Here is a 254,649-nt window from a genome sequence, read left to right on the forward strand (position 1 = left end):
GGAAGTGTGGAATCCTAATCACTGGACCCTTTCCTCTGTCTTTCAACATTTATTAAGAGCTGACTGTGTGTCAGGCCCTGGCCTGGCCACCGGAGGCTGGCTGTGTCCATAAGACCCAGGCCCTGGCCTGGAGGGGCCTCGCAGACAGGCAGATCCACGGCTCTGACCCTGGGCTAGCCGAGCTGAGATGTGCAGCCTGGAGGCCCTGAACCAGCCTGAACCTGGAGGCTGGGTTGTCAGAGAAGGGTGCCCAGAGACAGAAGGCAGAGCGTGCTTTGAAAACACGTAACAGTGTGAGGCCTGCAAAGGGAAGGGGGCTTTACACCATAGGAAGAGCATGTGCGAAGCCCCAGAGGCATGCGGCTGCCTGGTTTCTCCTGAAGGGGATGCAGGGACCATGGTGGGGGAGGGGCTCGGAGCAGAGGATGGCCTCAGGCTACAGGCGGAGGGTGGCTCTTAGGGGCGAGCCTGACGGAGGGACGAAAGGAGGGGCCCCGGTGAGGGGCAGAGTCCTGACCCGGGAGAGTGTGTTCGTGTCCTGGGGCTGCCTTAACAAAGTCCCAACAGACTGGGTGGCTTCAAACAACAGGAGTTTATTCTTTCACAGATCTGGAGGCTAGAAGTCTGAAATCGCGGTGCCACGTTCCCTCTGAAACTCTGGGAGAATCCTTCATTGCCTCTTAGCTTCCGGAGGTGGCCGTCACCCCTGGCGTTCCTAGCTTGGCAGCTGCGTCACGCCAGCCTCTGCCTGTCTTCGCGTGGCGCGGTCCCTGTGCGTCCGTGTGTGTTCACATGACGCGTCCACGTCTCATCAGGACACCAGCCATGTTGGATTAGGGTCCACACCGAGGACCTCGTCTTTCTTGTTATATGTACAAAGACCCTGTTTCCAAATGCCAGTCATAGGGAACTGAGAGGTGGGACTCCAGCATGTCTTTTCAGGGGATACAGTTCAACCCCTAACAGAGAGGAACAAGTAGTTTCACTGCATTTCCCCCGGGGGCAGCCTTGATCCCTGCTTGGCTTTCACGGGTCTGGCCTACGGGTCGCCCCCACTGGCCAGTAACGGCAGAACCCGCCGAGACTGAACTTGGGAGCATGGCGCCCTCTGCTGTCCACGTGTAGCAAGAGCAGCCCGGTTCCTGAAGGCGACCCCCTTGCAGAGCCGCTTGGAGACCTATTTTTCCGGCCACGGAAAAGCCCTTCAGTCCTGAGGCTGAGGTGGCCAACTGGAATGGTGCTGAAGGTCTGGGGGCTGTGAGCACCAGCTTGGCAGCTGACTGACCTGGGTTTGCGTCCTGCCTCTATGGTTGGCTGACTGGGTGACCCTGGGCTGGTGGCTCTGCTTCTCTGTGTCTCCATCACCTTCTCGGGGCAGCAAAGGGTACTGTGCGTGTTCCCACAGGGCACAGTGCTGGGCACAGGGTGGTTGCTCAGTATCTGGCAACTACTCATTATCAAAATGTTAATTATGTTAACGTGAGTTAAGAACTGTACTGATTTTAAAACAAACCAGGCAGATGATCAATGCTAATAAAGTAATTTATGTTCTTAGCATCTAGTAACGGCCAGATTTGTTCTCCTTGGATCCCCTAAAGGGCCTAAAAGTGCCAATATTCATAATAATAAACAATGAAATAATATATCAGATTATTATTGGCATTTCTAGGCCCTTAGGGTTCCAGGGAAATAGAATTATGGGGTTCCACGAGCCAGAAAGTTATAATATTGCACTCAGTCACATCTCTCTCTGATTAATAAAAGGAGGGAAAATTCTCTAATAAATGTGGGGTCAGTTACAGCATTTCCTGCAAATACACCTAGCTATTGTCAGTTTTATTTATTTTCGCTTATATGTCTCCTTATGAATAAAATAAAGACTCTGAGGGTGTGCTAATCTCTTGCTACAAGGAACACTATGAGGGTGCAGGCAGTAGCCCCAGGCGGTTGGTGGGGTCAAACCTACCTGCCTACCGGAAGTCCTGGTTGCCCAGGACTGAGGCGTCTGCTGCAGTGTGGAGCTTTCAGGGCTGAAACCAGGTCGGCCCCAGGAACTGAAACAGTCGGTCACCCTCACTCCTTCCTACCCTGCTTGGACCAGAAGCTCACTCCAGGAGGAGGACTGACTCAAGCCCAGGGAGATGAGTGATCGATGGGGCTGACTTATGTGGCTTCAAATTCTGACCCTGGCACTCTTAGCTGTGTGACCTTGGGAAGGTCACTTAACCTCTCCAAACTTTGGTCTCTAAAGCTACGATGCTGTACATATTCAGATAAGATATATAGGCACTTGGTTTGGCACAAACAGGTCTCCAAGAGTCCCCTGGCTGCAATTTCTGCCTTCCACATCTGGCTGCTGGCTCCTGGTTAGAGACCTAAGGAAGGGCCTTTGTCCCCTTGAGGAGGCCTAGGGAGGCAGGTGGTTTAAGCTGACAAATCCCCACCCTGATTGATCATCCTTGACATGCATGGCTGCTCTCTGGACCTGAGCTCCAGCAGGGCCTGGGGTCATCTTGCTGACTGCTGTCTGCTCAGGACCAGCTCAAGACTGAGGTGCACAACCGACAGCTAATAAATACCTTTTTTTTTTTTTTTTGGATAATTGAACCCTAGGATGAGAGGGGGAAATCCAGGACTGAGGGAGGCTTGGAGCACAAGCAGAGGATGAGGCAGCCGGGAGAGGTCAGTGGGGGAGAGGGAGCCGGCAGGGACAGGGTGAACAGACACTGGCTGTGGAAAGGGTTTGGGGTCCTGGGGAGATGGTTTAGTACCGGGGTCTGATTCATCCTGCAACGTAAATCTCAAGCAATTCCCTTCTGTTTTCAGAAGGTCAGTCCCACATGCGTATATGGGATGGCGACTGCGCCTATCTCAAAGGGTTATTGTGAAGACTGATGAGATTGGGGGAGGAGCCCTCAGCCTGGGTCCAGGGCCTGCTAAGTGCTCCCCACCTCCCTGTCACTCTCATGCACACTCCCCCACACACACCCACACGATCTTCTAGGTCTTGGGACCTCATGGGAGTCCCTCAAACACAAAGGGCTTCAGCATGTGACAGATACACACCAAACCCCGCCCCACCCCTGGGCTCTGAACCCCTGGGCTCTGTCCACAGGTGCCCACTGCACTCCCTTGCTGCTGCTAAGTCACTTCAGTCGTGTCTGACTCTGTGCGACCCAGAGACAGCAGCCCACCAGGCTCCCCCATCCCTGGGACTCTCCAGGCAAGAACACCGGAGTGGGTTGCCATTTCCTTCTCCAATGCATGAAAGTGAAAAGTGAAAGTGAAGTCGCTCAGTCGTGTCCGACCCTCAGCGACCCCATGGACTGCAGCCTTCCAGGCTGCTCCATCCATGGGATTTTCCAGGCAGAGGACTGCTCTCCCTTGGGGTTCCCAAATCCCCACCAGTCACACCCCCCACACACACACCAGGGCCGCGCCAGTCAGCACCACTGAGGCTGATTAACAAAAACACATCAAATTCTTTTACTTCTGAAGTCTCCCCTTTAAGGGGAGCCAGAAAATAGAACATTCTTTTTGGGTGGAGGGTAGGGGATTTAATTTAAAAAAAAAACAACTCTAATTAGTCAAATACTGATCTCAGTTAGGCCCTGTGGCCGTGGGCCCAGTCCTTGGCTGGTTGCACCCCTCAGAACAGCCCCACCTCACCCCAGGAACTGGGGTGGCACCAAGAGGGGCCGCAGGGGGGTGGCTGGCGGGACCCCCGCCGGGCCCTCCTCGGCGGGGGCCCCGGCGTCACCACCGCAGGAAGTCCCGGATGAACTTCCAGAGCTTGGTGATCCACAGGTTGGCGCCCAGGTCCATCAGGTACTGGATCTCCGGCGTGAGCATGCGCCGGCAGAGCTGCGCATGCCGCTGCCCGATGCTCTTCTTGAGGTTGTAGCCCAGGATGGACTTGGCGCCCAGCGGCTGCCAGGGCTGCATGGCCGAGTCCTGGATGGCCGCCGCGTCCACCGCGCGGCCGCCGTCGATGCAGATGCGGCGCATGCGCTCGTTGGCGCGCCGCAGGGCGGCCACCTCGCGGGCCATGCGCTCGCGCCCGAAGGCCTCCACCTTGCGCCAGAAGCTGGCGTTGAAGTGGCGGTAGAGGCGCGCGTCCAGCACGTTCCAGGCCGTGGCGCGCCGGTACAGCTCGCCCGAGAGGCGCGGCACGGCCGAGGCGCGGCGGGCGTTGAGCTTGAAGTAGAGCACGTCCTCCAGCTCCCAGCACAGCAGGTCCTTGAGCAGCACGAGCGACTCGTCGAAGTACTCCTGCAGCAGCACCAGGTGGAAGTGGCGCTCCACCTCCAGGATGTGCTCCTGCACCTGCGGGCTGCTGGGGTCCAGGTCGCTGTCGTAGCCCAGGTCGAAGAAGAGCAGGTTGCGGAGGTAGTGGGCGTTGTAGCCGCGGGGGTCGTAGTAGCGGTCGGGGTCCTGCAGGAACTCGGCCAGCTTGTCGCGGCCCGAGAGCTTCCACGTGAAGGGCACCACGGAGCCGAAGTAGTGGAAGGAGGACTCGAAGAGGCGGGCGGGGGTCGCGCAGCACGGTGATGAAGGTGGCGTTGGGCGCCACCAGGCCCCGCACCTCGTCGTAGTGGAAGCGCATGTGGTTGCAGATGATGTTGAAGCAGGCCCCGGGCCGGTAGTCCTGCACCAGGCTGCGCGCGAAGAAGGCGGGGTAGTCGAAGTCGTTGCGGCCGTTGGGGAAGGCGAACTTGAGCCCGTGCTTCTGGCCGAAGCGGAACAGGATGTTGAGCAGCGTGCTGCTGGCCGTCTTGTGCGTCTTCATGAACACGATGTCCCGCCGCGGCTGGCAGCCTCCCGCCGAGCCGTTGGCCGAGGTGGGAGCCTCTGGCTCCCTCGGGGCCGGAGAGCAGGGTGCCGCGCCCTCGGGGGTCCTGCTGGGGATGGAGGGGTGGCAGAGCCTCAGGATTCGGCCTGCCGGCCCCTCCACCCCGGGTCTACAGAGCAGGTGGCTGGGAGTGGGGGGCGGGTACCCCAGGGACTCGCCATGGTCAGGGAGCTGGGGGACCAGATGGGCCTGTGTTCCAGGCTGCAAGGCTTAGGTCAGTGGTTTGGCCTATCTGGCCTTACTTTCCTCTTCTGTGAAATGGGGACAGTAACCCTCTTTGTGGTGTTGCTGTGAGGACAAGAACAAGTCTCATTCATGGCCACTTGATGTACATTCATCAAGAGTTCGTATGAGGCTGGACAACATGAAACCCTGCATGCAAAAATGGGCATTTCCTCTAGTTCGACTTAATACCTCCAACTAAGGGCACAGGCTTGGGTAGGTGATCAGCCCAATGGGGAGGCAGGATGACCTCATGGTTAGGAGCCAGGCTTGGAGGCAGGCAGACCGCAGTTTGAATCCAGGCCTGTGCCAGCCGAGTGCTCTTGGACTGGGCATCCCCACCTCCCGGCCCCGCTGGAGCCCACCGTGCAGATGGTGATATTTTATTCTTACGCTCCATGTCCGGCTCTGTTAGCACACCCACTTCACAGATGAGGACACCTAGGCTCAGGGTTCCACAGTGAGTTCCCTGCCTTCAGTGGGACTTCTGCCCCGGGCACAGGGTGGCCACCCAGGAGGTAGCCCTTGTTATCAGACTGGGAGCCAACCCTCCGCTACCCCCAGCCCTCGGCCGCCCAGCAGGACCACTCACGTGGAAGCCAGGCCAGTGTACAGCGGGGGGACGGCATAGGAGTACAGCAGTAGCAGGAAGCTGGTGAAGAGCGCTCCCAGCACCAGCCCCTTGGCCATGGACTCCCAGCGCTTCTTCTGTGGCAGCGGCATCTCAGACACCTGCAGGGGGTGGGTGAGGGGGTGCAGAACAGGGCACGTGTTAGGAGGCCGGCCCCAGGGAGCCCTCACCACCATCCGCGGCCAGGCTGGCTTGAGAGGCAGCTTTTAACATTGGGACCTGCCTTTGCCAGCTCTGTGGCCACCCCCACCTCAGCAGTCCAGATAAGGACAGCATCTGGGCTGCAGATGGACACGGTGGACAAAGCCAACGCCAAGAAAGGCTGGGGCGAGAGGCAGGGGAAGGCTCTGCTGCCTGGGTCAGTTTTCATTTGTGAGCTGAGTGGTGGGTATATGGGTGTTATCCGTTTTATTTTTTTGTAGACCTTTCTGGGCTTCATAATGAAATCGTCTAAATAAAACAAGGAAAAGAAGACCCTTTCCTAGTGCCCTGTACCCCCAGGCCTGGGCCAGGGGTATCTACAGAGAGGGCCCTGGGACCTGAGTCTCTCATCTTTCTGAAGGTTCAGCCAACCTGCCTGGCCCCCCTGCCACCCTTCCCAGCCGTCCAGTGAGCGGCTGAGCTCCTTGTCTCTCCACACTGGCTCCTGTTCCCATGGGGTCTGTAGGGGACCAGGTGGAGAAACTGAGGCTCAGCGTGAGGAAGGAGAAGACTCAGCTCACACAGGCCTCTGCCCACATGTCTGCCTCTTCTCCAGCTGCTGGCAGGCTGGGTCAACCAGGTTAGGTCTGAATTGCAGGTGAACAACAAATGTTTTAGTTATCTGTATGTCCCAAATAATGCCTAGGATATACTTATACTAAAAATTATTCAGTATTTCTCTGAATATCAGATTTAACTAGATGTCCGGGGGCCGAATGAGTGCTCCAGCTCTCAGCAGGGAACCGCTGGACTGTGTCTACAGGGGGCACCTGTGCGCCTTGAGACCAGTCTGTGACCTCAGGCTGAGTAGCAGGCAGCCCAGGAGCTGGAGCAGCCCATTCACCCTGAAATTCTCCCTTGGTCACAGCCTTTTTCAGCAGCAGCCTGGTCTTACTTTTCAGTCCCTGGTGGCTCAAGACAGTAAAGCGTCTGCCTGAAATGCAGGAGACCAGGGTTCGATCCCAGGGTTGGGAAGGTCCCCTGGAGAAGGAAATGGCAACCCACTCCAGTGCCCTTGCCTGGAAAATCCCATGGACGAAGGAGCCTGGTAGGCTACAGTCCATGGGGTCATAAAGAATCGGACACGACTGAGTGACTTCACTTCACTTTTCACTTTTCCTGGTTTTTGGGGGCTAGGTTTTAGGTCTGACTGTGGTGACCCTGTCAGCAGGGGGCTGAGGCCTGAGCTGAAATGGGGGCTGTTCAGGCAGAGCTGTGCGGGTCCAGGACAGAGCTGGGACTCACGGACCTTCTCATGGCCCCTTAGCTGCAAAGCCAAGGTCCCAAACTTTCCATTCCGTGCTGCACTGGGCCCCGGGTGCTGGAGGCCATGAGAGGTCATCCATGCCGCCCGCGATCACACACACGGCACGTCACCACTGACCCTGGGGCCAGAGGCCAGCCAGCCAGCCTGGAGGAGAACCCCTGGGAGAGTGACCAGAGGCACCCACAAACCTTTCCCAGAGAAGGGGCATTCCAGGCCTACCTGACCAGTCCCTCAGCCCCCCGCTGATCATCTAGAAAGTGCTCTCACAGGAAAGGACTAGCCGGAGGGAACCTGGCTTCCCTGGTGACAAGGACATATCTCTGTCCAATCCTAGGTGGGCAAGGTGGACAGGGTCGGGAGGGAAGGAGAGTGTTTCCGGAGGGTTTTCCTTTCAAAGGAAGACTGTAGAAACCCTCCCAGTTCTAACTCATCTTCAGAAAGACTTGGGGAAAGTCACCCAAGTAAGGGTGTTCACAGCAGTTTGGTCAGAAAAAAAGAAACCACGTCAGTGTCCATCAGCTGGGAATTCACTGCACAAACCAAAGCCCATTCCCAGACAGAGGCATCTGTACCTGCTTTAACAGATAAAAAAAAAAAAAGAAAAACAATGTGGAGCTGAATGGACTGGCTCAAAAACACACCATGACCTACTAACATGAAAAAAGAAGTTCTGGGACAGCATGCCACCAAATCCATATAGGTGATGGTAAATACACACAGACCCAGTTAGAAACCCCTGGAGGGCAGTCTAGGTTTTAACAGTGGTATCCTCTGCATAGCTAGGGAGGGGGTATATGAGCAAATACTCTTCTATATTTGGCATTTCTGTAAGGGTTGGATTTCTTTATTAAAGAGAATATATTACTTTTTAATCAGAAAAAGGCAATAACGTGTATTTACTATATTTAAAGAATAGATAAAGCTTGCAAGGTGGGGAAAGTCAGCTCGCGCTGGTCTGGTCACAGAGAGGCCTAGGGGAGGGAGGTGCTGACCCGGGAGCCCCAGGCCCGGGTTTCAACCACAGGAACCCTTTGGAGCCCCAGTTTCTCATCCTAAAATGGGGAAGCTGGTGGTGCTAGCTCTCTCCCTGCCCCGCCCCAGAGATGGACCAGGCAAAGTGACTGGCACGTAGTTGTCACTCAAAGAGAGTGGGAACCTGCTCAAAGTCCTGTCCTTGTCGCTCTCGGGGTGGGTCCCCCTTGCCAACCAAGCGCAAATCTGCCCCCCACCTCAAGCGCCCCCACCGGCCTCCTGTTCCTTGGGGTCCCACAGGGCAGTCCTGGGCTGGGCCAGAATCTCAGACTCGAGCCCAAGCCCTGAGTGGAGCCCTGGGCATCGGGTTCTGACTTTCAAATGTCGAGGGGTTCGGATTGCTGCCCTCTGACTCACTCCCTCAGGGCCCACCCCTGTCTCAGGAGCCCACTCACCAGGGCACCTTCTGGAACTCAGGGAGGCTGCTGGTGAGGCTCTGGGAGAGGTCAGGCAGCAGGGGGCAGACCAGCCTCCCAGAACCACCAATCAGGCTCTGCCTGGCCCTGCCCCAGGCCCGCCCCCAACCCCCATCAGGGCTTTCCCTCATTCATTCCTTCCTTTCCCACTATGGCGTCCTCAAAACCAGTAGGGCCCTGCCCTGCCAGGTGCTGGGCCTTGGGCCTCGCCACCCTCTGGGTTCACTTCTGAGCTCCTCTAGGAGCCAGGCCCTGGGACGGGGCTTCTCCAGAGCATCTTACTGACTCCACCCAGCTATCCTCGGAGGCAGACCTCACTATCAGCCCTATTTTGCAGGTGGGGAAACTGAGGCTCTGGGTCACAAAGCAGGGGGCACAACTGGGATTCGAGCTGTGATCTGTGGGCTTGCAATGTGCATCTTCCTGGCTGTCCGTGGCAGCTGCTGCCCAGCGTGCCGCGGGCCCAGCCCCAGCCCCAGCCCGAGGGGAAAGGGTGTGCACAGCTGGACCTCACAGAAGGCCGAGGCTTGCAGGCAGCTGACAGTCCCAGGTCTGAGGCCATGAGGTGGTGGTGGCGGCTTAGTCGCTCAGTCGTGTCCAGCTCTTTGCGACCCCGTGGACTGTAGTCTGCCAGACTCCTCTGTCCGTGGCATTTTCCAGGCAAGAATACTGGAGTGGGTTGCCATTTCCTCCTCCAGGGCATCTTCACCACCCAGGGATCGAACCCGTGTCTCCTGGCCGGCAGATTCTTTACCACTGAACCATCAGGGAAGCCTAAGGCCTTGGGGTACCGAGGACAATCGCAGCACGGCCCAAGCCTTCCAGCCTCCACCTTGGAAAACGGTGCCTCCAGAAGGCTGAGGCTCAGAGAGGGCAGAGCCCCCATCAAGGTCACACAGCACAGCAGTGGCAAAGACAGGACTAGAGCCTGAGTCTCCCTCCTCTGCTGTGGTGGGACAGTCCCAGGCACTCAGGGCAGAGCGCCCCCCTCCCCACCCCACCCCTCTATTCCTGTCCTCCGGGGTTACCCCAGCCAGATCGCCCTCCGTGTGTGCCGACAGCTGGCTCCCAGCCAGACCCAGCACTCCTCCTGTTCAGCTGGACCAGCAGACTCCAGGGAACAAAGGGGAGACGGGGCTCATCCTCCACAGCATCCACACAGGGACCCCAAGCCTAGGATGGTGAGCCTTCCAGCCTAGGGCGCCACCAGCAGGCAGGCCTCCATCCCAGGGCATCCTGCTCCCCCAGGGGCCGTGCGCAGGGCAGAGGAAGACACTCACCTGGGGCCAGGTCTGGCTGCCCCTTCCCTCTCCCTGCCTGAGCCACGTCTGACTCCCAGGCTGCCTCTGCGGTCACTGGGAAACCGGAACGCTCCAATGACACCCAGGAGTGTGCTGGCTGGCTCCCTCTTGCTTCAGCGGCCGTGAATATTCATGAGTTCCCTCCCTGGGGAGAGCAGGTGGCATATCCCTGTAGTATCCCTGTACACTGTGGGTGCTGCCCCGGCCCTCTGCCCCCTGGGTGGTTCCCCCTGACCCTCTCTGGACCTCAGCAGCCCGGCAGCTCCTCCATCCAAGGGCTCAGCAAGGTCCCCGGCGTCCTTGGCCCAAGGACACTGGCAGCCGCAGAGCCCTGCAGAGAGCCTGGGACTGGCTTGAAGGCCATGGGAGGGACACGAAGGCAGGTGAGCAGGGAAACTAATTGCTTCTCCAATCACATCTCATGTTAAGTCTCAAAGCTGCCCTCTGAGTCAGGTACTACCGTTAGCCACTCCCCAGGTAAAGAAACCCAGGCTCAGAGAGGTGAATTCACCTGTCCAAGGTCACACAATTAGCCATGAGCAGACAGAACCAGAGTCAAAACACGGACTTGCCAAACTCTAGGTCTTAGAGATGTCCAAGGCACGACCGGAGACCAAGGTTGGTCTAAAAGCTGGGAGAGCCCAGAGAGCCAGGACCTCAACCTGGATGGTGCCCTGGAGGCAAAGTACCTGAGCAGGGCTGGGAGGACGAGTCTGATGAGACTTCACCTCTCTGAGCTCCAGGTTCTTCATCAAAAAGGTACAGAAATGTGCCTCTCCTGCCTCCACCCCCAGTGAGTTGGTGGCACAGGACACCCCTGGATCAGCCTCCAGGGATCTGGGCTGATCAGAGATGCAGATCCTTCCCAAAGTCTCTGTGGGAACAGGTAGGTCTAGGGACCCTCAGGCTCAGCCCAGGCACTGGAATCTCTCATCCTTGCTCAGCGTTGCTCATGGACAGAGGGTGCCCAGAAAAGCCTCCCCCCTACACCCCACCAAATCCTTCCTTCAACACTGATGCCCAGAGCCCCACCATGGCCCACGCATGGGGCTTTAGGGACCGGAGTATCGCCATCAATTGATCATAATCACTACTGTGACGGTCAGTGATGCCACAGCGAGCACTTTCATAAACCGAGCAGCTGCCAGTGCCTCCGAAGGAGCAGCAGGCATGTGACCCTGTGTGCTCAGCGTTCTTTCCCCCAGAGCCCCGCCCAGCTTCCACGGAACAGGGGAAGCCCAGAGTCCTCCTCTCCCTGGGGGCTGAGCTGAGTCCAGGGCCGGCATCAAAGAGCAGATACCGAGGTTTAGGAGCGTGGACTCTGGACCAGAGTCTAGTCTTGTGCTCGGGACTCGCCATGCATCACGCACCCTCATAACCTTTGCAGGGAGCCCTCTTTATCCCCCATTGTACTGTAGACGAGAAAGCTGAGGCGCAAGGAGAGGAAGTGACAAGCCCAGAGTCGGGAGGTAGGGGGGCAGATGTAAGATCCTCATCCAGGTGGGAGTGGAGCGCAAGCTTTTGAGCAAGAAGTGAAATCGTGAGAGGAGTGGGAATCTAGTAAGAAGAGCCAAGTAAATATTTTATTTACACACATATGTATCAGTAACATAGAGTTTTGGAAAAATAAAGCACTGCAAGTTTGGGAACTTCCTGGTGGTCCAGCGGGGAAGAGGATGCACTCCCAGTGCAGGGGGCCCAGGTCCAACCCCCGTCAGGGAACTCGATCCCACGTGCTATGACCAAAGATCCCATATGCCACAGTTAAGACCCGGGGCAGCCAAGCAAACCTTTTTATTTTAACCTGAAATTTTCATATTTCTAAATACTGTTCTTGTCCTAGTGGATTGAGGCCAAGCATAAGGGAAAATCTACTCATTGCTGCTGCTCTTAATATTTCTACTTGGAATTTGATCACTGCATTTTCTCTTTGACAACAACACTGCTCTAGTAGCCAGTGTATGCAGTGCATTGTATAATTTGATTCAATTAATTTGGTTGAACTAATTTTCATACTGTTCTTTATTAGCCAGCCTTTAGCTGGGGTTCGATGTCCACAAGCACTTACCATGAAAAAACTTCATTTTAGAATGGCGAATGATCACACAATAAGAGTTTTGTTAGGAAAATTATTTGAGAATGATAGAAGATGCCTAAGGAAACTTCTGATCCAGTGACTCTCAAAGGAACAGACTATAAAATAAATTGGGAGAGATAGAGGGAAATTTCAGTGTAGTATAACCTAGACTTCTACTTTTTTATTATGTATTCATTTATATCCAGAAAAACAAAGATGAAATTCCCTCTCGTCAACACCAATTCATTTTATATGCAATTTTGGTTCCAGAAATGTACATTTTCCTCTCCCATAAAATTAGTCTAGAGGCTAGACATGAAAACAAGTTACTAGTAGCCAGTTTTTCAGTTATAAGTGACCCACAACTTAAAACTCACTGCAATAGAGACACAACAGTCCGAACAGCTTCCTCTCTGCCAGCCCTTTTATTAAGGCTTCGTAAAAAGTGAACGGTATGCGCGTGCACGTGTTTAGTGACTCAGTCGTGTCCGACTCTCTGCGACCCTTCGGCCTGTAGCCTGCCAGGCTCTTCTGTCCGTGGGACTTTTCAGGCGAGAATACTGGAGTGGGTTGCCATTTCCCTCTCCAGCGGATCTTGCCGACCCAAGGATCAAACCCACACCTTTTCTTTCTGCTGCATCGCAGGCGGATTCTTTACCCACTGAGCTGTGGTATAGAAAATCGAAAAACCAACAAGCGCTGATTCAAAGCAAATTCCTCTTTTAATCACAACACGGTAACAGGTCAAGAGAGTTTAACATCTGAGACAAGGGCAACTCAATAAAACAATAGCATCTTGATGTAGTAATTAAGAAATATGACTCCATGGCTGTCATGGATATCTCAAGCACTTTGGATCTTTTTATTGCTTTTATAAAAAACTACAATACAAACACTACTCTGATTGGTGCTATGTTTGGTAAGCAGTTAGCGTATTAAAAAGCAGATATACTAGATATGCTAGATAAGCAGATATGTTGGATAGCATATTGAAAAGCAGAGACATTACTTTGCCAACAAAGGTCCGTCTAGTCAAGGCTATGGTTTTTCCAGTGGTCATGCATGGATGCGAGAGTTGGACTGTGAAGAAAGCTGAGCGCCGAACAATTGATGCTTTTGAACTGTAGTGTTGGAGAAGACTCTTGAGAGTCCCTTGGACTGCAAGGAGATCCAACCAGTCCATCCTAAAGGAGATCAGTCCTGGATATTCATTGGAAGGACTGATGTTGAAGCTGAAATCCAATACTTTGGCCACCTGATGTAAAGAACTGACTTGAAAGACTGATTTGAAAAGACCTTGATGCTGGGAAAGATTGAAGGTGGGAGGAGAAGGGGATGACAGAGGATGAGATGGTTGGGTGGCATCACCGACTCAATGGACATGAGTTTGAGTGAACTCTGGCAGTTGGTGATGGACAGGGAGGCCTGGCGTGCTGCGGTCCATGGGGTCGCAAAGAGTCGGACACGACTGAGTGACTGGACTGAACTGAACTGAACTGAACTGGTAAGCAGTTTCGGGAAGTATGAAGAAAAGACATGAATAAAAGCATTTTCTAAAGTGAGAGATGTTTTGGAATTAGATGATGCGAGCTATTATATATAGAATGGATGAACATCAAGGTCCTGCTGTATAGCACAGGGAGCTATATTCCATGTTCTGTAATAAACCATAATGGAAAAAATATATATGTAAAAAAATATATATATGGAAAAAGAATATAAATATGTGTGTGTGTGTGTGTATAAGTGAATCACCTTACTGTACACCAGGAACTAACACAACCTTGTAAATCAACTATACTTCAATAAAATAAATTTTAAAAAGAAGAGCTGCATGGAGCCAAGCCTTCCAGAGTGCAAGTGTTGATTGCAGGAGCTGTGCCTGCAGCCTTGCCAGAGGGGGCTCTTCCCAAGTGTCAGTGACACCGGCTCTGGTTGGTTCTGCCCCCATGGGAAAATTTCTTTTTTGTATAATTTTATTTGCTTCTTTTCGGCCGTGCTGGGTCTTTGTGGCTGCGTGGGCTTTTCTCTAGCTGCGGCAAGCCGGGCCGCTCTCTAGTTGGGGCCCACGGGCTTCTCTTTGAGGTGGAGCACAGGCTCAGGGGCATGCGGGCTTCAGTAGTTGCAGCACGTGGGCTCAGTAGCTGCGGTTCCCAGACTCTAGAGCACAGGCTCAACAGCTGTGGCCCAGGAGCTTAGCTGCTGCTGGGCATGTGGGGTCCTTCCGGGCCAGGGATCGAACCCGTGTCTCCTGCATTGGCAGGTGGAGTCTCCACCACTGAGCCAGCAGTACAGGTGTTCTGCAGGTATTGACTGAGCACCTGTACAGCGCCCAGCACTGGGGTGCAGGCTCCCCAGTGCACAGAGCCCAGGCTTTCAGGGCGGGGGGTGAGAGAGGTGCAGGCAGACAGCTGCGGGTGCTCTGATGGAGACACACAGGCAGAGCTTCCTGGTGCAGAGAACACACCGGATCCAGCCTGGAGGGGCGGGAGTGGGGGTGGCCAGGGAGAACTTCCTGGGGTAGGGGACTCTGTTGGCAGAAGCTGCTGCGTGCTTTACTATTTCCAAAGGCAGTTAGTTCCCTTTCTCCTTGGGGTACGTGGCTAAACTGCTTTTCCCATCCTTCCTTCCAGCTCAGTGTTCTCATGGGACTGAATTCTGGCCATGGAATATGAGCAGAATGACAGCTGGTGAGGGTAAGTGAGCCAATCTCTGTGATCTCCTTTCCCACCTGCTAGTGAGTGGGTCTGGAGATGGGCAAGGCCGGGAGGTGGGAGGAACCCGGATCTCTGCATTTCTGATCATCAAACATCTGATTAAATTCAGGAAAATGACAATAAAACTGCCATTGTGTTAATAAGCCTTTTAAAACGTGGGACTTGGGATTCCCGTGGCAGACCAGTGGTTAAGACTCTGCGATCCCAACGCTGGGGACCCAGGTTTGATTCCTGGTCAGGGAACTAGATCCCACAGGCCGCAACTAAGACTTCACACGCTGCAATCAAAGACCCCCCGCATGCCACAAGAAGATCAGAAATCCTGCAAGCAGTCGGTACAGCCAAAACACAAACAAAACCAACTTGGGGCTTATCTGTTTCAGCGGCTAGCATTAACTAATGCAGAATAAGCCGGACAGAGAGAAAAGCATGTGCAAAGGCCCAGGGCAATTGAGAAGCTAACAAATGCCTAGCCTGGCTGGGAATGTCCAGTACATGTGCCTGTCAGAGGTTGGGTGCGTGAGCAAGAAGACCAGCAGCACAGCCAGAATGGGGGCAGGGGCAGGCAGGACACGCAGGGCCTCGGGAAGTGTGTTAAGGAATCTGGCTTGGATCCTGTGGGCAAGGGGAGCCCTAGGAGGGTCTTCAGCAGAGGAGCGAGGAGATGAGGCTCCCATCAGGCTGCTGGATGAAGAATGAGCTGTGGAGGTGGGAAGGAGTGGGAGAAGCAGGCACACCTAGATGGTGGTGGTCACGGCTGTGCAGATGTGAAGGGACCTGGACCAGGGGGAAGTCTGGGGATGGACTGGATCCGCCCGTAGATCATGGCATGGACAGCATTTGGTGGGTGAGGGGTGTGAAGGTGGGGGGAAAGAATTCCTGCTGGAGGTGACTGGCTGGCTGGGTGTGGAGCTAGTCCCTGAGAAGGGGAGGCTAAGAGAGGGGCGGGTTTAGTATTGGGGTTAGGGGGACAATGTCAGTTTCAGTTTAGGATACATTGAGTCTGGGGGATGTACTGGGTGCCTGTAGAATGTGCAAAGTGCAGGAGGAACCTCTGCTTTGAGTGCAAGAGCGAGATCTTGGGCGAGAGAGGCTGGGGGCCATGGGGACAGAGGTGGGAACTGAGGCCGGAAGAGGAGATGGGGTCACCAGGGAAAACGTGAGGAAGGAGAAGAACTCTGCACTTATGGGAACAGGGAGGGGAAGAGCCCCCTGCCCTCAAGGAGATAAAGGGCCCCCAAAGCCATGGTCTACAGAACATTTTGTAGAAGCACTGACCTCTCAACCCATTCCCCCACCTATGGGCATCACCGTGTGTTCAGTGGGTATATAGGAACAGGGACCTGGCAGAGGGAGGGTGGCCTAGAGCTAGCTGTTTCCTGTGGTTGGAAGGGAATCTCACAGGGCCACGGGAGGAGATTTTAAGAGGAGAGCACAAAGACTCTCCCTACAGTGCTCGTACATACAGTGTCTGTACACGTGTGCTAAGTCGCTTCGGTCATGTCCAACTCTGTGACCCCATGGACTGTAGCCCGCCAGGCAGCTCTGTCCATGGGATTCTCCAGGCAAGAACACTGGCGTGGGTTGCCGTGTCCTCCCCCAGGGGAGCTTCCCGACCCAGGGATCGAACCCCGGTCTCTTACGTCTCTTGCCCAGGCAGGCGGATTCTTTACCACCAGCACCACCAGGGAAGCCCCACTCAGGATGCGTATTTGACCGCAAATACCGTAGTTCTAAAAGTGTCCAGCCTCCGACCCAGCACTTCCACCTGTAGGAATTTGTTCAAAGAGGACAAACAAGAGATCTGACACGGAGCACAAGGAAGGCCATTGCAGTGGTCTTTAGCGAAGGAGCAAAACAGAGACAACCTCAGTGTCCAACAGGAGGGGATGGTTGAACATACCATGTAATGGGGACTTCCCTGGTGCTCCAGCGGTTGAGAATCTGCCTTACAATACGGGGGATGCAGGTTTGATCCCTGGCCGGGGAACTCAGCCCAGGAGCAGGGAAACTAAGTACACAGGCTCTGAGCCCCCGTGCTCTACACCCTGTGTGCCACGAGTCGAGAGAAGCCCACACGCTGTGGCAAAGATCCTGCGTGCCACAGCTAAGGCTCGCCACCACCTAAGTGAACACATATTTTACAGAATATATTATGTGACATACATCCAATGATCCCATATGTATTCATGAAAATTATGTCTGTAACATATAATAAAGTGGGAAAAAAATACATAGCTACACACATATAAGCTTCCCTGGTGGCTCAGAGGTTAAAGCTTCTGCCTGGAATGCCGGAGTCCCAGGTTCGATCCCTGGGTTGGGAAGATCTCCTGGAGAAGGAAATGGCAACCCACTCCAGTAATCTTGCCTGGAGAATCCCATGGAGGGAGGAGCCTGGTAGGCTACAGTCCATGGGGTTGCAAAGAGTCGGACACGACTGAGCGACTTCACTTTCACTTTCACACACATAATATTCACACACATAATTTTGTTTTTACAAAGAGTCTGTATTACTCTGGAAAAACATGAAAAATAACAATATTTCCATTTTGAAAAACTGCCGGCTGGCTGGAGGAGGAGGGAACCGTGGCTAGTCTGAACCATGCCCCACCTCGCTGTGTGACCTCGGTAGGCAGGCTTCCCTCTCTGAACCTCAGTGTCCAAAAGCAGGGGAGAAGCAGCAAAAGGGTGTGGGACAGAGAAGAAGCTGGAAAGTGTGAGCCACACAGTTGAAGGGGCAGATGGAAAGGCTGGCTCTCCATCCAGGAGCGCTGGGGGACTGACTTGCGAGAATCTGGAAGCTTCCTCTCTGAGACTCTCTGCGCTGGGGTGCTGGAGTAGAGAAGGGGAAGCTCGCCAGAGAGACATTTCAACTTGCAGAACCACCTCCGAACGTGTCAAGGAGCCCTGACGGCTTGCTCCTACCGCCCCCACCTGGCTGGGGGGATGGCTGCAGCTAGGTGGGGGGTCTGGCAGCTGACTAAGAAGAGGTCAGTGTACTTTGATGACTCAGAAGATTTTCTGATCCTGCAGAGTCACCTGTCTCCATGACTCCTAATGGTAACCACACCTGCAACCTCAACAGATAACCTTTGGTGTCACCTGCCAGCTTTGTGACGGTGGGCACTCTGAGGCTCTGCCCACAGGTCTTCCGACGTTGCTTTATCCAGACAAGCTCACCAGCCCTCCTGATGACAGATTTGAGTCGCCCCAAAACAGTCCTAACTGAAGAGTAGCGCAGCACGGGTTAACCCAGCGGTCAGTCAGCTTCAGAACTCCTGAGAACTCCGAGGTGAGTGTGTGGGCATTGGCAGTACCACCCTCTGTACCTTCTAGCGTGACTGAAATGTTTCTTTAAAAAGGTATGTCATGCATTTATTTGCATAACAATATGTAAAATATAAAGGTTTTTCAAAAGGAGCTGAGCAGTTGCTAGGTACAATGCCCTGGATCTGCCCGCCCGCCTCATTAATCCTGGAGAAGTTTGGCTAGAAATCTGGCTCCACCACTCCCCAGCTGGGCCACCTTGGGCAGGTGACCTCCCCTCTCTGAACCTAGGTTTTCTACCACATGGGGATACCATGACCTTCCATGAGGATCAAACGGGATGGGGCATGCGGAGCCCTTTGCACACACCTCGGATTATTATCCTGACCCTTCTAGACCCACCAGGCAGGAGAGGCAGCACCCGCCAATGCGGTCTCCTGGGGCCACCCTCCCCACTCCAGCACCCACATCTCTCCCATGCTCGAGAGCCAAGGTCCTCACGTCCCAGATTTCACATCTGAGAAAACCAAGGCACAGAGAGGGAAGGACTTGCCTGGAGTCCCATGGCAAGTCTGGGCATTACTGGGATCAATATTACTGGGGGTGCCCAAGCCACACCTCATCGCTGCCCTGGGGCTGGCGGACAGGAGAGAGGTTTCCTCTGGACCCCCATTTCCTCTGAACCATCGGTCCTCAACAGGCGATCCCCCGACCCCAGCCCGCTGACCCCTATGGGCGCTCTGCTCCCTCGTGCCCTCCCCTGTCTGGAGTGGGGTATGGCTCCTAAATGGGGATGGTCCATATTCCTTGCTCAGTCCGAGGGGCGCAAAAAACCCTTCACAAGCCTGCTGCTGTGCCTGGAATCCCGACATCTGTGTATCCTTCTCCCAGGTTAATCATCGCCGCTTTCACCCGGTTGACATGATCAAGTCCCTTAGAGCCCAGAGGGAGGGACACACTCCTCCCTTTGCTGGATTGGACCCACAGCGTCCAATATCAGACCCCCGCCCATCAGACGAGGGATGCACCAGAGCTGGGCACGCTTCTTTGTCCTTAGGGCGCTTCCTTCAGGAAGGGCTCTGCCTGAGTGAGAAGCAGGGAGGTGGCAGCTGAGAACAGGGCTCTGTTGTCTCTGCTCCCAGGGTAGCAGCCTGCCCACCCCTCAAGTGTCAGGCAGAGCTGGGAGCTAGGGGGGCACGTGGGGGAGGGGTCCTGAGCTGGGGGCTGGGGGCAGCCATGGCAACTCGAAGAGGCTAGGACCCCAAAAAAGGGGCAGAGAAGAGAGAGATCTTGAGCAAGGCTGGGGTCCTGAAACAGGGGCTCGGGCACGTCTCCGAATTTGGAGTCCGTTTAGCCACATCTGAACTGTATGACTCTGGGAAAGTCCCCAAATCTGCCTGAAGTTCAGTGCCCCCGCTGGGATCCCAGGCTTAGTAATTATGGCTCCTCCGAGGGGTAAGGTACAGTGCCACCACATAGCGACTGCTTGGGCTCAGGCCTGCCCATGGCCTTGCCCGCTCTGGGCGTTCGTAAAGGGCCTTCTCCCATCTGGACCGTCCTCCTGAGGATTTCCATGGCGCCTGTCACCTGGGCAACCCAGGTGATCAGCTGTCTAACCTGCCGCCCTTTCGCCTTCCCTCCCGCTGCTCCGGGTTACTGCAGCCAGAGGTGTGCCGGCACCTCTCCTGCTCTGTGCAGGTGGGAGGGGGTCCCCACTGGGAAGGGACCACAGCCTTTCTCTATGCTGCTACCAAAGCACTGGCTTGGTACCAAGGTGGACAGACCAAGCTGGACCCCTTTCTGAGCACTGGTCCAGGAAACATGGGAATTGCTGGCTTAGCTAGGGGATCCTTCTCGGACCCCAGAGATTGTCCCACTCCCTCACGTCTTTCCTGCGTGGCCTTGCCTGCTAAGTGGCAGAGGACAAGGCCTTCCACAGGCAGGGGGGATCCAGCCTTTATCCTGATGCCCAGCCCCTGCTCTGACCGCCCCTCTTCTGGGGAGGGCTGGTGGGAAGAGGGAACATCCCCGCCTCTCCTCCCCCCAGGGCTCTGGCACCGTGTCCAAGATTAATGATTAATGAACATCCAGCTCCAGCCCAGCTCCCGCCCCACCCACCCCAAGTCAGGAACTGGGTAAACCCTGGAAACAGGAGCCGGGGGAAGAAACAAGGGCCGGGTGAGCACCAACCTGCTCCCCATCAGGCTCCAGTCTTCCCACCCTCTGTCAGCCGGGATGGGCGCACGGACCCTGGAGCGGTAGAGTACCTCTCGGGTCCAGCGTCTGGCGCGCGCAGCCCCAGTTCCGGGGCGTGGAGCAGCGCGGCCGGGACCCAGGGGGTAGACTGAGGCAGGGTGCAAGCTGGTGGTGGGTGCCGGGCCCCCAGGACATACCTTGTCCCGGTCCTTCTCGGGCTTGGCGTGCAGTTTCGGCCACGGGCCGCGCCGCCCGGGCGCTTACTAAGGCGGCGGGGCGTACCCGCCGGGTCCCCCCGCTCGGCCGGGCCTGGACCATGCTCCCGCCCCCGCCGCCGCCGCCGCACCCGCTCCGGCCAGGTGCGGCCGCCAGCCTGGCCCGGCCCCCCCGGCGCCGCGGCCAATGGGTGCCCCGGGCCCCAGCCCCCTCCCCGGCCCTCCGCGCCCGCCCGGGCGCACAGAAGCCGCATTCAGCGCGCCGGGGCGCAGCGTCGCGCCCCCGCCGCGGGCCCAACAAGGCGCGTTTGTCTCGGATGCGCCAACGGGGCCATTGTCCCGCCGCCGGACCCTGAGGCTCAGCCGATCTCCCGGCCCCGGAGGGGATTCGAGGGTGCCTGGGGAACGGGGTGGCGTGGTGATGGTGAGGGCAGCCCAGCTCTGGGGAGGAGGCGGCTACTCTAGTTGCTTATCTTCAATGGAAGGTACAGCCTCGGGCTCCAGAGTCAGTGCAAACTGGGGACACATGTTTTTTTGGCATCTGAAATGTGGAAGAGAGGAGTAGGGGCTGACCCCACCTCCCCAGGGTCCCCAGCAGGGCACAGTGCGTCAGGATGTGGGCACCCCACTCAGGATCTGACTTTTCCCAGTCCTAGGCTTTCCTCCTTCACCCCAGAGGATCAGGCCTAAGGAAGGGGACTCATGCCCCCCTGGAGCTGGGAATGCTCAGCTCCAGCTGTGGGCAGTGTGAAACCAACTGGTCACCCAGTGGGACATAAGCCACGTCAGAGCCCCACTGCCCCCGCCATTACTGGGCGACTCTGGAATGGGGAAAATTCCATATCAGCATGACTGCCAGGAACTTTTCCGTATCTGATGGGCTTGCTGGCTCTCCAGCCTCCACAGCGCTGGGGTGCACACGCACCCAAGCACGCTCAAAGTAATCTCTTGGGCTGCAGACTTTGGTTCCAGAGGCCCTGACCCTAGAAGACCCCCCTCCCCCACTAGGAAGCATGTCAGTGGAATGGCTCTCTTTGGACACCCACAGCGAGGGCCAGGAGCCCAGGCTTCTCCTCGGCCTCAGCCAGAGAGGCTGCCCAAGCTCCTGCCTCCCCCTGCACGTGCTGGGTCTCAAGACACTGCCCTGAAGACTTCTGTAGAGCCCGGGCGCTTCTACAGAGTGAAGGGCGGAAGGCCAAGGCCCTCAGGCACCCGGATTTGGGCAAGAAGCCCAGTTCCAAACTCCCACTCCCCCCCGCCGGCCCTGCTCCTGACAGTACGTGGCCTACAGTAGACAGAGCAGGGCTGGGGCAGGCTCAGAATCTCCCTGCCTGACCTAGGAGGGATTGAGTGACCATCCCATGCCCCCTGGTTTTGGCCCTGGCTCTGCCATGAGGTACCGGCAGTCCAGATGGGGCACTGCCAGAGTCAAATGGAAGCTGTAAGGATGGCCCGGCCTAGGTTATAAGCCAGGCTGCTGGCAGAGCCACACTGGGGGTCCCCGGCAGCTCTGCCCACAAGCCCGCCAGGTAAAGCCGTGGCCCCTCCACTCAGGCCCCACAGACGCTTAGACACTGGCTTTCACCTCCGGGGCAGACTGCAGCAGGAAATAAGTCACGCTGGGGGTGCACTGAGCGCTTTGTGTACCACACACACCTGATACTAGCGAGTCTCTAAAGCACTGTCACTGAACCCACCACAGGGGCCTGGGACAAAGGTGCCAGAATTTCCACTCTCAGCTCACATGTGAGGAGGCATTTCACAGAGGAAAGGTCTCCAGGCTGGAACGTGGGGTCCACAGACATCCAGAGGGGTCTGGCAGTGACCGGCCCCTCTCAGTGAGAACCGAGGGCTGGAGCACAGGGTACAGGGTGGCCCTTCTCCAACCCCAGGAAAGCTCGTGAACACAGGACTCAATTGGCTGCACAACTCCAGCTGTTTATTAACAAATGCTTCCCCACCCTCTGCCCATCACACATGGGGCCAACCGAGTGTGGGGGAGGGGGTGCGGAAAGCCAGGGTGAATGGGAGCGGTCAGGGAGAGGCAGGTCGGGCTCCCCCACCCCCATCCCGTGGCCCTTGGCTCCTGGGAGCCTGACGTCTGGCCAGAGAAGCCTCTCCTCTGCACAGACCTGCTGGGAGCGCTATCCAAGGGAGGCCGGGGCTGCCCGTGGGCCCCGCCAGAGAGTGTGAGCGGAGGCCAGGGCCGGCAGAGGGGGGAGGGGGCTGACAACATGTGGTCCAGGTCCGTCACCACGCCCAGGCCCTCCGGTGCCTGTGCCCAGTCCTGCTGCCGCGAGCTGGCCTCGCCTGATGAGAAGCCGCTGCCGCTCACAGCGCCCGCACCTTCTTGGCCTTCTTCTCTGATCTCACAGCCTCGTCGTGAGCTTTCCGCTTCTCCGCCAGTTTGTTGGCCTGCAAGGAGGAAGGGGAGGATTAAGCTGTGATGGGGGGGAGGAGGGTGGGAAGGGGACTCCCTTTTCTCCTAATCAAGGCCACCCCTTAAAAGCAGAGCTTCCAGAAAAGCTAACGGGCAAATTGTCACGGGGAAAAAGCAAATTGATCCAAAGAGCCTCAGGTGAGGAACCGGGTCTTCACTCTCCCTTTATGACTCTGTTACTTCACGGGCCACCAGCAAGCCAGGTGGACCGCAGGCTCCCAGGGCTGAAGGCCACTGCCCCATTGACCCGCTTCGCATGGGGATGCAAGGGCCTTTCAAACCTTCACCAGAAGCTGCTGGAGGGGTTGGCCTGGAGCAGTCTTTTGCCTGGGCCATTTGACATGATCTATTTCCAAAACAGGCAGATCTTTCCTCCTGGCAATTACATGCCTAAGAATTTATCCTGCAGACAGACACTTGGAAGTAAGACGGAAAGGTGCTCAAGAATGTTTTCTGAGAATGACCAGAAAAGGGAGACAGTCTAATCCTGTCAGCAGGCACTGTATGATGCCATGGACAGTTCACACTAAATGAGAAACACAGCAGAATGATCTTCAAGCAGACCAGACCCTGGAGATACTCTGGGTTTGAATCCAGCCGCCACCCCAAAAAAGCAAGCATTAAAATAAAGAGAGTCTCAGGAACGTTTTGGTTTCCCAGGGCACATAAAAGTTCTGTTTATGCTCTGCTGTTGTCTATTAAGTAGTGTGTAGTAGCATCATTCATTAAAAAAGACTTCACTGCTGAAAAAATACTCCCCACCATCTGAGCCTTCAATGAACTGTAGTCCTTTAGTGATGGTAACATCAAAGAACATTGATCACACATACTACAACAAATAATAATAATGAAAAAGTGTGAAATATTGTGAGAATTACCAATGTCACTGGTGACAGAGAAACATGAAACGAGAAAATACTGGGAAAATGGTACTAAACAGACTTGCTCCACATAGAGCTGCCACAAACCTTCCGTTTTTAACAAACACTGCATCTGTGAAGCACAGTAAAGCGAAGTGCTGTATGTATAGCACATGTGTGCGTGCTGAGTCGCTTCAGTCGTGTCCAACTCTTAGTGACCCCATGGGCTGTAGCCCACTAGGCTCCTCTGTCCATGGGATTCTCCAGGCAAGATTACTGGAGTGGGTTGCCATGCCCTCCTCCAGGCTGTATGGCATGATGCCCCCCAAATAACACCCGTGTGTTAGTACATGCACAAAAGAAAACTGGGGGTCTGTTACTACAGATCACTGTAAAGGCCATGAGGTGTGAGCCACCTTCCCACCCATTCAAGTTCTGGTGTACACAGTACTCTCTTAAAAATTTTTTTTTTGGCCCAGAGTCCGCCCAGGAGAGCCCACAGGCCTGGAAGCTCATCTGTGAGGCCCCATCTGGAGCCTCAGGTTGGCGGGGTGGGGCGGGGAGACTCACCTCGCGGATTTTGCGCTTCTTGCCGAACATGATCTTGTTGTAGAGGTACTTCTCCCGCTTCTTCATCATCATGATGGCCAGGCGCTTAGCCTCGCTCTCCTCCTCCTGGGCCAGCCGCTGCTTGTCCTCCAGCTTCACTGTGCCTGCCATCACCCTGGGCTTCTGGGGACACAGGAAGACGCTGCTGGGGACAGGCTGACCCCACACTCCACCTCCAGCCCCCTCTGGCTCCCGCCCTCCTGGCACCAAGACGGCTGGGGGTGGGCGTGGGGCCGCTTCCTGGGCTGAGACCCTGGTCCACACCCCGGTACCTTCCCCTCCAGCCTCTGCTCCTCCGGGGCGGTTAGCCGGGCCTCCGTCTTCCCCTCCAGCTTCCGCTCCTCCGGGGCGGTTAGCCGGGCCTCTGTCTTCCCCTCTAGCCTCCGCTCCTCCAGGGCGGTTAGCCGGGCCTCTTCCTCCTTCTCCGAATCAGCCTCCATGTCCTCCTCCTCCTCTTCTTTTTCTCCCTCTTCCTCACCATCACCGTCATCTTCCTCCTCATCCTCCTCCTCAGATTCATTCAAGTTTCCTACAAAGAACCAAGAATTCTGTACCCTGGGGGTCTGCTCTTCCCCTCGCGGTGTGAGAACCTGCACCCATACAGACCTTCCAGGGGCAGATCAGGGCTGACTCAGCCACGGCCCCCTGGCACCTCCCCCCGGGCCCAGCTGCCTTCAGAGCAAGCTCCAGGCCCCCCACCCCTCAGCTCTGCTGCCTCCCACAGAAACTTCCAGACCATTCTGCTCAGTTGCCCTGGACATCAAGTGACACGAGACTCCAGGACACAACACCTCCTTCTCCTAAGCCATGTTACTCCAAGGAGGGGTTACAAGGTTTTGTGTCCCCACTGACTGCCCAGTTCTCTGGAAGGTGCCACCTCCGTAGCCAACCAGGGAAATAGCCAGCTGAGCCCCGGGAGCCGAGGCCAGCCTGGAGGAGCCTGCCCAGCCCGCCCGGTCCAGCCTCCTCCACGCACCTGCATGCTCGCCCCGCTGCAGGGCCAGTAGCTTTAGTTTCTCCGGGGGCACATAATCTCCTTCCTTCTCTGTCACGAAGGGTGAGAGGTGTGGGGGCAGCTGCACCCCAGGGAAGTAGTCTGCCACGGGGAGGAGGAGCTGGGCATTCACTGAGTCAAACACCCACTGGGGCTGCACATAGTACCTGGCACAGGGCAAGAGTGGAGAAGAGTCACGGGGCCCCCGAGGACCCGGCTGCATCTGCAGGGCCCTGGACGCAGACCTCTGCCCCCAGAAACCCAAACACACGGAGGAAGAGGGCCTCGGGGGCCTACCTGCCAATGACCGGGGTCTGCTGCCCAGGCCGGTCGACAATCTGGTGGGTGATGCTGGGGTCTGTGACGTCATAGGTGGCCCCGATGCACAGAGATTTGTCCCAGGACACGATCCCCCCAAAACTCCTACAGGCACAGGGGGAGCCCACAAGGGTCCTCAGGCACAAGCTCACCCTCCCAGGACACACCTGTTCACTCCCCCAGGGTCCCCAGTCCAGAGCGGGACCCGGCCGGCATGGGCAGGCCCCCACCTGATGACGAAGGCCAGGGCCTCGCGGGGCACCTCGCGGTTCAGGAAGAACCTCAGGCCCTCGAAGAGCTTCTTGTGCTTCTCCTGCGCCTCCAGCTCCTTCCTGCGGTCCTCCTCCTGCGCCGCCATCTCCTGCCGAGAGGAGGGGCTGCTCACGCTGTTGGGCCTGCCCGCAGCCCCATGGGAGGCAGAAGCTGGAGACAAGCCCCTCCCCAGCTTCCTCCTAAACCCCTCAGGGCCCCCAGCCCGCCTCCAGAAGGCCGCACAGCGCTCACCCCATCAGCAGGAAACTCGTCCGCCTCAGCTTCCTCCTCCTCCGTGGGCACCACCACGCGGGCCAGACTGGCACTGAGGGCGGCCAGTTTCTGTGGAAAGAAGCGGGGCTGTAGAGACGCTGCTCGCGGGCAGGGGTGAGGGCAGAGTGGGGAGGGAGAGCACTGACCACTCTGGGACAGCCGTCAGTGGGCTTGGGTTCTGGGGGACGCAGGGCCGGCGCTAGAAGCCCCTCTCACCTCCAGAGAGCTCTCCGAGTTCAGCGCGTAGGCATCCTCGCTGGTCTTCGCTTCTGTGTGGACCTGACTCTCGAGCTTGGAAACGGGGTGGGGGTACGATCAGAGGAAGGGGAAGCCCCAGCCCCCACCAGCCCCCACCTCCCTGCGGGCAGAGAGGCTGGGCCTACCTTGGGCGGGTAGTGCAGGTTGAGAGACTGGTAGAGGCGGAAGTTGACGAAGCCCAGCAGGGTGGTGTAGAACTCGGTGAACGTGGCCATGACCCTGTAGTCCACGTCTGTCGGGTGCTGCGGACACCGCAGGTGTGCAGGCAGTGTCAGTGCAAGGAGCACACGGACAACCACCCGGGATGGCGGCTCTGGCTGCCTGAGGACCAGGAGGGCCCTCGGGGCCGCCCTGCCTTCAGACCTCGGCCCCTTGGGAAGAGTCCAGGGGGCCCCACCCAGGAGCATCCTGGGTACCAGTCAGGCTCTGGACAAGGGTCCCAAGGGTTGTCCTGGAGGCCAGAGCCAGATCCCCGCTAGTGGTGAGAAAGGGAAGCCTTTGTCTTGAGGTGCTCAGGACTGGCTGATGCCCACTGCCCCCTCACTCTGCAGGTCAGACTTCATCCCTGCAGAGGTCGCTCACGCCTGCTCCACTGCCCAGCTCACAGTTTTCATTTACTGTCTTCTCTGGGGCTAGCCCGTGAGCACCTGGGGGCCAGTTGGGCAAGGCGGCCCTGAAACAGCCCACCTGCCTGGGTGGGGGCAGTTGGGGCAGTGGGCGGATGGCACACTGCACCCACAAGCCCTGGTGGGACCCTTGGGACCAATACTCAGAATCTAATGACCCTGCCTCAGGCCCAAACCAAAGGCACAGCCCAAGGACCCAGGATAGGCCGCGGCCACCTGGCCCAGCCTCAGGGTGCTCTTGAGAAATGCTACCTGCCTGGGCAAAAACACAGAGCACAGTCCCACCTGCCCCCACAATGATACCTCGGTCCTTCCAGAGGCCTGGGGGCATGTGAGCAGCGACTCTCCCACGGCCCGAAAGCCCCCTGAACCTCACTACCTGCCTGGGTTCTGCTGCTGGGAGCCCAGCACTGGCTGTGTGCGGGGGTGGGGGGACCATGAGGGCCCCAGCTCTGACCCAGCCCGGGGCCCCCATCCTCCTGCTGGGCGGAGGCAGTGTCAGTGAGCTCGCCAGAGAGGAAGGAAGAAGGGGAGGCCTGTGCCCTCCCCCGTGCCCCCAGCGCCAGCTGTGTGGAGGCCAGCCACCATAGGGCCCTATTCACCCCCGCGGGACAGACAAAGGCCAGTCTGAGCAGCGCGGGGGTGGGACATCAGAGAGCAGGAAGGAGAGGGCTGAGGAAGGAGGGCGGGTGGGCAGGAAGGACGGTGGAGAGGAGGGATGGGGCAGGGCATAAACAGGGAAGAGCACAGACTTGCACACGCCGGCCCCCAGAGCAGACACAGGGGCTGCTGGGGGCCAAGCACCTCTTACCCATGGAGGCTGCCGCTGATCCCCACTGCCGGGCCTCAGAGGGCTTCTGGCCAGCAGCCCCCCAGCCCAGCCCAGAGTAAGGAGCAGGGAGGGGCCCAGCGGACCCCGACTATGAGCTCAGGCTGGAGCACCCACTCCCCGGCCAGCAAACCCGCCATCTAGCCAGGTCTCTGATGAAGCAGGAAGCAGGCCCCACATGGGCCCACCGCACGAGAAATCAGTTGTGACCCTATAGGGCTGACAACCCCCATCTGGAGACCAAGTCAGCATTTCCCCTCATGGATCCTGCCCCAAACCGCCCCCCTCTGCCCCCCAGTCTAAAAGACAGAGAAAGCAGAGTGAGGACTCCAAGGGTCGGAGGCAGGCTGGGCTCTGCGTAAGGCCGTGCACACAGGCGCACTCGGCCTGGCCGCTGCTCACTCTTCTTTCTGCGATCCCTGAGGACCAGGCGCTGTGAGAGCTATTCTCCCTCAAATCCTCATGACAAAGGCTTAGAAGTGCAGGCCCCTTATTAAACGTGGCACAGAGAGGTGGAGGAACGTGCTGAGGCCAACCAGCGAGCAGGTACGGCAGTCAGGCTGGCTCAGACTCTTTTTACCACACACTCCCCCTACCCTCACCACCCCATCCGGCCGGCACTCAAGACCCCAGCTGGCTCTGCAGGACAGGACGATCCCCTTCCCGTCCACTCCCTCTAGGAACTGGAGAGGGAGCCACGGCCCGCACAAACCCTCCCCGGGGGAACACTCACGTCGTGGGAGAAGGTGTAGGGCGTGATCCACACGATCGGCTGGCCCAGCACCTCGGCCTGGTAGTAGATGCCTTTGATGGACAGGAAGACCTGCGGAGGAGCGGGACGGCGTGAGGCCCCCGGGCGGCGGGGGGGGGGGGGGGGGGGGGGCCCCGCCGGCGGCCCGGCTCACCTTGCGCAGGGCGCGGGCAGCGATGACGTAGTGCATGAACTCCACGGCCAGCCGGCGGCACAGCTGGATGGTGTGCACGTGGCACTTGCCGGTCCGCGGGAAGGTGGAGAAGAGGAAGCACATGGACAGGGCATCGTCCAGGTCCCGCAGGGCATCGACGAACGTGGGGTACCTGCGCGGCCGGGGGGCGGCGCTCACGAGGCCGCTCCGCCTGGGCTCCCGGGGGTCCTCCGACCCCGCTGCCCCCACCTGTCAGCCACCCCAGAGGCCCCATTCCCCACGCCAGGCCCGGCCAGGCCACCACCATCTCCTGGACGGGGAGCCGGGCCACGCCCCGGGGCTGGCAGCACCGGCTTCCCTGTGGCCTTGGGAGGAACCGCGGAACCAGGACAAGCCCGCTTAGCTCCGAGGGTCAGGAGGGGCGCCGGGCCTTCAGACACAGCCCGAGACAGAGGAAAGGCCTGCGGGGGCCTCTCGCGAGACAACAGGAGAGGCGCTCGGCTTCCGGGTTCAGAGGCCCGCGCCTCGGTCAGCCCCTGGACGTTTCCAAGTCCCCTCAATCTCCACCTCACAGACCACCCCCACCACCGAGCCCTTCCTAGAAACACCACCCGCCGCTCATTCTTGAGCCACGGCTGAGGAGGGGTGCCGCAGACGGGAGCGCCATCACACTGCCACCTGGTGCGCCTGTGAATCCAGACACCTGCTTTTTCTTGTGCACCTTTTTGTTTGCATTCCTTCCACAGGACAGCCGTGTCACACTCGCCAGCTCTCTGTTAGCGGAGGACCCGCTCGGAGCAGGAGCTGTTCTTGGGCCGCCCAGCTTGCGGCCGCAGGGCTGGGGTGAGAACGCCTGCCGTCGAGCTCCCAGGCTGGGGCTGCTGCTCAGCTGGCTGGCCCAGGGCTGGCCTGACTAACAAGACCAAGTCCATCCGGCCCGGAGCTGAGTGCTCCCGGGCCAACAGCCCCCAAGAGAAAGACAGACGTTCAGGGAGCCCTGGGTTTCTGAATCTCACCACAGCTGCCACTTTGGGCCAGGTTGTTCTGGGTGGTGAGGGCTGCCCTGTGTGCCACAGGGGGCTGGGCAGCATCTGTGGCCCCTAAATACTAGGAGACCCCCCTGCCATCCTAGTCATGAGAACCGGAAGTGTCTCCAGACACTACCAAGCGTCCCCCCAATTTAGTCAGTGACGGAGGGGGACCGTGGAGAAGGATGGGCAAGAAACGGCTGACATCAGAGGCGTCGAGCCACACTCCCAGGGCTGACCGTGCACACGTGCGCCCCAGGACCCTGGCTCTCTCACCAAGATGCACTTGCTGTTTGCTCCTCCTGAACTACACTTCCCCTGGCTGTCTCAGGCCTGCCTGCAGACACCTGCTCTGACCAGCCTGTAACTCACGCGTCATCCGGCTCCCTTCACAGAGAGCATCCCCATGGCACTCGTGTGGACTTGCAACCATTAGAACAACATGGAGCTGTTTCCTGGCTCTGGGGGTGGGGTCTCGGCTGCGTTCCCCTCTGTGCCCCCAGCGCCAGGCCACAGCTCCGCTCACCGCTCCTTGACGATGTGGTCGAGCTTGTAGTTGGGCTTGTTGTCCTTCAGACGCTCCACCGTGTTCCACTCACTCTTCCCATAGGCCTTCCGCAGCTTCCGGACGAACACCTGGGGGAGGAGGAGACCGCTGATGCGGGCCAGAGGCTCCTAGACAGCCCTTCTGTGGGGGAGGGATGCTTGGCTTTGGGGGGACTCCCAAGGCCACCAGAAGCCAACCACGGCTGTCTGCCGGCACCATCTGCCCCCTCGGCCACCTCCACGGAGCAGCAAACCCAACCCAGCCTGCCACACTGTTGATGGGTGAACAGGGATAAGCACTCAGATGTGCGACTCCACATGTTTACATGAAAGTCTGACATTTTCAGCCCTATTTTCCAACCAAAAAGTGAGGCAGGTCAGGGCCAGGAGATCAGGCCAGAAACACCAGCCCGTGTGTCTGTGAAAACAAGCCATGTGCCCACGTGTGGGGCTGGGCCACAGGAGGAAACACACTTGAGGCCAATGGTGGCCCCGGGAAGTCCTCTTCACTGACCAGCTGGCGCCCTCTGAGCACTTCAGGGCAGGCCTGTCCTCTGTGCTCCCCAGATGCTCGGAGGCCCCCTCCACTGTGGTCGTGAGCAGTGACCAGTCCCACGAGGGGCCCACTGTCGTGAACTCAGGCCACAAACCCCAGCTGCACCTTGGTGGGCTCTGCGGAGAGGGCCACCAGCAGCTGCACCCCTCAGCCTGGCCCTGTCGCTCAGCAAAGGCTACAGTACCAGCAGTCTACTTTCAATTATTTGTGTTTGGTATAATTAGATCTCTACTTTCTCTATGGTATTTAAGCATTTAATGGTTTCTATTTGTGGAATGAAAAGCCTGATCTCCTGGGAGCAATTTCAGAAAGAACCTGAATCAGATGGGGTTCTTTGAGCAGAAAATACACCAGAGAGACCCCGAAAGACTACAATCTTTGCCTCACAGGCAATTAATTTACTTTTTCCCAAAAGAACTAGGGGAAAGGTATGACAAGTAAAGTGTTAATCATTGGCCAGATTCTGTGTAAATGATTTCCACACAGAAAGAGCTCAGTCAATTCCCCCGACACAATTTGGAGGTAGAATTACCTCATCCTTTGTAGAGACTTGCTCACAGAGATCAAACAACCTGCCCAAGATCAGTGTTAGCAGGTCTCCATAGAACTGGGAAGGGCCCCCTGCAGGCCCCGGAGCCCAGCCTCACCTTGTACTCTCGGAACTTGTTGACGATGGGTTCGTGGAGGAGGAACTTGATATCTTTGATGAGGTAAAAGGTTCGGGCTGCCGTGGAGCCCTTGTTAACCTTCTTCTTGTGTTTGGGTTCATGGGGATAAATGCCCTTCAGGATGCACAGACGCCTGGAAGACAAATGCCATTCCTTCTATCAGCAAACATGCTGAGCACTGGCCATGCTGGGCCTGGAAAACCACAGTGAACAAGAACACAGGAGCCCTGCCCTTGGGAAAGCTCACATCCTCAGGTAGGAGCCTGACCGTCACAAGTTCCTGACAAACACATGCAAAATGTCTGAGGCACCAGAAAGGAGACCAGCAGGAATACGGACAGGGGCCAATGCAGGTACCTCTTTTACAAGGGGAGCCAAGAAAGGCCTTGCTGAGAAATCAGTGTTTCAGCCACACACAGGCACACCTTGTTTTATTGTGCTGCATTTACTGCACTTCACATATACAGCCTTTTAAAAAAAAAAAAAAATTGGAAGTTTGAGCAACCCTGCATTCAGCAAGTCTATCAGAGCCAACATCTGCTCACTTCGTGCCTCTGAAACATTCTGCTAATTCTCATAATATTTCAAACTTTTCCTCATTATTATATTTGCTATGGTGATCTGTGATTAGTAATCTTTGATGATGCTATTACAATCAATTTTAGGGCATCACACTGGTCTAAGATGATTAACTTAATCAATAAACGCTGTGCATTCTGGCTGCTCCACCCAACTGGCTACTGCCCAGTCTCTCTCCCTCTCCCCAGACCTCCCTACTCCCTGGGACACAGCATTGATATTAGGTCAATAAATAACCCTACAATGGCCTCTAAGTGTTTCAGTGTTTAGAAGGAAGAGTCCCACGTCTCTCACTTTAGATCAAAAGCTAGAATGATTAAGCTGAGGAAGAAAGGGGTGTTGAGGCCTGAGACAGATTGAAAGCTAGGCTTCTTACACCACAGTCACTCAAATTATGAATGCAAAAGAAAAGCCCTCGAGAGAAATTCAAAGCGCTACTCCAGTGAACACCCGAATGATAAGAAGGCAAAATGGTCATACTGCTCACCTGAAGTCGGCCAGGCTCAGCTGCAGCTTCTTCCGGGCTTTATTTCGGGTGATGTAGTTGGTGGCAGAACCTCGTTCATACTTGGGGAGGAAAATCAATTCTCCATTAGCAATGGCTGCAGTGACGGACAGCCACTTCTGGACATTCCTCATGCAAAAGGCGACGACTGCTCTGGATTCGTGGCCAAGAGGCCGCGGGGAGGGAGCGTGCCCGCACGGCCCTTACAGCTGTCAGCACGGAGGGCACACATATCTGTGTGATGCGGGCACCGCGAGGTTGCTGTGGAGCAGGTGCCACGCCAAGCCCTTGGCAGTAGCTCTAATATCGACCATGATGATTGCTGACTTGCACGCTACTTCATTTAATCCCCACAACACTGTGAGGTGGGTGCCGTTAAAATTCTCATTTCACACGGGGGGAAAACAGGCTCAGAAAAATAACGAACCTGGGTCCACAGCTTTCTAAGAGCTGGGGCTGCATTCAGACCTAGGTCCCAGTCCAGAGCCTGAGTGCCTAGTCCACTAAGCCAGGGTTCTCAACTTCTTTTTCGTTCTAACCACCCTTTCCACCACTGGAGGCCTTGTTAGACCTCTTCTCCCCTTTCATCACCCTCTCTCACAGCCTCCCAAAATGTTAACACCATAGATATACTACAGATCTCTTTAAGTAATGTGGTCCTTCAGAGGGGCACACATCATTGTAATATCTAACATGTTCCCCAACCAATTCCTGTTCCCTTGAAGATGACACTGTCTGGTTGAAAATGCACAATCTAGGCCACACGGCCTCCTTCCTTCCCCAGTCATTCATTCATTCAGCAGACAATCATAAGACCTATGCTATGTTCCAAGTGTTTATTTAGCTAGACGCTAGGAGGGTAATACAAAAGGCCTGGTCTCTACCTGCCCTCTGGACCATATGGTCTTGTGCAGTCACCTGGGTGTGTGCAGCACTAGATGCGGCCTCACGCAAAGCTCTGTAGCCCAACAGACCAGCAGCACACTGTACCAGCTCCCTAATGTAACCAAGCACATCCTTTCCCAACGAGGTCTTCTGCGGGATTATAACAGGATAGACCTCCATGGCCAGGTCCAGCTCTAAAGGGATAAGCCCGGAGCCTCCTAACGGGTATGTTATGACTAACCCCAAAGTCACAAAACATGCCCTGCCTTCATTCACAACCTTAGACATTTATTACCTGTCTACTGGGGATCAGGCCCATGCCAAATCCTGGGGACACAAAGATGACTTTCTGCTTTTGTTAAAACTGTTTTCCACTGCCCTATGCCATACTGTCACCATTCTTGTCCTTCAAATCTTAAGGAGATAATAAAAGATAACTGGGGTGACTTTTCTCCCCGGGTGTACAGGGGGATGGATTCTGCACTTGGGGCTGTTAGGTGCTACTGGCACCTAGTGGGTAAGAGGTCAGGAACACTGCTAAACATCCTACAAACACACAGCGTAAGCCTCCCCACAACAGTTATCTGGCTCAAATGTCAAATTTTAAATGTCACAGCCTTAAAAATTGTCATGATCCACTGACATGTCTCCATCTGTGTCTCAAGCTCAGGTTTGCTATCTTGTATCTTTATAGCTCCAGTTGCAAGCACTTTCTAGGTGCTCAAGGCCTGCTGGGTTAAAAACAAATTGGCAGTCAGGACCTGCCTGGGTGGTCCCATGGTTAAGGCTCCATGCTCCCAATGCAGGGGGCCCAGGTTCGATCCCTGGTCAGGGGACTAGATCCCACATGCAACTAAGAGTTCACTGCTGCTGATGCTAAGTCAATTTAGTCGCGTCCGACTCTGTGCGGCCCCTGGTGGACGGCAGCCCACCAGGCTCCCCCGTCCCTGGGATTCTCCAGGCAAGAACACTGGAGTGGGTTGCCATTTCCTTCTCCAATGCATGAAAGTGAAAAGTGAAAGTGTAGTCACTCAGTCGTGTCTGACTCCTAGCGACCCCATGGACTGCAGCCCACCAGGCCCCTCTGTCCATGGGATTTTCCAGGCAAGAGTACTGGAGTGGGTTGCCATGCGGCAACTAAAGATATCACATTCCATAAAGAAGATTCCTCAAGTTGCAACTGAGACCAGGTGCAGTCAAACAACAACAAATCTGTGGTAGAAACTTTCAGGCTGAAAGAAACGATTGAGGCAACTATATCTTCCTCATCCCCTCTCTAATCTCTTCCTACAACCAAGACGATTCTCCATACAGAAACAAGAACAACTCCTTGAAAAATAAATCACATTCTCTCCCTTTAGTTGATTCTTACTGCACTTTGAATAAAATCGTTTCCTCACTGTGCCTGACAGCCTTGCATGACCCGGTCCCCGTTCAACCCCAACTTCACCGGATGCCCCACTCCTCCCTCGGTTTACTTATTCCTGGGCCATCCTGATATCGTTTGATTTCTTGCACACAATGAACCCTTTCCATCTAAGGACCTTGGCACTTAGACTTCCCCTGCCAGGCTTGTTTGTGACCATTTCATTTGACCGTTTACTTTAGTGTCCAACTTCCCCACAAGAAACTGAACTCCGGCAAGGCAGGGACCACATCTGGTTGTTTATATCTCCATCCCCAATATCTAGAACAAGGCCTGATTCAACGAAAAAAGGGAGTCACTAGTCTCAGAGACGATGAACTCGACAAAACGGTGAGCTCTATATACGGCTCATCACTTTCAGTAATGAAAAGGCCAGCTCGGCCTGTTTTGGGGTGGAGCTTTGCCTGGTAACCTCAACTCTCTTTCGCAGCTCTACCCCAGGTTTCTTTTTCAGATTTCACAGCGAGTACTGCCGTCCCGGCCCATCATTGGATCCCTTCTGGCTGCTGTCTCCGGTCGTGTTGATCCCAGCCGCTTCTGCACCCACGAGGGTCCAAGGCCGGGGAATCCCCAGGCTCCATCGCTCCCGTCCCCCACCTCCTAGGGCAGCCCCAGCCCCCTGCCCCGGCCTCTCGCCCATCACCTTCTTCTTCTCCAGGCCTCCCATAGCTCCACGCTGGATGGTCTACAGGCGCCGCGCGGACAGACACCGCCACTTCCTCCCACACGTGCCCCGAGTAGGGCCCCGAGGCCCCCACGCCGCCGGCCTTCAGGGGCTGCCCAACGAGGTGCCTGAGCGAATCTGGGGAAAGATGGAACATTTCTCCTGAAATTTACAACTAAACCGTCTGAAAAAAAAATCGCTAAGACTGATCTTTCGGCCTCTTTCCTATCTATGAGCCTCTTACAGGCATTTTTAATGTTTAAGTAAAGGCGGATATTCGGGCGTTTTTATAACCATCCTGATGACGCGCGCTGACGTTTAGAGCCCCGTTGCATGTTGGGATGGAAGGGGGCGGAAGGCTTAGAGGCGGCGCAGCGCCTTCTGGGATGCAGAGGGGAACCGCGTACTGTGGTGAGGGAGCGGGTTGCGTTGTTATGGTAGCGGTTGCTGGGCGTCGTCGGAACTAGTCTCGGTAGTCTGAGAGGCTGCCTGGGCGGTAAATGAGGCTGCTCTCCGCTATTGGCTTTGCCTTGTGTCCAGCGGCTGTTACCGGGTATACGTAGAACACAAGCCGACTTTTTTCCTCACAAAGGTGGAGAGATTCGAGAGGCCGCTTATACTTTCTGAGCCTTAGAAGAGGGTTGAAAAATGACGAAAGCCCAAGCAGAGTTACAGAACTCGTGTTCTGTGTATTTTAAATGCCCATTTAGGGACCTCCCTGGCGGCCCAGTTGTTAAGACTCCACAATTCCTCAGCACCGGACGCGGGTTCGATCCCTGGTCGAGGAGCTAAGATCCCGTATGCCACGGGGTGCCACCAAAAAATAAAAATAAAACGCACATTTAACACGTTTGAGCTTTTAATATGTATACACAAATTTCGTATTGTGTTCTCACAGGATAATTACAAGATTTATACAAATATACCAAGTGGTGTGGTCTGGGAAATAGATAAAATTTGTAAAATTTGATGTTTTCTTTCTTCAAGCTTCTAAACTCCATTTGGATTTTGCCTCAAAATTTTAAATTTGAGGCCCTGTGAATGTGACGTGACCCAAGGTCGTGGTTATAGATGGTCAATCGGGTCCACCTGTTTGCGACCCCATAGACTGTAGCCCACCAGGCTCCTCTGCCCATGAAATTTTCCAGGCAAGAATACTGGAGTGGCTTGCCATTTCCTCCTTCAGGGAATCTTCCTGACCCAGGGGTCCCACCCGTGTCTCCTGCATCTCCTGCATTGGCAGGCAGATTCTTTATCACTGCACCATCCTGGTCGTAGAAGTCACCTTTTAAAGGTAAATACAGACATTAAGCAGGGGCCAGTGCTTGTTTTGAAAACTGTGTGTTTTATTATGTACTTTCTTTTTAAATTGTATTTACTTTGGGCTGCATTGGGTCTTAGTTGTTGCTCGTAGGCTTCTCTCTAGTTGTGGCGCCATAGGTTTAGTTGCCCTGAGGCACACGGGATATTAGTCCCTGACCAAGATTCAAACTTGTGTCCCCTGCATCATGAGCGTGGAGTCTTAACCACTGGACCACCAGGGAAGTCCTCTATCATGTACTTTTTGAAAAATATATTTTTATTTATTTTTGGCTGTGCTGGATCTTCATTGCTGCATGGGCTTTTCTCTAGTTGTGGTGAGTAGGGGCTACTCTCCAACCGTGGTGCATGTGCTTCTCATTTCCGTGGCTTCTCTTGTGGAGCATGGGCCCTAGGGTCTCCGGGGCTTCCGCAGTTGTGTCTCCAGGGCTCTAGAGCACAGGCTCAATAGTTGTGGTACATGGGCTTAGTTGTTTCGCAGCATGTGGGATCTTCCAGGGTCAGGGATAGAACCCATATCTCCTGCGTTGGCAGGCGGTGTTCCTTACCACTGAGCTACCAGGGAAGCCCTAATATATACTTTTAATTAAAGCTAAAATAAAGTAAAAATCTAGTTATTCTACAAACAGCAGAAAATGAATGAAAACTGGATAGGGAAAGGTGACTCAAAGATTTTGCAGGAAATTGCCAGACAGGTGTGAGGAAAACCAGAGTGATGTGGTGCTCACAGCAGAAGACTGAGGAGTGTTCCAGAAAGGGGGCAAGAGAGAGGGAAGAATGACAGAGATTGGTGCCACTATGAAGGATCTAAAGGGTGCAGAGGCGGCGGTCTCTATCACAAGTGTGTATTAGATTATGGCCCACCAGGCTCCTCTGTCCATGGGATTCTCCAGCCAGGACCACTGGAGTGGATTGCCATGCCCTCCTCCAAGGGATCTTCCTGACCTGTCTCCTGTGTCTCCTGCATTGCAAGCGGAGTCTTTACCCACTGAGCCATCAGGGAAGCCCAGTCTGTATCACATGTCTGTTTAATTCATCAGTCTGATATTTGCAGAAACTGAATTGATTATAGAGAATGACTGTAGATTACTGTGTACTCAAGCAAGTAATAGCCCTGATCACAATTGCTGTGCTTGAAATTGTTTCATTGCTAGAGCAAATCAGCAAGAATACTGGAGCGGGTTGCCATTGCCTTCTCCAGGGGATCTTCCCAATACAGGGATCAAACCAGGGTCTCCTGTATCGGCAGGTGGATTCTTTACTGACTGAGCCACCGGGAAGCCCTAGGTATATGGTTTCCTGAAATTGATTAAGCAAGTGCATTATTTTCCTTAGACAAGAGGATCAGAGACTTCTCTGGCCGTCCAGTGGTTAAGACTCCGTGCTGCCATTGCAGGAGGCGGATTCGATCCCAGGTTGGGGAACTAAGATCCTGCATACCTTGAGCCCCAAAAAAGAGGATCAGAAACAGTTCTCATCCTCATGGAACTGACAGTAATATTCATCTAGTTTCATGTTGGGGTATGTTTACTGTCCTGCTTTCCGTCATAATATTAGTCTGAAGAGATCTGGATCATGGGAACAGCCCACAGGCGTTACACTGATCTGTTATACTGATACCATGCTGATCAGGCAGGATAAGTAAAGACGGGGCTCTGAAGCAGGTCCTGCCTGCAGAGCAAACAGTGCCCCACTTGGACCACCCGATCCAGCCGACACCGTGCTGTTGCTGGAGTCAGTGGAGGGAAAGAGGCAGCGTGGAGCTTACGGCAAGCCCCAGTGCGGGAATCACAAGGCCGAACTCTGGAATTCTCAGGCAGGTCATGCCATCTGCTGCAGAGATGTATACACCGTTGAAGAAAGCCCTCCTGGCTTGTCACTGAGCCCTGGTAGGAAACAGTTGGGTTTGGGGGGCCAAGTACAGAACTGCCAAATATAAGTTGGATTCTTTTGGACCAAGGCATAAAAGTAAATGGATCCAGCAGAGGTCAATTTAAATTTGCAAAATAAAGCATAAAATTAGTATTACAGGGCTGGTTGAGACAAAATAGAAATCAATCAACTATGATACTTGATAAACCTTCAAAAAGATGATACTAAGATTTTGGTTTCCACTAAGAACAATTAAAATTAAGATGTGAGTGAGTCTTTGAGCAACTGGTAAAATAGCTTCACTTTTAACCTAGTCTCCCAGAAGACCCCCAAGTGGCTTAAAATCAGTAGACCCTCCAGAGCATGGCATGACTTATTTAAGAGCACGAGCAAAAGTACCTGCAAAGTCCACACAAGTGATGAGATGATCATTTTAAAGAAATTCCTCCTTTAAAAAAATAGGCTTTATTTTTTTACAACTTTGTTGTTGTCTAGTCGCTCAGTCATGTCTGACTCTTTTGCGACCCCATGACTGTAGCCCACCAGGCTCCTCTGTCCATGGAATTTCCCCAGAAGAATACTGGAGTGGGTTGCCATTTCCTTCTCCAGGGGATCTTCCAGACCCAGGGATGGAAACTGCGTCTCCTGAATTAGCAGGTGGATTCTTTACCACTGAACCACCAGCGAAGCCTTAGAACAGCTTTAGCTTTACATAAAAATTGAGTAGATAGTACAAAGAGTTCCCACGTACCCCAGAGTCAGTTTCTCTTATTGTTATTACTATTTTTTAAAACTTGTGGGATGTTAGTTCCCTGACCAGGGACCAAACCTGGATGCTTCACGGCAGCAGAAGCGAGAGCATAGAATCTCTTAATAGTAACACCTAACAGTATGGTGTATGTGTTACAATTAATGAACCAATATCAATACTTTATTATTAATATACGTTACTCAGATTTCCTTAATTTAACCTATTATCCTTTTTTTCCCTTCTATTCCAAGACATCGTGTTACATTTAGTTGTCCTGTCTCCTCTTGGCTGTGACAGTTTCTAAGATCTTCTTTGTTTGTGATGACCTTGACAGTTTTGAGGAGTCGTGGTCAGGTATTTTGTAGATGTGCATTCTTTGGAATTTGTTTTGTTTTTTTTAAACTCATGGTTAAACTGTGGGTTGGAGGAGGACCACAGAGGCGAAGTGCTATTCTCATTACATCCTGACAAGGGTGTGCGCTGTCAACATGATTTATCGCTGTTCATGCTGGCTTTGGTCATTTGGTCAAGGCAGTGCTTGTCAAGTTTCTCCCCGGTAAAGATGCTGTTCCTCCCACCCCCTTTTCACACTCTAATTTTTGGAAGGCAGTCACTCGGAACAGCCCACACTTATGCTTCCCCTCCTTGAAGGCAGAGTATCTATGTTCATTACTGGAAATTGTTCTGCGTGAGAGATTTGTCTCTCACCCATTTGTCTTAGTCTGTCCAAAGGGTATAACAAAATCCCATTAGTAGCTTATAAACAACAAAAATTTACTGCTCACAATTCTGGAGGCTGGAAAGTCCACGACCGAGGGGCGGACAGATTTGGCGTCTGGAGAAGGCCAGCTTTCTGGTTTATAGACAGCCACCTTTTCACTGTGTCCTCACAGAGCTAAAGGAGTGAGGGCTGTCTCTTTCTAAAAAAAAATTTTTTTTAGTTGAAATATAGTTGTTTTACAATGTATTAGTTTCAGGTGTGTAATAAAGTGATTCAGTTATATCTTACTCATGTGCTCAGTCATGTCTGACTCTTTGCGACCCCACAGACTGTAGCCCATCGGGCTCCACTGTCCATGGGATGCTCCAGGCAAGAATACTGGAGTGGGTTGCTGTTTCCTCCTCCTCGGGATTTTCCTGACCCAGAGATCAAACCCTTGTCTCCTGCATATCTTGCATTTGCAGGCAGATTCTTTCCCACTGAGCCACTTGGGGGAAGACCCCAGTTATTTTACATAGATGTGTAAAATATATACATAGTTATTATGTGTATGTATTCTTTTTTAATATATTCTTATTAACATCCTCTTCCATTATAGGTTATTACAAAATATTGAGTATAGTTCCCTGTGCCGTACACTGGGTCCTTGTTGTTTAGCTATTGGGATCTCTTTTATAAGGGGTCTAATCCCTTTCATGATGGCTCCTGATTACCTCCCAAAGGCCCCACCTTCAAAACCCGTGGCATTAGGTATCAATTTTCAACACATGAATTGCGGGGGGTGGGGGACATGCAAACATTCAGTGTATGTCAGTATTTATGTACTGAATCATTTATTTGTATCAGTATGTACTCATGGCTGTTTATTTTTTACTTTGGGTCATAGTCTGCATGCGTGTCTGCTAAGTTGCTTCAGTTGTGTCTGACTCTTTGCAACCCTATGGGCTGTAGCCCGCAAGTCTCCTCTGTCCATGGGCTTCTCCAGGCAAGAATACTGGAATGGGTTGCCATTTCTTCCTCCAGGGGAATCTTCCCCACCCAGGGATCAAACCCAGATCTCCCACATTGCAGGCAGATTCTTTACCAGTTGAGCCACAAGGGAAGCCCAAGAATACTGGAGTGGGTAGCCTATCCCTTCTCCAGGGGATCTTCCCAACCCAGGAATCGAATCGGGGTCTCCTGCATTGCAGGAGGATTCTTTACCAACGGAGCTATCAGGGAAGACCTGGTTATAGTCTGCTGCTGCTGCTGCTAAGTCGCTTCACTCGTGTCCGACTCTGTGCGACCCCATAGACAGCAGCCCAACAGGCTCCCCCGTCCCTGGGATTCTCCAGGCAAGAATACTGGAGTGGGTTGCCATTTCCTTCTCCAATGTATGAAAGTGAGAAGTGAAAGTGAAGTTTCTCAGTCGTGTCCGACTCTTCGAGACCCCATGGACTGCAGCCTACCAGGCTCCTCCATCCATGGGATTTTCCAGGCAAGATTACTGGAGTGGGGTGCCATTGCCTTCTCCCATAGTCTAACATCACTTTATTTTTTTGTTCAAAATATTCCAGCTTTGGCCACTAGGGGGCCCTTTCTGTTTGCTTTTGTATCTTTTTGACATTATCCCTGTGTGTGTGTGTGTGCACGAGTGCATGCACTTCCTTACCTTCTAGCTTTATAAGATGCACCAGACTCATCTTGCATATTTCTTGTCCTAGTCCTGGTGTCAGCCATACTAGGGGAAGTGAAAGTGAAAGTGAGTGCAAGTCGCTCAGTCATTCCAACTCTTTGCAACCCTATGGACTATACAGTCCATGGAATTCTCCAGGCCAGAATACTGGAGTAGGTAGCCTTTCCCTTCTCCAGGGGATCTTCCCAACCCAGGGATCGAACCCAGGTCTCCCGCATTGCAGGTGGATTCTTTACCAGCCGAGCTATCAGGGAAGACCTGGTTATAGTCTAACATCACTTTATTTTATTGTTCAAAATATTCCAACCTGGAATCAGCCTGGTTCCTTTTATATACCAGGGGAACTTGGTTTCTTTAGTTGGAGAATGGTTGCTACTGCTAAGTCACTTCAGTTGTATCCGACTCTGTGCGACCGCGTAGACAGCAGCCCATCAGGCTCCCGCGTCCCTGGGATTCTCCAGGCAAGAACACTGGAGTGGGCTGCCATTTTTATAAACCAAAACCTAGGCACTTGGTAATCTTATTGCCACTGTGGCATCTTTGCTTCTAGACCCTCTCAGCTGACAGAGCAAAACGTTATGTTCGTGTATACTGTTTTGCTGTGTACACATGTGCTCGTCACTAGCTCTGGATGCAACCATCTACGTCTGTATTAAGCTAACCCTGAACTCATACTGATGTAAACACCTCTAACCCATCACCACACGGATCATCCCAGCCTCCTCCCTGTGCTTATCTGTAAACCCCTCTCCAACATTGAAAAACCAGCCCTTTCTCTGCAGTCTGCCATACATTTAATTGTTCAATTCTAGTACATATGTCTACTAGCCTCCTGAGAAACCTGTATGCAGGTCAAGAAGCAACAGTTCAGACTGGACATGGAACAACGGACTGGTTCCAGATTGGAAAAGAAGTACGTCAAAGCTGTATATTGTCACCCTGCCTATTGAACTTATATGCAGAGTACATCATGTGAAATGCCAGGCTGGATGAAGCACAAGCTGAAATCAAGATTGCTGGGAGAAACATCAATAACCTCAGATATGCAGATGACACCACCCTTATGGCAGAAAGCGAAGAGGAACTAAAGAGTCTCTTAATGAAAGTGAAAGAGGAGAGTGGAAAAAGCTGGCTTAAAACTCAACATTCAAAAAACAAAGATCATGGCATCCAGTCCCATCAATTCATGGCAAATAGATGGGGAAACAGTGGAAACTGTGAGAAACTTTATTTTCTTGGGCTCCAAAATCACTGCAGATGGTGATGCAACCCCAAAACTAAAAGATGCTTGCTCTTAGCAAGAAAAGCTATGACCAACCTAGACAGCATATTAAAAAGCAGAGACATTACTTTGCCAGCAAAGGCCCATCTAGTCAAAGCTATGGTTTTTCCAGTAGTCATGTATGGATGTAAGAGTTGGACCATAAAGAAAGTTGAGCACCAAAGAATTGATGCTTTTGAACTGTGGTGTTGGGGAAGACTCTTGAGAGTCCCTTGGACTGCAAGGAGATCCAACCAGTCCATCCTAAAGGAAATCAGTCCTGAATATTCATTGGAAGGACTGATGTTGAAACTGAAACTCCAATACTTTGGCCACCTGATGAGAAGAACTGACTCATTGGAAAAGACCCTGATGCTGGGAAAGATTGAAGGCGGGAGGAGAAGGGGACGAAAGAGGATGAGCTGGTTGGATGGCATCACCAGCTCAATGGCCATGAGTTTGAACAAGCTCTGGGAGATGGTGAAGGACAGGGAAGCCTGGCGTGCTGCAGTCCATGGGGTTGCAAAGAGTCGGACGCGGCTGAGCTCCTGGACAGCAGCAACAGCAGTGTCTACTAGCAGCGGAGTTATCAATCCTTGCCCTCGTGATGCAGTGCCTATGTGCGGGTCCGTTTACCTTTATTCTTACAGACCTCACTGGCTATAGAAGTTTCTGAAGTCAGCACTCTTTCCGCCACTCTTTTTGAAATATTTACTTATTTATTCGGCTGTCCAGGTCTTGGTTGTGGCACAGGGCGTCTTTGATCTTCACTGTGGCGATGCGGGGTCTTCAGTTGCAGCATGCAAACTCCTAGTTGTGACGTGTGGGATCTAGTTCCCTGACCAGGGATGGGACCCGGGCCTCCTGCATTGGGAGCAGGGTCTTAGCCACTGGACTGCCTCCTCTATCTCCTTCTTCTCCCTTAACATGTTTTCTAATTTTTTGTGCAACCCACATGTGTTACTTACATCATTTTTATAATTTAAGATTAATTATGAACATCTTTCTACGTTAAATGGGCTCTAAGATTTTAATGTGAAGGTGAGGATGTTAGTTGCTCAGTCGTGTCCGATTCTGGGACTCCATGGACTGTAGCCTGCCAGGCTCCTCTGTCCATAGATTCTCTAGGCAAGAGTACTGGAGCCATTTCCTTCTCCAGGGGGTCTTCCCAACTCACTTTTAATTACGAGAATGGATATCCCGTATGTGACCATACAGTCATGCATTTGTTATATTCATTCTCCTCGTGCCACCGTCATGCATATATTTTTTCACCATTTTTTTTAAATTGAAGTATAGTTGACGTACAATGTCATATAAGTTTCAGGGGTACAACATAGTGATTCAAAAATTTTAAAGGCTGTACTCCATGTTTAGTTCTGACAAAATACTGGCTGTATTCCCTGTGCTGTGCAATGTTTCCTGGTTCATAGATACAATGTAACTTTCTTTCCCTGTTGGATTCCTTCTTAGGCTGTGTCCTAGCCCAGTCATTCTGAGACCACTAAGAACACTTTAACCTAACAGAATCAGCTCAATTGATCCACTGAGATGAGGTGGAGGAACTGTGGGGGTCTGACCACACAAAGAGAAAGGTTATTACAGGATTTGGGTGAAGGGTTGGGTTAGGTAAAATGTAAACCAAACAGTATTTTTAGTTTTAATTGTTTTGGCCACATGCATTGGGGATCTTAGTTGCCTAACCAGGGATGGAACCCGCACCCCAAGCGAGGAGTTTTAACCACTGGACTGCCAGGGAAGTCCCAATCAAGCAGTATTTTGGTGGGTTTAACACAGCGCAGGGCTGCATGAGAAGGGTCAGCTTGAGGTCTGGACAGCAAAGTATCCTGTTTACCTGAAAACTACAAAGTTGAGGCAGGCAGGGACTGCTGAGTCCGGAAAATACATACTGGAGCAGCTTCCCTTGCCAAAGGGACTTGGCGCCTCCGATACTGTCTTTCTTACTAACAATTTCAAACAGCAAATTACTGATGGTTTGTGATTTTAGGGGGAAAAAGAAATCCCGGTAAAAAAAGTAATAGTCACTCAAACAGCATGGTTACTGGGACACTTTACAGCTGTGATGTGACCTTGGGAGAAGTGATGCTTCCTGTTTATGTCGCAGCTGGCTGTGTCTGTGCCTGCCTGATGCCCAGACACGCAAACTTTTACCTGCCCGTTCCAAGCCAGTGTTTACTTTCTCGGCTTGTTGCTGTTGTTTAGTCGCTCAGTTGTGTCCAACTCTTTTGCGACCCCATGGACTGTAGCCCGCCAGGCTTCTTTTGTCCATGTGATTCTCCAGGCAAGAGTACTGGAGTGGGTTGCTATTCCCTTCTCCAGGGGATCTTCCCTACCTAGGGATCAAACCCATGTCTCCTGCATTGACAGGTAGATTATTTACCCCTGAGCCACCTGGGAAGCCACGTTCCCAGCTCCAGACCCCCCAGACAGAAGTCCTGAACCAAACGATTATCATTTCCTTTTTCACTTCCCCTGACCGCATTACCTAAAACATTCCACCCCCAGTCAGTCGGTCTATTTCTACTATTTATGGAAATGCACCCCCTCCCCGGCTAGTCACCAGCGGCACCTTCAAGTTCTCAGGGGGCGGAGGTGGTGACTCTCCCAAGGAAGCTGCTTCTCACAGAGGCTGCTGTGTGGAGATGGCAGGAGACAGAATCATTGCCGAGGGTTGGGGAGCCGGGCAGCCCTGTCCCAGACCATGACCGCTCTGTTGCCCCCAGAGTTCCAAGGTCCCCCTGAAAGTCTGAACCCGAGGGGCTGCAGGAGAGCTTCACCCTGATGGGCAACACCCAGCCTCCTTGCACCGGACAGTCTAATTCTGTATTTGCAAAGTACTTCCGTGAACAGATGCACGTATCTGTATTTATTTATGTCTGTATTTATTGGCTTGTGAGAAGTCAGGCACAAAACCAGATTATCTTGAAAAAATGAACCATGGCAATTACCCATAAAATGATTGTAGAAAAAAATTGTATTTGCAAGTGATTAAAGATGTTTTAAGGTCTAAGGTTGAGCTGGAAGGGAGCTTAATTAGAATGGTCTCCTCCAACCCTTTTGACTCACACAAGAGAAACCATTTCAGACTCAGAGAGGCCAAGGTAACACAGCACCTCCAGAGCTAACTCTTGGACACAGATTCTTCTGTGGGGCTTGGTGGACGGGGAAGCCTTTGTTCTCTCTTCTCCTCGCAGAGACTATTTCTAGGTGACTTTCCTAGTCCTTGCAAGTGGCCCTGCTAACCGTGGCTTCGTGTGTCTAACGATTAAATCTCGCTCCCTAAATTGCTTTGTTTTGTCTCCCAGGAGGCGCCCATCTTTCCGGTTGGTTGAGAAAACTGGGCGGTCTGGTCCGGGTCCCGCGGCCGCGCCCCCTCTGAGCAGGCGGGCAGAGAACAGCTGACTGCTCACGTGACTGTCCCAGCTCCCAGTCCCGTTCTCCTGTCCCAGGCCGGGGTGGGCAGTTTCAGGGGCTCCTTCTGGGAGGGGTAGCAGGTAGGCACCCTAGCCTACCGTGTCTACCGAGGGCATACAGACAGGCGTGGCTGGACAGACTCAGCAGTCAGACGTTCTGCACCCCCATCCAGGGCTCTTCGGGCGGCGGGGAAAGTGTGGCTGGCCGCACTCGCCCCTGCCCCCGCCTCCAGGAAGGCCCGCGCTGCTCTGCCCTTCCTTCCCCTGTTCTTTGGCCTCCCTTTCCCCTCAGCTACAGACCTTTTCCCTTTTCCCTCTGCTGACGTAGCAATGTGCTGCCGGGCGTGGAGGGATTAATCAGTGACAGGAAGCTGCCTCTTTCGGAGCAGTGACCACTGTGGTCAGGAGAGCCTCTCTCTACCCGGCCAGCCCTAGGAGCCTGTCCCGCTCCCCGCCTGCTGTCCACCCCCTGCTCCTGCCATGGGGCACCTCGGGGCCCTCCTCTTCCTGCTGGGGGGCCTGGGAGCGCTAGCCAACATCTGCGGTGAGTAACTGGATCTAACCTGGAGAGAGGACCATCTTGTCCCAGCCCCTCATTATACAAGGGGAGAAACCAAGGCTCGGATGTGTGTTTGGGGGGTGACTTAGCCGCCCCTCGGGGCTCCCACGGCAGTTTGGACTTCCCTGAACCTCAACGCGTTTAGCGCTCTGTGTTGAGATGAACTCTACGTCTGACTTGCTACCAGACAAGATCGCTTCCATGACATCAGTCATTTGTTGATTATTCATTCAGTAAATGTTGACCGAGCCTTCGCTATGCCAAGTGTGGGACTAGGCTTTGGAGAAAAAACAGGGAGCAAGAAAGGGGTCCCAGCCCTGCCCCAGCTAGATAGAGCTTCCGTTCTAGTGAAAGGGACAGTGGTCAAGAGGCGAGTCAGTGCTGGGCTTGGGGGCTGTGGCCAAAGGAAGCCCCCGGCCTGGAGGGAGAGAGCTGGGTGCCGCCAATTCAGGGAGAAAGGGTGGGATTTCCGAGGACCAGGAGGCGATGCAGGAACTGAGACCCAAAGGAGGAAAAGGCGCTGGTGGCGGCGAGGAGAGGAGTGTGGGGGGCAGGGGGGGCCACCCCAGACAGAGGGAAAGTGAGCAGGTGGAGACCCGGGGTGTGAGGACGCCAAGGCATTAGCTTTGCACTCCACATCCAGGGGCCTGCCTGCTCCCCCGGGGGCCTCTCAGGGCCTGTCTGGGAGTCAGAGCACACAGGCTCAGGGCTGCTGACGCCCTGGAGCCCCGCAGGAAACAGAGGCAGGAAGGGAGGCACCCAGCAGCAGGATCTCTTGTGACTCATGGAGAAACCGAGAGGCAGGCTCACTTGTGTCCAGGTGACAGATGAAGCGGTCAAGGGTCATAGGGACCAGGTGACCTGCCTGCCCAAGGCACCTTGGCTTTCCAGGACTTGGCTGGAACTCGGTTCTGAGAACTCCAGGTCAGGGTCTTCCCCTGGCACCAGGAGTCTCTGACCTCTCAAGCCCTTGGCTCTTGGTTCCTGTCCAGACAGTCCCCAGGGGTGACCCAGGACCCTCTGTTGGGTATGAGCCTTTCAACAATTCATCCATAGGCTTGACCCCTTTAGAGTGCTGGGCTGGGTTTGGGGGTACAGCCCACTGCTGCCAGGCCATTTAGTCGCCCCCAGTCTCATTCCCTCACTCGTAAAAGGGGTTGAAAATGCTCCCCGGCCTTCTTCCTGGTGTGACGCAAGCATTTCTGCTCTGCCAGCTTCAAGCCCCGTGTGGTTGTGAATATGACAGGGATGCCAGCACCAGCTCCTGCATGGAATTCCCATTGTCAGAGCCAGTCCTCAGCTGGCAGAGCTGGGCGGCCCTGTGAACCCCAGGCCCAGAGGGCAGCGCGCTCACCCAGGCTCACTTTTATTGCCTCGGGGGAATCTGCCCGGCTCCTTCCTGCTGAGACTGAATCGGGTTTACCTGCCTCTCTTTAGAGCACCAGCTTGTCTTCCTGTCTCTCTAATCCCAGAGCTGACTCACCCGCTGGAGGTTGGAGCCCTGGCTTGGGCCAGGGGCTCCCTCTCCGGTTTGAAGAAGAGGGAGAGGAAAAGAGAACTGTGGAAGGACCAATAGGCAGACAGACTGGCTGAAAAATGGAGAGAACGAGATAGATCCAGAGAGAAAGAGAGAGAAATTCCTATAGAAATGGCGGTGGACACACAGAAAGCCACAGAGAAAGAGCAAGGAAAAGAGAAGTACCCTCCCCTCAAGTTCCTTTGCTCCATTCTTGGGGGTGGGGGCGGGTGGGGGGTAGCTGCCCAGCAGCTGGAATCCCCACTGCAATTAGGAGGAAAGAAAGTGAAATCGCAGTCGCTCAGTCGTGTCTTTTGGAAACCATGGACTGTAGCCCGCCAGGCTCCTCTGTCCATGGGATCCTCCAAGCAAGAATACTGGAGTGGGTTGCCATTCCCTTCCTCCAGGGGATCTTCCTGACCCAGGGATGGAACCCGGGTCTCCTGCATTGCAGGCAGATGCTTTACCATCTGAGCCACCATTAACCAATTAGGAGGAAGTAGCTGGCAAAAGTCCAAGGCCACCTGCTCAGCCCAGATCCCGTCCCCAAGGGAGGCCGGCTCCTGTCTGCTGGACTGGGAAATACCCCTGAGGCTTCTGCTTCCCTTGTGGGTGAATCCCGAAGCACACAGATAAATGGCTGCAGACAATGACGATGGCTTTCCAGCAGTTTAGCTCCCGATCTCAGGTCCTTCTCACCTAAACTCAGTTGGCAGGAAAAGCATTATTCTGAGACCTGCCCCCGAGGAAGTTCACCAGACCGCCCCAGTGAGCCAGCGGGCAGCCTGCAGTGTTGTTTTTTTTTTGTAATCGGAATAGAGTTGATGTACAATGTTGTGTTAATTTCTGCTGTACAGCAAAGTTAATGAGTTATGTGTATACCTATGTCCACTTTTTTTTAAAGATTTTTTTTCCCATATAGATCATTACAGACTATTGAGTAAAGTTCCCTGTGCTATACAGTAAGTCCTTACTTAGTTATCTGTTTTATATATATATAGACAGAGTAGTATGTACATGGGCTTCCCTGGTGGCTCAGATGGTAAAGAATCTGCCTGCAATGCACGAGACTTGGGTGAGATCCCTGGGTCAGGAAGATCCCCTAGAGAAGGGAATGGCAACCCGCTCCAGTATTCTTGCCTGGAGGATCCCAGGGACAGAGGAGCCTGGCGGGCTACAGTCCATGTGGTTGCAAAGAGGTGGACACGACTGAGTGACTAACGTTTTCAGTGTGTGCATGTCAGTCCCAATCTTCCAGTTTATCCCTCTCTCCCCTTTTCCCCACGGTAACTTTCGTGTTTTTTTCTACATCTGTGAGTCTGTTTATGTTTTGAAAACTGGATCTGTAACCTGTTCCCACGTGGGCCGAAGTTTCTGTAAATGGGTGGGACACGCCCACAGCTTTGAACTTCTGTTTTCTCTTTGCTCCCAGCACCTACATCGCAGGCAGGGCTGGCACGAGGACCAAGGCGGGTGGGGCGCGGTGCCTGGGGAACCACCCGTCGCTTGGCCAGTCTCTGATGGGCAGAGTGGCTGTCTGGTACGCGCTTCTGCCCTGGGCCCACCACCTCTTTCCTGGCCCACTCCAGCCACTCTTTCGGGATACTGGCTGCCTCTTGTTACAACCAGACTCCCCCATACCAGTCAGGTGTGTGGCCGGTGGCCATAAAGGTGGGGATGTTTATTCCCTGGAAAATACCTTGATAAGGTGCTGCTGTGGCCTCGCCCTGCACCCTCACTTGGCCTCTTCTCTTTCCTAAGAGATAACCGAGGTGGACAGCACGCTGGTGGAGAGGCTGGGCCAGCGCCTCTTGCCCTGGATGGACCGGCTCTCCCCGGAGCAGCTGAACCCCAGTATCTACGTGGGCCTGCGCCTCTCGAGCCTGCAGGCTGGGGCCAAGGAGGCCCACTACCTGCACAGCCTCAAGCTCAGCTACCAGCAGAGCCTCCTGAGGTCCGGCCATGCTCTCTCCTCCTTTCTCCGGGGCAGCCCCTCATCCTAGGAGGCAGGAGACCCGCGCTCCGGTCTGGGCCTGCCTCTGCTTTGTTGGGAGACCTTAGGGCAAGTTTCACCTCCTCTGGGCCTCTCTCCATCTGTGGAGTGGGGTTGATCTGACCGGATTGGAGATCCCAATCCAGGGCCCTTGTGCGGCCTTTGTACCGCCCTCTGCCCGACTGAGGCAGACATCACTAATCCATGGCCGCACTCTTTCACACTGAGCCCAGCGGCAGCATCGGACTATCTGCGCTCCCTTTCCAGGGGCTATTAAGGGGGGAGGGGCTTGTCCTGAGGTCCAGCTTGGGAGTTTGAATGAGGGGTGAAGGGTCAGGACCGTCAGAGAGCGTCTCCTGCTTGGGAAGTGGACGCAGGGCGAGGAGAGGAAGAAAGGGAGGCTGCAGGGGAAGCGTGGCCACAGTGGGGGGGCCAGACAGGTCACTTGGACTCAAGAGCTCTCAGAGTTTGCCCTTGAGTTCAACTTGTCATTTTTATGAAATATGTGTGATGTACACCTCACAACTTACATCGCTGACTACATCTGCCTCTGGCAGGTCTCAGAAACTTTCCAACCACTAGGATTTTTTTTTTTTCCAGTTTGTCATATTGGCAGGGAGAGTGCCCCAAGGCAGGCTCACCGGGAAGGCCCTTTCTCACAAAAGTGTTGTTCCCTGGCTTGGTCCTAGGCCTGCCTCCAACAAGGATGACAATGACTCCGAGGCCAAGCCCTCTATGGGCCAGCTGGCCCTCTACCTGCTGGCTGTCCGGGCCAACTGCGAGTTCATCGGAGGCCGCAAGGGGGACAGGCTGGTCTCCCAGCTGAAGCGGTTCCTGGAGGACGAGAAGAGGGCCATCGGTGAGGAGGCGCGGGCTGCCAGGGGCAGGGAGGGCGCATCGGACAGCATCATGGAACGTGCACATCAGCGCTTTGGGTTTTCTCCTCAAGCCTCTTTCCTGCCCTCCGCTCTGCCTGTCTTGATATTTATCGAGGCTTGGGCCTGCTCCAGGGGGAATCCTTAATCAAGCCTTTCCTGCATCCTGCATGCATTCTGTTGGCAAGTCCTGCTGCTCAGCCACCAAGCTTGGTCTGATTATCCTCCTCTGGACAACTGCCCAGCCTCCTTACTCCTTAGCCTCCCTCTGCTTCCTCTCCTGCCTCCTGACTCAACCCGGCCCACACAGAGTGAGCACTTAGAGTATAAACCTAGGAACTGCCCCAGCAGCCCAGCGGTTAAAACTCCACTTTCCAATAGAGGAGGCGTGTACTCACTGCAGATGGTGACTGCAGCCATGAAATTAAAAGACGCTTACTCCTTGGAAGGAAAGTTATGACCAACCTAGCCAGCATATTAAAATGCAGAGATGTTACTTTGTCAACAAAGGTCCATCTAGTCAAGACTATGGTTTTTCCAGTAGTCATGTATGGATGTGAGAGTTGGACTGTGAAAAAGGCTGAGTGCCAAAGAATTGATGCTTTTGAACTGTGGTGTTGGAGAAGACTTGAGAGTCCCATGGACTGCAAGGAGATCCAACCAGCCCATCCTAAAGGAGATCAGTCCTGGGTGTTCATTGGAAGGACTGATGCTGAAGCTGAAACTTCAATACTTTGGCCACCTCATGTGAAGAGTTGACTCATTGGAAAAGACCCTGATGCTGGGAGGGATTGGGGGCAGGAGGAGGATGAGATGGCTGGATGGCATCACCAACTCAATAGACATGAGTTTGGGTAAACTGCGGGAGTTGGTGATGGACAGGGAGGCCTGGTGTGCTGCGATTCATGGGGTCGCAAAGAGTCGGACACAGCTGAGCGACTGAATTGAACTGAACTGAGGAACTATGTTCTCACATACCACGAGGTGCGGCCAAAAAAAATTTTTTTTTACTAAAATAAATATACATTTGATCCTGTTAGTGCTGCGTAAACCCTGCAGGAGCTGCTCGCTGCTGTGCTCACAGCCCTCAAGCTCAGTCTGTCTGCCTATTTCTCCTCTGCAGACCCTGCCCAGCCACTTGTCCGCCCCTCTGTGGGCTCTCGTCACCCCGGCCATATCTCTCAGCTCACCTTGCAAACCAGGGTCTTGACAGATCCAGGGAACCCCCTATCTGGAAGGTTTCCTTCCGCTTCTAGCTCACTCCTGTGGGCCTCTGCCTCCCTCCCTCCCTCCCCTGGGTCACTGCCTCAGAGAGAATCCTGCCCCGGCTCCCCAGCTATTCAGAGACCTCTGTTATTCAGCCCCTTGGACCTCAGTACACGATTCAGTTATAATCATGGTCTCATGAGCATGGCAGCCAGCCCTCTCAGCGGCTCAGAATTCACAGGGAGAATTCAGGTGGGAGAGCAATTGCATATCCCTGAGGCAGAGGCGAGGTTGTGCCCACACCCCACCAGCAGAGGGCAGCACTCAGCATTTCCTCCCTCCCCAGGCAGACCCCACCCCACTGCAGTTCAGTTCAGTTGCTCAGTCGTGTCCCACTCTTTGTGACCCAATGGACTGCAGCACACCAGGCTTCCCTGTCCATCAACAACTCCTGGAGTTTAGTCAAACTCATGTCCATTGGGTCGGTGATGCCATCTAATCATCTCATTCTCTGTCTTTCCCTTCTCCTCCCGCCTTCAATCTTTCCCAGCATCAGGGTCTTTTCCAGTGAGTCAGTCCTTCGCATCAGATGGCCAAAGTGTTGGAGTTTCAGCTTCAGCATCAGTCCTTCCAATGAATATTCAGGACCGATCTCCTTTAGGATGGACTGGTTGGATCTCCTTGCAGTCCAAGGGTCTTCTCCAACACCACAGTTCAAAAGCATCAGTTCTTCGGTGCTCAGCTTTCTTTATAGAAACCACCACAACCCCCAGGGAAATCTTCTCTCCTATGGCTTCTAGGAAAAACTGCCACACCAGATTTCTACTTGGACACCTAAAAAGTTAAAGTGGCTTGATAAACAACACAGGCTGATTTTTTCCCTAAAGAAGCAGCAATTGATCTCACCTAGACTTGTTATTCCCCTGCTTCTGGGGGCCCAGGGAGAAGGCAAACTTTTGTTCGGAAAACGAGAACAGCCAGCCGCATACTGACATGTCGCTGCCTGGGCTGGGTTTGAGCAAGTCCTCAGCTAGCACTGGCTGCGCTGTCCTTGGCCTGTCATCACCGTTCACACCTCCGGGCACAGTGCCTGACACTCAGTGGTGTCTCAGCAAGTATGAGTCAAGCGGGTGAAGAAAAGAAGGGTCCCTGATAGCTCAGTTGATAAAGAATCCGCTCGCAATGCAGGAGACCCCGGTTCGATCCCTGGGTTGGGAAGATCCCTGGAAAAGGGAAAGCCTGCCCACTCCAGTATTCTGGCCTGGAGAATCCCATGGAGGGTATAGTCTATGGGGTTGCAAAGAGTTGGACACGACTGAGCGACTTTCACTTTCACCACCCAAAGGAGGGTGTCAGGGTGCTGGCAGGTGGCTGGTTGCTGGGAGGGGCAAGCGTGACGCTCCCACCCGTGGTTTTTTTGCTCCCAGGGCACAACCACCAGGGTCACCCCCGCACCAGCTACTACCAGTACAGCCTGGGCATCCTGGCCCTGTGTGTCCACCAGAAGCGAGTCCACGACAGTGTGGTGGGCAAGCTCCTGTACGCCGTGGAACACAAGCCGCATCTCCTGCAGGACCACGTCTCTGTGGGTGAGTGGGCTGCACCCTGAAGGCCAGGCTGGCGCCCCTGCAGCCCCTGGCCCCAGGCTCACCTTTCCTTGGGACCCCTCCTCTCGGGTCCATTAGGAGGCGGAATGAGGGCTCACTGTGGTGCAGGGTCTGTGAGTCAACTCTCCTCCCCGCATCCTCCACCACACTCTTACTGCAGGGCACCCCGGGCAGCTCAGCTGGCCTTTCTAGCTCAGCTTCTCTGGTAAAATAACCCCCGCAGCAGCATCTCAGTAAGAGATGTCTGGTTTTTTTTAATTAATTAATTTTAATTGGAGACTATTTACAATATTGTAGTGGGTTTTGCCATACATTGACATGAATCAGCCATGGGTGTACATGTGTCCCCATCCTGAATCCCCTTCCCACCTCCCTCCCCAATCCATCCCTCAGGGTTGTCCCAGTGCACCGGCCCTGAGCGCCCTGCCTCATGCAAGGAGATGTCTAATAAGTAAAGGATATAGCATGGCGCCCAGCATGGAGAAAGTGCTAGACACACAGCTATGATGTTCTCATCGAATAATCTGGGAAGGGACAAAACAACCAAAAATGAACCAGGAGGCCTGAGACCTGGATTCCAGATCTGCTTCCTTCCTGTGTGACGTGGGTCTCCAGGGCCCTCTCTTGCCCTGGTGCATCTCCCACTAACAGGGGACAGAGTTAAGCAGGGTCAGCCCAGGGAAGGACCTCGGGGTAATGGGCAGCCCCGGGAGGGCTGGAGGAAGGGGAGCAATAGGGTCAGAGCAGCATTTTAAAGTTTCCACCAGCTAGGGGGAACAACTCAGCCCAGTCTGCCCAGTTCCCAGGATGGCAAACTGGGATGGTCAGTCACTGGATAGAGGTCAGTGAGAGAGACTGGGGGAGGGAGGGTCAAGAGGACCTTATCCTACACCACTCGCTTGCAAACCTGCCTGCACTTTAGAATTACCAGGGGAGTTTTTTTGTTTGTTCATTTGTGGTTTTTTGTTTTTTGGGGGTGGGGGGGGGCCATACCACACAGCTTTTGGAAACTTAGTTTCCCCAACCACGAAATTAAAAGATGCTTGCTCCTTGGAAGAAAAGCTATGACAAACCTAGGCAGTGTATGAAAAAGCAAAGACATCACTTTGTCCCCTGCAGACACCATGGCCATGGCAGGCATGGCCTTCTCCTGTCTGGAGCTGTCCAACCTCAACCCCAAGCAGAGAAACCGGATCAACCTGGCCCTCAAGAGAGTGCAAGAGAAGATCCTGAAGGCCCAGACCCCAGAGGGCTACTTCGGGAATGTCTACAGCACCCCTCTGGCTTTGCAGGTGGGGAAGAGACTCCGGGGCCATGCTCTACCCTAGTGGCTGGAGGGAAGTGGACCAGCCAGGGGCTGGAAGACCCGGCCCCTCTGACCCCCCTCCTCCTTCTCTTCCCCATTCTGTCCCCAGTTGCTGATGGGCTCCCTCAGGCCCTCGGTGGAGCTGGACACAGCCTGCCTTAAAGCCAAGGCTGCTCTGCAGGCCAGCCTACAGCACAAGACCTTCCAGAACCCTCTCATGATCTCTCAGCTGCTGCCTGTCCTGAACCAGAAGAGCTATGTGGATCTCATCTCCCCAGACTGCCAGGCTCCAAGAGGTAGCTGGCTTTTCACAAAAGCCCCACTCTTTTCAATCTGCATTGAAGTCGCCCTGTCCCAGTGGGGGTGGGGGGGATCTTGCTCCATCTTGATTTGCTGAGTCAGCAGGGGTTTGCAGGTGTGCGTGGGACACACCTGCAGCTAAGATGCCTTCACAGGTTCTAGACGCTCAGTATGGGGAGGGAGACCCCAAACGGTGAGCTCTGGGCCTGCTGTGACTCTTCAGCCCCTTGTGTGATGCCCAGTACAGAAATGTTTGAATGAATGAATGAATGGATGGATGAATAGATGGATGGATGGATGGGTGCATAGATGGATGGATGGGTGGGTGGATGGATGGGTGAATAGATGGATGGAGGGATGGATGGATGGATGGATGGGTGGATGGATGGGTGAATAGATGGATGGATGGATGGATAGATGGGTGAATGGATGGATGGATGAATAGATGGATGGATGGATGGATGAATAGATGGATGGAGGGATGGATGCATAGATGGATGGATGGGTGAATAGATGGATGGAGGGATGGATGGGTGGGTGCATAGATGAATGGATGGATGGATGGGTGAATGGATGGATGGATTAATAGATGGATGGATGGATGGATGAATAAATGGATGGATGGATGGATGAATAGATGGATGGATGGATGGATGAATAGATGAATGGATGGATGGGTGGATGAATAGATGGATGGATGGATGGATGGGTGAATGGATGGATGGGTGGATGAATAGATGGATGGATGGATGGATGAATAGATGGATGAATAGATGGGTGGATGGATGGATGGGGAGAGACATTAGCTCCCCAGCTAACATTTTGATTAGCTCCCAACCTCATAATGACTCCCTGAATTATGAAGTTAGCTGCCTGAATCAGGGCTTCATCTGAGGGAGGAACTAGGGTTGGTGGGTGGGATTTGCCAGTGGAGAAGAGAGGCAGAAGGCAGAGTGGGGAGGGGGCATCAAGGGCAAAGGCTCAGAGGCGTACAGTCTGGAATTGAGGGGAGGGTCTCACTGCAGCGTGGGGTCTGGGAGGATGAGCTGGAGTGGCAGGAAGGCAGGAGGATGAAAAGGAGGGGATCCCTCAGAAGTAACGGAGGATGACATGAACAGATGTATGTTCTAGTTAACAACCCCCGGGGCTGCTAGGGGGGCAGGTAGGTGGGAGGGGGACACTGGAGCAGAGAAACCAGTGAGGGGCCTGAGCTTGGGTGGTGGGGGATGTGGGAGCTGAGGGGCTGGGGAGGCTGGGAAAGCAGCTGGATGGTATTGGTGGTGGTATTGACGGGGAGGGGACCCAGGGGAAGGAGGAGGTCCCAGTGGGCTGCAGTGTCTTCCTGGAAAGAAAGGAGGACTAAGGCCTGGCCCCCTACCCTCAAAGTGGCTGCCCCTTCCCCTCTCCCTGGCTCAGCCCTGTTGGAACCGGCTCTGGAGACCCCGCCACAGGCCAAAGTCCCGAAGTTCATTGACGTCTTGCTGAAGGTCTCCGGCATCTCCCCTTCATACAGACACTCTGTCTCTGTCCCTGCTGGCTCCTCCCTGGAAGACATCCTGAAGAACGCCCAGGAGCATGGAAGATTCAGGTGAGACCTCCCCACCTCCCAGCCCTCGCCTGACCCGACCTGGCATCCCCCGAAACAGGACTCAGTGAGGCAGGGGATGGAGACAGGGCTCCCTCGGGAGAGGCCCAGGCTTTCTCCCACCTGCTGCGCCCCCGGCGCCCCCATGCTGTGGTGGAAACAGGCGTCAGGGTTGGGAGAGCAGGCTCCCAAGGCAGACCCTGGAATCCCAGCTCTCCAGCTGGGGACCAGGCCAGATGCCTTCCCTGCAGCTCATGAGGACGGCATGGTGCCCCTCACCTCCCACCCGCCAGGGCCCGTTCGGGAGCTAGGGCATGAGGGCACAGACAGGACATGGTATTAACACATGCTTTTTGTGCACAGGGTCACGCACTTAGTAAGTGCTCAACACAGGCTAGCTTTCAGAAGGATGAGACTTTTTAGTATCAAACGATCCTGGTCCGATCCCTGTGATGAAGGAGTCACCTGGCCAAGCCTTCTGCAGAGTGTGGTGGGACAATGGCCTTCCTCTTGCTTCTCACCCTGAGATGGGATGGATCTGAGATGAGTGTTTCCAGAGCGCTGCTCTGGGCCCCGCCGTGTCCACACCTGAATAAGATGGGAGTGGTCCCCGGCGGGGATCCGGCCCAGAGGATGAGTGCCTCCCAGCGGACCTCGTGGCCTGCAGTGCGCTGATGGCCGCGTCGCGGGGCCCACACACACCAGGTGCCCTTGGCAGGCTCTGGGATCACCTAGCAGACGTGCATACTCAGTCACTCAGGCGTGTCTGACTCTTTGGCGACCCCATGGACGGTAGCCCGCCAGGCTCCTCTGTCCGTGGGATTTCTCAGGCAAGAATACTGGAGTGGGTTGCCATTTCCTTCTCCGGGGGATCTTCCTAATGCAGGGATCGAAGCCGCATCTCTTACATCTCCTGCAATTGGCAGGCAAATTCCTTATCACTGAGCCACCTGGGATTACCAAGGTCGTGTTTGGACATTGTCATCAAAATGGAAAAAAAAATTGAACTTTTTTTTTTGGCCACACCACAGCATGTGGGATCTTAGTTTCCATAGCAGAGTCGAACCCACACTCCCTTGCAGTATAAGCGAAGAGTCTCAACCACGGACCACCAGGGAAGTCCCAACTTGGACAGTTTTATTCAGAACTGCAGGACCTCTGAGAAAATGTGAGGGATACCAATCTGAGAAATGATTCTCTTGGTGGTAGAGAGGGTGCCTGAGCTGGGTTCAGGGGCCAGAAGGGAGGCATGTTCGAGGCACATGAGTGCACGGCAGAGAAAGCCGGACTCTGGAAGGAGAGAGAGGAAGAGACAGAAAGAGGGGAGAGAGCAATGGAGCGAGGCAGGCCAGCAGCGCTCTGGGCAGCCACATGGCCCCCGAGACCTGGGTACGGGCTGCTCCCTAAAACCTTCCCTTTGACCAGGTCACCCTGAGGGCATTTCTGTTTCTTAAAACTATGAAAACCCTCCATCTCCAAGGCCAATGCTACTGATAAGGAGAGAGGACAGCCACAGCATTTGAAGAGAGTCATTTTGGCAGCCGTGTCCATGCTCAGGAAGGGGTGGTGTGGAGTGTCTTGGTTGCAAAGGCCAGGAATCTAATCCAAGCCTTTCTAGTAGCAGGCAGCATGGGGTGTGTAGACTCAGAGGGAAGACTGAGCAGCCCAGCTGAGAGAATGGGGGTGCCCCTGAGCCACAGAGGGGGCTTCCCTGGTGGCTCAGTGGTAAAAAAAAAAAAACCGCCTGCCAATGCAGGAGACTCGGGTTCGATCTCTGGGTCGGGAAGATCCCCTGGAGGAGGAAATGGCAACCCACTCTAGTACTTTTGCCTGGGAAATGCCATGGACAGAGGAGCCTTGCGAGTTACAGTCCATGGAATCCCCAAAGAGCCTGACACGACTTAGCGACTAAACAACAACTGAGCCACGAAAACGCCACCGGTGTCTCTGCCTCTGTCTCACCTGCTCTACTTCTTCCTCCTGCTGGCCTCACTCTGGGCGTGGGCAGCTTCTGATTCTCACCCCGCTGCAAGGTCAGCCCCCAGAGTGGGAGGTGTCTAGGGGGCTGGAGAGGAGGTGTGGAGGAAGGGCGCCTGGTGAGGCTGCCCAGGAAGGGCTTGGCCAGTACTGCCCTGAAAGTGAGGGCAAGGTTTGTTTTCTGTGAGTGGTTCAGCTTCTGCCCTTGGGTCGACGGGAGCAAAAGTCACCTTTTCTTTCTCTTTGTCTGTCCCTTTGGTAGGTTTAGAACACAGGCCTCCCTGTCTGGCCCCTTCCTGACCTCCGTGCTGGGGAGAAAGGCTGGGGAACGTGAGTTCTGGCAGGTCCTCCGAGATCCTGACACCCCCTTGCAGCAAGGTGAGTCTGGTGGCCAGCCCCCTGCGCACGTGTTCCCCAGCCCAGCCCTGTCCCAGAACCCAGGCTTCGTCAACTCACCCCAGCTTTCCCCCAGAACCTTCCTGGTGCTCAGCCTCAGGTCACCGCTGACACTCAAGCTTGCATATAATACATTTAACTGTATTCTTAAGAACTTTTGTGTATGTCACTGTGGCAACTCTCGGAAAGCAGATAGGCAAAAAAGAAGAAATTTAAAATTGCCCACAATCCACTACCCAGCGATTAACTTTTTTTTTTTTTAACTTCTGGTATATTTTCTTCCAGGTAATTTAAAAAAATATGTACATATGTTTTTTCGTGAAAATGAAGCCATACTCTATAGCAGTGCTGTCCCATAGAAAAAAAAATGTGAGCCTCGTCACATGTAATCCTAAATTCTGTAGTTGATCAAACTAACATTAACAATACATGTTATTTAATCCAGTACATCCAATATCATTCCAAGATGTAATCAACGCAAAATTATTGATGACATATTTTGCATCTTTCTTTGGTTCCTTTCCAGTGCTCAGTAGATACATGTGGCTAATGGCTGGCGTATTGAATGGCACAACTCGATACACGTTTTGCAGTTTATCTTTTTCATCCTTAACATATGGTAGCCATCTTTCTATGCGGGTATATGCAGATCTTCCCCTTTCTTTGTAATAGCCACATAGGCTATATCATCCAGCAGGGTGCTTTGGGCTGCAAGGAACAGTAATGTGACATGAACTAGCTTCCACGATGCAGCTTTCATTGGCTCATCTCTTGGCTCCTGTGACCAGATTCCAGTGGGAGTAAGGATTTCAGGCCCAGCCCCACCTCCCCGCGACCCTCCTCCTCTCTTTGCTGGCTTCCTCCTCCAGAGAAGCTGCTCGGTGTCTTCCCGGGGCTGCTCCCTTTTGTGAGGCAGGAAACTTGTCTGTGAATTGCCCAGCACACGTCTCCTGGCATCCTGAAGGCGGACTTGGGATTCAGGCGCGTTCCTAGACCCTTCCCTGTTGCCAGGAGACGCCCCTCTGCACCCATCACTGACTAGAGAGAAGGGACCGTCGCAAAGCCTGGCTTGCCAGTCAGGGCCCAGCCCCAGTGTGGAGTGGGATGGGTGGATCGCAGCTTATCAACTCCCGCTGGGCCTTTAGCGCATCTCCAGTTTTAACGCCCCACGCCATCATAGCATCCCTGAGCATCAGCCCTATCACTGGACAAACTCTTAAGGATCATCTGTCCCCGCTCCTGGTATCTGGGACTTCTAGGGGGCACTTGCCATGTGCCAGGGGATTGGGCCATGTGCTTTACAGAAGGTGGGACTGACTGAGGGAGCCTAGTAAAAAGCCATCTTTCTCCCTGCCTGGCTTCTGGAAAAATTGAGAAATAAAACCAAGAGGCGACAGATGGAGAGACCGGATCTGGCCTCTATTACCGATAAAGGCTGGATTGAGGAGGTAGCCGAGGGGAAGAGCCTGATGGACTCAGCCACAAGGCAGACGTGGGCGGTGGTGTCCTCTACCTCCCCCACCCGGCCCCCCGGTCCAGCAGGAGGCCCGCTCCCCTGGGAAAAAGGAGGCTGGGTTGTTGGTATCATGACTACCCTCGTTTTAGAAATGGGAGCACCAGTGCTCGGAGAGGTTACATAAGCTGCCCAGAACCACACCCCTATGAGTACAGAGCTGGGGCTTGAACCCCGGCGTCTGCTGGAGCCTGGATGGTGCCTCGTGAGTGAAGGCTGACTTCCCTCGTGGTCCTGCTTCTCCCCAGACCTCCCCAAGCAGGTCCCTCTTCTGGATGGCTCCTCGGGGGGACCGTGAAGACGGTGACCCTGCCCATCAGTGTTGTCAGGGTCTCTGGTTCCTTTGGCCCCATGATGGTTATTAGGGTGCCATCTCATGCCCTCCCACCTCCCTGGGGGGTACCCCATTGCAAAGTGAGCCTGTGGGTCTCAGCGACCCTGAGGTCACACTGAGTTCAGAGTCTCCAGACTGGCTCTGCACAGAACCTGGGTTTCCCACCACCGAGCCCTGAGCCCATTTTACAGGGCAGGGGTCTAGAAGGTGAGGTCAGGATGGGGTACACTCTGCCCTGTTAACCCCCACCCCCCAACCTCTTTCTGCAGGTATTGCTGACTACAGACCCAAGGATGGAGAGACCATCGAGCTGAGGCTGGTTGGCTGGTAGCCCCCCAGGCTCACCCACGCCGCTGCCTCCCACACTTCCTGTCTCCCACCCTCCCTCCAGACACCCCGGTAATGGGCACACGCCTGATCCTGCTGCCTTCTCTTACACACTTGTCCCTGGATCCCACAGCCGCCAGCCCTGCGGGAGTCCTAAACCACCGCCCACCTGGAGCAGGGAGCCCAGCACCTCCCCCAGGAGGTCTGTCTGCCTGGGTCTGGTCCCACCTGGCCCGGCGGGTGTCCCGAGAAGGTCACTCACAGGCCGGAGGGCGTAAACGTCTCGGACTCCTCCCCGGCCGCCTCGTGAGTACCGCTCGCTCTGCGATGGGGGTCGCTTGAGGACAGCCCTGCGGCCCTGACCCTAGCTCTCCACTCTGTCGTCCAGGCTGCCGCCCCAGAGCCGGCTGCGTTGTAGCGGCTGGTGAGGGTTTCTGCAGAGCTCTCAGCCCACCTCCAGAAGGATTAAAGAGTTGGTTGTGCACGTGGCCCAGCGTCCTGATGCCTTGAGCTTGGAGTCAGTGCAGGTGCCGGGAGCAGAGGAGGGGGGACAGCCCCGTGGGCAGCAGAGGAGGGTGAGTGAGCATCCTTCTGGGTCCTGGGGGACCGAGGCTGGTGGTGGTGACGCAGATTCCTGTTTAGGAGTGTGTATTTGCTAGATGCTTTCTTGCACAACTCTGAGGTTGGATGTTTCTCTTTTCCTCTCTGCTTTCAGATGAGGAAATCAGTGCCTCAGAGAGGGAGAGTGACTTGCCCGAAGTGGCCCGGGCCTGGGGTGTGGGCTGGTGATTTAGGAGACAGACCTGGGGAGGCCTCCAGGCTCTTCCACGCAAACACTGAAAACCAGGGCCCTCAAAGATTGTGTTGACTTAAAAAAAAAAAAGCGTAACATGAGAGTAGGGAGTTAAGTTTTATTTGGGGCAAAATGGAGACTATGGCCTGGGAGGCAGAATTTTAGATAGCTCTGAGAAACTGCTCCAAAGAGGTGGGGGGGGGGGTCAGTATATATGTATGTGATTTTAGTGAAGGAGTTATGTGCGGTCAAGCACACATTTTAGGAGAAGCTTCCTGCTCATCTTGTGAAGGTTACTGCTGACCACAAGGAGCAGATGGCTCCATTACTGATGTTAGTGCTTTTCCAGATATGAGAAGATGCAAGAATTAGGCTCATAAAATCTCCTGAAAATATCCACCTGGTGGCGTGTTCTTCCAGGTTTTCCCAGAGCACAGAGTACCTCATTCTCGATCTCCACCTTGAACTCCTTTCAGGGTGTGTTAAGGTCAGTGCCTGCAGTGGCTAGTGATTTAATCCTTGTAGAGGCAGAGGGCGACTGACACTTTTTAGCTGGCAATGGCTGGGATTACACGGCAGAGTCCAATTCAGCTGGAGGCCCAGGACCCCCGAGCTTCTCCTCAGAGGACGGTCAGGGCCTCAGCTGCCAGTGGGGTGGCGACCCTGCCTGTCAGTGGGAAGGGCTGGGTTCTGGGTTCCCCTCTGAAAAGTGGGGTTCTAGCCAGGGAGGCACCCCGTCAGCCCCCTTGCACCAAGGTTAGGAAGGAGGTCCCTGGGAGGGACCCTCTGCCTGCACATCAGGTTTTACCGTGACTCTCACTGAGTCGGCAACACCGTAGATTAAACACGTGCTTCTTCCTCCAGTCCAGGGTCTGGGCAGGTGAGGGAAGTAGGCAATTTAAAAAATGCTTTGAAGGGACTTCCCTGGTGGTCCAATGGTTAGGACTTCGCCTTCCAATGCAGGGGGTGCAGGTTTGATCCCTGACCAGGGAACTAAGATCCCACATGCCTTGTGGTCAAAAAGCCAAATCATACTACAGAAGCAACATCGTAACAGATGCAATAAAGACTTTTTAAAGTAGTCCATATCAGAAAAAATCTTTAAAAAATAGAAACTGCCTTGATATTGAGACAAACATCAAAGGATCTGAAAGCCACAGGAAAACAGGACCTCTGTGTTCAAGGTGAAATGTCCACGCCCAGACCCCCAGAGCGCTGGTCCCCCTGCCCGCCTTGATCTAGGCCAAGGGTGCTCCAGAGAGGGATTCGGGACCAGCCCTGTGACCCCTTCACAGTAAGGTGAAGGCTCAGAGAGGGCTGCGGCTTGCCTCAGGTCACACAGCCTGGGGGTGGCAGAGCCAAGATCCTCACCCACTGACCCCAGCCCTTGCCCCTGAACCACCTCGTTGCCCCCCACCCCCACCCCAGGAAGCCAGGGCCCCTCCCATGGCGGGGGTGCTGGCTGGGGCGGGTCCCAGGCGAGGCTATGGGTGGGGGGTTGATGTAAAGGACCCTCGGTGGTCCAGGGTCTGGATGTGGTCCTCCGCCCCCCCCCCCCCCCCCCCCCCCCCGAGGGACTTAGTCGGGTGTGTTTGGCTCTAAGAAGCAGGAAGCTATTGAATCCTGCTCCAATCAAAGGATGTTTGCTGGGAAGGCTCAGCCCACCAAGTGAGGGCTGCAGAGGTGGGGGCAGGGCAGTGGAAGCCCGGAAGCTTGGCTCCTTGCCCCGCACCCACTCAGGCCCTCTCCTGGCCTCCCCCTTGACCAGCTTCCTCTGAACGTGGTAAGTTTGCCAGCCCCCTTTTATTTTCTCAGCCTGTGTCCCAAAGCTTGGGGAGGGGTCCGACCAGCACAGCCGACTTCTGGGCACTGGGTCAGGTGTCTAGTCTGGCTCCATCTGCAGGGACCCTGAGAGGGGGTGGGTGAGGACAGTCATGTCCACAGTAAGGATCTGATGGGGACTTCCCTGGCTGTCCAGTGGTTCAGACTCTGCACTTGCACTGCATGGGTCGTGGGTTCGATCCCTGGTCGAGGCCAAAAAGTGAAAAAAGAAAAAGAACTGTCGTAAGCAGAGGCCCTCCTTGGGAATGGGGCCCAGGTTCGTGTCTGACCCACGTTTAGAGCTGTGTGACTGCAGACAAGCCACATCCCCTCGCGCCGCATGTTCCCTAACCCGCAGCTGTGGGCAGCCACCTTGGATCAAGCCTGTGAACCCACGTCAGATCACAGACAGGAAGGCTGAGGCCCCGCAGCGAAGTGACTGGGCTGGAGACATGCAGAGACCTGTCCCACAGCCTCTGCAGCCCAGTTGCTGGAAATGGTGCTTCTTCCCTCCTGTGCCCTCAGGGTCCCTCGCCGAATCACCTGCTTCCCGCAGCAGCTGGGGTAGGGGGGTAGGGGGTTAAGGGATGGGGGTTAGGGGGTGGACACCCCAAGGGCAGTACTCAGACTTGAGGGCTCTGGGAGCCTGTGGGCAGGGCAGGCTCCTCAGGGCTGGTCTGGGTTTTGGAGGGGGCAAGGAGTGCGAAGGAGCCCCTGCTGTGTTCTGTGAAGCTAAGCGCACCCCCTCATTCTACAACGAGTGGAATATCCTGTAGAGAGCCTTGCTGCCTGCAGGTCAAAGCAGGTTAAAAACTAGGGCTCAGGACCTGGACAGACCTGGTCTGAATCCACCCCTACCACCCCAGCAGCATGAGGCCCTCCCCCTTGCCCCCACTCCCACCCCAGGGTGTACCGCTTTCTCCCTCCCACCAATCCTCTTTCCTCTTAGCTCACCTCTCACTAGGCAGGGGAGGTCAAAGGGCTTTGTGGCAGTCTTGGAGAGTGTTGACACTGCCTACCACTCCCCACTGGCTCAGCTCTGAGAAGATGGGAGGGTGGATAGTATTTTTGAGGGCTTCCCTGATAGCTCAGTTGGTAAAGAATCCGCCTGCAATTCAGGAGACCCCAGTTTGATTCCTGGGTCAGGAAGATCTGCTGGAGAAGGGATAGGCTACCCACTCCAGTATTCTTGGGCTTCCCTTGTGGTTCAGCAGGTAAAGAATCCACCTGCAATGAGAGAGACCTGGGTTCAATCCCTGGGTTAGGAACATCTCCTGGAGAAGGGAAAGGCTACCCACTCCAGTATTCTTGCCTGGAGAATCCCCATGAACAGAGGAGCCTGGCGGGCTACAGTCCATGGGGTCACAAAGAGTCGTGTCCACGACTGAGCAATTGGATGAATGGATGGAATGAATTAAAAAATACTAAAGTGAAAGTCACTTAGTCATGTTCTTCTCCAGGGGATCTTCCTGACCCAGGGACTGAAACCGGATCTCCTGCATTTAATTCATTGCTGTTTTGTTTTGTTTTTTAATTAAAGGAAGCTTAACGGAAAACTGACAAAAATCTCAAAACTAATCTAACCCATAGGGGCTCTGATTCCTCCTCTTCAGGAAATGTGGGGCAGGGGGAGCTGCCCCCCTGGCTGGCTCAGTTTCCCTCCTGCAAACTCTCCTGGAGAAACCCTCTCTAAATATTAATTCCTGGATATTTTGGTCCTTTCTCTGGAAATCTCCTGCCCTACAATATGGACTATTTGCAGGCTCCTGCGGGTCTCGGAATCACCAAAGGAAAATGAAAAAAACACATTCCTGAACACACCAGAGGGTATCTGATTCAGCTGGTATGAATCAACGGCCGGGCTGGGGGGTTTTAATTCCAGTCCAAGGATTGCAATGGGGATTAGGGGACACCTGCAGCCATTCTGCACTCTGACCACCAGAGGGCGCCATGGACCGAGCTAAGCGCTCCCCCTTTGCGGTCCCGTTCCTCCAGACAGGTTGCTGTCATCAAGGGCTTGCCGGTCAGATAACAAGGCTAGGGGTGAACTGTACCCCAGGGGACAGGAGCTTCCACAGAGGAGGAAGCTGTCAGCAAAGGGGCTCACTCACAGCGGGCTGTGGGCACTTGTGATCCTTGCACACTTGGACTCCAGAGCTGAGAGAGGAGTTCCGAGCTTGGAATTCCGATCAGATTGTCCTGCTTCTGGGGTGTGCTGTTTACCCGGCCCTGAGCTCAGAGAGCAGCCCGTCTGTTCCGATGGGAAAACCAAGACCCAGGCAGGGGCAAAAGCTTAGTGGCAGCTGCTCTGGCTCCCGGCCCACCTACAGCTCTCTGTCCTCCCAGCGAGGGCAGAGGGTGAACCCCAGGAAAGTTCAGCTATGAGTCAGTTCTGAGCGCCCAGGGGATGGGACAGGGGCTGCTGGCCAGGGATAGAGCGGCCGGCGGGACCCTGCTTCTGCAGCTGCGGGTGGCCGTGTTGATTCAGCTTCCTTCTGACTGCCTGGAGGGGGGCCCGCCCCGGGCTGGGAGACGGAGGAGGGATTGGGGTTAGGGAGGGGCGAGGGAGGGGCATTAAGGGGCCGAGTGGGCCAATTCTTTTGGATGCTGAGGTCCCACGGGATAACTGTGGCCAGAGATTAGGTGGTCCCGAGACTGGTCCTAGGTTGAAGTCTCCTGGGGCGGGGGGCGGGGGGGTGGTTCTTGAAGATGGAATCTCCTGAGAGGTTAGGAGTTTTTCATCAGGAAGATACCCCACTGGGTATCGTCCCTATTGGGGGCTTGCCTTGGCGCTGGGTGGGGCGGGGCCTGATCCCCGACTGATGCGGGGAGGAGGACAGACAGGCTAGCGGGGGTGGTCTGCGAACGGAGGAGGAGCCCCGAGCGGGCGGTGTCGGGGCGGGGCGAGACGGCCTTCCAGGCTCCGGGGGCGGGGCCTGACCCGAGGTGGCGCCCCCGGGCTCGGCCCAGTTTTCCGGGTGGGGCGCGTGGGGCGGCCGCGGAGGCGGGGCCTAGAGTGCGGAGCCTCGCTCTCCGCCCGAGCCTGGCGGGAGCCGCCGGTGCTGCCGCCGGAGCCGCCGGGAGCCGGAGCCACAGCGCAGGCCCTGCGGGAGCCGAGCTGAGCCGAACTCGCCGCGTGACACCGGCCGGAGCGCGGGGCCGGCGCGTCTGCCCGCTGCTGGGCCTGGGCAGTGTCGGACGCAGCGAGCCGGACCCACCGGCACCAACCCGCCGCGGGAGCCCGGATCGCCCCCCACCAGGCCTGGCGTGAACTAGCCGGAGGACCCGGGGACTGGACCGAAGAGAAAAGGGATGGAGGATTCCGTCTAAGCGTAGCGTGGGCACTCGGGCGGGAGGAGAGTGGAGACTTCGCCTGGCACGGGCAGAGGTGCCCGGCGCTTACTAGGCCAGGCTTGAACACCAGAGAGCCTGGCATCCCAGCTGAAGCGACCTGGGCTCTGGTCTCCCTGCGCCGAGGACGCCGCACGGCTCCTGGACCTCCGCTGCCGCAGGCTGGGCGCCAGAGACTGTGCCTGCACCTGCTTGAGACGGGGCGGGCCAAGGTGGGGCTCTCTGGTGGCCCAGAGCTGGTCACCGGGGAGCCGGCCTCCTGCCGCGGTCCTACTGGTACCCATGTGCCGTTGCCCGCCGGAGCACCATGACGGCAGGATGACCTCTGCCGAGGCAGTGGAGGTGGCTGGCGGCGCTCGGTGGGCCGGGGCCGCCGAGTGGCCCCCTGGCACCCCGCAGGCCCTTCGGCGGCCTGGCCGGGCCCGGGTGGCCGTGGCCGCGCTGGTGTGGCTGCTGGCGGGAGCCAGCATGTCGAGCCTCAACAAGTGGATTTTCACGGTGCACGGCTTCGGGCGGCCCCTGCTGCTGTCGGCGCTGCACATGCTGGCGGCCGCGCTGGCCTGCCACCGGGGGGCGCGGCGCCCCTTGCCCGGGCAGACCCGCCGCCAGGTGCTGCTGCTCAGCCTCACCTTCGGCGCCTCGATGGCTTGCGGCAACGTGGGCCTGAGCGCCGTGCCGCTGGACCTGGCACAGCTGGCCACCACCACCACCCCGCTCATCACGCTGGCCCTGTCCGCGCTGCTGCTGGGCCGGCGCCACCACCCACTGCAGTTTGCGGCCATGGGTCCGCTCTGCCTGGGGGCCGCCTGCAGCCTGGCCGGAGAGCTCCGGACACCCCCGGCTGGCTGCGGTTTCCTGCTGGCGGCAACCTGCCTCCGTGGCCTCAAGTCCATTCAGCAGAGTGAGTAACCTAGGTCACTGGTTGAGGAGGTGGGGACCCGGGTGGGACTGTGGGAGTGTGGCCTGGGGAACCCTGTGAGGAGGTATGGCTGCTATCCCATTTTACTGATGACCAAACTGAGGCATGTGGCTTTGGAAGAGGCAGGAACTGAGGCTCAGAAAGGGCCAACTGCTCAGTGATTTCCAGGCCTCAAACTTAGGCTCTAGAGGCCCAGCTGGTTTTGTCCCCATTTGACGCGTAGAGGGGCTTGCCCTGGGCCATGTAAGCAGCAGAGGCAAGATTTGAACCCAGTCAGACTGTAAAGAATCTGCCTCCAATACAAGAGACCCAGGTCCAATCCCTGGGTGGGGAAGATCCCCTGGAGAAGGGCATGGCAACCCACTCCAGTATTCTTGCTTGGAGAATCCCATGGACGGAGGAGCCTGGCGGGCTACAGTCCATGGGGGTTCCAAAGAGTCGGGCACAACTGAGCGACTTTCACTTCACTCAGGCAGAGTCTGTGCTGTCCTAGGGATGTGGCATAAGACTGTGGACCCAGCTTGACAGTGGGAACTGGTGGGAGAGAAAGAGGGCAAGATGGTAAAGCAGGATTTGGAAGAGGGGTGGAGGAGTGGGGCTTGCTAAGTCTGGGAAGGGCGGTGTAACAGGCCCTATGCTGGGTGTTCACTTTGAGTTGTCATGGCAACCACTACTTTCATCCCCATTTTACAGATGATGGAACTGAGACCCAGAGAAATTCATGATTTGCCCAGAGTCACACAGCTCCAAAGGACCAGAATCCTGGTCCATGTGACTCTGGACCTTAGCTCTGGTGGAAGGGGGCTGGGGGCTCTGGGCAGAGGGTAGAGTGGAGACTCCAAACCCAGACCCTGAGAAATCACTCTGCTGGAGGGTGGAGATCACTTTCCTGCCTGTCCTACTGAGGGTTCTTTGAGTCACAGCCCCCACCCTGTCTCTGCCCCTACTCAGGGTAGGGAGGCCTGTGTTCCAGCCACAGATGGGCTCATAATTCCTGGGTGACCTGGGGCGGATCTGGATCTTGTCTGGGCCTCAGTCTCCCTATGTGTTTGATGGAGGAGATCAGAGTTGATAGAGTCCCAGGACTTTCTTGCTCTCCCTCCCTTGTGGCTCTGAGATCCTATGACCCAGGCCTGGAAGAGGGAAAGGGTTGCTCCAAGGGCACTGGGCTGGGGTTAGGGCAGCCTGCAGCCAGGAAAGGTTGAAGTCAGAGCTCAGGCCTGCCCTGGAATCAGGACCCAGAGGCCCTGTCCCCATCTTCCAGGGCCCTGAGGCAGGGCCAAAGCCCAGTTCTATTTTTGCCTTCAGGTTACTTGAGAGCTGGGGCCTGAGCTCTGGGCATGAGTCAGTGGGAAACTTGACCTTGTGCCCCGCCCTGAGCAGGGCCAGAAGGCTGGGAAGGCCCCAACCTAAGGCCCACACCACACCTGCTGAGGCCTAGCCTCCTCACCCGAGAAGAGCCCCGGCCAGCAGGACAGGCTGTGGCCGGCCAGGCCTCGGGCACACGGACAGGGGCTGGCAGGTGCCTGGCATCAGGCTGCTCCTCAGCTCTGCCAGCTCCCTCCTTGTCACCTGCCTGCCCCTGAGGCAGGTTGGATGCTGGCTCCGGGCTCCCACAGGGCCCTCTGCATCCCCCATCAGGACTCCATGTGCCTTGTATTGATATTATAGCCACTTGGTTACGTGTCTGCCCCTCACCAGGCAGGAGCTCCTGGAGGGCATGGCTTAGCTTTGGGGCAGCTCCATGTCCCCAGCACTTGACTTGGGGCCTGGCGCAGGGAAGGTACCACTTAAGTGGTGAATTTATTAATGGTCTGATGGAAGAATTGGTAGGCTGCTTAAGCTACTTAGCTCAGGATGCTAAGGAGAGTGCTTAGGAGGCTGGAGGTCCCACTAACAGAGATGGGAGCCCAGCACAGAGGTGGGTCAGAACAGACTGGAGGAAAGGAATGAGGTGGGTTTTGGACAAGAGGAGGTTACTACTCGCAGACTTTCCAGGAAAGTCACCAGGGCCAATTTAGACTAGAATGTGAGTGACTGACACCAGCTCCTTTCCTGATGGCAGACTCCAAGGGAGCAGAGGATGAAAGTCCAGGACGAGGAGTGCCCAGCAGCTCCCCTCCTTCCTGGGCCAGTTGCAGGCCCGGGGGGGCGCCACTCGTGGAGAGGAGTGATGCTGCCTCTCCCCTCACAGAAAGGCTGGGAGACGGGGTGCCAGCGCGCTGAGACTTGTCCTCAGCTACACACACCTGCATCAGGTTGACCCCATTCCCATCCGCTGAGCTCTCAGGCTGGTGGGGAGACACCCTCAGAAGGAACGATCACAAAGCAGGGAAGAAGGGCTAAAGCCAAGGTGGGCAGAGCTGTGATTGGGATGGCTACTTCTCGGGGAGACCAGAGAAGGCTGCCTAGAGGAGGAGGCAGGCAGTGATGGTGACAGCCGAGCCCTGACTATGGGCCCATGCTGTGCCCAGCTCTTCACACGGGCAGAGCAGGAAAGGGCATTCTGGGAGCGGGACGCAAGCCCTGCCAGGGTGCGGGTGTTAGCCAGCAGGGTTGCACGTAGCGGGTCATGACAGCCACCGTGGGCAGCAGTTGCCCCTGGGCACAGGTCCTGCGCTCAGCACCTCACACGGCCCCGTGAGGGCATGCTGTTACTTTGCCCATGCTCCCGAGGGGGGACAGGCATAGAGAGAGGGTGGCCTGTGTGATATCACACAGCTCGTGATGGAGCAGAGGTGGGATAAGCCCGAAGCCAACAGAACGGCATCCAGAGGGTGTTAGTCTGCGTGTGTCTGAAATGTGGCATGTTCAGATGATGAAACGGAAATGCCTTCGGAGGAGGAGAAGTTGAAATGCGGGGTTTGGGGTAAGCAGGCAGGGGAGGGGTCGCTGAGGAGCCCGGATGACAGGTCTGTGGGGTAACTGGCTCTTTTCCTGGGCTGGAGGGGACAGTGTGTGGGGGGAGGGGGAGGGCTGGATGGATTACAGAACAGGTGCACAGAACAGGGGCCGAGCGGGGAAGTTAGGGCCTGCCTGCCTGCCTCTCAGAGAGTGAAATTCGCCAAAGGTGAAGTTCACCTGCAATCCTGACCACCTTCCAGTGATTGCACCTTGAACACGTAGGCCACAGGCAGCTCGTAACGGTGCTAAATTTGGAGTAGCCGAACAGGAGGCATTCCAGTTATCTGTTCATTTCTAGAAATGCTTGACAGAAGGACTGTTGCCTAGAGAACAAAGCCAAAACATCAAAATGAAATCGAGAGACAAATGAGATTTCCTATTCTAAGCATAGCCTCTGAGTAAGCGCCTCTGTGGTTCTTTGGAAAGTGTGTGTCAGAAAACGCATAGAGGCTGAGAGAGCCCTGGGAGGGGCTGGGGAGACCTTACTCATCTCTCTCCACGAAAGCTTGGAGAAGGCACAAAACCGCCGTTGCCTCTTTGCAAGTCCTATCATTTCAGCTCAGCCCCGTGAGATTTTATGATGGGCCCTGCTTCCTTTGTGAACCGACTGGGTGGTAACGTGTACACACACAGGCACACACGGGCAAGATGCTAGGATGCCCTCTTTCCTTGCAAAGCCCCAGGTTTCCTCCGTGTCCTGGATTTGTCTTGACGAGCTCCAGCGTCCGTAGTGACAGGTGCTAACTATCTGCCACAAACGTGAGTGACAGCGACTCTCCCTGGCGGTCCAGTGGTTGGGACTCCACCTTTCAGTGCAGGGGGTGCAGGTTCGATCCCTTGTTGGGGAACTAAGATCCCACATGCCTCTTGGCCAGGAAATCGAAACGGAAAACAGAAGCAATATTGTAACACATTCAATAAAGACTTTAAAAATGGTCCACATTAAAAAAAAAATCTTAACAAAACAAAACACACACACGCTCACACAGTGAGTGACAGCTGGGCGCAACAATGACCTCCTTGTTGTGCCTGTCATCCCAGTGGTCACAAGTGATTGAACGTGACCTTGCTTTCAAACTCTCCCTCTTGTAACGTAAAGGCCCACATAGCTAGTACATGGCAGAGCTGGGAGTGCTGGAGCGAGCAACGTGGGAGCCACACTGTGGGGCTGGGGGTGCCAGAATGGCCGAAGCCAAGAAAGCAGACTTGGGCCCCCTTGGCTCAGCACCTTCAAAGCCGGTTACGAGTCCAGGATGTTTTTCTCCAGGGCCTGGAGAACCCCTGAAGATTTTTTTTTTTTTCACATTTATTCATCAGTGGGATATCACAGATTATTGTTTCAGCTTGTGGGAGGAGTCAGTGATAACAGGCTTATTTCTCCTATCTTTTTAAGCTTACTGACCGAAGCTTACCTGATAAGGGCTTTATGTACATTATTTTAATCTGCATATTTAAGGTTTTATTGGGACTTCCCAGGTGGCGCTAGTGGTAAAGAACCCGGTTACCGATGCAGGGGACACAGGAGAGACTTGGGTTCGATCCCTGGGTCGGGAAGATCCCCTGGAGAAGGGCATGGCAGCCCACTCCAGTCTTCTTGCCTAGAGAATCCCAGGGACAGAAGAGCCTGGCGGGTTACAGTCCATGGGGTTGCAAAGAGTCGAACACGACTGAAGCGACATAGCATGCACAAGGTTTTATTATCCTCTGACTCTGCAGGTGAGGAAACCTAGGCCTCCCGAGGTTAAGGGCCAGGTCACAGCTGGCCAGGAGCGGACCAGGTCACCACCCAGGTGGTCTGACCTTCCCGTTACAGAGCCGGAGCCCCTCGTTCCGCCGGAGGGGCTGGGGCAGGCTTCCTGGAGGTCGTGGCAGGCTGGCCTCGCAGGGGGTCGTCTGGAGCCCAGTGCTGATGGCTGTTGCCCTGGTTTCAGGTGCCCTGCTGCAGGAAGAGCAGCTGGACGCGGTGACCCTGCTGTACGCCACCTCGCTGCCCAGCTTCTGCCTGCTGGCTGGCGCCGCCCTGGTGCTGGAGGCTGGCGTGGCGCTGCCGCCCGCCCCCACCAACTGCCACCTCTGGGCCTGTGTCCTGCTCAGCTGCCTCCTGTCCGTGCTCTACAACCTGGCCAGCTTCTCCCTGCTGGCCCTCACCTCGGCCCTCACGGTCCACGTCCTGGGCAACCTCACCGTCGTGGGCAACCTCGTCCTGTCCCGGCTGCTGTTTGGCAGCCGCCTCAGCACCCTCAGCTATGTGGGCGTGGCGCTCACCCTTTCTGGAATGTTCCTTTACCACAACTGTGAGTTCGTGGCCTCCTGGGCTGCCCGCCGGGGCTTCCGGTGGAGGGACCAGCCTGGTAAGGGTCTCTGAGACCTGAGGGAGCACAGGGACCACCCGGGACTGCCCTGGCCCGAATCCAGCCTTGGCCCATGGCCACGGGAGAGCGGGCAGCCGCTGGGGCCGTCGGGGGAGACAGGTCTTCCTGCGGGGTTGCTGTGGAGGCTGCAATGGGGTCTCCTAGAGCGCCCCGGCTCCTGTCCCTGCCTGCCTCTCCTCATCACAGACCCCACTCACCGCTGGATGGTGCACCCAGGCACGGTCGCGGTGCTTGTCAGAGGACTCACGACGATTAGGGTCAAGTACTGTGCTGAAAATTGCTGGCTAAGCTTGGAAAACCTCACCAACGTTCTGACGGTGATGGTGGTGATGATGGCAATGATTCTTGGCGGTCGCACAATCCTTCCTGCAGGAAGTGGGGGAGGCAGCTAGGGGGCCCAGGGAAGAGCAGCTTTGCTACTCGGCTTACCTAGGGAGCTGGGGGTTGTCTGTGCCAACTCCAGGCAGCTGCTGTGGCCTCAGCCCTGGGCCCCCCAACGTTGGGTCTTCCGTCCTCAAATAAACTATTTTTGCTTGTACACCTGTGTCATTCCTCGGGGTAGCGGCCAAGGAAACACAGGCACACCATCCACCCACCCAGAAACAAGGACTTGCTCCCACCCTCACTGGGGCCTGGCCAGCCCCCCTATCCACCCAGACCGCTGCTCTGACCCCTCACACCATCTTCCTACAGCCTCGAGGGGAATCTCTTAAAACACATGGTTTCTGTGGCTCCACGCTGCTTGTGGGACCAGGTCAGGCCTAGCCCCATGGCCTCTCCCCTCTCCCCTCCTTTGTTGTCATTGTTCAGTCGCTAAGTTGTGTCCGACTCTTTGCGATCCCATGGGCTGCAGCAAGCCAGGCTCCTCTGTCCTCCACTATCTCCCGGAGCTTGCTCAAACTCATGTCCATTGAGTCGATGATGCCATCCAACCATCTCATCCTCTGTCGGCCCCTTCTCCTGCCCTCAGTCTTTTCCATCATCAGCACCACTTTCAATCCATACCTGCTTCCATCAGGTACCCCGTGACACCCAGCTGCCCACTGGAGTCTCCACACATGCTGGTCCCTGGTCTGTGGTTCTCCTCCTACATCAGCTTCTCCCTTCTCGTGGCTAAACCCTTGCCTGGGGGTGAAAACCCAAACTGTGCAACTCTCCTCTAAAGGAAAAACCAGAAAAGAAGCCTGAGGAAGGAAAGGCCTGGGTGAGGGGCTGTGTCCAGGGCTGTGGGCGCAGAGGGCAAGGAATGGGGTGGTCCCATGGCAGGAGGAGCACTGGGGGTGGGGGGTGGAGCGTCTGGGGAACTGGCCTGACCCAGCTGCCTCACTTCCCATCCTTCCCTTGGCTTAGGCACTTAACTCCAGCCACCCACCTGTCTCCACTGCAGGCCCCCTGTTAAAAACCATAACGTCCCTGCCTGGGTTAGAGATTCTGGGGACCTAATCCCACTCTGCCCGCCTCACTGTGCCTGGGGCAGGTACCTCCCCTCTCTGAGCCTTGGTTTCCAGATCTGCAAAATGGGCTGATGATCCCCGGGGAGAGGACTTCCAGTGAGGACCTGGTGGGCAGAGCCAGGGGTGGAGAGGGGACGATGGGGCTAGTGGGCTTGGTCCCTAGCATGAGCCAGTCACCCACTCTCTCAGGCTCTAGGTACATCTTGAAAATGGGAGGATGGGAGCTTGGCCAGGCTGGGGCTGGGGTCTAGGGTGCCTGGGACTCAGAGCTAAGACTCATTCATTCCTTCACGTGGCCGGAATTTGTGGCCAGGGCTACACGGAGGGTTGGGCCCAGGCTGGGGTAGGGGCAGCGAGGGCCTGGGGAACGCCTGGCACAGGCAGGACTGGTGCAGGGTTGCCTGTCCCGGCCTCTGTGCAGGCGGGTCTAGCGGAGGGGAAGTGGGCCTCGGCTGAGTCACTGGACACCCACCCTCTGTGTGAGTCAGAGAAACCACCAGCCCAGCCCTGTCCTGGTGCAGCCTGGATACCTCTGGGCTCCACCCTGAGGCTTGGCCAGACGGGACAGAGGATGGATGGTTTCCGGCGACTGGGCCCCATTGGTCCTCAGGACCCTTCCCCTTTCAAGGCACCTCCTGCAGCGCCCTGGGCCCCGGGGAATGCTTGGCTTCAGAGTGAGCCTCCTGTCTGATCAAAGCCAGCCCCTGGTGGGGGTGGGGGGGCAGGGGGCAGTTGGAGCCATGCTTGATCGGCGGACCACCCAGCATTGAGGTGTTTCCTTCAAAGTCAGAGGTACACCCCTCCTAATCACTCCCTGCTGGAGTGGGCACAGTGAATGCTGGCCTGGGGGTATGTCCTGGTCTCCTTTCTCGCCGTCTGACCTGGCTTCACAGAGAACCTCACAGTGAGGGGCTTAGGAGGTGATTCCCATGGACAGCCCTCTAGGTTCTGCTTCTAACTTGTCCCGTTGCCTCTGGTGAGTCACTTGGCCTCCCCAGCCTCCCTCTTTGTACCTAGTGCCAGCTGGGAAACCTTCTCAGGATGACAGATGTCACCTTCCTTGGGGGAGGTTCCCTACCCCACCCTTCCCCACCCCACGCCAGTCTGGGTTGACAGCCACAGTTGAAGGTCACCCCAGCTCCCTGCACCTCTCCAGGCAGGGCCGCCAGCACATCCTGCTCTCAGAACTGGTTTGTCACCGAGCTGTCTGCTCACCGCCGTCTCCCCAGCACCAGCACATAACCCGGCGTGGATGGAGTAGGCGGGAGATACCAGTCAAAAGCAGGGGTCAGACTTGGGTTTGAACCCCAGCCCTGGCATGTCTGAGCCGTGTGACCCTGGGCAGGGGTTTTCCCTTCCTGTGCCTCTTGTGTGTTAAGGGGTTGGGGGGGGGGGTGGGGGTAGAGCCTCACGAGCCTGTCTGGCTCTGGGAGGCTGCAGGGGCTAATATGGGGCAAGTGCTTAGCGATAGTGGCTGAGACTGGATGAAAAATGAACCAGTCGATCTAAGAAAGAAATGAGAGATTTTATTTGCACTGAGTTTGAAGACTGTAACCTGGGAAGAGCATCTCAGAAAGCTCTGAGAATTGTTCTGCCCGTTAGAAGTCAGGGAACAGTTATGTAAGTATTTTTGAGACGGGGGGGCTGTACATCAAATGACAGTTTACATAATCCGGGTCTAAGCGTCGCCGTGGTGGATCATGTGACCCCTTACAAGTTTCAAGAAAGAGTGTTATCTTTTGAGGCGTTGTCTTGATGCTGGGAGAAATTCTGCTCTTTGTGGTTGAGCAGGTATTCCTGCTGGTGGGATGTTCTGGTCGATGGGTACATGCAGATGCAGAATGCACAGTGTGGGGAGAGGGGAGGTCGGAAAGGCAGAGGAGAGTGTACTGTCTTGAGCTTTTTCCTGTCTTGACATAGGGTGTGAATTTTATTTCACAAACCTACTAGGTCCTTGAGCCATGTGAGCAGACGGGCTCACTCCAGGCGCCTCCCAGTTCCTCTCCCAAGGCTTCCCGTGCTGTGCGCTCCCGCCTCGCAGGCTTCCCCTGCTCACCCAGGGCCCCAGGGCATGCCCTTGGCCTGGCTCCCACCCCCTTGCCCTGCCTTGGAGGAAGCTGGCTCTGTGCTGGGCATCCTGCCATTGTGGATTCAGAACAAAGCGGCTGCCTTGTCTCAGCCCCAGCTGCCAGGGGGCCCCTGCCCACCCTCCGCAGGGGGGCCTTGGATTCTCATTCCAGGGGGCCAGGGCAAACGAGGACTCTTGCTCCCAAATCAGCTCAGGGATGCCAGGAACCAACCATCACACTGTTCCGGCTCAGTGGTGAATACTTCCGGGAAATGACACAGAATACCGCGGTGCACCATGGGAGGTTCCGATGGCACAAGGACCACGATGGAACAACAAACACTTCTGGTCATGGCCTCCCGGGATCTCAGCTTCCATCTGCGCCCTCCTGACCGCCATGGCCACCATGTGCCTCCTGCCTCCTGTCAACACCACCAGGCAGCTCTTGTTGCCTGGGCTGGGCACTTCTCTTTACATGTTGAAACTTTCTCTGGCGGAAGGACCCTTGTCCATGCTTCTTATGCTGTAGCCCAACATCAAATCAGCTGAAGCGAGCTTGCCAGTAGATGAACCAGCAACCCTTCGCACCTCTGCCAAGTCTCCCAGGTGGTCCCGTTCAGCCCCTATATATACAGCCCCTATATATACAGCCCCTATATATATATACAGAAGCCCAAAGAGATGGCCGCAGTCCGTCCAGCTGCTGTAACGAAATGCCGTAGACAGGTGGCTTGTGAACAGAAATGTATTGCTCCCAGTTCTGGAGCTGGAAGTCTGAGACCAGGGTGTCAGCATGGTCGGGTGAGGGCCTGCTTCTGGGTCACAGGCTCCATTTATAAAGGTAATAATCCCATTCATGAGGGCTCCACTCTGATGACCTCATTGCCTAATTACCCCCCAAAAGCCTAAATTCAACATGTGAATTTTAGGAAGACACATTCAGGTTATAGCAACCATCTTGCACAGAGATGGAAAAGCAAGGTGTGGTCTTCACCCCCTAATTCTTGGGGTTCTGCTACTCCTTGCTTCCCACTCTGCTGTGAACCACAGAGCCAGGGTGTGAGGTTATAGGGGTGTGTGGGGTCTGCCCGATTCACATGAGGTGTCTGCTGGGTGTTCCCCAACTCTGCCAGCAAAACATTTTTTTCTTCAGGGAAAAGGCATTACCGGTATTTTGCCAAAGGAAGTCTAGAAAGATTTGTGGGCTTGGACTCTCTCAGGACCTCTCAACCCCAACATCTCCCACTTAGGATGTGAAATCCTTCCTGCCATATCCCATCCTGAATATTAAAAGAATAACTTAAAAAATAGGTTCGAATATCTTCTCAATGATGAACAAAAATTATATAGAAAGAAGGAATATACCACAACACCAAAGTGCTGACTTGAGGATCGTATTGTAGATGCACTGTATTTTCGTTTTTCCACAAACGAGCCTTTATTTTTAAAAACACATTTCTGAGGGTTCCAGTTCTAAGACTGAGTAAATATAGTCTGTCCTTCCTTTGAATGCAACTAACAACCCAGGATGGAATGCAGGAAGCAGCTCTCTGAGGACTCTCAAAAAGAAGTGGTAGCAGGTGGACTAGGAGAGGAAACCAGAATTTGGGATATAAAAGTCTGATGACGAGTCTCCTGTTTTGCTTTTTGCCCTGTTATCTGCTGGCCTGGTCTCCGAGGCAGCGTGAATCCTGGGACTGTGCAATGGACATGGAAAGAGAGGCCTTCAAGAGCAGCCTTGTCTTCCTGGTCTGAGGACTCTTCAGGACAGAAATCCCCTTCTTCGTTCTTTTTTTTCCCCCCTTATACAGTGCCATCCCTGCGCAAGCCTCACGTGAAGTGGAAACCGGGCGGTGGAAGCCAGGAAACACTTAAAGCTCAGGGGAACTCGTTCTGACCCAAAGAACTGTGGTTGAAGGCATGTGTGGTGGGCAGGAGTCCCCTTGCTGTTTTTCCTCTCTTCATCCTGTCACCTGGCCCCGGAGCACACTCGGTCACAGGATGCGTGCAGCAGGGCAGGGAGACTAAAAGCCCCAGTTTCTAGCTGGAGGACCAGGGGAAGGGCGGCCTTGCAAACTGGAGAGCCTGGGAGAAGTCACGGAGAGCGGGAGGCTTGAGAAATGGATCCCACAGGCTCACGTGTGTGGATCTGACCCCAAACGGCATCCCAGTGACTTCGACACTACTGGGCAGACCACTCAGATTTCAGGCTGGCCCCTGGGTGGCACTAGCTTAGGACACATTTGACCTAACATTGCAAAAGTTTAGAAAACCGACCATCGAACTCTGGCACTGTTTAAAAAAAATTCAGCTGAGTAAGTTTTTAAAATCTTGTTGGCTCTATTCAGTGATTCATGAATTGAGAAGCATCCATCTAGCAAACAGAAGGGGCCCCGAGGCCCCTTCTGAGGGACTTTTAGGGGCAGGAGGGAGCAGGCACAAGGAAGCTATTCCAGGCAGAAAATGGCTTTGGTTATTGCAAGTCTACTTTCCTTACGGGATGGCCAGAGTCTATCAGACTGATTACCTAACTTGTGCTGATCTGGTGATACAAATTGACTGGTTTAATATTCCATTTCTGGAAGAGCTGAAACTATTGCCAAGTCTCGGTTTGGTGACGTGGGTTTTAGCATTAAGAGACTCCGCTTTAACGCTGTTCTCGTTTTTAACGGCCCAGACGACAAAGACCGGAAATGATCCTAAATGGATCAACTGCCTCCTAAAACAAAGACTCAACATTTTCCATAGGATTTAACCAAGACCTAGAGTCTCAAAATATAGTAATATTCAAAATGCCCAGGACACAATCCAAAGCTACTCTACATACCAAGAACCAGGAGAGTCTAAACACTGAGATGACCCCAATGTTGGACTTATCAGAAAAGGACCTTAGAAATAAAAAGACAGAAAGTCTCAGCAGAGAAAAATAGGAGATACAGAAAATCACCAATTAAAAAATTTTAAACTAAGACAATACATCAATCAAAATTTGAAAATATACTGGATGGTCCTAGTAGCAGAACAACAGAGGAAAATCTGTGAACTTGAAGACAGGTCAGTAGAAAACTAGCTACAATCAGCAGGATATCCACCTCTGCCAAATGCCCGGTTGCCTGCAAAGTGTGAACGATACTTTACATGATAGAAGAGATTCTGCAGTTGTAATTGAGGTTATGGACTTTAAAATCCAGACTGTCTGGGTTACTGAGCGGGCCTAGTCTAATCACATGAATCCTTAAAGGCAGAGATTGCTGTCTGACTGGATTCGGAGATGCGGCAGGAAGAAAAGTCAGAGGTGTTCAAAGCCTGAGGAGGATTCAACAATCCTCCTACTGTTGGAGAAGGCCACGTGGAAAGGAATGCAGGAAGCTTCTAGGAGCACAGAGCAGCCCCCAGCTGATAGGAAAGAAATGGGGTTGCTTTCAACTTCAAGGAACTGAATTCAGGTAACAGTGTCAATAAGCTTGGAAGAAGAATCTTTTCCCAGAGCCTCCAGTTAAACAAAACAAAACAAAACACACACGGTTTCAGCCTGACAGAACACCTTGATTTTGGCCTTGTGAGACCCAAAGCAGAAGCCTCGAGCTTCCCCAGTGGCTCAGGGTGAAGAATCTACCTTAGTGCAGGAGGCACAGATTCACCCCCTCGGTTGGGAAGATCTCCTGGAGGAGGAAATGGCAACCCACTCTAGTATTGAGAGGGTAACAAGCAGGAAGGCCAGGGGTCTCCAAATGGAGGAAATAGGCTGCAAGTGTCAGACATTTCTCTCTCAAAGGGCAGGAGGAAACAAACTCGTGTTACATTTTTCCCCTTCTCTATACAAATTTAACAAGGTTTCTCTTAAAATTCTGTGTTGCCATAATGAGATTATGGCTCCACCGGAACTTAACCGTTCTCAAACCTTGAGCTAACCAGTGCATCTTTCTTATGGAAATGTTTGTCTTAAGCTATGTTAATGTGCTATGCATTTATCCCAGACTCTGTCTTCAAGTTGGTTTGCCTAAAGGCTCAGAACCGACTTGACAAACCAGTATGTTATACTCATTCATTGTTCTCCTAATCTGTTAATGAAACAATTTATTTGTATGGGAATCTGCCTTTCTTCAAGAATCAAGTCAGTCGTTTTATGGCCCGGGATGACTCATCAGATGCCAAGATTATCTCAAAATGCATCTTGTAGGTGAGGGGCCTGGTGCCATTCTCTGAGTTTTGAGACATTTCATTTTTTTTAAATTAGGAGACTGCTAGTAGCTATATAACATCCAGCTAAAGACTAGCACGGGGGTATTCTTTCTGCCCCCTTCTGAGGTCTATGTCAGAAGCTTTCTCTCTTTTATACTTTAATACAACTTTATTACACAAAAGCTCTGAGCGATCAAGCCTCGTCTCTGGCCCCGGATTGAATTCTTTTCCTCCGGAGGCCAAGAATCCTGACCTCTTTTGTGTTTCAGCAACAACCTTACAGTACTCTTGCCTTGGGAGTCCCATGGACAGAGGAGCCTGGAGGGCTGCAGACCATAGGGTGGCAAGGAGTCGGGCACGGCTGAGCACATACACGAGCAGAAGACTTAGTGAAGCCCGACCAGACTTGTGCCCTACACACAAGCAGAAGACTTAGTGAAGCCCGACCAGAGTCGGGCACGGCTGAGCACATACACAGAAGACTTAGTGAAGCCCGACCAGACCTGTGCCCTACACACAAGCAGAAGACTTAGTGAAGCCCGACCAGAGTCGGGCACGGCTGAGCACATACACAGAAGACTTAGTGAAGCCCGACCAGACCTGTGCCCTACACACAAGCAGAAGACTTAGTGAAGCCCGACCAGACCTGTGCCCTACACACAAGCAGAAGACTTAGTGAAGCCCGACCAGACCTGTGCCCTACATAAATCGTCAAGTAATAAATAGGTATTGTTTGTAGCCACTAAGTTTGTGGTAATTTCTTATGGTGGCAAGAGAAAACTAATACACCATCCAATATGAATACCAGTGAGAGGTAGTAAGATACTAATTTAGGTAGATTACAAACAGTTAAGTATGTATGTTAAAATCTCTAGTACAACCTCTGGAAAAAACTATACAAAATTAAAGTGGAATAATTTTAAAATACTAGTAATCCAAAAGAAGGCATGAAAAGGGAAACAGAGGAATAAAAAAACAGAAAGGATAAACAGAAAACAATAAAATGGTAGACCTAAACCCAAATAGCAATAATTTGGGCCTAAACACACCAATTAAGAGACAAATTGAAGATATAAATTAAAAAAAAGACCCAGCCAAATACTGTCTACAGGAAACACACTTTAGGTTAAAAGTAAAAGGATGTGAAAAGATATATAATGCAAATACCACTTAAAGCTGGAGTGGTTCATGTTAATGTCAGACAATAGACTTCAGAAAATTAAGAAGGAAAAGAGACACCGCATGTTGATACAAGAGTGAGTTCACCATGAAGATGTAACAAACCTAAGTATGTATGTACTGGACAAGAAAACTTCAAATACATGAAACAAAATTAATAGAATTGAAAGGAGATGTACACAAATCCACAATCTTAGTTGGATACCTCAACATTTCTCTCAGTAATCAATACGACAAGGCAACAGAAAACCACCATCCATCAACTGGTCCTAACTGACACTTACTGAACATTCTATCCCAAATAACCATCTCCCCCTTTCCAAGTGCATAGTAAACATTCACCAAGACAGCCCATATCCTACACTGTTAAGTAAACATCAACAAATTTAGAAGGAATGAAATCATACAATATTATGGTCTCTGACCTAGACAGTATTTAAAATTAGAAACCAACAACAGAGATGGTGGTAAAATTTCCAAATACTTACAAGTTAAACTACACACTTCTAAATAATACACGGGTTAAAGAGGACATTGCAAGGAAAACTAAAAAATGTTTTGAAATGAACAAAAATGAAAATGCAGCACGTAAAACTTTGTGGGATGCAGCTCTCGAATCCATAATCTAAGTTTCCACCTTAGGAAATTAGAAAAAAGAGAAAAATAAACTCAAAGTAAGAAGAACTATGAAAATAACAAATAACAGAAATCAGTCAAATAGAAAAGGGAAGAACAATAGAGAAAATTAAAGACACAAGGTAGGTTATTCTTTAAAAAGATTCTTTAAATTGATAAACATCTAGCTAGACTAACAAAGAAATAGAGAAGACAAACAATCAGTTTGGAGAATGAAAATGTGATGTCACTCTGCAGACACTAAGGATATTAAGGGAATACTATGAACAACCCCACGTGCATAAACTGGATCCATTAGATGAAATGAATCTATTCCTTGAAAATCATGAACTACCAAAACACACCAAAGATGAAACAGACAGTTTGATTAATCCTTTAACTATTAGTGGAATTGAATTCACTGTTAATCCTTTTGAAAAAAAAAATCTACAGGCCCAAACAGTTTCACTGCAGAAGCCTACCAAACGTTTAAAGAAACACCCATCCATATATCTCTTCCAGAAAACAGAAGAGAAGACTTCCCAACTCTTCCTTAATCTAATACACGGCAACTACAAAAACGCCTATAGCTAACATCATAGTGAACGGTAAAATAATGGACACTTCTCTAAGAGTAAGAATACTGTAGGACTCACTCTAAAGTTACAATCATCAAGATAATGTGGTATTGGTAAAGAGAGAGAGACACATATATCACACTGAATGAGGAGCATAAAAAACAGACCCTGTAAAGGCAGCTCAGTGGAGGAGAAAGGACAGCCTCCAACAAACAGCTGAAACCATCAAACACCCATATGAAAAAATACGAACCTCAAACTAAACCTCACACCTTATACAAAAGGATCACGGAAATAAGGAGAAAATTTTAACTCTCCAACACTAGAGAGAATCTTTGTGATAGGAGGTTAGGCAGAGTTCTTAGATGTGGCACCAAAACAATAATCCATAAAAGGAAAATCTGGAAAGTAGCACTTCATCCACATATAACACTTCTGCTCTGCAGGAGACACTTTAAAGAGCAGCTAGAAAAGACATGCTAGATTAGGGGGAAAATACTTACAGATCCATATCTGATAAAGGGCTTGTATCCAGAAGACTCTTGAGAGTCCCTTGGACTGGAAGATCAAACCAGTCAATCCTAAAGGAAATCAACCCTGAATATTTGTTGGAAGGGCTGATGCTGAAGCTGAAGCTTCAATACTTTGGCCACCTGATGTGAAGAGATGACTCTCTTGGAAAAGACCCTGATGCTGGCAAAGATTGAGGGCAGGCAGAGAAGGGTGTGACAGAGGATGAGATGGCTGGATGGTACCACCAACTCAATGGACATGAACTTGAGCAAACTTCAGGAGAAGCCTGCTGTGCTGCAGTCCATGGGGTTGCAAACAGTCAGACTCGACTTAATGACTGAACAACAACAATCCAGAATATTCAAAGAATTCCCAACCTTCAATGGTGAGACAACAACTCAATTTAAAAATGGGTAAAATCGTTGAATAGACACTTCACCAAAGAGGGAACATGGAAGGCAATTAAACACACAAGAACAGGCTTAATATCATCAGCCACATGGGAAGTGCAAATCAGAATCACAGGAGTTAACACCACACACCTGTAAGAACGGCTAAAATAAAAAACACTGGCCGTTCCAAAGACCGGAGAGGAACCGATCTCATAGTGGAAGGCAAAAAAGTAGATACTCTGGAAATCTGGTGGTTTTTTAAAGTTAAACCTTTACTATATGACTGAGCAATCTCACTCCTAGGTACATACCTTAGATAATTTTCTGTTCATATAGAAACCTAAACACAAGTATCTGTAGCAGTTTTATTCAAAATTGCCAAAAACTGGAAACAAGCCAAATATCCTTCAGTAGGTGAAAGTAAGACACCTGGCACACCCGTGCAAAGGAAAAGCACACGGCCACGAAAGGCAACACGTGTGAGCCTCAGACACACTCAAAGAAGCGTCTCCAGAGGCTACACCCGCTATGACCTATGTATGTGAGCTTCTGGAAAAGGCAAATCTGTACGGATGGAGAACAGAGACGGGTTTGCCAGAGGCTGGGGTGGGGCAAAGGGCCAGCATAAGGGAATTCTGAGGGGACGGAACTGCTCTGCATCCTGATTGTGGAGGTAGTGACACAAACGTGTTAAAACACATAGAACCTTACACAGGACACAGTTACTTTTATGGTATGTTGATTTAACCATTTTAGAACCTGAAACAAAATAGACCCAAATAAACTTCTCTTAAAAAAAAAAATGCTTTCAACGAAATTTTCCACCTGGGTTTCTTTCAGATGGGTTTCTTCCGCTTTGTGGGGGCCTCGCCACACCAGCTCTGGTGTTTGTGGGTCTGTTTATCCTTCGAGAAAATGAGACGGGTCTCCCCCGACCCTAAAATGACACCTGTGGGCAGGCTCTTTGTGAAAGCAGGGGAGGGGTGGGCGTGGAGAGAAGGCGTGTTTGGCCTCCACCGGGCTCTGGACCCAGATGGAGCAGTTGTCCTTCGGTCTGAAAACCTCTGGGTTAGAATAGCTGGTCTTGACCCAGATCCTTGCACACCTTGGAGCCACCCTGGATTTCAGGACCTTCAGGTGAGGTTTGCTTATTCATCCCTTTGGCACACGCCCCCGTGGACCCCAGCAGCCAGCTAGGCCAGGGCTGGCTCTCGTGGCTGGTGATCTAAACAAGGCCCTTTGGGAGAAGCCGGATGTGTGCTCCTTGTTCTAGGACTCCCAGGTGACATGGGGGCTAAACACAGTGGGAAACCTGAAAAGGCTCTGAGATCTAGGCCTCCTGCAAGGCAGGGGTGCGCGAAGACTGAAACCGTTTTTTCCCCATGCAGGACAACTTTTGGAAAGAGCACTTTCTGAGCAATAAGGGGCTGTACACAGATGCAGGGAGCTGCTGTTGTGAGGATGACTCTCAGACCCGGGCCAGTGGGGCCAGGGCATCATTCGTGCGGAGAGCGGCTGGTCACACAAGCACCTACCACGCGCTGGGGCACTGCGCTAAGGAAGCACTGATCCTCACGACGACCCTAAGAGGAAAGGGCTGTCATCACTGGGATGAGGAAACTCAGGCTCCATGAGGCCACAGGTCACATGAGCAGGAGGTGACAAGGCTGCGTTTTGGTTCACAGCTCCAGCCTTCTGGGCTGAGGCCTGATGTCAGGCCTGCTCTCCAACACGTGCCCCGAAACAGAGACCAATGCCACCTTTCATCAAAAGCTGGAGAAGAGCTTGCCGTGTAGAGCAGTGCTCAAATAAAAAAAAAATGTTAAAAAAAATTTAACACAACAGAATGCATCCTTTGAAAACTATCTTATGTGTAAGTCCGATCCATCCAGAAAACCAGACTTGGCCAATGGTGGCTAAAGGTGAAAGCAGGGTTGCCTTGGGGCTCCCAGGTTTCTGGAACACTGCTTGAAGGCTACTCATCCAGTAGGTTGGCACCTAAACCGTGAGCAGCACAGGAGGTGCCATGATGCTTAAGGCTGGCTTTGGGTTCGAAAGAATGAGGTGGAATTGTGAAAGACTCATTCAGTTAGTTATCTTATTGTTAGTTAATTAGACTTATTCAGTTAGTTAGTTGGTCATGGGGAAGACTGCAGGATTCCAGACTTGCCATGTGCACTGGGCGCTGGTCCGCTTGACCTGGGCACCACCTGGTTCACCCTCCCCTCTGGTCAGCAGCCATGACCTGTCACTCACTGGGGAGAAAACTTATCTTCACCATCTTACATGTAGTAAGCTGACTCTTTAAAGATGTGAATGATAAGATTAAGAGCTTACAGCACACTTCCTTTTTCCTTGCCCTTATAAAAGGTGTCACCTGGTTTTCCTGTATTGATAAAAGGAGGGTGTCTGAGCACAGATCTTGGTGGAAGATCAGTGACCCTGGGGCACATGCTGGCAGAATGGCTCAGAGTGGAATCATCTGACGGACCTCCTTCTCGTAGATGTCAGGGATCATGCCCACGGGGGAGCTGACCATGTGCACGGTATTCCTGCCAAATAGCTGGAACTCATAGTGGATGAGCTGCTCCCAAAAGCCGTTGTTGGGCCGGATGATGGGCCGGCAGGACTTGGTCCACGTGTGGGCGTCCAGCAGGGACATGGCGTGGTACTTCATGAGATAGGCGAGGCAGAGGGCGGCCGAGCGGCTGACGCCGGCGGCGCAGTGCAGCAGGGTGCGGCCCTGCTTCATCTCCACGCTGTGGATGTGGTCTGCGATGGGGTCGAAGAAGTCACAGAGCCGCGAGGTGGGCGTGTCGGCCACGGGCACCTGCACATAGTGAATGTCCTCGTACAAGGCGTTCACCACCTCCACTGAGACATTGATGACCGTGCTGATGCGGTTGCTGGAGAGCATGAGCCTGTTGTTGGCGGCCACCCCGCTGCTGATATACAGGCTACTGGTGATCTGTGAGAGGCCACTGACCGAGGGCTGCCGGAACTGAACTGGGAAGGCACACGGGGATGCTGTCATCAGGCCAGTGGGTCAGCGGCCCGTGAGACATAAAGGCGCCCTCTTCCTGCTAGGCTGTGTCCATGGAAAACTGCAGGGAGGGAGAGGAGACAGATGAGGAGCCCCAGTTCAGGGCCCCCTGCTTCATGTAACTCAGTGGGGCCCCTCAGTGTGGCTGTCAAGGTCACTTGTGGCCTGGCTCCCTGCCCATCTCTCCACCCCGCTTTTAACCTTTCTCATGTCCTGAAGGGCCTCGGCTGGGCTGAGTCCTATTCTGTTCTAGGGCCCTTCCTGCTCTCAGTCCAGAACCCCCTTTCCTTACAAGCCTGGCAAGTCCTAGTCTGTCCCATTCAGCAGAGAACTGTTGAGCATTGGGATCTTGGCCAAGAGCCACTTCCTGAGGGAAACTTTCTGGGACTATACCCCTCCCCTACACGTGATCAAATACCAGCTCCAGGCAGGTCCCAGGTGCCCTCCTTCCTAACATTTCCTGAAGATGTGCTTTTGCCATGCCCTGTGTGTGAGTTCTCATGGTTTATCACCGTTTCTGCCTTTGTTCCTACTATATCGCCAGTGCCAAGCTGCATGTTCCCACAAGCAGGTGCTTAAAAATATTTGCTGAATGAAGAAATGACTCCAACAACCAAGACTCTGCCTCCCGAGAGATTTTCTGGAAAAGATGGGATCTCTGGCCATGTTTCTCTAGAATTCGGGAGAGGAGCTGGCTGGAGGTGAGGGTGGTTCTTAGGCTGCTAGAGAGGAAGGTCAAAGGCTGCCTAGACAAATCCTACCTGCCAGTTCCCCCAGAGTCCAGTGCAGTAGGCTCACCCCAGGTAGGTAGGGCGGATGGGACTGGTTTGTTCTGAAAGTCTTACGTGAAGTGAAAGTGAAAGTCACTCAGTCTTTGAGACCCCAAGGACGGTAGCCCATCAGGCTCCTCTATCTATGTTTTTCAGGCAAGATTATTGGAGTGGGTAGCCATTCCCTTCTCCAGGGGATCTTCCCTACCCAGGGATCAAACTGGATCTCCTGCATTGAAAGCAGATTCTTTACAGTCTGAGCTACCAGGGGCAGAGGAAAAGCCCGACCCTCAACCAACTGGAAGCCCAAATGCTAAGGGATGTTCTGGAGCCTCATCACCTGAAAACTCAGAGAGAAGTGGACAGAAGGCCCCCAAAACTAGTGCCCAGCGGGCAACAGGAATTAGGGGAGGCTGCCGTTCATTACAGGGACAAAATGTGTGGTGAGAAGACACTGCTCTGGAAGGTGAGGATAGTGATGAGAGGAAAGTCATTTTCATGCTAATCAAGAAACACTTATCAGGCACTGTGGTAGGTGCTGGGGATACTGAAATGTACAAGACAGCCATGGCCCCCTCTCTCACAGAACTCAAAGTCTCATGGGAAAGACAGACATTAAATAGGCAATTATGGGTGCAACAGAGTTGAGCAATAGGGATAATAGTGCCTACCCTAAAAAATCTTTTCCCTTCCAACTTTTAGATTAAAAAGAGAAGAAAATTGAAGATCATTTTTCACCTGTACAATGAATACCTAAAACTGCTCTAGGAGAAAGACCTTGGTGTGTGTTATGGATGATTAACTGCTAAAATTATTGTTAAGTTATCTGGATTTAGCAGAGAATTTGCATCTTGAGTGATCTGAGCTGAACCTGAAGACTATTAATAAGTTACATTTGGAAGTTTAATTTCAATGAAGTAAATGTTTGTTGTGCAAGAAACAAATACTGACTTACTAAACAAAGATGGTGTGGTATGCTTGTTTTTTTTTCACAAGGCTCCTGAGAACCCAACTGCAGCATCTCAATTCAACTGAATGAGAAACCTGTTTAGTATCAAAAGAGCCCAAGACACTGGTGTGAAAGTACATCTCAGAGGTTGGTTAATTACTGTGGCATACTTACTGGTCACTTTGTACAATGTAGGTCTGAAGTACAGTGGTGAAAACATTAAATGTGACATTTCAAAAAAAAAAAGAATGGTGTGAGGATTAAATGAGGTAATCCATGTAAAGTGTTTAACACAGGGCCTGGCACATAATTAACTACTGTTGCTGTTGTTAGGGAAGTTAAAATCTAGGGCATTATGAGAATGAAGAGTAAACGGAGTTACTTCAGGCTGGGGCTACAGAGTTGCAAAGATCGCCTGAAGAAATGACCCAAAGATCTGAAGAACTTTTAACTTGAGGGGGAGAGAGCGGGAAAAAGAGCGACTCGGCGGCATCTCAGTGTCACAATTCTACAGCCTACAAAACAGCATAGCAAGCCGGTGTCTGGGGTTAATATCTCCATTTTATACACGGGGAAAGTGAGGCAGAGTGGGGAAAAGGACCTGTCTAGGGTCACAAAGCAAGGCTCAAAACAGCCGATCTTTCTAGAGGGAAAAGTGGGCAAACGCCATGAGGCTTTCGTTAATACTGGGTTATAAAACGTGGAACATAGTCCAAGGGTTGACGGGAGAAAGGCGCCACTTCCAGGGGCGAGTCAGGTAGATTTCCCGGGGAGTTGGCGTTGGAATGGGCTTATTTGCCCGCTGTGTCAAGACCTCGGGGTCTTACCTCTCTCTCGCGGGCGGGAGGGCAAGTGCATTCAGGAAGCAACCTTGGGCGAGCGTCTCCGGGTCAGAGAAGATCGGTCACGACCCAGGAGCCACTGTCCCCACCGGCCAGGGGCTCCGGTTTCCATAGCAATGGTCCCTTGTTGCAGAAAGAGATGCGCCGTGCCGGGTCTCCGGAGAAACCCCGGCCTCGTTTTCCCCGTCCTGGAGCTGCCAGGCCCGGACTCACCAGCCACCGCCCTGCGATCACGCGGGAACCCCAGCAGTCCTAGTCGAAAAGTAGGGTCCGGGCTCTGCGTGCCGCAGCCCACTAGTTCTCGCCCAGCCCGTCTCCATGGCAACGCACCGGGCGGCGCCACGGCAGTCGCCAAGGGACAATCCGGCCGCATCCGCAGGCTTCCGGGCTACGCCCACACGGCCCGCCCCACCCCACCCCACCCCACCCCACCCCACCCCACCCCACCCCACCCCACCCCACCCCCTGGTCCCGCCTTCCTTGCGTGTCTCCCGGGCAACGTGCCGTGCTCCGCGCACCGCGTCTGCGCAGGCGCTCACTCCATGTCTGCGCGCGCTCAGAAGAACATGGACCCCGAGGAGGCTCCCATTCCCGAGTTGCTCGCCAAAGCGGGAGACGAAAACTCAGCGGTTGGCCAGCAGCTCCGGCCCTCGGTCACATGGAACCTAGACTCGCCCGTTGCCGGTGCTGTCGCCCCTCAGGCGACCAGCAGTTCTGGCACCTACCCGGCGTCGGCCTTCTTCCGGCACAGTAGGCTCAGTAACCGCCGGGACACTCACGTAGGGAGCCAGCCGAAGATTTGCTTCCTGCGGCCGCGGACCGCGCAGCCGCTTGTTCTCTTCAGGTGCGGCCCGGGTACCCAGAGCGTTCGTCAGAGCCCGGACCCCCGGGGAAGCCGAACTCTCTCAGACTTCTGTTCCCTCAGGCAGCCGCGGGGATCTTGGTCCTGGCTCTGCAGAACCTTGGGCGCCTCAGAGCCGGGGCTTTTCTTAGACCCCAGGAGAGCCTGAATGTCCCAGTCCAGGTCTTCACCCTCTCCAGAGCCCGAACGCCCTCAGCCCGGACTCTGAAGGAGGCTGAGATTCCCAACTCTACCCGTATATCCTCCGAACGCCCGGGCCCGGCCTGTAGTCTCCCAGGCTTGACGTCGTCTGTCCAGAAGGTTCCTAGCGCCCCCTGGGCCGAGTCGAACTTCCTTACCAGCCGGGTGAGGCCCAGGTTCTCTCAGGCCTGACGCTTTCCTCAGTCTGCTTTCCGCAGTGACCCAGGGAAAGCCGTTCGTTCCCTCAGCCGTGGCCATGTCCCCATAGACCTCAGCTTCCCCTCGCCTCCTCCATTTCACACTCCCTCAGAGTACCCGCCCCCGCACCCCGCACCCCGCACCCCTGCCCAGGCTCCCACAGAGGCCGTGCTCTGGCAGCCTTATGTTTCAAAATGATCATTACTACTTGAAAGGGAGTATTTCCTGTCATGGCCTTTATCTCCCCGCCCCCCCGCCCCCCTTCCCAGGAAGTATTGGTAATTTGGTGCACCATTGAGTGGGTGAACTGTTTAGTGTATCTTTAGGTATTTTACGCTTTTTTTTTACCCCCAGCAGAATTCGGGGGACTTTTGATTGTGAGCATCTTGATCTCTAAAGGAGTCTTTTCTATCCCCTCATGTCTTTTCTGTCGGAAAAATTATAAATGGGAGATAAAGGGTGTTTCTTTCTACTTGTTTGTGGATGTAAAAGCATTCAGAAAAGCACAGTTTCAAACTGGCTGAACATGAATTAGGGGGAAATTTTTTTAATCCTTCGAAATGTTTTATCCTCTAAAATTTGTCCCTTTTTTTTTTTTTTTTCTGTGAAAATAGTATGCACTTCTAGAAAAATCAGATGGACAAGCAAAATGAATAATCTGGAGACAATCACTGTTCCAAACGGGCTGAAAATGAATTAGGATAAAGAGTTTTTTAGTCCTTCGAAGTGTTTTATCCTTTAAAAATTGTACTATTGTCCTATCAGAATAATATACACTTATAGAAAAATCAGATGAGCATAATGAATGGCTAGAGACAATCACTGTTACCATTGTGGTGTATATTGTTTCAGATTTATTCATAAATGCATACTGCAACATGCTTTTGCATTTTTTTTTTTAGTGGTAGAGAGGGAATATGTCACAAAAAAAGTTTATTATTTTGTAAACTTGCCCCGCCCCCCCCCCCCCCCATACACTGTGGATGTCTGTTTTATCCATAGCTGCTTAGTATTTTATTGTATGGCCTAATCACAATTTATTTAGTTGCTTCCTTATTGTATATTTAAATAGTTTCCAAATTTTAGAAAGAAAATATTATGAATAATTATTTTCAAGTAAGCAAAAAATATTTATATAGTTGCAAAACCACTTCATGGTGTCACCAAATTATCAAAAGTGAAAACTCAATGCCTGGTATTATCCATTTTTGACCAGTTCCTCATTTTAACCAAATTGTTACCTCTAGTTTAGCCTGGAGCACCTGGCTTCATTCTACCGTACCCCATCCCAACTTTTGTTTCTCACCCTCCAGAGTCTCCTCAAGTGTTTGTCCGCTTCAGACTTTCTTTACCTTTCTAGACTTTTCCCAAACCCTTTTCCCTTAGAATTTCCCAATTAACCAACATAACGTGTGTCCAGGGATTTTATTCTCTTTTTTCCTGATTCCTTTGACCTTCCCCACCGGGATCTCCCTTAGACCTAGGCTGAACAGTGCCCCTCCCCAACCCTCCTCAAATTTATCCCTCTGACTTTGCTTCTTTCCTCTAAGACCTTTGCCTCCCATTTCATCCTGCATTTTCTTCAGTTGACTGCTCCTTTGGACACTTATAAGTCCCTCTTGACACTTCTTTTATGGATTACTCTGACCTTTCTACATCCTTCTCAGGATTTTATCTTCCTCTCAGCATCTTCCAAGAAACACCCCTTAGGCACACATACTCCACAGGAAGAAACCTAAGCCTACTCCCTTGCTCCTCTGACAGTTATGACAAGGCAGTGCCTCTCCCAAGAAACTTGAGGAAGGGTCAGCCACTACCCCGGGATCCCATCAGATCAGGTTGTGTTCTAGTCTTGACCCCAGCCATCAAGCCTGTACCACCTTCTCCTCCCTCTCCAGCTTAATGAATTCCAGTGAAGCAGCAGTGAAAAAATTTTTACCCAAGAGCCACTTATCTCGGGTGATAATACGTGACAACCTCAGTGCACAGCGAATCTATGAGATGGAGGTAAAGTCATCACAAGCCTTTCCATTAGAGGGTGTTAGTGGCTTGATCCATGTTCATTTCACTCTCCCGGAAACCTTGGAGGGAGCTCTCAGATCTTAGAAGTGGTAGGAGGCCATCAAGGTGCTCTAATACAAGCCTCTTTTACAGAGGAGACAATTGAGACTTCAGGTTACTGATTCACCCAAGTGTCATAGCTATTCCTTGTTTAAAGGAGCCAAGGAAGATTCCACATCTCTTGGTTCCTGTGGGATTTTTTTCCCTCAAAACACATTACCTATCTATTTAAGGAGCCCCTGAGTGTATTCCTACAATCTCCTGTAAAAACAAGTCTTGCTTCTAGAGTTTGAATTGGCATTGACACCATTTGGTCATTTTTTTTTTACCTTCAGGGATTATCTCCCACTTTTCCACATGAGAACTGAGATTTTTCTACTTTTTGCTTATGGACAAGAAAGGTTTGACCTGCTTACCCAAAAACCCTCAGAAGAAGAGAGCAACCACAGTGTCATCATCCCACAGGCCCTGACTGATTAATTCATTAAATGCATCTTCAGGGCTCACTTGGGACAGGCAGTGTTTTGGGCATGAGGAAGAGACTAGTGAACTTGATGGACTCTGAGAATGTGCCCGTTTTTTCCACTAGAGCACGGGGCCAGAGTTAAGCTGCTGTACCCTTCTTGACTTTTTTGAGTCCCTCTCCACGTTCCAGGACCAAATCTGGAGGGACCCATGAGATTCTGACATTGAAAACAGTGGGAAAGATTGAAGAGATGGTGGCAGATCTTAAATGTCACCGAGACCAAAAGAAGAGTAGAGGTGTGAGTGTCTCTCTGCTAAACTTCCAGTGGCATGGTGTAGTGGAATTAGAGCAGTGTTTCTCCCACACACAGTTCTCCCATTAGGGGAGGAGATGGCTCTGGCCAGCCATTGATTTCTCAGGGCCTCCAGGAGGGCAGCAAATATCTAGTGTGTTGGGAACCCTCTGAACAGTGCTCTGAGAACAGTGGATAATGGCTGGTATCCCTGCATGTGTGGCCATGGTTCTCAACTGGGATGGCTATGCCCTGTGGGGACTTTGGCAATATATTGTAATAGAAGAAATAAGTAGGGAATTCCCTGGTGGTTCAGTGGTTAGGTCTCTGTGCTTCACTGTTGAGGGCACAGGTTCAATTCATATCCAGGAGCTAGAATCCCACAAGCTGTGTGGTGTGGCCAAAAAGAAGTCCAGTTCAGTGTGACATAGGGGGTGTCACCGACAATATGTGGGGGGCACCAAGTGAGTAATAGGGACTGAGTGATAAGAGTTAAGGAAGGGGGTTACAAGATGCACCCTTTTCCCTCCCTCTTTCTGACCACTCTCCAAATAGAGATGTTAGGCTCTGAGGCTGCAGACTGTCAGAAGGTACCACAGGAGTGAGCTGGCTAGAGGCCCTCTACAAACAGGGAAATGGAGCTCCCTGTGAGCCAAGTTATTGATGGAATACTGAGTTCATCTGGCTCCTTTTCCACCTCGTAGCAGCAGCACAGATCCCTCTCTTACTGTGAAGTAATCTCACCTCTGCTTTTTGTAAGATAAGAGCTGCAGACAAGACCAAGAAAAAGATGAACCACTTGTATGACCACCTGAAAAAGAAATTCATGACAGACCAGCTCAGAAAGTTGGGGCGCTGGCGACGGGAATCCACGAACATCCGGCAGTACCTGGATAGCATCCGAGGGAACAAGGTCCCATTAAAACCTCAGCCTAACAGGAAAAATCAGCCACCCTAGTCAAGGCAGAGTGGTCCATCCTGGGGCCATGACGACGCTAGGCTGACTGGAGACAAGCTGGAAGTGAGCCAGTCTACACCATTGTAGAACAGCAATAAATGAGACCTGTGGACAGTGGAGCACAAAGCCGCTTGGCAATGCTGCTATTTCTTGCCCAGTCCCATCCCCCCTTTTCTGGTGAAGGCAATCCTGATAGTCCTGTAGCTGCCCAAGTGGAAAGGGCTGAATTGAGCCAGCTTCCAAGGTTAAGGCAGGAATTGACCTCTGGTACCCACGTGTTTGGTGCAATGCCAGGCCAGGTGTGCTGGGACAGTGGTACCTTGTATGGGAAGGGCTTGGTAATGCCACTGCCTGGCATTCCAGTGTTGAGTCAAGGTGGGGCATCAGGCAGACCTGGGTTAAGGGCTGTTTCTGCCGTCCATCAGCTGTGAGTCTGTAACCTCTCTGAGCCTCTGTTTCCTTATGTGAAAAAACGAGGCAGCAGTGAGGGAACCTGCCTCTGAGAACCGGCGTGAGGCTGCGGAGCACTCAGCCCAGGGCCCATCATTCCACGGGCTCTCACCACAGTGCCTTCAGTTAGCTTCCAGCCTTGCCAGCCCTGCCGCTCTGGCCTGCCCGCTGCCCCAGCTGCACCTGCAGGCTCCTCATCTAGAATGATCTTCAGGGCTCTGAGGAAGTTCTCTTCACCCTCCAAGGTTTATCCCAATGCCATTTCCCCACCAGCCCCTCACAAGCTTCTCTGATCTGCCTCCTGCCTGCCCCTCCACAACCCAGCCCAAGCCGCATGGGTTCCCCTCTCTCTGAACTTGGCTTACCAGTGGTGGCTCCGCTCTGCCTTTCGAGGTAGATGTTTGGATATTTGTCCCAGCCTTATATCAGACTATACAGCCTTTGAGAGTAAGAGCCAGGGATCCCCAAGATTCAGTTCAGGCCTCTCCTGTGGCACTCCACCCCACCGGCAGAGGCCTCCCCTTCGTGTGCTGACGTGTCTCTGCACTGAGCGTGCGGTTGGCCATCTCTTTGCTCTGTCTTCCTGACCATGTTGTGAATATGTCAATGACCGGGTTACTCATCTGTTCACCTCTGTAACCACAATGCCCAATAACACTGAGCAGTCAGTGTTTTCTAAGTGATTATTCCTTTGTTTAATAAAAACAGCTTCAGCACAGTGCCCAGAGTAAGGGCACGGTACATATTTTTTAAAGTTAACCAGGTCCCCTCACTTTACAGATGAGGAAACAGGCCCAGAGAGGTGGCTTGACTTGCCCAAGGTCACACAGCAAGTTAGTGGCAGAGAACTAGAAGCAGGTTTCCTGGCTGCCGGGGAGTGGTCGCTCTGCATTACCACAGCTGCTAGGTAAGGACCTCAGTCCTCATCCAGGGATGGAGAGCCAGGTGTCCACGAAGCTTCTGTTTTCCCTTTTAATGGTCTTCCTTTGAGAATATGCTACTTTTCAGTGGGAGCCAAAACCTTATTTTTCTAGGTTTTTGTCTGTTTTCTTGGCTAAGCACAACTAATTGAAATAATTGACTTTAAAACTTTAAGTTTTATTATACAAGCAATATGACTACATCTGCCAAAAACAAAAACTCTTCCATTAGACCAACCACTGCTAGCATTTTGATGTGTTTCTTATATTTTGAGTATTCGTTTCATTTCAACAACAGTCCTTTTCCCTGGCACTGTACCTAGAAAGGGGAAAGAAAGGCTTCGGGGATCCTGATGTCTTCTGAAGGCCCACGAAGCCACCCAAGCTCCTCTTTTCTCCAGAGAACTCTGCCCCTCCTAAATCTTCCCCTAATGCAGCCTCTCTAAGCCTCACCCCTGTCTAACCTTCAGCCACACCCACCCTTCTCCTCTCTTCTGGATGGCTGGTCTTGGCAGAGGGTCTTTGCAGTCTTATGCTGTGGCCCAGCAGACTGGGGGAACCCTGGGAGTGAGATGGGTGGGAGATTTGGGATGTCTACCTAGTAAGTCACTTTATAAACCACTAACTCACGGGCGGACTTAATCTTCCCATATTTGCATTAAAAACCAGAGGATTTTGCATTTAAGTAAGGAACAAGAAGTAATGAAATTCTGCAGAGGCCCCTAATTTTTTTTAATAGAAATTTGCCAAGTTCTTTTTTCTTTTTAAATTAGGCATTTATAAGCAAGCAAGCATATATTAATTACATAAAAATAGTTTTTCAAGTAGTAGGGAAAATCATCATATTGTCATTAGCAGCAGTGAAGGAGAGAAGGGAACAGCAATGCAGATGCTCCTGGTGGGCGTGAGGGTGGAGCTGTGAGGTTTTTTTTTTTTTTTTTCTTAATTTAAAAAAAGTGTCATTTGTGACTCCTGACTTAAAGCAAGAACAAGATGGCATCCCCAAGCCTGGTAGGTGCAGAGGGTGGGTGGGGTCAGCCGAACCTGTGGGCATTAGGTGGCCTAATTGTGGAGAGAGGAGAAAAGAAAAGGGAAGGAAAATCAATGAGAGAAATGAAGGAGTATCGGATAGGAAGATATTAGAGAAATAGAATCCTGAAGCTAAGGACGGCCTTAGGGATTCTTTAGTCCAGTGGACACACAAACACACACACACAGGTGGAACTCCTAGTTTAAATGAAGTCTCCCTTGGCATCCCATTCCCGTAACTAAAATCACTGACATAGTCACATTTATTGAGCACTCATATTTCAGGCACAGAGCTCAGTTGTTTTCAAACATGAGTCATTGAATCCTCCCAACAACAAAGTAGGTAATTTTATTAGCCCACTTTATAGATGAGATATTGAGGCTCAGAGAGCCAGAATCCTGCCCAAGGTTGGGCAGCTAGTAAGCGACAAAGTCTACCTTCAGCCTGTCTAATGTGAAGACCATCTCCTAAACGGCATGTGATAAGTCCCCAGTCTTCGTCACTGTAGTCAGAAATGGAGGCGGGGCCCCTCGGGAGCATGAGTTCACAGATGATGTGGAACCTCAGCTGTGACGTCAGTTACCCGAGACTGGCTGTTTCACAGAGAACTGGAAGGAGCTCCAGGTCTCCCTTCTGCCAGGTGGCTAAGGGGAACTTGTCACCCATTCTGGGCTGGACAGGCTGAGGGAGAGTTACAGAGATGTGGATGAGGCACACGCCCACCCAGGAAGTGGAGAACAGGACACAGGAGTCCTGACCACTGCCCATTAGCTATGAAAAGATGTCTTCAGTTTGGTCCTCAGGAAACCTTTGTGGAACATCCTTTGTGTCTGAAGAACCATGCTGATGGCAGGGGACAGATGAATGATACTCTTTTAGCGGGATTTGTGTTTTGGGTGTACTCTAATTCTCGCTGATGGCATTTCCTTCCCTCCTCCCCTTTCACTAGATACACGTCAGTCCTTTAGGGCACTTGGAAAAAACTTCCCAGTTCAAAAATCTTGCTGAGTGCACAGTGGGTTCCTTTAGATTTTCTCCATGACCTGGGACAAAAGGAGGGAACTTCTGTTTACCAAGCATCTGTTACACGCAAGACATTGATATCCTACCTCAGTGTTCACAAGAGTACTCTTCAGATATCACGCCCACTTTAAAAAAAATTTATTTTTGGCTGCTCTGAGTCTTCATTGCTGGGCACGGGCTTTCTCTAGTTGGGGAGAGTAGGGGCTACTCTCTAGTTGCGGAGCACGGGCTTCTCATTGTGGTGGCTTCTCCTGCTGTGAAGCATGTCTACGGCACACAGGCTTCAGTAGTTGACACGTGGGCTTTAGCTGTCCCAAGACATGTAGGATCCTCCCAGACGAGGGATCAAACTGGTGCCCCCTACATTGCAAAGTGGATTCTTAACCACTGGACCACCTGGGAAGACCCATGTCCACTTTTAAGATGAGGAAACTGAGGCACAGAGAAGCTAAGAAACTTGCTCAGAGTCGCTCAGTTTGAACCAGGCTGTGAGATGCATAAGGCGTGCTCTTCCCTTGCCATTCGGCTGCCCCAGTGATGCTCAGCTTCATTTCCAGCACCACTCTCAATTTCAGCCATTGTCGATGCAGGAACTGCTCTGTGACAGATGTCCATACATAGCCCTGGCCCTTGACTTTGCTCACAGGCTACCACCGTTGACCATGTGGTCACTGACACGGCAGGGAGGAAGTCTTGGGTGAGAATGCTGGGACGTCATGGCAGGTCCCAGCTCCAGGGTGTCAGGCAAGGGCAGCGGCATCAGATCCCAGCAAGTGGGTGTGGGGCAGCCTGCCAGGGGCCTCCGCAGATGACCGTAGGGGCAGATAGCTGGGGAGCAGGGGAGGCAGTCGCAGCTAAGAGTGATCCCACAGTTCTTACATGTTCGTCCCATCCGCCTATCCTCCCATCCATCCACCCATCACTCACTTATCCATCTGTCCATGTGGCGCTTCAGCCCACAGTCGGAACACAAATGTGGAGAAGCTGATTCTCCTGTTTGCCGTGACACCCTCACTGCCCCCCGCTGCTGTGGGAATTGGGGTGACCTGCCCGCTGGGAGTGCCTCTGCCCTGATTCACTCTGACCTCGAGCAAGTCACTTCTCTTTGCCGAGAGTCTGGGGAACTGGGAAAATCTCAGAGCTGCCTCGAACAGGCCGCTTCTCTTATTTCATCAACAGGTAGCTGAGACAGAGTGGGGAATTGACTTGCCAAGGTCAGATAAGGAATTACTGGTGGATCTGGGACTAGATCCCGGGGGGCTGCCAATCGTTTGTGAAGCGGGAATGGGAATTCTGGCTCTCCTCACTTGCTGGGATTGTAGGGAGGACCCCACGAGATAAGTGGTAGGAAAGTGACGTGAGAAATGAGGTCACCAGGGCAGAAAGTCCCAGAGGTGCAACCTAGGCCCTTGCTGCCAGGCCAGTGCAGATCCAATGGTGACCGCAAGGGGTCAGCAGATGCTTGTGCACTCAGCTGGGATCTGCTCAAAGGCACTTTCTGTGAGCCAGGGTCTGGGTCATTTCATTCCTGGGGACCCCTAGCACAAACAAGACGATGGACGCATCGCAGCCCAGCCCACTGTTGAAGCGGGAAGTACTACTAGTTATTACAATTCAGAGCCTGACCCAGCTGCTGACTCTGCAGGGGTCTGAGGGCTGAGGGGCCAAGCCCGGAGCAGGCCTTGGCTGGGTCCCCCTGTGTCCCCCGTAACCTTTATCTGGGCTTTGGCTCTCTCACCTGCAACTGTTCCGAGGGGGTTGGTGCAGGTGGCTGATCTCTTCACTTCCGTTCTCAAGCCCGAGATGTGGCACAGAGCTTTGCACACATGATGCTCCAAAAATATCTGCTGAGCAACTCCTGCCCTGAGCAGAGCCAGAAAAATCCAGGTCAGCTTGTGGCCACAGACACAAAGGTATATATGCTGGTTTGTGTCCCATTTACCCAGGGAAAGAGATGTACAAGCTAAGAGGGAGGCAGGACAGCATGTAGCTAAGAGCACAGATTTGGAAGGAAGGCCTCAGTTCAAATCCCAAGTCAGCTGCTTTCCCAGCTTTATGTCCCTTAGCAAGTGCCCTGTCTAATCAAGCCAGTGTACGTTTCCTCTGCCATTATGCAGTTAGGTTTGGCTTACCTCTGGTGCCTTTGCCGAATGAGAATATCTGACTGGAAGCTTTGCGTGGGGCAGAATCAGAAATAACAGAGTCAGGAGGGCTCTGTTCTGTGATGCCGACATCCACTCCACCAGCCTTTGCTGGCCTCAGATGTTTCATTCAGTCTCTTTAGAGAAGAGACATACTGTTTTCTGCCTGGGAGAAGTGTTGCCTTCACTTTGCAACCTTCAGTGTAGAGAGCGGTGGGGCAGTGGGTTGGAGCAGTTATTCCCCAACCCCTGCTCAAGGTGGTATGTGAGCCTATGTTTATTATAAACTGAGCAGGTACAAAAGGATACTGGAAACTATGTGTGCAGCATACAAACAACATCAGCACAAAATGCCTGTGAGCTCACAGACGAGTTTGGAATCTGCTGTTCAGTCACTCAGTTGTGTCTAACTCTTTGTGACCCCATGGACTGTAGCATGCCAGGCTTCCCTGTTCTTCCCTGTCTCCCGGAGTTGGGAGACACTGAGTTGGGAATAAAATCCACTGAGTTGGGAATAAAATCCCCCATTTCACTTCCCTGTTCTTGCTCCTACCCTCTGCCATAACCTGTTGACTTTGAGCCTGAAGCCTCCTTGGGTTCTCTCAAGTCAGCTGGCTCCCACCTCCCGTTTAGCTGGCTGAGAGACTTCTCAGCCACTGCTTCCACCTGTTGCCCTCGTAAGAGCTCGCATCCTCTTTCCATATTCCAAGCATTTGTTGAAATCTCCCATTTATTGCCGGGGTCCAGCCTCCGCTGATCCAGGGAGTTCGAAGCGGGGACGGCGTCGGCAAGGATCAGGATACAATAGCTTCAATTAGATATTAATTAAAGATGTAAAGAGTAATAGAATGAGGATAGCTCAGTAGGAAAATTCAGTGGAGAAAAGAGGCTGAGTAGCTTGGTTTACACGGGAGACCAATAAAACTTCAAGACAAGAAGTTTGCACCACTTACGTAGGCCGCAGGTGTTCTCCCAAGGGAGAGGAGACACTGAGGCCTCCCCGGTCGGATCTTAGAAGCCCAGGCATAATTAGTAAGCATGGCGGGTTCCGCGCTCCAGATGGAGACTCAGCCAGAGTGAGAGAGCGACATGGGGAGACCAGTATTTCGAGAAACTGATCTCAATTCTTTATTTTCCATGGTCTACTTTTATACACTGAGATGTTATGCAAAAGTCACGCAGTGTCAGCAGTCCTGACTTTTATCAAAGTCAGGTGCTTCATACAAATGTATACAGAGGTCTTAGGGGTGTTACATCATCTTCTGGCCAGGGGGCCTGCTGACAATTTATGACCCTCTCCTTGTGACAGCGGTCAGTCAACCAGGACACTTATTTCTCCTGGGGTGGTTATTCTTAAAACAGATGCCACCCAAATAAAGTTACATTCCTATAGGATGAGGGTGTAGTGGGTTTTAGTTAAGGAAAGAATTTACTTAGCCTAAGGTCTAACGTGATTAATATCAAAGGTTAATATTTCTTCTATATATTCATTAATGTGTGTAAGGGCAGGGGATATGGAGACTTAGCAACAAACATTGGCCCAACAAATGAAAAACCCTTCACCAATACAATTTCTAATCAACCCCTTATACTTATACTAATAGTTTTCTAACTTTTCTAAGGAACCTGTTTTTAGAAGGTTTAAAGTATCTCGTGCCTCTCACGGTTGGGAGGCTGTGAGCAATCACATGTGGCCGGACAAGCCTGTCAGGCAGGCTAGAGAACCTTCAGAGGAGTTTGTAGGTTAAAACACTCTTGTCACGCCCAGGAGTTTTTATTAACTGGAGCTCTAAGTTAACTCCTTCTCTGAAAGAGGTGGTGGGGGACAGCCCCCCGTAAAGTCAGAGGTGTAGATGAGCACAAAGTAGTAAAGCAGGCAGGCTCTGGTTATGGGGGTAGATGCTCGAGGATTTCCAGGGGGACTCCTGAGGCTCGATCCCGCCTTTGCGTATGTCGAGCCTCCTTCCTCATGACTTTTGCCACGGGCGGAGTACCTCACTCTGGCCCCCAACAATTTATCAGTGACCTTTCTTTCTTTCTGGCCATGCAATTTGTTCCCTGACCAGGAATCGAACTCATGGCCCTCTGTAGTGGAAACACTGAGTCCTTAGTGATCCATCTTTAAAATTGTAACATGACCTTCCCAAGCCTTCTTAACTGTTCTCTTTTGCCACATGGCATCTGTCACCTTCTAAGTGATTTAATTGGCATATTTCTGTCTTCTTTTATTAGAACGTAAGCTCCAGAATGACAGGGATTTTTGTCAGAGTTCTTTTTTATTTTTTAATATTTTATTACTCTTATTTTTGTTTTTTGGCCCTCCCACATGGCATGTAGGATCTTGGTTCCCTGACCAGGGATCAAACCTGTGCTCCTGCATTGGAAGGTCAGAGTCTTAACCACTAGACCACCAGGGAAATCCCTGTCAAGTTTCTTTCAATGCTCCATCATCAGGGCCTAGAAGAAGACTTCGAGTATGATATGAATTCCATGAATGTTTGTTAAATAAAGTCTTGTTTCTAGTTCTGTTTGTTGGTAAATGCTTAGTACTTTGGCAATCTGTCCCACTTTTGTTTCAGTGGGGTCTCTTTGGGTCTCAGTAAAGATGGGAGGCAGACATGGGTTCTTATTAAATACCCTGAGCTAGGAGTCTCCGTGTCAGTGGTTCTCTGTGAAGGGGTCATGGGCCCCTTTAAGATTATAATGAAACCTACCACAAGTTGGAACTTATATTTAAAATGTACATGTAATTTACGAAAACTATACATTTCATCTTAAAGACCTGTTCTCTTCTGGAGAGATACGTAGAAACTATCAACACTTGGAACTTCCTGAGGTTCAGGGGTTAAGACTCTACACTTCCACTGCAGGGGGCATGAGTTCGAGCCCTGGTCTGGGAACTAAAGATCCCACATGCTATGTGGCACAGCCAAAAAAGAAAAACACCTCAATCAAAAACTAGATGAAGGATGTAGCCAAACCAATAAAAGTGCAAATGACTAAACATACATATTTTTTTAAAAAGAAACTATCAGTATGGTAGCCCCAGAGAGGAGGAAGAGGGGAGTTCTTCTTTCACAGTATAATGTGTTTACTTCAGTTCTGTACAGTGCAAGCATTACGATCTCAAAGTTGAAGAAATTAAAGAATTTAAATTTAAAATTAAATAAATTTTAAAGGAACTCATGTTCCAGTCCCTTGGGGCGATCACAAAATCACATATCTTTAGGGGCCAGGGAGGTCAGTGCCCATGGCTTTAGGACCATAGGCAGCAGTGGAAGCTGTGGCGACACGGAGCTTGCACACCCCACCCCAAGATGCTTAAATTTAGTGGCACGAAAAGCATGGTGTTCATCAAACTTCACTGGCCTGTTTTATTCATTTTGCCAAGCATTTCACAGAACCTCTTTAGTTAAACAGAGAGTATTTACTGAGCACTTACTATGTTAAATGAACTTTACATACATGATTCTATTACTGTCAACCTGTGAGGCAGGGATTATTCATTTTCATTTCACCGATGAGTAAGAGGAAGCTCAGTGAAGTGGCTGAAGGTCCCACAGCTATGAGAGTCGTTGGGCTGGGATTTCTTTAGTGGCTCTGACTCCCAAAGCCCAAGATTTTCCCTCCACATCACTGCCCATCAAGATGTGGTCCATGATGGGAACTTCCCTGATGGTCCAGTGGTTAAGACTTCACCTTCCAATGTAGGAGGTGTGGATTTGGTCAGCTAAGAGCCCATATGCCTGGTGGTCAAAAAAACCAAAACATAAAACAGAAGCAAATATTGTAACAAATTCAATAAAGACTTTTAAAATGGGCCACATTAAAAAAAAAAAAAAAACCTTTAAAACAAATGTGGTCCAAGATTCACCCACTCAGAAACCCCTGGGGAACTCATTAAAATACGTGCTCCCGGGCACATCCCTGGTGGTCCAGTGTAAGACTCCCACTTCCACTGCCAGGGGCATGGGTTCAATCCCGGGTTGGGGTCCTAAGATCCTGCATGCTGCATGGTGAGGTCAAAAACAAATAACTAAAAACTAAAATTCATGCTCCTGAATTCCACCTCAGACCTACTGACCCGGAGTCCCAGGGAGATGGGGATGGAAAACTGAATTTATAGTAAGCTTCCCTGGAGAGATTTGAAACATTATTTTTGAACAGGTGAAACAGACACTTGGTTAAAATATTCAAGAGGTTCAAAATGGGATAAATGCAGAGAGAGCCCCCCACTGCCTTCCCTGCTTGCACACTTCCCCTCTACCCGCTGTCCCCAAGAGGCAATCACTTTTCTTTGACTCAGCACATTGAAGTTTGAGGCCCATCTTAGTGTTTGCAGGATATACCAAGATGGGTAGGTTTCTGCACCCTAGAACTCACAAAAACCTTCAGGCAAGGCCATCAATCATTCAGGGGCAGGTGCCCCAGGAAGGGGTCTCAGAGTCACCAGATGGTAGGACTTCTGCTTGGGTGCATATCTGCAGCCTCTGTTTCTAGGACCTTCCAATCTGCTCAGCTGCCGCCATCACTTTGAGTAGGGGGCTGGTCCCTGCACATGTGGTTCACAAGACCAGAAATGGACAGTGAGTGAGGGGCGGGTAAGGACCAGCAGAGGGGAGCCTACGCACAAGTCCGGTCTGGAGGAATATGGAAGCGCAGTACCCAACCTTTCAAGCTGTGTTTCCCCTTGTTTGTGGCAACCATGACCTTCCCTTTGGGATAGATACTTTAAAATCAGTTGTGCTTAATCTTTCTGGGATCACAGACTCCTTTGGGAAGCCCATGAAAACTAGGGACCTCTCTAGAAAAATGCACAGACACGTTAAACTCCACAGGCTAAGCTTCACAGAGGCCAGCCAAAATTCCCCAGGGGTGTCCAGGAGCTCCGAGTCCGGAACTTCTCTTTTGGAGGTGGTCCTTGTACTACACCGCTTGGCCCACTAAACTCTCTCTGTTCCTTTAGCGAGTCTGAACTTCGTTGCCACTTGCAGCGAAGTGCCCTGGATGAAGCAGAGGCTAGCTGGCCCAGTAGGTGGGGGCGCGGTGGCTCCGCCCCGAGCCTGGTCGCAGGGAGAGGGACCCCTAGACAGGTAACAGCTGCCACAGCGGGCGGGGGCGGTGCGCGGTGGGCGTCCTCCTCAGCTTCTAGCGTCATCCGGCTGGGCCCCTGTGCTGTGGGCGCATTTTCTGGGTTTTGTGGAGCGAACCCCCGCCCCGTCCCCGACCCCACCCCGGGTCGGAGGCGGGGAGAGCCGGCGCGGGGCCGCGGACAGAGCTGCGATGGGAGCCGGCGGGCTCCGCATTCATCATTGTTCCCCTAGCGCCTGGCACGGGTTGGGGCACAGGCAGGGTTGGTGATCCGAAGCGCGCCGGCCCTTCTGTGTCGCCCGTTCCCCGAGCTCTCGTCCCACAAGTGTTTCCTGAGCGCCTTCCGAGGACCAGTCCGGGAGCCGGGAGCTGGCGACTCAAGGAAAGGACGGGGGTTCAAGTCCAGCCGGCTGCGCGCCGCGAGGACCACGAAGCGCTGGTGCGGGCGCCGCGGGGCGCACGGGCCGCGGAGGGACCCGCGCGCGCCCCCGCCGCGCGCTCGTGACGGCGCCCCCGGCCCCGCCCCAGGCCTCCGCCTCCCGCGTCCCCCCTCCCCCCGGCTCGGCCGCGCTCGGGTCGGCGGGCTCCATGGGGAAAGCGGCCGCTCTCTGCCGAGGCAGCGGCTGCGGCGGCCGCTCCCGCGGACTGTCGTCGCTCTTCACGGTTGTCCCCTGCCTGTCCTGCCACACGGCGGCGCCGAGCATGAACGCTCCCACGCCCGGCTCCGGACCGGAGCCCAAGCCTCAGCTTCAGCCGGTGCCCCAGCCTCAGCGGGAGCTGGTGTCAGAACAGGTGTTGGAACCAGTTTCTGAGCGGGCGCCAGGATCGGAGCCTGAGCCCAAGAAGATGTCTGAGCCCAGGCCAGGGTTCAGACAGGAACTGGAACTGTTGCCGGCGCTGGGGACTGGGTCAGGGCCCCGGGAAGAGTGGGGCTCAAACCCGGGGCCTGGGCCCCCCACCAAGGCCCCCTTTGAGCAGGTGCCGGCGCTGGGGCCAGCAGTGGGGAGCGTGCCCCTGATCAAACCTGAGTCAGGGTTGTTGCCGGCATCAAAGGACCCGCGCCCGGGGCAGGTGAAAACACACCTTGGGATGGCAGTGCCCCGGAGCAGCTCGCCGGGCGTTGTCCCCATGGTCTCACTTCCTCTGGACAACTTCAAGGGCTGGCTTCTCAAGTGGACCAACTATCTGAAGGGCTACCAGCGCCGCTGGTTCGTGCTCAGCAATGGCCTCCTGTCTTACTACAGGTATGGAGGTGTCAGGGTAGAGGCTGAGTTTGAAGGGTGGAGATCCTGCCATCATAGTGATGGAGGGCATCCAGGGTTGGAGGGTGTGACCACTGGCCCAGGATGTTTGGGAACAGGCAGTCTAGCAGGAGAAGTAACGCCTCTGGCCAACCTTCAACTCAGGCAGGGGAGTCCCCTCTGGACACGACCTTTGGAAAGCTTGGGTCTGCCGAGTGAGCAGGGAGGTTGGAGTGAGGGAGTGATCTGGGGCCTGGGGACCCCTCTGGCCCTGGTGGCTGTGGGACCTGGGGCAGCTATCCAGAGTCGGAACCCCCCACATCCTTGAAACAAGAGCTTTCTAGTTGAGCTAAAATTACTGTATTTGGAGCTGAGGGGGCAGTAACCTTGTTCAGCCCTTAGGACCCGCATGTGGGAAAGGCTCCTGCTCCCTCCTCAGTGAGTCAGACTGCTTCCCACTTTCCCTAGAGTCTGCTGTTTGCCGACCTTGGCCTGGGGGCACAGCAGACTCAGCCTCCTCAGACATTTCAGGAGCCCATCTTGACATTCAATAGAGAATCAGGAAGTGTCCCACCGTGGCCTTTCTTATTCCTGAAGCAGCATGGGGCTCAAAATTGAAGTCTAGTGGTGAGATACCTAACACTGTATTCCACTGAAACGGATTGAAAGGGGGAAAGATCCTGAAGGCTGCCTTGGTATGTTTCCTGGGGACGGGTGGTTTAAACTTTGAGATCTTAGATCACTCTTTACCATAATAGATTCTCAAACCTGAGCAAGCATTGGGATTCGCTGAAGGGCTTGTTGAAACGTGGCTCCGCCATCCTGCTGAGTTCTGCTGCAGGGCGTCTAGGAGGGGCCCCACGAGTCAGCTTTTCTAACAAGTTCCCAGGCGGTGTTGCTCAGGACCACAGTCTAAGAAGCGCGGCTCCATTGTCACTGCAAACAGGAGAGCCCTGCCTTTCTGAAACTCAGGTCACTCTGCTCACTTTACTCAGCTGGGCAGTCTCTTCAGGTTACCCACTGGAGCATTCATGTGGTCCTTCCTAGCCTTTTTGGAACACGATTTCTAGAGGATAGTTGAATCTGTGACGCCCTTGATTATTTGGGACTGACCTTAAGCGATGGTTCCCCCTCTAGGTGGGGATCGAATCACTGTCTTTAATTCCTGGCAGGGGGGAAAGCTGACCTGTGTTTCTCACGCGACCCTCTCGTGTGGTGTTGTGGTACCCCTCGGCGCTCTCGGCTGCACCATGCACATCACAGGACAGAGTGTTCTCAGAGCTAGGCGACTGAGCAAAATGAGATCCTTTGCCAAATGATGTTTTTATCCCATTTCCCTACCCTGTATGGCGTGTAAACATTCACCTACGCATGCAGTGATAGAGGTCATCAGTGATTTGCTATAAAGAAGTGTCACCCTGTCTTCTTATAGGCAAGGGACGTAACGCATAGGACATGTCGACTGTGGACCACACATGAATAAATGTTCACTTATTTCATCCCCGAAATCACACTGTGAGGTGGGTTCCAGATTGTCTTCTTGTACAGATGAGGAGTCCTGAGGTTTGCCAGAGGGACGTGTCTTATCCAGAGCCACCGGACCAGGTAGGCAGTGGAGAGAGTCTGACTTAGGCCTTTTGCACTCCAAAGTCTGTGCCTGTCCCAGATGTGAGGACTGATGCCAGTTCCAACTTGAGTTCAGCATTTCTGAGTTATTTGTATCTTCCCAGGTACTAAGAGTCAGTAGTCGGGGTCAAGGTAATGTTTATGAGTCTAGGGTCCATTGTGGCAGGAAGGCCTAGTTGTAGTGGAAAACCTGACCTCATGTGTTTTTGTTTTGTTTTAATCAGTAGAACAAAAATGTCCCCCTTTTTTTTTGGATATGAATAACTATGTATAGACAGTTGGCCTTTCAAGGTAACTTGAAATGTCTAGATTCTCTGGGTAGTGAAGAAAAATTCTCCTTGTTTGCTGATTAGATTGTGGGGACAAATACTGGTTTAGGGGAGAGGAAGGGGTGGGAACAAGTTTTCTCGTGTGTGTGTTTGCACAGTCCAGCTCTGTAGTTTGATTCGTGGACGTTTCTAGATTTCAAGATGGGCCAAGTTGTTGCTCCAGTCGCTTGGGTGGGATGAACGATCCCTGACGTTTATACAGCTTTCTCCCTCCTTTAGCCCCATGTGAGGCCGCCACGAAGATGTTCTCAGTCCCATTTTACAGGAAGGGAAATTGAGGCTGAATAGTGAGCTTAAGGGGTGGTATATGCCAAGGTGCCCAGCCTGAAGGCGGTGTCTCCAGTGCCACAGAAACTGAGTTAGTCTCCGAGTGCAGAAAAGGCCCTTCTGCAGTGGAATCACGCCTCACTTCTCCCCTGCACTCCAGTTCTGCTTTGGTCTGCTTCTCCTCAGGCCTCCCAAGGCCTCAGGTGTTGACACCACTCTGCTGTCCCTGCTTGTGATCTGAATCCTGCCTTCCAGACCAGGCCTGGCCATCCTGCCTGCTGGGCTCAAGGGCTGAGCAGCCTCCAGGCCTGCTGCTCACAGTCTCGACAGCTCAGGGTGGGTTATCCAGGCCTCCGTCTGCACCCAGGTCCGTGGCTCTTTAAGTGTGTGTGGCTGGAATAGAGGCAAATTCTGGTGCTTGTGAGTTGCACACAGATTAAGAGAACTCTTTTTTCATGATCTCTTTTCTTTCTTTTTAGATGTGGCACGCAGAATCTTTAGTTGCAGCATGTGGGATCTAAGTTCCCTGACCAGGGTTTGAACCCAGGCCCCCTGCACTGGGAGCATGGAGTCCTAGACACTGGACCACCAGGGAAATCCCCAGAGTTACCATTTCTTTCACGATCTTTCCTTAGGGGCATGGTGGAGTCAGCGTTAGTGCTGGGTGACGTGGCTGCTGGGGAAGGAACTGGAGCCTCTTCTCTTGGTAGCTTCCCTTTTGGAAAAACTGTAAATTTTGTTTGTTTGTTTATTTTGAAACTGAGCAAAGCCTAGTTTGGACATTTCTTGTGTTCTTTGCCTGATCCTATGCTCCAGCCTGCCTGTCTCCAAGATAACTGTCATTCCAAATCCTGATCAACATCCGTTTTCTTTTTTTTAATTTAGTTTTATCTCATCTATATGCTGGAGAAGGAAATGGCAACCCACTCCAGTATTCTTGCCTGGGAAAATCCCATGGACAGAGGAGCCTGGTGGGCTGTAGTCCGTGGGGTCACAAAGAGTTGGACATGACTGAGTGACTAAGCACTCGCACATCTATATGCAATTAAAAAAAGTTTTTCATTTCAACCACTTTAATTTTATTTTTAAAAATCTTGTTTTATTTTATTTTAAAATATTTATGTATTTGGTTGCACAAGGTATTAATTTCGGCATGTGGGATCTAGTTCCTTGACCAGGGATCAAATCCAGGCCCCCTGCAATTGGGAGCATGGAGTCTTAGCTGCTGGAGCAGCAGGGAAGTCCCTCAACCGTTTTTAACTGTGTGAAAAGGGATCTTGTACAACATATGATCTGGGGGGACTAATTTTGGGTGCTCTATGACAGCCCGGGTTGAAAGTGTACCTTTTACCTGTGTGTGCTCCTCTTGTTAGTGCGTGCCTGCTCAGTAGCATCTGACTGCAGCCCCATGGACCGTAGCCTGCCAGGCTCCTCTGTCTGTGGAATTTCCCAGGCAAGAATACTGGAGTGGGCTCCCACATCTCTTGTGTCTCCTGCAGTAGAGGAGACACAGTAGAGGTGGATTCTTTACCACTGAGCCACCTGGGAAGCCCTGCTCCTCTTGATGGGTGATTACAGAAACACTTGAATGCGTGCGGGAGTCCTTGCAGGTGAGATCACTGGGTTGTGGAGATTGTGAACGCCGAGCTCTTTTCCAGAGCAGTTGTGCTAGTTTATAGTCCCGCTGGGAACAAATAAGAGCTTTTTGTGGATCTCTGATCTCTGTCCTTTGCAGCTCTTGGTATTGTCAGCGTTGACTTTGCCAATTAAATGAGTATTGCATCACAGTCTTGACCTGCATTTCAGTCCCCATTATTTTTACTTTGATAGAAAATCGGGGGCGGGGTGGGGGTTGGATTAGAATTTCTCCATTAAGTGTGGCTTCCTCGAGTGTTTCTGTCCTAGATTCTGCTGGAAAAGCTCACTCAAAGTCAAGTTTGTTCCAAGGGAGAAAGTACACAGTGCCAACAGCTGGGCTTTGTAACATTCGTACTATCAGGAATAACAAGACGCTCTTTGTAAATATTGTCACATACTGAAAGCATTTCTGGGAGGTCTGGGTAATTGTTGGCAGGTTTTTACTTCTTTCCAACAATGTGCTAGGAATATAAATACAGGAGGCACGGTTATTCTATTGCCTGGCACACTTAATCACGTATTTGTTTGACTATTTGAATACCAATAACGGAAATATGGTTTTGTGCTCTTTTTTGGTTGTTAGTTCCCATTTAAAAACTTTCATCCCAAGTTCTCATCTCACAGGGAATGTGTAACTACCTGAAATTAGGGAAGAATTCATAATAATAATGCAGAATTTTCAAAGGTATGGGCTTCCCTGGTGGCTCAGCCGGTAAAGAATCTGCATGCAATGTGGGAGACCTGGGTTTGATCCCCAGGTTGGGAAGATCCCCTGGAGAAGGGAACAGCTACCCACTCCAGTATTCTGGTCTGGAGAATTCCTTGGACTGTATAGATTTGGCTCGTAAAGAGTCGGACTCGAGTGAACGACTTTCACTCTTCAAAGGTATTCAGTTCAGTTCAGTCACTCAGTTGTGTCCGACTCTTTGCAACCCCATGAATCGCAGCACGCCAGGCCTCCCTGTCCATCACCATCTCCTGGAGTTCACTCAAACTCACCTCCATCAAGTCAGTGATGCCATCCAACCATCTCATCCTCTGTCGTCCCCTTCTCCTCGTGCCCCCAATCCCTCCCAGCATCAGAGTCTTTTCCAATGAGTCAACTTTTTGCATGAGGTGGCCAAAGTACTGGAGTTTCAGCCTTAGCATCATTCCTTCCAAAGAACACCCAGGGCTGATCTCCTTTAGAATGGACTGGTTGGATCTCCTTGAAGTCCAAAGGACTCTAAAGAGTCTTCTCCAACACCACAGTTCAAAAACATCAATTCTTCGGCACTCAGCTTTCTTCACAGTCCAACTCATTAGCCCTTAACAAACACATGAAAAGATGCTCAACATCACTCATTATCAGAGAAATGCGAATCAAAGCCACAGTGAGGTACCATCTCACACCGGTCAGAATGGCTGCCATCAGAAAGTCTACAAACAATAAATGCTGGAGAGGGTGAGGAGAAAAAGGAACCCTCTTACACCTTTGGTGGGAATGCAAACTAATACAGCCCCTATGGAGAACAGTGTGGAGATTCCTTAAAAAACTGGAAATAGAACTGCCATACAACCCCGCAATCCCACTGTTAGGCATACACACCAAGGAAACCAGAATTGAAAGAGATACGTGTACCCCAATGTTCATTGCAGCACTGTTTATAATAGCCAGGACATGGAAGCAACCTAGTTGTCCATCAGCAGACGAATGGATAAGAAAGCTGTGGTACATATACACAATGGACTATTACTCAGCCATTAAAAAGAATACATTTGAATCAGTTCTAATGAGGTGGATGAAACTGGAGCCTATTATACAGAGCTAAGTAAGTCAGAAAGAAAAACACCAATATAGTATATTAATTCATATATATGGAATTTAGAAAGATGGTAACGATGATCCTATATGCGAGACAGCAGATGTAAAGAACAGACTTTTGGACTCTGGGAGAAGGCGAGGGTGGGATGATTTGAGAGGATAGCATTGAAACATGTATATTATCATATGTGAAACAGATCACTAGTCCAGGTTTGATGCATGAGACAGGGTGCTCAAGGCTGGTGCATTGGGATGACCCTGAGGGATGGGATGGGGAGGGTCAGGATGGGGAACACATGTACACCCATGGCTGATTCATGTCAATGTATGGCAAAACCCACCACAATATTGTAAAGTAATTGGCCTTCAATTAAAATAAATTTAAAAAAATAAATGGAAAAAAAAGAAATCTTTTAAAAAAAAAGTATTAGCCTCAACAAGTCCTTATGGTGAGAGTGTTTGACACATAAGCTTTATCCACGTTAATGACACAGTTGATTTGATTAAACAAAAGTCTGTTTTGTTCTGTACAGGTTGCCTTCTCAGTGACATTAGAAATGACATTTGCTTCCCAGGAAATGATTTCAAGCAAATCATGAAACGAAAACTTTAAAAAAATATTTGTTTGGCTGCATTGGGCCTTGGTTGTGGCACTCAGGATCTTCGTTGCATCATGTGGGATTTTTCACTGGTGCACAGTCTTCCTGGTTGTAGCACATGGTCTCCAGAGCGCGTGGACTCAGGCGTTGTGGTGAGTGGACTTCGTTGCTCAACCAGGGCTTGATTCCGCATTCCCTGCATTGCAAGGCCAGTTCTTAACCACAGGACCACCAGGGAAGTCCACCCAAAAGGTTTCAATTTATTATTGTTCAGGCTAATCTGTGGGTAGGAATGGCGAAGCCAGTTATCGAGAAAGGGACCAAGGAAATTAGTCTGGGTCTATAAGAAAGCAGGCTTCAGTCAACTGAAAGTAAGTTTTCCAAGTCCTCCAGCTGAGGAAGCCCACTGAACACAGGGTGAATCAGGCCCACTTTAGGGTGGAGGCCAAGACGTTTTTGCCTGTAGGATGGATTGAGTATCCTCCAGTGAGGCCAACTCTCAGAAGCAAGCTCTCCTGGAGACAGTATTTTTCCTCTGTGTATATAATTGTATTGTCTATTTGTTTGGCTGTGCTGGGCCCTTGTTGCTGCATGTGCTTTTTCTACCCTTGTGGTGAGCGGGTGCTGCTCTGCAGCTGCAGCGCGCAGGCTCTCATTGCGGAGGCTTCTCGTTGCAGAGCATGGGCTCTAGGGCACCGGCTCAGTGGTTGTGGTGCACGGGCTTAGTTGCTCATCAACGTGTGGGATCTTCTGGCATCAGGGATCTAACCCCTGTCTCTTGCATTGGCAGGCAGATTCTTTACCACTGAGCCATCAGGGAGGCCTAGTATTTTTTTTTAAATAAAGTTTTATTGGGACACAGTTATGCCCATTCATTTTTGTGGCTATGACTCCTTTTTTTTTTTTTTTTTTGCAGCACTGCAAGTTTTGTGGGCTCTTAGTTCCCCAATCAGGGATTGAACTCTTGTCCTCATCAAAGAAAGCAGAGTCTTATATGTGACTGCGCAGTGAAAGTGTAGTCTTATCTTAATCCCCTGAGACAGTCTTTTTGATGTCAGTTTGGTGGTGGTTTAGTCACCAAGTTGTGTCCGACTCTTGTGACCCATGGACTGTAGCCTGCTAGGCTCCCCTGTCCATGGGATTCTCCAGGCAAGAATACTGGAGTGGGTTGCCATTCCCTTCTCCATGATGTCAGTTTAGGTGATGCTTAAAGGATGGAGCTAGAAAAGACCATCCAGTTGCAAAATGTCCCTGAAAACATGAAGTTGAAAGTACAAGTCTTCAGGTTAAGCCACTAGGTTATCCACCCCAGAAGGTGGCCTTATTATATTGGATTCAGCTTTAATCTGAAATATCATCCAGTATTTTATATTATGAGACCATAAGAAAGCTGGGAAGGAATGCATGGGTTGAAAATGTGTACACATTTCTTTAATGTTTAGCATGAAGGTGTTGCAAAGAGCCTCCAAGAGGACTGGCAGTATGTTTTGGAGGAGACACGGCACATCAGTGTTCTTAGCAAGGTCTTGTTCAGTTGCTAAGTCATGTCCTACACGTTGGGACCCTATGGACTTCAGCACACCAGGCTCCTCTGTCCTCCACTGTCTCCCGGAGTTTGCTCAGACTCATGTCCATTGAGTTGGTGATGCTGTCTAACCATCTCATCCTCTCCTGCTCCCTTCCCCCGTCGCCTTCAACTTTCCTAGCACCAGGATCTTTTCTAGCGGGTCGGCTCTTCATATCAGGTAGCCAGCTTCAGCTGGATTTTCAGCTTCAGTTACAGTCCTTCCAGTGAATATTCAGGGTTGATTTCCTTTAGGATTGACTGGTTTGATCTTGCAGTCCATGGGACTCTCAAGAGTCTTCTCCAGCACCACAATTTGAAAGCATCAATTATTTGATGCTCAGCCTTCTTTACGGTCTGACACTCACATCCATACATGACTATGGGAAAAGCCATAGCTTTGACCATACAGACCTTTGTGGGCAAAGTGATGTCTGCTTTTTAATATGTTGTCTAGGTTTGTCATAGCTTTCCTTGCAAGGAGAAGGCATCTTTTAGTGAGGTGTAGTCACACAAATTATAATTTCCCCACACAACCTGCTCCTCCTCCTGACCTTCCTTTCTTTGAATAGCTGGAAACCCAAGTCACGCTGCTTCCTGCCGCCCTCACCCTACATCAGATGGAACAGCCAAGCCCTGCCTGTCTCCTTCTCCGCGTCCACCCCTCCTCCCCATTGCTGGTGCCGCGTCATGGCTCAGGTCTGCCTTCTGCTGAGCTGGTGTCCCAGCCTCCAGCTTCTGCCCTGGACGGGGGCCCTGGTGTGGGGCCACCTGCCCACCCCAAGGGCCCTATATTTCCCTGTCCTCTCCAGGAATCTCTTTCAACAGTCCCATCCCCTGTGTTAGCAGTCGCCTACTGTGGGTTTCTCACATTTGAAATATCAATAATGGCCCCAGACTGACCTAAGGACCACATCTTTCTCCTTTGGGAGTTTATAGGGTTGCTGTGTGGGCACCTCTGCAGACAGCTTTGTGCCAAAGGGACACTGGCCAAGTTTGGCATCTTCCTTTTTTTTTTTTTTTTTAATTAAAAAAATCTTTTGGCAGGGGAGGCTGCGTGGATCGAATCTGGGCTCCCTGCACTGGGAGCACAGCATCCTAACCACTGGACAACCAGGGACGTCTCATCTCAGGCACTTTTCTGACTAGACCTTCCCCAAGGCCCTTCTTGGATTTGTCAGGCTTGGGTTTGCCTGACTTGGGTTTGCCCAGGACGAGGGTACACTCGCCACATGGACCTCCTTCCTCTACAGGACCTTCCCTTTTACACCTTTGGTGAGATGTCTGGTGTGAGTTCTTCAGCTGCTGCAAAGCCTTGTACCTTCTTCAGGGAGGGTCTGTTAATCCAGGATCAGAGCCAGCACGCAGTCTGGAACATGGTGACAGCGAACGTACCGCAGCTTTGGTTGTATCACTTATCGAGGGCCAACAATGTACAGGCAGCGTGGGAGACAAGCACGTGCGCATCGTGGAACCACGGGTGGAGGAGGAGGGGCCCAGTCTCCAGTTTCAGCAGTAATTACGTTCCTGGCCAGCCTCTGCCGGGGTCCAGCCCCGGCTGATCCAGGGTATTCGAAGGAGAGACGGCATAGGCGACCTATTTATTAAAATATTTATCAAAGATGTAAAGAGTAATAGAATGAGGATAGCTCAGTAGGAAAATTCAGTGGAGAAAAGAGGCTGAGTAGCTTGGTTTACGCGGGAGACCAATAAAACTTCAAGACAAGAAGTTTGCACCACTTACGTAGGCCGCAGGCATCCTTCCGTTCTCCCGAAGGAGAGGAGACACTGAGGCTTCCCCATTCGGATCTTAGAAGCCCAGGCATAATTAGTAAGCATGGAGGGTTCTGCGCACCAGATGGAGACTCAGCCAGAATTTGGGAGAGAGAGCGACATGGGGAGACCAAGTTTCGGTGAACAAGGCCCGCACTTTATTTTCCAAAGTAGTTTTTATACCTTAAGTTGTGCATAGAGGATAATGGGGGAAGGGGTGGAGTCATGCAAGGACAGCAGTTCCTGGTCCTAATCGAAGCCAGGCTTTCAAACTTATCATATGCAAAAGTTCAGGTGAATTACATCATCTTCTGGCAAGGAGGCCTGTTAACATTTTAAGAAACTTATTTTTCTCTAAAGGTGATTATTCCAAAGTCAGGCACCAGCCTCCAAAAAAGCACTGGACAAAGCTGCATTCCTATAGGGCAAAGGTGAGGTGGGCTCAATCAAGAAAAGAATTAACTCAAGGGTCCAAGGTTACAAACATCGAGGCTACTACTTACATTTCTATACACCTATTATATCAATCAATACACTGCCAAGGACACAGTAGGTAAGGGGTATGGAGACTTAGCAGCAAACATTGGCCCAATAAGTGAAAAACCCTTCACCAATACAGTTTCTAATCAATCTTTTAACTACTCAAAAGAATCTGTGTTTAGACAGTTTAGAACATCTCCTGCCTCTCACAGTTGGGAGGCTCTGAACAATCACATGTGGCCGGAAAAACCTATTCAGGCAGGCTAGAGGATTTCCAAAGGAGTTTGTAGGTTGAAACACTGTCACACCCAGAAATTATTAACTGGAGCTGTAAGCTAACTCTTTTCAGAGAGAGGTAGTGGGGGACAGCCCCCCGTAAAGTCAGAGGTGTAGGTGAAAGCACAGAGCAGAAAGTAGGCAGACTGGTTTTGGGGATAGATGCTCGAGAATTTCTAGGGAGACCCCTGAGGCTTGATCCCGCCTTTGTGTATGCCAAGCCTCCTTCCTCATGACCTTTGCCACGGGCGGAGCTCGATCCCCGAAAGCCTCTGCATCCATCCTGGCCAGTCAGTGAGAGGCCAGCGGGTTCAGGCAAAGTGCTGTGGGGCTTCCCAGGGGGCTGGCTACTCAAGCCTGTGGCTTTCACACCTCCTTTAGTCTTCTGGGATGCAGTTGGCAAAAGATGTCAATAAAGAAAGACAGGCTTGTGAAAAGGATGTGAGGTTCCTTAAACCAAGATCAATATCTGTTTATCCCAGGAGGGAACAAAATATGGAGGAAATGGGCCTGTTTCCTGGACGACGACTCTGGATGGTGACATGCGGAGAGGAGATGATGAGCGATGCCCTGAACTAAAATTGATATTGGCAGCTTAGTGTGTGTTGAGTCACACACCAGGTGTCCCCACACGGACGTGGCTTAAGAGGTTCCCTTGGTAATTGCACACACGAAGCAAACTGTCAGCGAGTCTCTGGGCACTGTGTGCTTTTCTTCTTTTACGAGCGACTCTTTTCCCTTGTGTTTCCGCTTTTAAAAGTTCTTAGTGTTCCGATCACTTAGCTTCACCCCTCTTGGCCACTTGTCACCTGTTCAGCCGCAGCTCTGTGCGTCGGATGCCGGTTTAATGACCTTGATGCACACCTTTTGATCTGCGTTGCTGGGCCATTGCCTAAACCAAAAAGAGGGCAGATGGCCTTGCTGAGCTGGCTCGGAGCCGAGCGGCAGTAGGTGTTGTCTCCCTAAATATAACTTACAGTTTGTGGCTTCCCTGGACTCAGTGCTCACTGCCCTTCCCAGTCAGCTCCCTCCACCCTCCTTCTCTGCCCAGCCGACCTTATTCTCCTTCTGCCAGCCACATGCCTTTCACTCTTCCCTTCAGATCCCTGCACCTACCACCTCCCAGCAAGAGCAACCCTGCCCACTGCTGTAGGTAGCCTAGCCAGGCAGCCGAATTCCAGGTCATCGCAGCCTGAACCTGCCTGGATCCCCCTGCGATGAGTGGGGCTGGCAGAACCATCGTTCCTCTGACGGCCCTTTTGCGTGGTGTCATTTGGCTGTGTACTCCTGTTAGCTGGCTGTTGGCCCGTCTCCTCCCCGCCAGAGCATGGGGCTGTGTCTTCTCTCTATGGTGTCCCCTGGGGTGCTGGGCATGGTGTCTTGTAGATTCCCAAATGCCAGTGGAAAAAAAAAAAATTTTTTTTTTTTTCCACAGAAGCTACACATGACCCAGCTTCTCAGCTCCTATTCAGAGGCTTATCCTAAGACAAGGATATGTGATGAATTTGAGATCTCATTGTATTCATTTACATTTAAAACTCTTTGTTACAGAGAATTTAAAACATCTGTAAGAGTAGACAAGAGTAAAATGGACCCGTATTCATCCATTTCTCCAGTTTCAACAATTATTAACTTCCCGGCCAATCTTATTTCATCTGAGTGCCCTTACCCCACATCATTTTGAAGTGAACTTCAAATATCATACATCACCTGTAAATATTTCAGTATCTTTAAAGGATAAGGATTTTTTAAAAACATATCCACAGCACCATTGTTACAACTAAAATTAGCAATAATTCCTTATTATCATCAAATATCAAGTCAGTGTTCAAAGTTTCAGTGGTCTCAAATGCCATAAAGTTTTTTTCCTAAGTGTTTTTTTGATGCATTTGTTTGTATCAGGACCTAAATAAGCTCTGCCTATAGAATGTCTGTGGGACTTCCCCGGTGGTCCAGTGGTTAAGAATCTGCCTTCCAATTCAGGGGATGTGGGTTTGATCCCTGTTCGGGGAACTAAGGTCCCCACAAGCCACTGGGAAACTGAGCCCATGTGCTCTGAAGCCCGCTCACCACAACTAGAGAGAAGCCTGCGCGCCACAGCGAGTATCCAGAGTGCTGTAACCAAGACCTGATGCAGCCAAATATATTAATCAATTTCTTAAAAGTTAGAAAAAAAGGGTGTCTCTCTAGTTTTGCTGGTTGCCTCCTCTTGGTGTAGGTTAACATGTTCCTATGTCCTCTGTGGTTCCCTAGCTTGGCGGATGGAGCTGGAAACTTGATCAGGTGGTGACGTGTTCATCAGGAGCTCGTGATGTCTGGTAACTTCTTGGTCTTTGACGTTAGCGGGTGGTAGCAGTCAGTCTTAGATTAGCCTAATTCTATCATTCTTCCTCACTTATTTGCAGGAATACTTCTATAAAGAGAAATTTACCCTCATCTACTTGGGTTACTCAAGGATACAGTTCACACAGGAAAGGCAGAATAAATGGCGTGTCCACCCGCTGCTGCGTAGTCCTTACTGATACTCATCTCATCTGGCCTTCTCTTTGCCTAGTGCAGCCTCTTCGGTTGGTTCCGGAGTCCTCTGGAAAGGACCCTGATGGTGCTGATAGCATCCCGTGTCCGGCTTGGAAAGATGTTCCAGGCTCTTCTTGCTCTTGTCTTGGCTCAGCCCTGGAGTCGGCCATTTCTGACTATACTCCAACGGGGATGCTGGCAGGTCCTCGGATGAGTCATGTGAAAACAGGAAACAGCCTCGACACCAGCCTGCTTTGACTTGCAGGAATCTTTAAAAGGAATGGAGGCAGAGGTACAAACCTCAATGTTCTGTTTGCCCGATGTCTTCGTGAGCTGGGCAGAGGCTGTTCTAGCTGTATTTAAGGTTTTTGAGTCATCAAGGAAATCTTCAACGCATGACACAAAAATTGTGATGGAGACAGTACCCTGTATTTTTACCCTGTTCTATCTTAGATTCCACTAATGACTATATTTGAACAGTGACTAGAGGTGTATAGGGCTTCCCTGTGGCTCAGCTGGTAAAGAATCTGCCTGCAGTGTGGGAGACCTGGGTTCGATCCCTGGATTGGGAAGATCCCCTGGAGAAGGGAAAGGCTGCCCATTCCAGTATTTTGGCCTGGAGAATCCCATGGACTGTATAGTCCGTGGGGTCGCGGAGAGCTGGGCACGCCTGAGTGACTGTCACTAGTGGCGTATAAGGTGCTTATGCCTGTGTCATCCCATTGGATGACAAACCCAGGGGGAAAGGTTGTCATCATGTCCTGGTAACAACTGAGAAAGCCAGCGTTTGTTCCACTGAGTTGGTGTCACTTAGTGGGTGGCTGAGCTAAGATCTGAACCCCACACTTTCTGGAATTCCACCACTGGAGCCTGTCCTCTTAGTGTTAGAAGCTGTGTCTCCCACCCAAACAAGCCGTCCCTCCAGATCCCCCTGGTGTAGATACTTCTGGGTCCCACTTGGGAGACCTGCGGGTGGGCAGCCTCCCCCATGAAGAGATAGTGGGGGTCCTTTGTCCCCTCTCAGTTCCCACCAGTTCCCTTCATTCAGGAGATACCCTGCCTCGCCCGTCTTCAGGGTCAGTCCCTGCATGAGACCCCACAGCAGGCCCCTCCCCCCTTTTTTAAGCAGGACGTTTTGTTATCAGGTCTTTGCTAAACACTGAAACCATTGGCAAGGTCAGCTGCCTAGTGCACTAGGCTTACCCGCTATCCACTGCCGCGGAACTCTGAGGCTTAAAACAACAATGCTTTTATTATTGCCCACAGTTTTCTGTTGGGTGGGAATTCAGAAAGGGCTTGGTTGGACAGTTCTGGCACAGGCCCTCGAGTGGGGCCGCAGTCAGCTGGTGGCTGGGGTTGGGATGGCAGGTTCTGGAGCATCTGGAGGCTGGCCGAGCCTCTCTCTCAATCCACAGGGTCTCAGAGCTCCTCCTTGTGCTGTCCACATGGCTGGTTTGGGCTGTAGCACAGTGGCTTCAGAGCAGATAGGCTGCTTCCCTTGGGGCTGGTTTCCCTCAGAGGGAGCATCCCAAGAGAGCAGGGCAGACAGGCACGGACCAGACCTCTGATCCGGAGACTGCGTTTTCAGCAGAACTGCTTTGATCGCTGGACCCAGAGTTGTCTTAGATCCTTAAGCCAGTTTGAGTTCATTTTTGTGTATGTGTAAGTTAAGGGTCCAATCTCACTTATTTGCGTGTGGATACAGTATCCAGTTTTTCCAGCACCATTAGTTGAAGCGGGCTTCCCAGGTGGCGCGGTGGTAATGAATCCACCCTGCAAGGGAGGAGCCGCAGGAGATGCAGGCTCCATCCCTAGGTCGGAAAGATTTCCTGGAGGAGGAAATGGCAACCCCCTCCAGTATTCTCGCCTGGAGAATCCCATGGACAGAGGAGCCTGGCGGGCTACAGTCCGTGGGGTCACACAAATAGTTGGACACGACTAAGCCTGCACATGACAGCAAATTTGTTGAAGAGAACTGTCCTGTCCCCATTGAGTGGTCTCGGCACCCTGTCAAAGATCACTTGACCACATATGCAAAGGTGGAAACCAAACTCTTTTGGAAAACATGGTCACTCACTGAACGTGCCAGCCTGTCATCCTCAGGGTCTAGCTGTGGCTCTGTCCCCAGGGACCGTGGGAAGCGAAGTCCAGGAAGATGGACCTCTTTGGTCGCGTCTCCCTTCTCGAGACCGCTGTGACCAGCTGCAGAGCCCTCTACTCACACAGAGTGTTTGCAGTAGCCTAAGAGGAGGCGGGTGGAGATCAGGAGCAGACGCTGAGGTTGCCCACAGAGGCTGCTGACAGGCGCCTGCTTTTCCACACTGGAGCCTCCTTCTCCACCTTCCCTTCCTCCTGTACTCGTGCAGCCCGTTCACCCACAGGACCAGCCTCAGCTCTGCCTCTCCAGGGTCATCTGACCTCGTCCTCCACAGTCACACTCTGGTAACAGCAGGCTCTGACTGTCCTGACAGGAGAAGGAGTTAGAGCTGGGTCCTCAGCTCACTTTCCTCCTGGATCAGGCAGCCCCAAAGCAGACCACCCCCAAACCCAGAGGCTTAAAGCAAGGAGGGGGTCGGGACTTCTAAGACTCGGCACTCCCAATACAAGGGGCCTGAGCTCCATCCCTGGTCAGGGAACTAGATCCCACATGCTGCAGCTAAGACCTGGTGCAGCCAAATAAATAAAAATTAATTTAAAAAACATTAAAAAAAATAAAGCAAGGGAGGCAGTTATTTTTGTTTGCGTATCTCCCCAGCTCTGCCTCAGCAAGAGACACTCTGCTCCCCCCTCTGCCCTGTGGGCTGGGGGAGCCATGCACCCACATTCCTGTCCACACCCCACTGGCCGAGTCCAAGCACATAACCCCACCCAGTGTCGGTGGGGTGGGAATTCACCCACTTCCCACTCCAGTGTGTGATCCTGCAAAGCCCTGTGGCAAAGGACATGGGCATGTAAGTGTAATTCAAGGAGGATTTTAAGAATTGGCGGGGAGGGAAAAAAGCTTCAGTTTATCCCAACCTCCAACCTCCCTTTCAGCTATCACACTCATTTGCAGGGTGAGCTCCGGGGTTCCTTCCAGCCCCAGTCTCCTGAGAACTTGATAGTTCAACCAACTGGAAGAAAGGGAGATGAGCTATCAGAGATGATTTATGCCTGGCACTGAGCTTGGCACGTTGAGGGGCGCAGGTCTGTTGACTCAGTGGCTTGGAGGTCAGAGTCCAGGCAGCCAGGAGCTGGTGGCTGAGCTGGTAGAGGAGGACCGATGGATGCTTCTGCTGGGCATCCCGTGTCCTCTGGCCTCCCTGCTCCTGCACAGACCTGTGGGAGCTCTCTGGGGCTGCAGCTGCGGCATCCAGGTGCTCGTCTCCCTTTACTCCTACTGTTGATATTGGATTTGGTCTGGGGGCAGCGGAGGCCCCTGCCCTGAGCCCAGGGGAGCATGGGAATAGAGCTAATGGCGTTTCCAGGTCCCAGTCTGGGGAGACTTGTGAGCAGGCTGGGTGGGGACAAGGCAGGCACTGCCCCTGAATTTTCCGCTTTTAGAAAATTAAATTATTTTGCCAGATGCAGGCACAGAGCGATTTTCTTCATCTGAGTCCCGCAGTTGTCCTAAACTTGACTTTATTTTGCCTGTCGGTTTACCGAGTCTGTGCCTCCTGTACGTGGGATTACAACATTCTCGGCCTCTGAGCAGACTCCCGTGGTGCCTCCTCTCCCACCGGAGTCAGCTTCACGACCTGCTGTTGCCTGCAGCCCACCCGTTCCCCCTCCCACTGCGGTCCTAGTTTGTAGGCGGTGGCGTTGTGTCATCTCTGCATGTGCAGCTGCTGAAGGCCAGGACCCTAGGTCATGTTTCCTCCCACAAGGCCCATCGCACGTTAGATCAGCGTTGAGTAACTTAGCCGGCCACGCACTGCACAGACCTGCCACTGGGGCCTGGGAAGCTGGTGGGGGGAGAATGTCTAGGTAGAAAAGGAAGGCAAAGGTCACCTTGTCCAACCATCTGTCTGTTCGTTGACTTCTTTATTTTTCATTTATCATTTTTTATTGGCATATGGTTGCCTTACAATGTTGCGTTCGTTTCTGCTGTACGACAAAGTGAACCAGCTCTTAAGTATGCATACATCGCCTCCCTCTCGAACTCCAACCCCCGTCCCAGCCTCTAGGTCATCGCAGAGCATCGAGTTGAGCTCCCTGTGCTCTACAGCAAGTTCCCACTAGCTGTCTGTTTTACACTTGGTAGCGCGTATACACTGATTTCTTCCGGTAGCATTTCTGCCCCCTCAGCATCAGCCTTGAGCAAATCTCTCAGGTGACAGAGAATAAACCTTCATCTCCCAAGATAAGCTGGGCTTCCTTAGATAATTCTGTTAGAGCGTCCTTCTTCCATTGATCCGAGATGGGTTTCCAGACAGCACCTGTCCTCGCTGGGGGTGATTCTCTGCCCTGCAATGGCTGGACTTACCCTGTCCGTGTGGCCCCACTGTTCATCCTCAGAGAGACTGACTTAGCATCCTGTGTTTTCTCTATTGTTCCACGACGGTCGCACAACCTTCAGTGGCAGAAAACAATAATAAGCACCTCACTGTTTCCATGGGTCAGGAGTTCATGAGCAGGTGGCTAGCTGGAGGAGCCGTGGCTGGGGATGGTCTCATGAGGGCGACACTCACCTGAAGGCTCGACCGGGGTTGGAGGATGCACGTCCAAGGCCACTCCCTCCTTCTGCCGGGGCCAAGTGGCGCTGGCCGTGGACAGGAGGCCTCTGCTCCTGGCTCTGTGGGCCTGTCCGAAGTGTCCTCACAGCATGGCTGCTGGCTTTCCCCAGGAGGAGTGATCCCGGAGTGAGCATGCAGGAAGAAACACTTGGTAAGCTCTTTCATAAGTGACGGGGATGTTCTGAATGGAAGAGTTTTGTGGGCAGCGAATGCTTAACGAGTGAGAGCCTCCTGTGTAACCCCACACTCCTGTTTAACTGGTCCGGTCAAGGAGAGCGGGCTGGATTTGCCAGAGGATGAAGAAACATACCTGAGGTCTCTCTCGGGGGTAGCCACGCTGTGGACTATCCTTCTGGAGCTGAAGAACTGTGTCGTGGGGAGACCCCTCTTTGCTGACGGTACCCTTCCCTCGCTCAGTCCACATGCTGGGGGAGGGACAGAAGGCCACGTGCTCTTTTCTTTTTTTCTTTGAATCTTTATTGATTTGGCCATTGCAGGTCTTCATTGCGGCACACGGGATCTTTCGTCTTCATTGCGGCACGTGGGGTCTTTAGCTGAGACATTTGAACTCTTAGTTGTGGCCTGTGGGAAGGATCTAGTTCCCTGACCAAGGATCAAACCCAGGCCCTCTGCATTGGGAGTGTGAGGTCTTAGCTACTGGACTGCCCAAGGAGTCCCAGAAGGCCACACATCCTTGCTGGATGCTCTGGGGGCCCGGGAGAGAGAGACTGTCCCACAGAGACCCTGCCTCTGTCTTACTCACTGACCAGACCCCGGGGCCTGGCCTGCCATGTTGACTGAAGGAAAGAATGAACGTGCACGGGGGTGAAGGTGGTTTTGAACTCAGCCTCTGTTCGGGAGTCCATGACGATGGTGTGGGAACTTTGATTTTGCAGGCTGCTGTCATGGCTTGACAGGAATTGAGCTGCTGTTTCTGCTTCCATCGAAGCTGGGTAGGAGTCAACTTTTATGTAAGATTATTTCATGTAATATTAATGTCAGTGCCTATAATACCAGAGGCCATGAAGGGAAGAAGTAGAATTCTTGAATAAATTACACGTCTCACCATCAGTAAACTCATGATCTACATTTAAATTTGTAATTGTCCTTTGCTGTTGTCGTTGAGTTGCTCAGTCACGTCCGACTTGTGACCCCATAGACTGCAGCACGCCAGGCTTCCCTGTCCTTCACTATCGCCTGGAGTTTGCTCAGACTTACGACCATTGAGTCGGTGATGCCATCCAATCAACTCATCCTTTCACCCCCTTCTCCTGCCCTCAGTCTTTCCCAGCATCAGGGTCTTTTCCAATGAGTCCACTCTTCAAATCAGGTGGCCAAAGTATTGGAGCTTCAGCTTCATCATCAGTCCTTCAGTGAATATTCAGGACTGATTTCCTTTAGGATGGACTGGTTTGATCTCTTTGCTGTCCAAGGGACTCTCAAGAGTCTTCTTCAACATCACAGTTCAAAAGCATCAATTCTTCAGCACTTAGCCCTCTTTAAGGTCCAACTCTCACATCCATACATGACTCCTGGAAAAACCACAGCTTTGATGATACGGACCTTTGTTGGCAAAATGGTACCTCTGCTTTTTAATACGCTGTCAAGATTTGTCATAGTGTGTTAAATTCTGATTTCTTCTTAAGTGACATTTTAATCTTCCTCTTGTCTTGGGAACTGATTTTCTTTTTTAGAGCTTCCTTTGCTTGATGTGGGCTTCCCTTGTGGCTCAGCTGATAAAGAATCTGCCTGCAATGTTGGAGACCTGGGTTTGATCCCTGGGTTGGGAAGATCCCCTGGAGAAGGGAACGGCTACCCACTCCAGTATTCTGGCCTGGGGAATTCCCTGGACTGTACAGTCCACGGCGTTGCAAAGAGTCGGACACGACTTTCACTTTCCCTTGCTTGATGTGGCATTTGGGGAGGGGGTTATGTTAGTGCTGCTGAATTTTTAAGCTCAGAGATCGCTTGTTAAAGGAAGAATCTAGGATGCTGTAGATCGTGACTGCAGCTCCATGGATTGTGTGATGATTTAAAAAATTAAATCTGTTCAAGTACCCTGAATTGTTCTGTGTAGGCTCATGACTGAGCTCAAAATAGATCCTGTCCTGTGCCCTAGGGACCCGTCATCTCGCTCCAGAGACACTTGCGCACGCAGCCCCATTCCTGGGCTGGCTCACAGGGACCTGTCCCCAGAGTCCTTCAGCGCTGCTGTTGGCCATCAGCATACACAGGAGGGACGAACTTAAAATGTGACAGATTTTAAATGGATTTTATTTACTATGGAAATTTTCAAACACATAAAAGTAGCTGATACCCATCACCTGGTGTCAGCAAGTCTCACCATAAGGCCTCCCTGCCCTCCCCTGATGTGAAGTCAGTCCTGTGGAGACTTCCCTGGTAGTCCAGTGGGTGGGACCTGGCCTTCCAGCACAGGGACTGCGGGTTCGATCCCTGGTAGGGGAGCTAAGATCGCTCATGCCTCACTGCCCCCAAACCAGAACATAAAGCACAGAAGCAGTATTGTAACAAATTCAATAAAGACTTTTAAAAATGGTCCACATAAAAAAATTCTTTTTAAATTTGAAGTAAGTCCCAGACATCTTTTACTTAATGCCAAGAATTACGTTAAAAAATAATTTTAATAATAGTGAATATTTGTAAATATTATGTATCTCTTTAGAGATGAAGGTTTCTTAAAAATTCATCTAAATGGCATTAAAATGCCTAAAAATTTAACAATAATTCCTTAATATTATCAAATATCCAGTAAATATTAAAATTTCCCCATTGATTTTTTTAAAAATTAAAAATGTGTAGGTGCTCAATGGATATATATTGAATGAAAATTTCTTTAAATTCAATGGTTCTTTATAATTTTCACAAGGTTCACACACATGATTTCATATAATCCTATAATAAATTTTCCCCATTGATTACAAATTTTTTTTACAGTTTCCAGAAATCCAAATAGAGTCCATTCAGTATAACTGTTGCTACTTCTCAGATTTTTTAAAATAAACTTTTTGTTTTGAAATAATTTCAAAAATTACAAGAATAGTACCAAGAATGCCCACCTCTCAGATCCCTCAATTATTTTTCTTAATATTTATATTCATTTATTTGGCTGCCCCTAGTCCCAGCAGCAACCATGCTTCAGATGGTAAAGAATCCACCTGCAGTGTGGGAGACTCGGATGGGATCCCTGGGTTGGGAAGATCCCCTGGAGAAGGGAATGGCAGCCCACTCCAGGGAGGGTCTCATGGACAGAGGAACCCAGCGGGGCCACAGTCCATGGGTGATAAAGAGTCGGGCCTGACTGAGCAGCTAGCACTTTCACTTTCAGTCCCAGGGGTAGCGCACAGGGTCTTGGATCTTAGTTATGGCATCAGGGCTCCAGCTCCCTGAGCAGGGATCAAAGCCCGGCGCCCTGTATTGGGAGCACAGCATCCCCGTCCCTGGATCACCAGGGAGGTCCCTCCCCAAACTGTTAATATACGTCATCTACGTTACCAGTCTCTAAAGGAAATGGCAGTATTCTTGTCACACCAGTATTCTTGCCTGGAAAATCCCATGGACAGAGGAGCCTGGTGGGTTATAGTCCATAGGGTCACAGAGTTGGACACGACTGAAGCCACTTAGCACAGCAATATATTTGTATTCTTTTTTTTTAACTCTTTAAGAACAAGTATCAGACGCGAGGCCTGTGGTCACATAACACATCAGCGTGCATTCCTTACCCAGAACGTTCTCTGACATACGCAGAGTGTAACCACTGACACGGCGCTCCCATCCAACCCGTGGACCCCGTCTGTATTTGCCAGTTGTCCCAATCACGTCCCTTCAAGAAGATCCACTCCCGACCATAGATTGCATTTGGTTGTCCTGTCTTGTCGCTTTCGTTTCGGTCTGGAACAGTTTTCCGTTTTCCCTTGTCTTTGGTGTCCTGAGAGTTTTTGAGAAATTCAGGCCGGTTACTTTGTAGAATATGCCTCAGTATGGGATTGCCTGGAGTTCCCTTATGTTTAGAAGCAGTCCTGCATTTGCGGCAGGAACACCATATGACGCATACTTGTCTTTCACAGTGCTCCGTATCAGGAGGCACACCATGGTTTTTTTTTTGTTTCTTTCTGGCATGTGGGATCTTAGTTCCTCAACGAGGAATCAAACCCAGACCCCCTGCATGGGAAGCTCAGATTCTTAACCGCTGGACTACCAGGGAAGTCCCAGGAGGCACACCGTGTTGATTTGTCCTACTGCTAACAAATGTGGCTTCCATCATTTCGTTAAGATGGTGTTTGCCAGGTTTTTCCAACTGTGAAGTTACTTTTATAATATTAATTTAATGACTGATTAGAAAATATTTTTATGGGGAGACACCTTGAGGCTCTGTAAAACTGTTCCTCACCTAGCATCCCCACTGGTGTTTAACACTCTTTGGCGATTCTTGCTTGACTCAGTTATAACTTTGATGGTTGCTCTTTAAAAAGAGCTTTTCCCTATTCACTTATTTATGTCAGAGTGAATTCATGGATTTCTAGCTTATCCAGTGGGTTAATATCTATCATTATCATTTATTTTGATGGTCAAGTTGTCCTGGATTTGGGTAAGAGGAATCTTTATCTAACCTATTATTTATTTATTTTTAAAAATATGCATTCGTTTATTTGACTGCGTTGGGTCTTACTCACAGCACCTGGGATCTTTATTGCATCATGGGGGATCTTTCCTAGTGGCACACGGACTCTCTAGTTGTGGCACCCAGGCTTAGTTGCTCTGAGACATGTGGGATCTTAGTTTCCTGACCACGGATGGAACCCATGTCTCATGCATTGCAAGGTGGATTCTCAACCACTGGACCACCAGGGATGTCCCAGCTTTTGTCTCTCTATATGTCTGGGTTGAAACTTGCTGCCTGTCCTTTTTTTTTTTTCCCTTGCCCATAGACATTTTTTTGTGAAAATCCCCCAGAAAGCATAGTCCAAGGCAAGAAATGTTAAAGAGTCAACACTTTGAGAGGTGCGATCACAGGGCAATGAAGCAGAATTGGGGAGTGGAAGGACAGAAGTGATGATGCAGTGCGCTTGCTTTGCTGGATGTCGCTTCACCTTGAGCGGCAGAGACACAGTGGGCCTGGCGCACAGACTCCTCCAGAACACATGTGAGGAGAAAGCGTGCTGCCGAGCAGTCCGCAGAAGCAAAGGGGGGGGAGGTGGTATCTGCCCTGTTTGCCCCCATTTCCTGATTCCCGCTGTCATTTTACGAAAGTCCATAAGCAGAGGGACAGCTGGACAAGGAGGAGGCACTGACCCAGAGACAGAGGAGGAGGCAGTCAGGGGAACTGAAGAAAACGCACAAGGTTTGTGTCCAGGACGCTCCACACCTTGCGCTAGTCTGGTCCACTCGAGCCTCCGATGGCGTGAGCCCTCCCGCTTCTATAGGGACCAAGTTGCCAAGGTCTGCTGCATCACTGAAAAAGCAAGAGAGTTCCAGAAAAACATCTATTTCTGCTTTATTGACTATGCCAAAGCCTTTGACTGTGTGGGTCACAATAAACTGTGGAAAATTCTGAAAGAGATGGGAATACCAGACCACCTGACCTGCCTCTTGAGAAACCTATATGCAGGTCAGGAAGCAACAGTTAGAACTGGACGTGGAACAACAGACTGGTTCCAAATAGGAAAAGGAGTACGTCAAGGCTGCATATAGTCACCCTGCTTATTTAACTTATATGCAGAGTACATCATGAGAAACGCTGGGCTAGAAGGAGCACAAGCTGGAATCAAGATTGCTGGGAGAAATATCAATAACCTCAGATATGCAGATGACACCACCCTTATGGCAGAAAGTGAAGAAGAACTAAAGAGCCTCTTGATGAAAGTGAAAGAGGAGAGTGGAAAAGTTGGCTTAAAGCTCAACATTCAGAAAACTAAGATCATGGCATCTGGTCCCATCACTTCATAGGAAATAGATGGGGAAACAGTGGATGACTTTATTTTTTGGGCTCCAAAATCACTGCAGATGGTGATTGCAGCCATGAAATTAAAAGACGCTTACTCCTTGGAAGGAAAGTTATGACCAACCTAGATAGCATATTAAAAAGCAGAGACATTACTTTGTTAACAAAGGTCCGTCTAGTCGAGGCTATGGTTTTTCCAGTAGTCACGTATGGATGTGAGAGTTGGACTATAAAGAAAGCTGAGCGCCGAAGAATTGATGCTTTCGAACTGTGGTGTTGGAGAAGACTCTTGAGAGTCCCTTGGACTGCAAGGAGATCCAGCCAGTCCATCCTAAAGGAGATCAGTCCTGGGTGTTCATTGGAAGGACTGATGCTCCAATACTTTGGCCACCTGATGCGAAGAGCTCATTCATTTGAAAAGACCCTGATGCTGGGAAAGATTGAGGGCAGGAGGAGAAGGGGACGACAGAGGATGAGATGGCTGGATGGCGTCACCGACTCGATGGACATGAGTTTGGGTAAACTCTGGTAGTTGGTGATGGACAGGGAGGCCTGGCGTGCTGTGGTCCATGGGGTCACAAAGAGTCTGACACGACTGAGTGACTGAACTGAACTGTGATAGGGGGACCACCGTCCTCCAAGACACCTCGCCCCATTCCCTGGGAGGGAACATAGCAAGTCCGGTCAGTGACAGGGTCCTGTCCTGGTGGCCCGCTGGGGTCGCCTGGGAGACTGGCGCAGGCAGGCTGTGGAGCAGGCCCCTCTGTCTGGTGCTGTGGCGGGTCCCGACGCTGTTCTCGGTGTTCATCCTCTTCCCCTCCCCCGCTGGCCATTCTAGGTCCACCGCAGCCTCCGCCAGCACCCAGCAGATCTCACCTATGCTTGGGTTGGGTGCTTCTCACCCCCAGTGTCGTTCAATGTCAGCCGCACATCATCTTCTCTAAGGAATGTAACCAAAGCAGGAGAGAATCAGAAACAGCAGCAGCTGTTCCAGTGAAAGATGAACGTCTTGTGTCATTTGACTCTAGAACTGGTAGAAGAGTTGAGTGAGTAACAGGTGATGAACAGCCAGGGAAAGTAAGTGAGCGCTGAAGAGCAGCAGAATTGCCACAGGGACTCCAGCACCGGCAGGGCTACAGGCTGACCTTGTCCCCACCCCCTCTGTGGACAGAGCTTTGGTTTGTCGTGGGGAGGAGGACTGGTGTCTGAATTTCCAGTGAGTGTCTGAGGAGTGAGTTAAGTAGATCCAGTCATGGTGGTTGGAGCTCAGTTTTCAGACATTGATCACAGTTGGAAATGGCCCAGGCCTTAGTCACCTCTGCTTTTCCTTACCTTTTTTTTTTAAGCTTTTTATTTTATATTGGAGTGTAGCCAATTAACAGTGCTGTGATAGTTTAGGGGGACAGCAGAGGGACTTAGTGATACACATGCATGTTCCCCTTACTTTGGTACCGTCAGCTCCATGATCTTGTAACCAGCACAGAGTAGTCCCTTGTCACTGGGGGTACTGGATCAGCCCAGCCGTTGACTTCATCTCCTGGGGCTAGAAGAGAACGGTGGTTTCCTTGCTCTTCAGGTCTCAGTTCCCAGGTCATTTCTGGCAAGTGGTTGGGGGGGCCCTCCAAGTCCACCCCCTGGGGTTCCAGGTCTCTAATTGCAGTTTTAGCAGTGGGTTCCCACCATGCTCCAACTCTGTGGTTCTGAGACTCGGTGGAAAGAGCCTGGGGTGGAGTCAGAAGTCTACGCTGCCTGGCAGGGCCCTGGCTGTCTCCCCTCTCCATTTCCCGGTGTCTGCAAGGGCTCAGAGCACAGCCAGCATGCCCTGCACGTGGCCCTGATGTGGGCCCTCCTCCCTCAGCCCCTCTCCCCACTGAGAGCACCCCCCGCCAAGGCCCAGCCTCTACCAGTCAGTCCTGAGAGGCGTTCTCTCCTAGCACTGGCGTCAGGGCCGCGGCCAGCTCCAAGGGTCCGAGACTCCAGGGATGGGCCTTGAGGTCTCTTCTTCAGTCTGGAACAGCAGTCCCCAACCTCTTCAGCACCAGGGACCGGTTTCGTGGAAGATAGCTTTCCCACAGACCTGGAGGCGGGGGATGCTTTTGGGGATGATTCGAGTGGGTTACATTTATGTGCACTTTACTGGCGTTATTATTCCATCAACTCCACCTCGGATCATCAGGCATTAGATCCTGGAGGTTGGGGACCCTTGGTCCAGAACCACCAAGTCTGGGAGCCTCATGCCATCCCTCCTCTCGCATCCCACAGAAATCAGGGGGAAATGGCCCACACCTGCCGTGGCACCATCAACCTGTTCACCGCGCACTTCGACACGGAGGACTCTTGCGGTATCGTGCTGACCAGCGGGGGCAGGACCTACCACCTCAAGGCTGGCTCGGAGGTGGAGCGGCAGCAGTGGATCACCGCCCTGGAGCTGGCCAAGGCCAGGGCTGTCCGCATGATGAGCAACCACTCAGGTAGCCAGCGCTCGGCGTGGCGGGAGCACGTGCAGTGTCACGGGTCTGGAGGCCGAGGGAGCTGAGAGTGTTGGGGGGACGATGGTGACCGACCGGCAGACCCACCTCGCCCTGCCCACTCAGCTCCGCGTCCTCAGCAGCCGGATGGACGTTAGACGGCAGGGGTGGCCGGCAGTTCTCGGGGTGGGGATGTGTGTGGTGGGCGGGGCTCGGTGTGCCTTTCTTGGGTCAACCCTGGTTCCTGGGCTTCAGCAGAAGCTTTGGATGCTGTGATGGGTCAGCTCCAGAGGCAGAAGGCGGGGCGGGAGACCAGGATGGTGGGCTTGCGCCTCAGGCCAGACTTCCTCTGAGGTCTGCTTCGGAGACTGAAAACCATTTAGCCAGAGCTGCCCCCTTCGCCAAGGTGGAAGGTTGGCTCAGAAGTCCTAAGCAAGACATTTTATATTTTACTTTCATGCATTAATTTTTTTACCATGTGATGTCTTTACAAGATTCGTAAACCAACAGTTTCAAAGGCGCATGCTGTGAAGTCTGCCCTTGACTCTCTGCCCAGCTGACCACCCTGTTCTGCCACACAGGGGCCACCGAGCTTCTGGGATCGTGTGTCTTTACGTGTGTATATTCAAATAAGTACATTTTTTTTTGGCTGCACCGTGCAACCTGGGGGATCGTAATTCCCTGAGTAGAGATTGAACCCGCACCTCCTGCATTGAAAGGCAGTCTTAACCACTGGACTAAGGGGAAGTCCCACAAATAAGTACTTATTTTTAAAAAGTGCAATCCCCCACTTGGCTGTTTTTTTTTTTTTTTTTTTTCTGTTTAGCGATAGTAGATCTTGGGATTTCTCCCTGTGAGTGCATGAAAAGCTTCCTCCTTGTTTTTGCAACACTGCAGTGTCCCTGTGCTGGGGTCCCGCCAGCACGAGCCTCTCAGTGCATGTGGAAGGCAGGTCACTGAATGTCAGTCCGACCTTCTGTTTTGGTCTCCACTAGTTAGAATGTGGGTCCCCCTTACCATGATGACTCTCTTCCTTGGGATCCACACTCTGGTGTTTGAGTGTGTCAGCAGCGATGCTGAACTTGGCAAGGGGCTCCCCCACCAGCCGATTGTGTGCCTCCCAGCATCCTTCCAATTCAAAGATTTCTAAGTCAGTGGGATCCAGTCCGCCTGGGTTCAAACCGTGGCTCCCTTCATGGCTGTATGACCTTGGTCAAGGTGCTGCTTTCTGATGGGCTTAATCATAGAACCACCCCCTTGGAGGTGTGGTGAGGGCTGACATAGTGGGTGATATGAACCTGGCACATGGCTTGGCAAATGCTTAACGGAAGTCAGCTGTAGTTACTGATAATAGTCACCTTGGCAGCTTTAAAATAACACAGACTCCCAGGTCGCTGGGCAGTGATAAATCTGAATGAATGAGAGCAGTGTTGGGAATGGGGTGGGCAGAGGGCACCTGCAATCTCCCTGGATAAGATTGCCAAATGTTCGTAAATACAAATAGAGGCCCCCGAGTTTCATTTGAACTTCAAACACACAACAAATAATGTTTTAGTGTAAATGTGTCCCGTACAATGATCAGGGCATACTCATACTGCAGTTTGTTTATTGTTATTCAGATGTAAAGCGTCTTTGGCCTTTCATCGGCCTGCATTTAGCTGCATCTTGCGGGGACGTGACGCTCAGCCCGCTTGGGAGCGTCTCAGTCGGAAACCAGAGCACGTCCTTTCATTTGACACAGGAGGGCGCCAGAAGACGGTTCATTGCTTTCCTTGCTCCTGAATCGGTGCCTGAATCAGTTCCCGAAGCGCCAGCCGCTTGGCTGGCGTGCCACGTACCTTTCAGGATTTGTGAATCATTTTCAGATCTTCAGGCCCGCCTCCCAGTGGGTGCCAGGAGGTTGTGAGCCGTGAAGCCACCGCCGGACACCCCTATCTCGCGCCTTGCTCCCACCATGGGGTGGCTAATCCAGCCCCTCGGGGGCTCCCTCTCCTGCCCTGCTCCCCCAGGCTGACCTGCCCCCACGTTGATGTCATAGCCCTATTCTGATATCACAGCCTGGGACTTGGAATTACCCCGGGCCACCCAGATTCTGCCCTTAGAGCAACCAAGGTGGGCGTTCAGGCAGGGGCTGCAGGGGGGTGGCTGGCCGGTGGCCCTGGGGGCTGAGCCTAAAGAACATCTGGGCAGCCTGCCGTCCTAGAGCTTCAAGATGAAAATCCTCTAAAGGTAGGACCTGGAAGGCTTTCCTGCTGTCCCTGTTGGCTGTGATCCCTCCAGGTGAAAATAAATCCCTGGGGAGTCGGGAGGGGGCTGTTGGGGCTCTGGAGAGAGCCCCTGGAAAGCCTGCTGCCTCTGTGCCTCGGCTCGCACGTGGCCTGGAGAGAGAGTCGTCTCTCCTTGGTCCCCTCGGCACTCCTCTCATTCAGAGGAATGGCTTCCTGAAATGGGGGCTTCTGGCTTGTTGAGTGGGTGGGAGGCGCTGCTCCTGAGTGCTCGGAGAATGCTTGCAAGTACTGAGCCATGGCTTCAACCGTGGCCACCCCCAGAGGCTGAGCGGGGGTGGGGTGCGCTCGTCTCAGGACAAACGGAAAACACGGCCACATTCAAGCTGTTACCCCTCAGATTCCCAGGTCCCAAGAAGGAGAAGCCTCCTCCGCTGAGGTGGGCAGGTTTACTGAAGTCTTTCACGAGCTGATTAAGGTAGTAAAATATTGACTGGCATGGATTAGACAACAGCAACAGTACACACGCAGACACACGCACACGCACACACACACACACACACCCAGAAACACTTCTCTGTAACTTAGGTGGGCACGAAGGCCACTGGGGTGAACACGTTAAAATTCTTAGGGGAGGACCATCGAGACTCTGACGAGATGATCAGGTGGTGCTCAGGAACTCCCATTTTAAATGTACACATTTCTGTTTTAAAAAAATACTTTTTTATTTATCTTGGCAGCTCCAGGCCTGAGTTGCAGTGCCCAGGGTCTTTAAGCTTTGTTGCGGCACGCGGGGTCTTTAGTTTCAGCGTGTGGACGCTTTTTTTTTCCCTAAATTTTTGGTTGCCCTGAGTCTTCATTGCTGCACACAGGGGCTACTCTTCATTGCAGTGCACGGGCTCCTCGTTGCAATGGCTTCCCCGGTGGCGCTAGCGGTAAAAGGCCCGGGCAGTGGCACTCCACTCCAGTACTCTTGCCTGGAAAATCCCATGGGTGGAGCCTGGTAGGCTGCAGTCCACGGGGTCGAGAAGAGTCGGACACGACTGAGCGACTTCACTTTCACTTTTCACTTTCCTGCATTGGAGAAGGAAATGGCAACCCACTCCAGTGTTCTTGCCTGGAGAATCCCAGGGACGGGGGAGCCTGGTGGGCTGCCGTCCATTGGGTCACACAGAATTGGACACGACTGAAGCGACATAGCAGTAGCAGCAGCCAAAGCAGGAGATGTAAGAGATGCGGGCTCGATCCCTGAGTCAGGACCCCTTTTAGGAGGAAATGGCAACCCACTCCAGTATTCTTGCCTGGAAAATCCCATGGGCAAAGGAGCCTGGTGGGCTACAATCGACAGGGTTGAAAAGAGTCAGACATGACTGAAGTGACTTAGCACTCTCGCGGAGCACAGGCCCCAGTCGCAAGGGGTTCAGCAGTTGTGACCCATGGAGTCAGAGCTCACAGGCTCTAGAGCATGGGCTCAGCAGTTGTGTCTCATGGGATGAGTTGCTCTGCCGCACGTGGAATCTTCCTGGAGTGGGAATTGAACCTGTGTCCCCGGCACTGGCAGGCGGATTCTTATCCACTGCACCACCAGGGAAGTCTGTGGTATGAACTCTTAGTTGTGGCATGTGGGATCTAGCTCCCCAGAGGGATTGAACTGGGGCCCCCTGCACTGGGAATTTGAAGTCTTAACCTGTAGACCATCAGAGAAGCCTGAGAAACCCCATTTTTAATATGCATTCCAGGCAGTGCTCCTGTCAGCCCCCCACGGATCTCCTTTGAGAAACACGGTCTACTCAGACTTCCTGGATGGCTTGCTGCACCCGTCTTGCTTCCCCCATTTCCAAACTGCATGTTTTCCGTGGAATGAGGGTTTAATTCTGGTTTACTGCCATGTATTTTTTTTTTAATGAACGGGATCCAGAGAGACGACGGGCAGTGTGGGGAGTCCCCCGGGGGCACTTGTACCTGTATCCTTGGCCGCTGTCTTCCTGGTGTGGGTGAAGCCTTCTCTCCTCCTGAGAAGAGGGACTGTGTCCGTACTGGGAACGCTGCGCCCTTCGCCATGAAGACTCTGGCTCCACGGTCCTCACCTGGACTGAGAGAGTAGGACTGTGGGTGTGAATTGTGTTTCACCGAAGCTGATAGCAGCGAAAAAGGCGTTGCTGACCAGAGGGTTTGGCTTCCGTTTCTCTAGTGGCCCCAGGATGAACATTCAGTGGTACTGGGGGCAGGGGGGTGGGCAGCCACTGCTCATCGATAGGTCAGCAGCTCGAGATGGGAATTCTCTGGTCACTCTGGCTGTGGATCCGGGGCCCCCAGAATGCCACACGGCCTTCTGTACAGATAAACAGATCTGTGCCCAGTTTGGCAGGAGGTGGGGGGGTCTGCTTCTGGTTTCTAGCCCTTTGGATTAGGCGGTGTCCGGCGTTCAGGCGTTCAGGCCTCGAAGCCCCTGGTGGTCTCAGCACTTCCCTCCAAGCTTCTAGCCCAGGTGAGAGGCAGGCCTCTCCTGGCCTGTAGTCCTCGGCTCACAGGTTGCGGGACAGAGGGGCTGAGCCCACCCAAACCCTCTGAAACGTGTATGAGTCAGCTTCTCTCTCCCTCAAACTCTTCTCTGCCCTGACTCACATCTGGGCCACTTCATCCAGTAAGACCAAGGGAGGCACAGGGTGGGGGCAGTTAAGATTTCCCCTCAGCGATGCCAGGACAGGAAGCCCAGCTCACCCCACTCCACTTCACAGGCCCACCCTGGTATCTGGGGAGAGAAAAATCTGTGCTCAGTTTGAGAAGTGAGTCACTGGGGGGGTTTTGTCAAAATCGAGGCCCAGCCTCCTCATCCTGAGGGCTCTTTGCAGGAGCGCCAGTCGCTCTTACTTTGCAGGGGGGGTTTTTGTGAAAATCGAGGCCCAGCCTCCTCATCCTGAGGGCTCTTTGCAGGAGCGCCCGTCGCTCTTACTTTGCAGGGGGGGTGTTTTGTGAAAATCGAGGCCCAGCCTCCTCATCCTGAGGGCTCTTTGCAGGAGCGCCAGTCGCTCTTACTTTGCAGGGGGGGGGGTTGTGAAAATCGAGGCCCAGCCTCCTCATCCTGAGGGCTCTTTGCAGGAGCGCCAGTCGCTCTTACTTTGCAGGGGAGGGTTTTGTGAAAATCGAGGCCCAGCCTCCTCATCCTGAGGGCTCTTTGCAGGAGCGCCAGTCGCTCTTACTTTGCAGGGGGGGTTTTTGTGAAAATCGAGGCCCAGCCTCCTCATCCTGAGGGCTCTTTGCAGGAGCGCCAGTCGCTCTTACTTTGCAGGGGGGCGGTTTGTGAAAATCGAGGCCCAGCCTCCTCATCCTGAGGGCTCTTTGCAGGAGCGCCAGTCGCTCTTACTTTGCAGGGGAGGGTTTTGTGAAAATCGAGGCCCAGCCTCCTCATCCTGAGGGCTCTTTGCAGGAGCGCCAGTCGCTCTTACTTTGCAGGGGGGGTTTTTGTGAAAATCGAGGCCCAGCCTCCTCATCCTGAGGGCTCTTTGCAGGAGCGCCCGTCGCTCTTACTTTGCAGGGGGTGTTTTGTGAAAATCGAGGCCCAGCCTCCTCATCCTGAGGGCTCTTTGCAGGAGCGCCAGTCGCTCTTACTTTGCAGGGGGGGGTTTTGTGAAAATCGAGGCCCAGCCTCCTCATCCTGAGGGCTCTTTGCAGGAGCGCCCGTCGCTCTTACTTTGCAGGGGGTGTTTTGTGAAAATCGAGGCCCAGCCTCCTCATCCTGAGGGCTCTTTGCAGGAGCGCCAGTCGCTCTTACTTTGCAGCTGCAGCAGCGCCTTGTGTGGAGTTGTTGCTCAGTAAACACGTCGGTTCAAAGAGGCATGAAAGCCTCAGGAGGGTGCAGGTGGACTCAAGGATGCTGCGGAACCCAGGGGACGACAGAAGCAGACAGAAGTCTCAGGAACCGGCCCATACCTGTCACCAGTTATCAACTCAGTCTTGTTTCTTTGTCTCTGCTCTCTTCCCTAACCTTGCATCATTTTGAATATTTGTCAACATTTCAGGGTGTGTGTCTAAAAGATAAGGATGCCTTTTTAAAAAGGTTAATATAGTCAAGGTACCGTTATCATATCTGAAAAATTAACAATGCAGTGCACTGAGGCCTTTTTAAAGGAACTTGTACTCTCCCTGGTGACTCAGAGGTCAGGAGGGAACTAGAAAAGGGGGTCGGGGCCTGAGAAAGGGGGACACACACGTGCTTCCAGCAGAGAAGGCTGGGCTCTCTTCAGAGTCTGAAGAAACCAAGGAGAAAGTTAGTGTCTCTGGGAGAGAATTCTGGCCCTTCCAGAAGAAGCAGGAATTGGCACAGGGCACGGCTTCCTGGAAGGACAAAGACCTCAGAGGGCTCGGCCTTGCCAGGGCTTGCAGGGTGGGGAAGGGACGTGAGTTGGAGTCAGTTCTCAAGTATCCTCTTCAGCAAAGGCGAGAGCCACCAGGAGGGAACTTTGCAGAGCGACAGTGTCCTGTTGTGTAAGCGGTGTTGGCAGTTTGGATTCAGATGTGACCCTGTGCCCACACAGATGGCAGCGGCTTACCCTGAGGGACTCATGTAAGTCAGTGCTGGCGGAAGAGGCTCAGGGTAACTGGGTCACTCTCCAGCGAGTTGGAATGTACGCGCAGAACGCGAGCAGGTTGACAGCTCAGCTCTCAGGGAGGCTGAGCTGGGTTTTCAAAGCGAGGGCGGTGTTTGTTCCAACTCTTCCCAGAGACCCTCTGCCAGCTGGCAGAGCCCAGGAGCCCATGGCCCAGAGGTGGTCCCCTTATTTCAGTAGAAAAAGAAGCATTCTGAAATGTCTGTACTGGAGGTGGACTTCGTATGAGGATTAATAGGTCAGAGTCGTTTGACCAGAAAGATAAACTAAAGACTCACTTGTCTGCATTCCGTCCATTCTTACCATTAAGATGCTTTAAGCATCATTTTCCTGCCAGGGCAATTGTCCTGATACTAATTGTTTCCTTTGTAACTAAAGGGCATGATAGCACTTAGCTTTGTAATTATCAGATTGAGAAGGCTTATGCTTTGTTGCCATTTAAATGTTAACCTACTTGTGGAACTGTGGGCATGAGCACCGGTCTCTGACGTGGGTGGGGTTGGCAGCTCGTGTCGTCGCTAGTGGTAAAATACGTGACCCGAACCCAAGGTGAGCTGGGATGGGACATCTTCCTGGGTTCCTTCTGCACTCGACTTTGCCAGCTTGAGCTTTGATTTGGAGAGAAACTTACAAAGCTCAAGGCTAGGTATTTGGGGCTGTGGCACCAGCAGGTGGCAAGTTCACCCCGACAGGGGGCATAGCTGAGTCTCATTTGCATGACAGTGTGCAGGGCTGTGGCTTAGTAAAGGGGGCACAAGATTTGGGACCCTAATTTTGCCTTGAGTCATTGTGTAGCTTAAAAACAAATTTTGAAAGTTGGTTTACAATGTTATGTTAGTTTCAGGAATACAGCAAAGTAATTCAGTTATACATATATATGTATGTATGTGTATTCTTTTCCAGATTCCTTTCCATTATAGATATTACAAGATACTGAATGTAGTTCCCTGTCCTGTACAGGGAACTTATTACTTATCTAGTAATAGTAGTGTGTATCTGCTAATCCTAAACTCCTAATTTATCCCTGCCCCCCCCCCACACTTTCCCCTTTGATAACCATAATACTATTTTCTATATTGGTTGTGAGTCTGTTTCTGTTTAGTAAGTAAGTTCTTTTTTTTTTTTTTAAGATTCCACAAATAAGTGATGTCACTTTTTGTCTTTCTCTGTCTTACTTTACTTAGTATGATAGTCTCCAGGTCCACGCATGTGTTGCAGATGGCTTCATTCACTCTTTTTTGTGGCTGAGTAATACTCCACTGTGTACACACATATATATTCCTTATCTTCTTTACCCATTCCTCTGTCGACAGACACTCAGGCTGCTTCTATGTCTGGCTGTTGTGACCAGCGCCGCTGTGAACACTGGGGCACCCATACCGTTTTGAGTTAGAGTTTGTCTTTTCCGTTGTGTAACGAGCTTTTAAAATTTACTTAGTTGCCGCCCACAGGATCTTCACTGCATCATGTGTGATCTCTTGTTGAGGTGCAGACTCTCAAGTTGTGTGATCTCTTACTGAGGTACAGAGACTCCCAAGTTGTGTGATCTCTTACTGAGGTGCACAGACTCCCACGTTGTGTGACCTTTTGTTGAGGTGCAGAGACTCCCAAATTGTGTGATCTCTTGCTGAGGTGCACAGACTCCCAAGTTGTGGCACTCGGGCTCTGCAGCGTGTGGGATTTCAGTGCCCTGACCAGGGTTTGAACGCGTGTCCCTTGCACGGCAAGACCAATTCTTAACCATGGACCACCGGGGAAGTCCCTTCCGTTGTGTCACTTTTGACGAGGCCCTTAACCTCGCTAAGCCTTCATTTCTTTGCTCCTCAAAGGGAGGATCATTGCTGTGTCTTCAGGTAGTCATGAGGGTAAGTAATGACCATTGGCAGGGGCGTCCAGCAGTGGAGATGGCCACTGTAGAGGGCAGTGCCACCAAGCGCCCAGGTGTCAAGCTAGCCAGGTGGCTCTTGCTGGGAATCTGCCATTTTCCCAGGACCATTCTGTGAGACTGCCTGAGGTAAAAAGGGTGTTCTAAACATTTCTGCTTTTTAAGATGAAAACCTTTATTGTTTTGTAAAAAGATTGAATGGAAAAAAGAAAAGTGCAAACCATACTGGGAAATGAACAAAATGGAGAAAAATCTCAACTGTACTAACCTAGAAATGATCACAGTTAAATCTTTACTGAACAGCATCGCAAACATTAATTTATGCATACAGATGCATTTTTATATGTAATTTCACACTACTGGAAAATTCACAATATTCAATATTGAAACTGGTTCATTAAATTCAACACGTTGCAGACATTCTGAGCCAAAAAAATATGCATCACTGTTTATTATGGAAGCTATCCTATATGTTTCACGCATGTGTATCTAACACACTTATACCATACATAGCCCCACGTTCTTATCACTCACCTTCCAACAATTATCAATTCATGGCCAGTCGTATTTCACCTCATCCCATCTTCTGGTAACCCTCCATTATTATTATTTTTTATTGTGATAGATGCACATGACACAAAATTCACCATTAGTGACACTTAGCACACTCACAGCATCGTGCAGCCGTCACCTCTAATTCCAGAACACTTTCATCATCCCCAAGAGGAAGCCCCATGCCCATTAGCGCTCACTCCCTGTTCCCCACCTCCCTCTGCTCCTGGGAACCACTAATCTGCTTCCCCACTGTTATTTTAAACCAAACCCCATCTGCAAATATTTCACATGTCTCTCTAAAACCCAAGGACTCAGCGCTTCCCTGGCAATCCAGTGGTTAAGACTCCAGACTTCCACTGCAGGGGACGAAGTTTCAATCCCTGGTCTAAGATCCCACATGCTTCACAGTGTGGCCAACAAGTAAATGAATAATCAAAATACAAGGACTCTTAAAAGCATCCATTCGAGGCCACTGTCACACCTGAATCAGCAATTCTTTCATCTTGTCACCTGTTCGGGTATCTAATTACAGTGTCTTTTTTCTTTCTTTGGCTGAACCCTGTGACACGTGGGATCTTAGTTCCCTGATCAGGGATCGAACCTGCACCCCCTGCATTGAAAGGCGGGGTCGTTAACCACTGGACCACCAGGGAAGTCCCTGTAATGTCATTTTTAATAGTGCGTGATATCCATGGGGTGGATATAGCACAATTTAATCAAACATTTTCTTAACCATTCGGGTTGCTTGCCGTGTTTCCTTATTATCCAAAAAAAGCACTGGGACAAGCATTTCTGTGCTCGCTTTCTCTTTTCTTTGGCTGTGGTGTGGTTATTTCCTAAGGGTAAATTCTTAGAGAAAGGATTACTGGGTTGAATGCACACTTTCCATTTTGATACTTGGAGAGTTATAAAGGTTGTTCCAGCAAACACTGCCTCAGCAGAAAGTGCACAGCATGGCTAAGGGAAGGTAAACCCACAAATACCCTCGCGTGAGCCTTGGCCATCATAACTTATCCAGAAGGGCCTATGGTTGTCCATTTTTATGGAAATGCCCCCATTGCACCGGGCTCAGGGTCTCCCAGATGCGATCACAGCTCACGGCCATCAACTGATACCCACACTCAGGAGAAAAATGCCAGGGCGCCCCTGCGGCCACAGCCCAGGCAGCCCATCCGCGGAGGGAGGCAGGAGCTGTCCTGGAGAGGGATGAATTCAGGAGGCCCCAAGGGCAGAGACAGGCTGGTTCGCAAACACGCCCGTCAGGCTGGAAGCCGGGGACGCTTGGAGGAAATCCACACTCTCCTGTGGAGAAGAGGAAGGAAGGGGGAACCGGTGGGAAAAATCATCCTCCGCTCTTGCTTCAACTTGACTCTCTGTGCCATTAAAACATGGCAGGAAAGGCAGCTTGAAAGAAGCAATGAAAACACTGCCGTGATCCAGCCATCGCCACTCCCTCCCAGCTCCCCGCACACATCCCCGCACAGCGAGCCGAGCTCTCCTCCACTTAGCATTACAGCATCCGTGTTCCGGGCCAGTGTTCGGCAGCCTCGCCTGTCCCTTTTTCACGCCTGGCTTCTGTTCTGTGCAGAGCCGGTGCCCCAGCTTCCTCATCCCGCCGTCCTTCGGCTGGACGCTCGGGCTTCTTACGGCTCCAGCCTGCTGCACAGGTGACGGCCTGCGGACCCTGTCTCTCTTGCAGCTCCCTCTCTTTGCTGACGCCTCCCTAGGAGACGTTGTGCTGGGTACTGGTGCGATGGTGTCGTGGGTCTTGACTCCCCTCTCCTCTGGCCTTGTTTCCAAGAAGGATATGAGTTCCGCTGACCCAGAGAGCACAGGTTCGTCAGGCATTAGTCAAGCAGCACGACGTGCGTGTGCATCATCTAGAGATGCTCAGGCACTGTGGACGCGTGATCAAACCTTTTCTCACATGGAATACGTGACCACTAACAGCTTGGTGGTGTGGCCCGTGGGTTCTGATCAAATCTTTTCTAGCATGGAATACGTGACCACTAACAGCTTGGTGGTGTGGCCTGTGGGTTCTTTGAGGACCAGTACGACCTTCTGCAGGGCTTCCCAGGTGGCTCAGTGGGTAAAGAACCTGCCTGCCATGCAGGAGATGCAGGAGATATGGGCTCGATTCCTGGGTCAGGAAGATCCCCTGGAGGAGGGCAAGGCAACCCACTCCAATATTCTTGCTTGGAGAGTCCCACAGACAGAGGAGCCTGGTGCGCTACGGTTCATGGGGTGGCAAAGAGTCGGACACGACTGAAGTGACTGGACACCTAGGACCTTCTACTCCCTCTCTGTGCCTGTGGTCAGCACGTCCCACAGACATTTGACAGTGCTTCTGAAAGGCAGCCTCAGGCGGCCCTGCCCCCTTCCAGCCTCTGCCGTCCGGGCCTCCCTGCACCTCCAGGGCTGCGCTTGCAGCTACGCGAGCTGGACAGATGAGACTCTGAGTAACAGGGACCCACGCCTGTCCTTCCCTGAAAGAGCGCCAGAAAAAACAGGAAGCACTTTAAACCAAAAGAATAGTTAATTATTTTTGGCGGTGCTGGGTCTTTGTTGCTGCGAGTGGCCTTTCTGTAGCTGCGGTGAGTGAGGGCTGCTCTTTGTTGCGGAGCTCGGGCGTCTCACTGCAGTGGCTTCTCTTGTGGCTCCCAGGCTCTAGAGCATACAGGCTCAGTAGTTGTGATGCACGGGCTTAGTTGCCCCAAGGCATGTGGAATCTCCCCGGACCAGGATTTGAACCCGTGTCCCATGTATTGGCAGAAGGATTCTTATCCACTGGACCACCAGGGAGGTCCAGGAAGCACTTTTTAAACTTTTTTTTTTTTTAAGATGGAGCATTTTAAAAATCTTTATTGAATTTGTGACAATACTTCTTGTTTTTTGGCTTCTTGGTCGTGAGACATGTAGGATCTTACCTCCTTGATCCATGATCAAACCTGTAGTCCCTGTATTGGAAGGTGAAGTCTTAACCACTGGATCACCTCAGAAGTCCCAGGAAACACTTTTTTTCCCCAGTTTCTTTGCAGAATGAAGTAGCAATAGACTCGAAGGGACAGAGGAGGGCTCAGTCTCGAGCTTGGGTGATGGGGCGCCTTTGCTGATAGGTGCCCCGCCCGACGCCCCCTGCCCAGCCCTGCCCTTTGCTTCTCCTCCCCTCACGTCTGGTCTAGCTCTTGTTACACAGAAACCAGCCCATCCCCTTTGCTTCAGACGCGCTTCCTGCTCTTCCGTATTCCTCGGCTCATTATTTTCCCTCTTACATAGTATTTCATGTGTGCCAGTCAGATTCTCAATTTAATACGAAGCGAAAACCCTTAATCTGTCCATAGTCTATTTAAAACCAAATGAAGGTGCCCGAACCACATGATTGCTCGGGCTGAGAGCTCAGTCCGCTTGGGGCTCAGAGGCCCCAGCCAGCAGAAAGGCACGGTTATTTAGTTTATTTTAAAAACTGCGAGTCGTCCAGTGCCGTTTTTCTCATTGCCAGTGCCAGTCCTTTTGCAATAAATGTGCTGCAGTGATCCATCTCCTCTCGGAAAATGGCCAAGCGGTTGTCCAGAGCAGGTCCTAGGGCACATTCGGTCACCAGTGAGCGGCGGGGCTGCTAAAACTCTGAGCAGTGCGCTGTCCTCGGCGCAGCCCCTGCGGAGTCGCGACTCGTCACTTGTGAGATGGGGACACACCACACACTTGTGACTCTGCCATTTCCCACAGCCCGCTGCAGTGCGCTCAGGCCACTGAAATACCGTTAAGCCCTTTTGATTTAATCCCCTTGGCATTTGTGGATCTGACTTCTGTCAGACCACTGCGTTTCAAGCAACCCAAAAGTAAATGCCATGTCCCAATTTTATTTTAATATTAAAAATGGAGTTTTCTTGTCCCACTAATACACACACACGGGGAAGGAGTAGTGAAAGTTGTGCTCACAGTGGGAAGCAGCAGCCCCTGCCCACAGCCTTCCATCATTCCTGCGTCATGGTCCCACCACACACTGAATCATTTGTCCTTGGGCTCAGGCCCCAACCCGAGTTGTGGGTGTGGAGAGGCCGGTCTTGGGGGTTTCCTGGCCAGGGTACCCACTGTCCACCTCTCCACTGAAGGCTGCGCTCCTCAGACACATGTCTCTTGGTGTCTCTGTGTGTAAGGTGACTGCAGGTGGGCTGGAGCATTCTGTCCTGGGGCCAACCGGAGGGAGAGAGACCCATTAAGGAGCACACCCCGTTTCTTCTCCCTGCACCCCACCGCCGAGGCTGACCCCGGGCGGTGCTGGGTTTGGTGCAGGCACGGCCAGGGCAGCGGCTCAGTGAGTCATGAATGGTCTGCTGAGAGGAAGGTGCTTTACCCCTGTTCACAGGGGCGACCTCAGCCCCTTGCCCGAGATCTCTGTTAGGAAGTGGAGATGCTTTGTTCAACATCTGTCCGTTCAGCTAGATTGCTGGCTGCCAGGAACGTGCAGAGCGCCGGGCCTGCCACAGTAGGTGCCCAGGATTTGAATGAGTGTGTGAGCAGTGGTGCTGAAATCCCGATGTAGAGTTTTGCAGCTCGGAGCTGTGCTTTGCCACATTCCCTGGATGAGGACCCAGTGAAGAGCAGGAGCAGAAAGCGTCGTTTTGCTTGCTGCCTGGTGGGGGAAGCCGGGAACAGGGAACTCTGCTTAGACGCTGGCCCTGGAGCTTGAAGGAGTCACTGCAGCTTCCCCAGAGCCCAGGCATGCTCCCGCCTTCTTGGGATCACCTCTGTTCTATTGCATTGAGCCTCGGGGAGAAGGAAATGGGCCATGTGAGTGGGATTTTCATTGGCCATCGTGATGGTGTCCTTTTGCCTAAAAGCAGCTAAAGAAGATAATCTACAATCACAAATTGAATTCTATCTGAAGAACACCTCTGCCTCACGCAACAGTCAGTCCTGGCCAGTTAGGGGGGGATGCCCTGGGGAACCTGAATGGTGGTCCCGAGCGTCATGACCGGCACGGTAGCCTCGTGTGGGCTGATGGTGGCGGGGCGGGTAGGGTCTTCTTAGTGAGGGAATGTGGGGCCTTCCCAGGGCACAACGGGACCTTCAGCAGGCCAGGTGGGAGATCTGACCACGTGAAGGTGCTGGTCTTGTGGCCTCAGAGGCTTGCAGCAGCTGCCCCAGCTGCAGGGTGTGGAGCGCAGGGTTTCTCGGTGGACAGCCTTTCTCTGTCTCTCTCTTTCTTTTAAAAGTTAGCTTTCATTTTTTAAGATTGAGGTATCATTTTTTAAAAATATGTATTTATTTTTATTTGTCTGTGTCTGGTCTCAGTTACTGCACGCAGGATCTTTCGTTGTGGCACATGGACCCTCTACTTGTGACATGCAGGCTCAGTGGTTTGGGTGCATGGGCCAGCATGTGGGATCCCAGTTCTCCGACCAGGGATTGAACCCAAGTCCCGCAAATTCTTAACCACTGGAGAACCAGATCAGATCAGATCAGTTGCTCAGTCGTGTCCTACTCTTTGTGACCCCATGAATCGCAGCACGCCAGGCCTCCCTGTCCATCACCAACTCCCGGAGTTCACTGAGACTCACGTCCATCGAGTCATTGATGCCATCCAGCCATCTCATCCTCTGTCGTCCCCTTCTCCCCTTGCCCCCAATCCCTCCCAGCATCGGAGTCTTTTCCAATGAGTCAACTCTTCGCATGAGGTGGCCAAAGTACTGGAGTCTCAGCTTTAGCATCATTCCTTCCAAAGAAATCCCAGGGCTGATCTCCTTCAGAATGGACTGGTTGGATCTCCCTGCAGTCCAAGGGACTCTCAAGAGTCTTCTCCAACACTACAGTTCAAAAACATCAATTCTTTGGCGCTCAGCCTTCTTGACAGTCCAACTCTCACATCCATACATGACCACAGGAAAAACCATAGCCTTGACTAGACAAACCTTTGTTGGCAAAGTAATGTCTCTGCTTTTGAATATGCTATCTCGGTTGGTCATAACTTTCCTTCCAAGGAGTAAGCGTCTTTTAATTTCATGGCTGCAGTCACCATCTGTAGTGATTTTGGAGCCCAGAAAAATAAAGTCTGACACTGTTTCCACTGTTTCCCCATCTATTTCCCATGAAGTGATGGGACCGGATGCCATGATCTTCCTTTTCTGAATGTTGAGCTTTAAGCCAACTTTTTCACTCTCCACTTTCACTTTCATCAAGAGGCTTTTGAGTTCCTCTTCACTTTCTGCCATAAGGGTGGTGTCATCTGCATATCTGAGGTTATTGATATTTCTCCCGGCAGTCTTGATTCCAGCTTGTGTTTCTTCCAGTCCAGCGTTTCTCATGATGTACTCTGCATATAAGTTAAATAACCAGGGTGATAATATACAGCCTTGACGTACTCCTTTTCCTATTTGGAATCAGTCTGTTGTGCCATGTCCAGTTCTAACTGTTGCTTCCTGACCTGCATACAAATTTCTCAAGAGGCAGATCAGGTGGTCTGGTATTCCCATCTCTTTCAGAATTTTCCACAGTTTATTGTGACCCACACAGTCAAAGGCTTTGGCATAGTCAATAAAGCAGAAATAGATGTTTTTCTGGAACTCTCTTGCTTTTTCCATGATCCAGCGGATGTTGGCAATTTGATGTCTGGTTCCTCTGCCTTTTCTAAAACCAGCTTGAACATCAGGAAGTTCAATGGCATCACCGACTCGATGGACATGAGTTTGAGTAGACTCCGGGAGTTGGTGATGGACAGGGAGGCCTGGTGTGCTGCAGTCCACGGGATTGAGTCAGACACGACTGAGCGACTGAACTGAACTGAACTGATTATGCTCAGTAACAGCATTAAAACAAACATGTATTGAACACTAAAGAGAATGGTTGTCCATCAAATCGTGACGCTGTACACCTTAAACTCACAGAATGCTGTATGTCAACGATATCAATAAAACTGGGAGAAGAAAATAAAACACATAAATGTGTTCTCTTTGTCCATCACCCGTCCATCACCGACTCCCGGAGCCTACTCACACTCGTGTCCATCGAGTCGGTGATGCCATCCAACCGTCTCATCCTCTGTCGTTCCCTTCTACTCCCACCTTCAATCTTTCCCAGCATCAGGTTCTTTTCAAATGAGTCCGTTCTTCGTGTCAGGTGACCAAAGTATTGGAGTTTCAGCTTCAACATCAGTCCTTCCGATGAATATTCAGGACTGATTTCCATTAGGATTGACTGGTTGGATTTCCTTGCAGTCCAAGGGACTCTCAAAGAGTCTTCTCCAACACCACAGTTGAAAAGCATCAATTCTCTGGTGCTTAGCTTTCTTTATAGTCCAACTCTCACATCCATACATGACTACTGGAAAAATAGGCATGTCATAACTACCTATGGGTTTCCCAGGTCACGCTAGTGGTAAAGAATCTGCCTGCCAGTGCAGGAGACATAAGAGATCCAGGTTCAATTCCTGGATCAGGAAGACCCCCTGGAGAAGGAAATGGCAACCCACTCCAGTATTCTTGCCTGGAGAATTCCATGGACAGAGGAGCCTGGCAGGCCACAGTCCATGCAGTCGAAGAGAATCAGACACAACCGAGGGTCTGAGCATAACTGCCTGTATTTAAACTGTACAATTTGGTAAGTTTGAGGTAAGTACATATCTATGAAACCACCACCTCAGTCAAGATTAGGGACATATCCACCACCCCAAATTGCCCTGTGTCCAGCCCCTCCGGCCTCCCCAGGCCACACTGACCTGCTTCCAGGCACAGTAACGTTTGCGTTTTCTGGAAGTGTGTGCAGGTGGACTCGTACAGTAAGTCTCTTCTTCCTCTCCGTTTGGCCTCTTTCGCCCAGTGTAACTGTTTTGAAATCCACTCACGCTGTGTGCGTGTCACTGGTTTCCCCTGGAGATGTGCCGCAGCTTACCCACTGCCTCCTGCCTCAGGGTGTTGCCAGGTTCTGGCTGCTGCAGGTAGAGCCGCTATGAACATTCCTGTCCAAGCATTTGCGTGGACATGTGCCTCCCTTTCTCTTGGGTAAATACCCAGGGGTGGCATGCCTGGGTCAGAGGGTAGATGGATGTTTAACTCTCTAAGTAGTTGCCAAATTGTCTTCCAAAGTGATTCTACGATTTTATACGCCCACCAGCAGTGTGGGGGAGTCCAGGCTCAGGGAGACCAAGTCAGCCTACCCAGGAAAACCAGAGGAAGTGTTCAAGTCAGGTTTTCTTGATGAACACGCTCATTTCGCCATTTTTTAAGTTATATTTTTTTAATTTCTGTGTTTATTTTTGGCTGCACTGTGTCTTCGTTGCTACGCACAGTCTTTCTCTAGTGCAGTGAATGGGAGCTACTGTTCACTGCGGTGCGGGGGCTTCTCTGGTTGTGGAGCGCGTGCTGTAGGCATTCAGGCTCAGTGATTGTGGCCCAAGAGCTTAGTTGCTCTGTGGCAAGTGGTGGAATCTTCCTGGACCAGGGATCAAACCCACGTCCCCTTCACTGGCAGGTGGATTCTTAACCATTGGACCCCCAAGGAAGCCTTCCTTTTGCCTTTTAAAAATGACTGGACATTTTTCTCAGGCATCACAGCATTTTATATGTCCTCTTTGCTTCAAAGAACAGGGGGCCTGTGCACAGATCACATTCATTGGGACCCCTAGTGTGGAGCGGGATCAGGAAGGTCACTGTAGATACAGGCTGCTCCTCTTTTCTTTCTGCTGGGGCCTGAAACGCCACATCTTAAAGTAGACAAATAGCTCTGCAATACCCCTAATACTGTGGCTCCCAAAATATGACTGATCGTGTAAGATCTTTGCCTTAGGGAATGTTTGAGTGAGAATGCAATTCACGGAGATTCGTTATTTTTGGAAATAGAAAAACCATGACACCTTGATGCAAAACATGCCTTTTCTCAACCTGGTGTCCCTTGCCGACCCTGTCCCTGGGACCCAGAAGCTTCCCAGAGCCCTGCTACTTAGGTCAGCCAGGCAGTGCTGGAGCAGACCACCCTGTCTGAGAAATGAAGGTGGTCACTCAGGACTGTGCTAAGGGAAAGTGATCCCCACGACGTGAGACCTGCAGAATGACTGCTTCCTCCCACAAAGAGGCCTCAGAAACAGCAGTTTTTGCAGACCATGTTTGTCCTTTGATGAGTTTTAATCATAGATCTGGAGCAGGCAGTGCCTTCTGAGTTAGAAAACTTGCTTTCTTGCTAAATTTTATGGAGATCAGTATATTTTAAGTTATTATACAACAAATGCTTACTGCACATCTCTCTGTGCCAGACAGTGTTGGAGATAAAGATTGAGTGGAAAACAGAACCAGTCTGTGCAGCCAGGGACCTCACTGCCTGCTGGGAGAGGGCAGACAGAGCCACAGACAGTCACGGTGGATTGTGTCTGACACTTGACCGGGACAAAGCAAGCACAGTGAAAGGCAACTAACCCAGTCTGGATGGTCAGGGAAGGCTCCCTGGAGGAGGGGATGCATAAGCCAAGACCCAGAGGGCTGATGGTGAGTGGAGTGCAGTGAAAGTGAGACTCCGAGGGGGCAGAGAGCACGGTGGTCCTGAGCTGAAGACAGTTCTTGGTGGTGGGGGCGGGGGTAGGGGGCAGGAGCAGGGAGAAGTGGGGAGGTGAGGACGTCCCAAGATGAGGCTGGAGAGACCAGCCCGGGCCAGATCCTGGGCTGTGAAAGGCCTTCCCAGCCAGGCTGGATTCCCAAGGGCTGCCAGTGGGTGCCTCAGCTCTGCTTCTCTGGCAGCAGGTGGAGAATGCATCAGAGTGAGGCTGGACGGTGGGTAGCAGAGGGGCCAGTGGGTCCAGGTGGCAAGTGATGCCAGCCGGGGGTGGTGGCTGTGGGGAAGGAGAAGAGTACTGGGATCTGAGAGAGCCTCGGGGCAGAGCCGGGCTCTGTGTCCTGCCTGCTCCTCGTGGTGTGTGAGGTGCCAGAACCCAACTGAACCGGGATCCTGGCTGTGCCACCTTCTAGCCACATGACCCAAGACAAATGATCTAACCCAACCCCCTCCCAGAGTAGGAGATGGCACCCCACTCTGGTGTTCTTGCCTGGAAAATTGCATGGACGGAGGAGCCTGGCGGGCTGTAGTCTGTGAGGCCACAGAGAGGAGGACACGACCGAGAGGCTAAGCAGCAGAACTCCGTTCCCAGTCAGCCCATTCCTTTATTTTGAAGAATCGGCTTCTTATGAGGACATGTAAAGTGCCAGCACTGCCTGGCCCACGTGGCACCAGTACCTGCGACAGTGGTGATGGTGGGGGGGAGTTCAATTGGCTGCATGGTGTCCTGAGGGTTAGGAAAGGGGAGGGGAAGGCGTCCTGCCGGGCCCTGAGGGTTTCCCATTTCCCTGGTGTCCCATCAGTCCCTCTGGAATTGCTGCTGGGGCACAGGGTGCAGAGTCCCACCCGGTTCCCAGGGAGCCTCGTCCTGCAAGGATAACCTTCAGCAGGGAGCCCCCGGGCCTCTGCTGCATGGCGAGCGAGTGGTGGCCATGTGCCCAGAGCAGGTCTTGGGCTGCAAGCACTCAGCGTCCTCTTTCCAAAGGCCGAACATGCTCTCGGGTGGCTGACAGAACAGCCAAGGCCTTTGGTGTGATTGACTCTGACAGACTCCAAGAGGAGCATAAAACGAGTCTGCAAGCTCAGGCTTGCAGAGCTCCCACAATGACACGTCCCCTTTCATGTAAAAGTAGATTAGCCCTGTGGATCCAGCATAATGAGTCTCTAATGCCGGGGACTGTGGTAATTAATAAGTTGTAAACGTTGACTTTTGATTCAAGGCTTCTTGGGGAGGGGGTGAGCAATTAATTTTAATAGCTTTGTAAAAATTTACATGAGATATCATAAAAGGGTGAAAAAAAAAGGCTCGACATCAGCTCGTTGAGAGGTATTGACCTCTGCTGGCCGCCTCAGAGTCCGCACCGTGCAGGAAGAGTGAACGTGAGGGGGATGCTCCTGGGGCTGGTGAAGGAGCTTCGGACTGTGGCAGCCTCTTGAGCGAGCCGCAGCCCGAAGGGAGGCTCCTGGAGCGTCCACTGCGCCGTCTCTGAGGTCCACCCTCAGGCCTCAGGGAGAGGTTCTGAAAGGAAGCCCAGCGCTGACCAGAGGGGAGGCCCTGAGTCTGGCAAGCCCATGGGGACCGCATCCTCGGCAGATGCAAAAGTCAGGATTTCTGGGCTGTGAGATCAGCCCTCTCTTAGAAACGACCTGGCCCATCTTCTTTCCAGACTGCACGTCTTCCACTGTTTCCAGGGGCCAGTAGCCAACACACATGGGCGAGGTTTCCTTTCCATTGACCTCACCAACTCAGGTCAGATACTGCAGAGAGAAAAGATCAACCTACAGAGCACACAAATATCAGGAGAAAAACACAGAAGAGCCCCTGGGACCACCTGGTGCCGCTCTGAGGGGTTCAGCACTTGGAACAGGCATTTGTTTGGGCTCCCCAGGCCCCTGGAGAACCCTAAGGGGAGAGAAACGTTTGACTGGAGGTGGTCTGGGTGCAGCCCTTCTGGAAGGCAGCCCCACAGACCCGAATTCTGATGGACAAACCTCAGTACTAACCCCGAGAACACAGAGCACAGCAAGATTTCTTGAGATTGTTTCTCTGTAACAGCTTTGCCTCCTCCTCCAGTGGAAACTCTGTTCCCGTTTTAGAGTGTAGCTTAATTTGACTTTGTGCGGGTTGTTTGAGGGTGGGAGGGATGTGAATCTTGTGCCCTTCTCCACACACGCAACGCTGGCAGTCGTCCGAAAGAAACCGAGGTGGTGGGGGTGACTCTGTACCCCTGGTCCAAGGCGGTCGGCCTGCAGGAAGATGATGTGGGCTCCTAGGGTTGGCAGACGCAGAACGTTTCGTTGTAGGTGTCCATAGGTGGTGGGCTCCGTGGGCTGGAGGTGAAGCTGGCTGGGTGACACGCAGGGCTTATTGTCAGGTTTGAGCCTCAGCCTGCGGGCGTTCCCAGGTCAGGAAAGACTTTGGATATGTAGCCCCACGTGACCCTGCTGTTGAGCCCCAGTTTTTAGGGAGAGAGAGAAAGGAGGGATGGCAAAGATTGGACAGGGTGAAACGGCGTCACCCGTTCTGTACAAGTTTTAGCTGCTTGCCTGGTTTGCACACATACGTGACCGTGATGGGTTTGAGGGGGAGGCCGAAAGAACAAAGCCAGAGTGCGCTTGTTAGTCCTGAGGCTTCAGGATCTGCCCGTGGGAGCTGGATTTGGAGCGTGTGTATTTATGTTTCCCGCAGTTTCCACAGCTGTTTGCTCTTACAGCTTGTGTGCTGGTAGCTTTCAGGTCATACAAAATAGCAAGACTGTCAGCAAAACGCAAAAACCAACCCTAAAGGAAAGGGCAAAGTGCATTTTGCTAAAGAGAGAGGGAGAGAGTTGGGGGAAGACTTGATAGGTTATTGGTTAGTTATTTGCTTGTTTTTTTGCTTTGAGATGTAACTTCCTGAGACTGCACTGGCGAACGAGGTCTAGGGTCTTTTCAAGACCAGCAAGCTTTTGGATAAGCCATTTAAATATCAGTCAAGGGGGTTTTCTTCTGTTGTGTCTGTGCTTGCCTCGCTGCATACAATGGCTGCCCCGAAACTAAGGGGACTAAGAGCTGATGATCGGAGTTTTAAAATTAATCATTTGGCTGCGGCAGGCCTTAGTTGCGGCACGCAGGACTTTGATCTTTGCTGGTAAATGAGCTGTTCGTTACAATTGATTGTTTTCTTTTCTCTATACATGTTTGAGACACTCAGCTCATATCAGAGGAATATTCCTCTTGAATCATTTTCCTATTATGCACATATATATATTTTAAATTAATTGATTTGGCTATGCTGAGTCTTAGTTGCGGCGTGTGGGATCTAGTTCCCTGACCAGGGATCCAGCCTGGGCTCCCTTTACTGGGAGTGCGGACCCTCAGCCAAGGGACCACGGGGAAGTGCCTGATAATTGGTTTTTAAAGTCCATTGCTTGGAAGGACTTTGACAGTCAGGGCCAGCATGATCCCTGATCCAAACACTGCCCTCACCCGGTTGTGAGACCTTACATATACATATACCTGCCTCTTTCTGGTATCTGTGCCACAGCCCTGTCCTGTGAAATACTTGTCGATCTTAATTCTACTTTGTGGATAGAGAAAAGTGTATGGAGCGGCAGAGTGCCTTAGCTAGCTCAGATTGGCAAGACAGAGACGGTCACGGTCGTCTCCCAGGGCTGGGCACAGGCCAGTCGGGGTTACAGAAGCCTTTGTTGTGAATGGCTTGGTTCAGAACCCAGCTAACCTCCCTCTCTGTCCCTAGTGGGTACATATCACCAAAGTCAGCAATAGAGTCAGAGGGCTGATGATTTAAAAAAAAAGTCTGTAAGCATTTATTAAAGCAGAAAGAAACTCAGTATTTAAGAATCATGTGTAGAAGCTTCAATCACCAGGGTTTGCATGATAAGAAATCATTTATGAATACAAGTATTTTTTCATCCACCATCTGCAGTCTCGTTTACTGAAGAAACTGAGGTTATAAACCTTCTTGCAGTTGCTTCCGGCAGACATCCACTTGCAAGCCCACGGACAAAAGTTTCCATTTGTATTTTTTAATGAATCGTCTCTCCAGGGTTTAATTAGTCATTGTGGCTATGCATGAATCATTCATAATCTGGGTTTGCCACTAGCGCATGGCAGTTAAACTCAGATGAATAGAAACAGTATTTTCCAGCAGAATGTAAAATGCTCTTTGGCCAGTTATCATTGGTTGGCAACATGTCTTATCAGGATAAACGTTGATTATTGGCAGCCGTTACATGTTTTGGTTTGGGTTCTTGTCTGTGGGGAGAAAAACAACACACAAGCCTCAAGTATCTTGTTTTTCTTTTTTTTTTAATTTGTTTGTTTATTTTGGCTGCACTGGGTCTTAGTTGTGGCACTTGGGATCCTCGATCTCTGTTGCCACATGTGGGATCTAGTTTCCTGACCAGGGATTGAACCCAGGCCCTCTACTTTGGGAGCTAGGGGTCTTAGCTACTGGACCGCCAGGGAAGTCCCCTCAATTATGTTCCTCACGGCACGTTGAGAACCCAGAGTCGAACACTCCCCACCCCACCTAACATCAGAGAGGTGCCTGGAGCTCACGAGAGTAACAATAAGCACTGCCGTGTGTGCCTGCCACGTGCCTGGCATTTCTACATGCTTTATGCGTCATCCTTCAAGTAACTTGCCCACAGTCACCGAGCTAGTAAGTGGCCGAGCCTGGCTTTTGGACCCAGGTCTGGCTGTCTGCTTTTGAACTATGGTGTTGGAGAAGACTCTTAAGAGTCCCTTCTACTATAAGGAGATCCAACCAGTCCATTCTGAAGGAGATCAGTCCTGGGTGTTCTTTGGAAGGAATGATGCTAAAGCTGAAACTCCGGTACTTTGGCCACCTCATGCAAAGAGTTGACTCATTGGAAAAGTGTCTGATGCTGGGAGGGATTGGGGGCAGGAGGAAAAGGGGACGACAGAGGATGAGATGGCTGGATGGCATCACCGACTTGATGGACGTGGGTTTGGGTGAATTCTGGGAGTTGGTGATGGACAGGGAGGCCTGGCGTGCTGCCATTCATGGGGTCGAAAAGAGTTGGACACGACTGAGCGACTGAACTGAACTGAACTGAACTGGCTGTCTGTAAGTCCTCTGCCCTGTTCGGTCTACCATGCTATCTGAAAGCTTGTGTTTCAGCTAAAAGGATGATTTGAAGAAAGTGATTAAAAATCTTTCACACGATTTGGGAAAATTCATGGCCACTATTTCTTCTCTGACTGCTTCTGGCTTGCCCTCCCTCCTCTTCCTTTTGTGGGCCACGAAATACACACATTTTAGGCCCTTTGACCACCTGCCACGCGGCTTCTGGGCTTTGTTCTGTCTTCTCCATCTTTATTCTCTGGAAATCTTTGATTAACCAAGCTTTGAGTTCATTAATTCTACTTTCTGCTTACCCTTTCTGCTATGGAGCTTAGTCAATGAACACTTAATTTCAGATACTGTATTTTTAAATCCTAGAATATCCATTTGATTATTTTTATAGACTTCCAATTCTATTGAAATGCTCCATCTATGTACCCATCTTGTCCTTTCCTCTTTTTTTATTTGACTTATTAATCATCATTATTTTGAAGTTAACTTCTTGCCAGTCAAGCTGCTTAGGACACACTCAACATGCCAAGTGGCTCTTCTCACTGGCTCCTGACATTTCAGCCATCTGTATTTCTGAAAGCCCACATTTCTCATCTTTGATTTCCCTAAGTGCCCATGTGCTCTGTGCAGGGAGAATACTAAATTTCTGAGAACTTCCCAGGAGTTGTGGGGACATGCGCCTCCAGAGTTATGGAGGTTATCTGCTTCAGTTGTCTCAGTTCAGAGCCACCTAACTGAGAGCCCCTTGGCTGGGAAGTTGAACCCTACTTGGTCAGAAGCAGGGTGATGGCATTTCAGGCTCATAACAGGGGCAGTGACAGTCTGTGCCAGTGTCTTAGGAAGAGTCAAGTGGCCAGAGGGGAGGCAGAGCGCTCGCGGCAGGCTGCTGTAGTGGGCCAGAAGGAGAAGGAGGAGGAGGAAGGCTAGGTGCAGGTCCCCCGAAGGGTCAGGAGGAAAGGGTGGGCCAAGGGATGGTGGAACTGAGGCAGGCTGCTCGTGGGCGGGGAGGAGGGGCTGCACCATGCAAGGGCTTGGGCTTTCAGGGCCCAGCAGGGCACCGCTGGGCTGGGAGGGCAGAGGGCGGGCCTGGCTGGGGTTTACTGGCCACACCAGTAATAAAGGCGGCCTTCCCGGCGGGTCAGGAGGGGCTTACTGGTTGTCAGCAGCAGTGGCAGTCAGTCTACCCACCAGGACGAGAGTGTGTAGTGAGAAGGTCAATGCGCGAGGCCTGAGCCGCAGGGCAGAGCAGGGAAGACATCCTGCGGGCAGAAGTGTCTTCCTGCTTTTGTGGACAAGAATCCGTGGCCCGTGTTCCAGTTCTTTAGCTTTTCCAGAACCTAGAAAATAACTGAATAGAAATTTAACATCTTGCTGTATGACTTGGATTGTTTCTGTTAGTTCCAAATCTTGAATATTTGGGGGTCTTCAGTATAGACGTGGCCTATCATGTCAGTAGAGATTCTGGGCTTTGTGCTAGTGATGTGTGTGTGTGTGTGTGTGTGTGTGTGTGTGTGTGTAGAAATGGACTTCCCTCGGTCTCTCATTGGCCTCTGGGATGGTGAGGATGCAAGCATGCTGGTGATTGCTGGATATGCCATACATTAGACAAAGGAATTAAACTGAAGGAATCATTTATTACAAAATGCTCAAGAAAGTCCATTCCAAGTGAGGAAAAGCACCAAGATTTGAGACTCTCCTCAGAAGTGTCAGTATGTCCACCTGGCAGTTGTTGCATGTTTGAAAGGTAACTGGGAGGTACCCCACCCCCCTCGTCTGATGCCTGTGACCACTGAAGCAGGAAGCCCACACAACGCCGTTCTCCTGGAGCCTGACTTGTTTCTTCTTCTGTAGAATAGTACATTTATTTATTTATTAATATTTATTTATTTGACTGGGTCTTACTTGCAGCCTGCAAGGTCTCTGAGGCACTGTGGGATCTTAGTTCCGCCATCAGGGATCATACCCACATCCCCAGTGTTGGGAGGTGGCTTCTTAACCACTAGACCACCAGGAGAGTCCCCTGACTTGTTTCTTATCTTTGGATTTTGATGCTATGCTACCTTAAAGGGGAAAAATGCTCTTGGAAGTTGTTTTCAAAGGAGGAAAAGAAGATGTTAAATTAAAAGATGGTTGAGGTCGTGATTTTGCTTATTTTTAAGGTACCACGTGTGCCTTGTGATCCTTCTTGCTTGGTGTAAAAATGGAAGGAGCTCGTCCCCCCACCTTTCGGCCTGCCTCTCTCCCGTACAGCCAATGCCCACTCCTGCGCCCTTTGTGAGTGGTCAGCCCTGCGCTGACAGTCCATGAATGCTTGAGCAGAGTCCCTCATGCCTGCTTGGACAGCACTTATTAACCTTGACTTGAACTCATTCCATTTGGTTTTCCCCTTCAACTGGAGCCTTTTCCAAATGGTAAAAATGAAGTTGTCTTTGGACCTGAATTAATGAGGCATAAAAGTTGTTGTTATAAAGAGAGTTAAAGCAGGAGTGGGCAGTTTAGGCCAGTGAAGGGAAGGGTCTCCTTGTCCTGGACTCCAGAAAGGCTTGAGGGAGGTCATGAAGCAGGCGGGGTCTGGGTGACTGTCCAGTCTGTGGAGTCCCCTCTGCTTGGCCAGCCAGGCTCGGTTTTCTCAGACTTGCAACCAGAGGGAGCCCCCCACCCCACGCCCACCATCTGCATGTCCCGTAGGGAAGCTGAGCCTCGCTGAGCATGGAGGTGAGGGTGGTCAACGGTGGCTGTTTTTCTTGTCTGTGGCAGAGCCAGGGTTCCCCCATCGAAGTCTGGGACTTTCCTGGCCGGGAGTGAGGAGCAGTGGGAGGGATTTGAGCAGAAATGAAGAAACGTGGAAGCAGTTCCTCGTGACATCACCAGGCCCCAAGCAGCCCCATATGTTGGTTGATTGATACGCTGGCACCAAGGATATGAGGGAGGGAATTGGATTCCAGGTGAGGAGGGGACCCCTAACAGCCTTCCCTCCCTTGGTTCTGAAAGGAACTCTTAATTGGTGAACTCCTCGCATCCCCAGGGTGTATGACAGTGGGGAAACGAGGGCTTGAGCCAAGGGCCACCCAAGGGTCCCTCCCTCTCTGGATTCTGGTGAAGGGCCAGCCTTCTTTGGCCTCCATGGGGCTGGGTAGCACCCTTATGCCGGGTCAGGTTCCGGGCCATGCTCGTGCACTTTAAGAGGCTGAGCTGCGCTGTCCGCTGCCGTCCTCGTCCCGCCGCGGAGAGAGCTAGCCTTTGTCTAGCCTGCTGGGCTAGGGGAGAGCTAGTCCCTGCTTGGGACCGGGCTGGAAGCGGCGTGTCCAGACTTCCGGGGACTGGCGAGTGGCCTCGTGGGGAGCCCTTCGCTCTTGGAGAGCGGGACCCTGGGGGGCAGAGGTGGCCTCATAAGGCTGGTGGGGAGGAGGCTGGAGGAATGAGATCGCGCCGCGCCGCGCCCCTGCCGCGCTCAGGCTGACCGACCGGCGGGCGGAGCGGGGCGCGCGGCTCCTCTCGGCTCGGAGCGCTCGGGCTGGCCTCTGTCCGCGGTGCTGAAGGGGCGGCCGCGGCGGGGAGGCTGGCGCGGGGCCGCCGGGCAACACACACCCAATCCGGGGACCGCCCTCCTCCCGTGCTCGGCGCGGCGGTGGAAGCCGGCACTGCACCGAGATGGACTGAGAGCGCGGCGACGGAAAGGCGGCGGCGGCAGCAGCTACAGGAGCCCCCGCAGCCTCGGGGCCAGACCCGCTTCCACACCCAGGAACCCCTCCCTGGGGTGAGTAAGGGGCAGGCGCAGCCAGGTTGGGGCGGACGAGTACTGGAGCGTGGGGCTCTCTTGGGCTTTAAAATTTCCCTTCCCCATTGTAAATTTCTTCCAGCCCTGATCTTGAGTAACCTGCAGGGCTGAGAGCTCAGATCTCTGCCCTGGTACTTCCCCAGCTCTGGGATAGAGGGCAGGTCCCTCTGCCCTCACAAGCCAGGGGACAAAGGGTTCAGCCAGAAGTCTAAAGACGGTCCCAAGGCATGTCCTCCTCCCAATCCTGGACGCAGCACACTGTATGGCACTGGGAAGGGCTGTTTGTCCAGGCTGTTGTCAGAAGGACAGCACCTTCCCCTCTCTGTCCCCGAGGGAATGGCTCTGGGCAGCCTGGCCACTGGAATTCAGCCCAGACAGAGGCCAGCCATCTTTTAGCAGGGAAAACAGGCTTGAGCCTCCACTGGGGCTGCAAGTGAGAGGTAAAGACCTTTCCCTGCCTTCCCCCGGTCTCCTGACACCTGAGCTGTTATGAGCAGGGGTTCAGGGCCAAGGGTCACAGTGCACCTGGCTGTGGCCAGTGGGCTGGACTCAGGCAGAGGAGCTCTGGAGTGGATACTGGGCAGGCACTCCCTGCTAGTGTGTGTGTGTGTGTGTGTGTGTGTGTGTCTATTTTCCCAGCACGCAAAGGGGATTTTAAACTCCGGTGGTGCCTGTCACAGGAAAAGCCCTTCTCCAGCCGGCCTGTGCCTCTGAGTAAGCAGTCTGAGGTCACGCTGGTCAACTACCCAGTCCGAGGAGCCCTGGGCTTCCTCCGTCCCTAAAGCTGCCCCCCGCCTCGCCGTCCGCTGGGGGGAGATGTGTTTAAACTTGATGGGTCACCTCTGCCTTCGATCCCACCAGCATTCGGTTCCCATCTCCATCACCTGGCAAGGTCAGACAGAGAGACCTCTTGATTCCTGCTGGGCGGGCTGTTGGGGGGCCTTTCCTGCCTCAAGAGAGGGCTTCGGCTGTACTGGGGAGGTGAGGGGCCGGAAGGGAAGGGGAGAAGTCTAGTTGTGCAGGATTCCAAGCTGTGTGAGGTGCTCGTTCTACCCTTGAATGGGTGGAAGTGATGGATGCAAGTGAAGCTTCTAAGTCTCGACAGGCTCGCGCTGGAGGACTGAGGTCTGTGTTTTGTTCCGACTGTCTAGCCTAGGCTGTGGGCATCAGAAACGACTCTGGTGGGCAGCTTCCTTGGATCATGGGCTGTGTGACGGTGCCGCTGAAAGAGAGGTGGAGAAGGTGTGTGAAATGATGTGCTGATTTTAGGGTCAGTGTGAGCTGCAGCGGAGCTGCAGTGTGGACAGAAATGCATGCCAAGGATGTGCTCGCATTACTTGCGTAAAGCAGACCACTGGTAGCCAGGTGCCATTTATCTCTGACCAATGTTCTGTAAGAGGAAAGGTCACCAGGGAAAGCATGATAACTGCACCTCTGGCATGTACTCAGTTTACATGATTCTTGATTGTTTTTTCCCACCCCAAAGCATTTTTGTTTTGAGTAGGTGAGTTTTTTTCCTATCACGTAAACACTTTGTATTTTGGCCAGGTGAATAAACCTCTTTAGATCCAGCATAATTGTCTGGAAGGATGACTGACACATAACTGTACTTTGACATCCTCGTTGACATCCTTGTTTCATTAAAATACGAGGTTGAAAGTATATAATGGCTGGTCAGCTAAGCAGCAGGCCATTGCTTCTGCTTTGGGGAAACAGGGTTATTTGAGCTTCACGTGTTGTTTGTTTTGAAAATACATTTATAGCCCCAAAGTTTTCCATATCTAGATCAAATTGAGGTATGTGTATATTTTTAGCATGCTCCACACCTGTAATGCAATCAGGCTACCTATTTTTATTCACAGTCTGAGCAACTTAAAACCTCCTCAATAATTAAGGTGGGCTCAAGTTCTTTGTAACTGAAGAAGATAACACTTGAGGGTTGACTGGATGGTGCAGTTTAGACCCAACTCTCAGTCTCTGCTCAGAAGCCCTGCACTTGGTTGTATCACGTGTAAGCCTGCGTCTGTGCACATTTGTCAAATGGGTGTGAAAAGTAGGAAAGGAACCTTTCTGAATGGATTTCTCAAGGCCAAGGCAGAAAGTGAAGACACAACAATGAAACTTTATTTTGATGAAAGCAGTTGATCTTGGTTTCCCGGTGGAATGGTGTCAGGGATGGCATAACAGCTGCGTCATATAAGGGAATGAAAAGAGGCCCAGCTTTGTAGATTGAGAGAGCAGGGTTCAAGTTCCCATTTTTACCTCTTATTTATGGTATGCTGTGATGTAGCTTCTCTCAGCCTCAGTTTTGCCATTTGTAAAATAGAGAAAGTTACAGCTGCCTGGTATGTAAACTTAGCGTAGGACGGTATGAGCTCAGTGTTACACCGAATAATAATGTCCATGATAATATAATATATTATTATTATATAACATCCAATAATAATAATATTCACAGTCTACCACCACTGCTTTTTTGTTTTGTTATGTCTTGGCTGCACCACGCGCCATGTAGGACCTTAGTCCCCTGACCAGGGATCGAACCCACGTGCTCTGCCTTGGAGGCAGGGAGTCTTAACCACTGGACTGCCCAGGAAGTCCCTGCTCCCGGTTAATAGGACAATGTGAGTGTGTTGAGACAGAAGTCTCCACGTGGCGGTGTTCAGTCTCAAACCACGCGGGCCATGACCGGACTCAGTAGTTTGCCTTCGGGTAGCCTGGTCCCATCCTGGAGGTGGTATTCAAGGTGAGGACTGTCCCTAGGTCTGGGGACATTGGTTGGCCAGTGGTGGAGCTCAGATAAAAGGACTGTTCTCCCCAAATGCCAAAGGCCATGAGGGGGTCTTTGTCCAGAGAAGCCCCTTCCAGGAAAGGGTTTGTGGCTGCTGCTGTTCCCGAAGGTTCTCTTCTCTCTGAGACAGGGTTTTTCTCCCAACAATGGTGTGTCTTCTCTTCCCACCTCTGTCCCACGTGCCCCGTGGTCACAGCAGCCGACCTGGGTGGGAGCTCACTTCAGGCCAGGCTTTCCTGCCTGCCCTCCACCCTCATGACAGCCCTGTGAGAACCATTACCACGCCTGGGGTACAAATGAGGAAACTGAGGCCTGGAGAGGTTCGATCACAGGCGCCCGAGGTCTGACCACAGCCCCCGCCTCCCCAGCACGAGGAGAGGGCCCCCGGCGAGCCAATGGCGCGGGAGGGGCTGTCATCACCAGGCTCACAGCCAGTGCCCCTCCTCACGCTGCGCTGGCAGCATCAGGCTGGCAGGAGGAGGTCTCAGCGGAAGGTCTCAGCGTCTGAGACCTTCCCTTCCCAGCCCGCCGGATCGGCTCCTCCTCACACCGGGGCAGGGCCAGGACAGCAGCGGCCGAGGCCGTGAGCAGAGCTGGGTGGGGAAGAGTCCTTGGAAATCAGCAAGACTGACCTCCCAGGATACGAAGAGCCTGAGGCACTGAGAGGGACTGACTCATCCTCGGGAGGAGGGTCTTTATTCCATTTCCCAGGGTAAAAGCCCCCCTTAACTGACCTCTCTGGGGAGCCTGGGGTTTGCTGGTGGCTCTGTCAGAAATGGCTCCCTAAGGCCCAGGGGCCCCTATGATCCCAGAGAAGACCCGAGTGGGCAGCTCCCTCGGGTCTGGCTGCCCGGCCTGGGAAGCCGCTCCATCTGGCCTCTGCTGGCACGTGGGTGCATTTGCAGACTGCACCGATTTCCATTTTCCGGGTGATGAGGTAATTTAAAGGTTATTCAGTTGAGTTTGTTAGTTCCCCTGGCTTGAGGCCTTCCTCTGAAAACGCCTGCTGCTAATAGCCTGGGCACCAGGCGTTGATATAGAAAGACGTGCTTGTTGCCCATAAACTCGAATTATTGACGAAGTGCGTGGGTCTCTCAGAGCTGCTTTGCACACATGCCCCGTCTCAACGGTGCCTTAATGAGTGTACCCATGAGCTTGCTTTTTTAATTGAATGGCATTTCATGAGGCTAAACTCACGGCAGCCCCTGCGGGCGCACTGCTCTTCCTGGGCTGCCATTATTGGCAGTCGCTGGCTCCTGGCCTCTTAAGTCTCCAGCCTTGAACCTCAGCCCCTGTGGGCCTCGACTCCTCCTCTCTTACCTCCTCCGGCCACGCTCTGTCCATTTTCCTACTGCACTTCCTCTGGCTTCCGTCCGTCCCCTCCGGCCATGCTGCCACTGCTCTGATTCAGTTCCTCATTATCTGCTGACTTTCTGCCCAAGCCTTTGACCAGCTGCCTCTCTGCTTCGGGCAGCCCCTCGTAGACGCGTCCCAGTGTGCTTCCGGCAGACTCATCTTTCAGGAACACCGGATCTGCTCTTGTCACCGCTCTCCCGACAGACGTTCCCTGGCCCCTTCCTGCCTCCAGCATGAGGGCTGATGCCTCAGGCCAGCCCAGCTCCCCACACTGCGCAGCGCAGAGCCAAGGCCTCTCGTGCAGCCCAGCCCTCCTCCTCTCCCAGGCAGTGGTCCTCCCAGGGCCTGGACATGTCTCTTCTCGCCCCCACTTTCTCCAGGCCCAGCCTCAGAGCTTCCTCCTCCAAGCTGCCCTCTCTCTCTGACTTTCCCTCCCCTGACTGGACCCAGAACACACTGGCTCCATCATCCGTTCAATCACAGGGATCAGCAGAACTTCGCTTAGGCTCAGATTTAGTGCCGGGCACCAGGGTTGCCAGAGCGAGCGGGCTTGGGTTGTATTGTGCACCGCAACCCCCCCCCTGCAAAAGATATTTTGAAGTCCTGACCCCCAGTACCTTTGGATGTGGCTTTATTTGGAAATAGGATGTTAGCAGATATAATCAACATGAGATCAAGAGGGTGGTCCCTAATATAATATGACTGGTGTCCTTACAGAAAGGGAAATTTGGACTCTGTCTCTCTCTCTCTCTCTCTCACACACACACACACACACAAGAAGGTCATGTGAGGACGGACACAGAGGAATGCCATGTGAAGAAGGAGGCAGACACTGGAGTTATGCTGCGGCAGGGCAGGGGCTCTCAGAGGCTGGAAGAGCCAAGGGGGGATCCTTCCCTGCAGCCCTTGGGGGGAGGGGCATGGCCCTACCAACAGCTTGGCGGGGGCTTCTAGACTCCAGAATTGTGGGAGAATACGTTTCCGTTCTTTGAAGCCACCTGGTAGAAAATTAATACAGTGAGTCCCAGCCCTTCCTGGCCCGAGAGGTGCTGACTGTTTGCAGGGGGCAGACAGCATCCTTTTGAGTCTGTGTGATGAGCGCAGAGAGGCGCGCCGTTGTGATGGGAACCCCGAGGAAGGGCCCTCCTCTGAGCAGCGTACCATCCCCTCTCCAGGTGGACAGCGGTCAGTAAGGCTCCCTCGGGGAGGCCCACACCCCAGTATCCAGAGGTGACAGGAGCCAGCCACGCGGGGGAAAGGGAGGGCATCCCAGGCCAGGCGAGCAGAGGCTTGAGAGGGAAGGGCAGCCAGGCGAGCCAGGGAGCGGGGAGCTGGGGGCCGCTGAGGCCCACAGGGCTTTGATCCTGGTGGGCTGCGGTTGGCCAAGGAGTTGGAACTTAAAACTTGCTGCTGTGGGTGTCGGGGAACCACGGAAAGGAGGTGACAGGAGAACAGATGGTATTTTCAGTAAATGATTTCATGGCAGCAGGAAGGATGGATCAGAAGGGGTAAAAGAAGCTGAGACCTTGGAGGTGAGCCAGGGGCTGGAGAAAAGGTGTATAGATTTGCAAACTGCTCTGGATTTAATATTGTCAGGACCCAGCAGCCCTTCAAATGTAGGGGCTCAGGGAGAGGGAGAGACCCCGGGAGCTGACCCTCAGGTCAGCTGAGAGAGAGAATTGTCTGGAGAGGGAAAGCTTGCACTGAGGGAGCGGAGGAGAGGTGCTGGGCTCAGCTGGGGGACACTCGGGTGGCTGTGGAGGTCCAGAGCTTGGAGGGGAGGACTCTTCTGAAGGTCCAGATGGGGAAGCGTGAGCAGGGAGATGGGACTTGGTGCCCTGGCCATGGACACCATCCCTTGGGCCCAGCACGGAGCAGGAAGTGGACAGGGTGAGGGCCGACTCCTGCCTGGGAGCTGGGGCAGAGGAGGCTGGAGGGCAACGGATGTGTGGCAATGGGCCAGGAAGCAGGGGGCGGCTGGTGTGACCCGGGCCGGCCCAGGAAGGGCCCCAGGAGGGCATCAGACTGGGCATCAGGAGGGCTGTGCTCGGGGAAACTCTTCTGAGCAGCAGAGGGTCCATCACTCCTTCCCTTCCCTGCATCTCTGTAGGCACCACCGACCACACCCTCCCTCCCCCTCTGGCACCTCTCCCAGAGCGAGCCTGGCCAGGGGAGTGCAGAGGACTCCCAGACCCCACGCGGTAGCCTCTTCCCTGGTCGCTGCAGGCTGGGGTGGCGAGGCCTGCCGCCAGCCCGGATGACAGGTGCCTGAGCCCACTGTCCCCCACGCCCGGCTGCAGCCGTGTCCGTGTCCGTTCTTTGCAGGGCCCATCACCATGGGCGGCTCTGCCGCTCCGCCTCATGGGGATTGTGCCACGGGTGCGGCAAATGCTCCAGCCCCTCTCTGATTGCTGCCTGCCAGGTTGGTCCGTGTGCACTGCTGTGGTGGCTTTGCTGACGCGACTTCCGGGCCCTCCTGCTCCTGAACCCGCTCACTCCTCCTGTGCCCTCTTTGTGCCTGACCTTCTACCATGAGAGAGGCTCCCGTTTCAACACGAGCAGGAGCTGATTCTGCGGCACTCTTTCCAGCGATGACTGGCTGAGAGATTGCTTTAGGTTAGGAACCGCAAGACTGTAAAATATTTAAATGATTCCAGAATATATTGTCTTGGCCAAAAAGTTTGTTTGGGGTTTCCCCGTATGGCAAACCTGAATGAACTTTTTGGCTAACCCAACTTAACAAAATTTAGGCATCCATCATTACCTCCCTACATCTCACGCCCTGCTAAAGAGATACACACACCCATTTTTTTTTAGTAATGGTCCTTTCTCAGCTCTCCCCATGCATTTACAAAGCCATGTAAGTCCCCAGGCACCCACACACACACACTTGCATGTATATATGTGAGGTCATATCACGCATATTGACACGCAGCTTGCTTTTTCCCTTACCAATATGTTTTGTAGATCTTTACATGTCAATACAAATAGGCGTATCTCACTTTTCTAAAAGATTTTGTGTGTGTGTGTGGACCATTTTTGAAGTCTTTATTGAATTTGCTACAATACCGTTTCTATGTTTTGGCTTTTTGGCTGTGAGGCATGTGCGATCTTAGCTCCCCAACCAAGAATCAAACCTGCACCCATTGCGTTGGAAGGTGAAGTCTTAACCATCGGACCACCAGGGAAGTACCAGGTGTACCTCATTTTTAAAATAACAGCATGGGAGGAGGAAATGGCAACCCACTCCAGTATTCTTGCCTGGGAAATCCCATGGACAGAGGAGCCTGGCAGGCTACCGTCCACAGGGTCACAAAGAGTCGGACACGACTGAGCGACTAAACAGCATCCATCATCATCCGTGGTTTCAAACATCTTACTAAGCTTTTTCTTCATGAAATTTCATAATACACATGAGTATATATTTGTGTGTATATATGTACACTTTTATGTCACATATGTCACAATTATTGATATATGTGGTGGTTTTTTGTTTTATTTTTGCTTTTATTGTCTTAAAAAATAAGAAAACCCTATAATTTCTAGCTAAAAAATAAAACAGTAACAGCATGGGATTTTATTGTTGTTGTTGTTCAGTCACTAAGTCACGTCCGACCCTTTGCAACCCCACGAACTGCAGCACGCCAGGCTTCCCTGTCCTTCCGTATCTCTAGGAGTTTGCTCAGATTCATGTCCATTGAGTCGGTGATGCCATCCAACCACCTCATCCTCTGTCGTGTATCGTAATCTGTGCAGTCTTTTTCCTCCTCTCAGACAGGTGTTTCCTTTATCTTTTACCATCTCAGGGAGTCCCCTGGTGAGCCTCCTGCTTGTCCATGCATCTTTGTGTACGCGTGCCAACGTTTCCAAAGTATAGATTCCTAGGAGTGGAATCGCTAGGTTGCAAGGGCATGGCCGTGATAAATATCAATAGACACTATTAAATCGTCAGCCCCCCCAAAATGCATAGACTTACATCTCCCAACAGTGTGAGTTGTCAACAAAATCTACCCCATCATTCTTTTTACTCTTTGTTACTCTAATGGGCAAATGAAAAGGCATTTCCTTGCTCTTTTTCGCATTTCTATTATTACCAGTGAGACTGAATTCACTTTTTTTTCTGTTTATTGACCAATCATATGCATTCTGTGATTTGTATATTCATATTCATTGCCATTTTACTGTTTCGATTTGTGTATCTTTTTTTGTTCTTTTTGATGCTGGTATGTAGGAGCTTGTTTTAAGTCATGGTTATTTCTCCTTTGTTGTTATATATTTTGCAAGTGTTTTCTCTTCCTTGCTTATCTGTTTATGGTGGCTGTGGTGCTATGGAATTTCTCAATGTTTATGTTGTACGATCTATCAATCAGAGGCTTGTTTTTAGTACTGGGGGAAGAAAAGGAGCTTGGAGGTTTAAAACATCGCATTCTCCACCCTTCTCTGGCCTGTGCTTGCTCTTTGACTTTGAACAAAACCCCCAATATCACTGAGCTTCCATTCTGCCGGCCGGCCGTATCACAGGGCTGTCTGTCCTTCCCGGCCTCCCCTGCCCTGCCCCCGGCCATGAGCGTCACGGGAGAAGCTGTCTCCCGGGCTTCACGGCCATTCTGAACTTCAGTTAAACCGATGTGTTGATGGACGTCGACAGCCAGTCTTGATACAGGCCGCGTCTGCATCAGTGGTTTTCAGGGTGCCAGGACCCTGCCTCTGACTCTTCCCGGGTGTTGTTGTTGTTGTTCAGTACTTATTATTTGTTTATTTGGATGTGCCGGGTCTTAGTCGTGGCAGGTGGCATCCTCTAGCTGCAGCATGCAGAACCTTAGCTGGGGCACATGGGATTTAGCTCCCTGACCAGGGCTGGAGCCCGAGCCCTGCCCTGGAGCCACTGGACCAGCAGGGGAGCCCCTTACCAGGTGTTTCCTGAGTGCCTGCCCCACGCTGGTGATGTCACCTCATGACTCTGCAAAGGAAGTATGTTCGTTTGCTCCGGCTGCCATAACCAGATACCGCAGACCGGGGGCCTTAAACCACAGAGATGAATTTTTTCTCACCATTCAGGAAGCCAGAGTCCAAGGTCAAGGTGTCGGCAAGGGCTGGCTTCATCCTCAGGCCTCTCTCGTGGCTTGTCGGTGGCCGCCTTCTCCTTGTCTCCTCACATGGTCGCCCTTGATCTGGGTCCAGTCTCTTCTTTTTATAAGGACACCGGTCATGTTGGATCAGGGCCCAGTATATGACCTTGTACCTTAACCACCTCTTTAAAGGCCCCATCTCCAAATAGACTCACATACTGAGGTCTGGCAGATCTGAATTTCAACATGCGAACTTGGGGGACAGTTCAGCACAAAACAGGAAGACAGCCCCGTGTCTGGATGAGCATCAGGGAGCCGGTGCTCCCGGACTTGCTTCCAGTCACCCAGGGAGCGGGCTGCAGATCCCAACTCAGACCCGTGCACCTGACCCCCCAGGCCCACACCTCCTGGGAGGAGCCAGACTGCCGTGAAGACTGTCTTGGCTCCTCTGCCCTGACTTCCTGCCCACTGGTCACTGGCCTCTGTCCCCGCCATCCTGCAGCCTCATAACTCACCACCGGAGCAGGGTAGCTGCTCCTCGCCCACTCTTCTGCGTCGCCTTTGTCCCCGCAAGAAAGGATTTCATATAAGAATTCACTTTTTTGACCGTATCTTGTTCAACTTTTGTTCTTGTGGGAAAGATCTCACAGTAAGATAAAGAGCATCTGGAATATAGGAAACTCCCCGGTAACCTCACACCCTCACAAAACCGTTCTTGATTTTTGCACGTCCCCTTCCCTTCGCCCCTCAGCACATACAGTCGTGTTTCACAGTTCCGGTATCACCTTAAACAGGGCCCCTCACGCGCTGCCCTTCTCACTCCACATGATCACTATCAGTTTCCCTGTCTTTATAACGACGACTTTAATGGCTGCATAATATTCCACTGAGTGGTAATACTCTAATGGTTTGAATCTTCCTCCAGCTGTTGAGCATGTGAGTTTCCCATTTGGACTTTTATAGACAGCGATGTAATGAATGTCTTTGTACTGAAAGCATTTTGCTTCTCTTGAACTGTTTCCCGAGGGAAAATTCCCAGGAGTCAGATTACTGAATTAAGGGCGGTGGCGTCATCACAGGCCTTGATGAGCTACGATGTCTCTTTATGGAAGGAGCCTGCAGCGCCCTGTGCCACCAACAATGAGTGAGCACGCCAGCTTCACTGTACTCCCACGGCATTAGGTGTTAATTAAATACGTTTCTGACCATTGGAATATACTTAAAAGGGGGCCTGCCTCAAGGTGGCTTTAATTTGTATTCCCTTAATAAGCAACAAAGAAGGAGGAACATTCTGCGATAGATTTGTATTTTCAACACTTTTTATTGTCACTTTCTTTTTAAAAATATTTGTTTTTGTTTGTTTATCTGGCTGTGCCAGGTCTTGGCTGTGGCTCGCAGCATCTTTATTTGAGGCACGCAGAGTCTTAGCTGCAGCATGTGGGATCTAGTTCCCTGACCAGGGATCGAACCCGGTCTCCCTGCATTGGGAGCATGGAGTCTTAGCCACTGGACCACCAGGGAAGTTCCTGTCGTCACTGTCTTTAAAAAAAAAAAAAAAGAATTGGAGACTAGACAGATGGATATTAATTCCTTGGGAATCCCAGCTCTTCTTTGGTTTTCTTGAGGGATTTGTTGCTAAAAGTAGTACTTTGATTTTGAGAGAAAAGGCCTTTTGGTCAATAACGAACACAAACTATGAGGTGGGGCCAGGTGGGCTGGTCATTCCGGGGAGCAGAAGGGGCTGAGAAGAGGCCACGTCCTCAGAGTGACCTGGTGGGACCTGATCCTAATTCTGCAGCCGGTCCTCAAGCCAGCCACCCCTTCCCGTAGCCCCTGCTTACCCCCGGGCAAAGCCCGGCAGACTCAGCTTCCTACCTCTGGCCCCCGCCTCTTCGGCCGCCTCTCCAAGCGGAGGGCACGTGTGAGCAGCGTCAGGCCCAGGTACTGTCCCTGGTGGAATCTGTCTCATCTCTACCTTCTTTCAAACTGACTTGAATGATGCGCTCTTCCCCCATTCCATTTTTCTGATTTAAAATAATCAACGATAAATTTAAAAAAATTTCCCCCCTTGGAAGTTTATTTTAATTGCCTAGCAACACATTGTCATAAATTGCTCTCAAATTAATTCTCTGGCTTCAGTGTGGAATCCTTTATTAATGATGGTGGCAGTCAGCATCTATGCACGGCTATTGTTAGAACACTGCTGTTTTAAAGGGCTTCATTCTTAAGACATTCCCACAAGGAGTGTGTGTGCGAGACAGACCCTCAGAGAACTTGGTCCTCCAGACAACACAGAAAAGGTCAGTACTTCTCTTCTGCAGGCTGAGCCCCTGCTCAATGGTGAGCCCGGGGCCCTGGGGGGATCCGGTGGTCCCTGAGCCCCACGGTGGTTGGAAGTTGTGGCCCACTTGAGCTTGCCCAGAGCTTGCCCCTGTGGGACTCCCAAGCCTGCGCTCCCCTCTGCGAGGTCCAGTCAGGGTCCAGACAAGGGCAGAGGGGCAGGGCCTGCGTGGCGTTGTGCGTTAGAAATGCCCTGTGCCGGCTCGGGGAGGGGGTCAGCGACGGGGTCAGCAGTGGAAGACTTGGCAAGGCCAGTGGGCGCTGTGGGTGTGGAGACCGAGCCAGATAGGGCTCCTGTGAGTGACACAGTCGCTTTCATCCATGGGCTCATCGGTCAACTGGTGATGTGTTTATTCCTGGGCTCACTCATTCAGTGCATACGTGCTGTGTGCTGAGCCCCGCTGGAGGCTGAGCACAATAAGCAAAGACCGGGGTCTCTGCCCTCTGCGGTTCACAGTCTGGTGTGGGAGACAGACAAGCAAACAGGAACCCACAGCAGGGCACGCCAGGTCCCGGGAAGGAAAGAAGCCCCCAGGCGTTCTGGGAGCCCAGACTTGAGAAAATTCCCTGTGATCATATTATTTTTAACATTTCCATGTATACATGTCTTTCACACCATCACAGCTATATTGCACAATTTGCTTTTTTCCTCTCAGCAATTTGTGTTTCAGCGCAGTTTCTTATTTCTACAAAGTCATCACATACACACTTCTAAATGGTCCCAGGATAGTCCATGAAGGTGGTGAAATAAGCATTCACCTGCCGTTAGGCTCCTTGGCTGCAGAGCCTTGCACTCCCTCTTGTTCACACTGGGCCGGAGGGTGTGGGCGTGGTTATGGTTTTTATACAGCACGACCACATGCCCGCCCCCGCAACGCCTCACACCAGCTTCCGGGCACCTGTTTCTCCGTTGCCTCCGGCACTGGGATGAACAACAGATCCACCCACCCACCAACACGCTCGGATACGTGTGTACGGATTTTAGTTGAGTGGGTGTGCGCGCCATATTATTGAGCAAGTTCAGGGAACGTGTCAGAACTAGACTCTGTTGAACAGTGTTCTGGCAGCAAGTGGAAGCCGGGAGGCCTGCCTCTAGGGAGACTTGCAGCCACTGCCACCCAAGTGGGGCGCGACACGCTATCGGTCACTGTCACGGTGAGAGCAAGCCAAAGACGCGGAGGTGAGCAGATCAGCCGGCCTTTATGGGAGGTCGGAGAGAGCTTAGAGGGGAGGTCGCAGCTGCCTCCAGGGTTGCCAGCACGGGATGTTTGGGGCTGAGTGGCCCTCAGGAAGGGCACGGAGTTAATGCCTTGGTCTTAGAAAGTCACATTTAGCGTGTTGGGGGCCATCCATAGAGCTGTTCAGGAGATGCCCTCGACGTGGGAATGCAGACGAGGGTGAGAGCAGGGCTGGGGTTCAGCCTCACCCACACAAGGTTAGGAGGCAAACTTGGACGGGTGGCTGGCAGAATGGATAGCATTAACCACCCGTCGTCATTTGCTTGGTCTCTTGGCCTTCTGACTGTTGGGCCAACTAAGACTTTTCAGCTAATGTATTTCCTTCTTTCTTTAAAGAAGAAATTTATCTATTTGGCTGCAGTGGGTCTTGCCAAAGACAAGTGGGATCTAGTTCCCTGACCAGGGATGGAACTCGGGCCCCCTGCACTGTTAGCACACAATCTTAGCCACTGGACCACCAGGGAAACCCCTGTATTTCCTTCTCTGAGGACAAACCGGCACTCTTCTGAGCACTCGTGAAGCTGGGTCGTAGATTTTTAAGTATTTCGCGTGAACAGAATCTGATCATTGTTGATGTGATTTGTAATGTAAAAGAACTATGTCTGTGTGTGCATGCTCAGTCGTGCTCAACTCTTTGCTACCTCCTAGACTGTAGCCCACCAGCCTCCTCTGTCCATGGAATTTCCCAGGCAAGAATACTGGAGTGGGTTGCCATTTCCTCCTCCAGGGGGATCTTCGCCACCCAGGGATCAAACCCATGTCTCCTGCATTGGCAGGCAGGTTCTTTACCGCTGAGCCACCAGGGGATCCCAAAAGAACTATATGTTGATAGAAAGAAGAAAGAGCAACTGCTCTTTAGTTTAGGAAACTAAAACAGTAAAGGTGAATACAGTAGGATCCATGAGTTCCTCTGTATTCACCTCTACTATTTTAGTTTCCTCCCCGGCTGTGCTCTGTCCACGGTCTTCTGTCGGCCAGGCGTGGCTTTAGGTGGGGATGGATGGGTCAGCGACCCCAGTGCGCACTGGCCGTGACGACAGTGCCAGGCCCGCAGCCCCTCTGCCTCCCCTTTCTCGGCTCTGAGCCAGAGGGCACGGCTCTGCATTCAGAAGATTCTTCCAGTTCTGAGTCCATGACCCTCGGGGTGTCTGGTTCAATATCCTGGGTTCACTGCACACACACATCCTGCGAAAGTCTCCTGTATGTTCATGAACGTGTCCCAGAGCATCCAGGACCCTGCTCCCATCTCACCTCATCTTTCCTCGTGAGGCGCCTGGAGGCCCAGGGAGCAGCAGTCTGCTTAAAGGACCCCACAGAGCACGGTTCAGGGTGTGGCCTCTGAGGTCAGCCAGAGCAGGCCGGCTCCAAGCACGCTGATCCTGTACGTCAGAGCCTTAGTTTCCCCATCTGTAAAGGTGTTGAGGAACCCATCCTTGGGAATTAAATGCAGAAACTCAGGGAATGCAGGTGAAGCTCACAGCCCAGCACTCAACACTGGGTCGGCAGTCCATCTCTGGTGGCCGTTTGCTTCACTGTTACGCTCTTCATTTTGTAAGCCCAGCACCAAGGCCCGAAGTGGCTAAATGCCTTATCCCCCCGGACCAGTGAAGCTAACATGATCACTAAGGATTCGTTCTTCAGGTAGGAGAAGTAGCCGTCGCTTCAAAGGCCCAGAAGGGAAGTGTTGACCTAGCACCATCTTCCCTGAGTCTATTACGTGTTACAACAGGGACTATTTGAAAACCTTTAAATTGGTGAAAATTGATTCAGCTTCAATAAATTGCATGGACGGAGCTCCCCTTAGGTGGTGGTGGTGAGGAGGGCTTGTTTGGGGAGGGCAGGATGCAAAGGGCCTGATGGTGGGAACGACAAGCAATCCCAGGGCTTGATGGTGGGAACGACAAAGATGCAGGGTGGGATGAGGCGGGGGCTGAGGCTAGCGAGTGGGGCTGGGCCCGGCTCCGACTGCTTTGTGATGACTGTGTTCCCTCCAGGATGGCAGTGTGGCCGGAGCTGGGCGTGGGGACAGGAGGGGCCTGCTCAGAGACTTGGAGACCTCTGAGCAGGGAGAGTGATGGAGTCTGGAGTATATCGGAATAGGTGCTCTCGGCATGTTGTGAAGCTGGAGACGCACTGGGCGGCTCTGGAAGAGTCCAAAGGCAAGACGAGGGGGAGATCAGCCCAGGTGGCAGCCGCGGTGGTGCTGACAAGGGACCAGACCCTAGCTGCCATCCAAGGGCAAGGCTGTGGGGGCTCTAAGAGACAGAAGAGTCAAGGACAACTCCACGGTGTCTGTCCGCGCGTGAGCAGCTAGGAGGATGGTGCCGCCACTAGCTGAGCTGGGGACCTGGGAGGGGCGGGGGCACGGGTCTATCCTCAGATGTGGATAATTGGGTTTATGGTGCCCGGTCAGACATCCCACGGAGAGGTCCTGCAGGCAGCTGGACAGGAGCGTTGTGTTCAGAGAGGTGTGAGTGCCCACAGCCCTGACACCCAGATGCCCACAGCCCTGCGGTGGCAGCGCCAAGGGAGGCAGGCTCCCTGGGGCCCCGCCTGGTGCCTTCCTCCCGGACAGTAGACAGGTGGCTGCAGGTGGCAGGACAAGGTGCACCAGCCCCCCAGCAAGTCTCAGAGAGTGGTAGTTAGTCGCTCAGTCGTGGGACTCTTTGCAGACCCCACGGACTGTAGACCGCCAGGCTCCTCTGTCCATGGGATTCTCCAGGCAAGAATAGTAGAGTGGGTTGCCATTTCCTTCTCCAGGGGATCTTCCCGACCCAGGGATCGAACCCGGGTGTCCTGCATTGCAAGTAGATTCTTTACTGTCTGAGCCACCATTAAGTCTCAGAACTGACGCCGATTTCCTGGAATCACCACCACCGCCCCCTACCCCCCCCCCCCACCCCGCCCTGGAGGTGGGGGTGGGAGGGGAAATCCCCATTTCCCACGTGCCGCTTGTCTCTCTAGGGCATCTTTACTTTTGAAATAAAGCAACTCTTAGCGGCTGCTGCAGGGGGCGGCACCTTCGCTCGGGTTTTCATATTAGAATATGACGTTTAAATGGGGCAGGGGGCCTGCCGGTCGCCTAGGTCTCAGCTGCCCTGGGACGGGCGCACAGGCGAGCAGGCGGCGTGCAGGCCGAGACCGCGCTCCCGTGGCGGGGCGCACTGCTCGCGCTGCGCCCGGCCCCCGCGGCGCCGACGGGGTTAACGAGCTCAGCAGGCTCGTGCACCGGGCAGCGGGCGGCCGGCGGGCGGCAGTGGTGCATTGTGGTCACGCGGCGCCGGGACCCGCGAGTGCCCGCCGCCTCCGCCGGGCGGCCCGCCGAGCTGCGCGCGCGTCCCTGCGAGCCCCCCAGGGCGCGGCGCCATGTAGCGCCCGGCCGCTCGGAGGCCGCCCCGCCGCGGGGATGAAGGGACGCGGCTGCTGGGAGGCGGCCTCCGTGCGCTCCTTCTGCAGCTCCGGCTGCCTGAATAAATTTAAGAAGGGTTAGTTCTGCCCAGCTTCCACCCGGAGGCCCGGCTCCCCGCGCACGCCCGCCGGAGCGCCCGGCTTGCTGCATGACCAGCCCCGGCGAGCCTCTGATGTCACTCCCTCGCGGCGTGGGGAGCGCGGGGAGACTCGGGGAACCCCTGTCCCGGTTCCCTGCTGGCGTGAGCTCCGAACTCGCTTACCGCACCGGGTATTTTGGAGAGGGGGCTGCGGCTAGAGATGTGTCCGTGATTAACCTCTGCAAAAAGGAACTGAAATACAGTCCAGAGCTTTCTGGAAAGAAGGGGGGAAGTGGCGGCCTTGTTCAATCCACCCACTTAGCTCTCCTGCTCCAGAGTCTGCTTGGGGGGGCCCCGCGTGCTGTGGTGCCTGGGCAGAATTCCTACTCTGCCCGGAAGGGCTTCTTGGCTTCCGAGGGCCACCTTGCGTGTTGGCTCTGCTCAGTGCATGACCCTCTCCCTCCACGTTTGCCCTCTGAGCAAGCTGCTACAGACCAGGAGAGTCACTGTACGTGGCCGACTGGGTTTGAGCGAGCCCTGAGGATGCTGTCCCTCAGGCACAGCGGTCCTGAATGACAGTGCAGGCATAGTGGCCTGAGAGCCCTTTGTCAGCAGTGGGGGTAAAAATTTCTTGGTTGTCTTAAGGTTAAAGCCTTGCAAACTTCTTAAGTTCCTTAGTGCAATTTCTGATGCTCGAAGCCTTCATTATTGGAGATTTTGCATGAGTGAAACTTGCTGTGTTTTCCTTAATGAATGTTTCCTTGGTGTCTATGTTATCATTTGAAACTGGGGGAAAATTGGGATTTTTTTTTGACCGTGTAGACCTGAAAGACACAGAGGGAGTTAATTTCACTTAACACCAATTTATTAGAAACTGGCTCCTTTTAGGAATTAACGCCCTCTGATCTGTAATAAAGCTTGTAATTAACTTCACCTGCTTGACTGATCACACTCACAGCTCCTAAGGCCCAGGCCCAGCATAGACCTCATTCCAGGAGCCAATTCCCAAGCTTCATTCCCGGAGCCACATTTAATCTTGCAAGCTCAACTGAAAACACCATCTGAAGTCTTAGGATGTTTGTAATTGTACGCATTTTAAATTTATTTCATGGGGAACTAATAACCACAACTCCGTCTTGAGAATCCTTTAAAGAAACTTGCAAGTGAATTTTGTCCAAAATATTGCTTTCTCTGGTTTTAGAAGATTGGTCTTAATTTCTAGTTTTTATTCTGGATGTAGTGCCATTTCTAATGCAGCTTTGTTCTTTATGTGAAGTTTAAATGATGTTCCTATTATCAATTTGGATGGATTTATTCTGAGGGTGAATTTTAGAGCCTGGGGAACAAAAAAGGTACAGTTCATATCAGTTAAGTGTTAAAATTGTTTTTCATCTGGCCTGGCTGATGACTTTCTTGGTTGCCGTTCTGCAGAAGATTCGCTGCTAACGGGTGCCCTGGGCCTGGTGTGCACTTGCTTTTTGCTTGGTTGTGGGAGGGACGCTCATCTTTGTCTGGAAGGAAGCTCAGGTGGCCAGGGCAGCTGTACCTGGAGCGTGGTGACAGGGTAGCCTCTTGTTGGCAGAGCCCCGCAGGCCAGGCCTGCTTTCCTACCCCTCATGGATCCACTCTGCACGGCGGGTCTGGGAACGAGGAACTCAGGACATGGTATGTCTGACACGGTGCTTGGAGCAGGGCTGGCCGTGCTGGGCACAGGAGGCCCCGGAGCCCACATGGTGCCAGGATGGCCTCAGTGTCGAGGCCCCATGGGCAGCCTACAGAGTGTCTCCCTTGGGCACCCTGTGTCAAGTGGGCCTAGGAAGGCCAGAATGGAGGAGTTTTCAGGAGAAACTGGAGATCTCTCAGTTTTTAAAGGTTGGCCAAAAAAACATTTTTTGAAAACACTCTTCAAGGTCAAACAGTATGTCTGCGGGCAGGATAATGCCTGATGAACCTTGCTGGCCAAAGAGAGAGGCGCACGAGGCAGAGCTGGGGGCTGTGGGAGGCCTGGATAGCTGTCAGCTCCAAGGGGCTGGGGGTGTGAGCTTCCTGGCCCCTCACTCCCTGGGTGTGCCAGACACAGGCAGGGGCCCTCGGCTCCAGCTTGCAGACGGGGTGAGACTGGTCTCACGTCTCCTTTCAGACTCCAGAGGTCGCTCCAGACAAATTTCCTCTTAGAACAAGGTCCCAGTGAAATTGCCCAGCTTTGTGCAGGCTGGAGGGGACCTGGGCTTGCCGCCTGCCCCGGGGAACTAGACCTTGAGTTCCAGGCAGTGACTGATTCAGTGGCAGGACAGCATCTGGGCTCGTGGAGGCTCTTCACAGGGGGTGGGGCTCTAGGGTCCCTACAGGGTAGGTGGGGGAGGGGGGCCAGGGGTCCTGGGTTACCGTCCTGACTCTGCTGCTGGGCTCTGTGACCACGGGCCAGTGTCTGCTCCTCAGTGGGCCTCAGTTGCCCCCAACCCTGTCAGCGAAGGCAGGAGTGGGTTAACAAGGACCTGGGCATAGAAGGAAGAGCCCAGGAGTCCGTTGACAGGAGGCAGGTCATCAGTGGGCACTGGTGTGTTCAAACCCCACCACTTACCTGACCTTCCAACTAGCTTCTGAGCATTTTTTTTTTTTTAAGATTATTATTACTACTTTTTAAATTTTCGCCGTGCTGGGTCTTTGCTGCGGCGCATGGACTTTCTCTAGTTGTGGCATGTGCTCTCAGCAGCTGTGGCCTGCTGGCTTAGTTACTCTGAGGCATATGGGATCCTATTTCCCTTCAGTTTCAGTTCAGTTGCTCAGCCGTGTCCAACTCTGTGAGTCCCTAACCAGGGAGCCAGCCTGCGTCCCCTGCATCAGAAGGCAAATTCTTAACCCCTGGACCACCAAGGAAGTCCCCTGAGCCGTTTTGATTTTTAATTTCCTTGTCTAAAGGATGGCTTTAAGTCGGATGGCACCGCCTTACCTGACAAGGTGGCCGGGAGGTTGAAGTGAGATAATCCGTGTCTATACCTACTCATCAGTCTGTCTGTTTATTTGCGTCTCTCTTTCTCTGTGCTTCAAACTGAGACAGGTGCCTCAAATGCGGAAATGCCCTTCCAGGGTCATTGGACACCTCTGAATTCAGCCCCAGGCAGCTGACAGAGGCGCTCCTTTGTCTCTGGGTGTGCGCACAGGAGTGTGTAGGATTTCTGCATCTTTTCTGGTCAGAACGCAAAGCCATGACAGTGCAGAATATAGAGACTCCTCACTCTGGCAGGGCAGACTTGCCAGGAGTCAGGGCCAGGTGGCCTTGGGCGGCCCTGCGCATGGCACTGCTGAGGGGGCCACATTCTCCTCTGGTGCCTCAAAGGGCCCCCTGGGTGCCCACCAGCCAGCCTCCACCTTCTGATTGGCCGCACTTTTTGCGGCGGGTTGAACTGAGCTCGGCACTTTTTGCAGAGAGTTGAACTGAGCTTGGCAAAGACTGGGTGATGTGTCAGGGAAGCAGGAAGGGACGGGGCTAAGTGCCAGGAACTACAGACTGAGAATCCGCTGGACTCCCGGGGAGCCTGGCCTGAGCAGAGCCTCAGTGAGAGGGGCCAGGGGTCCAATTTCTGGGGCAGAACCTGCCAATTATAGAACGTGGTGACTTGGGGGAGTTCCTTCTTGAAAGAGGCTGAATGCCAGAAGTCTCAAAATGTGTGGATGTTTTTGAGTCAGAGTTAAGAGCAGTGAATGGTAGGAGGAAACAGAAGAGCCTGTCTCTTCCGTTTAGGAGAAAGTCTGGTCAGTCTTGCACACTGTGTGAGAACGTGGCCCAGCGGCTGTGTAGGACCTGCGGTGTCCACATCCGGGTGACCGGAGTTGAACCCCCGAGGGGCCGGGGGTGCTGGGCCAGCCAGCATCCTTCTCCCCCTGCACATCCGGGTCCCCGCTGGGAAGGGACAGGTGGCGGGGAACAGCTCTGGCTGGCCAAACTCGGGGCACGGGAGGTACCCAGATGCTGTGGAGAGGAGGTCTGAGAGTGTTCACACAGCCTGAGGGCACAGTGGTCCTTGGGCTCCGAGGGGCAGAGACGTGGGCAGGGCACCGGCATGGAGGGCCCTCTGTGGGCAGGTAGCTAAGGGGTGGGTTGCGTGCAGGCTTGTCCCGGGTGAGGGAACAGCCTGCGGGTGGCACTGTGTTGGGGGGCAGGCTGGAAGGGCGCTAAGGGCAGGGGGAGGGGAGGAGAGGCAGGGTGGGGAAGGGTGTGCCGGGTCCTGAGGGCTCTGGAGGGAAGAGGGTCACGATCTCTACTTCGGGGGCAGCAGAGAACTGGACCCAGCCAGGCACTCGGGCTACCCCTTGTCAGACCCAGCAGGCTGACAGCAAGGAGGGGAGTGGCAGCGTGAGGTGACAAGGCCGTGACAGGTCCCGGGCTGCCCCAGCCGCGGTTCTGTTGTCATCGGTGACCTCCGGAAACAGGGGTGATGCGCTTTTTCTGGGGAGCTGATGCATTTTGCGTTCATGGCTGGATGTGCAGGGCTGCGATGACCCACTCAGCGCCCATCTCTAGGAAGAGGCACCCCTTCCTCAAGATTCCTTGCTCCCACGTGTCCTGAGACTGTTGTCATATTCTGACTTGTTGTCATATTCTGGTTTGTCAGAGCAATGATATTTTTTCTAATTTGCTGGATGCGTGTTATAATAGAAAGCTCCCCGTGTCTGGCGAGTGGTGCCTCCTGCAGCTGTGCAGTGTGCAACTTGCTCAACCACACGCAACAGCTCCGTTCATGTAAGTGCGGATCAGGAGCAACCTGGCTTGTCCAGAGGATGACACAGTGCCCTCTGTCACTTCCAGGCAAAGAGAGAGTGGAGGGACTCCCCAAGTGCCAAGCCAGGTGACCCCACATGGGGACTGGAGGAGGTCACAGTGGGAGCCAGGCTTGGAGTGGTCCCGGGAAGCTGGGTGGGGAGGGGCCTCCAAGCCACTGTGGAGAGAGGGGCAGCCTGAGACTGGCTGTGTGCGGTCAGGCTTGAGCCCCAGGCGCCTTCTACCCGGGGCTGAGAGGTCAGCTCTGGGTTCATCTTCCCCTGACCTCATCCGGGGTGTCCTACAGCTCCCAGCACCCACCGCTACGGACACGAGCCAGCTCCACCCCCCACCCCAACACCCAGTCTTCCTGTAAAACCAGTGAGCTCAGACTGGCCGGCAGCAGCGTCTGATCAAATAGATGAGCAATATGAATAAAGATGAAGTTACGGGCCTCGGGCTGCCAAAGACAAATTTCCTTTTATGTCCCGTTTCCCTCTGACGTGTGTGCTGTTACTCCTGACGCACATCTTCAGGAATAGTAGCTGCTCAGCCTGGGCGGGGTGGCGAGGCTGGAGATGGACCTGCCCCCACCCCCGGCAGCCCTCCGTGTGCTGGCCTGGCGGTCCCCAAGTCCTTGTGGTCCTTGTGGGAGCTGGTCAAAGGTACATGTTTTTCTGGGGAGGCTAGAAATGAGAGCCGGCCAAGCCCCGGGTGCACCCCTCCACCCGGGATGTTTTTAGAAGCAGTGCAGTTTGTACAGGATGGGGCCCCTGGAGCTCGACTCTTACCAGCTCATTAACCATTTGGCAACCGCTCTACCTGACTGATGACATCCCCGCCCCAGCCCTGTCCCCAACACACACACACACACACGCTTTGTTCATGGTCAGACTGAGTTTCATCTGGGCCAGTCCTCTGCACCCTGTACATTCAGTATTTTTAAGGGTTATTTGACCTTCCCTGGTGGCTCAGATGGTAAACAATCTGCCTGCAATGCAGGAGACCTGGGTTCAATCCCTGGGTTGGGAAGATTCCCTGGAGAAGGGAAAGGGTACCCACTCCAGTATTCTGGCCTGGAGAATTCTATGGACTGTATAGTCCATGGGGTGGCAAAGAGTTGGACACAACTGAGCCACTTTGACTCACTCACTAAGGGTAATTTACCATGAAGGCAGCAGTATCAGATGTTTAAGATCATGGTGTCTCCACATCTTCATCACCCCTCGTGCCGCTGTTTTCAGGTCTTTGTATTAGTGTTTTTCTTCTCTGTGAACGTCCTGTTGACATCACTGAGATACAAAAACATCACCATTGTCGCATGGTTATACATCATAAGCAATTTCTTATATTATCACAGGCCTAATGTGCATCCGCTGAATGGCTGCGGAACGCCTTTTCCTTCTGTTAGACGTTCCCCTTCCCTGGTCGTCTCCAGAGCCAGACTGCCGCCTGAGCGTCTTTGCAGCATGTGAAATTTTTCTCTGCTGTTTCATCCTGGGACACACTCCCAAGAGTGCAGTCGCTGAGTCAAGGGGTGTGACTGCTTCCATCTGGCACCCCATCGCCCTTGGCCAGAGGGTTCTGGTCCGTGATGCTCTCAGGGCTGTGTGTGAAGATCTGCTTCTCCTTCTCCTGCGTTCGTTGTTTTCTGCGAGTGTGTTTTGACCAGGCATAAAATTGTGCTGTTAGGCTTTTAACTTGCAACTGACTAAACAAACGGAGAAGGCAATGGCACCCCACTCCAGTACTCTTGCCTGGAAAATCCCATGGATGGAGGAGCCTGGTAGGCTGCAGCCCATGGGGTCGATGAGGGTCGGACACGACTGAGCGGCTTCACTTTCACTTTTCACTTTCATGCATTGGAGAAGGAAATGGCAACCCACTCCAGTGTTCTTGCCTGGAGAATCCCAGGGACGGGGGAGCCTGGTGGGCTGCCGTCTATGGGGTCGCACAGAGTCGGACACGACTGAAGTGACTTAGCAGACTAAACAAAGAAAGATGAATTTCACCCCCCCTCCAAGTTTGGTTATTATTTGTTTTTACCCCATGTGGCTCCTCAGCCAAATCTTCTCCTGCCCTTGTGTAGAAACCCGAAGGGAAGCGTCGAAAATCTTGTTGGTTTATGTCGGACAAACCAGACAGGACTTCTGGAGACCCTGACACTGCTTGACTTTGTTCAGCAGGTGGGGTTCAGAGGCGCGGCCCCTGGACCCAGTCTTCCTCTAGCAGGCTCTGCTGTGTAACCTATGAGCCCCTTGTTCAAAGAGTATTAGGTTTCAAGACAGAGACAGCTACGCATTAAACAGAGGGAGGGAGCCTTCTGGGTGGGGGCCTTGGAGTGACTGCACAGGTCACACGCCTGTGACAGCTACGCTGCCCCGTGCCGTGGAGTCACGTGGCTGGAAGTGGACAGAGTTTGGAAGTGGCTTGCTTGACTGGGCTGAAGCCACCAAGGGTCTCTTCAGACACAGATCCAGGCATGGATGGGCTTCTGACGTGGGGCCGCTTGTGGCCGCCTGCAGCCCCTGCTCCTGAGCAACACTAGCCACGCACCCACCCACCCCGTCCCCATCTCCTCAGCCCTGGAGATAGTTGTCCTTCTCTCTGTGGCCATTTCTGTGCCCACTTTCACCTCGCCCTGACCCCCGGCGGCTCTTCCTGGTGGAGAGCTGGCCCTTGGCTCGTCTTTGCCTCTTTGGCCAGCTCACCATCCGGGATGTTTTAACATGTTGTGCTGTTTCTCCACCTGGAGCTTTCACTTGGGCCTCACCCACGTCTCCCTCCCCCGCCCCACCCCGAGCCTTCTCCTTGCCAGCCTGGGGCTAGGAGGAGCTGCTACTTAAATAGTGAGAAGTTGGTAAGCCCAGTGGCTGCGGATAACTGTGGGTCATCAGGGAGGCTGGTCGCACTTGCTGTAATCAGAGATGCCGATCTCTCCCCCAGATCTCAGTCCCCAGGCTCTTCTAAACAGCCGTGGTTCCTCGGCAGGTGTTAACTCTGCAGGGGACTCTGGGCCTCCATAGCAGGAGGGCGATGACCCTACGTGTCCTCTGGGAAGTGGCATTTCTCGGGGGATGGGATCTAGGCTGGCTGCAGCAGCCGGAGCATCACTCCAGGAGTTTCTCCCCATGAACTGCATAGAGTTTGGAGCTTTCTGGCTTGGTTTAGCTCTTACTCTCATGGGAAATGCAGCCTTATACTTGTGGGGGTTTTTCCATATTTTTCAAAGATTGAATCAGGAAGGTGTCAATGTGAGAGTTCTCACACTGGGCTGAGAAGTGTTCACTTATCCACACAAAGGAAAACCATGTAGCCACAGAATCCCCGACTGTCAGAGTGGAGTGGGATGATTGCCATTTGGTGGTTAAAATAATTTTTGACATTTTTTTCCAGATTGCAAAGATAATTCAGTTCATTGTAGAAAATTTAGTAAAGCATTTAGAAGAAAATTAAAAGTGCCTATAATTCCATTGCATAGAAATAACCCCCAATAACAGCATTACTTCCTGATATGGGCTTCCCTGATAGCTCAGTTGGTAAAGAATCTGCCTGCAATGCAGGAGACCCTGGTTCGATTCCTGGGTCGGGAAGATCCCCTGGAGAAGGGATAGGCTACCCGCTCCAGTATTCTTGAGCTCACCTTGTGGCTCAGCTGGTAAAGAATCTGCCTGTAATGCAGGAGACCTGGGTTCGATCCCTGGGTTGGGAAGATATTGCCAACTGAAGTTGGCTACCCACTCCAGTGTTCTGGCCTGGAGAATTCCATGAACTGTATAGTCCATGGGGTCACAAAGAGTCAGACCAACTGAGCAACTTTGACTTTCACAACAGCATTACTATGAACAAAGCTAGTGGAGGTGATGGAATTCCAGCTGAGCTATTTCAAATCCTAAAGGATGTTGCTGTTAAAGTGCTGCACTCAATATGTCAGCAAATTTGGAAAACTCAGCAGCGGCCACAGGACTGGAAAAGGTCAGTTTTCATTCTAGTCTCAAAGAATTAGCAATGCCAGAGAATGTTCAAACTATTGCAAATTTGTGCTCATTTCACATCCTAGCAAGGTAATGCTCAAAATCCTTCAAGCTAGGCTTCAACAGTACACGAGCCAAGAACTTCCAGATGTTCAAGCTGGGTTTAGAAAAGGCAGAGGAACCAGAGATCAAACTGTCAACACTCATTGGATCATAGAGAAAGCAAGAGAATTCCAGAAAAATATCTGCTTCATTGACTACACAAAAGCCTTTGTGTGGATCACAGAAAACTGTGGAAAATTCTTAGAGATGGAAATACTAGACTACCTTACCTGTATTCTGAGAAACCTGTATGCAGGTCAAGAAGCAACAATTAGAACCAGACATGGAGTCTGGAACAATGGACTGGTTCGAAATTGGGAAAGAAATACGTCAAGGCTGTATATTTTCACCCTGCTTATTTAACTTCTATACGAAGTACGTCATATGAAATGCTGGCCTGGATGAATCTCAAGCTGGAATCAAGATTGCAGGGAGAAATATCAACAGCCGCAGATATACAGATGACATCACTCTAATGGCAGAAAGCGAAGAGCTAAAGAGCCTCTTGATGTGGGTGAAAGAGGAGAGTGAAAAAGCTGGCGTAAACATTCAAAAATCTAAGTTCAACTTTCAAAAAACTAAGATCATGGCGTCTGGTCTATCACTTCATGGCAAACAGAAGGGGATAAAGTGGAAACAGTCACAGACTTTATTTTCTTGGGCTCCAAAATCACTGTGGATGGTAACTGCAGCCATGAAATTAAGATGCCTGCTCCTTGGAAGGAAAGCTATGACAAGCCTAGATAGTGTGTTAAAAAGCAGACATCACTTTGCCTACAAAGGTCCAGTGGTCAAAGCTATGGTTTTCCCAGAAGTCATGTGTGGCTGTGAGAGTTGGACCATAACAGAGGCTGAGCACCAAAGAATTGCTGCTTTTGCACTGTGGTGCTGGAAAAGACACTTGAGAGTCCCTTGGACAGCAAGGAGATCAAGCCAGTCAATCCTAAAGGAAATCAACCCTGAATATTCATTGGAAGGACTGTAGCTGAAGCTGAAGTTCCAACATGTTGGCCACCTGATGCAGAGAGCCCACTGATTGGAAAAGATATTGATGCTGGGAAAGATTGAAGGCAAAAGGAGAAGAGGGCAGCAGAGGATGAGATGGTTGGATGGCATCATTGACTCAAAGGACATGAGTTGAACAAACTCTGGGAGATAGGGAAGGACAGGGAAGCCTGGCATGCTACAGTCCATGAGGTGGCAAAGAGTTGGACACGACTCAATTACTGAACAACAACCTTAATAAATATTCAAACCCAGAGCTAATCTTGCCACAGACCCACATCAGCATTCAATAGCATTTTGAAACCTGCTGGGGCTTCTCAGGTGGCGCTAGTGGTAAAGAATCCACCTGCCAGTGCAGGAGATATAAGAGACGCAGGTTCGATCCCTGGGTTGGGGAGATTCCCTGGAGGAGGAAATGGCTATCCACTCCAGTATTCCTGCCTGGAGAATCCCATGGACAGAGGAGCCTGGCGGGGTACAGTTCATGGGGGCGCATAGAATTGGGCACGACTGAGCACCCATACACATACACACAACCTGCTGAGAGTTAGGAATGGCATCTCATTCTTTTTTAAAAAAACTAAAATGTATTTATCTATTCTTTCTCTTGGCCATGGCATGCGGCATGCAGGATACAGGATCTTAGTTCCCCAACCAGGAATTGAACCTGTGCCCCCTGCTTTGGGAACTCAGTCTTAGCCACTGGACCACCTGGCAAGTCCTCAGCTTAATGTTTTTGAGGTTCATCCATGCTGTCACACAATCATAAGTTTGCTTTTTCATGCTTAGTACTTGTTTTACTGTATGAATGCAGCATAGTTGATGCATTCTCCCGCTGATGGCCACTTGACCTCTTTTCAGTTTGGGGGCTGTTTCAGACAAAGCTGCTCTGGACGTTTTCATGCAAGGCTTTCTGCTGACATTTGCTTTCATCTCTCTTGGATAAATACCCAGGAGGGGAAATGCTGACTCCTTCACAGTTCGTTCACGCCACTTCTGTTGATGGACATGGGATATGTTTCTGATGCTTAGCAAAATGAGCATTGCTGCGGACAACATTATGGTACACATCTCCAGGCACACGTGTACAGAAGTTTGTCAAGGGTATACCCACGAGGGCCATTTCTGGTTGTGTAATATGTGAACGACGAGCTTTGAAAAATAATGCCACGTCATTTCCCAAAGTGGTTATATTGGGTTGGCCCCAAAATTCATTTGGGTTTTTCCGTATCATCTTATGAAAAACACAAACAAACTTTTTGGCCAGCCCAGTATTATTTTTACCCTCCGCTGGCAGTAGATGGATGCCCTTTATCGTCCTCTGCAACACTTGCTGTTGTAGCCGAGTTGGTTCTCCTTTTTTGGCAATGACGAATAATAGCCTTGAATTGCCATGAACATTTCCCAGGTCAGTTGTTTTTTTTTCCCCCCTCATGTGCTGGCATCACCCTGCCTTAAGTACTTAATAAAGACATTTTGACGCCTTGTAGTTCAAGTCCCCCAGCTTATCTCAGGGTGTGTGCTGTTCAGTTCTTCCCATTTTACATATAAGAAAGCTGAAACTGGAGAGGTGACATCCCGGGCCATATTGGAGTGACCGGTAGAGCCCAGCTCCTAACATCTGGAGCTCGTCACCATGCCTCGGTGGCACCAAGCCCAGCTCCTAACATCTGGAGCTCGTCACCAGATGCCTCGGTGGCACCAAGCCTAGCTCCTAACATCTGGAGCTCATCACCACGCCTCCGTGGCACCCAGCTGTCCAGTTGAGACGGTCCTCGGAACAGCCTCGTGGAACCGAAGCACTCAGTGCGGTCCTTGGTTGAGGCACAGGGAGTCTGAAGGTGAAGCGTGCCTCTCTTCCAACGTGGGCTCCAGTGTTAGGGCTCCCTGGGGAATGTGAGCACGTAAAGGATAAGAATCAGGCCTGACTCACATCTATAGAATAACGGAAAAATACAGCAAAACATGAGGAAATAAAAATGCGCAAGCCCACAAACATACAAACATTTTGATGTACATTATATAAGTTTTTTTGCAGATCTTCTAAAAGATGATTTAATATTTGTGTGTTATTTGGCTGCTCTGGGTCTTAGTTGTGGCACACGGGATGTTTGGTCTTCGTTGCGGTGTGCGGAATCTTTCTTTCTCCTTTTAGTTGGGGCGTGTGCGATCTACTTCCCTGTCCAGGGGTCAGACCTGGGCACCCTGCATTGGGAGTGCAGAGTCTTAGCCACTGGACCGGCAGGGAAGTCCCTGCCCGTCTCTTATAATGTTGCAGAAATTTCCTTTTCAGTCCTAGTTTGCTGAGAGATTTTATAATGAATGGATGTTGAATTTTGTTGAATATTTTTCTTGCAGTCTGTAAAAATGATGAGTTATATTGGCTTCTTATATTTTGGCCCTTGGCACCACCCCCAGATTCTTCTGGTTTGGAAGGTCTGGGATAGGGCCTGAAGATTTGCATTTCTAACAAGTTCTCAGATGTTACAGCACGTGTGTGTGTGTGTGTGTGTGTGTGTTCAGTTCTGCTCTTTGTGACCCCATGCACTGCAGCACACCAGACTCCTCTGTCCTTCAGTCACCCGGAGTTTGCTTAAAACTCATGTCCATTGAGTTTGGTGATGCTGTCTCACCATCTCATCCTCTGCCACCCTCTTCCCTTCTGCCCTCAATCTTTCCTAGCATCAGGATCTTTTCCAGTGAATTGGCTCTTCACATCAGGTGGCCATAGTATTGAAGTTTCAGCTTGAGCAGCTGTCCTTCCAATGAATATTCAGGGTTGATTTCCTTTAGGGTTGACATTTTATTCCTTAAAAGTTGTCAAATAAGTATTCCACTGCATGGATATACCACTTTTATCCATTCATCAGTTGACGGAAATTTGGTTTGTTTCAAGTTGGGGCCACTAGGAATCTGCTGTGCTGTGAACATTCGTGTGTAAGTTTTCACGTGGACAAAGTTTTCATTTTTCTTGGGTGGATACCCAGGATGGGATTGCTGGGTTATTACTGCCGAACTGTCTTCCAGAGCGGAGAAGGAAATGGCAACCCACTCCAGTGTTCTTGCCTGGAGAATCCCAGGGACGGGGGAACCTCGTGGGCTGCTGTCTATGGGGTCGCACAGAGTCAGACATGACTGAAGCGACTTAGCAGCAGCAGTCTTCCAGAGCAGCTGCGTCATATGTTTTCATGTGTTTATTGACCATCTGTATATCTTCTTTGGAGGAATGTCTATTCAAATTCCATTGTTAACTGGGTTATCTTTCATTGATTGATATTTAAATGTTGAACCAACCTTGCTTTTCTGGGACAAACTTCACTTAATGAAGATGCATTACCCTTCTTATGTATTGCTGGATTACATTTGTTGATATCTTTCTGAGGATTTTTGTTTCTGTTCATGAAGGATATTACTGGGCTGCAGTTTTTGTTGTTGTTTGGTTTTTTTTTTTGTAATGTCCTTGTCTGGTTCTGTTATCAAGTAATACTGGCATCATAAAGTGAATTGGGAAGTGTTCCTTCCTCTAATTTTCTTACAGAGTTTGTGTAGAACCTGTATTATTTTTTCCTTAAATGTTTAGTCGAATCTGTCAGCTGAGCTCCTTTTTTTTAAAAAAAAAAAAAAAAGAAGTACATTTGATTTATTAGTACAGTGTTATGTTACTTTCTCATGTACAGCACAGGGATTCAGTTACACACATACACACACCGAAATATTCTTTTCCATTATGGATTATTACAAGAGGTTGAATAGGGTTCCCTGTTACACAGTAGGAGCTCGTTGTTTGTTTTATGTATAGTGGTGTGTATCTGCTAACCTCAAACTCCTAACGTGTCCTCCCCACCCCCTTCCCCTTTTAGTAATCGTAAGTTTATTTTCTATGTCTGTGAGTCTGTTTCTGTTTTGTGAGTAAGTCCATTTGTATCACATTTTATTTTTAAGAAACGTTTATTTATTTGGCTGTGCCAGGTCTTAATCGCAGCACTGGGGATCTCTGATCCTTGCTGTGGCATGCGGGATCATTCTCGTTGTGGCATGCCGACTCGTAGCTGTGGCGTGTGGGATCTAGTTCTCTCAAAAGGGATTGAACCCCGGGCCCGCTGCATTGGGAGCATCGAGTCTTAGCCGCTGGACCACCAGGGAAGTTTTCTTAATGTGGAAGCTTAGATCACTCATTTTAAACCTCCCTTCTTTTTTGTAAGAAGCTGTTCAAGCTATGCATTTTCATCCAAGCACTGCTTTGGCTGCATCCCATAAATTTTTCTCAGGTGAGTGTATGCTCCTTGGTTTTGTCTCGCTACAAAGATTTGGAGTGATGGACATTAAAGCCCCCTCGGCGAGTCACAGCTCTAGGGTCTTGGACAGAATGTGTTAAAACTCTTAGACAAATCAGTGTTACAGCTCAGTGTTACAGCTCTATTTTATGTAGAAGATAGCAGGAAAACCCATCTTCGAGGAGTGAGGGCATGTCGATCCAAAGCTGGGGCGGGGTGGGGGGGGGAGAGAGAGAGAGCGAGCCCTTTGGCTCCTCTTTTTATATGCTTTTTCCCCCCTGGGCCTGTCCTGTGTAAATTGGGCCAGCCAGGAGTGCTGTTTGTTTTACCTGAGGTCCTCACTCCGGTCCTTGGACCTTCCTTTGTTCTATCTTCTCGGGCTAACCCTAACTCTTCCTTATCTTTTAGCAAGCGCCGTTCTGGACTCCTTTTCCCTGTTCTAACTACCTAACATTTTGATATGTTGTACTTTCTTTATCATTCAATTACAAATATTATCTAATTTTCCTTGTGGTTTTTATTTCACCCATTAGTCATTTAGAAGTGTGTGATTTAATTTTCATATATTAGGGTATTTTCCAGGTTTATTTTTGTTATTGCTTTCTAATTTACTTCTGTAGTAGCCACAGAACATACGTCTTATCACTTTAAATTTGAGATCTGATTTACGGCCCAGCACTGCTCTGTCTTGGTGAAAACTTCACATATTGTTGGAAAAAAATGGGTATTCTACCATTGCAGGGTGTGGTGTGCTATAAACGTCACTTAACTCAAGTTGATGGATAGAGGATACTTGAGGATTCACATCTTCCAAATCTCTCTTCTGTCTGTACCTTCCTGCAATTGCTGAGAGAGTGGTATTGAAATCTCTATAACTGCAGACTTCACTTCTGGTTTTGCTTCATCTACTTTCAGACTCTTAGGAAGTGCACGCCCAACCAGGAGATTGTCTTCATAATGAATTGACTTCTTTTGTCATTATGGAACTTTCCTCTTTATCTCTATCCTAAAGCCTCTTTTGAGATGTTATTAAGGTCATTCAGCTTTCTTGTAATTGCCATATGCCTGGTGTTTCCTTTCCTAGTATTTTACTTAAAAGTGAAACCCATCAATGTCTTTATATTTAAAGTGTGTTTCTTGTAGAAAGCATGTGGTTGGTTATTTTATCTATGCTCTAATATTTAAAGGGGTTTTATTGAAGATAGCCTATAATGGGTCTTGCTTTTTAATCCAGTCTGATAAAGGCTCTGACTTTTAGAATGTTGAGAACATTTTAATTTAATGTAATTATTGATATGAGAAGCCCAGGTGGCGCAGTGGTAAAGAATCTGCCTGCAATGCAGAAGACTCGGGTCCGATCCCTGGGTCAGGAAGATCCCATGGAGGAGGAAATGGCAACCCACTCCAGTATTCTTGCCTGGAGGATCCCATGGACAGAGGAGTCTGACAGGCTACAGTCCATGGAGTTACAAAAGTCAGACACGACTTAACAACTAAACAACAACAATTCTTGATGTGTTTGGGTTTATATCTACTCTTTTGCTGCTTGTTTGGTCTCATCTATTTTGTTCTTTTTTTCTCTTTTCCTGCCATCTGTGATATTTTTAGTATTCATTTTTCCCCTTTATTGGCTCATAACTGTATATCTCTCTTTTCAGTGGTTGCTGTAGGGTTTACATTAGGCATCTTTGACTTATTACAGTCTTCCTTCAAATCATATACCATTTCAGCTGTAAGTAAGACCCTTAACAACAATATACTTCCATGGTCCCTCCCCCTCTTTCTGCTGCATCCTGCTTTACTTTTGAAGATACAACACACTTTTTTAACTTGCTATATGAGTTACCTTTAAACAAAATTTAAAAGGGAGGAAAACCAGCCTCTGTTACGTTCACTCACACATTTATCTTTTCTGTTACCGAACCGGACTTGGGTCCTCTCAGCACCAGTCTGTGGCAAAGGGAAGTTCAGTGCTCATTTGCAGGGCGCCAAGCAAGGAGAAGGTTCCTGCTCAAAGGACCCAAACTCCGATGGCTTTCAGGGACGGTTTGAATTTAAAGGCGACATTTGGGGTGAGGTCCATAGGCTGCGTGGCCTTCTTCTGACTGGTGGGTGGTAACAGGGGAACGTTTCCGGAATCAGAATCGTCAGCCTTCTGGTTCCGACCAGCCTGGGGTCTGTGTGCCTGTGCTCAGCGTAGTCTGCATCCTCCACCTGCGTGAGGGTCACCATCCTGCAGAAAGTCCAAAGACGCGTGTCTGATTGTCGTGTGAATGCCTTGTGGAGGAACTGGGACTTCGGTATATGCTGAGTCGTGTCATCGCTTTCCTCCCTTCATCGCTTTTCCTTCGTTCTGCATCCCCCCTCCTCCCTGACTAGTAACTGCTTGTGCCTGCTCTTCGGAACCCGGGGGGACTAAAGCCTTCTTCCTACAAACCAGACTCAGAGGGGCGTTTGTACCCGAGAGACCCTGCAGGGTCCTGCCCGCCGTCATTTCTAGCCCTCTTCGCTCCTCTGTGTGGATCTGAGTTGCCATTTGGTATCACTTCCTCTCGGCTTGACGAACTTACTTTCACGTTTACTGTAGAGCAGCGAACCACAGGTTCTCTCAGGTTTTATTTATCCGAGCACATCTTTATTCCACCTCTACTTTTGAAGGACGTTTTCATGAACTATAAAGTGCCAGAGTCCTTTCTCCCTGCTCTGTAAGGAAGCCGCTCCTTCCTTGTCTTCTGGCTCACGTGCCCGTCGCCCCGGCACGTCTGCTTTCAGGGCCCCAGCATCCAGATCCCGGAGTCAAGCTGCCCACTGGGTGACGGGGGCAGGACCTCTGCAGCGCCCCTGGCACTGAAGGGCGCCGAAAGTGGAGCCCACAGCCCCGGGGTGTGGCGAGACCCGGGCTGGGAGGCTGCACAAACTGCAGGCTGACTGTGTGCTGTCAGCAGGCAGGGAGCCTCTGTCGTTGCCTGGGTCTCTGCCCTGGCCTCGCCAGCTCCAGGAAAGGGGCCTTTTGTGCACACAGCCAGCCCATGGCCCCGAGGTCCTCCAGTCCAAAGTGGCCTTGAAAAACCCCTCCGCACAGCCCCCCAGAACCCCCCACCAACCTGTTCCATCAGTCCCTCCCCTTCCTGACCAGGTGGGCCTGGGACCAGGACTGCAGAAAGTTGACCTATTTAAGGGGAGCCCCCCCACCTAGGCCACTGTGGAGCCAATTGGAGATGGGTCTTGGGTGGAAACTTGGCCCAAAGATGTTGGGTCTCTACAGAGCTAGGGGTTGTAATTCAAGCCCGCCTGGCCGTGGGGTGTCAGACCGTGCGAGACTGTCTTCCGACGCCCGCAAGCGCTGTGTGTATCTTTCCTTCAGTACGTCCAGGTTTCTCCCTCAGTCCCGCCGCCTCAGTGAGAACTCCCTGGGCTCTGCAGTTGAGGGGAAGCCCCCAGACAGGCTCAGAGGACCTCATCTCAGGCTCAGGCGCCTCCCCGGGGGCTCGGGACCAGCTGCTGAGGAGGGGTCCCCAGGACTGGGGCAGGGTGCCCGCCGGCACGGCCCCAGGCGGGCGGGTGGCCCTCCTCTATGAGACGGGGTTCTTCCCTCCACGCCCCCTCTTCCCTGTCTCTGCTGCCCCTCCCCTCCCGGGCCCCACGGAGGCTGTCGCTTCCACCACGTGCCCCTCCCCATGGTTCCCCATGGCCATATTCCCCCTGGGCACCAGCTCCTGGTCACCCCCTGCAGTTTTTAGGGACAGTCACTTTCAGCGTCTTCACAAATACCATCACAAGTTGGAATTTCCAATTTCCGTTTCTTCTAGAAAGCACAAAGCCAACCTCTTGATTTACAGTGAGAAATGTAACAGCCAAGACCCTGAGAACGACGCTCCCTGGCCCTATAGGAACTGTTTTCCGACCGAGGCTGGGCGAGCAGGAGGGCGGAGTCCGGGTCCATCAGACGTCCGCAGTCACAAGCCTTGACCCCCGTTCTCTGGAGCCAAGGGCCAGCGAAGTCCCGCCTCGTTCATTTTTGGCCCAGCTTCCTTCCCGAATGTGGACTTTTCCGGGGTCTGTTTTCAGATTGATTTTCCTCCTTAGCCATCACGGCTCAAGTGGCTTTTCCCCAGCCAAGCCTTGGAAGCCCCTGCCCGTGGTGGTGTCTGCAGGGGTCCTGCTGGTAGGGCCCTCTGAGCTGTGGGGTGGCTGCCTGCCCCCCTAGTCCAGCAGGTGGGGAGGCGATGGGGAGGGAACCGTGCCGAGGGCGGGGGCTGGGGGCCGGTTCCCTTGAGCCTCTCCCCCCGCCCCATCTCCTTCCCCCGGCTCTGGGTCTGAGCCCCAGTTCTGACTCCCAGGTGGTAGATCTGGGCTCTGCCTGATCTGCTGGGATGCGGTTACTCTCGCAGTCATCGTTCTGCCCCGTCTCACGGTGGCCTGGCCTCCATGGATCCTGGCCTCCGGCCTGGCTCCCAGGGCTTCTTCAGCAAACCGGGGTGGGGTGGGGCTGCTTGCTTGGTCACAGGGCCCTTTCCTCCCCCTTCCCTTCCCCCTCCCAGGCGCCCCCAGGATCGAGTGCACATGCACATCTGCGTTAACTTCTGTATTAACTGTAGCAGTGAGCCTTTCCCCCGGAGCAGTGTGGGTCTGCCCGGTAGACCCCTCCTTTCAGGAGCAAACTTGGGGCCCAGAGAAGGTAGAGACCTGCTCAAAGTCACACAGCCTACTGGTGGCCAAACCAACACCTGAGCTAAGGCCCCGCCGGCCCGGCAGTCTCCCTAGTGACCTGGGGACATAGGAGACAGCGGAGGCTGGACTGGGTACTGGGAAGCCTCGGTGTCGTCCAGGCGCAGGAATGCCTTCCCCGGCCTCGCCGACCCCCGTCCCCAGCCTCCCCGGTCAGTTGTGGGTCGGGGCTCCCCAGGACGGTGGGTCACGACGAGGACTGTCCACTGTCCCTCATGTCCTCCGGGAGGGATGTTCAGAGGCATGTGAACACACGGCCTGGCCAGGCTCCCAGCTGCATGGATGGGGACCCAGAACAAGGAGAGGAATAAAAGGGCCTTTGGAGGAGCCGGACAGCCTCCAAACACACCCCACCCCTGCTGCTTTCTCTTGGCCTCACTCTGAACACATTCCGCCAGGTTTCCTCTCCCGGGGTTGCCATCAGAGACACGAGGCTGCCTCTGCCACCCGGGGCCCCTTGGCTCCGAGGTGATGAGCCCCCCGCCTCAGTCACTCTCTGTCACTGAGGCCCAGACACAGCCCTGCATGGAAAGTTCTCTCATGTGGTCTCGTGGAAGTCTGATTTTTTCCGAGGATAAGCAGCCGTGGCCGTCGTCAGGCCAGGGAAACGTAAGCCAGTGGCTCCCGTGACGGCTCAGCTGTACCGCACCCAGCTCAGGGGCTTCTCGTGCAGCCGCAGACCTCCGAACTCGAGACCGGTGTGGGTGCTGAGCTAAAACCAAACACTCCCACAGGTGGAGCTCCTTGTTATCCATCCCAGGACGCTCTGATTGTTCTGGGGTCGCTGGTCCCACAACAGGCAGCGGAGGGGTGGGTGCCCTTGCCTGGCGGGGAGGAACGGGAGGGGGGTTGGGCTAACGCGGGCAGAAAGAAGCCATCCTGGCGTCCCCAGCACAGCCCCGGTCCATGGGGGTCGCAGCTGATGGTGCGATGGGACCCGGGCGGCTGCTAACTGGTGATGCTGCTGTGGAGAAAAGGCCTCGGAGCAGAGGCGAGACCCCGACACCCAAGCTGCCTTTGGGCTCTGTGGACAAAGGCTGGATTCCAGCGTGGAAATTCTGTGTGATCTCCTGAGCTGCCAAGACGATAGAACTTTCATCTTCTTTGGTTACTCAGAAGGCAGCATAGGGCCCCGGAAATATGGAGCCCCCAGAGCCAGACGCCCGGGGTCCATGGGAGCCCCTCAGCCCTGCTGGCTGTCTGCAGAGCTGGCAGGGGGCAACACCCGAGCTGGGGTGCGGGGGACAGAGAGCATCAAGGCAACACAGCTGGGGAGGCCTCACAGTTCTCACCCGGCCACGGTGTAAAACCTCCTGGAGACACTTTTCAAAAAATACTGAGGCCCTTCCCAAGGAGGGTGGGCCTGCCAGGCTTTCTGTGAGCCAGGGGCCAAGCGGTCGGTGGGGTAGAGTTTGGGGGCCTGTGGTGGAGGCTGGGGGAGCGCAGCAGCTCCCCCCCCATCAAGGCTGACTGTTGTCTGGGCGGGCCTGGCACCTCGGGGAGGGTCCGCGTGCTGAGACGCAGGTGGGTTGGCTCCCAACATCAGCAGGTCAGAGGGAGGGGAGCGTCCGTGCCCCTTAACAAGGGCTCACACGCCAGGGGGTGGGCTGCGGTGTCTCCGCCCACACCCGGCCGGCGTGGAGTCGTGCTCTTCTGCCCCTGCCTCAGGTTGGCTGAGGGGCAGCCCACCTCTGCCCCTTGGGACCCTGGGCGAGCCGCAGACCAGGACAAGGCGGGTGAGTGAGTCCAGAGGCCTGGCAGGGGTGCTGGTGGGGGGGCCATGGAACAGCAGCCCCGGCAGCGCACCCCTGTTCCTTCAGGAGACCCGTGGGCTCCTGGCTAGGGTGGAAGCACGCTGGGCTGGGCGCTCTGCCAGCGGGCAGGGGCTGTGGCTGGCAGGTTGCCTTCAGCGTCGCAGCAGATGCCGCAGTTGGAACTGCGCGTCTATTTCTGTGCTCCATCTCTGCACCAGTGTTCGCCTCCCCGGAGAGGGGCCCTGCGGCCAGAGCCGACCCTGAGGACGGTGCGTGGCCCCGGGTCCTGGGCGCTGTGAGGAGGGAGGCGCCGGGTCGGTGGGCGTCTCTGGTGCCCGGATTTCTTTCACTCGTCGTCATGGTTCACGGCTCTGACCCTGGGCCCCAGCCCCTCCAGGGAGAGGAAAGGGAGAGTGTTTCTTTGCTGTCTTGAGATTTCTGCCCAGCCTTCCGCTGGCCTCTTCAGCCAGGGCAGGTTCCCCAGGGGGTGTTTTTCCGTGGGGAGAGCAGAGTCATGCTGGTGACGGCCTCCAGATTCATGTTTGTGGGGTGCGGTTTGTGCCCCCACGTCTCCGGTGGAAGTGGAGCAAAGCCCGGGGCGCCCACCCCTGGTGGCCCACTCAGCCTCGTTGACAGCTGTCCTGGTCAGGGGGCCACCCCTGCACCCCACTGCAGAGGGAGCTGCCCTCGGCACACCATGCCGACCGCCAGAGGGAGGAAGGGAGACAGGCCACCCGACGCCTGCGCTCCGGCTTGCGCCTTCCCCCTGCCTGCCAGGGCTTCGCGATTTATTCTTGTTACCTGATGTTTCTACCAGATCCTGACATGCCCTCCAGGGTCCTCAAGGCTGAGCTTCTCGGAGCTTTTGGTCACCTATCTGCTTCGGGGGAAGGGACATTATTCACTCTGTTTTTGAAAGTTTTTTTTTTTAATCATTGTTTCCTTTTTCTGCAGAGCCCCCTGCAGGACTAGTGACCCACAGACTCTGCCTTGGGAAGACAGCCCTGCTTTCCTTCTGGGTTCCCCAGTCAGGAAGGACCGACAGTGTCCTGGTGGAGGGGCAGCCCCGTTCCCAGGGGCCCTCGGTGGCGCTGGTCACATCTGGGCTGGTCCCCTTACCTCACCGCCTGGCACGGAGGCCCCTGGCCTGCCTTGGAGGCTGCACCTCAGGGGTGCGTGTCCTCCAGGCTCTGGTCGCCCCACCTGCGGCCTAGTGCGCCTGCTACCCCGCCCTGGGGCAGCCCCCTCCTCCTCCGTGGTGTCGCCGTGCCAGCCTCCCACAGGGCGCACCTGCAAGGCAGCGCCCTCCTCCCAAGGCCTCCCACCCTGTCTTCTGTGGAGTGGCAGGGGGCCGGCCAGGGGAGCGCTCAGCCCGGGTCCTGCCCCCCGGCCTTCCCTCGCCAGCCAGTGGCTCTCCTTGACTGTCTGCTGGTCTCCACCTGCCTTGGCGGCCCACCCCGAACGGCTGTGGGTCGCCTCCTTGGGGAGCGGGACAGGGCTTCCCTGATGGTCCTGCCCACTCTGGGCCCCTGCCTGGTCTGTGACCTGGTACCTGCCTAGCAAGGATTGAGCCTTGACCTCCGAGAAGCCCCCACCTTCTTCTCACGTTTTCAGGTGTTCCTCCCATCATGGAGGCAGGTCCTGGCCGAGCACTGGGGAGCGAGCTGGTAGGTTCAGGGCAACTCTTCCTCATCTCCAGCCACAGTGGTGGAGGGGAGACGGTCCTCTTCACCCAGTGCTGGACTTGGAGGTGCTTGCGGGCAGGTGAGGGCAAAGCCAGGTTGAGAAACAAGCGAGAAACAGTGCAAAACGGGGTGGCCGCGGGGCGCCCGACTCCACGTCCCCACCGTGCCCCTCCCGCACCTTCCAGCCCAGCCTGCACTGCCCCCTGACAGGGCTTGCCCACCCAGAAACTTGATCCATTTTCCTCAAAGATGGGCAAAAAAAAAGTTCTAAAAATAGCCCACCTGGCTCTGCTCTGCTCTGCTGGCTGTTTCCGTGGCAACCCTCTCCTTCCCAGGAGTTCCAGGTGAAAGGGTTCTAGCAGCCCTGGTCCGGGTGGTGCCCGGGGGCTCCTCAGTCACAGCCGGCCAGTGGAGGCTTTAGGAGACCCCCAAGTGGTCAGGGAGAGCTGTGTGTGCCAGGCTGGCGGGAGCTCGAAGGGGCCTGTGAGGCCTCTGCATGCTGCTCCTCGGTGTGGTGGCTGAGTGCCAGCCCCCAATGTGTCTGTGTCCTGATTCCCAGAACCTGTGAATGTGTTACCGTCCGTGGCAGAGGGATTGTGGCCACGGGGTTAAGTTGAGGACCCTGAGCTGGGGAGGTTACGCAGGACCCACCTGGATAACCTGGGGTAATCACTGAGTCCTTGTGAGAGGGAGGCAGGAGGGTCAGAGTCAGGAGATTGGAAGATGCCGGTCTCCTGACTCTGAGGATGGAGGAAGGGGCCACGAGCCAAGGAATGGGAGCGGCCTCTACAAGCCAGAAAAAGGAGGACACGCCCTCCCCAGGAGCCTTCAGCGGAGCGCAGCCTCGCGGCAAGCCCGCACTTAGGGCCTCTGCCCTCCACGGCTGTAGGAAATTAAGTCTGTGCCACTTGAAGCCGCAGGAACCATTTCCCAGGGCTGCAGTAACAAGTCTCCACAAACCCATGGTTTCACACCACGCAATTTTACCTTCTCACGGCTCTGGAGCCCGCAAGTCCAAAATCAAGGTGTGGGCGGGGCTCTTCCCTGGTGGCCCAGGGAGAGTGTGTCCAGGCCTGTCCCCGCTGCTGGTGCTGCCGGCAGCCCTCAGCTCGTAAGTGCTTCACTCCAGTCTCCATCAGCGCGTGTGTGTTCTGCCTCTTTGCCTCTTACGGTAAGATCCGTCATGGCAGATCAAGGACCGGCCCTACTCCGGTATCATCTTAACTAATGGCAGCTGCAGCAACCCAAATAAGGTCACATTCTTTTTAAATTTTTACTTACTTTTGATCACAGTGGGTCTTCATCGCAGGCTTTCTCCAGTTGGGGTGAGCGGGGCTGCTCTCCAGTTGCAGCTTCTCATCGGGCGGCTTCTTGTGTGGGAAGCACAGGCTCTAGGCGCCCGGGTTTCAGCAGTTGCGGCTCTCGGCTCGGTGGGTTGTGGACGACAGGCTTAGTTGCTCCGTGGCATGTGGGATCAAACCCGCGTCCCCTGCATTGGCAGGTGGACTCCTATCGACTGTGCCACCAGGGAAGTCCTGTGGTCACATTCTGAAGATCCAGGAAGGACATGAATTTGGGGGGGCACACCAGCCAACCCAGGGTAGCCCCCAAGGGTTGGAAACTCCTGCACTGGCTGTGGACTGCCATGCTCTGCTGGCCCGGTTGGGGTGGATGGAGAAGTTGCGACCGCTGCCTTGGGAACGCATCAGTAACCTCAATGTCATGGATTTATTCTCTTCTAGCAAAAAAAGGAGGATTCGTTTTTGCATTTAGCCAGTGAAATCCAATGGGTATTTTGGGAGTTGGTGCTTTTCTAGAAATGGTGGTGTCGGGAGAACAGGCTGGAGCCCTTGATGCCACGGGCTGTTGCGGCACATGGTCCCGCCATCCCAGAGCTGCCAGCATCGTTCCCTGACCACCCCTCCAGCCCCACTCCCCGGCTCGTGGGCCAGACTGGGGGCTCTTCCCAAGCTCCACAGCCGGGAGCTGCCGCTTGCTGTTGTCACTTGAGCCAGGGAGGCTCCGGGCATCCCTGGCTGAGGAACGTCGTTCTTAGAAGGTGCCAGCGCATTGGCCTGGAGTTCCGTGGGGAGGAAGGGCAGACCTGGCCTCCCCACCTGCAGGCCAGTGTCGGCTCTCAGGAGTCGTGGCCTTTGTGGCTGGTGGAGCAGCTCGCTGGGCTCCTGCTTAGTTGCTTTTCTGTCAAGTTTGTTTTAATATTCTTATTTTTAATTATTTTTAGCCATGCTGGGTCTTCGTTGCCACACACGGGCTTTCTCTGGTTGCAGCGAGTGGGGGCTACTCTCCAGTTGCGGTGTTCAGTCTTGTGGCTTCTCTTGTTGCGAAGCAGCAAGGCTCAGCAGTTGTGGTTCATGGGCTTAGCTGTCCCGCAGCACGGGGAATCTTCCTGGACCAGGGATTGAACACGTGTCCCCTGCATCGGTAGGTGGATTCTTAACCACTGGACCACCAGGGAAGTCCTGTGTGCAGGTTTGATCTGAATGCCAGAAGCCCCAGGAGCAGCAGCGTGCAGGCAGGCAGGCGGGCAGGCAGCAGGGGTTCAGCACAGAGGCGGCCAGGCCGGGGGGAAGGAGGCAGGAGGCCGGGCAGGCAGAGCTGCTTCCTCCTGCCCCGGCCTCCTCCTCGCCATCCCCCCCAGCTCTCCCGTCCTTCCTCCGGCACAGACACTCCGTTCAGCCCCCTTGGGCCAAGCCTCTGCTCTCTGACCCCTTCATTTTCTCGCCCCCAGCACAGTCTGGCAGGCCCTCCCCAAGGCTGTGCTGTGCCGAGTCCTGGCCTTCACGTGGGCACTGCCACCAGCCAGGGCTCCCTTGTAGCTGGGAGCGTGGCTTCGACGTGGCCCTGGAATTCAGGCACGGCTGCTCTCGCAGTTGTAGCATTTCTGTAGGGTTTTGAGTCTACGGATAGTTCAGTGTCTGCCGTGTTGCTGAGATGTGGGCGGTTACTTTGTTCCTCTCACAAGCTCATTGTCCCCGAGTTTTAGTCCCAGTGGAAGTGGGGACACAGAGGACATGTGGGTTCAGAAAAGCCTGAGAGCCCCCAAGGCCACCTGCTCGAGAACCGCAGCCTAAGCCACTTTGCACACGAGCGTCTTCCTTCCCCGGACGACATGCCCGCCAGCAGAGCTCCCTTCTCAGGTGGGGGGCGCGAAGCAAGCTGCCCTGTTCATGCACGTGAGGGGATCTGCCGGTCCATTTTTCAGAAAGTGTGAGTGGAGTTAATGCCACCTGTCCTTTCTGCCAGCCTGAGCACGGTCACATCGAGTGGTCTCATTTGCATCTCTGATGAGCTTTATGTGTGTGTCCAGTGTGGATTTGCTGCTTGCAGAGACCCCTGAACTGAGACCTGGGACTCGACATGGCCAGAGTGCACCATTTGGGGGCCAGGGTCCCCTTCCTCGTTCAGCTCCTCCCTGCACTCCGCCACCAGAGCCTCCTCTTTAACGTGGACCTCTGCTCAAATGCCCACACAGTCCGTTTGGCCACAGGATGGAGGCCCAGGCTCCTCAGCGTGCCCTTTCCCTGCTCCAGCTTGCAGTTCTGTGCCCCTTCTCCCGACCCTGCCCTCCTGTGTGTGACTGCCGCCTCTGTGCAGGCCTCCTGGGACGCACCCAAGATCAGTCGTCCGTTCACTCCCCTCCCTCTCCCTCCTCGTGCCCTCACTGTCTCTCTGGGAGGCACTGGCTGCCCCTCCCCACAGGGCAGACTGTGCTGCTCAGCAGTTGCTGACCTAGTGCCTTCCCATCCCGCCCCAGACACCCAGCCAGCGCCCCAGGAGCAGAGCAAGCAGCTCCCTGTGTCCCGGGCAGCTGGACCTGACCTGGACCCCAGAGCTGCTTGCTGAGGTGCAATGACCTGCCCCCCACCCCAACTCCTGGCCGCCCTGCAGGATGATGCTCAGAGTTTGGGCAGTCAGTTCTTGCTTGGAGTACAGGGGCTCACGTTCCAGCTGACCACAGCCAGGGTTCCCCCGCCCCATGCCCTTCCTGGTGCCCAGCAGCAGCCACGCTGACCAATCAGTGGCCGTTTTGCTTATTAGACATGGTGAACCCGGGAAGCGAGAGGAGGTGGCGTTGTAACTCAGAGCCCCGGCTCTGAAGCTGGCAGGCCTGGAGGCTGCAGAATCCACGACTGTGGCCCTGGGCAATCTCAGAGCACCTCCTGACCCCCAGACCCACCTCATCAGGTCATCAGCGTGCACTCACCAAGGCAGCGCCTTGCCCAGGGCCCGGCACCCAGATACGTCCCAGCCATTTGAGCCTTTCTCAGGTGATCCAGGAGGAGGAACCGCCTCCATGCAGACCGCCTGGGTTCAGATCCACCTCTGCCCCCTAGCGGCAGGGCCCTAAACCCGCGATTCAGTGTCAGGAGCTGCGTTTTCAGGCCTGCAGAGTGGGAACCGTCGCTGTCTGCCAGCCACCTTGCGGCTCAGCGTTCTCGCTGGTCAGGCGAGGGGTCAGGACCTGGCCCGGCACGTGTGGTCTCCAGACGCCGGGTTGCTTCAGGGCTGCCGTGGGGCTGGATGGGTGGGGTGAGCCCTGTCCCTGGCCCGGCTGCCCCCCCACCGCCTCCTTGCTGGGGGGGCCCTCCTCGGCTGGCCAGGCACTGCCCCCAGCTCAGGGTGTGCGCAGCGGTGACTCAGCCATGGCCGCCCCCACGCACCCTGCCTGCCATGGAAGGAAGTCTGTTCCTCATGCTGTGTACTTTTTTCAAAAATCTGTATCTTGGGTTACAGATTTTCGTCATCAAAAAAATATATATATATATAAGTTTCTTGCTGATTATTTCTGAAGCAAGGCATCTTAGAAACCCTGGGCACTCACAGGCTGGTATCGAAGCAGCTGCAGGGCCCGGGCCAGCCGTCCACCCCGCCCCACTCGCCACAGAGGCCCCCTCGAACGCAGGCTGGGCCGGCCGGGGGCCAGGCTCCAAGGTACCCCAGACTCCCAGGACAGGGCGCCAAGGGCACCTGGGGCCCCATGAGAGGTGAGGGGGTGGCAGGAGGGGAGTGAGCCAGGGACCCCTGCAGCCCGGCGTGAGGGGGCTGCTCTGGAGGCAGATAGACTAGCCCGCGGTTGAGGGGGCGGGGGGAGTACGGGGCCGGACTTCACCTCCCCGAGCCCCGTTGCCTGTCTGTCCCCCGGGGACGGTACAGTCCTTGCCTGACAAGGCCGTTGAGAGGCCACGGCCAGTGTCTCCACGCAGAAGAGCCCACAGGCGAGTGTGGCCTTGCTCCTTGGAGGAGCCCTGCAGCAGCAGGGAGGGGCTGTGACTGTGGCCTGGGGGGCGTCCCGGGGGGCGCTGAAGGTGGGCCGACGTCATGCCAGGGACACAGAGGGCAAGCCCAGGGGCACGAGCAGCACTGTGTCTGCAGGGAGTGGGCGGCTGGGTGCTGCTGGGAGGCGGGCGGAGAGCGGACAGGGAGGTGAGGTGTGGGGAGTCGGGGGAAGCGGGGTCCGCCGGGCCCAGCCTGTGACTCGGGGCCTCTGCGGGTCTGGGATGGGAGCTGCCCACCCCTGCCTGTACCCCGCAGAGCTCAGCCGGGCCCTGTCATTCAAGCTGGTTCCTCTCTCCATCCCACCCACCAGGGGGCTGCGGGACACCCCGCCCTCACCCGCTCGCTCTCCCGGGCAGCTCTACCTGCCCCTCCGTCCTGGCATCACCCCCCCCCCACCCCGGGGGCCTCAGTGTGCGCTGGTCCCTGAGAACCACGCCGCGTCTCTCCACAGATGACTCTGGGGATGACGAGGACGGGACCCCCTCCCCAGCCGACAAGAGCGAGCTCCACAGCACCATCAAGAGCCTCTCGCTGAAGCTGGACGACCTCAGCACATGCAATGAGCTCGTGGCCAAGCACGGCGTGGCGCTGCAGCGCTCCCTGAACGAGCTGGACGGCCTCCGGATCCCAGCTGAGAGCAGCGAGAAGCTGAAGGCAGTCAACGAGCGGGCCACCCTCTTCCGCATCACGTCCAATGCGATGATCAATGTGAGTGCCCGGGCCCGCGGGAGGGGCCGCTCGCTCCCCAGTGGGTGGTCCGGGCTGCTCCTCCCTGCTCTCCGCCTCCTCCATGTCACCCCATCCACGCCCCTGGGGCCAGGCCAGGTTGCTGGCCCTCACTGTCAGGTGGAGCCCGGAGCTGGGCGTGGGGACCGGCCGGGCACTTCAGGCCTGGGCACGGGAGGCCGTGCTGAGCGGAGCAGTGAGCTCTGTGCCCACAGCAGGGATGCAGCTGCCACACTGTCCCAACACAGCTGCTGCCCACCCCCCGTTCTCGGGTGCCCAGCCCAGACGTGGCGTGTCCGGGACCCCTGACCAGGGGGGCTCGTGCACGTGGGGGGGGCCTGGCATTGGGGGGTATCCCTCAGCTAGCAGAGCTTCCCAGCTGAGGCTGCCGCAGTCTTGCCCACCTGAGAGTAAGGGGCTGAACGAGGGACCACGTGTGTGGACTGAGGGTTCAGCCCCTGGGGTCACCCTCTGCACGGGTCCCAGGAGCCACATGGCAACATGACCAGGAACCCAGAGGGTGTCTCAGTGGTGGCGGAGGACAAGGCTGAGCCAGGCCGCAGGGCCCGCCCTCTCTCGGCCTGATGAGTGCTCCCTCTGGACACAGGCCTGCCGGCCACAGCCTCCCCTCCAGGTGAGCCCCCCAGGAGGGCACACCCTGGCTGGGATGGCGGCACTGGGAGCCAGGGCCAGGCGTGGGGAGTGGAGGCGGGCCCAGAGGACGAGGCCGGGGCAGGCGTCGGGCTGGCCACGGTGGCAGCAGGTAGTTCCCTGCTGGGGACTCGGGCCCTGCAGCAAGGGGCCTGGGCGGAGGCTGGGCCAGCCGTTCAGCAGCAGGGGAGCCGAGGGCAGTGGGACGGCGGGGGCTGGAGCCCACTGCATGCCCAGCCCCTGCACCCCGTCCCCGGACTCCAGGGGCCTGGGTCAGCGCGTGTCTCCTGGTAACAGGCTCAAGGGCGAGAACGCGCTCGCGGGTCCCCACAGCTCCCGTGACCTGGCCTCCCCGCCTGCCAAGCCTGGAGCCGCATCATCTCCACGGGCAGTTCTGGGTTTTCCCAGATAATGAGCTGCTCAGTTGGCATCTCTAGGCAAAAGAATTTATCGGGCATCAGAGGCTCATCTGTGTTTACAAAGCCATCAAGACGGCTTGCCACCTGAGCGCATGATGAGTTGTGTGGCGGGAAGGAAGCTGAAGCCCTGGGGTTGGTCAGGAAGCCCGTGGGCAGCTCTGGTACCAGAAGACGTGGCTGCGTGGCGGAGCCTGCGCTCTGCCCGCCACGAACGTGACCCTGAGGAGGGCCCCGCCCCGTCTGGCTCCTGTGAGGGGCCGAGAAGTGAGGTGCTGGGAGACCAGGCTCGAGCAGACGCCCCATTCCTTCTGGGGACCCTTCCCTTCAGCTGCTCCTCGCCCGGCAGGAGTCGGCGTGGCTCTGGGAGGGCGGTCTGCATGGCTGACAGACACCGAGTGCCCAAACCCCCACCGTGTGCAGAAGGGCCACGCAGGCGGAACGTCCTCACCCCTGGCCAGGCCTCAGCCTCCACCCCGGTTCTGAGGAGGGGTTGGACCAAGGAGCTGTAACCAAGGCCCGTCCCGCCCAGGACCCCTTACCCTCCCCATGGCCTCACCATTAACACCCACGTGGAGAGCTGCTGGGGGCCACCAAAGCTGGACACAAGCCCAGGTCTGTGCAGCCTGCGGGGGGAGTGTCAGTCCTCGTGACCATCAGGGTGAGACCCCCAAGGGCCACAGAGGCCCCTCCTACTCTGAGGTCAACACATGGAAGGTGGCCTCTGCCCAGGCCCAAGCCCCGTCTCGGACGCCGAGACCCTGATGCGCCTCTTACCTTTGGGCAGCAGCCGCACCGGGTTCTTTCCTGCAATGGTGGGGACCCAGGATGGGTGGGAGCTGCCCCATCTGTCCCCTAGATCCCCCAGGTCTCACGGGAGGAGGAGGAGGCCAGATCTCCCACTGCTGGGAGCCCCTGCCTCTCTACCACCCCCTCCCAGCTCCCTGCCCTGATTGTGGGGAGCCCTCCACAGGAACCTGGGAGACCTCTCCTCCTACCCACTCCTGGCCCCCACCCGGCCCTGACCAGGGGGTATCCTCCATGGGAATCTGGGGACCTCTCCACCACCTCCTGTGGATGGTGAACAGCTGTGGGTTCTCCACCTCACAGGCTCCAGTTGAGCCTGGGTCGTGGCAGGGGAGCAGGAAGCGAGGGCCAGCTGGTCAGGTGGTCACCTCCACGGGAGGCCCAGGGAGGCAGCTGCTGGACCTTCACTTTTCCTCGGGAGTCCAGGGTTGCCCAGCCTTCAGGAGAGAAGCAGGGCGAGGCTGCTGAACCTCCTTCAGATCTGCGGGGAGGTAGCGTCGTTCTTAGCCTTTAGATCCTGAGCTCCCAGCAGGGCAGAGAGGGAGGCACGCTGGAGTTTCCAAGGCCCCAGGGACTGTGGCAACTGAGGCAGGCCTTCCGTGGCCCTGCTCCCCAAGGGCGCCTGGCCTCAACCGAGGGCAGCCCCTGTGATGCGTGTTCGAGTTACAGGAGGCTGGGGTTCTGCATCAGGGATATTGCAGTGTTGCCTCTGCTGTGCTGCGCCTTCTAGAACACCCCTACCCCTCCACACCGATGCTGGGCAGATCCCTGCTCATCTTTCCGAGGCCCCGGACGTCACCACGGCCAGGAGGTCCTCCTGTTAGATCCCCCAGGCAGCACCACTGAGCCCGCCAAGATTTAACCTGCTATTTCCGCGTCCGATCCCCACCAGACGCTGTACCCCTCAGGCCAAGTGCAGGTCTTACCTGTGGCCCTAACAGTGGCCCCATGGGCTGCCCGAGACACCACGCTGTGGTCTCACTGGGCCTCACGTCTCAGGAAAGACGTTCCAAGTGGCCCAAATCTCAGTAACCTGCTACAAAGTCATCCTAGCCCCATTTCCTCAGCTGCCGCGTCAGTAAGAAAGTGCGGGTGCTGCCCCCAGGCCAGGCCCAGAGCGCGGTGCAGAACCACCCGGTCACCTGGCCTTACAGAGACGTGACCCGGCCCAGCTGTGGAGAAATAGGAACAGGGCTTTATGCTGTCAGATCGTAAACGCATTTTTCTCACGGGAAGGTCACCCGGAGCCCACCCACAAGCCCAACAGCTACTCCCAGGCCTGTCTCACAGTCCGCTTGGCTGGCTCAGCCCTGGTGCCAGGGGCTGGGATGGACCACGGCCCACAAGGAGCCAGACAGAAAGAGAAGCAACTTCCCGTGGTCACACTGCTGACGAGGCGTTCTGCACACCTGGCCCACTCAGCAGCGTATGGTGGGGAAACCGAGGCAGCTGCTAAGGATAAGGGCCCAGGTCTTGAGGCTCCAGAGCCCCCGACTCCAGCCTGTGGCCTCCTAGGGGGCAGGAGGGTCAGGAAGCCCCCCTCTGCCCACCCTCACCCCACCTCCAGCCCTACATCCCCGCCTATCCCACTCTGCCCTGTTGGCAGGTCCACGCATCTCCGGGGCTTTAAAAAATCTATTTAATTGAAGTGTAGCTGATTTAGGATGTTGCACTAGTATCTCCTGTGCAGCACAGTGTCTCAGTCACGCACGTGTTCACGTTCCTGTTTTGTTCTCGTCCACTGTGGCTTATCCAGGGTGCTGACGCGGTAGGACCTTGTTGTTTCATGGGCTTTTCTGCCCTAGCATCGTGCCCGTCCTCCCCGCTGAGCTGGGCGCCTGCAGGGATTGGACACGGTCTCCCTCATGCTGCGGGAGCCCAACTTCCAGGCGTGGCACAGAGTCTGGCATGTGGGAGCGTCAGTGAATGAGAAAGACAGCGGGGTGGGGCAGAGGCTTGTGAAAGAACACAGGAGCGACCGAGCGAACCGCTCCGTGTCTGGCAGAATTCCCTAGTGAGCGATTCCGTGAGACTGATCAAAGGCAGCCCGGCGGGCCTGTGCTGGCATCGCCGACCAGGTAACTGCATCACTGCCATTTAGGAGGAGCCTGACAGCACTGTGAGCGACCGGGGTTCCTAGGCTGAGCCTCAAAGTGTGTGCAGGGCACCCCCAACCCTGGCCTGGGTGTGGAGGCCGCAAGCCACACCGGAGAGCCAGGACACGCCCTGTATTACAGCAGTGGCTCCACCATGGGGTCTGAGGTGGAGACAGGCAGAATTAACACGTCACCAGTGCATCTTTGGGTGTTAGCTTCCACGGGGTGAAAGAATGCATTCCCGTCTTCTTCCCCCGAGCTTGTCTTTGTGGTGAAGCAGATGCCCTGGTTCGGGGCCAGCCTCTGGGGCATGGCAGTGACAGCAGGTGCCCAGGATGCCCCGCTTCCTTCCTGGTGTCTTGTTTGCTCCCCGCAACGGCCACACCTGGTTGGTGTCCTTACAGCTTCCTTGTCACCGTCATTTGGATCATTCAGGTGCTACCCCGAGGCCCAGAGTGAGGGCAGCCCCAGTGTGGAGGTGCCGGGCCCCCTGGTGGGCTGACAGCCCGGGACCCCTTACTGACGCGGCCCCTCTGAGCTGGGCAGGAAGAGAATGAGGGCCACCGACAGGTGAGCAGAGCTGGGGGGTGGGTGCGCCCCACAAAAGACCAAAGACAGTTGAGGTGCCGGAAGCTGAGGGGTGGGGGCCACCAAGACCCCCGACGAGGGCCCAGCAGGACAGAACCTGCGCACTGGGTCCCTCGTGTGCCAGGGAAGGTAGCCGCCCACAAGGGACACGCCCTGCTGCCCGCGGCAGAGCTGGCCAGCGGGGGGGCTGCGGACCCTGACGGCAGGGGCACCGGACGCGACCAGCACAGCTGGGCCTGAGGCGGGGGGGCCAGCTCCAGCTGGGGGAGCTGTGAGGACAAAGGCGGGCTGAGCAAATGTGCTGGGGGCTGGGGAGGCGGACGGCGAGCGGGAAAGCGCCACAGCAGGACAGGCACGTGGATGCAGAGGCAGCAGCTCCGGGCACTGGGCCGGGGCCTCGCCTGTGGGGCGTCGGAGGAACAGACCAGGTCAGAAGTGGCCCTTTCCCGCTGGAGACCCTCTGGGGCTGCTCTGAGCCCCGTCTGGAGAGCATGGGAGGCCCCTCGCACCCACCCAAGTGGAGCCACCCTCCAGGTCCTTCCAGGGCCTGCAAGCGGGCTCCCAGCAGCTTGCTCACTCGGGGCCTGGGGAGAGGAGTAAAAATAGATTCCGGGACGGCCTAAAATCGGTCGGCGAACTGGCGTCCAGATGGGGCCGGCTCCTGCCCACAAGGGTGAACTATTTTGAGTCTGGAAGGAGCTACTTGAAAATGTGGAGGGAAGTGAGAAGCCGCCCCCACAGGGTCGTGAGCGAGTGCCCTCCACGTCCAGGGATCCAGGCTGAGCCAAGCCCACAGGAGCAGGGGGCCTGGCCCCAGGAGCGGCTCAGCCCAGAGGGGTGGCGAGGCTGGTGGATGCACGATGTGGCTACATGGCTGGTCCTGAGCCACAGAGGCCTCCTGGAGAGCTCGGCACTGCTGTGGCTCCTCGGGGGCCCTTGTTCTCAGTCTCAGAGCCTGGATGGCTGTGCTTCTCCCCAGGTGGCCACCTGTGACCTGGGCAGTCCCTTCCCACCGTTGGGAGGCGAGCGCAGAGGCCAGCCTGCCGCTCCTGGGTGGGAGGGGAAGGTGGCTCCCCAGACCTGGCATGAGCTGCTGGCCACACAGGGGGGCTCACAGAATTTCCCCCTATTTGCTGCCTTTAGTACCACAGAGCAGTGGGGGCGGGTCCAGACGATGTGGCCCACAGGAGGGTCGATGTAGCAAGGTGGCTGGCTGCCCGCCAACCTGGGAGCCCAAGGCTGAGAGCCAGCCACGGGGCCATGCACCCCGGGCAGGGCCTGGCTGCTGCAGGGGAGGCGTGGCCCTTCCCCCATCCTCCCTGTGAGCTGGGTGAGCGGAACCTGCTGGGTGTCGAGGGCTGGAGACCATTTCCGAGCTGGCCCTGTGGCCGAGGGTGCCTGCCCTGCTCAGTCCTGGGCGTTGGCCCTTGAACCCACCTCCTCTGTGGCTCTGAGGGCCACCCAGTCGACACCCACAGACTCCCCGGCACCTTCGTGGCCCAGCCGGGGTGGCTGTGGCCAGGCAGGAGACCGATGGTTTCTGAGTGGCTGCTGGGAAGGCCAGACCCAAGCAGGGGTCCCAGCTCTGCAGACCCTCCTAGACCTCTAGAGGCTCCTGGGCCAGGTAGAGAGGGGTGCAGAGACCCAGGCGGAGGCCCGACGCCCTGCTCACCGGCCCGCGTGTGGGGAACAGGGAGGCTGTGGTTGCGATGAGGATTAGGATTAGGGGGGACGAAAGCGATTTAGTGTGCGTCCTCCTTCCTCTGGGTGCAGCTGGGCTGGGGGCGCAGCCCAGACCCTCGGCGTCTGCCCCACAGTACACCTGCTGGGGTGACTGGCAGCCGCTTCCCTTGGGCCCCAACGGGCTCCCCAGGTGGGCAGCCCTCAGCTGTCCTCACAGGCCTGCCCCCGGGTGAGTGGCAAGGCGATGCCATTAGGGGCCCTGGTGCAGGCCCAGGGCGGTGTGGGCGGCTCTGCAGCGGCCTGGGGCGCTGCTCCTGTACAGGGCGGGGCCTCGGGGGAGATGAGATATGACCGTGCTCATGGCCAGGGTCAGCCAGGCCCTCCCAGGGCTGCCGGGAGCCACCCCCGGCTGCCTGCCCATCGCCGGGCCCCAGGCCTAATCCAGCTTAGCGAGCGCAGCTCAGCATTCTGGGCGGCGGGGCCAGGCCAGCCCCTGCTCCCTCTGCACCGGCCGGGATGGGGCCCGGGGAAGGGCGGCAGCCTCAGGGGAAACCACTGCCTCTGGGGACGGACACCAGGTAGGCAGCTCGGGGCGGCGAAGGCACGGGCTCCCATCACCTGTAGACCTCCACCCCTGATCCCTGGCGTCGGTGGGAATGGCCCACCCCGGCCACATGCAGTCCAGAGGCGGCCCTGGACTCCCTGTGCCCCTGTGGCTCCGTGTCGACCTGTCCTTCAGAGACGGTGAGGTGGGGGGGCGCCGGGATTTTGGCGGGCAGCCCTGGCCATGTCAGCAACAGTCTCAGCTTCAGGGACCAGGCAGGGCAGCATCCCGAGGAGCCCGGCTCCGCTGCAGGGAGGCCCTGGAGGCCACACCAGCCCAAGGGGCGCCCAGACAGGCGTAAGTATCCATCTTGACAAGGGAGACTCGGACCCTGGTCCTAAAGCACAACCCGCTGTCTTGAGCAGGTCCCTTGGCCTCCCTGAGCCGCACGTCCTCACCATACTTGTAATGGTTCCTCAGCGCTGTGAGGATGCCCCCGACAGCCCTTACCCCAGCCTGTGGGGGGGTCAGAGGGTAGTGGGGCTGGAGAAAGGGAGGAAGACACAGGGGCCATGTGGGAGGGGGAGTGTGGGGAGGGACGGGGCCCCAGAGGTGAGTGTGGAGGAGGTCCGGGACCAGGTCTGAGAGAAGCTGGGCGAGAAAATGGTCGTTTCTAGAGTATTTAGAGCCTCATGAACATCAAGAGGAGGAGGAAGGGAGGCTAATTCATCTTCATACCACAAGCATCTTTCCCTCCTTGGCTTTGTCGTTCTCTAAGTGTTTATTTGGCTGTGCTGGGTCTTGGCTGCAGCCTGCAGGAGCTGTTTCCTTGACCAGAGATCAAACTTGGGGCCCCTGCGTTGGGGGAGTGGAATTTTAGCCACTGGATCACCAGAGAAGCCCCTTTTTACGCTGATTTACATTGCTAACTTGAGGTATATGGCAACATGGTTCAGTTATTTATTCATTCTTCTCCGATTCTTTCCAAGTTATTACAAGATACTGAGTCGAGTTCCCTGTGCTGGACAGTAGTCCTTATCTTCCCCTCCTTGCTTTTGCTGGCAGGGCGCTGAGGCCACGTGGAGTTCTCTGAGTCTGTGTGAATTATGCAGGTTGACCTTTGGCTCTTATATACTGTTGTTTGTGGCTCTTTCACAAGCATTGTTTTAAATGCTGTGAGTTATATAAAAGCAAAGCATCCACCTCTGTTAAAACTGGAGGGGTGGCTGCAGGATCTCTGCAGGGTTGGGGGGAGTGACGGCAGCAGGTGCCACGAAGCAGCGCTTCGGCAGAGGCCCTTGGGGAGCTGCCAAGCCAGTCCAGTGGGGCAGGCCAAGTGCCACCGGGCAGGGCACCCACAGACCCCAAGAACCAGAAAACCGTGAGCACCCATCACGTGTGTCTCCCATAACAGGGCTCCACGCATGGCTCAGCCCTGGTCCCTTCATGCCCTACCCAAGACGGGCAAGCCAGGGGCCCTGGCATCCTGTCCTGCTCGCCCCTTCTTCACCTAGGCAGCCCCTCCTCCCTGGGCCTCAGTTTTGGGGGCTTAGGAGCCCCCAGCAAGGGTCTTCCCTGAAGCGGTGGGCCCAAGAAGACAAGGGCACACCCCTCCCACCAACTCTAGGCCTCTGGGGTGAGTTTCTAACACACCACACACCCAGCTCAGTGGCCCGAGAGCTGCCCAGACCAGCAGCGGAGTGGACCAGTACCCTACAGTTAGGGCTCCCTCCTCGGGTGGCAAACAGGTGGCCGGAGTCCAGACTACCTGACGGGGCGCTGGGGCTGTGCTCAGGTCACTGGGGTCAGCAGGGGAGGGGTGACGCGTGCTCGGGTCACTGGGGTCAGCAGGGGAGGGGTGACGTGCGCTCAGGTCACTGAAGGCTGGCAGCTCACCAGGGTGGGCTGAGCTCTGGGTCAAGGACCTGGGGTCCTGGGGCTCCTGTGTGGGGGACGTTTCTGAGGGGGTGCTCGGCCCTCCCATCCCTCTGCTACCTCTTAACCTGCCAGGGGGCAGACCCAGGAGAGAGGTGCCTTCCAGTCTGGCCCCTGCAGGGGTGGTCAGCAGCTGCTGTCAGGGCCCCTACCCTGAGGTTTACCGTGAGGAGGGGCGGGGCAAGGGTGAAGCTGGGGCCACTGTGGGACCCAGGGTGGGAGGCTTGGCTCCAGGTCACAAACTCAGGAGCAGGACAGATGGGCCTGGAGCAGGCCTCTTCAGACCCACCTTGGGGCCCCCAGGTTGCGCGGTAGTCCATGGCTGCAGCTCCAGTCCAGGGGGTGAGCCTTACGGAGCCCACTGAGCCCTAGGCCTACAAGGGCCGGGCTGCAGCCTCTCACCTCCAGAGCCTGCTGAGCACATAAGCAGCTTTCTTCCCTTCCCCACGAGTCTCTCCCTCCCCCAGCCCGTGTCGGGACACCTGTCACAAATCCCTGCCCCGCTGGAGAAGTGAGTTACAGTGGCTTAGGTGTGGCTGGGCAGGGATCAGACCTGCCAGGGAGGGCAGGGGCCCCTGAACACACCCGATCCCCAGAGCCTTGCAGGGGAGCTTCTGGGGACTGAGCCTGTTTCCTCTTTTGTCAGATAGGGACAGTCCTCCTCCCACCTTGAGGACTCTGCTGGGTGAGCAGGGACAGGGGCTCACGAGTGCGGGATCTGCAGGGCATTCTTGTTGGGGTTCACAGACAGGACGTGCACTCAGAGAAGCCGAGTGGCCCATGCAGGAACTGGGCATTCCCACTCTGATCTCTCACCCTTTTCTGGTTTCCTTGAGGAGAGCCCTGCCCACTGTGTGCTGCAGGGGGTGGGGGGCAGTGAGAGGAGATGGGGTGACGGAGGGAAGGTACCTGGGAAGAGCTTGTTAAGGGGCGACGTGCAGGACCAGCTGAGCAGCTGGCCCTCTGGAGCCCCAGGCCAGGGCCCGTTCCACCGGCCAGGCCACCCCCGCTGGGGGCACGGCTCCCTGTGGGGCGGGAGAGCCGGCTGAGCCCGAGCAGGGTGCTGACCTTCATGAACAGGGTGTCCGTCAAGTGCTCCCTGGCCCTGAGCTCTGCGTTGCCCCTGGCTCCTCCCAGCAGCCCTTCAGGTTGTGCTGCGTGGCCCCTGTGCCTTTCTCCCTGCAGGACTCAGCTCTCTAGTCCTCGGGGAGGGGCCACGTGCCATGTTCATGGAGCGCAGTGGCTGGGGAGGGTGGCGGCCTGAGACCACCAGTGCAGCTTGGGCTGGGAGCCAGTGTCCTTTCTGACCACGTTAGCGGGGTCCAGAAGGGCAAGTCCAGAGTGTCCGGCTTGGAACTCTCTGCCCCCCAGGGACAACAGAGGCCCGGCCCCCTCTGCACTGTGGCGATGGGGGCAGAATGGCCATCCCCCGCTTCCTCAGTGGGGGCCGGAACCACCTGTGGACCCAGCAGGCTGAGCAGAATCTGGGTGTCAAAGCGGCCACAAGTCTGAAGGGAACTTGTGGTAACTGACTGTGTGCTAACTCGGTACAAAATTCTGAGTCCCAGTTCCTTTGCTGGAACTGGGGGCTTCTGCGGTGGCTCAGACAGTAAAGCCTCTGCCCATGTATGGGAGGCCCAGGTTCCATCCCTGGGTGGGGAAGATCCCCTGGAGAAGGAAATGGCAACCCACTCCATTACTCTTGCCTGGAAAATCCAATGGATGGAGGGCAGGCTACAGTCCGTGGGGTCGCAGACGGTTGAGCACAACTGAGCAACTTCACTTCTCCTTTGCCGGACAAGACCCTTTAGCTCCGGGCCAGGCAGTGCAGCAGAAAGCAGGTGGCTTTCCTTCCTTCTGCACCTAAGTCAGGGTCTGGCCCGGGCTGCCAGGAGTGCGCTGGTTCCAGCGGGGATGGGGTTGTGACAAACCTCAGGCCCCGCACACAGAGAAGCTGTGGCAGCTGAGAGCTGGGGCCCCGCCCTGAGAAACACCCAGAGCGCTGGCTGCTGCTGGCCGCACCAGCTTGCTGCTCTCGAAGGGCGTCTCAAGTGCGGGCTGCCAACCAGGGCAGACGCCAGGCTGGCTCTGAGAAAGCCGGGGTCTCTTGACGCCACGACAGGCACAAGGGGCAGCGTGGGTATTTCTGAGCCCTTTGGGGATGGACCCCGTGGCCTCCCTCTGCTCACGGGCCACCCCCCACCCCCCGCCCCAGGCTTGCAGGGACTTCCTGGAACTAGCGGAGACGCACAGCCGGAAATGGCAGCGAGCCCTGCAGTATGAGCAGGAGCAGCGCGTCCACCTAGAGGAGACCATCGAGCAACTGGCCAAGCAGCACAACAGCCTCGAGCGCGCCTTCCGCAGCGCCCCGGGCCGGGCCGCCAACCCCAGCAAGAGCTTCAGCGAGGGTGAGCGGGCGCCTGTCCACCCGCCCTGCTCCCTTGGCGTCCCCTCTGCCAGCTGGCTCGGCTTCTGCGGCTCCCCAGACACACAACCCTCCTGCCCACACCTGTTGCCCGCCCGTGCCCCTGCACCCCCATGACGGGCACAGGCTCCAAAGACGAGCCCCGTGGCCAGACCTCCTGGGTGCCAGGTGGCCGCCCACCTAACCTGGGGCTCGGAGGTCACAGGCGCCCCGGGAAAGGGAAGCCGGGCCACTGGCCAGCGTTTTGGGAGATGAGAGAAGCTTCCGGAAGGAGGGAGGCTCCCTGGGCGGGAGGCTGAGAGAGAAGCCCATTCCGGGGAAGGGAGCAGGGTGGCTGGCGGGTGACAGGCTCTGCACTGCCAGGGGGTGGGGGCAGGAGGCTGCCGGCTGAGGCAGCGCGGTGTGTCTCTAGGAAGCCTCTTCACCAGCAAAGCCGAGGACAGTGAGGACGATGAGGACACAGAGTACTTCGACGCCATGGAAGACGCCGCGTCCTTCATCACCGTGACCACTGAGCCCAGCGAGGACGGGTGAGCGCCCGGCGCCCACTCCCGGGCCGGCCTGCCCCTCACGCGCCTCCGCTCTTTGCACTCCGGGTTTTCTTCTCAGTCGTGGTCCAGACGGGAAGCCTCTCATTCTCCACCTCGAAGCTTTTGTTTCATTTCTCGTAAAAGCCAGCTCTTTCAGAAATGATCTGTCTAAATACTCGTTAGCAGTGACCGGGACAGCTGACAGCCACGCTGCCAGTCTCGGGGCCTCAGGACACAGCCAGGAGTGCGGGAGCTGGCAGGATGTGCTGGAGGAGGAAAGGGAGGTGGGGCTGTGGGCAGGGGAGCGCGCGGGGCGGGAGCGCGGGCTTCACGGGCTTAGGGCATGGGCCTCACCAGGGCCGCTCACTCTCGCCAGGGCGCCTCAGGTCCTGACACCCGGGGGGGCTGCGTTGGTTGGCATGGGGGCCCTGAACTCGATCTGGGAAGGAGCTGCCTCTCCACGTCCTGGGGACACCGACAGAACCGCAGCCCCCTGCCCGTCCCCAGGCGTGTCTGGCTTCCCGGCAGCCCCAGACCCACGCCTGTGCTACTGCCCCTCGAAACCCAGCCAGGCAGGAGGGGGCCCGTGAGAACCTGTGGCTGCTCCTCCTCTGCCTTCGTGGACCAGCACGTCTCACCACCTCCCTGTCCTGGCTTCTTCCAGGGAGAGGCCTGGTCTGGAGTCCTCTTACCCGCTTAGGGAATTTCTGGTCAGCTCAGCAGGATATTTCCAACTCAGAGTCATCTTCTGTTTCCCAATAATGTTTGAAACAAAGTCTTTAAAATTCTGGCTGCCCAGGGAGCTGGATAGAAGGGGGCCAGGCCCCCAGGAGGCCTTGGGATTTGCAAACAACTTGCCTCTCCTTTGTTTCCCACAGAAAAGCTGAGGCAGGGACTGCAGGCTCCGTGGAATGGACCGCAGACAACGTGAGTGAGGGGACCCTGGGGAGGGGGAAGCGGGGAGGCCGGCACTTTGACCTCAGGCCCTTCGGGGGGCCCTGCACCCTGGGGGCCTTCATCTCAGCCCCGGCAGAGCCTGCCCCTCCCCCAGCAACGTGCCAGCCGGCGCCGCCTCTGACGGGTGAACTCCGCGTCCCTGGCAGGTGCTGGATGGCGCCTCGCCTGTGCCCCAGGGGCCCCCCAAAGTCAAGAGGCGTGTCCGCATCCCTGACAAGCCCAACTACAGCCTTAATCTCTGGAGCATCATGAAGAACTGCATCGGCCGGGAGCTCTCCAAAATCCCCATGCCGGTAGGGGCCAGGCAGGGGCCCCGGGGGTCTGTGCTGGTTCCTGGAGGGGACGCAGTGGCCCGTGGGAAGTGCACGCAGCCCTGATGTTGTTTTCTTAGCGGCACACTTGAGCACATATCGCATTATTGAATCGTGTCCTTCGGCGCTACTGACGTTCCCCCAGGTTGGAGGTCTCGGACTCAGGGAAGGAGCCAGGGAGGGGCTCTGCTGATCAGACGTGGGGCTCACGGACCGCCACCTGCCCCGGCAGGAGGGGAAATGGTGGGGCTGGGTTGGGTGTGGGCCGAGTGGGCCTGCCCTCTCTGAGCTGGGCTGCCCCAGGCCCCCACCCCAGCGAGGTCACTGCAGGCAGCTGACCACAGCGGCCTCCCCACAGAGGGGAGCCGGGGCTCCAGGTTGGACTTGGTTTCGCTCTGTGACCCAGGGCAGAAAGCTGCGTGACAGCTCAGAGTGCAAGGTGGACCCATGTCGTCCACTTGCTCGCTCGCTCGCTCCCTGACTCCTAGGAGTCACTGCCGGGGCGCCTGCATCCTAGGAGGGGAGACTGAAGGTAAACCTCACCGTTCTGCCAAGGCCGCAGGTCGGACCATGGTGAGGACCTGGAGAAAACGGAGGCAGGCGAGGGCAGGCGAGGGCAGGCAGGGCGGCAGAGGAGCCTCCCAGTGATGGTGGTCTGAGCGGTGACGTCCCTGGACGGGAGCAGAGCAAGGCTGTGGTGACGGCCCCAGGTCCGTGCAGACCCCGGACCAACCCCCCGCCCGCCTGCAGGTGAACTTCAACGAGCCCCTGTCCATGCTCCAGCGGCTGACGGAGGACCTGGAGTACCACCGCCTGCTGGACGCGGCGGCGCGCTGCGGCAGCACAGTGGAGCAGATGTGCCTGGTGGCCGCCTTCTCCGTGTCTTCCTACTCCACCACCGTGCACCGCATCGCCAAGCCCTTCAACCCCATGCTGGGCGAGACCTTCGAGCTGGACCGTCTCGATGACATGGGCCTGCGCTCCCTCTGCGAGCAGGTGAGGCTCCAGCCAGGCCGGGGGTCAGGGTCAGACAGACGGGACACGGACTGACCCCGGGGGCCATCAGGCCAAGGCCTGGTCAGGTGGCTGGGTCTCCCGTGGGGGGGCAGGCTCCCCAGGGAGGCGGGGGGGCCGCGTGGGAGGAGCGCTGCGGGGGAGGAGGCCCCTTGCGGCCAGGAGCGGTGGGCAGGGGCGTCTGCAGGGACCCGCGGGGCTAGAGCTGCTGGGGTCTCCGCTGAGCTGAAGGCCTGCACCCCGTGCGCTGTGGTCAGCGACGGTGGAGGCTGGGGGTGATGAGCCCCAGGCCCCACCCTGGCACCCTCGTCTGCAGAAGGGCAGTTCCAGCCATGCAGCACTGCGTGCTGGGGGGGCAAGGCAGCCGGGACAGACCGGTCAGGCTGCCGCTGAGCGTCTGCTCTGTCGGCCGCTGCCGCGGGCCCAGGGATGAGTCAGGACGCTGACAGTCTGCAGTCCAGTGGCTGGTTTCAAAGGCATGCTCGGCCTGCCGCATGGGGCTGTGGGAAGCCGGACCAGGGGAGGTCGGAGGTCAAGCAGAGGCACCTTCAGGAGGGGTGGCTGAAAGGAGCGGGGCTGGGGAAGGCGGCGGCGATGCCCAGGGCTCCTGAGCAGAACAGAGCTGAGCCCTGCCCACGATGGACCAGGAGGTGCTCGCACTGGGGGGTCTCATGGGCCGGGGCGGGGATAGATACTGTGTGAATGGACGGTTCTGGCTCTTTTAGGAAGGGGGGTGGTCTGGGAGCAGCTTGGCTGACAGAGTGGGGGAGAGACAGCCGCTGAGGTCAGAGAGAAGGGGGCGGGCGGCAGGAGGCCTCTGGCTCTTCTCTGTGTGGAGGAGTCACTGGAGGTAGAGGGGGCCGTTTTATGGGGAGCCCCCCGCCGCCGCCGCCATGGGGAGAGTGCAGCGTGCAGGGCGGACTCTGGATGCTGTTTTGAAGAACAGCCAGGATTTGCTAAGGATTAGAGGAGGAACGTGAGAAGGGCCAGGCATTTGGTGTGAGCGCTGGACGGACGGGGTCATCTGCCTGAGGAGGAGGCCGAGCAGAGCTCCAGGGCGCAGGGTCACGTCCTGAGTGTGGGGGGTAGGCTCCAGTGGGGACCCTGGCGGCTCACTCGTCACCCAGGAGCAGCTGGCAGGTCTGGGCTGTGGAAGGCAGTGGGGGGCCACTGTGGGGCGTGTCAGGAGCCTCTGGGGGAGGGCTGGGCCCACAGCCGCCGCGCCAGGTGGCCGCAAGACGGGAGGGGCTTCACCCCAACCCTGCGGCCAGCAGCCACAGAGACGAGGAGGACCAGGTGCGGGAACGCTGATGCGGTGGGTGTGGTGTGCTCAGACACAGTCGGGGTGCTCGGTGCGGGAGAGGACAGGGTGGAGGTGCCCAGCGGGCCGAGCAGGCGGCACCGCCGTCGGGCTGGGGCAGGAGCCGGGCTGGCTGGGGGCCTCCTGGTCTGGGCCACCTCGGTGCAGACACGCACGGCGTGACTGGAGTGGGTCTGAAGGCCTCCCTAGAGCCCATCACGCTCACTTCATTCACCCCGTTGCCACCCCGCCCCACAGCCCAAGTCAGGTGTGGAGACCCCCAGGCCACTGGCTCAGGCCCGCGGTGGTGGGGCGCCCGCCCTGCCTCCCCCCACCCAGGCTGCTCCCACTGCCGCGCCCTCGCTGTGTGGCTCTCCTTTCTGGGGGGTCCAGGGCCCCCCGTGCATCTGTCCCCCAGCTGGTAGGGGAGGGGCCTGGGCCGTGTCCACAGACACTCGTGACCCGTGGGCCTGGTCTCAGGTGAGTCACCACCCACCGTCCGCCGCGCACTACGTGTTTTCCAAGCATGGCTGGAGCCTCTGGCAGGAGATCACCATCGCCAGCAAGTTCCGGGGGAAATACCTCTCCATCATGCCGCTAGGTGAGCAGGGGCAGAAAGACGTGCTGGGCAAGGGCGAGGGCCTGCCGACCCTGAAGCCAGCTTGGGGCCTCCAAGGGTAATGGGAGTCCCCCCAGAGGCCTCCTGGATCCCCCCTGGCCTGCGCCCTGTCCCCAGTCTCTACAAATGCTTCTTCTGGTCCTCAGGACCCCAGGATTATGGGTGGGTGGGGCAGGTTGGCTGGGACCCAGCTTGGCAGGCTGTAACCTTTGACCCTGTGTCTGGCTTCCAGGTGCTATCCACTTAGAATTCCAGGCCAGTGGGAATCACTACGTATGGAGGAAAAGCACCTCGACTGTGCATAACATCATTGTGGGCAAGCTCTGGATTGACCAGGTCAGGGGGTGCCCCAGGGGAGGGCCACTGGGCCGGGCAGGTAGCAGCCACTGAGCACCCCCTGCCTGTCCAGACAGGGGACGTTGAGATCGTGAACCATAAGACAAAGGACCGGTGCCAGCTGAAGTTCCTGCCCTACAGCTATTTCTCCAAAGAGGTGGCCCGGAAGGTAAGCACGGCCGCCTCTCCAAGTCTTGGGCGACCCCGGGGTGGGGCACGTGCCCACACCGGCCCTGCCAATGCCCACAGGTGACTGGAGTGGTGAGTGACAGCCAGGGCAAGGCCCACTACGTGCTGTCCGGCTCCTGGGACGAGCAGATGGAGTGCGCCAAGATTGTGCAAAGCAGCCCCAGCAGCCCCAGCTCAGATGGGAAGCAGAAAACGGTCTACCAGACGCTGCCGGCCAAGCTGCTGTGGAAGAAGCACCCGCTGCCGTGAGCGGGGCCGCGGGGCCAGGCGCAGGCGGGGGGCGGCATGGGGGCGAGCGGGCCGCGGGGCCAGTGGGAGGCACGGGGGCGAGAGGGCCGCGGGCGGAGGCGACCGCTCAGCCAGGTGGGAAGCATGGGGAGCACAGAGAGCGCTCTGACCCCCCATGAGGGGCAGATGTGCAGCTGGAGTCACGCGTGACACAGTGTGATGGGCAGCAGCCAGTCCTTCACAGAGACTCGGGCAGGCCCCACAGGCCATGGCAGGGACACAAACGCAAGGACAGGAAGCGCAGCAAACAGGAAGCTATAAACAGTAGCGCAGCTGACTCCGAAGAAAAGGAAGCAAGTTCTACAAAAGAAAGATCAAGTAACTGAAATTGAGAACTCCACAGAAAGGATTAATAGAGTGAACCCACTGACTGGCTACAGGTCAGAAGAAATAACCAAAATCTTCAGATAAAGAGACAAACCCTGAAAAAGACAAGAAGCTAGAGTGAGAAGGCTGACCACCTGGGGACCCAGAGAGAGTCCCGGGAGCAGCGCACGGGCACCCCTGGAGCCTGCTGGATGCAGTGGGGATGTGCAGTGCACGTGGGGTTGGAGAGCAGGGTCCAGCAGGCAGGTCAGAGTCCAGAAGAAAGAGACCAGCAGAGAAAGCAGCAGAGAATTTTCCACATCTAAGTCTATACAAGGAGATGTTAAAACTAGCTCAGAGAAGATAGTAAGTAGCTAGATTTCTGAAAGACTTTACTTTCCAAGCACCAGTAGACAGACAGACATCTCCTCATGGGCAACGTCACAGAAGCCTGAAAAGTCAAATGACATCTTCCACGTGCAGAAAGACTCGCTGCCAGCTTAGACTTAGTTGCACACCTGGCAAGAACATCTTTACAGACTGAAGTTGCAACAGGCATTTTCGAACAACTCCTTTTGCCACCAGCAGACCTGCGCTAAAGGACAGAGCTCCCAGATGGACAAACCAAGACGTGTGAAATGAGGAACAAAACCTACATGAACAGTGAAGGAATAAGAACCTCTCATGAAGTTCAAAATCTAAACATTAAATACAACTGCACTCCTCAGTCCATGAAATTCTCCAGGTCAGAATACTGGAGCGGATAGCTGGTTCCCTTCTCCAGGGGATCTTCCCAACCCAGGGATCAAACCCAGGTCTCCCGCATTGCAGGCAAATTCTTTACCCTCTAAGCCACCAGGGAAGCCCAGAAAAGGATTAACTGGAAGGAAAATTTTCAAAGGCCTTTCTGCTACCCAAGATGAGGTTCAAGAGGCACACTAACTTCTGACTATGTTACGGTGGATACTGTAATTTCTAGATTAACCATGAAATTAATGCTTACTTGGAATCCTAGAAGGAAAGGAAAAGAAAGAAAAATAGAAAGGAGAGAGAAATAGTTAAAAGAAATAATGGAGATAAATTTCCCTGTATAAAAATGAAGACATGAAAGACCTTGGGCCCATCAGCATTCCAGAAACAAAAAATAAAGAAAAACTGCCTAGATCATACTATACTGAAAACCAAGAATACCAAGGAGAATATTCTAATAGCTTCCCAACAGAGAAGATTTCAGTAGAGAATGAAAAATCAAATTGACATCAGATTTTTTAAACAGCCAATGTTGGAGTAATATTTTCAAAGTAATGAAGGGAATTAAATTAGAAGGTACAAGTTTCTGTCCAGTCGAGCTATCATTCAAAATATGAGGCTGTGATTAAAAAAAAACAATTCTCAGGTGAACAGCACCAAAAGGTCTGGCACACAAAACCCACAAAGAAAACAGTGCTGGACATAACTTTAAAAGGGGAGGGAAGAGTCCAGAAGGTGCTACAGCACATGAATAAAAGATGGTGTGAAGGGTTTTTTTAAAATTACTGAGACCAAAGAAAAAAAGAGCAAACATTCCCACAACAACCCAGAATTAGAGTGTAGATGATGTTAACACAGTGGGGTTTGGAGAGACAAAGGACAAGGGATGTGAAGGCGGAGGCCGATAGATTTATAAACCACTTAAAATATTTTTAAGAAAGGCAAATAAAAATAGTTAACACAGAAAGCATAATATATAGATGAAACATTAGTTACAAAGCAAAATATTGACTGAATTTTTAAAAATCCAGATGCATGTACCTTCTAAGAAATATCCAAAGTATAAAGATGGGCAAAGATTGAAAGTAAAAGATAAATCATGAAAACACTAACCAAAAACACTATAACAGCTATGCTATTATTTCAAGTAAAAACAGGCAAAAGCATTACCGGGAATGGAAGCGTTGCTACATGATAAAGGCTGAGTTCTTTGAGAAGATATGAACAGTATGCACGATACAAGCATCATGTGTGTCGTGCAAGGGCCTCAAAAACACACAAAGCACATGCTGACAGCGAAGGGAGAAACGGGGAAATCCGCCGCCCAACGGGAGACAGACTTCAATACGCTCCTCCCTCTCGGTGAGAGTTAAAACGGGGAAACAACTCAGCAAAATGGAGAGCAAAAAGCCACAGGATATACATATGGTTATGGCTACAACAGACAACACGCTTCTTCTCGAACACACACGGGGTTTATGCAGAACTCAGCTGTGCACTAAGCCCAAGGAGAGCCTCAACACTGCACAAGAGGCGGCACGCAGACCACAGGCCACGGGGGACAACCGAAGTTACACGCGGTACGTCAGAGAGTCCCCACGTAGTCGAGAAAAAATTTAAGTGCTAAGTAACTCATGGGGAAAGTAAAAAATTTGAATGGGAAGTTTTAAATTCTTCTGAGAAAAAAAACCAAAACTGGCTGGATGTACCAAAGGCAATGCTTCAAAGGAAATTTTTGCGTTAAACAGGTATATAAGCTTATAAATAGTCTCATTCTAAGAAATTAGGGAAAGCTCAACATACAAACTGAAAGAAAAAAGAAAATATAGTTAAAAAGTAGAAATAAAGTTTAAAAAGAAAATATAGTTAAAAAGTAGAAATAAAATAAAGTTTAAAAAGTAAGAAGTAGATCTTTGAGGGAAAAAAATAGAAAACTACTGGCAAGACTGAGCAAGAGAATATAGAAATACGTATTATTAATGTTTTCATTGTGTCTGTTTTGATATTTAAAGTATAAAGAGATCACTAAAATTCAGACTGGAAAGACAAATTTTTAGAAAAATATATCTTTTCTAAATACAATTTTTCTTGTAGAACTGAGTCTAGAAATAAAAAAGCATGAATAGTCCTATAATTAAAGATACTGAAGCAGTGGTTAAAAAATTCCTACAGGGAAAACACAAAGCCCAAGTCATTTTATAGGTGAATTCTACCAAGTTTTTAAGAAATAAATATCCCAATTTTATCTTTCAGACCATATAAAAAAGAAAAAATACTTTATTATACTGTGAGGCAAATATAAGATAACTGGTACCAAATGAGGATAAAAGAGTAGTAGGAACACAGAATAATAAACCCTTTTCCACTCATGGATAATAAGCACAATCCTAAAATGACACACCAGAAAATCCAACAGTATTAAACAAAACAAAAACGTTCTTCAATCATATTTTGAGTTTATCCTGGGTACACAAGGGTGATTTTATACTAGAAAATCCATCAATCACTTTGTTACATTAACAGATGTAAACAGATACAGAAAAAGCATCTTATGTGCCTCAACGTAAGATTAATATGCAGAAGTCAGTTGCCTTTCTACACACTGAAATCACCAGAAGGTACAGTTTAAGAGAAGACACCAATTATCACATCAGAGAATATCAAGGACCTTGCAGTAAATCTTGCAATATATGCAAGACCTCTACAGGTCTTGCCTAAAGACTCTAAACTCTGCTCTAAACTCTAAACTCTAAACTCTAAAAGCCTAAAACTCTGCTGTGATATCAAGAGCTTAATGAATGGACAAAGATACCATGGTCATGGGTAGAAAGACTGAATATAAAAGTATCATGATCTAAAGAGTCAGTAAATCAAACAAAATCCCAATAGTGATTTTCCCGGTGGCTCAGTGGTAAGGAACCCACTTGTCAATGCAGGAGACATAAGAGACATGGGTTTTAATCCCTGAGTTGGGAGGATCCCCTGGAGGAGGGCATGGCCACTTCACTATCCTCGACCGGAGGATCCCACGGACAGAGAAGCCTAGCAGGCTACAGTCCATGCCGTCACAAAGTCAGACACGACGTGAGTGACTCAGCACACACAGAGTCAGCAAATCCAGCAAAATCCTGATACTGAACTATTCATGGAACTTGGTATTATGATTTTCAAGTTTATATTAAAGAATAAAGGCCAGGATATTTCTAAAGAAGAACAGAAAAAAGACGACTTGCCCTATTAGACCCCAGGACTTATTCTGAAGCTGCAGTTTAACAGAATAGTGAGCCTGGAAACAGAAGCCTGGACGTGTATATATCTTTGCTACTGGACAAAGGTGGCATTATCCTATCCATGGAAGATGGCACCATGCACTAAAAGGATCTAGGGAAAATGGTTATCCATACAGAAGGTTAAGTGACTCCCTCACATTATAACAAAAATCAACTCCAAATAAAGGACTTCGAATAAGTATTAAGTCTGCTGCTGCTGCAGCTAAGTCGCTTCAGTCGTGTCCAACTCTGTGCGACCCCATGGACTGCAGCCTTCCAGGCTCCTCCATCCATCTGACTTACTGTTAAACTCTAAGTAGAAAATATAGATGAGTATCTTCTAAAACTTAAGGAACTACATATTAAGTAAGACAAAAACAATGATGTATTCAATTAAACTTTTGTTCATTAAAAGAAGTTTTGCTCATTGAAAGATGATTTAAAGAAAGTGAAAAGACAATAAATAAATTTGGAGAAAGTAATCACAATATTTACACCTAACAATTAGTATTAAGAATACGTATGTATTCTACTACAATTAAAAACAATAATTTAAAAAGAATACAGAGAGATCTTCTGCCTAGGGCTTCCCTGGTGAGTCAGTGGTAAAGAATCCTCCTGCCAATGCAGGAGACACAGGTTCAATCCCTGGTCCGGGAAGATCCCACATGCCATGAGGCAACTAAGTCCGTGCACGACAACTACTGAGCCCGTACTCCAGTGCCCAGGAACTGCAGCTACTGAAGCCCACGTGCCCTGGAGACTGCGCTCCACAGCGAGAGAAACCGCCACAATTAGAAGCCCGTGCACTGTGCCCGGAGAGTGGCCCCTGCTTACCACAGCTAGAGTAAAGCCCACACAGCAACAAAGACCCAGCACAGCCAAATATAAATGAATAAAGAAAAAGTTTTTAAACTTCTAACTAATAAATAAAGCAAAAAAAAAAGTGCAAGGAAAATGCAAGGGTTATCAACACGAATTTTACAGAAAAAGCAACATGACCAGTCATCATATGAAAATTATCAACATCATCAGTAGTCAGGGAAATGCAAATCAAAACCACATGAGATATGCAGTTTTACCATCATTTGATTTGAAAAAATGAAAAGTCTGGTAATATCAAGTCTTGAAGATATGGATCCACAGTATCTTTTACACATTACTGGTGGCAATGTGAGCTGGTAGGACCACACTGGAAAGCAGCGTGACCTTACCTCCTAAAGAAGGACATCACAAACTCTGCAGCCCAGAAGTCCCACTTTTAGGTACTCAAGAGAATTCCTCTAAGTGTATAACAAGAAACATGAGTAAGATTACTCCAAAGCAGAAACTTGGAAACCACCAAAACAACCCAAATGTATGGGGTGAATAACTAGTATATTCACACAGTGCAGTATATACAGCAGATGAAACAAATGAACAGCAACATACAGTATAGATACATGTTGGTAATTTAACATTAAGTCTAAAAAAGCAACTCCTAGAAGGTTCTATGACATCTCTTTATACTTAAAAACAAGTACCTAAAATACAGAGAGACATACACACACACTTAAGCCTACACAAAGATGCAATAAAACTGTACCAAGGCGATGGCACCCCACTCCAGTACTCTTGCCTGGAAAATCCCAGGGACGGGGGAGCCTGGTGGGCTGCCGTCTATGGGGTCTCACAGAGTCGGACACGACTGAAGCGACTTAGCAGTAGCAGCAGCAAAAGGAAAGCAAAGAACTGATAAACCCAGGAGACCTGCTAGAGGCTGCCTGAGAAGGGAGTGGATTGGTGAGTTTTCCTCATGGCTACATGTAGATTTTGTCAGGATTCTACCTTTTGGTCAGGTGGGAAGGCTGCATTAATACAAGCAGGCCGTGTAAGGACCAACGTACCAAGCATCAGGACTAATCCAAAGCGCCTAAGGCCCAAAAAAGCAGCAGTACGCGCTGCTTTTAAGGCTTCAAAAAAGCAGCACAGGACGTGCCTTCACACACATTAAAGGAACTGACATTATAACACTTCAAGCAGAAAGCATGAAAAATCGGAGAGAATGGGCAAGTTTCCAGAGAAGTATAAGGTGGCCAAACAGATGCAGGTTGGTGGAGCCTGCAAGACGCAGGGAGGGAAGGGTGAGGCGGGCGCCAGGCTGGGTTTGGGGGTTCAGCGGGTGGACACGCAGGAGGGGAAGCAGAGGGGCCGAGTGTGTCCCGACTGCTCACCCACGGGACCCCGCAGGGACAACGCGGAGAACATGTACTACTTCTCCGAACTGGCCCTGACCCTCAATGAGAACGAGGAGGGCGTGGCGCCCACAGACAGCCGGCTGCGGCCGGACCAGCGGCTCATGGAGAAGGGCCACTGGGACGAGGCCAACACGGAGAAGCAGCGGCTGGAGGAGAAGCAGCGCGCCAACCGGCGCCGGCGGCTGGAGGCCTGCTCCCGGGGCTGCGGGGTGGATGAAGGTGAGCCGCTGGGAGAGGGGCCGGAGGGAGAGCCGCGGGGTCGCCCAGGAGCTGGGAAGGGCTGGGGGCTGCTGGCCGCGGGGAGGGGGCAGGGAGTGGCTTTCCGGGGACAGCGTCGGAAGCAGGCCGCCCATCGCCGCCCCGCTGTGCCGCCCCACAGAGAAGGAGGCCGAAGTGTATGTGCCACTGTGGTTCGAGAAGAAGCTGGATCCGCTCACCGGGGAGATGGCCTGCGTGTACAAGGGGGGCTACTGGGAGGCCAAGGAGAGGCAGGACTGGCACATGTGCCCCAACATCTTCTGAGCTCCGCCCGTCCTGCGGACACAGGCGCCCGCACGCCGCTCCACCTCCTGTTTCGCGCACTCAGTTTAGCGCTGTGTGGCCCTCCCACCCCACCGTTCCCTTCTGGTTTAATAACACTTTTTGGGGGCTCTCACCTTGGAAGGAGGAAGTGCTGACCCGGGTTCTCTCAAGCCCCCAGGTGCCCCGGGTCTCCCACCCGCCTTCACCATGGACTCGGGCCCCCTGGGCCCCCCAGCTCCAGTTCCCACAACTCAGGCAGGCTGGTCCAGGCCCTGGGCTGCCTCAGTCACCAGCCCCCCAGGGAGGAACCGGCCCCTCCCAGGGAGCCACTTCCGAGTTTTTTAGAAAAAGTTATCTCCCATTTCTTTTCAGCCAAGATGTTCAGTAAATATTTTTAGTACAGCACTTAGTGGACCACTTCCTAACTGTGCTTTCTTGCCACACAAGTGTCCTGGCAAGAGCCCCTTCTCTTTAAGACATCAGGAAGCCAGCCAGACCCTTTTGGGTCGGGAGCGCTGTGCAGCCCCAATAGCAAGGCCGTCTGTGTCTGAGCTGCCGGCCCCCCGGAAGCCCGGGACCCCCAGAGGAAGGAGCCAGGAGAGCACAAGTCTCTGGAGCTGCAGCCCCACCCATGGTTGGGAAGGGGCCCTGCGGGGCCGCCGCGTGGGTCTGAGGACAACCGCCCCCGTGGAGCCCGGCCACCTGGGCTACTTCCCGCCCTGAGGGGCCCGGCGGGCCGCAGGCACTTCGGCCACAGAACCGCGCCACGTCAGCAATAAGAGCCGAGCCTCGGCCCAGCCTGGGCTGGTGGCCTGGGTGCCCGAGAACCCAGCGTCCCACCTCCCGGGTACCCCATCTCAGCGCCTGTGAGCTCTCTATTTGCCTGATTTATATGTATGAGATATAAATATATACAAAATAGCTATTTTGCTTAAATTTCTATGGTATGTAGAAGTGAAAAAATGATGAAGACAGGGTGCTCCTGTCTGAGTTTGGCCTTCCTGTCAGCTATGCCCTGCCCTCTCCTCACACCCCCTTCCAGTGGCTTCTGCCAACCACTGGGGGGAATGGGACTGGACCACTGTGGCCACTGTCCCAGCCCTCAGAACTCCTATTCCAACCCGTCACACTTTGGTTTGGTCCTGAAAAGTCATCACAGGGTTTTACTTTCTACTCCAGGACTGGTTCTGTTTTTATAAAAATACAAAAGTGAAAACACCAACGTATGAAAGGCCTTAGGGTACCCACTGGAGGGTGGGCAGGCAGCCCCACACAGACTGTGGCAGAGCTGTTCAACGTTCCTCTTCTCAGAACTGTTTGGGAGTGAGCACCTTCTGACCAGTAATAAAGAAGCCTTGGATTTGGAGCTTCCCATGGCCCTGCCCCTGTGTCTGTCTGTGACTGGGTGGGCGAGGCCACCACAGGGGAGCAGGCAGCGCCCACAGGTGGCACAGGGGAGGAGCAAGGCTCTATGCTGCTTGGCGCCGGCAGCAGGCAGTGGGGGGCTGGCCTGGATGGGGCAAGGGGGCACAGGAGCTGGTGGGGCAAGGCCTGGGAAGGGAGGCTGTGGAGGGCTGACGAGGCACCCAGCAGAATCACCGTTTGGCCTGGGGCCCAGGCAAGGCCCTCACCACTCTCCACAGGCACACTGGCCCTGGTGAGTTCTAGGGCTGCCCAACAACCATTACCTGGGACACTCTGTTGCACCAAGTTGCCAAGCAACTTGGATCACTAGCTCTTGGGACCCATCCAAGGGCGGCTGGTCTGGCCCAGTGGGTGGTGCTCCCGCTGCCGGCACGTGCAGGTGAGAGGAGGGAGTCAGGCAGGGCACCACGAGGGTGGGAGCCAGGCGCCAGCCATCGGTCATGACCCCCCGTGCTGTGGGGTCCAAGACTGGCAACCACACAGCGCCCTCCTCTCCGTCTGTGGGAGCCAGGCACCAGCGAGTCCTGGCCGCACTGCTGGAGGGGCAGCTCTCCCTGGAGAGAAGGGCAGCGGTGAGGCAACCCCAGGGTGGCCTGACCAGAAGGCAGGGGAGGAGGATCTGCTAGGGGAGGGAATGGGCTTTAAGAACAGAGTCTTCATATATCCAAATATGATAACAGCACATAAAAGCTGGTGGTGGTGGTTTAGTCGCTCGGGCGTGTCTGACTCTTGAGACCCCATGGACTGTAGCCCACCAGGCTCCTCTGTCCACGGGATTCTCCAGGCAAGAACACTGGATGGGCTGCCATCTCCTTCTCCAACATACATAAAAGCTAGCTACATACAAAACACTGATACTCCAAGCTGGTTTTACACAGAAATGCAAGAATGGGGCAAAATCGTTAAGTTTTTAGTTGTAAATCATTCATTATACCAACCAGTTCAAGAAGGACTTCTCCTTCTGGATGGTAGACTAGGTGACTGCATAATCCTTTGTAGAAAACTAGACATGTTGGGTAAAATTCTAAAACACCTTAAATGTATCCATGAGCTGGAAGAAGTATATGGAAGCCTCAGGCCAAGAACTAAGCAGGTGTGGAAACCTGGGGAGATCAGAGCTCTAAAGCCTGCTTCTCACAGCCATTCACTGATGCCACTGAGCCTAAGTTTTCACTGCCTCAAATGACCCGCCTGCTACAGGGCATCCAGTAGGAGATATTCTTCCTAAAGCTCGGCCTCCACAGGGCTATACCTTCACTATGATGGGGAATCAATCATTTTTACAAAAGCAAGGAAAATTGCTTGTCTTAAAGCAAAGCAGGAAAAAGAATCTAAGGATGTATAATCAGGAGTAGACTCTCACTTGGCTTCACAGCCCAAATGTTATCAGGGTGGTCCACGAAAACGTCTAGTAGAGAATATGGCGTGGTCCCAAACTGGCAATGTCCTCAGTCATCGAGAGAAGCACATCCTCTCTAGAGGCGCTCTCCTTCATTCCAGGCCTTATGGGACCCTAGACGTAAAACTGCAAGGAAAACGAGCAGCTCACAGTGTTAACAGCTCCAAACACACGAGGAAATACAACCACAAACAGGTATAAGCAATGGCCTACAAAAGTAACAGCAGAATCAGACATAACAAAACTCCTCAGTATAGTGAGATTAATGAGACACAATAACATGTTTAATGTATTTCTAGAAACAGGTGGCTTGAAAATGAAGTTTAAAGCATTCAAAAATACTAAAGAACTTGCAAAAGTTTAAAAAAATTACTAAAAATAATGAATAATTTTATAGCAGACTACACACAAAGAGAATATTAATGACATAGAAGTGCGATCTGTGCAAAGTATCCAGAAAACAACACAGACGCAAGAGAGGTGAAGAACACGAGACATGGAGGATAAAGAGCAAACGTCCCATGTATGTCCAATCAAAATGCAAGAGAAGCACTCTGTTGATAACTAAAAAGTTCAACTTTTTAACAAGAAACACCAATATACAATACAGAGAGCCAATTCCAACAAATCCCAGTCAGAATAAATAAAAGACATCCACAGCTATTATATATTAATATATATATTTATAATATATAATATTATATATATATATATAGAGAGAGAGAGAGAGAGAGAGAGAAATTGCAAGACTTTAAAACAAGATTTTAAAAAAAAAAATAAATAAATAAATAAAACAAGATTTTAAAAGGACTCAAATTTGGGTGGGGTATACCCTGAACGAGCACTGATCAGAGAGTTTACTTCTTCTGACCACCAAAGAAAGCCAGAAAACAATGAAGTGATTGCTCCAAAGTAGATGAGAAAATGTTAGTATTCCCAGTGAAAATATATTTCAGGAACCGAAGGAAAATAAAGACATTAACAAAATATCTTATTAAAACAATAAAAAATGGCTTATAGAGTTAGACTTTGATGAGTTAAGTACTATGTAAAACATATAGAAAAAAAGGAATATTGCATTTCTAAAATACAGAAAGAACATTGTATGTGGGGAAGAAATTTTCAGTTAATCAAAAGGAAAGAAGAGGAAAAAAGAAATGTAGATAAGGTGGAATAACAATGAATATAGTAAAGTTGCAGGATATAAAATTAACACACAGAAATTCCTTGCATTCCTATACACTAACAATGAAAAATCAGAAAGAGAAATTAAGGAAACAGTCCCATTCACCACTGCAATGGAAAAAATAAAATACTCAGGAATAAATTTACCTAAAGAAACAAAAGACCTGTATGTAGAAAACTATAAAACACTGAAGAAAGAAATCAAAAATGACACAAATATATGGAGAAATATATCATGTTTGTGGATTGGAAGAATCAATATAGTGAAAATGAGTATACTACTTAAAGCAATCTATACATTCAATGCAATCCCTATCAAACTACCCATGGCATTTTTCACAGAACTAGAAGAAATAATTTCACAATTTGTACGGAAACACAAAAGACCTCAAATAGCCAAAGTATCTTGAAAAAGATGAATGGAACTGGAGGAATCAACCTTACTGACTTCAGACTATACTACAAAGCTACAGTCATCAGGACAGTATGGTACTGGCACAAAGACAGAAATATAGATCAGTGGAACAAAATAGAAAGTCTAGAGATAAATCCACGCACCTATGGACACCTCATCTTTGACAAAGGAGGCAAAAATATACAATGGAGAAAACAGTCTCCTCAACAAGTGATGCTGGAAAAACTGGTCAACTACACTCAAAAGAATGAAATTAGAACACTTTTAACACCATACACAAAAATAAACTCAAAATGGATTAAAGACCTAAATACAAGACCCCAGAAACTATAAAACTCTTAAAGGAAAACATAGGCAGAACACTGACATATATCACAGCAAGATTCTCTATGACGCACCTCTCAGAGTAATGGAAATAAAAATAAAAATAAACAAATGAGACTTAATCAAACTTAAAAGCTTTTGTACAATGAAGGAAACTATAAAGTGAAAAGATAGCCTTCAGAATGGGAGAAAATAATATCTCCAAAATGTACAAGCAGCTCATGCAGCTCAATACCAGAAAAACAAACAACCCCATCAAAAAACGGACAGACATTTCTCTAAAGAAGACATACAGATAGCTAATAAACCTATGAAAAGATGCTCAACATCACTCATCATTGGAGAAACGCAAATCAAAACCACAATGAGATATCACCTCATGCTGGTCAGAATGCCCATCATCAGAAGGCTACAAACAATAAATGCTAGAGGGGGTGGAGAAAAGGGAACCCTTTTACACTACTGGTGGGAATGCAAACTGGTATGGCCACTATGGAGATCACTGTGGAGATTCCTTAAAAAACTGGAAATAGAACTGCCATACAACCCACTGTATTTCCTCCCCGAGGAAACCAGAAATGAAAGACACACACGTATCTCAATGTTCACTGCAACACTATTCACAGTAGCTAGGACATGGAAGCAACCTAGATGCCTGTCACAAGATAAGTGGATAAGGAAGTTGTGGTACATATACACAACGGAGTATTACTCAGCTATAAAAAGGAATGCACTTGAGTCAGTCCTAATGAGGTGGATGAAACTGGAGCCTATTATACAGAGTGAAGAAAGAGAAAGACAAATACTGTATATTAACACATATATATGGAATTTTTAGAAAGACAGTAACAATGATCCTACATGCATGGCAGCAGAGGAGACACAGCTGTAAAGAACAGACTTCTGGACACAGTGGGAGAAGGTTAGGGCAGGGTGATTTGAGAGAACAGCACTGAAGCATCTATATGAGCATATGTGAGACAGATGACCCACACAAGCTGGACGCATGAGGCAGGGCACTCAAAGCCAGTGCTCGGGGTTGGCCTGGAGGGACGGGGTGGGAAGGAAGGTGGGAGGGGGGTTCAGTATCGGGGGAAACGTGTACCTGTGGCTGATTCACGTTGATTGTAAAGTCATTATCCTCCAATTAAATAAAATTTAAAAATAATTACAAATAAGAAGATGGAAATAAGTGAAAAACAAATACATAATAATTATACAAAATTTAAGTAACTTAAATGCTCTGGTAAGAACAAAAAATATCAAAATAAAAACAAAATTCAGCTGTATGTTATTTATAGGTAAACACCTAAAACATAACAACAAGGTAGACCTTAAGGCAAAAAATATTACTAGATGTCAACTTTTAGAAAATAAAATATCCACTGTATAATAATAATAAGTAAAATTCAAAGTTCTAAAACTCACAGCCATCTAATATCTCAAAATAAAGTAAAATGGACACAATCAAAAGGAGAACTAGACAAACCACAAACACTTCAACATATCTTGCCCAGTAATGAGGTCTCAGAAAACACAATTAACAACTTGGCATAATGGGCACATACAGGGAATTACACATAAATGCAAAATACTTATTTCTGAAATGCACACAGAACATTTATGAATATTAGCCACACATGTGGACCAGTTGTAAAGCCTCAACAAGTTTCAAAGGACTGGTATACAGACCACATTCTCAGATCATGATGAAAACAGTTCAAAATAAATAACAAAAAGATAATTTGAAAAAGAACCTTAAGAAATATACTTTTAAATAACTCATGGGTCAAAGAAGAAAACAAAAATTGAAAATACAGAAATTATAGACATTTCTATAATTCTAAATTTCTAAAATATAGAAATTATAAAATATTATATACTTAAATTTAAAGGACATAGATAAAGCTGTATTTAGAGGGAAATTTATAGCCTAAGAGCTCAGGTTATAAAAGAACAAAGGCTAAAATATAATGAACTAAACATCCAATTTGAGTAGAAAAATGAACATTAGGATAAATCCAAAGGACACGTTAGGAAATAAAGATCAGAACTTAATGAAAGAGAAAAGAAACATAATAGAAACGACCAAGAAAGCTGAAGTTGACTCTTAGAAAAACGAAAACTGACAAAGTTTACTGACAAGGACAATGACGGATGAACCCAAAAAAAACATTTGGAGTGAAAAGAAGACAGAGAGATGCTACAGATATTTTAAGGGTGTTATAAACAATTCTGTAACAGTATCTTTGAAAATTGAGATAAAATTCTAGAAAAATAAAACCTGACTCAAAAATTAGAAAAACCTGAATAGTATTATAACCATTTAAAAAAAAATTTGTTAAAAAAATTGCTTTACATATAAACACACACAACTCCAGACACAGCTGACCAAGGAATAACCAATCTTACAGAAACTATCCCCAGACAAATGTTCCCAGCTCATTTCTTGAAACTAGCAAAATCTGGTTGCCAAAGCCCAACTAGGACAGTATGAGAAAGGAAAATTACAAACTAGTGTCACTCACAAGGCTGGTACAATTCAAAGCAGCATATTAACAAATCCACTATGCGGTCACCAAGAGTTGGACATGACTGAGTCACTGAACTGAACTGAGCAATATAAAAAACCTATAATCACTCCAGAAGTGCAAAGTTAGTCTAACCTATGAAAAAATAACCACATTAACAAATGAAAGAGCACTGAAGATGACTCCACAGATGCAGAGAACACGAGATAAAATTCAACATGCATCCATGATACTTAGAAAAGGAAAAAACACTTAAAAAGAAACTTCCTTAATCTGATTAATGATAAAACTACCAAAAGAGAAAAGGCCTTCTTTGTGAGACAGGAACAAAAGATAACCATTTTTACCCTTTACATTCAACACTGTATTGGGAGTCCTAGCCAATACAGTAAGACAAGAAAAATAAAAACATATGAGAACTGGCAAAATTATCACTGCTCCCAAATCATGTATCATAGAAAACCCACAAGAATCTAAAGATAAATTAGAATAATCAATATATAAATATCAATTACATTTTTATTCATTAGCAACAAACTACCAGGAAATCAAGTTTTTCAAATATTTACAATACCATCAAAAATCATCAGATACCTAGGATACATAGGTACATACAGTAACAAAAGACATATAAGACTTTTAAAGGGAAAATTACAAAACTTTCTTGAAAGACACTAAAGAAAGATCTAAATTAATGGGGAGTTATACCATCTTCTTGGTTTGAAAGAGTTACAAAGATATCAACTTTCTCAAACTGATGACATACAGTCAATTCCAATGAAACCCCCATAAGCTTTTTTCATGAAGCTTGATAAAATGATTCTAAAACTTTTCAGTTCAGTTCAGTCGCTCAGTCGTGTCTGACTATTTGCGACCCCATCAATCACAGCATGCCAGGCCTCCCTGTCCATCACCAACTCCCGGAGTTCACTCAGACTCACGTCCATCAAGTCAGTGATGCCATCCAGCCATCTCATCCTCTGTCGTCCCCTTCTCCTGCCCCCAATCCCTCCCAGCATCAGTCTTTTCCAATGAGTCAACTCTTCGCATGAGGTGGCCAAAGTACTGGAGTTTCAGCTTCAGCATCATTCCCTCCAAAGAAATCCCAGGGCTGATCTCCTTCAGAATGGACTGATTGGATCTCTTTGCAGTCCAAGGGACTCTCAAGAGTCTTCTCCAACACCACAGTTCAAAAGCATCAATTCTTCAGCGTTCAGCCTTCTTCACAGTCCAACTCTCACATCCATACATGACCACAGGAAAAACCATAGCCTTGACTAGACGAATCTTTGTTGGCAAAGTAATGTCTCTGCTTTTGAATATGCTATCTAGGTTGGTCATAACTTTCCTTCCAAGGAGTAAGCGTCTTTTAATTCCATGGCTGCAATCACCATCTGCAGTGATTTTGGAGCCCAGAAAAATAAAGTCTGACACTGTTTCCACTGTTTCCCCATCTATTTCCCATGAAGTAATGGGACCGGATGCCATGATCTTCGTTTTCTGAATGTTGAAGTTTAAGCCAACTTTTTTACTCTCCTCTTTCACTTTCATCAAGAGGCTTTTTAGTTCCTCTACACAGCCATGACGTATTCCTTTTCCTATTTGGAACCAGTCTGTTGTTCCATGTCCAGTTCTAACTGTTGCTTCCTGACCTGCATACGAATTTTCTCAAGAGGCAGGTCAGGTGGTCTGGTATTCCCATCTCTTTCAGAATTTTCCACAGTTTATTGTGATCCACACAGTCAAAGGCTTTGGCATAGTCAATAAAGCAGAAATAGATGTTTTTCTGGAACTCTCTTGCTTTTTCCATGATCCAGCGGATGTTGGCAATTTGATTTCTGGTTCCTCTGCCTTTTCTAAAACCAGCTTGAACATCAGGAAGTTCACGGTTCACATATAGCTAAAGCCTGGCTTGGAGAATTTTGAGCATTACTTTACTAGCGTGTGAGATGAGTGCAATTGTGTGGTAGTTTGAGCATTCTTTGGCATTGCCCTCCTTTGGGATTGGAATGAAAACTGACCTTTTCCAGTCCTGTGGCCACTGCTGAGTTTTCCATATTTGCTGGCATATTGAGTGCAGCACTTTCACAGCATCATCTTTTAGGATTTGGAATAGCTCAACTGGAATTCCATCACCTCCACTAGCTTTGTTCGTAGTGATGCTTTCTAAGGCCCACTTGACTTCACATTCCAGGATGTCTGGCTCTAGGTCAGTGATCATACCATCGTGATTATCTGGGTCATGAAGATCTTTTTTGTACAGTTCTTCTGTGTATTCTTGCCATCTCTTCTTAATATCTTCTGCTTCTGTTAGGTCCATACCATTTCTGTCCTTTATCGAGCCCATCTTTGCATGAAATGTTCCCTTGGTATCTCTAATTTTCTTAAAGAAATCTCTAGTCTTTCCCACTCTGTGGTTTTCCTCTATTTCTTTGCATTGATCGCTGAAGAAGGCTTTCTTATCTCTCCTTGCTATTCTTTGGAACTCTGCATTCAGATGTTTATATCTTCCCTTTTCTCCTTTGCTTTTCGTTTCTCTTCTTTTCACAGCTATTTATAAGGCCTCCCCAGACAGCCATTTTGCTTTTTTGCATTTCTTTTCCATGGGGATGGTCTTGATCCCTGTCTCCTGTACAATGTCATGAACCTCATTCCATAGTTCATCAGGCACTCTATCTATCAGATCTAGGCCCTTAAATCTGTTTCTCACTTCTACTGTATAATCATAAGGGATTTGATTTAGGTCATACCTGAATGGTCTAGTGGTTTTCCGTACTTTCTTCAATTTAAGTCTGAATTTGGCAATAAGGAGTTCATGATCTGAGCCACAGTCAGCTCCTGGTCTTGTTCTTGCTGACTGTATAGAGCTTCTCCATCTTTGGCTGCAAAGAATATAATCAATCTGATTTCGGTGTTGATCATCTGGTGATGTCCATGTATAGAGTCTTCTCTTGTGTTGTTGGAAAAGGGTGTTTGTTATGACCAGTGCATTTTCTTGGCAAAACTCTATTAGTCTTTGCCCTGCTTCATTCCGTATTCCAAGGCCAAATTTGCCTGTTACTCCAGGTGTTTCTTGACTTCCTACTTTTGCATTCCAGTCCCCTATAATGAAAAGGACATCTTTTTTGGGTGTTAATTCTAAAAGGTCTTGTAGGTCTTCATAGAACCGTTCAACTTCAGCTTCTTCAGCGTTACTGGTTGGGGCATAGACTTGGATTACTGTGATATTGAACGGTTTGCCTTGGAAACGAACAGAGATCATTCTGTCGTTTTTGAGATTGCATTCAAGAACTGCATTTTGGACCCTTTTGTTGACCATGATGGCTACTCCATTTCTTCTGAGGGATTCCTGCCCGCAGTAGTAGATATAATGGTCATCTGAGTTAAATTCACCCATTCCAGTCCATTTTAGTTCGCTGATTCCTAGAATGTCGACATTCACTCTTGCCATCTCTTGTTTGACCACTTCCAATTTGCCTTGATTCATGGACCTGACATTCCAGGTTCCTACGCAATATAGCTCTTTACAGCATCGGACCTTGCTTCTATCACCAGTCACATCCACAGCTGGGTATTGTTTTTGCTTTGGTTCCATCCCTTGATTCTTTCTGGAGTTATTTCTCCACTGATCTCCAGTAGCATATTGGGCACCTACTGACCTGGGGAGTTCCTCTTTCAGTACCCTGTAATTTTTCCTTTTCATACTGTTCATGGGGTTCTCAAGGCAAGAATACTGAAGTGGTTTGCCATTCCCTTCTCCAGTGGACCACATTCTGTCAGATCTCTCCACCATGACCCGCCCATCTTGGGTTGCCCCACGGGCATGGCTTAGTTTCATTAAGTTAGACAAGGCTGTGGTCCTAGTGTGATTAGATTGACTAGTTTTCTGTGAGTATGGTTTCAGTGTGTCTGCCCTCTGATGCCCTCTTGCTACACCTACTGTCTTACTTGAGTTTCTCTTACCTTGGGCGTGGGGTATCTCTTCACGGCTGCTCCAGCAAAGCGCAGCCGCTGCTCCTTACCTTGGACGAGGGGTATCTCCTCACTGCCGCCCTTCCTGACCTTCAACGTGGGATAGCTCCTCTAGGCCCTCCTGTGCCCGCACAGCCACGGCTCCTTGGACCGTGGGGTTGGTCCTTCCGGCCGCGGCCCCTGACCTCGGACACGGGGTAACTCCTCTCATCGCTGCCCCTGACCTCGGACGCAGGGTAGCTCCTCTCAGCCGTTCCTGCGCCCTCGCAGCCTGGCGCTCTTGGCCACTGCCCCTGACCTCTGACGTGGGGTAACGCCTCTTGGCTGCCACCCTTTGGGCATGGGGTCCTCCCGGCTTCTGCCCCTGACCTTGGGCGTGGGGCAGCTTCTCACGGCCGTGCTTAGTGCATCGGTCGCAGCCGCCTGCACTTAGTATACCAAGAAGAGTCAAGACACTCTTGAAGCAGAAAAGGTGGTAAAACTAGCTCTCATTCAGTTCAGTTGTTCAGTGGTGTCTGACTCTTTGCGACCCCATGAATCGCAGCATGCCAGGCCTCCCTGTCCATCACCAACTCCCGGAGTTCACTCAGACTCACGTCCATCAAGTCAGTGATACCATCCAGCCATCTCATCCTCTGTCATCCCCTTCTCCTCCTGCCACCAATCCCTCCCAGCATCAGAGTCTTTTCCAATAAGTCAACTCTTCGCATCAGGTGGCCAAAGTACTGGAGTTTCAGCTTTAGCATCACTCCTTCCAAAGAAATCCCAGGGCTGATCTCCTTCAGAATGGACTGGTTGGACCTCCTTGCAGTCCAAGGGACTCTCAAGAGTCTTCTCCAACACCACAGTTCAAAAGCATCAATTCTTTAGTGCTCAGCTCTCTTTATAGTTCAACTCTCACATCCACACATGACCAAAGGAAAAACCATAGCCTTGACTAGATGGATCTTTGTTGGCAAAGTAATGTCTCTGCTTTTCAATATGCTATCTAGGTTGGTCATAACTTTCCTTCCAAGGAGTAAGCGTCTTTTAGATATCAAAACTTATTGTATAACTATAATAATTAAGTCACTGGCCTAGAGATACTGGCATAGAGATAAAACAAATGTAAGTAAATAAAAATCCAGAAACAGATTCATACATGAACATTTGATATACAAGAGAGACTGTGCTGTCAATTAACAGAGAAAGGTAACACTTTTGTAAGGGCAATCAGGAAGAAGGAAAGAACTGGAGCTCTACCTCACACCATTACAAAAGTCAACTTCAGATGAATTAAATATGTGAACAACAAAAGTATAAACATTTTAGAAGACAATACAAAACAGTGTCTTCATGACCTCAGGATGGAAAAGGATTTCTTAAACAAGTTCCAAGAAATGCAAACAATAAAAGAGAAAAAATTGATAAATTAGTCTATATTAAATTTAAGAGCTTTCATCAAAGACTATAAAAAGGAAAAATAAAGTACTCTAAATAATGGAAGATTTTTGCAACACATATAACTTATAAATAACCTGTATGTAGAAATATGCAAAAATATAAATCAATAAAAAGACAAAAGAATAGAAAAATAAGCAAAAGTCTTAAGCAAACAGTTTACCAAAGAAGAAATCCAAATGGCCAAGACATGAAAAGATGCTTAACATTAGAAATCAGGTAAATGCAAATTAAATCATAATGAGATCACTACACACCCATCAAACTGCAAACAACAAGTCAAGTTTAGCAATGTCAAGGGCAGGTGAGGAGGCACAGGAATGAAGCACTTGGTGCCAACGGGCATGTGACCTGATACAACTGCCTCTTGAAAAACTCAGCATTGCCTAGTAAAGTTGATCTGGGCATGGCCCATGACGGAACAAGTGTACTCCAAGGATTATCCAAGCAACAGGAGACACAAACACGAATGTGCACAAATGTACTGCAATAGCAAGAAGCTAGAAACAAGCCAAATGTCAATCACAGAGACATGGATTTTTAAAACTGTGGTATGCCTGCAATGCAGGATACTCAGGTTCTGCCCTGGGTCGGGGAGATCCCCTGGAGAAGGGGAACGACTATCCGCTCAGGTATTCTTGCTTGGAACATTTCCCGGACAGAGGAGCCTGGGGAGCTACAGCCCATGGGTGGCAGAGTCGGCCACGATGAGCGGCTGGCACTTTCCTGTCTCAGGGTGGACGTGGTTTGCTTTCATCGCTGTGTTCAGCACTACCACACAGTAGGGAAGATTAATAAATCGTAGCTACGCTCAACAACATGGGTGAATTTCCGGAATACTGAAAAGAAAGCAAACTGCAGAACAGTAAATAAAACACTATATCCAAGTTCAAAAACAGGCAAAACAAAACAAGTACTTAGAAATACAAACCAATGTGGTGGAAGTATAAAAAGGGCAAAGAAAAGCACAGAATTCTGGACTGTGGTTATGAAAGGTTGTTGCTGAGCTGTGAAAGATGCCAGGATTCCTGGCCTCTGGAGGAGCAGAATTCAATGCGGGGCCAGTGACGAGGCTTGACTGCTCAGAACTTTTGTGTGATAAAAGTTTATTAAAGTATAAAAGAGATGGAGTGCCTGAAGAACTATGGATGGAGGTTTGTGACACTATACAGGAGGCAGGGATCAAGACCATCCCCAAGAAAAAGAAATGCAAAAAGGCAAAATGGTTGTCTAAGGAGGCCTTACAAATAGCTGAGAATAGAAAAGAAGCTAAAGGCAAAGGAGAAAAGGAAAGATATACCCATTTATTTGAATGCAGAGTTCCAAAGATTAGCAAGGAGAGATAAGAAAGCCTTCCTCAGTGATCAATGCAAAGAAATAGAGGAAAACAATAGAATGGGAAAGACTAGAGATCTCTTCAAGAAAATCAGAGATACTGTTGGGGCCAGGGTGAGGAAAGCAGGAGAGACTCCATCCTGAAGCTTCTCATCCATCTTAAAGACAGGATGTGAACTGGGCCTAAACCCTGCCCAAGAGTGAGGAAACCTTTACTAGTGAAAATCAGGTTTCCTGGAGACTTCCCTCCCTACAGCTGGCAAATGGAGACTGTAGTTGAGGTCAGGCTGCCCCTGTTAGATTAGCCATGGAAACATCCCCCCTCGATGTGTAATCATTGTCTCCCCCCACCACCCTTAAACTTAATTGTTTGTTCTCCTAGCACCTACTTGTTGTAAAACTCAATCATAACAACAAAGGGACTACATGTAACCAACCAATCACGTAGTAGGGGTATAAAACTGGGCCTCTCAGAAACATCAGGGTCCTTGTTGGGAAGGACCTAACCCCTTGGACCCGCTGGCGTAGTAAACTGTGCTCCACTGCTTTGAGTGGCCTCTGAGGTGTGTTTTGAGACTCCAGATTCCACAATAATACCAAAGGAACATTTCATGCAAAGATGGGCACAATAAAGGTCAGAAATGGTATGGACCTAACAAAAGCAGAAGATATTAAGAAGAGGTGCCAAGAATACACAGAAGAACGATACAGAAAAGATCTTCATGACCCCGATAATCACAATTGTGTGATCACTCAGAGCCAGACATCCTGGAATGCAAAGTCAAGTGGACCTTAGGAGGCATCACTATAAACAAAGTTAGTGAAGGTGATGTAATTCCAGTTGAGCTATTTCAAATCCTAAAAGATGATGCTGTGAAAGTGCTGCACTCAATATAACAGCAAATCTGGAAAACTCAGCAGTGGCACAGGACTGGAAAAGGTCAGTTTTCATTCCAATCCCAAAGAAGGGCAATGCCAAAGAGTGCTCAAACTACCACACAATTTCACTCATCTTAATGGCACCCCACTCCAGTACTCTTGCCTGGAAAATCCCATGGACAGAGAAGCCTGGTAGGCTATAGTCCATGGGGTCACAAAGAGTCGGACACAACTGAGCGACATCACTTTCTTTCTTTTTACACGCTAGCAAAGTAATGCTCAAAATTCTCCAAGCCAGGCTTCAACAGTACATGAACTATGAATTTCTAGATGGTCAAGCTGTATTTAGAAAAAGCACAGGATCTAGAGATCAAATTGCCAACATCCGTTGGATCACTGAAAAAGCAAGAGAGTTCCAGAAAAATATCTACTTGTGCTTTACTGACTATACCAAAGCTTTGACTGTATGGATCACAGCAAACTATGGAAGATTCTTCAAGAGATGGGAATACCAGACCACATAACCTGCCTCATGAGAATCTGTATGTAGGTCAAGAAGCAACAGTTAGAACTGGACATGGAATAACAGACCAGCTTCCAATCGGGAAAGGAGTACATCAAGGCTGCATACTGTCACCCTGCTTATATAACATATACAGAGTGCAGTTTAGTTCAGTTCAGTCCCTCAGTCATGTCCGACTCTTTGCGACCCCGTGAATCGCAGCACGCCAGGCCTCCCTGTCCAACACCAACTCCCGGAGTTCACTCAGACTCATGTCCATCAAGTCAGTGATGCCATCCAGCCATCTCATCCTTTGTCGTCCCCTTCTCCTCCTGCCACCAATCCCTCCCAGCATCAGAGTCTTTTCCAATAAGTCAACTCTTCGCATGAGGTGGCCAAAGTGTTGGAGTTTCAGTTTCAACATCAGTCCTTCCAATGAACACCCAGGGCTGATCTCCTTCAGAATGGACTGGTTGGATCTCCTTGTAGTCCAAGGGACTCTCAAGAGTCTTCTCCAACATCACAGTTCAAAAGCATCAATTCTTCGGCGTTCAGCTTTCTTTATAATCCAACTCTCACATCCATACATGACCACTGGAAAAACCATATCCTTGACTAGAAGGACTTTTGCTGGCAAAGCAATGTCTTTGCTTTTTAATATGCTGTCTAGGTTGGTCATAACTTTCCTTCCAAAGAGTAAGCGTCTTTTAATTTCATGGCTGCAATCACCATCTGCAGTGATTTTGGAGCCCAGAAAAATAAAGTCAACCACTGTTTCCACTGTTTCCTCATTTATTTGCCATGAAGCGATGGGACCAGATGCCATGATCTTAGTTTTCTGAATGTTGAGTTTTAAGCCGACTTTTTCACTCTTCTCTTTCACTTTCATCAAGAGGCTCTTTAGTTCTTCTTCACTTTCTGCCATAAGGGTGGTGTCATCTGCATTTCTGAGATTATTGATATTTCTCCTGGCAATCTTGATTCCAGCTTGTGCTTCCTCCAGCCCAGCGTTTCTCATGATGTACTCCGCATATAAGTTAAATAAGCAGGGTGACAATATACAGCCATGACGTATTCCTTTTCCTATTTGGAACCAGTCTGTTGTTCCATGTCCAGTTCTAACTGTTGCTTCCTGACCTGCATACAGGTTTCTCAAGAGGCAGGTCAGGTGGTCTGGTATTCCCATCTTTTTCAGAATTTTCCAGTTTATTGTGATGCACACAGTCAAGGCTTTGGCATGGTTACTAAAGCAGAAATAGATGTTCTTCTGGAACTCTCTTGCTTTTTTGATGATCCGGCAGATGTTGGTAATTTGATCTCTGGTTCCTCTGCCTTTTCTAAATCCAGCTTGAACATCTGGAAGTTCATGGTTCACGTATTGCTGAAGCCTGGCTTGGAGAATTTTGAGCACTTTTTTACTAGCGTGTGAAATGAGTGCAATTGTGTGGTAGTTTGAGCATTCTTTGGCATTGCCTTTCTTTAGCATTGGAATGAAAACTGACCTTTTCCAGTCCTGTGGCCACTGCTGAGTTTTCCAAACTTGCTGGCATACTGAGTGCAGCACTTTCACAGCGTCATCTTTCAGGATTTGAAATAACTCAACTGGAATTCCATCACCTCCACTAGCATTGTTCGTGGTGATGCTTCCTAAGGCCCACTTGACTTCACATTCCAGGATGTCTGGCTCTAGGTGAGTGATCACACCATTGTGACTATCTGAGTCATGAAGATCTTTCTTGTACAGTTCTTCTGTGTATTCTTGCCACCTTTTCTTATACACAGTACATCATGCAAAATGCCCGGCTGGATGAAGCACAAGCTGGAATCAAGATTGCTGGGGGAAATATCAATAACCTCAGATCTGCAGATGACACCACCCTTATGGCAGAAAGTGAAGAAGAACCAAAGAGCCTCTTGATGTAAGTGAAATAAGAGAGTGAAAAAGTTAGCTTAAAGCTCAACATTCAGAAAACAAGGATATCCAACCAGTCCATTCTAAAGGAGATCGGTCCTGGGTGTTCTTTGGAAGGAATGATGCTAAAGCTGAAACTCCAGTACTTTGGCCACCTCATGCAAAGAGCTGACTCATTGGAAAAGACTCTGATGCTGGGAGGGATTGGGGGCAGGAGAAGAAGGGGATGACAGAGGATGAGATGGCTGGATGGCATCGCCGACTCAATGGACATGAGTTTGAGTGAACTCCGGGAGTTGGTGATGGACAGGGAGGCCTGGCGATCTGCGATTCATGGGGTTGCAAAGAGTCAGACTGAAGGACTGAACTGCGGGCACACAGCCCCCATTTCAGTCTGTGTAACTGGCGCCTCCTACTGCTCAACTCAGACAAGACTGGCAACTGAACTGAACTGAACTGAAGATCATGGCATCCGGTCTCATCATTTCATGGCAAATAGATGGGGAAACAATGGAAACAGTGAGAGACTTTATTTTGGGGGGCTCCAAAATCACTGAAGATGGTGACTGCAGCCATGAAATTAAAAGATGCTTGCTCCTTGGAAGGTAAGTTACAACCAACCTAGACAGCATATTAAAAAGCAGAGACATTGCTTTGCCAACAAAGATCCATCTAGTCAGAGCTTTGGTTTTTCCAGTAGTCATGTATGGATGTGAGAGCTGGACTATAAAGAAAGCTGAGCACTGAAGAACTGATGCTTTTGAACTGTGATGTTGGAGAAGACTCTTGAGAGTCTCTTGGACTGCAAGGAGATCCAACCAGTCCATCCTAAAGGAAATCAGTCCTGAATATTCATTGGAAGGACTGATGCTGAAGCTGAACTCCAATACTTTGGCCACCTGATGCGAAGAATGGACTCCTTGGAAAAGACCCTGATGCTGGGAAAGATTGAGGGCAAGAGGAGAAAGGGATGACAGAGGATGAAATGGTTGTATGGCCTCACTGACTCAATGGACAGAGTTTGAGTAAGCTCCCGGAGTTGGTGATGGACAGGGAGGCCTGGCATGCTGTAGTCCATGGGGTTGCAAAGAGTCGGACATGATTGAACTGAACTGAAAAGACAGAGAAAGCTTCTGACACAGACATCAAAAGGGGGCAGAAAGAGTGCCCCTGCTAGTCTTTAGCAGTATGTTATACACCTATCAGCAGGCTGCTAATTAGAGAAAGGAAATGTCTCAAAACTTGGAGTGCCACCAGGCCCCTCACCCACAACATCCATTTTGAGGTAACAGTGGCACAAGGTAGTCATTCTGGGTGGTAGAACAGTTGACATGAATCTTGAAGGCAGGTTTCCAAGCAAATACATATAACACTATTTACAACAGCTAGAACATGGAAGCAACCTGGATGTCCATCGACAGATGAATGGATAAAGAAGTTGTGGTACATATACACAATGGAATATTACTCAGCCATAAAAAGGAATGCATTTGAGTCCGTTCTAATGAGGTGGATGAACCTAGAACCTATTATACTGAGTGAAGTGAGTCAGAAAGAGAAAGGTAAATACTGTATTCTAACACATATATATGGAATCTAGAAAAATGGTACTGAAGAATTTATTTACAGGGCAACAATGGAGAAACAGACATACAGAATAGACTTATGGACATGAGGAGAGGGGAGGAGAGGGTGAGATGTATGGAGAGAGTAACATGGAAACTTACATTACCATATGTAAAATAAATAGCCAATGGGAATTTGCTGTATGGCTCAGGAAACTCAGACAGGGGCTCTGTGTCAACCTAGAGGGGTGGGATGGGGAGGGGATGGGAGGGAGGTTCAGGAGGGAGGGGAGATACCTATGGCTGATTCATGTTAAGGTTTGACAGAAAACAGCCAATTTTTGTGAAGCTATTATCCTTCAATAAAAAATAAATTAATTTTTAAAATATACATAGCTTCATTAACATAGATTAGGAGAACAATTGTATGAGTAAAACATACTGGTTCGTTGAGCCATTATTGGGTCTGAGTCTTAGGTGGAACTGACCTGAAGAAAGAGTTTAAGGTAAGTACATAGTTCATTAACATAGCTTAAGAAAAACATTCCCATTAAGAAAACCGCATCGGTTAGCTTAAGGTTTGAGAAAAGTTGAGTTCAGGTGGAACCAGGTGTCGTCATGGCAACAGAGAATTTTAAAAGAAACCTCCTAAGGGAAACATCTGACACTTGGAGTTTGTTAACTCCTGCTGCTTAAGACAGGGATAGAAAACATCTGACGCTTGCAGCCTGTTTCCTCCGTTTGGAGACCCCTAGCCTTCCTGCCAGTTCCTCTCTCAGTTACCGCTGAGCAAGGAGGAAAGAGGAGAGGACCCAGGAGGCACACACAGGGATTATAAAGAAATAATAAAAGTGTCTTCTAAACCAGGTGATGGACATACACTGCATATGCTTCCTATCTTATAAATATTTCATAAACACAGTTTTCTTTTGTAGGTGCGTGTGTGTGTGCTCAGTCATGTCCAATTCTTTGTGACCTGATGAACTATAGCCTGCCGGGCTCCTCTGTCCATGGAATTTGCCAGGCAAGAATACTGGAGCGGATTGCCATTTCCTCCTCCAGGGGATTTTCCCGACCCAGTCGTTCAATGTCTAACAAAAATAATCGCTAAGACAGGAGATTAAAGGTGAAAAACTCCACACGATTTTATCAAGATGCTGAAAAGACATTTGACAACCGGGGACACGGATGGCGGGCGCACAGTCCCCATTTCAGCCTGTGTAATTGGCGCCCCCTGGTGCTCAACTCAGACAAGACTGGCAACCCCGGTTTCAGCCCACTTTTTAAAAACTTCATCCCAAGGTTTTTAACAAAAACAGAAACTCCACACTTTAAAGACCAGTCACCAGCAGACAATATTCTGCTCAACTCCAGTATATGAATCTCCATCCTCATCAACAAAAAGATTTGAATAATTAGTTATTCAACACTGTTTCAGAGGTTCAGCAATTAAAACGGCACTCTGGCAAATCTGCACATTTGATTTATAAACAGGTTTATTTTTAAAATTACCAGAGTTCATAAGATAGAAAATAAATTATGTTAAACAATCTGCTTTTTACATATTAATAACTAGGAATATAAATGGGGAAGAAAATTGCATTCACAATAGTGATTATATAGGAATAAAATGAGAAAGTTACAGAACCCATATGAAGAAATAGTAAAATCTTATTAGAACATGTAAAGGATTCAAACAAATGGAAAACCATTTCATATCATCTAGGGAAATTTAAAATCATAAAAATATCAACCCTCCCCTTAACTTACATCTAAATTTAGCACAATTTAAATTTAAATCCCAGTGGAACTTGGTTGGGGGTGCGCAGGAATGGGAGAAAGTTGGACTATCATGATTTTAAATTTCATGTGAGAAGAAATTCTAAGAACAGTTTGGGAAAATATTTTAATAAGAAAAACAGCAAGGAAGATTGATCCATCTATATGCTGATGATGCCCCCAATGTTTGTTTCACCTAGAACCGCACCCTTCGCATCAGAATCACCTGTCCAGCAGGTAACATGATGTCTCCTCCGATACATGCAAGCATCACCTCAAGCCCAACAAGTTGAAAACTAAATAGAGTGAAAAATAAATACAGGCCAACGTGGGTCATTAATAAATGAGACTGGGACTTCCCTGGTGGTCCAGCAATTTAAGAATCTGCCTGACAATGCAGGGCACACAGGTTCGAATCCTGGTCCAGGAACTAAGATTCCGCATGCCTCGGGGCAACTGAGCCCAGTGCGCCACGACTACTGAGCCCACCAGCGGGCAACTACCGAAGCCCCAGCACCCATTCTGCACAAGAGAAGCCACCACAGTGAGAGGCCGGCGCACCGCTGCCATACAGAGAAGTCCCCACCCCCACAACTGAAGAACGCTTGCCTGCAGCAACCAAGAGGCCTGCGCCTCAGCAAAGATCCAGCACAGCCCAAATTAAGTTTAAAAAAATAAATAATGGGGCTGGCATAAGTGACTTTCCATCTGCAAAAACCAAAACCAAAATTTGACTCCTGCCTTACTGCTGATACTAAAATACTTCCCACACGGAGTGGGGACAGAAAAGAACAGTGCGACAAAATACAAGAGAATTGGGTAGAGGGGGAAGAATTCTCTTAAACGTGAGAGGAAACCCCAAAACCTTTCAAGAAATACCATAAACCAAGCCTAGCACAGATAAATCCCATGGACAGAGGAGCCTTGCAGGCTACAGTCCATGGGGTCGCAAGAGGCGGTTCGGACACGACTGAACAACTACACCACCAACACAGATAAACCAGCAGAAAAAATAAAAGCTGTGAAGCTGCGAAAGACAAGAGGCCTCAGGTTGTGAGAGGCCTACAAAGGGCTGGGCCTTCAGGGGAAATTACCTGGAGAAGACACTTAACGCATGCAACTTCCCTTGTGGGTCGTCGGTCTTGCAAATGTAAATGCACCACACCATTAAGGACATTCATACAAAAAAGCTTTCTGTAAGCCACAAGAGTTGGAAACAACCGGGGAAAAAGTTTCACTGGTGTCGAGGCTGAACACGCAGACTCCGGCGGAAAACAAACAAACAAATCCCTGCTTCTCTGCTTGGATTCCAACGCCTTCCACGAGCCCTAGGGTGTGGGACCCTCGAGGCCTCAGTCCCCAGGGTGGGCCCAGGGCGGGCCTCACACAGCCGGGTTTGACGGCCTCGCCTCTGCCTGACACACTGACGCCAGCACATCCGACTCGGGCAAGACGCGGGGCTCGTGATGTTCTAAGGCGCATACGCATGGCGTAGAGCAAGCGCTGGACGTCAGCGTCACGCACACGCCAGGCGTCGGCGCCATGCACGGGCAGTTGCACATCTGCCTCGAGACTGGGAGAGGGTAGCGTTGCGGGGAGGCTGGGGGGGGCGGGTGGCGTTGTGGGGAGGCGGGGGGGGCGTTGCGTGTCCCGCAACCGTTGGTGGCCTCAGAGAAGGCAGGCTCCCGGATGGGTGTGAACGTTGGACACCCTAAAAGCCATTGGAGAGTGATGGCCGAGGGCCGGGACCAGGTGAGTTGCAGCCAGTACTAGGGCTCGTGTTTTGTTGTGATAGTTGATGATTTTGCATGAGGAACTCCCTATCTCCCTGAATTTGCTCAAACTGTCCATTGAATCGGTGATGCCATCCAACCGTCTCATCCTCAGTCGCCCCCTTCTCCTCTTGCCCTCAATCTTCCCCCAAATCAGGGTCTTTTCCAATGAGTCCGCTCTTCACACCAGGTAGCTAGAGTATTGGAGCTTCAGCTTTAGCATCAGTCCTTTCAATGAATATTCAGGGTTGATTTCCTTTAGGATCGCCTGGTTTGATCTCCTTGTTGTCCAAGCGACTCTTAAGAGTCTTCTCCAGCACCACAATTCAAAAGCATCATTTCTTCGGTGTTTAGCCTTCTTTATGGTCCAACTCTCACATCCTTATGTGACTACTGGAAAAACCATAGCTTTGACTAGATGAACCTTTGTCAGCAAAGTGGTGTCTCTGCTTTTAATATGCTGTCTAGGTTTGTCATAGCTTTTATTCCAAAGAACAAGCGTCTTAATTTCATGAATGCAGTCACTGTCTGCAGTGATTCTGGAGCCCACGAAAATAAAATCTGTCATAGTTTCCACTGTTTCCCCTTCTGTTTGCCACGAAGTGATGGGACTGGATGCCATGACCATTTTTGAATGTTAAGCCAGCTTTTTCACTCTCCCTTTTCACCCTCATCAAGAGGCTCTTTAGTTCCTCTTCATGTTCTGCCATTAAACGGTATCATCTGCATATCTGAGGTTGTTGATACTGCTCCTGGCAATCTTGATTCCTTCCAGCTTGTGATTCATCCAGCCCAGCATTTCTCATGATGTACTCTGCATAGAAGTTAAATAAGCAGGGTGACAATATACAGCCTTGATGTATTCCTTTCCCAATTTTGAAGCAGTCTGTTGTTCCACGTCTGGTTCTAATTGTTGCTTTTTGTCTTGCATACAGGTTTCTCAGGAGACAGTTAAGGTGGTGTGGTATTCCCATCGCTTGAAGAATTTTCCAGTTTATTGTGATCAACACAGTCAAAGGCTTTAGCTTAGTAGTAGTAGATTTTTCTTGGAATTCCCTTGCTTTTTCAATGATCCAGCGGATGTTGGCAATTTGATCTCTGGTTCCCCTGTGTTTTCTAAATCCAGCTTGTACGTCTGGAATTTCTAGGTTCACCGTACTGCTGAAGCCTAGCTTGAAGTATTTTGAGCATAATCTTGCTAACATATAAAATGTGCAATTGTACAGAAATCTGAACGTTCTTTGGCATTGCCCTTCTTTGCGATTGGAATGAAAACTTACCTTTCCAGTCCTGTGGCCACTGCTGAGCTTTCCAGATTTGCTGTCATACTGAGTGCAGCACTTTCACAGCATCATCTTTTAGGATTTGAAATAGGTCAGCTGGAATTCCATCACCTCCAGCTTTGTTTATAGTAATGCTTCCCAAGACCCACTTGACTTCACACTCCAGAATGTCTGGCTCTAGGTGAGTGATCACATCATTGTGGTTACTGGGTCCTTAAGACATTTTGTGTACAGTTCTGTGTATTCTTGCCACCTCTTTATTTTTTCTGCTTTTGATAGGTCCTTGACGTTTTTGTCCTTTATTGTGCCCACCTTTGCATGAAATATTCCCTTGGTAGCTCTAATTTTCCTGAAGAGATCTCTATAGTCTTTCCCATTCTATTGTTTTCCTCTCACTTAAGGAGGCTTCCTTGTCTGTCCTTGCTGAGACGTTATTTGCCGCCTCTGTGGGCCTCTGGATAAATTTCTGGTGAATTCAGCTTAGTAAGTCAGAAAACTTCTACTGTCATCCAACTCTTTAGAAAAAAAGGGGAACCCAGAATGGGCAGTGATTTGTCTGACGCCTTGTGAACTGAAAGGAAATTTCTGCAGGATCTATCAGGAGTCCTTGTTGGGGCTGGCACATTGCAAGTTACTAGATGAAAACTACCAGACTGAAACACAGGCTTGCAACATTCTGGCTCCTTGCTGAGTGGGCGGTCCCTCACCAAACTCTTTTCTCTGTCCAGTCTGTCTTGCTCACTATGGAGAGGGTGCCCCCAGCAGTGCTGAGGGCCGTCAGAGCATTGAAGTATGGCCACAGAGAAGGAATATTCTTCTGTAGCTCTGCTTCCCATGGCCAAGCTGCCTGTCCACTTTCTTAGGGAACCAAGAGCAATATGGCCCTTCCAAAGGAAGCCTCAGAGGTTCCATCTGCAAAAAAGGGCAGAACCCTCCAGTGGAATTCTGAGGATGTTTCAGGCATCTTGGCAGCTGCCAACAGGTCCCTTACAGCCTGGTCCACCTGCAAGACAGCCTTTCACTGGGGACGAGTAGCCAGTGGCAGCACCACCCGCTCAGGC

The 254,649-nt window shown here is 52.3% G+C and overlaps 7 protein-coding genes across 12 annotated transcripts; 4 read left to right on the forward strand and 3 right to left on the reverse strand.

Annotated features, from left to right (window-relative positions):
* Positions 1 to 3,462: 3,462 nt before the first annotated feature.
* LOC109571413 (galactosylceramide sulfotransferase) lies at positions 3,463 to 20,530 on the reverse strand. Its single transcript, XM_070769865.1, is given in 5 exon segments — positions 3,463 to 4,533; positions 4,535 to 4,901; positions 5,667 to 5,806; positions 9,902 to 10,067; positions 20,380 to 20,530. Coding segments are annotated over 3 exon segments (1,275 nt in total). The 5' UTR covers positions 5,798 to 5,806; positions 9,902 to 10,067; positions 20,380 to 20,530; the 3' UTR covers positions 3,463 to 3,756.
* Positions 20,531 to 22,310: 1,780 nt separating this feature from the next.
* PES1 (pescadillo ribosomal biogenesis factor 1) lies at positions 22,311 to 35,740 on the reverse strand. Of its 3 annotated transcripts, none has more exons than XM_070769863.1 (15): positions 35,598 to 35,740; positions 32,626 to 32,705; positions 31,539 to 31,692; positions 30,316 to 30,425; positions 28,762 to 28,933; positions 28,590 to 28,679; positions 26,527 to 26,643; positions 26,360 to 26,434; positions 26,123 to 26,212; positions 25,849 to 25,979; positions 25,598 to 25,723; positions 25,283 to 25,467; positions 24,579 to 24,835; positions 24,268 to 24,426; positions 22,311 to 22,812 (listed from the first exon to the last, which is right to left on the reverse strand). In XM_070769863.1, the coding sequence occupies exons 1-15, from the start codon at positions 35,619 to 35,621 to the stop codon at positions 22,729 to 22,731; spliced, it is 1,854 nt and encodes a 617-aa protein (XP_070625964.1). In that variant the 5' UTR covers positions 35,622 to 35,740; the 3' UTR covers positions 22,311 to 22,728. The 3 variants fall into 3 exon arrangements, with proteins under 3 accessions (XP_070625964.1, XP_070625963.1, XP_070625965.1); XM_070769862.1 differs by having other exon boundaries at positions 24,268 to 24,429; positions 35,598 to 35,739; XM_070769864.1 differs by lacking the exon at positions 35,598 to 35,740 and adding an exon at positions 31,917 to 32,027 and having other exon boundaries at positions 24,268 to 24,429.
* Positions 35,741 to 46,663: 10,923 nt separating this feature from the next.
* TCN2 (transcobalamin 2) lies at positions 46,664 to 62,634 on the forward strand. 2 transcript variants are annotated; one of them, XM_019977663.2, is made up of 9 exons: positions 46,668 to 47,196; positions 50,489 to 50,681; positions 51,410 to 51,579; positions 54,229 to 54,390; positions 55,528 to 55,700; positions 55,824 to 56,010; positions 57,431 to 57,602; positions 59,839 to 59,954; positions 62,089 to 62,634. In XM_019977663.2, the coding sequence occupies exons 1-9, from the start codon at positions 47,133 to 47,135 to the stop codon at positions 62,148 to 62,150; spliced, it is 1,299 nt and encodes a 432-aa protein (XP_019833222.1). In that variant the 5' UTR covers positions 46,668 to 47,132; the 3' UTR covers positions 62,151 to 62,634. The 2 variants fall into 2 exon arrangements, with proteins under 2 accessions (XP_070625967.1, XP_019833222.1); XM_070769866.1 differs by lacking the exons at positions 59,839 to 59,954; positions 62,089 to 62,634 and adding an exon at positions 57,963 to 59,807 and having other exon boundaries at positions 46,664 to 47,196.
* Positions 62,635 to 67,748: 5,114 nt separating this feature from the next.
* SLC35E4 (solute carrier family 35 member E4) lies at positions 67,749 to 74,844 on the forward strand. Its single transcript, XM_019977851.2, has 2 exons — positions 67,749 to 69,012; positions 73,866 to 74,844. Exons 1-2 carry the CDS (start codon positions 68,394 to 68,396, stop codon positions 74,297 to 74,299), a joined length of 1,053 nt encoding a protein of 350 aa, XP_019833410.2. The 5' UTR covers positions 67,749 to 68,393; the 3' UTR covers positions 74,300 to 74,844.
* A 2,422-nt stretch (positions 74,845 to 77,266) lies between these two features.
* On the reverse strand, positions 77,267 to 91,308 carry DUSP18 (dual specificity phosphatase 18). Its single transcript, XM_019977852.2, has 2 exons — positions 90,877 to 91,308; positions 77,267 to 88,391 (listed from the first exon to the last, which is right to left on the reverse strand). The coding sequence occupies exon 2, from the start codon at positions 88,319 to 88,321 to the stop codon at positions 87,755 to 87,757; it is 567 nt and encodes a 188-aa protein (XP_019833411.1). The 5' UTR covers positions 88,322 to 88,391; positions 90,877 to 91,308; the 3' UTR covers positions 77,267 to 87,754.
* Positions 91,309 to 91,363: 55 nt separating this feature from the next.
* On the forward strand, positions 91,364 to 96,034 carry C17H5orf52 (chromosome 17 C5orf52 homolog). The gene is made up of 3 exons (XM_019978068.2): positions 91,364 to 91,735; positions 94,030 to 94,138; positions 95,711 to 96,034. The coding sequence occupies exons 1-3, from the start codon at positions 91,434 to 91,436 to the stop codon at positions 95,906 to 95,908; spliced, it is 609 nt and encodes a 202-aa protein (XP_019833627.2). The 5' UTR covers positions 91,364 to 91,433; the 3' UTR covers positions 95,909 to 96,034.
* An 11,079-nt stretch (positions 96,035 to 107,113) lies between these two features.
* OSBP2 (oxysterol binding protein 2) lies at positions 107,114 to 231,246 on the forward strand. 3 transcript variants are annotated; one of them, XM_019978012.2, is made up of 14 exons: positions 107,116 to 107,807; positions 133,614 to 133,822; positions 205,823 to 206,079; positions 217,033 to 217,225; positions 217,655 to 217,772; positions 218,651 to 218,699; positions 218,876 to 219,022; positions 219,791 to 220,036; positions 221,835 to 221,955; positions 222,206 to 222,309; positions 222,383 to 222,478; positions 222,559 to 222,743; positions 229,341 to 229,567; positions 229,728 to 231,246. In XM_019978012.2, exons 1-14 carry the CDS (start codon positions 107,152 to 107,154, stop codon positions 229,868 to 229,870), a joined length of 2,751 nt encoding a protein of 916 aa, XP_019833571.1. In that variant the 5' UTR covers positions 107,116 to 107,151; the 3' UTR covers positions 229,871 to 231,246. The 3 variants fall into 3 exon arrangements, with proteins under 3 accessions (XP_019833572.1, XP_019833571.1, XP_019833573.1); XM_019978013.2 differs by lacking the exon at positions 218,876 to 219,022 and having other exon boundaries at positions 107,114 to 107,807; XM_019978014.2 differs by lacking the exons at positions 107,116 to 107,807; positions 133,614 to 133,822; positions 205,823 to 206,079 and adding an exon at positions 212,820 to 212,916.
* Positions 231,247 to 254,649: the final 23,403 nt, after the last annotated feature.

This window comes from Bos indicus, chromosome 17, assembly GCF_029378745.1.
Source record: "Bos indicus isolate NIAB-ARS_2022 breed Sahiwal x Tharparkar chromosome 17, NIAB-ARS_B.indTharparkar_mat_pri_1.0, whole genome shotgun sequence".
Classification (NCBI taxonomy): domain Eukaryota; kingdom Metazoa; phylum Chordata; class Mammalia; order Artiodactyla; family Bovidae; genus Bos; species Bos indicus.

Coding starts and splice junctions, on each gene's coding strand:
- C17H5orf52 (XM_019978068.2), top strand. CDS start 91,434: ATGTCTGCGCGCGCTCAGAAGAACATGGACCCCGAGGAGGCTCCCATT. Junction 91,736..94,029: donor CAGCCGCTTGTTCTCTTCAG/GTGCGGCCCGGG, acceptor CTCCCTCTCCAG/CTTAATGAATTCCAGTGAAG. Junction 94,139..95,710: donor AGCGAATCTATGAGATGGAG/GTAAAGTCATCA, acceptor GCTTTTTGTAAG/ATAAGAGCTGCAGACAAGAC.
- SLC35E4 (XM_019977851.2), top strand. CDS start 68,394: ATGTGCCGTTGCCCGCCGGAGCACCATGACGGCAGGATGACCTCTGCC. Junction 69,013..73,865: donor CCTCAAGTCCATTCAGCAGA/GTGAGTAACCTA, acceptor CCCTGGTTTCAG/GTGCCCTGCTGCAGGAAGAG.
- TCN2 (XM_019977663.2), top strand. CDS start 47,133: ATGGGGCACCTCGGGGCCCTCCTCTTCCTGCTGGGGGGCCTGGGAGCG. Junction 56,011..57,430: donor AGACTGCCAGGCTCCAAGAG/GTAGCTGGCTTT, acceptor TCCCTGGCTCAG/CCCTGTTGGAACCGGCTCTG. Junction 57,603..59,838: donor CAGGAGCATGGAAGATTCAG/GTGAGACCTCCC, acceptor TCCCTTTGGTAG/GTTTAGAACACAGGCCTCCC.
- OSBP2 (XM_019978012.2), top strand. CDS start 107,152: ATGGGGAAAGCGGCCGCTCTCTGCCGAGGCAGCGGCTGCGGCGGCCGC. Junction 218,700..218,875: donor TGGAATGGACCGCAGACAAC/GTGAGTGAGGGG, acceptor CGTCCCTGGCAG/GTGCTGGATGGCGCCTCGCC. Junction 222,744..229,340: donor TGGAAGAAGCACCCGCTGCC/GTGAGCGGGGCC, acceptor GGGACCCCGCAG/GGACAACGCGGAGAACATGT.
- PES1 (XM_070769862.1), bottom strand. CDS start 35,621: ATGGGAGGCCTGGAGAAGAAGAAG. Junction 28,934..30,315: donor GACCACATCGTCAAGGAGCG/GTGAGCGGAGCT, acceptor CCGGCCGCGCAG/GTACCCCACGTTCGTCGATG. Junction 24,836..25,282: donor GCAGCGGGGCGAGCATGCAG/GTGCGTGGAGGA, acceptor GGTTCTTTGTAG/GAAACTTGAATGAATCTGAG.
- DUSP18 (XM_019977852.2), bottom strand. CDS start 88,321: ATGACAGCATCCCCGTGTGCCTTCCCAGTTCAGTTCCGGCAGCCCTCG.